Here is a 288358-nt window from a genome sequence, read left to right as displayed (position 1 = left end):
TTTCAAAACAAGGAAGCTAAAAGCCTGATACCAGCAGCCTTGTGCTCCTCTTAGATAGGAGTATGCAGTCTTCGCTTAAAGCCTGGAGACTCACATATAATACAAAATGCTACCAAGATAATCTGATCTCCAGCACACAGCAGATTGCAAGTTACCTGGATACAGCAAGAGATTCTGGCACACACCAGCGACTGACTGCAGCAAAAACTAACAATGCATAGCCAACTGCTAAGCAGGGTGCAGGAAGACTGTTTTAAGACAATCTTAAGAAGCTCATTTACTGTATGCAACATTCCATTAAGTTCTGTTGTTGTTGTTTTATTTTTTAATCCTTTCCTGAAGATATTTTCCATTGATTTTTAGAGAAAGTGGAAGGGAGAAAGGAGGGGGGAGAGAGAGAGAGAGAGAGAGAGAGAGAGAGAGAGAGAGAGAGAGAGAGAGAGAGAGAAACATCTAAGAGACATATTGGTTGCCTCCCACACACGCCCCAAACTGGACATCTATAATACTTTCAACAATAAAGATAAATTTTTTTAAAATGTGGCCCCAATGTGGAGATTGTATGGAATAAAACAGACTAGAGGCAGAGTAAGAATATAGGGAACAAGGCCATTGACAACTATAAGGATCCCAGTGACCCTGACTCTCTGAAAGCCTCCCAGAGTCCTCCAGGCTGCACTCCCAAATTCTCCATTGCTGCTGAGTGCATACGCCCGTCCTTTGGACCTGTTTCCGTTCCCCCTTTAATTGAACTTGGTTTCTCCAGCTTGACCTCTGTATTTTCAGAGAATCTGAGAATCCCCTTTCCGTTAGTCCCAAGCCAGCCCCCTCTGGGGATACATTGCCATGACTCTGCCTCCTAGAGCCCAGGCCTACTCTCAGTTTCCTCCAGTGTCTGCTGAGCAAGGGTTTCGTACAGAGGTTTCCTGCCACAAAACTGGACTTGTTCAGAAAGTTTTCTGCAACAAACATTTCCCTAATTATTATTAATTGTATAAAATCATAGAAATATATATATGTATTTCATATAAAATTACATTTCTAAAAACCAAAGGAAATGTTAGAAGGAAAGTTACATTGTCCTTTATATGCACACATTTTGCATGGTCATTATCAGCACGAACATAGAATCTCAAGGTGAGGAGCATCCATAGATTGACAAGAAATGAGAAAAAGAGAGAAGAGAACGCAGAAGAAAGGTAAAGAAGCAAACAAGAAGAGGAAGGCCAAGTAAATGTAAACTTAAAAAATACTTTAACCTGGCCAGTGTTACTCACTGGTTGAGTGTTGACCCATGAATTTGGAGGTCATGGTTCGATTCCTGGTCAGGGCACATGCCCAGGTTGTGGGCTCAAATCCTCCCCTCTCCCCCCCCCCACACACACACAACCAATCAATGACTCTCTTTCATCATTGATGTTTCTCTCCCTCTCCCTTCCTCTCTCTGAAATCAATAAAAATATATTTTGAAGAAAAATACTTTAGAAAACAAAATATACTGATAGCAATACAATGTAGAAAGCAGAAGTAGAGAAAGTACTAATTCAAATTCGATAAAACTAATACTCCAATACAGTAGCACTGTCCCAATACAGTTTTCAAAAACAACTGTTCAATGCATACCATTGGGCTGTGATTCCCTCGTTGCTGAAGGAGGCAGCACTGCCTGGAGTCTACACAAGTGTTTCTGTGAAAGGTACAAAATAATTGCTAAAATTATCAAGATAACAGGTTTCCAAAAGGAATGACTAATGGCAAAATGCTTAGTCCTAGTCTCCGATCCTATAAACCTGGTACATTCGTCTCCCAAAAGAGGAAATAAGATGCTCAAATGTTGAGCTATTTGTATCTGAAATATACTCACGGGAGCCAGAGGGATACATTTATGTATAACGAAGTAGTACTGACCTTGATTAGATTTGATATTGAATTACTAAGTTATTTCTTAAAGAACAAAAGAGGTGTTACTCTGCAGGGCAAGAATGGAATAAATCTGGGGGAAAGTTCTATTTTTGAGCAACCCCTTGGTCTAGTCAAATCCCTTTAAATTCACTGAAATAAATTTGAATCCTGTAAAGGTCATGACTCAAAAAAAAAATTGATTTAAAGGGGCTAATCTAGGAGGACATTCACAGTACTTTCAGGAAACAACCTTCTGAAATGAAAGAGAATTGGCCAACAATTCCACTTTACATGTTAATATAGCAGCCAATTATTGTTGCACAAAAGCAATATCCCAATTCATTCTTTTTCACAAGGTAGCAACTCTGGTCTGTGAGTGGGGAAAATAAAATGATGGACTAGACACACGCCGCAGAGGAAAAGTGTGGGGTAGGATTGGGGGCTTTTTACTGGACGCGGTACATTTCATTAGAGGTTCTGAGTCTCCCGCTGGGCTCTTATTCCTAAGCCTTTTGTGTGGGATTTTTCCTTTTAAAATGATACCTCAATGCAAACGTCCACATTAGTGTAAGAAAGCATTTAGCGCACGCCTAAGAAACCTGTAGAATGGTCATGGAAAGCACAGAAATTTTTCAAAGCAAAAATAAAGGGAATAAAATGGCATCTTTGCGGCTGCCCTAGCAGGTGGGTATTTTGGTGGTTGAAAACCTGCTCTGAACCAAGCAGGACTGAAACTGTAACAAGAGAAAACTCACTTGTGTTCCAATAATCCTGACAAAACTAAATTGCAGATCTGGGAACATAAAAAAAAAAAAAAACACCCTTCAAAAGAAAAATAAAACAATGCTCCCAAAATCGGCCCGATTATGTGGGTCAGCGCATACTGTGTATTTCCCCTGTAGCATTTTATCGTGGTTACTGTTGCCAGGGGACACTCGATACTCTCATTATATATGTTTGTCTTTCACATCAGAGCCAGTCTTTTCCCTTGGATGCTCCCAGAACTGTAACAGAAATAAAAATAAGGAATGGACCCCATTATTACACAAATACCTACAAGGCTGAGGGAGTGACCCCGGTGGGTCACCGTGTTGTCCCTGGAAGCACTGATGCCCTTGCGCCCGGGCCCCCGGCCTTTTGTCACAGGGTCAAAGCCAGGACCTCGGCTGAGTATCCTCTGTGAAGAATTAACAAGTGTGACAATTTGTGGGCCCTCCCCCCTCAGCCCCTGGGCCGGCCCGCCTGAATGCTGTAAATAGAGACATCTGGATGCAGCCCTTTCACTGCGGTAATTGAAAATGAACACGGATCAAGTTCTGGCCTGTTGTATTCATAAATCTTGAGGCTTAATTACATTAAAGGGAAATCTAGGGCCCAGCGCTATGGAAACTGCAGATTCTATCAGACGCTTGAATCATGAATCTTTAAGATGAGTGGGTTTTCTCTCCCACCCCACCCTCATCCCTTCGCTGGGGTTAAATGGGAAATTTCCAAATCAAGCCTTCCAGGAGGAACTCACCAGGAAACTTCTGGGAAGACCTGGGCACTCCACTATGGGTCCATCTGCTTCCATCACATGTTCCCTGCTGACATGTGCTACCCCCCTCCCAGCACATCAGCATTTCGAGGCCAACAATGAGGCTCATGTCATGACTGGTGATGGCGGACTTGACAGATACTGAAAATATCTGTCCCCCAAGTTGCACAGAAAGAGGGCATCTAGTTAAAATTTAATGAATTTTTTTTAGAATTATGGCAAATGAACATTCCAGATGATGTCAAAACTCTTGGCATCCCTTTTAAAGATAAGTTGAAAATTAAACTCTTGGGTAGTTCTACTGACATACACACACACACTTACACACAAAGGGTGGGACAAAAGTAGGTTTACAGTTGTTCATTGGAAAATAATATAAGAATTAGTAAATAATAATATAAGAATAAATTATGTGTTTTGCATATTCACAACTATAAACCTACTTTGTTCCACTATATGTGTGTGTGTGTGTGCGTGTGTGTGTGTAAAAAAAACTTTTATTTGGTTAATATAGAAATTGACTCAACTCTATTAACTAAAGTTGAATTTAAAGGGAAGTGCATGACACGGGTGGTTTGTTCTGTTTATGTGTTTGTTAAAATCCCATGTATTGTATGTAGAGCCCCTTTGGCCAATGGATGGATGGAAAGCAGTGCTACTTAACTTACTAGATGTACATCTATACCGATCACCACACAGAAGCACTTTAAGGAGAGGCTCCACTGTGACTCCTGCTTGCCCTGGACACAGGGCCTCTCCTAGCCTCTCACATCCTGTGGCCACAAGACAAGTGTTGTGGGGATGAGCTGATAAATGAACCTACACACTGGATCTGGACCTCTGGAGTGGGCTGTAATCATGTGATCTGTTCCTTCTACCCCTTTGTCTTCATTCCTTTGTGGTAACTTCCTAGCCTCAAAGGAGAAAAACTCACTGGGTATAAAAACATGGCAAGGAAGTATAAGGAGACTGTAATCACAGTTATCACTTATCTAGACTCTAACCTTTCAGACATTGGGCAAGAATCCCCCTACACAGTCTCTCAAATGCTCACAACAATCCATTAAGTCGGATGTCATTATTTCCATTTTCTAGATTATGAAACTGTAGCTCAGAGGAATTAGGTAGAAGTAAGAAAGTTGAAAACCAAATAGAGACCATTTTGACTCCAGAACCCATGCTAGTTTTACCAAACTACACTAATATCTAACCTTTTATGGAGATCTATCATTCATAAAATGCTGTCCTAAATATCATGGGCAACATAATATTGTGGAATGACCACAAGATCTGGGTTCAAATTCTGAATCATGTGCTTGTTGGGGATGGCAGCCAGACAAGTTAACCTTTCTTACCTTCCAAGTTCCTCACACTCAAAGGGGAAATGGTAATAATAGTAATAGCAACAGCTAAATTGGTGGGTCATTTTGAGGATGACACATGATTATATATATATACTAGAAGCCCGATGCATGAAGATTCGTGCTAGAATGGGCATTCCTTTCCCTGGCTGCTGGCACCGCCTTTCCACTCCAACCCAGCCCCTTTCTGCTCAGGCTCCAGAGCCACCTCTTTCCACTCCAGCCCCGCCTTCCCACACTGCCCAGAGGCCCTGAGAGTCCGGAGGTGGGGCAGAACGCAAATGTCCCACCCCCATCACTCAGCACCTGTGTATGCAAATTAACCGCCATCTTTGTTGGGTTAATTTGCATATCACTCCTGATTGGCTGGTGGCATAGCGGAGGTACGGTCAATTTACATGTTTGTCTATTATTAGGTAAGACTACTTATCTTGGTCCATAATAAGTGATCGAGACGCAATAGCTGTATTATTCTCTCCTTTACACAGCATTGGATGAAGGTTTCTAATTAGGATTTAACTGTCTAGAAATCTCTTACTAGAAACTTACTAAAACCGTGTTAGAAATTCATGAGGTATAATAGAAGGTCCCTGCTCCCTAAAGAAGCCTGTAGCTAGAGAGGGAGACAATATGTAAATATTCAGCCTAATAATATTTCAGATGAAGTCCTAACCTCCACTACCTCAGAATGCTACTGTACTTAGAGATAAAGAGGTAATTAAGGTTAAATGAGGTCATATGGATGAGTCCTAATCCAATCTGAGTGTTGTCTTTATAAAGAGATTAGGACACAGATACACACAGAGGGAAGACCATGTGAGGACACAGGGAGGAGACAGCCATCTACAAGCCAGAGAGAGAGGCCTCAGAAGAAACCAACCCTGCCAGCACCTTGATCATGGACTTCTATCATTCAGAACTGTAAAAACATAAATTTCTGTTGTTTAAGCCACCCAGTCTCTGGCATTTTGCTATGGCAGCCCTGGCAAATTAATACATTATACAAAATGGATTAAAAACAATAATACAGGAACCAATAACCCCAAGCCCAGAAAGACACCCATAGAACTGTGTACTTTCTCCATCATGTCTCACACAATATGGTAATTATTTACTCATCTGTATTTGGCAGAGATTTTTCAAACGATGTGCCATTGCACCACAAGAATTTTTAAAACGTGCAATGCAGGGACACTGACCTCTTTTCCCTGTGATTGTCAAATAAAATAATGACAATACAACAATAGCCATCCAGTGTGAATGAATCAAAATGATACCTGTTTTGGAGGGTCAAGTTGGCAGAAAATATAATGTATTTTTTGGTGTGCTGCAGAATTTTAGTAACTAGTTTATTACTAAGAGATTTTTTTAAAAGGCTGAAAATTGTGGACCTAGAGCATAAGCTTCCTAACAGCAGGATATAGATTTGTTTACTGCTGTGTTTCCAACACCCAGCACAGCTCCTGGCACCCAATAACTATTCATTAAATGAATAAAACCATGAGGCATGCCTTATCCTTCCTTTCTGTGTTTCAGGGTAACCACATGGTTGATGAAAGAAAATTCTTCTTATAGAAATACTAGAGGCCCAGTGCATGATTGAATCATGCACGTGTAGGGTCCCCTACACGCTTTCGCTTTTGATCGCGGGGGAGCTGGGTGCCTGTCCGCTGGTGCACCAGGCCTTTCAGAAGCCTCCGCCCCACCGGAGGCTTCTGAAAGGCCTGGTGCCTGAGCGGACAGGCACCCAGCTCCCCCGCTTTTGATGGTCCGCGGCGGGACGTGAGCTCGCTGCCCCAGAGGCCCCTTCTGTGCCGCAGCACAGCCATGGCGCAGACGCTGGCCCAATCGGCCACCCCGGCCACCCCGAGTCCCGCCCCCCCGCGCCTCCTGGCCAATCGTGGGCATAGCAAAGGTACGGTCAATTTGCATATTTGTCTATTATTAGGCAGGATTATAGCTAATAAATGCAGAAGGAATGATAGAATTAGGCAACTACAAAAATTGGTTTTTTCCCGTGATTAAAAGTGGATACAAAAATGATTAGGAAATGGTTGATGGGGAATTTACAATGAAAGGATCATGTTGACATCAGCTGTGTTCCTTGATCAATAATAAGATATCTGAAAAGGAGATGATGAAATAGTACGTGCCTGGTGATATGATGTAATAAGAAGGCCATAGCACCATCTCTGAAGTATCTTCCCTAAAAAAGCAAGCTGATGTCTAACAGCCTCTAGATCTGCCTACCTGCCTATAAAAAAATATATAGAAAACAGCAGAACACGTTAAAAGGCATATCAGTAAAGCAATCAGCAAGATCCAGAATGGGAGACATTTTACAAAGAAATGACCCATTTTCTCTAACAAAACTGTAGTATGCATTGGAGAATAAAGGCAGTGTCCCAAAATTAAAGTGAACCTAAGAAATGTATGCAACATGTGCAATTTGTGTTTGAATCTTGATTCAATCCTACCAAATGTAAAAATGACATTTTTTAGAAAATCTGAGAAAAAGAAATGTGGACTCACATTAAACTGTTCTTAATTTTGTTAGGTATAATAATTGCATAGTATATGTAAAAAATAGAGATATAAATTTAGTTATGGATATAGATGTCCTTATCAATGAATGCTGCATACTAAAGAATTTGTGGATAAATGGCATGATGTTTGAGAATTTTCATAATAATTTTAAAACTAATTTGATTTTTACAAATACTCCATAAAAAGAGGACAGATGTTGTTGTTGTTTTTCTTAAGGTGAAGACATTGGGAACCCAATTCTCTTGATTAAGAGGTTTGCCATGTTGTGGTCAAATTATCCTTTAAATATTTTTTATTAAACAATTGTATCTCGTCTGGCCAGTGTGACTCAATGGTTGAGCATCAATCCATGAACCAGGAAGTCAAGGTTTGATTCTTGGACAGGACACATGCCTGAGCTCCATCCCCAGTAGGGGGCATGCAGGAGGCAGCCAATTGATGATTCTCTTTCATCCTTAATGTTTCTCTCTCTCCCTCTCCCTCCCGCTCTCTGAAATCAATAAAAACATTATTATTTTTAAAAGTTTGCCAAGGTTATTCAGTCAGGAAGTGGCAGGCCATTATTCTTCTAACTCCTACTCCAGGGCACATGGATATTTCACTTTTGTCCGTTAACTCCAACATTAGGAGTAAAGACATAAATTTAAATTATCATTTGTTCTGATGCAATTCTGTTTTATATGCGTTATTTCATGTCATCTTCACCACAAAACCAGGAAGTCTTGTACTATTAAACAGACCCATTTTACAGAAGAACTGTGATTTCAAAGAAGTTGTGTGATTTGCCCAGAATGGCGTGGGATTCAAACCAGATCTGTATGCCCCACATCAAATGAGGAATGCAGGTCCTTGGCCACAGAGCCAAGTCAGAGTGGCCATCACCACACACAGCAGCCTCCTTCTTGGTGAGTTGCAACATGCATTGTTGTAGCCGAAGTTCCAAAACTTTGATCATGTAACCTTTTATTTTTAATTTAAAATTTTATTAACCTAACCTGTGCCCACAGAGTACACCTTAAGAATTACTCCATTGCTTTGTGCTAGCAGTGGGTGAAATCTTACTATATCTCTACCATTTTTTAATTTTGTAATATTAATGCATACCATTAAATGGAAAAGGAATAAATCCATTTATTTAGCAAGCAATTAACTATATGTGACCAGCATTATTTTTAATTAATAAGCAGCTATCTTTATTCTGTCAAAAGCAGTATTATTTCCTCCCAAGCATTTGGACTCCTAAGTATTGTACTTTCCAAAGAGCCCAGGAGGTCTTAGACACCCATTCCACTTACATAAAGCACAAAAAGATACATAGGGATAAAGATATAATGAGTAAAATAAATTTTTTAATCAAGAGAATGATAAGAACCAAAATCGCAAAATGTTTACCCTTGGGTGGATGCCATAGGAGATGAACAGAGATTGACAAAGAGCTTACAAGAAGCTCCAACATTATTAGTAAATTCTTCTTCATAATTAGGATTGTAAGTGTAGGTCCACATGTGTTTATTACTATGCTTACTAATTTATGCATGACTATATATATTCTTTTATGTAGAGTAAATGAAGATTTAAAATTTTTAAATAATATAGTTAATTCATAGAAAATAATATGTCAGGTAATGTAAGAGAAAAAGCATGTGTACTAATATTAATTTCAAATAAAATAGATTTCAATGCAAAAGAAATTTAGAGGGACAAAGGAGAATTCTGATATTGCTAAAAGGATCAATAGTTTAAGAAGGTATGATAGCATAACATATATGTGTTAATATACATCAAAAACTAATAAGGAAGGCCTTTACTGAGTGGCTCAGTTTGTGGGAGCATTGCCCCATACAACAAAAGATTGAGGGTTTGATTCAAGTCAGAGTACATACATACCTAGGTTGTGGGTTCAATCCCTGCTTGGGGCATGTACAGGAGGCAACAAATTGATGTTTTCTCTCACCTCTCTCTCTCTCTCTCTCTCTCTCTCTCTCTCTCTCTCTCTCTCTCTCTCTCTCTCTCCTCCCCTCCCCTCCCTCTTACTCCCATTCCTTCTCTCTAAAATCAATTTTAAAAAACTGATAGAGAAGAAAAGAACTTGCTTATTTGTGTAATTGAAACACCCATAAGGAAAAACTGACCAATGCAAAATATAGATTAATCTCCACGACAGAAATAAATGAATCAAGTAGACAAAGATTAACATGGCCATGGAGGATATAAGTAACACAATTAACAAGTATACACCTACATATATGTGTTTGTGTGCACATATAAATACTATTTTTAAAAACAGATGGAAAATTTACAAAATCAGTTATGTACTTATGTATTAAGTATACAAGAATTATGCAACAAAAATTTAGAAAATGCTTCTAATTGTATTCTAAATTTTTAGTTTGAAAGTTATAAACTAAGAACTAAGTAATAATGAATGAGAGCCCTTCATATCAAAGCCTATTAAAGACCACCCATGTGAGGCCCAGGGAAAATGTGTAGATTTAGATGGCATTTTATTTAAAATTCTAGAAGCCCAGGGCACAAATTCATGCACAGGTGGGGTCTCTCAGCCTGGCCAGTGATCGGGGCTGATCAGGGCCGGCTGGCTAGGGAGAGGGACTGCGGGAGGTTGGCTGGTCGGGGTAGGTTGGTTGTGGGAGCGTACTGACCACCAGGGGGCAGCTCCTGCATTGAGTGTCTGCGCCCTGATGGTCAGTGTGCATCATAGCTACCAGCCAGTTGTCCGGTGGTCTAGTCATCCAATTGTAATGGTTGCTTAGGCTTTTATATATATATAGACTAGTGGCCCAGTGCACGATATCGTGCATGGGGAGAGGGGGTTCCCTCAGTCCAGCCTGCATCCTCTCCAATCAGGGACCCCTTGGGGGATGTCCGACTGCTGGTTTAGACCTGATCCCACAGAGATCCCACAGGGATCGGGCCTCAACCAGCAGTCGGACATCCTTCTTGCAATCTGGGACCGCTAGCTCCTAACCACTCACCTGCCTGCCTGCCTGATCACCCCTAACTGCCTCTGCCTGCCTGCCTGATTGCCCCTAACCCCTCTGCCTGCCTGCCTGATCACCCCTAACCTCTCTGCCTGCCTGCCTGCCTGCCTGATCGCCCCTAACTGCCTCTGCCTGCCTGCTTGATCGCCCCTAACTGCCCTCTCCTGCCGGCCTGATCTCGCCCCCAACTGCTCTCACCTGCCAGCCTGATCTCGCCCCCAACTGCCTCTACCTGCCTGATTACCCCCAACTGCCCTCTCTTGCTGGCCTGATCTCGCCCCCAACTGCCCTCCCCAGCCAGCCTGGTTGCCTCTAACTGCCTCTGCCTGCCTGATCACCTCCAACTGCCCTCCCCTGCTGGCCTGGTTTCCCCCAACTGCCCTCCCCTGCTGGCCTGATCTCGTCCCCAACTTCCCTCCCCTTCCGGCCTGGTTTCCCCCAACTTCCCTCCCCTGCCAGCCTGATCTCGCCCCCAACTTCCCTCCCCTGCCAGCCTGACCACCCCTAACAGCCTCTGCCTTGGCCCCCACCACCATGGCTTTGTCCAGAAGAAAGTTGGACGTCCAGAAGGTGGCCGGTCAACCCAATCTAATTAGCATATTACCCTTTTAGTAGTATAGATAGATTATATAGGATAGAATGCTTAAATGGAGGGGAAAAGCCTTTTTCAGCAGGAGGAGATGCTCTTGGCATACAAAAATACATAATCCCTATATCTGGACTGATAGCCAGCCATATGCTCTATACTGCCAAACCAGCCATTAAAAAATTGAACCGCTTTCTTACACCTTACACCAAACAGCTGTTGCCCTTAAAACCCCTCCTCAGCCCCCCACCCCCCACCTTAGGTTCTGCCTTCACAGTTCGCCCAGATTAGGTTTTGATTGCTCAGTTTCTATGCCAGTTAGCGTCAAAAGCTCAGCCTCCTAGGCAGCCATTGGCTCCTCACACTTCACTCAGATTTGGTTCTGATTGGTCAGTTTCTATGCCAGTCAGTGTCTCTGGGACTATCAATGGGCCTGATCAGAGAAGCAGGGCTGATCAGCAGCCCCATGGAAGCCCGAGAGAAAGAGAGGTGTGGCTGCTGGCCAGGCCCGGAGCAAAAGAGAGAGGCAAGTGCTGATCAACAGCTGCCACAGAGGCTACAGATCAGACCCTGTTTCTCTCTCCAGGCCTCTCTCAGGGCCTGATTCGCAGCCCCCTCGGCAGTCAGTGCTGGGTCCAGGCGACCCAGCACTGATTTCCGGTGGGTCGAGCCATCGGTCATTTTGGATGTTATGGACATCCAAAATGGATGTTATGGACCCTGGGTTTTTATATATTAGGATAATAAATAAATAAATAAATAAATAAATAAATAAACAAACAAACACTGAAAAAGATAATCAAGTTTTCAACTATAAAAAACTAGCAAATAAATAACAAAGTCAGTCCTAATGATTACAGTTAATGAAGATTAAAGTACAAATTACTGAAAGAAGAAACATGTGAAAAACAAGTAAGATTGAACCATAAAACCAAAAGTTGAGTCTTTGTAAAGAATAGTAAAATGAATCTTTGGCATATGTAATAAAGAAAAAAGAGACATGGCTCACAGGTAAAGAATTTCTATTGGACATTGATTAGAAGGTGCACAGATTTTATAGAAGGGTAGCATGGACAGAAATGTCTATAACTCTCTCCAAGTTTTACAGGGGTTCAAAACTGTGCTCCCAATCAGTGTTTGTTAAAATTTCCTTATCTTTTCTGAGCTCTAAGTATCTTCTCTTCTTCTCCCTCACATAAATTCTCATCTCCACCACCTTGGTCTCATGCCATCACCTTGGTCTGCCATTTCCCTTCTATGCCTCTCAACGTTGTCTGAGAAGTCTGATCTCCCTACCGCAAGTCTCTTTAAGGTGTGAAGTTCCTCTTCTACTCTCATTGATTGTCTCCTCATAGTAAACCATGCATCTTTTTGACTTTTTCTCTCCTTAGAGAGGAGAAGAAATATGTGAACCTACATGTTAATTTTTACCCTACCAAGCTTAGAATATGTATTTGTAAGTTGGAGACATTTAAACCATCAATTTGTTTTCTACTGAATAGATCTACTCATACAATATTCCTTTTTACCTTACCCAGAATAAACTTGGCCTACTAGGAATCCCAGATGTACATCTTCATTGTCTCCTGGATGCTGGTGTCCCTGGCGTCTCTAGAACTGAGCCCCTTTGAATATGAAGGCTTTTGACTTTTATAGGATATGTTCTGGAAACAGAGGAGTTCCTCAAACTTTCTCAGTAAAAAGACCTTTCATCACTGCCTTAATTCACTCATGTTTGGGCTCAAAACTGCACAGTTTCAGAACTGTTTATTGTATCAAGAAAAGGAGACTTTAGTTCAGTATCCACCATTCTTATGCAAATAACAGAAATGCCCACATTTCCATAAAAATCAAATTTCCTTAAAGGTTTCTTTTGATCAGTAGACCTTTGTAATTGGGCGATGGTTTCCCTCTGATCCCTTCTGCATTCTTGCATTTAGAAATGTCTCACAGATTCCAAGATGTTCCTTTTTTTTATTACTTTATCAAATAAATAAACACTCTAGGAAAATCCTTTATGCAGTGATTTGTCACTTAGGTTTTCTTTGATTTTTAAAGTAACATAATCTGCTTTGAAGACTCTCTTAGGACAAAGAAAAGCCTTCGCAAAGAAAGAGGCTGTCTGGTCCAACTACAGTCCCGAACACGTGATTTCTAAGAAGCCTACTCGTCCCCACATAACACAAAGAGAAAAGAACACCTGAGCTGAGGTTTCCTTCTCCTTTTGTGAGCCTTTTCTCAATGAACTGGTTTATAAATATGTGCCAAAGAACTAGGTTCATAGAACTTCAACCTCGTTGCTTTTAAGTCCCTGGAAACTTTTATTTATTTATTTTCTACTTTGAACCTAATGCACATGATGCTAAAGGGATAATTCGGGGAATGTGCAATTTCAAATGAACATGTACCTAAGACAAAATTTCTAAATCTGTTCCCTCTTCCCCTCAACCACCCACACCCCCCCCCAAAAAAAAAGTCACTTTTTTTTTTAATCCTCACCCAAGGATATTTTTTCCATGGATTTTTTAGAGAGAGTGGAATGGAGAGGGAGAGACAAAGAGAAACACCGATGTGAAAGAGACACATCAATTGGTAACCAAGGTATGTGCCCTTGACCAGAATCGAACCCTGGAACCTTCAGCCCTTAACCGGAATAGAACCCGGGACCCTTCAGTCTGCAGGCCAATGCTCTCTATCCACTGAGCCAAACCAGCAAGGGCGAAAATCACTCTTAATACAGTTAGTCCAAGAAGCCCCTGGCAGGGTGGATACTGGTTTCCCTTAGGAAGTTCATGTTTCTCCTTTTCACATTTGTGTCCTTGAAACTGTTAGTCCGCTCCTTCACCTGTGGCTTAAAGGGGCAGAAAAGAAGCAGCTCCTGGTGCCCTCATGTCTGTGTAACTGGGTTGCTGTAGGCTCCCCCAGCTGACCACATTAACATCATTCCTTTGTACCGTCCGTCCAGTTGTCACAGAGATGTCTTACTGCTGTGTCAGCCAGGGCAGCTGCACGGGGTCTACATGCATCTGTTTTTAAAATATGTTTCGTTCCCATACTTTCAAAAACATCTAGTTAAGTTGCCTAAATAGCTTGGTCTTTTGAGCTTTTAAAACAGTTGCCATGGTAACAGATGTTCAAAGCCAGGGGCCTCCAATTTTATATTAAACTATGTTTTCCTCAACTTCCCACAAGCTTCGTATTTATATGCTCTGTCTCGGGGAAGGGTGGGAAAGACTATCCCTCCCCCCCCCCCAAGCAAAATTCAATCTTCCTTCCTCCTTTGCAAAAGATTCCACGTTGCACACAAACATTTCACCACAACATAATGAGATTTCATATCACTCTTGATGTTTAATAAGACCTGAAAATATTGAAATCATCGGCATAGTAACTGAGAGGAAGAAGTGGGGAAGCATTAAGCTCTGTTGCCTGTTCTCCAACTACACTTCAGATAAAATTAAAACAACGCAAGTCCATTGGCTGGTCATCTTGAAACAAAGAACAAAAGCTTAATCACTTATCTAGACAGGGCAATTAAAGTCAAGACACAGAAATCTAATTCTCCAAGCACATCTATGCATAGTAACCACTATTGCAAATATGAAAAGCCTCTGTGTCTATATAGAATCTGTACTTTTTAATTATGAAACATTTCACATAAAGAAGACCTGGTTGGGGGGAGGGGGGGAATGGGGAAACCTCACAAACCACAAGAAGAGGCCTTTCCTGCTCCACAGACTCTGAAACTGGTAGGTTTCTAGCACCAGCTTGTAAGGAAGAAAACACACTACTTTTCCACAAACTCCCTGCAAAACTGCTCTCTGAAAATGCATGTGGTGAAGTAGAAAGGGTATGATTGGTAATGGAACAGGGAAGATCTGGGTTCAAACACCAGCTTTGCCTCTTATCAGATATGTGATGTTGGGCACATTATTTACCTTCTCTGAACTTCATTCCTCATTTGGGATAAAAATATCTACCTGAAATGGATTTTCATTTAGCTGTCCAATGATATTCCCTATAAAAAAGCATTCAACTTAGCAATGTTTTATTAAGTGTTCATCTTTGTTGATTTTCCATCTCCATCAGGAATCCCTGAGTTTCAAAGCAAGAAATTATTTCCTAGTGGCTCTTGCAAATTGATCTTCCTGTTCTTGGGTGAACCACAGGGTCTCTGTAAGTACTCCTGACCTGGGATACCCACACAGCTCAAGGGCAAATACTCATGGTTAATAATGGAATCTCACCTAGTCTGGAAACTAGACAAGATAAACACAGGATCTCTCATACTTTAAGAAAATTGATCCCTTTTTATACTTCCAAACAGAAAAATTAGAATGATTTCTGGGTTAGTGCAGATCCTCTGAGAAGCAGATGCCAAGATGGATTAAACCTGTAAGAAATATGTTAGGGGAAATACCTGTGAGAGAAAATGGGCAGGACATCTCTGAACCTGAGGGAAGAAGAGAGAAAAGGAAAGAAGGGAGGTTGGGTGCAATCTAAGGAAAGTACATCTAGAACTTCAGTGAGTCCTCAAGCGAAGATGGGCCATCAGAGGAGTTCCTTGTCTCCCAGGATGGGTCTCAGTGTGCCTTGTGACAGGTCTGAGAAATGAATTCTCAAGGCTGCCACAGCTTCCTAATTAGGTTTCACATTTTTTTCCAGGGGCAAACATAACCTTAAGTTAAAACTTAGATGTTTCAAAAAGGAGCACTTAATAATATAAAGCCAATCCCTGATTAATAAGGTCTTTCTATGAAGCAAGCTATACACAAACACAGCTGCTATGACATGGCCTTTGCTCTGCCCGAAGCCCTTGCCACAGGTGGAGGACACTCGTCCATGGCTGAGCCAACTCCCACCATTGAGGATCCTCCTAGCCCCACCGTCTCCACATCTCTGAGGCCAGAAGCCTTCCTCCTACATTACCTTGAGGGCTCCCTGTACCCTAAGCAGCCTCCTCCCAGATTCCACTCCCTTCCTGCCATCCCATCTTCCTGAAACCCTCAGACCATAGTGGCTTAACTCCAAGGGCACAGGACTCGTGCGGAATATTCATTAACACTTACTGTTGTGATTAATAAATCCCCAAAGCTCAGTGGCTTCACACAATTGAAATTTATTTTTTATATATCCAATAATTCATGCAGATATATAACAGGCAGCCTTCAACACAAGGAGTCAGGGACCTCCATTTGGTCAACACCTAGGGACTTGGGGATCTTCTCTTCCATCCAGTGGACAGAAAAGAATAGAGTGTAGGAATTCCTGGGGAAGGTTTTCATGGGCCAATACTGGACATGGAATTCATCACTGTCACATATATTTGTTGACAAGAACACATTCCATGGCTACATCCAGCTGCAAGGAAGGCTGGGAAATGTAGTCTAGCTATGAGTTCCAGAGCAAAAAGATTTGGTGAGCGCCCATCCATCTTGGCTCAGGGTCCAGGGCTGGTTCCTGAGAGCTGTGGACTCAGGCTGAGTTACTATCCACCTATGCAATAGGATGGTAGTTTTTCTCTCAAAGGTCTCTGAGGTTGACTTCAGAACCTAATCACAAGACTACACGCTGCTAGTGAGCTCAGCTTCATGTACTTAGTAAGTTTTCAGGAGGGAAATCTCTATGGGAAAATGTATTCTGAGTTATAAACAACCTATTTATATACAGAGTTTAGTAAGAAAACCCACCTGCAAACTGAGAGATAAAGATATACATGTGAACGTAAGTGCATACGATAAATGTGAGTTTGGATATAGGGTAACTGGCAAAGGAATATAAGGTAATTGGCAATTGGTTCTCATCCTCCATCAAGTTTAAATTCTTATTATTGTGTTGAGTGGACTAGAGGCAAGTTAGGATATGACTGTGATACACAGTCTCTTGTAAACACCTTTAAGTTGATCTTTACCTCTGTGGTTTGGGGGACAATACAGACTGACTGAAAATACTCTTTCATTAACCTCCAATGAAGTAACATGTTTTATGAGAATAAAAATTTTGAACTCCACTACATTATAGTGAAATTTTATTTTATATTCTTATACATATGTAAATATGCAATTTCAAACATATGCTTTGAGAGAATGCAAAGAGTGCTAGCAATCTAGCTACTCAGCTCAGACACCAAACAATAATATATTTTTTAAGTTACATCAGAGTTTCTTCTTACTTTGAAGATGATAAATAGCTCTTCATAATCTCCTAACAACATAATCCTGCACTGTATTGTCCATTTCAGAGGACAGACAATATCATGGGCTTGCAAATTAAAGTCAGGAAATTTTAGGTCTGCTAAGAAGTTGAACAATAGATTCCTGATTGGAGACAATATGCATAGAATGCCTTCCAGATGTACTTTATATTTATAAAATATTTCCATAATGCTTACAGACATGTGGACATAAATGATACCGTATTTGCCATGTCTGCATTTCTGCTCGTGAAATTGGATCAAAGGCACCAGAGTAGAAAGAGCTGTGATGTAGGCGTTCAGAGACTCGAATTCTTGACTCAGGTCTGCACTTACTACCCGTGTCACCTTAAACAAGTTACCTACCTTCTCTGGGCTTTGGTTCCCTCCTTTGTAAAACTGAGATTTGGATTAAATGACTTCGTCCACCTCCAGGATTCTATAGGATATCTTTAAACTTTCTGAGTCTCCATTTCCAAAAATAGAAAAATATTTATAAAACTAGCTACTCCTTTTCATCCCAGGATTGTTTTAAGGATTAAAAGGGGGGGGGGGGGATACACACACACACACACACACACACACACACACACACACACACATATACACATATGATATGGAAAATAGCTTTAGAAATTGCAAAGTGCTATGCAAATGTAAAGTGTTTGAAAGAAAAAAATCACATTTCCATTTTTGCATGTTTACTTAGTCTGAACTCAAGGATAGATAGAGTGGAGTTTAAGACTCAGTTATGCTGATCCAGCTAAACATCATTTCGAAAGCTGAGAGTCATTTCCATTTTTGATAAGCTCTGGAAGATGGCCTAGCATCCAAAGAAACATTGTTTATAGCCAGAAAGTGAAGAATCCTCATGATACCACAATGCATAGTAGGTTGCTGTTATAGGCTGCCTTCTGTAGCAACTCAAACCAGAATGTCCCCTAAAAGCCACACACAAAACAATGTGCATACCAAAACTAAAACTATAAGAAAGTAAACTTTTTAGGTAAAGTAAGAAATGCACAATTTACTATGAGACAGCCAGGCCTTTGAAATCCAAAGAGTAAAGATAGGAAAGGCATAGAAAGTCCAGAGTCGACTTGATTTGAGGAACACCAGGGGTGTCTGCATATTATGAAAGCCCTGTCAGTGTGGTGGCTAAATATTATAGAAGAAATTAGAGGCTCATTGCTCTGATTGCTCACTAAAGCCCATCAATGGAGAATGTTCTAAAAGCAAATGTATTCACACCTTTTGTTTCTTACTTCACCATGGTCCCGACAGTGGTTATGGATAACAAAAACAGATCCAGAGACAGAGAAGCATCAATCAGACCGTCAAACCTCAGAGGGAAGGTAGGGGAGGGTGGGGGTAAGGGGGAGAGATCAACCAAAGTACTTGTATGCATACATATAAGCCTAACCAATGGACACAGACAACAGGGGGATGAGGGCATGAGTGGGGGGTGGAGGGAGGGCAATGGGGGGATAAGGACACATATATAATACCTTAATCAATAAAGAAATTTTTTTTAAAAAAAAAGACCTGGGCTTTTGGAGCCACTTCAAGTAGGTTTGAATCCTAGTTTTGTTACTTGCCAGCTCTGTGAAATTAGGCAAAGTGCTTAAGTTCTTTGAGCCTCAGTTTCCCCCTGTATTAAGGAAACTTCTCCTCAATTTGTAACTGAAAAAGGAGAATGATATATAATGAGGTCCATAAAAATTATATACAGATCCTATCTAATAAAAGAGTAATATGCAAATTGACTGTCACTCCAACACACAAGATGGCTGCCCCTATGTGGTCCTGCCCCCATGTGGACACAAGATGGCTGCCACAAGATGCCCAGCAGGGGAGGGACCAGGTCTGCAAGGGAAGGCAGTTGGGGGCAATCAAGCCTGCAGGGGAGGGCAGTCAGGGGTGACCAGGCTGGCAGAGGAGGGAAGTTGGGGACGACCAGGCCTGCAGGGAAGGGCAGTTGGGAGGGACCCAGGCCTGCAGGGGAGAGCAGTTGGGGGGAACCAGGCCTGCAGGGGAGGGCAGTTAGGGGTGACCAGGCCTGCAGGGGAGCAGTTAGGCATCAACCAGGCTGGCAGGGGAGTGGTTAGGGGGTGATCAGGCTGGCAGGCAGAAGCGATTAGGGGCAATCAGGCAGGCAGGCAGGCAGGCAAGCAGTTGGGAGCCAGCAATCCTGGATTGTGAGAGGGATGTCCAACTGCCCGTTTAGGCCCAATCCCCTACCGGGGGATCCCCTACCGGGATCGGGTCTAAATGGGCAGTCGGACATCCCTCGAGGGGTTCCAGATTGGAGAGGGTGCAGGTTGGGCTGAGGTACACACCCCCTCCCCGTGCACGAATTTCATGCACCGGGCCTCTAGTATATACATAAAGGGTTTAGTGCCATGCCTGACTATAGTAAGTGCTTAGTAATTAGTAGCTATTGCATTTTACTGTTTGTTGGCCAGGATTATTAAGATTATTGTGAAATTAGGTTTTCTATCTCATCTCCTTCTTTTTTCCCCCTAACTCCTCTAAGTAAGTATTTTATGACTGCCCAGGATCACATGACGCTTTAGTGATCAATTGGAAACTAAAACCCAAGATGTTTTCTAATTTCCATCCCAGTGCTCTTAAGTAGAGATTTTTAGTAAAATAAAACTACTGTAAAATCTGGAGAGAATGGAGAGATGGATGAGACTTTTACCTGCCACTTCGTAAAGAAACTTTTCCCCCACTAATTTTTCAGGTCTTTACAGCACTATAGTACCAGGCTGGCGCTCCTGTCACCCAGCAATTCACCTATCACCACCTTCTGCCTCCAGAAAGGGCCCTTTTGGAGGAAAGGAGTCACAAAATGTGAATTTGTTTCAGAATTAATCAGAGCAAAGTATCATTAGGAAGTTATTCCATTCTGAAGCTCTCTCAAGTGGTGATCTAAAATCACATGTAAATGACTCCTCCCTGCATTTACTGTTGAGTGATCTGTGGCACATTTCTGGTGAGAATATGAAGGTAAACCCTTTGGAGTCTTTTATTAGAAGTAAAAATTCTAAAGAACTTCAATAACTTTGCAAATGTAAAATTGACCATGTCGAAAGAAATCTATCAACCAGAAACAATAGTCCTCGCGTTTAAATAAAGCCACCACTTTGGTTTCATTAAACCTTGCCTGGAGTGGATGTTTCATTATTCCTATATTTCATTTATATCAATTCAGAGTAGAGAAGTTTTGAGATCAAAATAGCTTTCCACCAAAGTCAGAGTTTGCCAAGTCAATCATGCTAAATACGAATGGATTGCGCCCTCATGAATCTCGGGGATTTGGGGAAGTGGCTGGATCATTTTGAAACTTCATAAAAACTTTATAAGCATCACATGTTGGGAGTAAACCATGAATAGGTGAAGGTTCAGCGACCCCCAAGATAAACTTCCCAAAGTTAGGTTTCTTTCCTGATTAACCTAAATCGAAGGATTCTCTGAGCAATATAGTAAATTTGAACTTTTGTGTGGCCTTTCTGTGGATGTGTGTGTGTTTTAGCAAGCATCCTGGAATGGCAAATGCTTTTCTGTCAGTGGAACCATGTAGATTCAGAAAAAGCCATCTTCCATTGAGAAGACATTGTTTTCTATAGAGACAAGAAACAAATGCCCATGACCCAGGTCACCTCGTCCCAGCAGGCTTTTGCTGCGGCTTCCTCTGAGCAAACACAACAAAGTCCGGAGCAGTCAATCCTGCCGCCCCACACTGGGCCCTGCTGTTGTGCTCTGCTATTTACCCTTCCTATTAATCTGTCAATGTTCTGGTCAAACATGCAAAACAATATGGTGGGTGCATAGTTTGATTGGCCATTGCTAAGTAACTTGGGCCAAAGATGAAGAAATGGAACATCCAACCAACAAAATGTGAGGCCCAATTTGATTGTTAGAAAATGTTCAACAATACCAGTGCATTTCAGCATGGCTGTGATTTACCATCCCTCTCCACCAGAAAACAGTGGTCCCAATAAATGACATTCAGTTCTAGAATCTGAATTCAGGTCATGTTGTGGTTTCTATCATTGTGGGGTAGGACAGTCTGGGCGTTTTGCAGAGGGAAGTGTTCAATATGAGATATCATCATCGTGCTAATGAAAGGGACTATTGGATTTGCTTTGGCACACAGATGAGCCCCTGGCTAACAACTAGAACATTCTTTGAGCTGAAAACTCAGAGTCCTTGATTCAATGCTCCCTGAATGCAGAAATGTATAGCTCCTTAGTTCCAAAATGCAATCTGAATTATCAAACATTTTGAGCAAATTCAGTAGCTCATTTCCTCACTCCACTTTTCTCCTTTTCTGCCAGTGCAGATGAAGCCTCAGAATCCTTCTCAACACACAGCTCTAGGAAGCCACTTCTCACCCACCGCAATGAGCACAAAAGATGGAGCTTATTTGTCATTCCAGTCCTGGAGCCTCAAGTGAGCAAATTCACCAGAATATAAGATACATAAATGATCAACAACTGTTCAAAACACAACCTGCTAGTAATACAGAGCACGCATTTCCCAGAAGTGCGTTTTCTGAGACCAGGCAGAATGGGAATAGTAGGTGGCTGTTTATGAACCTGGGAGGCCAGGACATAGTCCAACAAAGTCAAAGAAAATATGGGTATTGAAGTCAGGCTGACTCAGGGTCCAATTCCCCCATTTACTAACCTCTGCCAAGTATTTAGTTGCTCTGAGATGTGTTACTTCATCTGTAAAATGGAGAAAGTAGGACCATCTAATGCATCTCCCTGCTCCATTTTCTCCAACTACTTACTTCTCCACAGACCACAGGCTCATATCCTTGCTTTTTTTTTCCCCCAAGAGAAAAAGGAACTGTCTCTTCCCAGCTTGAGTTCAAAAATTGAAAGAATTCTGATTGGCTTCACTGAGGTTATGTGTATCTATTATAGGGACTCTGATTGGTCCAGACTGCATCACATGCCTATTCATAGCCAAGGTACTATGGTTGGGCTACTAGTATTTCCAGAACCACTTGAGTGAGGGGAATACTTTTCTAGGGTGGACAAAACAGTACAGTTGTGCTCTATGACTTCATGGGGTGAGATAATTACATAAAATAATGTAAAGGACTAAATAACTGGAAGATAATAAGTATTTCACAGATGGTGGCAATGATAATGATAATTGTAATCATTACTATTATCAGTCTCTGGTCTCCAAAGGCACAGCCAAGAATAGGGGTATTCGCAGAAAGATACTTAATGTTTCACATCAAGTTCACCACTTTACTGATGTCAGTTTTAAATCTTCCTACTCATATTATACACTCAATTAGCACTCTCGGTGAAATAACTAAGTGCAGCAATCATACTTTCTGTACTTCAATTTGAATCCAGCTCATAATTCAAATTACAGAGATTTCACTTTGGTCCAGCTCACTGACTGAAATTAAGAAATTGATTCACTCATGCATTTACTTGAGCTCCTGTGTGCCACACACGAGCTAGATGCTGGTGACACAGGGGGAGCAAAACTGACCACGTCCCTGACCTCAAGGAGCTTAGTTTCCAGAGGGGGAGCCAGAGAGTAGTGAGAAATGCTGTGGAGAAAAATGAAGCATGGTAAGAGGTTAGGAAGCACAGAATGGATTGTAGATATAGGCAGGCCCTCTGAGGAAAGGACACGTGGCAGAGATACAAGCAAAATAAAGGAGTCAGCAGTAAGAATCCATGGGGGACAACATTTCACACAAGGCAACGGTGGGTACTGCGTCTGGCAATATGGCCAGGGCAGAGTGAGCAGAGCGATGAAGATGGGAAGTGATGTTGGACAGCTTGCCCATCTTCAGGCCAAGAGGCTTATGTCCTAATACCTGAAACCTATGAAAATGTTCATTTGCAGATGTGATTAAGTGAAGGACTTTGAGATGAGGGGCATTATCCTAGATCAGTGGTCGGCAAACCACGGCTCGCGAGCCACATGCGGCTCTTTGGCCCCTTGAGTGTGGCTCTTCCACAAAATACCACGTGCGGGCGCGCACATACAGTGTGATTGAAACTTCGTGGCCCATGGACAGAAGTCGGTTTTTGGCCTGGGCGAGTCTAATTTGAAGAAGTGGTTCTCACACCAAGCCACACTCAAGGGGCCAAAGAGCCGCATGTGGCTCGCGAGCCGCGGTTTGCCGACCACTGTCCTAGATTGTCCAAGTGGGCCCAATATAATCACAAGGGTCCTTAAAGGTTGAAGAGGGATGCAGAGGTGGAGGTCAGAGCGAAGAGATATGAGAAAGACTCAACCCACTTTTTTCAGGCTTTGAAGGTGGAGTAAAGGTGACCTGGAATGCAGACAGCCTCCAGAAGCTGGAAAAGGCAAGGAAACAGAATCTCCCTAAAGTTTTCAGAAAAGAATACAACCCTATCAACACCTTGATTTAACCCACTGAGATCCATGTGAGACTTGTGACCTACAGAACTATAAAATAACAACTGTGTGTTGCTCTAAGTCACTAAGTTATCTCCTGATGAAAGCCTTAACTTACGCCATTTCTCAGGAGCAGGACCAATTGCTTTCAAGTGAGTACGCATGCCCCACCCTAATGGTCTGGCGTTGCCTTAAATATACAAAAGAAAGACTAGCAAAGGAAGCATGGGCTGTTTCTCCAGATCTTTCTAGCAGAGATGTAATGTGTTCCTGCGGTGGTAAATACATTATTTTATGAAGGCATATGAAATTACACTGTAATTTACAGTGACGTATACATATGGAAACTAAGAGGATGTTTCAAACTAAAAGACCAACAGCACTGAATCAAGAATCAAAATTATTAGTTGAAATGGAGCAAACCTACTGGCCTTTAAAAATTGTGAGAAGATGTACTATTTTTCAAATACGCCTTGTACCCTGATTGCAAAGGGTCTGGTTTGTAGTCGGTGAGAATCCTTCTTCTCCCATTGGTCCATACTATGTAACTTTAGACATACATTTAGTGAGTTCAACTCCCTATAAACAATGGATGGGGAAAGAAGATAAGGTTTACAATAATGCAACAATGGGGATAATTGATATTTTTTAAGATACTCAATCATCCTAACTAAAACCATATATCTGCCCAGGGATTGTCAATAGAATTGTATACTTTTCTACATAAAATTCTTAACCATCTTTTTTAAGGATGTAATCCTATGTACTGTTGGGTTTGTTTGGTTGGTTGGTTTTCATTATAAATGTAGTCTTTTAAATTACATTTTTTCTAACCATTTTCAGGGTATAGAGAAATGTGATTTAATTTTATACATTGTTTTAAAACAGCAAACTACCTAAACTCTAATACTAATTCTGAAATATATGTCTGTAGATCATTTGGGGGTTTCATATGAACAATTATATCACCTGATAATAGTGATAGCTTTGTTTTTTTCCATTTTTTTATGCTTTAAGTTTCTTGACTTGTTGCACCAGCTTATATCTCTAAAAGAGTGTTGAACAGTTGTGGTGGTAGTGGGAATCTGTGTTTTTCCCAAAAACAGATTTACTGTTTGTTTACTGAAGCAAATAACACTAGCTTGCACAGACCCCTGGAGTTATAGGGATTATTAGGATTTTCAGTGTATTCTAGGAGGTGGAGAAGTGAAACCCAGTGAAATTGAGAAGCACTTGTGATAAACTGTACTAAAAGGCCTCAAAATGACAAAGTTAAGCATATTCTTATTATGTGATCCAGAAATCACTCTCTATGGTATTTATCCAAAAGAGTTGAAAACTTACATTCATACAAAAACCTGCACATGCATGGATGTTTATAGCAACTTTATTCATAATTACCAAAACCTAGAAGCAACAAGATGTCTTTCTTTATGTGAATGGAGAAATTATGGTACATAGAGACTATAAAATGTTATTTAGCAATAAACTATCAAGCCATGAAAAAACATGAAAGAACTTTAAATACATATTACCAAGAGAAAGAAGCCGACCTAATAAAGCTTCATACTGTATGATTCCAACTATATATACACATTTTGGAAAAGGTAAAACTATGGAAACAGTAAAAAGATTAGTAATTGCCAGGGGTTGGTGGGGGTAGGAGAGAAGGGATGAACAGGTAGAACACAGAGAACTTGGGGGGCAGCAAAAATGTTCTATATGATACCATAGTAATAAATACGTGACTTTATGCATTTGTCCAAACCCACAGAATGTACACCATGTGAGCCCTAAAGTGAACTATGGACTTTGTGTGATAATGATGTGACAATGTAGGTTCATCAGTTCAAACCCAGGTACTACTCTGTTGGGAGATATTGATAATGTGGGAGGCTATGCATGTGTGGGGTAGGGGTATATGGGATATCTTTGTACCTACCTCAGTTTTCCTATAGACATAAATTTGCTCTAAAAAATGTCTTTTTTAAAAGTCTCAGAATAAAATGACCTAAATCTCTAAGCCTCCAATATTTTTGTTTTTCTTTTTTGTATTAATTTTGATAATTTTTAATTATAGAACTGACACTTGAGTTATAATCCTATATAATAAAGAGGTAATATGCAAATTGACCATCACTCCAACACACAAGATGGCCACCCCATGTGGTCAAAGATGGCCACCCCCATGTGGACACAAGATGGCCACCACAAGATGGCTGGCAGGGGAGGGCAGTTGGGAGGGACCAGGCCTGAAAAGGAGGGCAGTTGGGGGCAACCAGGCCTGCAGGGGAGGGCAGTTGTGGGGGGACCAGGCCTGCAGGGGAGGGCAGTTGGAGGTGACCAGGCCAGCAGGGGAGAGCAGTTAGGGGTGACTGGGCCGGCAGGGGAGGGCAGTTAGGGGCAACCAGGCCTGCAGGGAAGGGCAGTTGGGAGTGGCCAGGCCTGCAGGGGAGGGCAGTTGGGGGAAAGCAGGCTGGCAGGGGAGGGCAATTAAGGGCAACCAGGCTGGCAGGGAGCAGTTAGGTGTCAATCAGGCTGGCAGGGGAGTGGTTAGGGGGTGATCAGGCTGGTAGGCAGAAGAGGTTAGGGGCAATCAGGCAGGCAGGCAGGCAAGTGGTTGGGAGCCAGCAGTCCTGGATTGTGAGAAGGATGTCCAACTGCACATTTAGGCCCGATCCTGGTGGGGTCCCAGATTGGAGAGGGTGCAGGCTGGGCTGAGGGACACACACACACCACACACACCCCGTGCATGAATTTTGTGCACCAGGCCTCTAGTATATTATAAGAAAAGAAAAGAAAAGAGAAAATGAGAGGCATAGACTTAAAAAAAAAAATAAGAGAAGGTGATACAAATCACAAAGTGCTAACATTCATGTAACGAAGCACCCTAAATAGTATATACATTTCAGACTTCACAGGTGGTTTCTGATATTAACAGGAATTTATACATTTTTCCCACCAAGTACAATGTTTGCTGCATTTTTATTTATTTATTCATTCATTCATTCATTCATTCTTTGTAGACTGTTTTGTCAGGTTAAACAAATTCCCTTCTATTACTAGTTTGCAAAGGTTTTTAGTTTGGGGATGGGGTGGGGAAGGTTGTTTTTAATTAAGAAGAGCTGGTGAACTCTATTGAATGTCTTCTCTGCATCTATTAAGATAATCATATACTTCCTTTTAATCTGTTAAAGTGGTTACATTAATTAAATTTCTTATATTAAACCAACTGGGCATTCATAGAATGAAAACAACTTGGTCATAATGTATTCTCTTGTTAGTATATTGCTGGGTCTTGTTTGGTTTTATTTTTTCAATGATCATGAGTGAAAATGGCTTTTTCCCTTTTATAATATCCTTGCTTTCCTTTGATGCCAAGTTATGAAGCCTCATAAAATGACTTGAATAATATTATATTTTTCTAATTGTTGACAGAGTTTGAATAAAATTGAAATTTCTACCCAGTGGTTGAGCATTGACCTATGAACCAGGAAGACAAGATTTGATTCCCGGTCAGGGCACATGTGCAAGTTGCAGGATAGATCCCTAGTGTGGGGCATGCAGGAGGCAGCTGATCAATGATTCTTTCTCCTCACTGAAGTTTCTATCTCTCTCTCCCTCTCCCTTCCTCTCTGAAATCAATAAAAATATATTTTAAAGGCAAAAATTGCCTATCCCTTAAATATCTAAATGACTGGATTAGTAAAAATATCTTATTTCATTTTTTCTTAAATGGAAAAATTTCAAACTACTAATTCAATTTATTTAATAGTCATAGGACTATTTATGGTTTCTATTTATTTTGAGTCAGTTTTGGTAAGTTGTATTTTTCCAAGGAATTACTCCTATTTTCTAGGTTTCCAAGTATGACATTAAAGTGTATGTAATATCTACTTATGTTTTTAATCTATTCAGTATGACTATATATTCCTGTTCTAATTATTTATATTATTTATATTGCATTTCTTAATAAATCTTGCCAGAGGCATATCAGTTTTATTAGTCTTTTTAAAGAATCAACTTTTTCTTCTACTGATCGTTTTATATGGTTTTTTGTGATTAATTAGATTTTATTGTTTTTTAATTATTAGTTTTCTTATACATTTTGCAAATTTTTTCTGCTGTTCTTATCTCATTGATACTCAGTTTTTAAATTTTTTATCCAGCATTTGTTTTGTCAGTTTAGAGAGTCACTTAGGATAATTAGTCTACAATTCCCTTAGAAATAGAAAAACCCTGCTGTATTTTGTAACTTACCTTTATTAATATTTTTAAATTATTAAATCTTGTACTTTTATTTGGCATCCAATTAGCTTATTCAACATGATCATTTTTCTATTGCTGAGCAATATGTTACTAGGAATTAGTAATCTTTTACTTCTTTTTTTTTTTTCAGTGACTGTACTACTGATCTCTGCATCATGCCTTATTTAATTTCCTGGGACTTTCAGAATAATCTAAATAATAGTGACACTGTAGGTATCCTTGTCTTATTTGTAATTTAAAATGCATGTTTTTCATTAATATGATAATGGCTCTTACATTAAGATAGATTCTTTATTGTATTAAATAAGTATCTATCTATTTCTAATTTATAACAAATTTTTATAAGGAATAGTTATTGTATGTTATCAAAATGTTTGTTATTTGATAGCACTCTCATACATTTTTTATTGTTTATCCAACTATTGTAATATATTTCTTTTCTATAATTCCTAATTTTAAACTATCCTGAAATAATATCTACTGGGGACATAAAATTAAGATAACGTATTTTATTATATTTGTATATTTATATAAGATAATATATTTCATGTACACTAAGGATTTCAATGTGTTCATGGGGTTTTTAGGACATTGCCATCCATATTCACAAGTGAAACAGTTTGTTGACTTGTTAAATTACCTTTGTCCAGTTTGGCTATCAAGTGCAATGGAAAAATTTCACCAGTTTTTGTGTCATATAATAATTTCTATAATGTGGAACTTGTGTTTCCTTGAAACACACAGGAAAACCTCACTTGTTTGAAGTTCATTTGAAAGCATTTTTCATCATTGCCATGATTACTATTCTACTTAGGTCTTCCATTTCTTTTTTAGTTAATTTTAATTGTTTTTGCCCATTAATATGATAATTTTGTCAAGTCTCTTAAATATATCACAAAATTCTGCATGGTGATTTCTTATATTTTAAATCTCTGTATATACCATAGCAACAGGAAACTGATTCATCTGTTCCACTTCTTTGGAATTGTTCTACTTCTGTTCTACTCCTTAAGAGGAAATATAGAAACAAACACCCCTCCCCTCAAGAGATCATTGGTGAGATTGGAGAAATGCTTAGGCCAAATTTACCAGGCATTACACTACTTAAAAAGTAATAAGGGTATAGCTCTCATTCTCTATTTTAACCCTGCTTCCTCTTCTGCCTTCCTGTGCTGCCACACAGCAGGCCTGGTTTCCATGCAGAAAGCTTCTGGTTTCTATATGGTAAGCATACCTCACAACCTTGGCACATAGGCCTGCCAGTCACTATTTATCTATTCAGCTTCTCCACTGTGAATTGTGAGTTATCTTCAATTAATTCAGACTAGAGAGAGGGAGAAACCCATTCTGCCTTAAAAGTCAAGCCTCAATCCCAATTCACTTTACCAGGGACCCCTTCACTTGGTGAGGCATTTGACCTACATTAGTACAGCTAATAAATTGATGTAAAACAGGCCTCTATGAAGCAGGACTCTGACAGGGAAGAAAGAATTATTCACTTCCTAAACATAACTCTTATTAGAGACCTCTTCTCATTCTCAATTTTATGTATTAGTGGTTTATCTTTCTTTTCAAATTGACATTCCAGCAATTTTTATGTGGATGTTATTGTTTCACAGTCTAAAGTAAGAGATTCAATCTGGGCTAAAAGCAACTGTAAAGACCTCTATAATATGGCTTTATAGATCTTCACGCTAATGGTACTCTAGTCACATAGCACAGTTTCTTTACATGAACTTGTTTCTCTCGGCCACTTGCTCTTTCCTCTAGCAATTTCCTCCCCATCGACTGCTTCATCATTTCTGCTTATTCATGTCATCCATTGGTCATGACCCTTAATGTTTCTTTCTCCAGCTCATGACTTTTCAGCTCCCCCTCTGATTCTAACTGCTGGGTTGTCTTCATATTTCCAGTTCATATCCGGGAGGTAGGCAATCTTACTAGCCCAGCTCATGCCTTCATACTAAGACACATTACAGATCCCAAGAAGCCTAGGGAGTGACCAGCCTATGGCAGGTCAAGGGTCTGTCCTTAAACCCACCATCTCCTTTTGGCCACCTTGATAATAGCTCAAAATTAGCAAGTCAAACCAAAATAAAAGGCTGTCCTCCCATCTCTGTTCTCTTCCCCATCTCCATATGCTCTTCTTGATTCCTCCTTTCTCTCATTACCTCACTCCTACACTACCACTCATCAAGTGTCATCCATTCTTCCTTTAAAATACATCCCAAATTCACCCATTCTCTTCATTTCCTTTAACATCACCTTAATCCAGGCCACTTTATTTTTTTCCTTTAAAAAAAAAATCATTACCCGGGGATATGTTTATTGATTTTAGAGAGAAGAGAGAGAAACATTGATGTGAGAAACAGCAATTGGTTGCCTCCCATATGTGCCCCAACCAGGAATCAAACCCTCAACCCAGGTATGTGCCCTATCTAGCAATTGAACCCACAACCTTTCAGTGTATAGGAAAATGCTCCAACCAACTGAGCCACCTGGCCAGGGCCAGGCCATCATTATTTCTTATCTAGCTTATTACAACAGCTTCCCAACCCTTCCTAACTAGTCATTGCACTTCCGATTCTTTCCATCATTCAATCCATACTCCCCACAGCAACAGTAATAATCTTGTTAAAAGATAAACTGAGTCATGTAGCTCCTTCAATTAAAATCCTTTGAGTAGGTTGGTCCCTATTTTTTTCTAGAATAAATCCAGTCTTTTCCCATGCCTGACACAGCTTTCTATGATCTGGTCCTGGCTAACCTCTCCACCTCATCTCACAATATACTTCCGCACTCACAATGTCCCAGCCATACCGGCTCTCAGGGACTCAGGACCCTTGAAGCTCTATTCTGCCTCAGGGCCTCTGCACACACCTCTGCTTGCTTCCTCTTCCCTCTCTGCTTCTTTCCTTGCTTTACATACGTGATCTTCTCTGAAAGTCTCTCTTTGACCACCCTATCCAAAGGGAATTCCCCATAACTTATAATTCTTTATTTTATTCCCGCATGTTTTCACACTTCTGTCTTTCTCCCTAAATTATTGGCAAAGAAACTACAAAGAACAGAGAAATTTATCAAAAGCCAAAAAGAGAAGAAAGAAAAACTTCAAAAGATAAGAAAAAAAAAAGAGGAAAAAGCAAGAAATTGAAAGGAAATAGGAACAAAATTATTAACCTTATTGGAGAAAAAAATTCATGAATTTTTTAAATAAATGGTGTATACCCTTCAAATGAACATTCTAACCACTTATCTCTAAGTTTTATGTAATGATTTCTCCCTTTCCTATCTTTGAGATTTATACATGTTGATTTTCCTTGAATTCTGGCGACTACAATATTCTCTAGTTTGAGGTCTTTACAGAATAAGGCTCAAAAAGAGTTGCAGGCATTTGAAAAACTCATTATGAGTCACTAGAAGAGGCTCATGCTTCTTTTCTCATTGTAAATTCACATAGCAAGCATCCAAGACAAGTTTTAAAATAAAACAACCCTCTCTTATGGCCACGGGTACATGAGGCATCATTTCCCCACAATAGCCTGGCCCTCTCGCCTCCCTCTGTCCTCTGCAATGCCTCTTTGTAAATCACAGGTGTTTGTGGGCATAAAGCCCATCAGAAGGGAGTTTATTGTAAAGAGTTCTTTCTTTGCCACTTGTTCTGAACCTGTTCAGAGAGTGTTCCAGGCCTTAGACCAAATCTCCATAAAAATAAAAATAAAAAAACAAGAAGTTTTCTGTACTCCTGCCCAACAGCCGCTCTATGACATTAGTTTCGACAGCTCTGTGACCCTGTATTGTCCCAACTTTATTCACTGGTCTCTTTTTCTCTTTCTCTCTCCACTCCTTTTTTAAAACCTTTATTGGCATTTTTTATCTACTGTAAAATAAAAAAGCAAAAGAGGATGGGTGTTTTTTTTAAAAGCACTCTATGTGGCAGCTTAAAAAAAAGAAAAAACAACTGCAGTTACTGTAGCAATGGTTTCAAAAAACACCTGCAAAGCAAAAAAAGACACCATAGCAGTGTCTTCAGATTTTTTTTTTTCTCTCCTTCCCTTAAAGTTCCTTCTTGGCCATTATAGAGTAGGCTGGGGAGTGAATTTATGTGACAGCTATGAAGTGAGTATTAAAATTGTGAATAGTGCCTAGCAGTTTTCATGCCCTTACTATAAGATCACCTCAATTTGCCACACAGCAGTGAATAGGGTGAAGGGGGTGTCCAATGAATGGGAGGAGGAGGGTGTGTGAATGGGAGGGTTCCCCTGGAGGGAGCAGCATGGTAGTCAGGGCAGAAGAGTGATTTATTTTTGAAATTCCAAAAAGAAAGGCCAGGAGAAGCTGCGTAAAAGATCCTGTAGCTTGGGGGGGGGTGGGGTGCGCGGGGTGCGGCGGGGAGATAAATATGTCCCTACACATTTAGCAAGTGTCAATGCCAACTCAACTCTAGAAGCAAGGACAGGGGTAAGGGGCGGGGGTTGCAGGGGTAAATCCATTCCTCTGGTCTTCCAAGATAGAATATTAAATGCCAGCAGGGAGCAGATGTGGGTAGGGGCACCAGAATGGGGGTAAAAGGCATGGGCCTAGGGGGTTAAGCATTTATCTCAATAGAAATTAACCACTTGGGAAGAAATTAGGAGAGAGCTGGAACGGGCTGGGCGGGGGCAGAGGAGTGTGGAGAATGTCTCAGTGTATTTAAAGAGAGACACTCTTCTGGTGAGAGGATTTGGGGAGGACGTACAGAAAAAATGAGGTGAGCAGGACTGCACAGCGCAAGGAGGGGCTGCAAAGAGCAAGGCAGGGCGTGCCCTTTGCTGCCCCCGTGGCCCCGCCCCCGCGGCACCAACCCACTCCCCCTCCTGGCTGGCCCCCTATTAGCATGCGGGCTGCAGAGGGCCACAGGGCGGGGGAGGGAGGCTTTGGGATCGAAGGGCCAGGCGCATTGTGGGCTGAGCTCGCCTCCGTGGGGGACCATCTGCTCGCTGTCAATGCATCACCTGCTCGTCTGGGCCGTTGCCTGGGCAACAGGGGGAGGCGGGAGGAGATTAAGGAGCGTGCCTGTCTCCACCCGGGCTGTGGAGTCTGGGGCGGGCTGGGCTCTATGGTCTACCTCCACTCTAGGAGGTAGCTGGAGTCCAGAGGAGGATCAGAAAGCAAAAGGTCTGGCCCTACGAACCTCCCAGAGGGGGAGAACTGCAACCCCCCGCGTCTACCTGGAGCTGCAGGGGCCAAGCACCAGGTGCACCTCCCCTGGCCGCCCCCTCCTGGGGAGCTGGACTGCCCAGCCCAGTCCCTGGGGGTGCAGGGCAGCGTGATTCTGAGTGCCCAGCAGTCGCTGGGCAACCACCATGGGGCCAGCATCTCGGGTAGAACTTACCAGGCTCCAGCCACCCAAGTCACAGATAACTTCCACACCTCTCATCCGGCATTCCGGACATCAAGACTTTGGGAGCCTTCACATCAGAATTTGAGTGACCTGTCCTTTGGGGGAGGGGGGTCCTGAGTTTATCAAAACGTGTTGATTTTTCCACGGAGGGAGTAGCTCTGGAGATAAAAATCCTCAGAAATCCTGAAACCCCCCTCCCACCCACTCCTCTTCCTCACGTTATAAATAATTTTGAAAACAAGAGAAGCGCAATGAGTGATGAGCCAACAGGGGGCAGAGCTAGGCTGTAGATGGGAGCAGTGTCCACTTTGGGATTACATTTGATCCAGTCATGCTCTCTGGTTTAGAAACTTCCAGGAAAATGTGCCCCCTGCCTTTCCCCATCTCCACCCCAACTGGTCAAGAACACTAGTTGTATCAATAAAGGTTGGTCATATATGCTAGAGGATTCCATGCCCCCACACAAAGAGGAACCAGTTAACTCCCCCAGGTAAGGTTTCCACAGAACCAAGTAGTTGCTAAGCTTTAATCACAACTCATAATGTGTCTACCTTTCTTTCTTTCTTTCTTTCTTTCTTTCTTTCTTTCTTTCTTTCTTTCTTTCTTTCTTTCTTCCTTTCTTCCTTTCTTCCTTTCTTCCTTTCTTCCTTTCTTCCTTTCTTTTTTTCTTCCTTTCTTTCTTTCTGTACTGGCTAATTACTGTATTCCTCTATAGAATAACAGAAGCAGCAGGACATTGAGATTCACAAAGTCCGAGGCTGAACCATACCCCTCCCAGCCCCCTCCAACTAAAACATTTCCAGCCAGGTAGAACACCAGCTTCTTTCTCAAGATCTCTGAGTCTAGAAAGCCCCAAATGTTCCCTGTTAGGTCTCATTCCAGGGTCTGGTTACTCTTGAGGAACTAACAGTCTTTCTTTGACTAGTTTAGTAACTCACACCCATGTCCTGCAGTTCTGCTTTCTGAAGAAACAGAGAAACTGACCTCTTTTCAAATCAAACCTATGTGTTAAAGATATTAAACTGTCCATTAACCTTCTCAAATTTTCTCCTTTTACTACATTCATTTTTTCTTTTCTTTAACAAAACCCTTATTTAAAGTTACACCAAATACAAGTTTGTGGTATTAACCCTATGTATCTTCTCCAACTAAAATATCATTATCATCAAGTACAATTTCTCTCATACTTTTCTGATTTCTAGATATGAACACCAGGAATTAGACTAATTTTATGATTAAAGTGAACTTTTAAAAATCTACTGTTACCACATTTGTTTGCTTTTTCTATCATTAAATGAAAGAGTAAGAGGTCAACTATATCTAAATGCTTTGACATAATAGATGAAGGAAAAAGAACATGTGTACAATGTATAAATTTGCTCAAAGGATTAAAAAAAATTCTACCCATTCAAAACTGCTTTCAATTGTGACTTTCATAAGTTAAAGTTGAGAGTTCTAAGAAGGTATGCTGTTTGACTCATAAGGTAATTCCAAATAGAATCATGGTATCATTCCCATTTAAAGAAGGATGCGTTTGAGTCCAACCCATTTTATCTATGACAAGGTCATTGAAACAGAAAGATAAGTAACCAGCCCAAGACTGTTACAGATAATGGCTGAGGGTGCCCAGGGCACTTTCAACCCCACTAACCTCTCAGAGGAGCATCTTCTGAGACCACCTCAACCTGCCCTTTACCCACTCTATTCCCACTGCTACAGCTGCTGGATCCATAGCAGAGAGGAGAATTCTTCATCAATTCAACAAATCATCATCAAACACCTGCCACATGTCTGGCAAACTGGACAAAGATCTTCACCTCTACGGAGCTCACTGTTTAATAGAGATACATAGAATGTTTTAAAGAAACCATTAATTTGCCCAACAAATGTTTCTTGAGTACCTAATCAACTACTATGATAAGTGGGAAATATATCTAAGTAAGATATAACTACTTCCCTCAAAAAGAGAAAACACACACACACAAAAAAAAAAACACAACACAACAGAGCATAATGCAATTAATTAGAAAATAATATCAATATGGAAAAGTATCATGGAGGTCTAGAGGAGGCATCAGATCATTTTGCCTGGATAGTGCTGTAGAGGTGTCATAAACCAGGCCCTGAAGTAGGAGTTCCCAGCACCTAAATCCGAGCACCTAACAGATGCTCAATAAAGTGTTGTTGAATGAATGAATGATATATTTTCCAAGTAAACAAAGGGAAGATATCCGGTGGAGATATCACAGTATAAACCAAGGCTCCAGGACATATTGTTTAAGGAATGATGAGTGAACAACTCATTATGAGCAAAACAATACAAGAGGAACAGGGAAGATGGAATGCTGGTGTGGAGGCATATGGAGAAGGAACTTGAAAATCATGCCAGGAATGTGGAGTTTGTCGTGAGGACCAATAATTTTTCAATAGCAGAACACTTGTTTTAAACAGCCTCTTACAAGAAATCCAAATTATAATAAAATTGATCAAAGTAGAGCCGTCCTAGTTGAAACAAGGATAGGACCTGATACTCTGCCCCTGGCCACAACCTCACCATCTAGGCACTGCTGGGGAACCCTAGTATGTCCCTTGGAACACTGTTTGGAAAACAGTGCCATGAGCAATGGGTCATCACTGAACATTATTAGATGTTCAGTGATAGGAAGCAGTCAAGGAGAGCAGTTGGAATGCTATACAAATTGTCTAAGCACAAAATAATGAGGACTTAAAATAGATCAGTGATATAGGGAGTGAAATGGAAGGCAAAGAGATTTTGAAGATGGAATCCTTAAAATGTATGGTCTTTATGCTTCTGGGAAGATAATTTCCTCTCTGGTACATCTGAATTTGTATATTTTAAAACAAATTGTGCATGATAACGGTTACTATAGTCAACACATTTCCACACTTGTCAAAGCTTATGGGGGAGAAATACTAATTCCTTTGTAAGAATAGCTTAAAATGGCGTGTACGTCAAAATATAGATTTTGGGATTCTGAGATGAGCAAATAAAAGATTTACAAAGATAAGTAAAAGGAGGGCATAGATAAGTGATATCTAATATTTCTTTAATTTACTAACCAGGTGATCAATTTTGGGGCAGTGATCAGAGTTATGTTGATTCTTTCCCTGACCCCCTCAAATGTAAGCATTGAAGTATTTTACTTAAAAGTCACATAAAATTGATCATTGCTCACTTACTTTTAGACACAATTGCCCATTAAAAGTTCCTCCTGGATAGAAAGCTTGTGATTTAAGGAATCCTTGACACTTCTGCACTGGGTAAAACAAAGATATATGCTTACACAAAATAAGCTCATGGAAGAGAGCCAGCAAAGCGGAGCTGGGAAGCCGAGGAAATTCATATGATGAAGATAGCTGGCATTTAGCCAAAAGTGAAAACTATAAATATTAATCAGATGAGAATCAGTGTCACTTTACTGCAAAAATATTCTGTAATTAAAAGGGTGTGTATTGTGTTGTGCATGTTAGCTCAATTGCCGTCAATAATATTGGATGCCAGCAGCTCCCAAATGCTAGAGAGATACATAAGGGTGTCACCCAGCAGAAAGTTTACTACATAAACATCAACCATGGATGGCAAATTCAAATGTTACTTTGAAATAAAGGGGAAAGAAATCCCAGGGTTCAAAATTGTTTCCGTCTTTAAAAAAAAAAGGCAAGGAGAAATATTTGTTGGACACACCTATCATATGCCAGGCATTTACGAGACACTTTCCACACATCATGTCACTTATCCCCTACCTCAAACCTTCAGAAAAGGTGTCATCATAACCACATTCCAAAGTTGGCTTTGCCATCCAGGGTGTGACTATGGATGAGTGTGACTGAAGTGGAAGAGAAGTGAGATGTGCCTGACGTTGGTGAAGTTATAAGATCATGAGATTAGTGTGACTAATGGATCATCCAGGTGACCATTGAGTCTCCCAGGAAGCTGATGACCCTTGGAGTGGATAGGAAGGCTGGGAGGGAGGTGCCAAAGTTCTAATTCGGGTAATTCATCAGTAACTCTAGTCAGTGGTCAGGCAACGGATGCTTGAGCAAGGTACCAAGAATGTCCAAGGAGAGGGGCTTATTGGAGATCAGAGAAGTAATGCTGGAAAGAGGCAAAAGGGTATGAAAACATGCTGCTCCCTTTTTTCCTCTGTGGCTGGTCATGGACAAGAGAGAATGACCAGATTCCACTCTAGGAGGGTACAAAAGAAGTTATCTCTTCAAAGGAAAATAACATTTTAGGTAGGTCAAAAGTGGAGGGACCTTTGAATGAAGAGACCAGGAATGTAGAGGAGTTCTGATTAAGTCGCTCTCTTGTCTCTGCCTTGTCTACAGTCTAAAATCCAGATCCTTAAACATTGTTGAAGCCTCCGTAATACGATCTTGTCCAGTGGTGCCCTAGTAAACATTTAACAACCAGCTCTCTGGGAGAATAAGGCCCTGATTTGTATCAGTTGTCAATTTCCCTGGTGTAAATACTCTGTCGTGATTTATTTTAAACTTCCAATGTGACAACAGTGAGTGAAGAGTTGGGGAAAGATGTGCACAATCAATTCTGAGGAGCCAGTGCAAATTGGCTCCAGAACACGCCTTGTCTATTTCATATTTTCCTGTCACTTCTTCCCACTCTGTATTCTTGTCCAAAGAGAGGTCGGCTAACTTGTGCAAACTGTATATTGTACAACTCTAATGGTGCCATGTTCATCACAGTCACCGTGAATATGTACATATGTACATATGTATACTTCAGATGGCTGTGAAGTATAAAAAGAAGGAGACCTTCCTTAATATGCACAAGCATCATTTGGTTATCGTGCTGCTCCAAGACCACATACTAGGTCACAAGTCAAAACCCAGCCCACAGACATCTTTTCTTTATCTCAGACTTGGGTTTAAAAAAAAAGTTTGCCTTTTTAAAACCAGCTTGTCAGCATTTAAAAGTAAGAAAACCAAAATCCAAATTTCTAGATCATCTTGGAAAAATCAGAGCAACCTGCATTATTAGCATATGGAAAGTGCCTATGCCTACAACAAAGCAGTCATTCAAATATGTCAGTACCTTCAGCCCACCTTGGCTGATATTTTATTCTTGCCATTTTATCATGATATCCTAGAATCCATGTCATCTAGACTTTATCTTCCCCTGCAGTTCCTCACTCATCTTTTCTCAGTTTCTGGAACTGTCTTTCTGCCTCAGGACCTTGCACCTGCCATTCTTCTTCCTGAAATACTCCATTCTGCACACCCTTCGCTTGGCCAACTCTTCTCATCTTTCCATTCTAATCTACACTAATTAAAGAGAAATATGAAAATTGACAATACCTCCACAACACCCATCAGCCAATCAGGAGTGAGCATGCAAATTAACCCAACAAAGATGGTGGGTTAATTTGCATATGCAGGTGTGGAGCGGCCAGGTGGGGCGGGACCCCTGCTATGAGGGGGAGGGCAGGGGGCGGGGGGAGCTACAGGAGCAGTGCTCCAGCCGGGAGCGAAGACTGCAGGCTCCCGGGTGGCCGGGAGTGAAGCCAGGGGAAGGAAGGCCTATTCTTGCACGAATCTTCGTGCAATGGGCCTCTAGTTTATACATAATCTCCACCATCAGCTCCCAACAAGAATCCCAAAGAGCCTCCAACCTGCTCCTGCCTGGGCCATGCACCACAGAGCATGCAGAGTGTAAATTAGATCATTGCACAGTGCAATCGGAAGGATACACCAACTCCTTAACATGGCCTTTGAAAGACTTGTGATTTGGACACGCTCCTCATTCTTCAATCACACTGTTTTCCTTTCTCCTTCACAAACACACCACACTTGAGCTCTTGTTGATCCTTCTACCTGAAATGTTCTTTCCCGGGTCTTCTTCATAGGGCCCACACCTTTGTATCATTCAGATCTCAGTATAAATCAACTGCACATTCCCTGGTGATTCTGATGTGCACCATTTGGGAACGTCCAGTCTATGCTATAATGGGTGAGGGAAGAATAGTATGCATGTTCAGGAATGCTGTGATTCATGGTTATTGTTTTGTTCCTTCTGAATTTTTATAGTTCAGTATTGCAGTGATAGTACAATACCACGAACCAGCATAATTTTGCAGCAACAAATTCCCAGCACAATTTTGCAGCAATAAATTACTATCATTCCCTTGCCTGTTTAATAGTGATACCTAAAGCCTCAATCAACAAAATTCCAGAAAACCTATCAGAAACAAAACCAAAAGTTCCCCCAACCCCCTTAAAGAACAGTTAGGATCAATCTGGTGAAAGGATGAAGTGAAGGCTAGACACCTAGAGGTGAACTCAACAACTAATGGGATGAAAACAGATGTACAGACACAAGTTAAAAAGAAAGCTGGATAATCGGTGGGTACTTAGGGATCATTGGGAAAACGACTAATGTCGTAAATAATTGTAAGATTAAAATCTTAATGCTTATGACAAACAAAGACTAAAAGAAAAGAGAAAGTTGCCATAGATCAGCAAAGTTTAATAAGTCTTGTGAGTGGAAGGATTGCTTTCCTGCCAGGGTGAACATGGGAATCATGGAGAAATGATTTCCTAGCAGCTTTGCACGCTTTTGAGTTTGTCGTAGCAAAATTGAAGCCACTGGTGATGTCATTTCCATGGTATGTTTCCAATTTTCACACTTCAGTAGGAAAAAAAAATATCCCAAGCCAATTTGAAAGCCCACATCCAATAACTGGAAATACAGTTCAATCGATATAACACTGACAATATTGCAATAATCCACAACACTGCTGGGAAGAAATGTTACTCTTTCTCTGAAATGTTCTTATTGTCTTGATCTAAAGAGAATCTCTCCTCGGTCCTTTCTTCCTTTCTTTTCACTGGAAACTATAATTACTTATAAAAATGTGTATCTTCCCTTCTGCACTGTAAGTTTTTTTAGAGCAACATAATTCAAAAGGGCCAATAACCTACGCACTGCAGACAATGACAGCTGGTGTCAAGTCCTGGCTTGGCCACTTGCCCACTGCATGACCTTCTGTAAATTATATGACCTCTCTAAGTGTCGATTCCTTCATCTATAAAAAGATAATCATTTAAAAAATAATAATAGCACCCTAACCGGTTTGGTTCAGTGGATAGAGCATCGGCCTGCAGACTGAAGGGTCCCAGGTTCGATTCTGGTCAAGGGCATGTACCTGGTTGCGGGCACATCCCCAGTAGGGGGTTTGCAGGAGGCAGCTGATCAATGTTTCTCTCTCATCGATGTTTCTCACTCTCTATCCCTCTCCCTTCCTCTTTGTAAAAAATCAATAAAATATATTTTTTAAAGAAATAATAATAGCAAATATTTATCAATGCTTATGTGCCAGGTAGGTACTAAGTGTTATGAATGTTTTATATGCAAAAGTTCAGTCAACCTTCACAGGAACCCTTTGAGGTAGCTACTATTATTTTTCCCATTTTATAGATTAGGCAAACTGAGGCATAAGGGTATTAAGTAACTTGCTCAAGGTCACACAGCCAATAGGTGATTGGGATTCTATTCACACCCAGCCCATCTGTTGTCAGAAAGAGATGATGCTTATAAATCGCTCAGCACAGCAGTATATGCCTAATGATCTTTCACACCAGGGAGTCCTCATGCCATCTTCCGACCTATGCCATTCAGCAGTTTGCAACCCTTACCTACCTATGCTCCAATCATGCAATGTTTTGGTTTTTGTTTTTGTTTTTGGTTTGTTTGTTTTTTTGCTGAAAAATCAAGGAGTGGGGAGATACAAGAATTACCTGTAAGGCACCTTATTTCTTCTGGTTAATCGCCATCCAACTGAGAGCTTCAAGGAAAAACCATTTTCCTGGAACATTTCCAAATCTGCCATCTTCAAAGGGAAAAAAAATCAATCTCAGCCCCAGAGCCAAGCTTGAACACCTATAGACAGCCTTGAAATGTAATTTAAACAACAACCAAAATAGCTTCTACGTGTTAAATACTGAGGATACTGCCAAAGAAAAGAAAATGGTAAGTCCATGTGAGTTTCCAAGCCTGAACCAATTTAGCATCAATTCTTAGCTATACTGACCCATTTCCCATTTTTATTCTGAATTTCTGTTTTGAGCAGTGCAACCCACTGAGCTTACAGAGGTCATACCCATATAGGAATATAAGAAATCCCAACAGAGAAGCTTTCTCTTTTTTCCCCTAAACACATAATAACAATTTCCAGATCCCATTTTATCTTCGACCTTTAGACTTTTTGAACCCAGGGAGTTCTGACAGGGAGATACAATTTTCTTAAATCCCCCTGAAGCAATCATTTTATCTGTGACAAAATTACAGGATCACACTCACGCGCTGGGTTCTTTTCTTTTGTGCTGTAGGCTCAAGAGAGGCCAGATCACAGACATTCAAGAACAGAAAACTTGGACTCGAAATCAATAATATTTTATTTTGCCCCCTTCTTTAATGGTTGCAATCTGGTTCTTGGTGCATCCTTAATCCCAGCTGCACACACTGCAATTCTCTCTTGTATCCTGTTTATGCACATCAGGTCCAGCCCCGCTTCTACCAAGAGACCACACGCTGTTGGGGTTTCCCAAGCTAGACAGCGGAAGACATGACCTGGTCAATCTGAAAAGCAGTAGAGGTTCCCTCCATGAGGACAGTTATATGAGCAAATACCATCCCCTCTTTGCTTAAGCCCACCTGTGTTGGGTTTTCTGCTTCTTACAACAGAAAAAAGTCCTGATTAATTAAAACAGGTTCTATGACCAGCTTTCCCCTCAATAATAATAACAAACAAACAAAAAGAAAAGAAAAGAGAGAAAAAAAAGTTTTACCCCGAGATTAGGAAATGGGGTCTTTCTCTAAGGATGGATTACGGTCCATCTCTGGATCTGAAACACTCTAATTTGAGAAGAAAGTAAGGCCCATTTGAATTAAATTTATAGCAGAAAGAGTATGCAATTCCTTAACAGGTATTTATTGAGCATCATCTGCATGCCCTACGAGTCAATGTGCCAAGCACAGGGACACACCCTGCGCAAGAGGCAGTGTCTGCCTTCGATGCTCACTTTCCAGAGGAGGGAAGCAGAAAATAAACAAGTCCTGTGCCACGTGGTGGCATGTGTTTTGGAGAAAAATAAAGCAGGGCGAGGGCATAAAGAGTGGAGGATGTGTTGATAGAGGCCTCTCATCTGAGCAGGAATCAGAAGGTGTGAGAGCCGGGGTGTGAGCAGCTCTGAGGGAAAGGTGTTCCCAGCAGAGCAGCAGGACAAATGCCAAAGCTCAGGGCGGGAGAGTGCACAGGGCAGGGCCAAGGAACAGCCAAGGAGCCAGTGTGGCTGGGCTACAGGGAGGCCGAGTCTGAGCTAAGAGGGAGGCCAGATCCTACAGGGCCCACTAGGAACTGTAAGGATTTGACCTTGACTCTGAGTGAGGTGGTGGCCACTGAAGGGTTTTGAAAAGAGTAGAAATGTGATCTGACATCACTTCAAGGTTCACTCTAGTTGCTGTATAGAAAATAGGTAGGAATTGGGGGAACAAAAACCAAAGCTGAGAGATAGTGTCTCCAGGGAATTCTACACACGCTTTTAGAAGTAAGTAATAGAACATCTCTAAATGCAAATAGTCTGATAGAAGTCTACAATATGCTCCAAAGTGCAGAACTGAGTATTGAAAAACAATTCCCAAATATACATGGAGAGAAAGAGTTCAAAACCGCAGCACGTAAATAGTTATTATTTTCATCCCTCATACATCTAGACCAGGGGTTCTCAATCAGGGGCCATCCCCCCCCCCCCAGGAGACATTTGGCAATGTCTAGAGAGCTTTTGGGTTGTCACAACTGGCAGGGAGGAAGAAGGGGAGAAAGTGCTACCCGCATCTGTGGATGGAAGCCAGGGAGGCTGCTAAACATCTATAATGCACAAGACAGCCCACAACAAAGAACTATCCAGCCCCAAATATCAACATGCTGAGGTTGAAAATCCCTAGTCTAGAGAATGTAAAGATTCATTGTTCTTAGTTTCTGTGTTAATGACGCTCAAACTTGCCATAAATATGAAATCAGAGAAGCACAAACTGAGTTTGATTATTTTTCTCTTCGGCTAATTCTTTGAAAGGCAAAGGCTAAGGATGCTGTTTTACATTTAAGAACAACTTTTTTGGGTGAAAAATGAATAGTGGCCTATGCTCTCAAATGGAGCATTGTGGGGGGAGGGGGACTGACATAAAAATATTCCTAAATTTGCAACAGGAAGAAGACTTAATTTTTTTAATATGAAAATGTCATTCCAGGGAAACAGAAGTACCTGGCACAGATTTTGCTTTGGGGAGGAAAATGCCTTTGAAAACCCAACTAGTTGTATAATTAAGTGATAATGAATGCAGAGCTGTACTTTGTATTCCATTCCAGCACATTGGAGTTGAATCTGAGCTTGAAAAGCTAAATCCCTCAGTGCTTTGGCCCCTCATCAGTGAAGTGCAAATCAGGGCCTTTAACTGCTACAGAGGGGGTGGTTCAAAAAAAAAAAAAAAGTGTGAACTACACATATTATGTTTTCAAACTGCCTGTTTTCTAATGATATACTAAGTTGTATATGCAAACTGTATTTAGTAAAAAGAAATGTAGCCTTGGAACAAGAAAGCAAATTATCATATGTGATATGTTATGCACAATGGAATCATAATTTTTTAAGAGAAAAGAGCTGTTTCCATTTTATTTGGAAAACAAAAATGCTTTTTGGATTTTTAGCTCACTGATGATTTCACTTAGAGAAAGATTAAATAATATTTTACATTTGTGCTCTAGTTAGCATCATGTATAAGATATGTGGAAGTATATATGTGTGTTGGATTGAGCTTTTCGCTTAGTTATAGAGATACAATAGAGTACAGTTCGTCCTTGGAAAGTTGTTTTAACAAAAGCCAGTGAAACTTAAAAAAAAATACTGCAATAAAACCTTAATAGAAGACCTGAAAACATAAGAAATTTATAACTTGATGGGCTACTTAATATTTTATCATCATAATTAAAAGACATAATATAACCATCCTGTGGATAGGCAATCATTCAAAGAAGCTGCTACCATTTGATGTTTTTCTCTTGATGTTTAAGAACAAACAGAAAGTTAGAAGAGATGGAAATTTGTTTTTGTTTCTATACAAATTGACATTTTTCTCAAAGAGAGACTAAAACAAAGATTTTATTTGTTCCAGATACAAAGAATTTAAGAGGGAAGCCTGATGGGGAGCAAAACTGACCATCCAATACATGTTCAAGTTCAAGTAGCATTTTTATAAATAGATAGGCTTTAAAGGTCTGAAAAAAAAGAGGGCTCTACAATGGGAGAGTAAACAAATGACAAAAACATACTTATCAGTTTAACGCCAACTGATAACTGCAAGATTTAATAGAGAGGACATGTTCTTGCATGACCACAGGCACAATCCATGTAAGAAACCATGGGAAGAGAACCAGCCAGCCACAGGACTATTGGAAGAACCACCAAGGAAGACCAGGACAAAAGTCAGACAAGGCTGCCTGGACCAGGCTGTCCAATCAGTCCATTCCCTACACAGTGATGACATGATAACAGAAGGAGAAAGTTGGGGCAAACGCTTTTCATCTTTCTCTGTCCGGTGCGAATGTCCTTTAACCCTGGCACTACCTGGTGGACTACTATTCTTTCTCAAGACCCAGTTTAATGATTGATTGCCTTCTCTGTGAAGCCTTCCTCCCAGGACTAAAGACAGAATAAGTCACTCCCTTCCCAGAGAAAATATTGTATGCTTCCATCTACTAGTACAGTGCTCACCTGTCTTCCCAACTAGGCAGCAAACTCCTCCTTTATTTGTCATGTCATGTTTTTCAATGTACTATAGGTTGTAGGCTATGGCACACACAATGCTCCATTAAACCTTCTAGCTCTAGCAGCAAACACAATACATGGTACAGAGACTGTGCTCAGCAGACACTGATGAAGGGACCAGCCCTGTCCTTGGTTCTATTTCCCTCTTGGTTATGCTTCATCTCACTAGCTGGGCACCTCTTTTGTTCTACTTCCCATTTTCTTGGCTTACCTTTTTGACCCAACCCTCGCTGTGGCACCAGCTATGCCCGGGAATTACCTGACAATCTTGTACCTCAGCTGTACCCACATCTCTCACATTTCTCCATCACAGCCCCATCCAATCATCTTCATGCATGTGCAAACCTAGAAGGAAAAGGTAGTAAACACCCCATGGGACAACCATTAACCATTGGAAGATGGGAAGATGGGAGCTGGTGAAAAAAGTGTCCAACTTATGTCTCAGGGGACAATTTTCAGGTACATTCTACCCAGCCCTTAAAAGGTCCCCAAGGGGATTGCATCCCAGTTGCCCTCAGCAGTAACCAGCTAATAATATACCTTTCAACTGGCTTTCACTCCTTCCCAGTTCCATTCTGTTTAGCCACTACCCCACACACATCTTTACTTCCCAAAATAAACAAGCCTTCATCTCAGGCTCTGATAAAATACAAGTTCACAAAGGTTTTGATTGGAAAGTCCACAGGATGACAAACGTCCACAAAGACCATTCTTCAAATCTCAACAGGTCAGCTTGGAAAGAAGTTCGATTGTTAGGGAGATAATGAAAGGAGACAGCAACTAGCAGGTTCTTGTGGCTAGAAAAACACCAACCAAAGAGGACAACAGTACCAATTTTGTAAGGTGTTAGCCTGAAGGAGGCCATCTACATCCAACTTAGCATAGTATCCAAAGCAAGATAAATTAATCCTCTGTTCTAAAGACGGCCCACCTATAGTTAGAGTTCAATCTTTTCAGATGGTGGCTCCCAGTCACCTGGGGGTCTGTGGGGCTTTTGTAAAAGCCCATAATAATTTATACAAGCACTGTGCCTTGTCTGCAGAGAGAATAAATGTCTTCTCATTTTCACTTAGCTACCTATGTATGTAGATGTGTTGTGATTAATCGAATAGGAATTCATTCAAAATATGTTACTGATTTCAGCCAGTATGCATTTTCGCTGACAAGAATACACATCCTACCATGAGGGATATCTGCAAATTACTTTAACATTATAAAGGGATGCCCATATTCCAAGAGTTTAACAACTCCCTATTTTAAGTAATCTATCTACATAAAGAGGAAATATGCAAATTAGGCCGGGACTCTGTAACGGGTCACTACCAGACAGGAGGAGGTTGCACGCTCAGGTGAGGCCTGGAGCAGAGACAGAGACAGAGACAGAGACAGGGAGGCCAGCAAGCTGCCGCGCTCAGCTCAGGCCAGCCCCCCGGAGCTGGCATGGACATGGACAGGGACAGGGGGGCCGGCCTGCAGCCTCCAAGGCCGAGTGCAGGCCCGGAGAAGAGACGGCTGGCCCACCTCCTGCGGAAGCAGCTCATTTCCGCACGGTTCCCATGGAAGCAGCTTGGCTCCCGGCGGTGCACTGTGGTTCCCACTGGTTCCCACAGAAGCAGGGGGTGGCCTACTGCGCGCAATATCGTGCAATTGGCTACTAGTATTAACCCTACCAGACCGCTGTACCGATTTTTCGGTAATTTCCGAATCTGCCGCTATACCGCTGTACCTAATTTTCGGTACTTTGCCTAGTACGTGAAAAAAAATGCATCACAAACTAAAAATAACCAACCAATCGCGGTCAAACCTCATGGTTAGCCATTGCAAATGTCTGCCCCCATGTGTTTGAATTGACTTTGTGTGGTTTGACGTGAAAAAATTCTGAAAATTCACAATGAAACGAGCAGCTGATGAACCAAGCACTTCAACAGGAAAGCGAAGTAGGTCTAGGCTTATCACAGTCCAACAAGTGATCTATACTTTGGTTGATTCAGACTCTGAGGTGGAATATTGGCGCTAGATGAAAGGTAGACCTATTTTCTACAATGTCTCCAAGTTCCATCTTATTCTAACCACTTATTTGCATGTAACTAACATTTTTCTATATCATGTTGATTTTTTTTCTCTTTAATGCTCAGGAGCCCAGGTATAGGGGACAGTTAGGTTCAGGGCCTCAGGTCTGGTAGGATTAATATAAAATAATACCACATCTAGCATTGAGTACCTACATATATTATCCTAAACCTTTCAACAACCCTGTGAGGAAGTATTATTAGTCTCATTTCAAAGGTAAGAAAACAGATTCAGATTGTGTAAGGGACTTGCCTAAAGCCCCAGAAGTAATAAGTGACAAGGCTAAGATCAAAATCCAGGCCTATAAGACCTCATTGCCACCATCATTCATTCACTCGTCCACTCACTGAACAGGCATGTTTAGGGACATGGCCTGTGCTGTATATTTCAGGTAAACAATGTCGTTACCTAACCCCTGCTCCTCAAAACATTTCCCTCTGCCAATTTAATTCCATTATCCTGTCTTTCTGTTCGGCTTAAGTAGGTTTAAAGTGTAACAGAATCTGACCTTCTCTCTTTGCTTATTTTTTTGCAGCCCCTAAGAACCATCCTGACTATCCTTTTTCAAGGATTTCTTGCTCTTTTATCATCTGTTTGTTTTCTGGCCTTTCACTCACCTACAAAGAAAGATCAAAGCAGAAACAAGCCCAGTGATTGGAGCCTCTCCAGCCACCCCAATTTCTTCCTTTTGCCTGGAAGAAGAGCTTAGGTCTACAGAGTGGAATCAAAAACAGGGCCCCATCATGCTTGCTTGAGGCACAAAGTAGAGGCAAGAGAGAATTGGATGGTTCCATCTTCCAAATGTGTCCCTTTTGTTCCAAAACCAGGGAGGCATGCTTCCCGCATGCATTCACACTACGTGACGGCTAAGCCTGGGCAAGTCCTCCCTTAAAACACCACCAGTGAACAAGCCCAAAAAACCCAGGCAGCCATCAACCCTGCCACTTATCAGAATGACTGTCAGCCCAGTAACACAATAAGACTGGACCAGGTCAATTTTTATTTATTTGAAATGTATGCTTTGCTAAGTACCTTTATCTGTCACAATGGCCCAGGCTATTCCCTGACAGGGTGTCTCGTGATGAACGGCTGCTCGGGGGAAGAAAGAACAGAAGTTGTTTCCAGATCCATCAACAGACAGGATGTGGGTGAACAGAGTGCCAAGGCAGTCATGGGACATCTCCAGGAAATATTTTCAGTGACACTTGGGATACCACAGTCTCAAGGGAAGCTCAGCATCACAGTACCTGGATCTGGCTTTGATCAGGATTGCCTTCTCCTGAGTCCTAGGGATGCTAATCATAAACTACACCTGAATCAGATGTAAGATTAACTATTATATGTGTTAGATGGAATTCTCAAGTCATAAAGAAGCAGTGTAGCAAATGCCCTTTGACCCAGCAATTCCACTCCTCTTGGAACTCATCTTACTGCATGCAGAGACTGGCACCAAGGATGCTCATCTAAGTGTGATGACGATGATGGTGACAGATCAAGCTTGGCACTGGCCTATGGACTTCGTGTATACTAACTCAGTTTATCTTCATGGCACACCCAACAGGTAAGTGTTATTTTTGTTGCCACTTTACAAGTGAGGAAACATCAAGTAATTAAATAATTTCTCAAAATTATGCAGCCAGTAAGAGGCAGAGGTGGGGTTGTGGCCCTGGCAGTCTGGCGCTGAGACTTGTCCCTCAACCAACTACGCTAGCTGCAAGAAACCAGCCACCCTAGCGTGCTTCATTTTTCAACTATGCAGAATTTTCAATTGTACATATTTTAGTCCTCAACAAAATTACCAAGCTACTTTTGAGAAAAAATAATACAATTCTCAGGCAGAATAAAACATAGCTTGCTTTAAAAAAAATATATTTAAGTTTCTCTGGCTTCCTTGCTTGCAACAGCCACCATCTTGCTGCATCCTCACAAGGTAGAAGGAGGGATCATATTTCTCATGTTTTTCCTTATAGGGGCACTAATCTAATTTATAAAGGCTCCACCCTCATGACCTAGTTACTGTACAAAGGCCCCATCTCCTAATACCATCACACTGAGAGTTCGGTCTTTAACATATGAATTTTAGGGGGACACAGCAGTCAGTCCACAGCACCAAGACTCAAAGAAGCTAAGAAAGGTGTTCAAGGCCACACAGCCAATGAGTGGTAAAGCCAAAGCTCAAATTTTGGGGACTTGATCTTCTTTCTACCATTTAATGTTTTCTAAGGATTATGAGACTATGTACCTTTTAAAAAGCACCAATGCAAACTGAATTTAATGTTTTGCTGCATCTATAATAATAAAACTGTAATATGCTAATTAGACCGAACATCCTTCCGGACAACCTTCTGGATGAAGCCCAGGTCCCGGGAGCCTGCTAGCAGCCAGGGGGAAGCCCGGGTCCCGGGTGCCAGAGGGAAGCCGGTGCCAGCAGCTGGGGGAAAGAAGGCCTACTCTTGCACAAATTTCATGCATCGGGCCTCTAGTGATCTTATAAAAACTAATAAATGCCTCTTCTCCAAGCACCTAAGTGCTTACATGAAGGACGCAACCTAAAAAAAAAGATGATTCCTACCCCTTACATATATCTCATTCTAGCAATCCCCATGAAAAATAGATCAAGATTTCAACCCTTGTATTCATTCACTATTTCATTCTTCTCTTTACCACTATTAATAGCCACAAACATTAAGTTCCAGTGGATTTCCTATAATTTCTTTTGATAAGCAAGGATAGATTTCCTCAGAATGTAATAGCTGAGCTGTTAGATTGTGTTAATCTGTTCATCAAATGCTATGGTGGCTCAGGGTTGCAGCACCTCACTGCTGACTGCTCTCATGATTCATGAACTGTATCTACTGTGCCTCAGCTCCTTCTCCAGTCTCAGGTGCTGGCTGCCAGGTAAACACCCCATTGTGAACAATACCTCCTTATAAATAGACTGTGCTGACTTAGCATAAGACCCACAGGTCTGGCAGCGGGAGATAGTCGGGGATGGGAGATTTGAGAATCTGAGCTCTACAGAGTGTTGGGTTTTCGTGGCGTGAACAAGAGAGCATGACTTCTGTTCTCAGACCCTGGGAGCTGTAATAAATGTATTTCCCCCGATCACTTCAACCTACAATTAGCAAAACTCTGATTCCTTTTGTGATGTGTGTCTATTTCAATGATGAGGCAAAACCAGTCCTTCACTTCGGTGTTGAATTCCCATCTCTTTTAAACTTCTGGGTTTTCCCCTCTGAAAAGCTATTTTCAAAATTTCCCTTTATGGTCACCCTCCTTCATCAGACTTCATTAGAGAGCACGACCCCTCTGACACTATCAAAATTGCCCCCAGAGAGCCCTAGAATGAGTCTTAGGGATGTATTTCTTACAACCACCCTGTCTTCATTTTACTGCAATCAATATGCTTAGGGCACAAGTTGTTAAAATGTATTACTGACTCGACTTTAGGCTTTAAAAATACAAAGACATCTCTTTATACTAGTGGAACTAGTGGAGATACTGAAAATAATGAAGCCTGGAGTAGAAAATTCTAAAAAAATCCTTGTTCAGAGGCTCCTCTGAAAAGAGAAATTGAAACAGACCAGGAAAGAAAAGTTAGGAAGTGTTTGCTGAGTTTCCCGGAGGCCGAGGCCACCTCTCCTGGAATCTGAACTGTCACCAGCACATGGAGCCTGGCTGACGTTTGAAGCGTGGGACGCGACACCGCTTAGTATTCTGCAAAGGCAGTGGCGTGTGCTGGGGGCCAGGGCGTGCTGGCGGCTCTGGGCTCTGCCAGGCTTTCACTCCCTCCGGTCGCCCTGCCTCCCAGCAGGAGCTGACCCAGGCTTGGAAAAGGTTAACTAGCACAAACAGCCATCATTTGTGGCGAGTGGGAAAGCCCCATGTGTTGCCCCAGCGTCTCTTTATGAGGCATGAGGGGTGGCTTCTCTCTGTTGTTCGGGCAGTTGGCACAAGGTAAGTACCCAGCATGCTTCTGCCTTTGGAACTGGAAAGGCCTGTCTCCAGGCAAGTGCTCAGGGGGGCCCCAAAAGGAAGCATCGGAAACCCTACTTCTGCACTGGGGGAGGAGAAGGGGGTAGGAGCAGGGAGACAAGTTGGGGTGGGTGGGGGGTAGGAGCAGAATAGCCCTTCAGTGTGCCCTGAATAAATGCGTTCACCTCGGCCTAATCAGTTCAGATGCTCTGTTTTCAGATCCCATCTGCTTATCTCCAGGAAAGTTTGGGGACCGGCTCCCGTCCCATTGTGAGTCCATCATTTTGCAAATCTATTCCCGTCAGACCTCTCATTATAACAGATGTCAGCAGAGGAATCTGAGCTGTCGGGGAACCACCAACCATGAAAAGGAGGCAGAGGCAACACGCTATGCAAACAAAACCACGGCCCCCGCCACCAACGTCAACAGGCATGTTGTCACAATATTTTCCCACATCGCCTAACAATTCCAGGGGAATTCTTTCTAAAAGAAAAGGGGAAACATCACTGTCACCATAAAGAGGCAGAATCCTTCAAGTTCCTCTCCTCCACGTTGAAAGGTTTGTCACGTATTCCTAAAATCGTCTTTCCCTGCAACAAAAATCAACATATGTCTACTCCTTACAAGAGAGTTTCTTGCTATCATTAAAACAATGGTGCCCCGGCTAACTTTAGTCTGAGTGGCAATGCAAAGAGTTTCAAGTCTTCTCCTTTGTTGTTGTTAAGCCCTGCCTCTGCCTGGGTCGTGAGCAGCATGGGACCTAAAACGCTGCACCCTGGAGGAAGGAGAGCACGATTTCTTGCCAGCCCTACCCTATGGTCAGAACATTAGGCAAACCCACTGGAACAATAGGACATGGTCAAGGGCTGCTGCTCTGGGGAGCAGTGTGTCTAACCTGGGCTTTCTGTTGTCATAGGAAAGCTAGGAGTTGGGTTTTGGAACTGGAGATAGTGGGAACTCCCAGCTCATGATTTCACTGGTTTGAGTGGCAAGTCCCTCTTACCAGATTTTATTTATTTATTTTTAATATATTTTTTATTGAGTTCAGAGAGGAATGGAGGAGAGAGAGAAACATCAATGATGAGAGAAAATCATTGATTGGCTGCTTCCTGCACGCCCCATACTGGGAATCGAGCCCACAACCCAGGCATGTGCCCTGACCAGCAATCAAACCCTTGACCTCCTGGCTCATAGGTGGACCACTGAGCCATACCAGCCAGGAACTGTTAACAATTAACATTCATCAGAACATTACTTCCTGGAACCTGAAAGACTCCCCTGAATTCCTACCCAGTGTCAACGCCCATCAGTGATTTTGTTTGAAGATCAGAGCCCTGGCCACATCTACAAATGGGAGCTTCACTTCCTCATTGAAGAGAAAACAACGCTGTAAAGAGCATGCTCGGTCTTTGAAAGTTTGGTTGTAACCTCAACTTTAAGAGCTGTTTTATGAGGCATTGTGGGAATCAAGTTTTGCTATCACTTGGATTGTGATGTTTGATTGGTTTGTTTTTCTACTTTTAAGACCAACCATTAAGGCAAGCTCCAGTGTTATGGCCTATCTGTGAAGCGGTACCACATCCCTCATAAAGAGACCTTACACAAGAGTCTTATTGTGGGGATCACTCTGTAAGTTATAGAATCAGGAATCACTATGCTGTATACCTAGAACTAATAAAATATTGTATGTCAGCTGTAATTGAAAAGTTTTGTAATATGTAATTTTTTTAAAGTTTTAAAGAATCCCTTTCTGGCATACCCTGCTCTGTGCACCACAAAAACTCACTTAACTTTCATGAGTTGAGGAAATGGAGGCCCTGAGAGCGCTAAAATTTAAAGCTGCATATTCCAGCCCTAATACCCAGCACCACCTATGAATGAAAAGCCCCATCAATTTTCACACCCATCCGCATCACGGAATTCCATGTAACCACAAAAAAAAAACAGGGAAGAGAAGAATATTAAGGTCGAAAATGTTTGCACTATATGAAGTGGGAAAATACCAGATACTAGAAGTATGTACAGTATGATAATAATTTGTGTTATAAATAGATTTATTTATGTTCCCAGGTCAAAAAGTACTTATAAAACTATACATATATACATAGCCCATGGACAGAGACAATAGTGTGGTGAAGGCCTGGGTTGGGTGGAAGGGGAAAGTGGGGGGAAATAGGGGACATCTGTAATACTGTCAACAACAACAAATAAACATAAGAGGAAAAAAAAGTTATAAAACTAATCATCGTGATTGTCACGGAATATTGAGAATTTTACTTTTTCTATGCTCACTTTGTACTTTAAAACATTTTTACAATAGATTCACAAAATAGTATTTCCTCCTTAGAAAATAATAAACTATTTGATTGGCAGTACTTAGCACAAATCATGTTCTAAATGAAAGGCAATATAATAAGAAAGAAAAATTGCTCTATTTTACTTTGTTCACTTCTCTACGAACTCCTGACACAGTGACATGGAATCTTCTGGATTTTCAGAGCTCCGACCTCCATGCCAAAATCAAACATTGTCATCCGCCGTCAGAATGATATGCTTATTAAACCGTCATTAGGATGGGTGACCTACTAACTGTGATGGGATGCAGCAAAAGGCGGAGGAGGGCACGCCGTCACCATCCAGGCAGCATCTAGGCTTGCCAGCCCCTCTAACAACGGAGCGGGACGCAGCATTGAGTCTTTAAAGAGGTCATATCCAACCACTCCTGCCCCACAGGCAAGGTGAAGTGCAGACCACGGGCACAACAGGGAATTGTGTGTCTGCTGGCAGGACAGGAACCAATGCCAATCAAACAGAAGCTCAGCCTGCAGTTCAGCCCTTGACAAGATGTGCTTCCTTTCAGACTGACTGGGTCAGCACAGGGAGCTCCTGGGCGCTTTCTGGCTGCGTTTCAGAACATAATGATGTAAATGCATATTTAGCCTCGAAGATTAGCTCCGAGCAACAATGCGGGTTATGTCCTCTAACTCAGTTAATTGCTGGACTTCTTGAATACTCTGGTGATGTGTCATTGCTGAAAACAGCAAATTCATTTTGGGGAACTTGAATTTTCTTAAATTGTCCCTTCAGATTTCTAGTCAGGAATTCGTCCTGACAGTATGAAGTTTAATATTCATAATGCTCCAGAAGGCCTGTTGCAGTTCAGTGTCATCTGCAGCTGCTGGAGTCTCGATCTCTAGTTACTTGCACCGTGCTTTTGGTCCTCATGGATCTTAGGAAACCTTTCCTCCCTGGTCCCCATTTTCCATGAAAAAAATCCCCTGGATGACCTCAGGGCCTAGGTAAATAGTAAAATTGGTGCCAGGCATGGGGTGGGGAACCAACGCACACCCTTAAGTCAAGATACTTCATGCTTCTGAAGCTGCTTTTTTGACATCAACGTTGCTGAGATGATGTGTATGGCACAGAGTTGATGTTGAAACTATGAAACTGAGATCTTGTAGCGCCAAAAGGCTCAGAGATCAGCCATTTGGTTTTGTTCAGGAACACAATACTTGTCAAGCTACAAATTTCCAAGTCACAGGATCAGACACTGATCCGCTCAAAAGGCAGGACATAGGTTAATAATCTACCACCCTCCTTCTCGGTAAATGGTCATCCTCCAACACTGGCACTTTATGGGCAGAGAGGTGCTTTGTGTGGAGTCACTGCGTAGGTCTGAGCACTAGCCCAGCACTTACTAACAGTGCAGTCATAGACAAGCCTTCATTTCTCTAAACTCAGCAAAATGAGGCTAATGTAGGACCTATCTTTGCAGGGTTTTTATACAAATTAAATAAAGTATATAACTGCTTTGCCCAATGCATGGGCACATAGTGAGTACTCAATGAATTTAATTCTTTCATTCAATCAACAGAAATGTATTAAGGGCCCACCCCCATTCTTTCCAATAGTTTTGTGAACCTCCAATTCCCTGTAATAGATCTCTCACTGCTTGCAATACCTAAAGTGGTTTCTGTTTTTCTGGTCCAAACCTTATTGATACAAAGAAATGGGAGAAGCCAGACAGGAGCAGGACAGTTTGTGGAATGAGAACATGGAGGTAACAGAGATGAGGATGGGATTCAGAGTTTGAGTGAAGAAATGGACCTTAAGAGGTGAAGGAATCCTTCCTTAATTATGTCAGAAGAGAAGAAATCAAGAATGGGTATGGGTAAATCAAAGTGAAACAGAAGGACAGAGCATCCCAAAGCTTTTACTCTCTTAGAGGCAATAATAATAACATTTATTGACCTCTAACACAAGTCAAACAATGATCTAAGGCCGTGGTCGGCAAACTACGACTCTCGAGCCACATGTGGCTCTTTGGCCCCTTGAGTGTGGCTCTTACACAAAATACCATGGCCTGGGCGAGTCTATTTTGAAGAAGTGGCATTAGAAGAAGTTTAAGTTTAAAAAATTTGGCTCTCAAAAGAAATTTCAATCGTTGTACTGTTGATATTTGGCTCTGTTGACTAATGAGTTTGCGGACCAGTGATCTAAGGATTTTAAATGTATTAGCTCATTTAATGGTCACTATGATGTGATGAGATAAGCAAAATTATTATCAACTCCATATGACAAAGGAGGGGACCAAGGTACAGAGAGATCAAGTGCAGAGCCAGAATCCTAACTTGGGCAGCCCATCTCCAGATAGATAGATAGATAGATAGATAGATAGATAGATAGATAGATAGATAGACACACACACATAGGTATAGGTATATATACTCAGCTGCACAGATTTGGACTAATATTATCCTTGGTTCTTGTTTATTTTCTATTTTAATAAGGAAAAATCAGCTATCTACCCCCCATCCAAAACATTTTATACAATAGAGACAAGTTACATCTACCTATGTGCTCCCCCAATTCTGTTCCCATGACTTGCCCCATCTGAAATGGTCATTATACTGAATCTTGTCTTCATCATACCTTTATTTTTTTGAATACATATCTTACGGTATATTTGTGTACATATATTAAAGTTAATTTTTCAAAAATATATTTTTATTGATTTTAGAGAGAGGAAGGGATAGGGATAGAGAGATAGAAACATCAATGAGAGAGAAACATCATTGATCACCTGCCTCCTGCATGCCCATACTGGGGATTGAGCCCGAAACTTAGGCAATGTGTCCTGATCAGGTATCGAACCAATGATCTCTTGGTTCATGGGCCAGTGCTCAACCACCGAGCCACACCAGTGGGGCTCATTTTCCTTAATTTTAACAAAATATGATATCTAATTGTTGTCTTCTGAGACTTAATTTTCATTTCATATTTTATTAAACATGAGATTATGTATATTATTTGTACTTTATAATTTTTTCATATTATTGACACTTTTGTCTTGATCTATCAATTATTGAGAAAGGTGTATCAAGATCTTTATAGTTTGATGTTGCATTTGTCACTTTTTCCATGTAGTTAAAATTTTTGTTTTATGCATTTTGAGGTTATGTTGCCAGGCAAGTACACAGTTAGAACTTTTATATCTTTCTCATGAATTAAACCTTCCTCATTCTATAGTAACTTCCATTATTTATCATAGTGTTCTTTGTCTTACAGTCTAAATTTATTAATATTACTACATGAGCTTTCTTAAGATCAGCATTTGCCTGCTATCAAATTTTCCATACTTTTGACTTTTTCATATGCTGATGTTTTAAATGTGTCTCTTTTAAATAGCATATGGAATATATTTTAAAACCCAGTCTAACAATCTTTGTCTTTTAACTTGAATATTTACCATTTGATTTTTTGCAATGAAAATGTAAATGGTTTTACTTTCATCAACTTATTTTGTACTTTCTGTTTGTTTCAACTTTTGTGGTATGCTTTCTCCTTTCTTGCCTCTTTTGAATTGCATTTTTTCTTTTTTAAAAATATATTTTTATTTATTTAAGAAAGGAAGGGAGAGGGAGAAAGAGATAGAAAAATCAATGATGAGAGAGAATCATTGATCGGCCACCCCCTGCATGCTCTCTATTGGGGATCGAGCCCACAACCCAGGCATGTGCCCTGACAGGGAATTGAACCATGACCTTCTAGTGATCTCCTGGTTCACAGATGGATGCTCAACCACTGAGCCACACCAGCTAGGCTGGATTTAATTTTTTTTCTGTATTTTCTATTGATTTGGAATTTATAATCACATTTCTATTATTCTAAGTTCCCATGTAAATTACAGCATGCATATTTAAATTATTAAAATCTAAAGTTAGTCATATATTTATCTATGCAATATAAAGGCCTTAAAATACTTTAATCCAATCAGCTACTTGCCAATTTGCATGCTGTTGTTGTTCTGTGTATTGAATTCTGTCTTGGCTTATCACCATAAGTGTTTTATAGAACTGATGCTTGTTTTAGATTTATCTGTATGTTTACGACTTTTTCACTAATCATTTCTTCTTGCATCTAAGAACATTCCATCTGGAAACACTTTTATTATTCTTCAAGTACATTCTTCAGTTTGGTAGCAAACTGCCTGAGGTTTTAGTCTTCCTTATAATGCCTTTATTTCACTTTGATTATTAGATTTTTTTTGCTGAGAAATTCTAGGTTGACAGTTATTTTCTCTGTACAATCACAAAAACTACTTTATTCTGGCTTTCATTGTTAATGTTCAGAAGTCAATTCCATTCAATTGCCATTCTTTTGTAAATACTTTATTTTTCTCAGGCTCCTTTTGAAATAATATCTTTCTTCAAAGATTCTAGATTTTGACTGTGAAGTTTCAAAATACGGTGTGTGTGTTTTTGTTAGTATTATTTACTTGATTGAGGTAGATTAGATTCCTAAACATGAGGATTGGTGCTTTCCATTGGTCCTGAAAAATACTTAGCCATTAATTCTTCAAACATACCCTCTACTTCATATATCACTTCTCTCCTTCTGAAACTCATAATATTAGACCATCTCACTCTATTCTTATGTCTCCTAATCTTCCTTATATATTTTTCATCTCTTCGTTTCTTCGTATTTCATTCTGAATATTTTCTTCAGATCTACTTTCAATTCATTCATTCTCTCCTTTACTATGTCTAATTTACTATTAAAATCCATCCGATTGCTTTTTCTCTTTTTATCTAATACCAAGGTTCAAGGCAGATCATTTTCATTGCTGTTCCTTATTTATGGGGATTGGCAGCTTTATTTTTACTTTACCAATTGGCAGCTTTATTTTTATTTTACCATTACATACTCAGCCTCTACGGATTGCGGGGTCCCAAATTGGGGTCTCAATTATGTTTCTCACTTAGGGTAGAATCTAGTTTTTCTCCTTTGTCCCATGTAGAAGAGGTCATTACAATAAAAATTCAGTTTCTTGGCACGTTGGTGGAAATGGAGGCTCACTTTGGATCGGAACAGATCCAGGCACCAATCAGCAGTATCGATGCCCAGCTGAGTGATGTTCACTGAGTAGCAGACCCCAGCAGCTCATGGAAATCAAGATGATGCTGGGGCACCTACTGCATCCTGCTGGAGGGCCAGGATGCCTGCTACAACAACCGGCCCAGCACCATGACTGCATAGGTACAAGCAGCCTGCCACATGTGCACCAGCCAGGGACAGGGATCCAACCTGCAACCCAAGTACATGCCCTTGACCTGGCATCAAACCCGCAAACCTGCGACCCTTCAGTGTGCGTAGATGCTCTAACCCCTTAGAACACTGGTCAGGCCCAAGCCTGGGATTCTTTGAAATCTTTCTCTCCTGCTCCATCATAAAATGGAGCAGATGAGGTTGGCATCACATGGTTAATGGGATTGAATGTCGTATGAATCTGTATTTTCACGTTCCTCCAAAGAAGGAATGTAAATAGACCTGTCTTGGCTATTTCCTCATTTGTAAAATGAGCAAGTTGGACTACAAGATAATCCTTTGCCATCTCAAAAAGAACATGTTCGAACAACTTCTTTTTTTTTTTTTTCAATCAGAAAGTATGAGAAAGAAGTAAGGTTTTACTAATCTGGATTGACACCAGGGCCCCACCTGTGTCAGAAGGTCTGTGGTCACATAAGATGCATGAGGAACCTCGAAGGAGGAACAAGAGCTCCACAGCTTGGAGGGACCGCAGCCCTTTTGCCTTGAACGCATGGTGGCAGTTGGGGGCCTGGTTAGTAGGTGTATGTGTTATATAAATTAGATAATCAATCCTTCCAAAATGGACAAGCAGTGAAGAAAATTACGTCAAAGCAAAAGCAAACTGAAGATAATGCAAAGAATGCACCTAGAGGCGAACCACATGAAATTGCCAATATTTCCTCAGTTTTCACATAAGAAAATTCACAATTGAATTTGGTTTAAACGAATGCTTCCAAACAACAAGGAGGTGGCATGATTCCTCGGAGCAGCCAATCAGCCACATTAGAGCAAAAACAATGACCATCTAGTGAGACTTGACAGGAAGTGAGCCCAAAGAAGGTGAAATTATCCATCTCATTTGCAGTGTGGACATATACCCACTATCCTTACCTATGAACCTCACTGGGAATATATATACTACACTGCCTTCAGATACTAGCTAATGATAGAAGGAAGACATCAAAGTGACTTATTTACTTTATCTTTATATCATCTTGTAATTCTCTGTGTTGGTGTATTTTATAATGTGCATATGTTAATACCGCAGAGCCAAACGGGGTACACAATCAAAACCATGTAGATGGCTCCTTAATCACCAACCACGGCCCCTCAGCAGTGACTCTGACTAGATGGCTTGTGTTCTGCTGCCACCTCGTGGCGAGCATGCTAAGAACACGCCTGTTGGGGCAAGCAGTGGGGAGGACTGGTTTAGACCAAGTAACCTCCTAACCTCTGGGGATCCTAGAGCCCAGAGAAAAGAATCTGCATGTCACTGCCACAACACCTGGAAAACTCGGTGACTAAAACAAGTGGCAGATCAGGGTACTGTAACCTTAGGAGGTGACCTCACTTCTTCGGACTCCTTTTTCTTACCTGTAAAATGTTGATGCTTTTCAAACTCTTGGTGAACTTCAAAAGCACTTCCAGTTCTGAAATGCCTATGATATTCATCAAGTGTCACTCTGCATTTTACTTCCTTCCAAACTCCCATAAGGAGTTGTAACGTCTTAGAGTAGCTCCTCCTCTATCGCATCGTGTGCACCTGTGTTGAAATAAACTTCTAGGCCCAGGATGGAGATGCTCTTGCCAGGGTACCACATCAGCAAACCCAAACGTAGGTAGCTTTCAGATCCCTGTCAGAGTTACGCTGGCTGGACCATATATGTGAAGTACTGTATATTCAGTCAGCCGATCCCCAAGGCGAAGCCAACTCTGGATTACCTATTTTATTTCCTTGTTCCTTATTCATTTTCTATTTTTCTCTTCCTGGTGTGTGTGTGTGTGTGTGTGTGTTTTGTTTTAGGTTTTCTTCCTATAAAAGCTTCTTGTCTGCTGCTCCATTTAACAGTTCTCTGACCTCCAAGGCGTGGAGACTGGTTGCTTCATGCAGTTATAAATTGTCCGCTTTAACTATTTTTAACCTGTGTCTGTCTCTTACAATTCTTATTAAGTTGTTTTTTAATTTTTGTTTCGCTTTGTTTTACTTTTCATTTTGAAATAATTGTAGAATCACAGGAAGTTGGGAGGGGGCTGTACAAGGAGGTCCCATGCACACTTCTCACTTCCCCCAGTGGTAGCATCTTATGTCACTACAGTGCTCACTCACCTATCTGGGAGTCGGCTGCCGGTCAGCTGATCTAGACTGGTTTCAGCTGAGGCTATTGGGGGGACTCATCTCTGCTCCACTTGTCTCATCCAGCCGCAGACTAGCCCTGGTGTGTTCTCATGGCAATGGCAGAGGACCAGGAGATGAAGTCCCAGTGCTCAAGGCAATTTCAGGCCTCTGCTTGCATTGCATCTACTAACATCCCATTGGCCAAAGCAAGACACACCAGAGTTAGCATGAAGCAGTGATGGTCACCACGCAGTCACATGGAAAATAGCATGAATGTAAGGAGAAGTGAAGAACAGGCACCAGACGAAGGCCCCTCCTCCAGACTTCCACCTCATAACAACTGCTTCTGTACAGCTCCGCATTAAAAATAATCCACCGCGTGAGGTTCAATCTCTGGGTGTTGATGTTATAAACAACTAGGAGCCCAATGCATGAAGATTCGTGCTAGAATGGGCTTTCCTTTCCCTGGCTGCCAGTACCACCTTTCCATTCTGGCCCAGCCCCTTTCTCTCAGGCCCCGGAGCCACCTCTTTCTGCTCTGGGAGCCGCCTCTTTCCACTCCTGCCCCTCCTTCCCATGCTGCCCAGAGGCCCTGATAGACCGGGGGTGGGGCAGAACGCCTGTGTGGTCACCATGGCGACAACGCAAGCATCCCGCCCCATCACTCGGCACCTGTGTATGCAAATTAACCGCCATCTTTGCTGGGTTAATTTGCATATCACTCTTGATTGGCTGGTGGTGTAGCGGAGGTACAGTCAATTTACATGTTTGTCTATTATTAGGTAAGATTTTTTACGCAAGAAACCAGACCCTCTTGCATTTTTCAAGATTTCTCACTCCCATCAGATGGGTGTCACATTCTCCCATTGTTTTTGTCCCAGACACTTCTATCTGGACACTTCTGTCTGTCCTTTCTGCAAGAACCACACAATAGGAAAACACAGAATGGGTGGTGCAGAGGGAAGCCACATGGGCTGAAGTAGTTTTTGTTGGTGCATTCGATGTCCTTTTCCCCTTCTAAGTCATCACCTTGGATAGCACCTCTTTATGATTTCCCCCAAGCCTCGTTCTCGCTTTAGCAATGCTGCATGCTAGGAAAAGTACAGGTTTTGAGCCCAACAGTCCTTGGTTAGCTTCTCGGCTGATTCACTGAGAAGTTATGCTACTTGGGGACAAGTCACGTCACAGCTCTGAGCCTCAGCTCCCTTGTGTGCAGAGCCAGAAGATGGCCTATTTGGAGGACTGCTGTGAACGTTAAATGATATAATGTGCAGCAAGTGCCCAGTGTGTACCATCAACATTGGGTCCTTTCTCCCCATTCCATCTATTCACCACAAGGAGGGGCTGGGGAGGAAGATTCTAAAATAAGAGGAGTGGATCTGTAAGAAGAGTTTCATTTGCAAGAGACAGAGAACATAAGTCAAAGCAGCTTAAGCAAAAAATTAATTCTGAGCTCAATGAACTAAAAATCTAAGGGCAGAGCCCATTAAAGACCTTCTTGTTAAGATACAGTATGATTACAGCCCGTTCTCTCCTCCATCTTTCCCCACACTGGCTTCTCTCAGACATGGGTTCTCTTTAAGGTGGCCTCTGGGATTCACCCCCTACTCACCCCTCACAGTTTCAAGTCTAGTGGAAACCCTGTCACCCAAAGCGCATAGACTCAAAACAGGAAAGACCTGGCTCTCCAGAGGCAGGGTTGCCAAATAAAATATAAGACACCCAGTTTGAGTTAAATCTCAGGTCAACAACATGCTTTTTAAATGTAAGCATGTCCAAAATATTGCATGGGACATACTTATACTAAACATTTATTTGTTGTTTAAATATAAATTTAACTGGGTGTCTTGTATTTTTATTTACTAAATCTGGCTACCATATCCAGAGGTAAATGATAATCCTATCTAATAAAAGAGTAATATGCAAATTGACCATCACTCTAAGACCCAAGATGGCCGCCCCCATGTGGTCAAAGATGGCTGCCCCCATGTGGACACAAGATGGCCACCACAAGATGGCTGGAAGGGGAGGGCAGTTGTGGGCAGTTGGGGGGGGACCAGGCCTGCAGGGGAGGGCAGTTGGGTGGGAGCAGGACTCCAGGGGAGGGCATTTGGGGGGTACCAGGCCTGCAGGGGAGGGCAGTTTGGGGAGACCAGGCCTGCAGGGGAGGGCAGTTGGGGGGACCAGGCCTACAGGGGAGGGCAGTTTGTGGGGGGGACCAGACCTGCAGGGGAGGACAGTTGGGGGGACCAGGCAGGCAGGGGAGGGCAGTTGTGGGCGATCAGGCCAGCAGGGAGGGCAGTTAGAGGTACTGGGCCAGCAGAGGAGGGCAGGTGAGGGAGACCAGGCCACCAGGGAGGGCAGTTGGGGTGGACCAGGCCAGCAGGGGAGGGCAGTTGGGGGGGGGGGGACCAGGCCAGCAGGGGAGGGCAGTTGTGGGCAATCAGGGCAGCAAGGAGGGCAGTTAGGGGTGACCGGGCCAGCAAAGGAGGGCAGGTGGGGGAGACCAGGCCACCAGAGAGGGCAGTTGGGGTGGACCAGGCCAGCAGGGGAGGGTAGCTGGGCGGGGGGACCAGGCCAGCAGGGGAGGGCAGTTGGGGGGGACCAGGCCTGCAGGGGAGGGTAGCTGGGGGGGGGGGGGGAACCAGGCCAGCAGGGGAGGGCAGTTGGGGGGGACCAGGCCTGCAGGGGAGGGCAGTTGTGGGCAATCAGGCCAGCAGGGAGGGCAGTTGGTGACGACCAGGCCTGCAGGGGAGGGCAGTTAGGGGCAATTGGGCCGGCCGGGGAGCAGTTAGGCATCAATCAGGCTGGCAGTGGAGTGGTTAGGGGGTGATCAGGCTGGCAGGCAGAAGTGGTTAGGGCAATCAGGCAGAGGCAGGTGAGCGTTTGGGAGCCAGCAGTCCTGGATTGTGAGAGGGATGTCTGACTTCCCGTTTAGGCCCAATCCGAGTGGTATTGGGCCTAAACGGGCAGTCGGACATCCCTCAAGGGATCCCAGATGGAGAGGGTGCAGGCTGGGCTGAGGGACAACCCCCCCATGCACGAATTTTGTGCACTGGGCCTCTAGTCCTATATAATAAAACCCTAATATGCAAATCGACCAAACGGCTGAACAACCGTTCACTATGATGCCCACTGACCACCAGGGGCAGACGCTCAATGCAGGAGCTGCCCCCTGGTGGTCACTGTGCTCCCACAGGGGGAGTGCCACTCAGCCAGAAGCCTGGCTCACAGCAGCAGTGCTAAGGTCCCCTCAGGGGATGTCTGATTGCGAGAGGGTACAGGCTGGGCTGAGGGACCCTCCCCCCCCACCAGTGCACGAATGTCATGCACTGGGCCTCTAGTCCTATATAATAAAAGGATAATATGCAAATTGTCCCCTCAGGAGTTCGACCGGGAGACCAGGAGTTCAATCACTCGCTATAACGTTCACTGACCACCAGGGGGTGGTGTGGGCCATGGTGGACCACCAGTGGTGGTAGCGGCAGGTCACTGAGGGAGCAAGGAAAGGAGGAGGCAGGGAGGCAGGGAACCTGATTGCCCCTGATCGCTGGCCAGGCCTAGGGACCCTACCCGTGCATGCATTTCATGCACCGTGCCTCTAGTACTCTTAATAAAAAGAAAGAGACCTGGCTGGCATGGCTCAATGGTTAAACGTCAACCTATGAACCAGGGGGTCACAGTTCAATTCCTGGTCAGGGCATATGTCTGGGTTGTGAGCTTAATCCCCAGAGAGGGGCGTGCAGGAAGCAGCTGATCAATGATTCTCTCTCATCATTGATGTTTCTATCTCTCTTTCCCTCTCCCTCTCCCTTTCTCTCTGAAATCAATAAAAAAAAAAATTTTTTTTTAAAAGGAAGGAGAATGCATAATGGGTCACACACCAAAAATAGAAAAGAAAAGAAAAACAGGTTTTACTTCTATCTTATATCCCACTTCAATCCCAAAACTTATGGTCATTTTTCAATCCCAGATCTTGATAGGTACAGGAAGATATGCTTTCTTTTCTCTTCATTCTGATTTCTCTATAGCAATATAAAAGCCATAAAGATTATTCCAGCCAAGCCTGTGTGGCTCAGTGATTGAGCATCAACCCATGCACCAAGATGTCACCGGTTCCATTCCCGCTCCGGGCATTGAGCAGAGAGAAACCCCTCTCCACATAACACTAGAAGCAAGCTCCACCATAAACACCAAATGCATCGCATCCACAAAACAATTTGCTTACGTGGAGGCCAGAGATTTCCTCAAAACATGCGCATGACCCAGCACAGCCCTAATTTGGGAAGTCCAGGAGAATTTGAGCTCTCAAATTCACACTCAACATCCATGTTGCCCCTGCCCAGGCAGCCTGCCCTGCTCCTGTGCAAACAGACCTTCCTTTTGTTGACCGCAACGGCGCCAGCTGAGCGACTCTTTTTTAGCCACGCAACAAAAAGGCACGAAAAGAGGCAGCTTTCAGGATTAATCTATGAGTAAGGCCACACCTCCCAGGCAGGCAGGGTGGCTGTCAGCTGTCCACGGCAGGGCCACGCTAGAGGCTGGAGCAGCAGCCTGTGCCCCGTGCTCAGCGCCACCCCTGCTCGGCCAGATAAAGGCCTGGCTCAGTCCCACAGGCGAGATTCCTCCGCAGAGCAGCTGCGCTCAGGTTTTAACGCGTCCCATTGTCCTGCTGATTTAATGAGGTCTCTTGGGCACTGTGTTTGTAAGTGACAGTCATCAAAATGCCAAAGCACCAGCATTGAGTCCAACAGTCCTTGGTTAAAGGAAATTTTTTTTAATTTAATAATAAAGTACAACCATAGTAAAACCCACATTACTGTCTGGGATGTATTAATTTATTCATTCTCCTCTAGCCTGAGCGACTTATCGTGGCAGAATGGTTAGAGCACAAGATTTGGATGCACGAACGAGTCCCACGTCCACACTTGTTAGCTGCGACAAAGTCTTGAACTACTTGGAGCCCAACTTTCTCAGCTATAAAATGGATATAAAAAGCATACTTTCTTTAAAGGGCTTTTGGATGGCCAAGTGAGATAATACACAAATGATGCGTAGCCTAACCTTATAAGAGGTCAACAAATATTAGGTATTATTTATTTTAACAAAACATATGTGATATTGAAAAACAATATCCAAAAGTAATTGTGTTCATATATGCACACATATGAGAAAGTGAGTTACTTTTGGGAAAGTGAGTACGAGCAGTGACTGGCACATGATAAGTGCTATATAATTGTCAGCTATCATTAGTGTTGTGGATCACATTACTGTTATTATTGTTAAATAAGAAACAAAATACAGAACCTTTGGCACCAGAACTCAATTGATTTGACCAAATGACTAACTAATGGGTTTGTCTGCTCTGCAGAGATGAAAAGGGGAGATGAAATATTATAAGGGATGGACAGGGACTCTGGTTAGAAATAGGCTAGAGTGAGAGGGTCAACAAATGATGACCCACAGGGAAAATCCAGCCTTTTTTATTTTTGTAAATAAAGTTTTATTGAAACACAACCCCACTTATTCGTTTATATATTGTCTGTAGTTGCTTTTACATTGCAGTGGCAGGGTTGAGTAGTTGCCAAAGAGACCATATGACCTACAAGGCCTAAAATATTTACTCTCTAGCCCTTTCCAGAGAAAGTTTTCTGACCCCTGAGCTAGAAAGAAGGGAATGGGCCTAGAACAGCATTTGGCACATAGTAGGTCATCAGTAAATAGGTGTTCAGAAAAAAATGAGAGAACCGAATAACTGAATGGGCAGGAAGCGGCTGTTTACTGTTGGTTCTGACCTACCAAGGGCTTCATGAAGTCAGGACCACTTCATAGTGATGTGTCAGCTCTATTATTGTCCCGGGGAATTATGTGACCTATTGTTGGGAATGAATAGGGCATAAATATCATTTTGCAAATCAGACACATCGGTACTGGGTTCCTGCCAGTCAGTTCCAAGGGTCCCATCCTCTGCCCTAGTCGAGCCAGAGAGGGAAGCTGGTGATAGCAGAAAATGCATGAACTTTACATTGAGATACTATAGAGAACAGAGAGCAAAGGGCAGACTCTGAAACAGCACATTTGTCTCTAGTTGTAGCAAAGGAAAAGGATGCATCTGATTCCTAATCCTGCTGAACTCTACAGAATGTAGTAAGAAAGGCAAACCTCCATATTCAGAGAGAACAAGGAGCATAGCCATTTTGAAAACAACAAAAAGACACGTGGGAGTATACATAGCTAGAGTTTGGGTTGACTAGATTATGTGAACACAATTGTCTGCTAAAACGTCTGTCAAAATTCCTAGCTTAACTAAAAGTGCCTGGTCTTCCCCATCAGAATGTGGGCTCTGAGCAGGTCCAGGCTCATCTCTGACCTCTGTGTCCACCCACCATGCTTAGCGCATTGCTCTGCGTGTCCCCTTTTGGTTTAAGCGTTTGACTTGAGTTTTCCTTTACTTGCTACTTAAATTGTCTGAGATACACCATTATCGTTGGTTATCAATGAACTCTGCTCTCCTCCCCTCTCAAATATGTTGATGGCAAAGAAGTAAAAAGGCAAAAAAGAGAGAGAGAGAGAGAGAGAGAGAGAGGTTAAGAGTTCAGAATCTGTGGCCAAACTGCCTGGATTTGAACCCAAACTCTGCCACTTGCCCTTGGGCCCATTGTCTCTTTGTGCCTTCATTTCCTCACGGAGAAATGAGGAATAATAATAGTGCCTACCTCATAGGATTGTTGGAAATTTGGGAGGTAATTTATGTAAATGCTGACAGTAGTGCATAACAATGAATAAGACATAAAAACACTATCATTATTGCCCTGGTGCTGTGCCAGACCGTGTTGCTCTCTCTGCCCTTGCCTCAAGGAGGCCATAACCCTTGATGCTTCCTCGTGCCCCTTCCCTCTCTGTGTCTTTCCCTCCACAGCCACCTCTCCTCCTAACTTAATTGGCATGGACCGTGGGAACCAAACAAATTATTTTACTGCCCAAAACAGATCCACAAGCTCACCCTGGATGAAATGGACTTTGGGACCCTAGAGGTGTCATATATTAGCAACTAGAGATACACGCGCACACACGGAGATGATCAAAGGCCCAAAGCTGCATTTTCCAGCTATGGTGACTGAAAAATCCTCTCTTGAAAGGTGACAGGTGGGGACCCCAGTACAAAGTCCGAAATGCCACTTTCACGCTGCTGAAATATAAGCCCCATGAACTGTTTGTTTCACACACCAGAGGCAACTGTTTATTTTCTCAAATCAGCTCTCAAGGCCCCGTGAATCTTATCTGTCATGAAATCTAGCCTCTCTTTCTAGAATTCTGTGCCATCTCCTTTCTTGATTGTCCACAAACCCCGGGAGAATTGTATAATCCAAAAAGGTTAAGGGGCGTCCCTGTGGTTCCCACACTCAGGCTGTCGTTGCCCCTTGCGGCCACACGGGGTCACTGTTAAAGGCAGATGCTGCAGGTCCCCACAGCCCTGGAGCCCGCTGGTCCCAGTTCCGTGCAGGTGGTGGAGTCCTGGTCTTCCACGGAAGTCCACCCTCACGCTGGGTGTAGCAGGGCCAAAAACATTGGAGTCATCCTTGACCCTTCTCTTCCTTACTGAACCTCTCCCCTCATCCAAACTTTCCACACATTTTGTTGGCCTTCCTTGTGAAATATATCAAGAATCTGACCCCTTCTCACTACCTCACTGCCCCCACCATGGTTCAAGCCATCATCTCCTCTCACCTGGTTGGTTGCAATAGGCCCTTGAGAAGTCTTCTCACCTGCTCCTCCAAGGTCTGTTCTTAAGACAGCAGCTGGGTTGATGTTTTCCTAATAAAATCAAGATCTATTCTCAACACAGCAGCTGAGATGATGGTTTCCTAATAAAATCCAGATTATGTCTTGACTTAAAACCCTCCACTATGTCCCAGAATTCTCACCAAGGCCCTTGATTTTCTATCTCCCATTACCACTTCCAACGAAGGGCCTTTGCTGTTTCTGCTCCCTCTACCTGGGATACTCTTAGGTATCCACTTAGAAAATTCCCTCATCTCCTTTAAGTCTTTCTCACATTTCACCTTTTCAGTGAGGATTACCCTGACTATCCTGTTTACTACGCCTTTCCTCACTCTCCAAAACCCCTTTATAGAGCCCTGCTGAATGTCTTGACATTTTTAATATTTTTTAATAAAGGACCCTGCATATTCATTTTGCAATGGGCCCCACAAGTTATTAGCCAGCCATAAAGATCTCTACTTTCCTCTGTTTTCTGATTTGTAAAACAAAGGTAAGAATGGTACCTTTCCCACAGGAATTTTTGAGAGGATTAAATAATATATACGTATCAGGCACATAAAACTTATAAATGCATTCAACAAGAATGTATTGTCTACTATGTATCAGATACCATGCTCTCGATCCTGGGAAATGCCCATCAAACATTGTTCTCATGGAGCTTACAGTTCAGTGGGGGAAAGATAGACAGTAACAAACAAGATACCATCACATGGAATAAGTACTATGTGGAGAACTAAAATGCAGTCATGTGACAGAGTGGCCAGATGACCACTGTCACTTGGGTGATCCGGGATGGCTTCTCTGAGAGGTGACATTAAAATGAGACCTGAAAACAAGAAAAAATCAACCATGCAAAAATCAGAGGCAAGAGCATTCCTGGCAGAGGGAGAGTAGTGAATGTGCCCAAGATGGGTACCAACTGAGGTGTCAGAGACCCAGAATAAAGGCAGGGTGGGTGTAGCAGAGGGCATTAGAGAGCGCTTCCAGACAAAGCCAGAGAGAAGACTGGAGCCCGGATCAAGAAGGACCAAAGCCACAGCAATGGGTAGTGCTTGGTTAAAGGTGTGATGGCAAGTCATTCAAGAGTTTTTAAGCTGGGAACACTTGGTCTTAACTTCCGTGTTTAAAAGTTAACTGTGACCGCTGTTTGAAAAATGGATGTGGGTGGAGGAGCAAGGGAGGAAAGAGAGAGGTCAAGGAGGAAGTTATTTCAGTCATGTAAACAAGAAGTGAGGGTGGCCTGAACCAAGGTGATAGTGGTGGGAATGATGAGAAGGGGTCAAATTCATGACAGGACAACACCTATTGAAGATAGAATCAATAGGCATTGTTGATGCTGATGGTGAGGAAAAGAGAAGAATCAAAGATGATCCTTGAGCAGTTGGGTGGATAAACATTCACGGCAATCATGTAAATACCAAAGCTCATGAAGTAAATACCAAATGATTAATAACAAGAATGGGTTATTTAATTAATTAATATTGAATCCTAATGAAGAATTGGGATGTTTTCATGGAATAACACCCGAACCAGAAAGGTGCCCTGGGTGTGCTGAGCACTTCAGTGAATGTCGCTTGAGGGAAGGAAGGGGAGAGGGAGGATGCTAAGGGGGAAGAGGAAGGGGAAGCTAAAGAAACTTTGCCAGCTTTACAGTTTTGCCTAAAGCAGGACCTGCTGACTAGTCTCCTCAAAGAGGAAAAGCAAAATCACACACACACACAAAAAGAAAGTTTGCTGCACGGGAAGATTTGAACTAACAAAGGAACAGGAAAGGGCCCGAAGGACAGGGACACACGTGTTTGGACACATCCCCCACTTAGGAAAGCTGACTCCGGAGAGGGTCAGGGCGCGATGAGTGTGCAGGAAACCCTTTTGCCCTGTCAGTTCCTAACAACAAGCGGGTGCGTGTATTTACCCTCTCAAAGCAAGGCGAGAGGAACCAGGAGGGGTGTCCGGGGCCAGGTAAAGGCAAGGACACTTCCCCATCTGTTCGCCTAGCCCCTTCTGTAGGGCAGGAAGCATTTACAAAGGCAATGCTGTGACCCTAATGTACATGCTACCTGGAGACATCACATTTCAACCAAAACAGATCGTCTCCTGAGTCTGGTATCTTATACCCACAATAATAACCTTCCTAGAAAATTCATTCCCTGAGAAATGGACTAAAGGTCACCTCTCTATGATGATTGAAAGCTTAGAATCTTTTCTAATCATGTATAGTGCTAAGCAGGACCATGTTAGGGTACACTCTAAGAAGTTGCCATTATTAGTCCATTTTTTACCTAAAAGAGTGACCGTTTCATGTGGATCAACAGGATATCTGCCTCTGCAGCCTCGTGAAATAGTTTAAGATAAATACCACCATGGCCATGAGTATTAGCTTAATTAAATATATCTCTGACCCTTTCATCAAAATCATAGAGTGTTCTATATCTTTTGAGAAAGTAATATTAAGGGATTAAAGCAATTTCAGATTACTTTGAGGGAGAAAATAATTTACCTATATTCCTCCAGGATGCACCCAAAATTCAAGCCAACCACTAAAAGACTCAAGTCTTAAAGAAATTTGGAGGGGAAGAAATCTCCTTAGGGTGAGAAATGTGAAAAGAAATTATTTTACAATCCTGAAAATATGGAGAAGCAAAGTGAATATCCATCCCCCTTACTTTATCATAGACCTCAAGGACTTGCTCAAGGTCAAGGTCAGCAGTCAGGGCAGAACTGGAGCCAGACCCTTGTGTGTATAGAAACAACTCTCTTTTCTGAACCAATGCACATTATATATGGAAAGAGTCTGGGATTTTGTGGATAAAAAACACTTCATTTGTAAGAAATAGAAAAATATTTAACACAGGTTACAAGAATTTAATTTCCCAGATATCAAATAATAATCCAACAGAATAAGACATGGGAACACTCACCAAGAAACAAGAGGATTCTAGAATGATCATTTAGAGGAGGATGTTATGGCAAAACTGAATGACCTGATTTTGTAAGTGACTCAGGGAATTTAAAGAAAAAAAGAAGAATATGTTTCAATAAATGGGTTTTTTTCTGAGGATGGTGTTATTTTACTTGGATTATTTAACCTGCTCATCTATATAGCTGAGAAATTTTCATGTCCATGAGTTACTCTGTCAATCATTTGTATTGAGTGCTTACTATATATCAAGCATTCTTCCAGATATTTAAGATAATATCAGTTCACTAAGCAAAAAAAAAAAAAAAAAAAAAAAAAAAAAACCCTGTCCTTAATGAGCATATATTATAATTGGGGAACCAGACAACAAACAATAAATATAATAAGCAAGCGAATTGTATGGTGACTTAGAAAGTGACAGATGCCAAGGAAAGTGAACAAGAAGATCAGGATAAGAGGAAGCAGGGGCTGTGGGAGGGATGCATGCGGCTGCTTTCAGCTGAGTGGTCTGCACACGCCTCATAGAGAGGTTGGTTTTGAACAAGGACTTGAAGGAAATGAGTTAGTCAATTGGGGGAAGGTTGTTCCAGGCCTAAACAAGTCACTAAGTAAAGGTGGTACTGGAAGGTATATGCTTCATCATGTGCTCTGAAGAGCTGGGATATTGCCTGTTTCTTCGTTTTACATAGACTAGGAAGCCTCAACCTAACCTATTTTCCCATGTTATACTGTGCTGTGATGACAAGACCAGTAGACCTTGCAATGGACCATTGGGAATCACTGACCCAACACTTTCAGTTCTGGCCCAAGTATGCCTGCGGTTATACGAATCTCAACCATGTTCTTCATATCCATTTCTCAGGGCTTCTGTGTCCATGGCCTTGTCTCAGTGTGAAAACAAAAAAAAAACCAATGCAGTTCAGCATTTTAATGACTGAATTAGATGAACGACAGATAGTCCATTTAATAGCTTAGGCATAAACTATCAGAATAGTGGTCTACCATTACAGGCAGACCATGTGAATAGAGTAAGATTACTAATTCTTCTATGGCTAATTCTTACTAACTTATTGACCTGTATGAATCACTCAATTCTTTTATGCCTCAATTTTCACATTTACCAAGTTAATATACATTGCTTTGCCCAGTCTATTTTACAAGGTTTAATAAAGTAAAATTAGCTAAAGATTAAGAGTATACTGTAAAATTAATTAAATCAGTTAAATATTAAGAGTGGCCTGAGTTTGTGCAACAGGAGGAGGGGGAGGAGGGGGTAGAGGAGAAGGAAGAGGAGAAAGAGGAGAAGGAGAAGGAGAAGGAGAAGGAGAAGGAGGAGGAGGAGGAGGAGGAGGAGGAGGAGGAGGAGGAGGAGGAGAAGGAGAAGGAGAAGGAGAAGGAGAAGGAGAAGGAGAAGGAGAAGGAGAAGGAGAAGGAGAAGGAGAAGGAGAAGGAGAAGGAGAAGGAGAAGGAGAAGGAGAAGGAGAAGGAGAAGGAGAAGGAGAAGGAGAAGGAGAAGGAGGAGAAGGAGAAGGAGAAGGAGGAGGAGGAGAAGGAGGAGGAGGAGAAGGAGGAGGAGGAGGAGGAGGAGGAGGAGGAGGAGGAGGAGAAGGAGAAGGAGAAGGAGAAGGAGAAGGAGAAGGAGAAGGAGAAGGAGAAGGAGAAGGAGAAGGAGAAGGAGAAGGAGAAGGAGAAGGAGAAGGAGAAGGAGAAGGAGAAGGAGAAGGAGAAGGAGAAGGAGAAGGAGAAGGAGAAGGAGAGAGGAGGAGGTGTTGGTGATGGTGGTGATGATGATGACAGTGAAGATGATTCCTCCTCCTTTTGGAATGTTACTCATAGCCCACATGAAATGCTTTATTATTCAAAATCTTGCTAACTGGCATGATGTAGAGAAAGGAGCAGTTAAACACTAACAACCCAGAATCCTGTCACCACAAGTGATGCTCAACAGTGCTACCCAGGAAGTGCCTTAGCCCTTCTTTTTTTTCCAATATGGAAAAGTCTGAAGATTCCAATCATGAAATTAATCCTCTCACCCAAGAGCAAGCTATCACTTCTCACGTTGCCACCACTGAGGGCAGATCACAGGGCAGAGGAGGTGAGTGCGAGTGAAGGAAGGCATAGGGGGAAACAGTGGGAAAGCAGAGGGCAGCCTGGGTGGAGGAAAGCTATTCCCAGGTCTTCAGTAACTGACAGCAGCACAATCGGTGATAGCGGAGAAAGCTGACTGCCTGAGAAATACTGTTGATGACAAACTCTTGTCTCAAAACACCTTTGAATGGTTAGAGACAGAGATTAAACAATCTGCAAAAAGGAATATGAATCACAGTAAAGAAAGTGACACCCCACCCCATGAGGGGCACACAGATCAATAGAATTGGAGCACACAGCACACAACCAGGACAGAGGAAATCCAGACCCATGTCACAGCTACACTGGACCAGGGGAGAGATTTGTGTAGCTGTTGTCCATGAAAGTGGCATATTTTAATCATGTAATAATGGTTAAGAGTGACTGAGTGCCCACTTTGTGTGAGGCACCATTCCAAGCACCTTACTTGATTACAGGTACATTTGGGGAAAACAGTGGCATGGATTTAACATAATTTGAAGAATCTCTGTTCAAATGATCCTAACAGAAATCCTATATAATAAAAGCCCAGTGGCCATAATGGCAGAATGACCAGAACAACCACTCGACCAGTCACTATGAGGTGCACTGACCACCTCTTGGTCCCTTTCCCCGGCCAGCAGGCTCCGATCGTCAATGGCCAATGGGGACCAGGGTGGGTGGTGGGAGATGTGGGTGGTGCCAGGCCAAGGTCCCCGCCTCGCCGGTCGCCCCATACACAGAGGGCAACCTGCAGCGGGGGTGGGGCCAGCAAGCAGGCACGAACAGCCAACCTCTCGGTCCCTCTCCTGACCATCAGGCTCCCATCGCCGATGGCAAACAGGGAACCAGGGTGGGTGGTGGGGAGGGGGGGCGGGGCTGGCTGCCAGAAGCCAGGGTAGATTGTCCTGATTGCAGGCCAGGCCTAGGGACTGTACCCATGCACAATTTCGTGCACCAGGCCTCTAGTAAAATTAATAAAACTACACAGACAATTTCTAAACAAAGTCACATGAGTTATATGTATTTTTTAAGTGTAATTTTTTTTAAAATCTTCATTCAAGGATATTCTTCCATTGATTCTTAAAGAGAGTGGAAGAGAAAGGGAAAGACAGAGAGAAACATCAATGTGAGAGAAACTCATTGATTGGTTGCCTCCTGCAAGAGCCCCGACCAGGGCCTGGGACAGGAAGGAGTCTGCAACCAAGGTATGTGCCCCTAACCAGAATCAAACCTGGGACCCTTCAGTCTGCAGGCCAATGCTCTATCATCTGAGCCAAACCAGCCAGGGCATATGTATTTTTTAATGCAACTAATTGATAAAGTGTATGAACAAGTCCTGTGGAGTCCCCGTGGCCATTGGCAGGCTAGCATTTTCCTAGCAACTTAAAAATAGAATATTAACCCTGCTAAAGTCTAGGACACTATTGCCCTAAGATAGATCAATAGAGCACTAAATCTAGAGGCTAGTATGCAAAGGGAAAAAGCATCTCTTGGTCTTAGAAATTTGAAAAATACTGCTTTAAGCAAAGTAGAACTGTTTTTCTTTTGTTTTGTTACATTATTTTTTTACTGCAAGACTTCTCAGAACCTTTAATAGGCGAATGGACATGGTCAGTCAATAAGAAAGGGAATCAGAGGCAGGCTTTTCCAAATTATCTGATGAGAGAATTCTTCCTTCCCCAGCAATCCCTGCACCATCTCCCAGAATAATTTAGGAAATGCAAGTATGGGTTCATTTTATTATTTCCCTGGGAATCTAGAACATTCCAAGCCCCAGATATTTATCCAGGTCCCTCAAAGAGAAAAGAATCATAAAGAAGCCCCCAACTACTTTCCCTGGTGTATCCCTTAGGGAGAAATAGCTGTGTAACAGACAAGCCTCCAACCATCCTTGGCTTCCCAGAATAATAGTTAATTTTTTTCTCAAGCAATAGTCCTATGCAAGTGGAATTGTCCAGTAAGATTGGAAAAATGCTCCTGTTCTCCACACCCCAAAGTTCTGATTTGATGGTTCTAGAGTAGTTCGGACATGGAGGAATTTTTTCCAAGCTCCCCCAGGATTCTATATCATGACTGAAACCCACTGAAACAAGGGAAGGGCTTCCTCATCTGGCATCTTCCCATTCACACCTGTGGGTTAACTTCTGAAGGCCGTCTGTATTGGGAGTTTCTTAGATTCCTGATCAATGTAATGTAATGTTGTTTGAAAAATGCAAAGAGAGAAAGACTTGCCAGAGGAAGAAGTTGTTTTACCAAAACTAGTCTCTCTAACCGAGTCCCCCAGTTAACTCACTGTCATGAGATGTGCCCTCAGAAGCCCATCTTGTTGATAAGCCCAGACTTTCTCCTTTCTCGCCCTTTCCCAGCACATCAGTGGGACTGGAGCACCGCCTGCTATTTGTTTATGCGTAAAGAGTTATTGTTTTAGACCGCAGAGGGTAGTGGTTAAAAGTATCGGCTCTACAGTTACACAATTTGAAAACTGGTTCCCCACCCACTAGTTGTGTGGCCTGGGGAATGTTGCCTAACCTCTCTGCCTCAGTGTCCTCATCTGTAAACTTCAGAAAATAATTATAATATTTTATGAGGATTAAACAGATTCGTCCATGGAAAGGTCTAGGATAATAACACATAGGAAGGTTTTAACAAATATTGGCTATTATTTGTTTTTATTATTGTCCAATGCAAGTCTCTGCACGAGGCTGTCAAGGGTATATGTCCTCAAGGAATTCACACCTGGGCATGGGAGGCAGACATACAGACAGAGAACTGTGATGGAGGTGACTAGATTTTCATGCCCTTATGTGCACAATTCTAGGAGGGTCTCCAAGCTGCTATTGGAGGGTCAGGCCCAGAGGAGCTGGCACAAGATCCTTGAAGAAGTGGCCTTGAAGGCTAAGATGAGACCTATAGGCTCCGTCGTTTGCTACTGAAGTGACATGGAAGATGAGAAAGGATGAGTCAAAACCCACTGTTGGCATCTGCAAAGAGACATCCCTTTGCGGTAGTTTGCCAACCACACCAGGTTAAGGCCACCACTAGTCTTCAAAGTCAAGGACCTGGGCTCCTGCAACATTCCCTGCAGGATAGTGTACCCATTTGTGGGCACTCCCACCAATACTGCCAGACAGCAAGCTTGGATACAGACAGAAAGGCCTGCAGTTTCCCATGGCGTGGCTCTGGGAATGGTGGTGGGTCTCTGGGTCCAGGAGGAGACAGAACCAGAGGCAGGATGGGCAGAGCAGTGGGAGGAGGGAGCTTGTTCCCGGGAGTTTCACAGGCACAAAAATTCAGATCGTGTTTCTGCTCCAGCCCCTTCAGGATATCCTGCCATTCAGCCAGGGCATATATACAGTTGAGAGTGGCCAATGTCACCGCAACCCCTGGATTTGCCATTTTTCCTGTCTAGAGGCGGGTCTCACATGTCATCTGGTTCAATCCAGGGAAAGGAGAGGGAAGGATTTAAAAACAGACACTGAAATGAGAAAGAATTCACTGGGAGCGCTTCAGACAAAGTTAAAATAGGTAAACAGCTCTGACAGGGGCCTGGCACGGAGAAGGAGCAAATATTTTCTCGCCATGCTACGAAATTCAATCCCTTTCTTTCTTGGATTGGTTGTACAAAATGTCTGCTCCCCACTGGAAACTACAGAGCAGGTAAGATGAGACTTCTATTTTTTTTTTTTAAATGGTTCATTTTCAGGGTGTGTTCAAAAGCTGTTTGCTTTACTATGTTGTCAAGGGTACAGAGTACTATGGGAGCTTCCTAAAATAAAGAGGACGCTGTGGAGAATAGGATATGAGTGGAGATGCATCCTCTTTCATCAGCCCAGTTGGTTCGTTCTGTGCTAAAATGCCATTGTTGGGACTCTCAGAATTTAGTGCTCACATTTCTGGTTTCCTTGCAGATTTTGGTATCCTGGGTGTGTTTTGTTTGTTTTAGTAGTCTCATCACTCACTTCCCATTGTGCCATACTGAATATAGAACATAACAATGGCTGTGGAGAGATGTTCTGGGAAATTACAAGTTGAGTGATATCTGGCTGAGAAATACAGCATGACAAAATGCATCAGGTATTCACCCTCCACCTTCCCAAGTTGTAGTAAAAGTACCCAGGGCACTTTTACACCAGCACGCCAGCCTCTCAAGCAAGATCCCATGCGTTGTCAACTTAGAACAAATTCAATGTCAGGTCTGCAACAAGGCCAACCTAAAGGAGGGGGTGTGGGAGTCACCCCGAGTGATTTAGTTGAAATGCATTTCGCAAGATATGACTTCCGCTCTATCAATAATAAAACACAAATGTGATTCTGCATCTGTGCCGGGAAAAGTTTTATCAACGCCAATTTTACTTCAGTTGGCTGTACTCTAATAATATTTTCCCGGAAACATTGAAAATGGCATAAAGGTTACTCACTCCAGCTCTCCGAGTTTGAACTGTGGTTTCATGAGTTTAACAAATATTTCTGAGGATCAGTGACTGCTCCACAGCTTACTAGCTGTTCAACCCTGAACACTTCGGTTCTCCCTTGACAGTGGTCCACACAGCAGAAATCACCATCGTCACCATCACTGTCATCAGAATGAGTGGAGAAATCAGGTGTTGACTGATGCTTAAAGCTGAGTTTTCAAGAAGAGATCATATGAGAAGTAGAATGAGCTATTCCATTTGAAAAGGACAAGGGATTTTTGAAAAGAAAATATTCAGCCCTGGTCGGGTGCTGAGTTGGTTAGAGCATCGTCCTGATACACCAAGGTTGCAGGTTGGATCCCCGGTCAGGGTACATACAAGAATCAACCAACAAATGCATAAATAAGTGAAACAATAAATTGATCTACCTCTCTCTCTCTCTCTCTCTCTCTCTCTCTCAAATCAATAATTTTTTAATTGTTTAAAGAGAATATTAACTCTGGCCTACTAAGAAAGAAAAGACAAAGCAATGTCACTCCATATGCTTATCCACAAGGAAAACCCTAATGTAAAAGAAAATTCTGCTTTAAAAATAGTATTGTGACCATTAACAGAGATTAATTGAAATTATATCTAAGGGTGGTTTTTGTTATTCCATATATACCATTCCAGCCAGGAAAAAAAAAACAGAGATTTTGTTTTTCTACCCCACCCCCCACCCCCACTATACAGTGTGCATGGAAGAGAAATGGCCAAGCAAGGAATCAGAAGGCCACTGACTCCTAGTGTGGCCTTAAGCAGGTCACTGGACCTCCCCTCAGCTCAGTTTGCTCCTCTCTAAAATGAGGATGATGACACCTGCCCTACTTACCTTTGGGGTGGTCGAGTTCAAATACATGATGCCTTTGGGGGTATGCATAACCATGAACTGCTCTGTCAATGTAAGGTTTCTTCTGGTGCAGCCTTTACAGATGTCAATAAACTTAGAAGTACTTATGATGTTCCCAAGACCCCTAACCTAGTGCTGGGCCCCTTGAGATGACAAGAAAAAGTGAGAGTGGTGGTTTTTAAATGGAGAGCAAAGACAACAAATGTGTTCTACTGGCCAACCATAGAGAGAAGCAAGAGAGATGAGTGTCGTTTTGTGTATGTGGTGGTGTTAAACAGGGCCTTGAAGATATGACATTTGGGGAGCCAAGGAGAGGGGAAAGAACATTCCCATCAGGAAAGGCAACAAGTAAAGCACAGAAGTGGAGATAGAGAAGCGATACAGGACTTTACTGCCTACGATCTCCAGTACGGGGCCAGGCAATTTGCACGTGGTGCATCATTTAAAGTTCTCAGTGTCCTGGAGAGTGGCTATCAAGATATCCTCCTTATAGAGGATGGCAAAGAGGAAGAAATTCATTCCAGATCGTACACTTGGCAAGATGTTGAGCCTGATTCCAAGTTCAGGTCATTGACTCCCAAGTTGTCACTTTTCCTTATATAAAGCTGTTTCTATTTAAGTTTGATAGGGAAATGAAGGAAACTTGAAACAGGTGAGGAAATTCATTTGGGAGGATCAGCGCCAGCATTGGGCAGTGAGGGAGCCTCAGGGCCAAAGTCAATCTGCAACATTCGGCATAACATTCTCTGCTGCCTGCTGTCGCTCATTGTGTCTGGTATACCTGTCTGATTTCCTACAACTCATTAAGCCAATCGGCAAATATTTACTGAGCATGACTATGTACCAGACACTGTTCTAGGTGCTTCGGACAAAGCAGCAGAGGACAAAGTAGAAAAATATTGCCGCCCTCACGGAGCCCATATTCTAGCTGGATTGTAATCCAAAGAATACAAATATCTTTGGAGAAGACACTGTATGCTCCACGGCATTTAGCACCCAGACGAGCCTATTCCTGTGGAATTAATGCTGAAAGGATATGCTTGAGATTTGCCGATCTAACCAAAGAACTTACATGCATATATGTATAGCCCATGGATACAGACAATAGAGTGATGAAGGCCTGGTGGAGGGCTAGGAGGAGTCAATGTGGGGGAAAGGGAGACATCTGTAATACTTTCAACAATAAAGATAAATGTTTGTGTGGTGGGGTTTTTTTTTGGTGGTGGTGGTTTTTTTTTAAGAAAAGAGTACTCTACAATATTTAGAGAAGTGTATGTCATGAGGTTATCTTACCTTGCTGGACTCCAGACTTTAGAGCAGGGATGGCAAACGCGTGGTACAAGCAGCCCTTGCACAGCCAGGCAGACATTGCTTGTCAATCCCAGCATTCTTTCTAGATAAGATTGAAAGCAGGCTGCCAGTCACTACTAATCAACCTTATAACCCTCCTTGTGATTCCATTGACGTAAAGTCAGTGGAGAAGATTGGCCAAGCAAAGCTCAGCTAATGGAAGTTGATTTTTTTTTATGCTCTCACAGACAAAACGATGTGATAAGAAGTCTCTGCTTGTCCTGAGGACTGAGTGCCAATCCTGCTCGCTCAGCTTTGGAATTGACTGCCCAGATGGTTACACCAAGGTTACCAACGGCTCCATAGGGGTTCGCGATTGCAGGTACTCATTATGAGAAAGTCATTGTGCTCCAGTCTTGAAATTCAAGAGATTGTGAATCCAAATAGAAATCTCCCGTCTCAAACACTACAAAGCATTGCCATGATTGTCTCTTTCTCTAAGGCCACATTGAGCTCAAACTTAGGTAACTCACAACTATGACCTTGAATCTAAAAAATGGATTGCATTTTAATACTAAATTGACTACATTATATTGCACATAAATATTCTCTCTTTCTTTTGCCCTTCTTTACTTAGAAAATCTAAGTTTTGTTTCACTTGGAAAGGGTTCTAGTCAGGACATGTTAAAAAGCCTTGGGTCTGACACTCATCTTACTAACTAGCTATGGATCCTGATACTAATTACAACCCCAATAAGGGAGGCAAATGAATTACAGCTTTGTTGTGTTTTATGTGAGCACTGTATTCCTGAAATCCTTTTATGATTCAACACTCTCATCAGTCAAGGTTAATCCTTGCACAGGATAACGAACTGTTCTACTCACCCGCTAATAGTTACAGCCATGCAGCTCAAATGAAAACACTTTTTTTTAATTTGTTTAGTTCACTAATTTAAAACTTAGACAGTCCTCAGTGAGTTTTATTTTTAATTCAGGGATGAAAAATTAGTATGATGTCTTACTTTGCGTAAAAAGAAACCTTAAAACTGTTAGATTTTAAATTTGTATTTGCTTGATGTGACTGCACTATATTCTAAACCCAAATCATCATTTTTAACAGAAGTTTCCCAACATTGGCTGGATTGAATTAGCAACCATACGTGGCAGTTGACTACTCAATTGCCAAAGTGGGTGCACATTTGCAATTAGATCCTTTTAGAAAGTATGTCTGAAAGACTTAGGGTTCAAGGTTAAAATTATATAGCAACTTTAGTGAGACCCTGTGCACCACATCACTCATGCTCTTTCTCTTCTTTCATTGGCTGCTGGGACACCCAGTGACAAGTTTGATGTCCATTTCCAGCATGGGCCTAGAACCTAACATCATTTTTCCCGTCTACTAACTTCACTCCGACATCATGCGAGATATTTCACCCCTATTTTCATTGGGCCCTGATGGTTTTCATCCATTTCTTACAATTAAAGATAAATCGTGATTACATTTTTTCTATCTAGAAAGTAAAATGGGATCTATATATTCTTTTTTTAATGTAGGCAAGCCTAAAGACCTAAAAAAATCTAGGGCAATCCCACTGCCTGAGTTAACACATTGCTCTGATGATGGGTTGTGTCCCTCTTTACCCTTGAAGGTATACCTTTATGGTCAGATCATACTCGCTGTCTCTCCCTGGATGCCGCCACATCTGTAGGAAGGACTACCTCCAGCCTCAATGCTGCCCAGGCCACTGGGGCCCAGACTGCATGGGTAAGTGGCAAACACCCTTCTTAGATTTGGATACTTGCTTCTCGGTGTCCCATTGGATGGAAAATTGAGAGGAAGGAAACCGGGTAAAAGGAGAATGTCAGCACCTTTTTCTAGAAAGGCGCATTTCTGTCAGTAGGTAGAAAATTGTTCTTGCCCTCTCAGCTTTTCTAAAGAAATCTGCTTTCCTCCAGTCAGAGATCTGTCTTTAAGAGAATTCCTTTACAATTCAGCAAAAGGGACAGTGGAAAAGCTACCTGTTCCTACAAAAAAAAAAGGTCACTGACCATAGAGAGGAAGTAAGAATGCTGGGTTCTTATGATCTCAAATTTACTGTAAGAAGAAGTTTTATGACAACATCTCAAAGACTATAGTTATTGTTTGGCAACAAAAATAATCATTCAATCTTCTAAAAATTTAAGTTTTAGGATGGAATAGCAAACTCTGTAATGACCATGTTCCACTGTAAGAAACACTACCCGCCAAGTCTGAGTCAATAGTATACTTAGACTCTCCTGTGATCAAGCACAGCGCTTGTGAGCTGAAATGGAACTTCTATTCTGATTATAGATGTTTACACTCAAGTAGTGACTGTATCCTTGCTATGACATGCAAACTATATGAGATCCCTTTTTTCTTGGGTAGTGAAAAATAAGGCATTTTAATTCATGACTTTACCATTTGCTTTCCAACTTCTTAAATGTAATGAAAACATATCCTGAAGTATACACATAAGGGGAGAGATTAGTTCTCTTTAGTTGTGTTTTTTTTTTTCTGATTAAAATAATATAATCAGACCTGGCCGGTGTGCTCAGTGGTTAAAGCGCTGGCTCACTCTTAAAAGGGTTGAGGTTTTGATTCCTGGTCCAGGGCACGTACCTGGGTTGTATGCAGTTGGATGCCCAGCCTCAGTTAGATCGATGTGTCTCTCTCATATCGATATTTCTCTCTCTTTCTCTCTCTCTCTCTCTCTCTCTCTCTCTCTCTCTCTCCCTCCCTCCCTCCCTTCCACTCTCTCTGGAAAAAAAAATCAATGGAAAAATATATCTTCCAGTGAAGATTAACAACAACAAAACTAATAATAATGATATAAGAAAATTGTATACAGCTTATAAGGAAAAGTACAAAGAAAGAAAAAAAATAGCAACTTGTATTATGTCACACATATGAGACCCTAAATATTTTGGCTTATTTCTCCGTTTTTTTATTCCATATGGCTTCTAAATAGTTGCGCCTGTATTATATGCATAATGTCTCTGGTTTCTTTTTTTTTAACTAATGAAGAATCGCTTCCATTTACTCAGCATCGCTGACATTAGTTGCTAGAGAAATCCGTGGCCGATATTATCTGGTTTCATTCTTAAAACAAATCTTGGAGTTAGACATTTTTATCTCCATTTTGCATATGAGGAGTCAGATATTGAAGATGATCTCTTGACAGTTTCCTTTGGGCTTTTAAGTGATCAAGCCAGTTCCAGTTCAGAGCTGCTGGCACCAAACTTGCCAGGGAGAGAGAAAGACAGGGTCTAGGATCTCCTGGCCCTTCTCTCTGTTAACTGCTCTGCTCTCAGCGTCACCCCAGCACGTTGGCACAGTGTGTTTCTAAGAGATTATTACATCGGAATCAAGAGATTAGCCCAGCTTCTAACAGTTGATGACATCAGAATCAAGCGATCAGCCCAGACTTCCAGATTTCAACAACTTTTTTCGTGTCAAATGTGATCATATCACCTCCCGTTCTGATAGACAACCTGATATACTAGAAAGAACTCCTAGGTTTGCTTTTCTCTTTCTAACCCACAAAAACTAATCTGGTGCTAAGCTATTCATCAGACACACTGAAGACAAGAAAAGGCTTTGTCCAAGATACAGTAACAGAAGTCAGCGTGTTCAACATAATGCATGACAGACCGCAGCCAGGAGAGCAAAGGCACGCCGGGTTTTAAGTTTGAATCCAATTCCATCATTACTGCTTTGGGCAAGTTATTTCCTGCGTCGGTGCCAGTCCTTTTAGCTGTCAATGGGGATATAGTAAAAAGTCCTACTTTACAAAAATATAGTTGAGACTTTAAAACATTGGTACAGGTGAAAGTATTAGGCAAAGTGTACGACACTACGAAGACACTTTTAAAAAGTTGTATGAATAAATAAATGAGTGAATCCCGGTCAAAATAGACCTCTGATAATGGAAGGCAAATGATATGGCACCCTTTCTCCGAGGCCTTTTTAAACACTGGGTAACTCATAAAGCATGAACAGGCAAACGGGATTCCAGTCTCTCATGCCATCACACTGTGCTGCGTGCACACGTGGCAAAGCTCACACCTAAGATCGAAGGAGTCTTAGAGGGTTCCTTGGACGTTCGGGCATTTTCCTCTGATAGGTCTCGAGGCCGTTGCAGCAAAACCTGTGAAAACCAAGGCGTGGGCGTTCTTTCTGCTGACCGCTCGTTGGGCAAAAGTGTGCTCCCCGTTATCTTCATCTTCCGAACATAGTGTCTCCGAGGGCTTCCTTCCTTTGGTTCAGGAAAGAGATAAGTCCTCTGCTGGGCTGTGGCTTTCACCTCTCCCTCACATTCCGCAGTGATGGCAAGAGATCTTGCCTATCATTTCACATTTCCGCAAGGAGAAGGCCACTCGGAGCTGCTGACACGCACCCATCCTTCTTTTTGAGGCAGTGCGGGCTCTGGAATGGCCTTCTCTCCAAGGCAAGAGCAGCACCCAATTCCTCTTTTCGTGCACGGAGAACTGCATCCATACTCAACACCTCCGGGTTACTTTTTAAATTATTTAACTGTTCCTTTTTCAAGTTAGTTTTCAAGTTAGAACATAACTCTGTGATCCATTCTAAAAACATGGAAAATACAGAAAAGCACAATGAAAAAAAATTATTCATCCTCTCCTAAAATTACAGCATAGGGAATATAGTCCATAATGTTGCAATAGCAATGCCTGGTGTGAGATGGGTACGAGGCTCATCGGGGTGATCACTTCATAAAGGATGTAAGTGTCTAATCACCAGGGTGTACACCTGAAACTAATATTGTACATCAGCTGTAATTGTTGAAAAATAAACATTATTAAAATGTTTATTCTTCAGAAGTAATATGTGTCTGTTAAAGAAAATTAGGTGGCACTAATAAGTAAAATAAAGAAAATAAACATCAATAATCTTCCAAAGATATCCGGTATTAACTGTTGTTATTATTATTACTATCATTATTACCTTTTGCTAATATTTGTTTGAAATACAAAAATTTGTGTACCTACCCATTGCCTTTATTTAAAATATCATACTTTTAACATACCTTTTTGTAATTTGTCATTTTCACTTAATGGTGTATTGTGAAAATTTTCTATGCCAATAGAAATGGTTTAGTGACACTTTTTTGAATGACTTTTTAGTAAATACTTCATTGGATGAGTGTTCTGTCATTTAGTTCACAAATGCATTATCTGGAACATTTAAGTTATTTCCAATATTCCCTTTGTTAAATGAAACTCTAATAAACATCTTCATAGACCCCACCAAAAAAAAGAAAGAAAAAGAAGGCATGAATTCTCACTTGAGGAAAAAAATATATGTCATCCTGACATAACAAAGGTGTTTCTACCCATATTTCATGTGCTTCTCCCTCATTGAAACTTGTGCTGATTTATCAGATCTGCATATGAAAGTCTTTTCTCATTAGCCAAAAAACATGTTTTTAACCTTGAAACTTAATACATTTAAACAACCAATTTCTATTTTAGATGAAATAGGATTTTTTTATTTGAACATACCAGTTCTCTTTATTTCACCATCAACGTTAACAGATTTGTGCTACAACTCAAAGTAATGGGGAAAGAATGTGGCAAAACAATCTATTTCAAAGGGAAATGACCTTGATTCTTCTTTCTGAAGTCAATGTCATTGAATTATGCGTATTTGGTTTTTGTATCGTTATTTGCATTTTTTTCCTGTTGTATGTTCTTTGCCATTCACTGCACAGGTTGCAAATAACAGACTATGTGGATTTGAAACCACTCATTAGGCATGCCCTTTTTTTTGCTTTGATTGACAAGTAATACTGAGTTTACATAAGGAACCTGTTTTATATCAGTTTCCCAGACAGACAGTTTCAACCAGAGCTGTAAATGCAATACTAGCACGTATTCTCTGCCTAGCTGTGAGCCAAGCTTTTATTTTTTTAAATATATTTTTATTGATTTCAGAGAGGAAGGGAGAGGAAGAGAGAGATAGAAACATCAATGATGAGAGAGAATCATTGATCGGCTGTCTCCTGCATGCCCCACACTGGGGATTGAGCCAAAACCCGGGCATGTTCCCTGACAGAGAATCAATCTGTAACCTCCTGGTTCATAGATCAATGCTCAACCACTGAGCCATGCTGGCCGGGCTGTGAGCCAAGCTTTTAAACAAAGGTAGTGACATGGAGGAGGCACCTTGGGAGATAAAGTTACAGGGAGGTCCTTGGCCTCCTACTGGCAGGAAGTTTATTATCTTCCTCTAAAGAAACAGACAGCCCATGATTTGCTGACAGCTTATAAGGGGCAAGCCTCCCGCATGAGGGAAGTCACAGTGCAAGGACCACCAGAGTAGCAGGGAGCAAAGGGAAATGTGATAATGACCTAAAATAGCCTTATCAGCTCCCGAGCGTCACAATGCATCAGAAATGTGCCCTCATAGCAAAGTCTGTAATCTCTCTGTCAAGTGTGGTTGCTGAGAATGTCTTTTGTGACAGTCCCAGATGACACTGGGCTGCTGGCCTCCTCTGTGTAACCCCGGGAGACGCCAGCAGAGTCTTCATTTCTTTCTGTGTCCCTGGCAACTAGCACCCTGACTGGCACATAGTAGGTGCTGAATGCATCCTTGCGGAATGTCTGTGCACCATCAAAATGAATGAAGCTGAGCCCTTTGCTTCCCTAGAGTGCCCAGGAGGAGCCAGGTCCCCCTGCAGCGGCAGGGGCAGCTGTGACGAAGGCATGGAAGGAAACGGAAGCTGCTCATGCCAAGTAAGTTCCGGAACGTGTTCTCCCTGACTCTGCTCCTTCTCCTTAACTTTTGTCCCTCCTTAAACACACACACACACACACACACACACACACACACACACACACACACACACGATGAGTCTCTAAGAAGCGATACTAGTGAAAAGAATAGACAATCTGCAGCAAAATTACTTATCAGAGGCTTGGAGGCCTTGGAGTGAATCAGTTAACTGCTCAGCCTTAAGTGTGTCCATCTATAAAATGGGTTTGATAGTAATCCTGTGTGATTGCATTTGTCGAAAAGTGAAATAAGGTCATAGATGTGATACTTTGTGAAACTGCACAGGGCTATAGAAATTGTTGTTATTGATAATAATCACCACTATCAGCTCTCATCCACACCACCGGTTGTCAAGCACGGGGTCTGCCATTGAAGAATTTCTTTGGTATCCCATGAAAATGACTTTTTGCAATTTTCAAGCCTTTGGTTGAAACACAGAGAAATCCTTCTGAAAATGACTGAGCTGGGCTGTCTTCAGAAATGCAACCCTGAAGGAGTTTTCGTTTCGCCCTTGGGTGAAATTATGATGGGGCTGTTACCACTTGCTCGCTATTTATATCTTTGGATGAACAAAGCAGCTTTCTTCTGGACTCACTGTAAAAAAAAAATGATGCAGGGATTGAGGTACCCTTATAACACAAAAACAGCAAAGAATAAAGGGAAAACACAAAGAAGGAGCTTCAGAATAAGCACGGGGGGAGATATATATGAGAAATAAGCACAGACCACACCACCAGTGAGAAGCCCAGGGCTTCCCAGGTGACAACCATCACGCTGGGTCTAACGTCATCTCCCTGGGGTGTCTTGCAGGAAGGGTTTGGTGGAACAGCCTGTGAAACCTGTGCTGATGACAACTTATTTGGACCCAACTGTACAGGAGGTATGTCTGATTCTTGTGTAGTCTAATGCATTTGGACACATAGAAAGTCAAACAGCTGCAGACCCCAGAAAGACTGTTCCTTGGGGGGAAAACATTGAACAGTTATGTATAACCAAGTCTGCAAAGGCAACGCAGAGTTGGTAACAAATCTGATAGAACTCAGTTTTTGAAAAAAAGAGTTTCCTGTGGTTTTTAGCACTTGCCGTCAGCTACTCACCAGTAATGCTTCCTGGCAAACTTGGGGGGCACACAACTCCATCTCTCCAGACTCCAGGATCAGACATCCCCTGCTCTTTGCCTGCCCAGCTTCTCCCTGAGCTCTTTCCGGATCCTGGTCTCAGCATTGACCTTCTCCTTGGGGCCTTCACTTCCACCAGAGATCCCACCACATTCTGGTCTGTCCCTTCCTTTCGGGAGTTCACAAAGACATGCCCGAGGTGAGCAGAGGTGGTTGGCTCCATTTTGCAGGTTAAACAAACAAACAAACAAACTTGACACTGGCTGGTCTAGTCTCTTATTTTTGGTTCCTTCTTTCGCCCAGAAGTAGACCCTGAAACAAGGGTTCCAATACAAGTAGCATATTTGGGAGGTGACGGCAGAAACACTAAGAAAGTGACACAGAGGCAGTAAAGGGTGTGCTGTCAGGCCAGAGAGCAGTGTGATGACCGGTTAATGCCCTGGACTGGGGGCTCCGGAGTCAGTGCCCAACACTCACCTTGGAGTTATCTCACCCGAGGGGGAGGGAGTCACAGTGCTACAGGCAGAATGAAGGATGCCCCCCCCCAAAAAAAATACCCACATCCTCATCCCTTGAACCATAATAATAGAATTTAAATCATATGTATATATAAAATAGAGAAATATGCTAATTAACCAGGACGCCGTAATGGGTTGACCAGACAGGAGGAGGTTGTGCGCGCACAGTGTCGGGGGTGGGGTGGCAGGGATCTCCGCACGCCTGCGCTGGGGGAGGGCCTGATCAGCAGCCGCCGGGTTGCTTCAAGGGCCAGAGAGGGAGGAAGGGCCAGACCCGCAGTGGCCACGGCTGCTGGGAGGCCTGGGGAGCGAGGCAGGGCCGGACCAGGGACTCGATGGTGGGCGTTGCCACGTGATTTTGAATCGTGCGCTGGGGTCCTAGTTTTAAATAAATATTGAGATGGGAAGGAAGAAAGGCAGCATCTAGCATTGCTTGCTTCCCAAGAAAGCAAAGTCAGTGCTTTGGGATGAAAATTTAGAAAGAAGAGTTCATGTTGCCTTCAAGAAACAGGTGTTGGCTGCCAATGAGCACAGATATGCACGGAGCTCCCAAACATTTCTAAATAAAGGGGTATTTCTTCACACTTACTGGTGCCGTGGAGAAAGGGCACGTGAAAGAGAGAGAGTTGGTTTAGAAACCTAAGTTGTTAAGAAAACGAAACCTAAACTGAGAGTCGGGAGGAAAAATTCCAAACCCTGGGTTCCAGTAGAACCTCAGGTGGCGATGGAACTGTTCTGTCTGGGCTGTCCCACGGCACGCCTGGTCACAGGTGGCCATCGGGGACCTGAGTTGGGGCTGGTGCATCTGAGGCGCTGAACCTTACCTTTTAGTTCATGTCGCTTAGTTTAAGTTTAAATAGCAGCACGTGGCTAGTGACGACCACATTGGAGAGCTCAGCTCCAGAACAGGCTTTGAAATCAAACTGGCCCGAGTTTGAAATCCACTGCTGTGTGACCTGGGACAAGCTATTTAACCTCTCTGAGCCTTCCTCATCTATAAAGTGGGAATAAGAATACCTGCTCCACAGGGTTGGCAATGTAGCAAAGCTCATAGCACCATAGCATAAGCGCTCAATCAACAGAAGCAAGTCCTGAGGACAAAAGCAATACAACAGGAAGGGGAACACTTATTCACCTAGGAATGAATCAATCAATCAATCAATGGCTCAGTGATGGCTGGTCACTTCCCATTGGCAAGGACTAGGGGAACTTGCAAACCTCTTCAGCCAGGCATCCACTGGGTGCCAGTGTTGTTGCATCCAAGGGGGCGTTGGTCTCTCAGAGGAGGCGCGGCTGCTAGAAGTAGGACAGCTCTATTAGCTGCGTTTATTTTTAACGCTGGCTTTAACCTGCTGCAGGAACAGCCTCCTACCCGCCTGCTGATTCACTTAGACGTGATTTAGAGCTGCATCAGCGAGAGAGTTCATCTCCGTTGCCAAGGCCCTAGCCCACTCAGGGCCTCGCTCCTGGTTGGGGCAGAAGGCAAAGCCCACTTCCTCTAACGTGACCCCCAAGTCAGTCCCACAGTCATGTCTTGTTAATGACAGTAGCTGGCATTTGCTGAGCGCCTGCTGTGTGCCAGGCTGCGTGGGAAGAGGCATCTCTTTGGATGCGCGCAGCAACTCTTCAAGCCGGGTACCGCCTTTTATGAATGAAGAAGCAGAGAGGTTTCCCAAGGTCACGCAACTATTACAGGGCCAGAGGCAGGTCTGGACCCGAGGTGTCTGACTCCAGAGTGTGGGTGCCCAGCCCTGCACCATTCTGCCCTTGACAAGCACCCAACATTAGGCCCCTGACAGGGGATGGGGATCCAAAAAAGGGAGATATTAGGTCCCCACCCGCAAGGAGCTGGAAACACGGGTGACAGTTATGGTCCAGTGTGCACAGCACAGGGGGTGCTACAAAAACACGGGGGAGGGAGCAGCTCACTCTGCCAAGGGGCCCAGCACGGGGGGCTTTGTGCACTGTCCCTCTGACCCAAATGGCCGTGGCTTTGACCACTTCAAAGTCACACACCTCAAGCTCTTAGTGTCCCTAGAGATTGGAAACAAATACCAGGGGCTCTTTAAATGGCATCTGGGAATCCCTCTGCCTCATTCCTCCTTCCCAAGGACACTTGGCAGAGGCTGGCAGCCCTGCAGTGCATGTCAGGAGCTCCCCGGAGCTGTACCAGGCCAGTTAACCCAGGACAGAGGCTGCACTGGAAGCCAGGACACGGGGAGAGGCTGGTGCCAGATTCCTGGCCTCACACCAGCCAGCCCCAGGGGGCGGGGGGGGGGGGCGGGGGGGGGAGGCGGGGGGCGGGGCTTAGCAACAAGGACAGCCCTTGCAGGGAGCATCTAAATCGGAAGCAAGAGCTGAGTCCCATTCAAATTCCCCTTCCACCCCCTCACCCTCCTCCATGCCACATGACAACACTCAGAGCACACCCTCCTCACCCTGCACCTGTCTCACCCTCCTCACCCTGCACCTGCCTCACTCTCCTCACCCTCCACACCCTGCACCTGCCTCACTCCCCTCACCCTCCTCACACTGTACCTGCCTCACTCTCCTCATCCTCATCACCCTGTACCTGCCTCACTCTCCTCTCCCTCCTCACCCTGTACCTGCCTCACTCTCCTCTCCCTCCTCACCCTGTACCTGCCTCACTCTCCTCTCCCTCCTCACCCTGTACCTGCCTCACTCTCCTCTCCCTCCTCACCCTGTACCTGCCTCACTCTCCTCTCCCTCCTCACCCTGTACCTGCCTCACTCTCCTCTCCCTCCTCACCCTGTACCTGCCTCACTCTCCTCTCCCTCCTCACCCTGCACCTGCCTCACTCTCCTCTCCCTCCTCACCCTGCACCTGCCTCACTCTCCTCTCCCTCCTCACCCTGTACCTGCCTCACTCTCCTCTCCCTCCTCACCCTGCACCTGCCTCACTCTCCTCTCCCTCCTCACCCTGTACCTGCCTCACTCTCCTCTCCCTCCTCACCCTGCACCTGCCTCACTCTCCTCACCCTCCTCACCCTGTACCTGACTCACTCTCCTCACCCTGCACCCTGCACCCTGAACCCTGCACTTGCCTCACTCTCCTCACCCCATTCCTGGCCCTGCAGGATGCTGTCTCGGTTGAAATCTTAGCTGTGCAGTTGTTGGCATGGTCATGAGCTCTGGAAAAGATGTCATGGGGAAGCACAGGCAGGGAAAGGTCTTCCAAGGGGCTCCAGTCTAACAGGGGAGAGAAATATACAGATGGAGACAGAGGAAAGCAGCCCCGTCAGCCTCATGGGTCCCAGCCCGGCTGTGGTGTCGCCCTGCTGAGCATGAGCAATTCCTCAGAATATCACCATCAGAGATTCGCTACCTCCGAGTGAAACAAGACAGAAACCAGGCCACTGCATAACCACGTCTGAACAGAGAAGACACCGTGTCAGTAGGCAGCCAGGAGAACCATCCAGCAGCTGCCTGTCCCAGCAATGTGAGAGGCTCCCACTCTCTCTCCAGTGACCCCTGCTCTTGCAGCTGACTTGGTGTGACCCCTGGCGTGTTCCTGGTGGCCTTTGGCTCGCCGGCATAAACAAAATTCATAGTTGTAGTCAGACGCGATCGTGGACACAAAGAACATGCCGCGGGTCCCAGAGCACAGATTCTGCTTGGGGAGCTCTGACATGGCACCGCAGAGGTGGGGGCCTCGGTTGGCCTTGGAGGATGAGGAGGATTTCCGTTGGCATGTGGCAGGGAGCACAGTGGAGACAAAGGCATGGGGGTGGGACAGCACAGGATGCAGGTCCTGCTTCTTCCAGGCACCACCTTCCCTAGGCCGCCCCTCCATCTCTTCCCTGACAACTCCCATTGCCATTGACCTATACGTCAGAGCACTTCCCACCCGCACTGTGATGGGCTGTCCTTCTGCCCTTACACTGTGAGCTCTTTGAGGGCAGGACTTTGGGTCATTCATCCTGCACACAGCACCCTGAACATAATAGGTACTCGATACACGTTTTTAGGAAGGAAGGTCAACTATTGAGTTATCCCATGTGCTAATGTCTAAAATAAAGTGATGGAAGATGAAAATGAAAAATTAAAGAGGTTGAAGTCAGATTGGAGAAAGCCTTGTTTGGCAGAGGAATTTAGATTTCATTTGGTTAACAATTGGGAGTCACTGAGATATTTTGGAGAAAGTCATCATGATATCATTATTGATCAAATACAATAGATAGAATGGAGAGATGAGAAATGGGACTGTGAATTCAGTTAAAATGCTACTGCAATAATCCAGGCAAAATATGGTAAGGACCTAAATGAGGGCAGTTCCAGTGGAGATAAGAGTAGGGGATCAAGGTGAGACACATAACAACAGTAGAAAGGAGTTGATGGCTTAGTAGATGTTTGGAATACTTTAAACCTTATTGATCTTTGCTTTTCCAGTATTTGGTTAGGTTTTTTAAGCAGGTGTGTCTGTAGAAAGCCCATGATGTACACATCATTATCTACATGTTATACATAAATAAATTGAAGCTATTAAAAAGAAAATGAAGTCCAGATTAAGCCAGGGTCTCTAAGACCTCACACCCATGGTTTTTCCTGCATCATCATGCAGATTGTCAATAAATACTATCTGAAGATGTTATCCACCCAGAATCTTTAGGAGATGTCTGTATCAGGGACTAAAAAAAAACCATTTCCTGCCTGCAGTGTGCAGCTGTGTGCATGGAGTGTGCAACAGCGGACTAGACGGCAATGGAACCTGCGAGTGCTACTCTGCATACACCGGCCCCCACTGCGACAAGCGTAAGTACCGCCAATTTCCTCAATGCCACACCAGGTCAAAGAGGCACAGGTGTATGTATTTCAGACAGTGCAGGCCAGTGCCCAGCCCAGGGGGGTGCTGTTCTATGCACCCTCTCCTCAGCCCTGTGTGTTCCAATGGCTCTATAGGACTGGCCATCAGAGGCTGGTCACCTCCCCTTCATCCCGCACAGCTGACCCAGGAAGCCACCAGCCTGACCCACACACAGAAGTCCACTACACTTCTGAGAGCGTGCCTCTTAGCTTCTGGTCCCAGAACACCAAGTGAGTCCTGACTTTTGGCACCTCCCTGTGGATGGCCTCCCCTAGAGGGAAGATTTCCAGCAAACCTCACCATCAAGGCATCTTAGCACCTTCTCCCCCTCCAGTGGCCAAGGCCAGGCCTTTCCCGGTGACATCAGCAGCTCAGCCCTGGAGGGAGGAGGCCTTAAGTTGGGTACTTACCTCAACCCAAGGGTAGTGGTTGTTCTTTATATTTCTGCTATTCCTTAATTCTTTAGAATTCTAGTTGCGTGTTTTTTAACTCTCACAAGGAATCCCCATTACTTTAATTCTCTGTTCATAATTCTTTACACTAAAATTTTCCCTGTTCAAATTATTGTGTGTTTTCTTTCTCGTGCCTGGACCCTACCTAATACATTTCCTACCATTAAACACACACACACACACACACACACACACACACACACACACACACACACCTACCATAGGTTCCCTAAGATCAGAACTCCTCTCCTGTAATAAAATCCATTGCACATTCAGGTATGCATCTGGACTCTTTGCATTGCCCCGTGGGAATTGGGGCTTAGAAGACCTGGTGCAAAAATGCTGACATTCTGACTATTGGTCTTCCTATGAGTAATAAACGATCCTTTATCTCTGACCCAGGAATCTCGTATCTTCTACCATCATCCATGGAACTGAATCGGCCAACTTGTTAGCTTTGCACGTTGGCTAATATGTCAGACTCTTTATATTTTTTTAACAACCCTCTATGCCCCATCAATATTGTAAAATACTATGCAGTTATTAGACATTAAAGTATATCCTTAGAGACCTCCATAGTACATTGTTAAAAAACAAGTTTCTAAAGATTTTAAAGGGATTCCATTTGGTTTTAAAAATCATATAAATAAATATATGTTATTGTTTTTTGATGATGGTTATTTTAGGAGTGAGATGGGATAGTGAGAATAAGAAGACAGTTAATTTTTATTTCATGCATTCTGTATTTTTTGAATTGGTACAGTAAATCTGTGTTACCTTTTTAATAATGGGGAATATTGCTTTTGTTGAGTTTTTTATAACTGGTTTTTCTGCTGATGCAGTTACCTCAACAACCTTCCCTTGCAGCCATCCCTGAATGCGCAGCCTTGCTCTGCCCAGAAAATTCCAGATGCTCACTTTCCAGTGAAGATGAAACAAAGCTAGAATGCAAATGCCTTCCCAATTACAAAGGCGATGGCAAATACTGCGAGCGTGAGTAGAATTTAGATCCTGCAAGTTTATTGGTTGAGATGTTTAGGTTATTCAACAGGAAAAAGGCGGGGGGTAACTCACAACCTCCCTAATTTTAATGCAACCACCACTTCTATTTCTCTCTATATTGCTGAATGAAATATATCAATAGTTCTAAGCAAAATGCTCATCATGAGCCTGGAGCCAGACTATCTGGGTTCCTATCCCAGATCTGCCTATTACTAGCTGGACAAATTCTTTAACCTGCATGTGCCTCTATTTTCCTATCTATCAAATGGGGATAATAATGGTACTAACTTTAGAGGGTTGTAAGGATTAACTGAGTTAATATTTGGTAAATGCTTAGAACAGAACCCAGCACATATTATAAATTCGATAAGCCTTAGTACTTTTCTTCATGTTCTTTTATATTCAAAGCCACACATCACATGGCATAATAATATATCAACACAATATTTGTAGTTATAACCTTTGATGGCCATATGTAAATCTGTTTGGTAGGTGAGGGGGATCAGGTAAGGTAAGACAAGGTATTTCTTACGCCTTCTCTTAAAACTGTTGGATTGCCTGTGCAGCTTTGATGAGCTGTGATTGGCAGTCCCTTCACAGTTCAATTGTCCTCCATCCCGGGGGTGGTGACTGCCTCTTCTTTTGTCATTGCCTCTCAAGCCATCAATCCCTGTTCACAAAATGTCTGCCACCCTCACGCTCATTGCACATTCCTGGGACCAAATCAGCACAGTTGTACCTGCCGAGAAGGCTACCACGGGGATGGCCAGGTGTGCTTACCAGTCGACCCCTGCCAAACCAACTTCGGAAACTGCCCTATGAAGTCCACGGTGTGCAAATATGATGGGCCAGGACAGGTGAGCTGCTGATGCATGGAGCTGATGCAGGTAGAGTAGGACAGCCCCCCGTAGGTAAAATGGCTACAATTTGTCTTCCGTGCCCTTCCCATGCTTCCTTTCAATGTCCAGTTGGGCTTCCTCTCCAGACAGACCTGCACGTGATTAGGAATAATCTTGGCATGTCCCCTCCCCAGTCCGACCTCTACACTCACACTTTCCAAGCTCCCCAGTCAAAACTTCACTGTCCTATATCCTCTTCTATCCTAGTCCTATATGACCATTGACAAATACACTGAGTGGCCAGATTATTATGATCTCTGAATGCATAATAATCTGGCCACTCAATATATATATATATATATATATATTAGAGGCCCGGTGGATGAATTCGTGTATGGGTGGGGTCCGGCCAGTCTGGACAGGGGGAGGGGACATGCGTTCAGAGATCATAATAATCTGGCCACTCAGTGTATATACACAACTCAAATTCGATCAACAGGTTAACTGTGAGCCAAGTGTTGGGTGACTATGTGATGGACTTGTACTGACAATCCTCCAGTCCCTCTCATTTCTTTTCAAGAGAGGATTCTTAGAACCAAAAATACTCTGTCCCAAAGGCACAGCACTGACAGATTGCAGGGAACAGGGAGGAGATTCTGGGGTGAGAACCTGACCCCCTAAATCACATCATGGCTTTGACTGGGAAAAGGCAGCCTGGCCAGGAGATCCTTACTGAGGATTCCAATTGAAAAAGCCTTTTCCTAATATCTCATCCATCTGTCGAATATTTAGCAGTGCCTCTTGCCCCCAGAACTGCACACTGAGTGTTCATGGAGGAAATTCATCCATCCGTACACAGGCTATTGCTGCCTGGGTGGGAACCCACACAGTGACGGGTCCCCAGCTGTCTAGTCAGCGCCCCACGGGAATGCTCCTGGCATTCCCTGCACAGAATCTGTGCAACCTTATCTCCTAGGAAGAAGAATATATCACACGATGTTTCTACTGTCAATTTCTAAGGCGGGTTTGCAAGAAATTTAAAGGGCTGAACTCCCTCCCCAAAATGAGGTCCCCTATGGGCAAAGTCCTGTTACACCCTGAACCAAGGCCCCAGGACATTGGGAGTGAGGTTTAAAATATGCTTTGTCTCCTAAAAATGTGTCTCAAGGCAGATTTTCCAGCTTAGAAACCCTCGGTGGCTCACACGGCAGCAGTGCATTCAGTATTTCCATTATTCCAGAGCGGGTTCCTCAAACTCAAGATTAATAATGTTTTGGGCTGAATAATTCTTTGTTGGGGGGAGGGAGTGTGTCCAGACCATTGTAGGATGTTTAGGAGCATCCCTGACCTCTAGTGACACCGCCCCCTGTCCAGTTGTGAAAATCAGAAATCTCCAGATACACCCAATGTCACTTGAGTTGAGTGGCTGAAAACCAGTGTTCTAGAGCAGCAATACTTCCCGGCTGATCCTCACTCCCTAATCAGCTGAAGACGATCTAAAATCAGGAACTATGGGGCCAGCGAGGCCCAGGGTTAGCACACAAGGAAACTGAAGGGTAAAGAACACACAAGGTGCATGAGTTTCCAAACAGACATGATGTAGACTCAGGGTTTCCAATTCCAGACACTTTGTCAAAGTTGTAGTTTAAGCCTATACTTTGCAACTTCCCCGAGTGGGTTTTTCTGGCACAAGATATGAATTTAAGAAGAATGTTGGCTTTGATGACTAACTAGAACCCTATTTCTTTGTCTCTCCCCAATCCCCTGAAGTCTCACTGTGAGTGTAGGAAACATTACCATGGCTTTGTACCCGGCGTGGGGTGCAGTGTGACCGATATCTGCAAATCTAACAACCCCTGTCACAGGAACGCCAACTGCTCCACCATCGCACCAGGCCAAGCCAAGTAAGTCTTTGCAATTCCACCACCTTCTTTCCAAGTGGTGAACGTGGTGGCCAGTCAGTGCTGTAAGCATCTGGAAGGGCAGGAAATATGTCTTATTCCACCTATATCCACATCACCCCCATAGCACAATGCAAGGAGCATGGTAGTTACTCAAAAAATCTTTGTTTAATCGATGAATCATTCAAAAATTGTTTCCTTTCTAATGGCCATGAGAACAATCTGAAACACAGACCCGGCCTGCTAACGTGGCATGAGGTGGTCAGCGTGTGGGAGAAGGAAACCACGGTCACTGGGAAAACAAATGTTGCAATTCCAGAGATTGACCTCTAGTGTATATGCCTATTTCCTCACCCGTGAAATATTGCTTGTTAGCAGTGCAAAACAAGGCCAGGGAAAGTGAATAAACATAGGGGTGTTTCCTGGACTCCAGGTTTACTGTGGAAGGGGTTTACTCTAAGTAAAAATATTTGTGTGGAAATTCCTGAGGCCGGGGCAGCTTGTGGGGTGGGAAGAAGATAGTGTTTGGAGTTTAAAGATCTGGGTTCGAGTCTCTGCTGTAAAATAGCCATGGGGATGCTCCTGCCAGGGGAGAGTCAGGAGGTCAGATAAGGCTGCCTAGAGCAGGCCGCACCTGAGCTATAAGGTGAGGCTGGGAGAGTATTCCTGGCGGGGCAGGTGGCCAGAAGAGCATCCCAGTTTGTTTTTAAAGCCATTTGGTGGAGCTGGAATTTGCAGTGAATGGCAGGAAGGGGGCCTGGCCAGCCCTGCTAAGCACTTACATCTTATCCTAGAGGTGATGAGAGCCCTGAGAGTTTTAAGCACAGGGATGCCAGATTTCCCTTTTGGACAGACCACACAGGGTGGAGGGATGAAGGACTGATTTGAGGGGAGGAAAACGAAGGGCAGAAAGAGCAGTCAGGAAGTCATTGCAGCAATCCAAGCAAAGGGGTGATAAGATTCTGAGATGTTTGTTCAGCAAACTTGTTGAAAATATACCTATTTGCCATGGGACCATATTTAAAAACACAACTGGATTGATGGGTGTATAATTGTTCTTTGGGATCCTCTTCTAAACATCAGTTAGATCTGTGAAATGGTATGACCACAGTATCCCTGCATGTCTCTTCTCTGACATGTTCTTCCCTATCTCATGTTTAGTTCCTCACTTACCTCCAGGAGCCTGGTGAACGTCACCTTCCTATGCACCTTGCCAACTTCAGCCAGCTGTCAGCCAACCTTTGCTGAGTGGTGTACTAGTCTCAGGGGTTACTGATTCAGCAGAGCAGATAGTTAAATTTTCAGGATTTTGCAAGCTGGTTGGCATCACCTTGGTAGTTTGAGATTAGCCAACGTGGGAGTATGAACCGTGGAAATTGGCAAATGCTACAAATCAGGGCTCTTCCCATCCCCCACCCCCACCCAGAGACCTGGTCATTCAACTTTGACCAGCCCACTACAGCTAGTACATCATTAATTGCATCTTTAACTCTTTTATGAAACTAAACCATTGTGTAAAGTGTCTGTGACTTTCATTGTGTACGTATTTATTTTAATTCAGTGACTCCTTATTGTACAACTATTAATTAAGTTCCTCCTATGGGCCACATACTGCACTAGATCCTGGGGTTACAACAGTGAAGGAATAGATTCATACATAGTCCTTGCCCTCCCTCCCTTCTCAAATTAGATGGAACCAAATAACCACAGAGTTAGGATAGAATTGCAACTGGACTTGGTGGCCCAGAGAGGAGCTATATGATACCATGAGAGTACACACTGAGGGGAACCTGGTCTATAGTGGGAGGTTGGAGAGGGGATGGATAATCGAGGAATATTTCCCTTAGGAAGGGACAGTTGACTGGAGATCTCAGCTAGGATGGGAGGGGAGGGGAAGAGTCTTCTATGCAGATCAGTGGCTCTGCATCTTTATCTGAGGCTTATATTAGTAGCTTATTGTGATTCAGTGGTTCTGTGGAGGGGCCCTAGACTCTCCATTTACAGTAAGCACTCCATGTGCTTCAGATGTACATGGTCTCTTGATCACACTTTGAAAAATACTGCGAGTATCTACCTTTTTGTTCATCGGGTTATAATGTTCTTTATTTACAGAGGCAGTAAAGCACCGAACAGACTCAAATTACAGCGGGAAGGCAGGGTAGTGTTGTGGGAGGGGGTGGGGGGAGGGAGAGATCAACCAAAGAACTTGTATGCATGCATATAAGCACAACAAATGGACACAAGACACTGGGGGTGGGGGTGGAATGAGGGCATGAGACAGGGGGTAGGGGAGGCTGGGGGAAGGTCAATGGGCGGGGGGAAGGAGATATATGTACTAATATATGTAATACTTTAAGCAATAAAAAATACTGCGAGTATACAAATATGTCTAGTGTTAATGGTATGCATAATGTATTAACTATCCATTTATTGTGGGCCTACTCTGTCAGGCACTGCACTAGGAGTGCTCACTTCTATGTCTGCCTCTCCTCTCTTGGCCTATCCCTGGGCATCGCTTTCCCCATCATTGCAGACAAGGATCAGATGAGGGATTTGGATGGTAGGATCTCACCTCTCATTGGCTCTAAGACCCTGAAACTGTGTTTTCACCTTCTCTCTAGATGCACTTGCCAGAAAGGTTACGTGGGTGATGGCTCAACGTGTTATGGAAACATCATGGAGCGACTCAGAGAATTAAACACTGAACCCAGAGGAAAATGGCAAGGAAGACTGACTTCTTTCATCTCACTTCTGGGTACGCAGCTATGGGTGCAGATTCCACATACAGGGCAGCCACCTTTCAGGCAACGGCGACTGCAAGACACGGTCATTCAAAAAGGGGTGGGCAGGCTAGGCAAGGCTTGTCTGTTGGGACCAGCCCTTCTAGGAGGGGTCATGCAGGTGGGAAGGAAAGGACAGGCAGCTGTTTCCAAGGAGATGGCAGTTAGTGGCAGGAGACCCAACAATGCAATAATTAAGAGGCAGAGAACTGAGGACAGGGCAACAGCTAATCTGACTATGGAGGCCATCCTCTTTCCCTTGACTTTGTGGGTCCTTCAGGTACTAAACAAGGTTGGCAGGAAATACTGGGCATAGAGAGTGACTAAGCCCCTGAGGCAAAGTCTATGTTCCTCAGTGGAGGTGCTGTTTGAATTGGGGGAACATTCTTGATTGTGTGTGACCATCTCACGCATTGCTGGATATGTAGCACCATTGGCCCCCCAACCACTAATTGTCCATAGTGACACATTCTCCACTGATCCCCCAGAAAGGGTGACAGCCCAAAACACCCTCCTGCATTTCCAAATGCCCTCTAGGTCATTACCCCAACTACCTTTAGAATCAAATACGATAGCTGATTGCAGCCTTAGGCAAGACTTTTAATAAAACACAACTTTGGCCAATAGACAGAAAATAAAACACAGACTTGACCCATCAACAGAAGCCTTAAAATATCCCTATCTTGAATTTGCCAGTCACCAAAAATGTTTTCCCAGAAAGAGCACAGCCAGAGAAATGTCCTCCACGGGCCAACGCCAATGTTCTTGGCATAAATCTTAATGTACACCCTGTATAAATGCCTTGTTCTTTCTGAGGCATTACTGGCATGCCACAGGGATTGGAGGCAACCTGCCAGGCTTCTCACAGCCTTCTCAAAGGACTCACAATATCAAATGAGAGTGGACTGGAGTGATAGCATGTCCTTTGTAGACCAGGCCCTCAAACGTTTCCCTGGACAGAGTCCGGTCAACCTCTCAGCTGCCCCATTTATGAAGTGCGGGTACACACATTACTTACTGCCTGTGTGAGAGCACAGAGCGCATCTTCTGTCTCAGCTTCCCCAGGGGCATGGAAACAGAACCAGCCATAGAACTTGCAGGGTCCCCTGCAACATGAAAGGCAGAGACCTTTGATTTTTTTTAAAAAAAGGTTAACCATTTGAAGATGGCAAGCGCAGAGCAGTAAACCACCCATGAGGCTCTTCTGAGCTGGCTCTGGATGGAACAAGGGCTTTGTTCACTGAAATGGTGACAGCTAAGAGAGTCAGGCACAGGGTCAGAGGCCTGCTGAGTGGGGTTGTCTGAGGATTTGGTCACATGACCCTCACAGAACCTCTCATCCTAGGGTGTCCTTGATGCCAAGACCGTGGCTGCAGGAAAAATCACACCATTATGGGGAACCTTTGGGGGCCATGGCACCATGGTGCCTTACATTCTTAGACAGCTTCCCAGTTTACAAAGGGCCTGCGCATGCCACTTAGCACAGAGAAGCTCTTGAGTCAAGGGTGTAAAAGGCTCACAAGGCCCATTGCCCAATTTTACTCTGCATGTGCCATTGACCCATTTGTGTTTTCTCTGTGTGTCTCGACTGCTAAGACAAAGCCTACGCCTGGCCACTCAGCAACCTGGGACCATTCACTGTGCTGTTGCCAACAGACAAGGGACTCAAAGGATTCAATGTAAGTATTTAAAATAAGCCTACATCAAGAAGCTGATGCAAAAACATTCTAAGTAGGCAATACCTTCTTTTACTTAAATAGGAAACCCCCATTAAAATAAAAGCTACGGTGATAAGGATGGTGATGTTTTGGTAAACTCCTTCTACTGAAATATAACATCCTGACAGGAAGTTTACACATTATGAGCGCATGACTCAATGAATTGTCACAACGTGAAGGCACTTGTGTATCCAGCAAGACCCTTACCGGCTCCCTTCAAGACCCTTGATGCCCCTTCCAGTCATTACCCCTTCAAAGTAATCACTGAGGGTCCTTATCTAGAGTCATGTGATACATAAGATTTGCATGATGCAAAACTGCTCACTTCCTACAGGAAGAATTAAGTTAATGCACTAGCTAGGTATGTATTTCTTTAGATTCATAAATGATCACAGTGATAGGGGAGACTAGAAAATGGTAGTCTTCCATGTGAGCAACTGTTGTCTGAGATAATGTCATCCGGTGGGAATGAAACTCATAGTGCCTGGTGGAGGTGCCCCATCATGATGCTATCAAACAGTTAGATTTGGTTTCATGTAGATAATGGACATATTGATTTGTATAAAATCGGTTTATCTTACTCTAAGATATTTTGTGGTGATTTTTGCTGCATTGAATAAAATCCCAGTAAGTTCCAGACTCTTCTACCCTACTATGCCACCACCATTAATCCATCAGAGATGAGTCTACCATTAATCTTCAGGGGTGCCCTCCCTTCTCTCCTGTTGGTGGGAGAACTGGAAGATATTGCATGTCTCTGGGCTGGGCACTTTGCATGTGGTTTCTTGTTTAATATACAGATTCAGTGTGGACAAAGTTAATTCAAAAATCTCTGTTGGTTGATTATTGATGATATACTGAAAAATGTAGATTAGGTCCGGTGGATTTTAAGCATCTTAATTTTACTGTTCAAGAGCTCCACTGGTCCACTCTACCTGCTCTTTTTACCTACGTCATACTTCATTTCCATCTGTTTCCTGGGCTCCCAGTCATTCCCGGTGCCTGTCTCCCTCCTGGCCCCAGTGCTTCGCTCTCCCCACTGTGTCAGTTTTCAGGCTGGAGCACCTCCCTGGAGGGAGAGAATACTCTGCATCACCTCCCACTCTCCAGCTTCCCACTCCCTTTAGGGCCTGGCCCAGGGAGCTGCGCTCAGGGAAAGAGCCCAAACCCGAGTGAGGGTGCACTGACTTTGATGTCTTTGATGAACAAGTCAATGTATGAATCACAAGCCTCATTTTCTCCTTCCAACAATGGAAACTGAAGGAACGGCTCTCTTTTCTTAGGTTAAAGAGCTTTTGATGGATAATAAGGCTACTCAGTACTTTGTGAAACTCCACATAATTGCTGGGCAGATGAACACTGAGCGTATGAATAACACAGACACATTCTACACCTTGACGGGGAGGTCAGGGGAAATCTTCAATGGTGATAAGGTAAGGGTTTCTCCGATGTTCACTCCCAGAAGGAAACTGTCCGCTGAGTCAGTGCCCACAGCTGGCCCTCCCTTTGTGTTTGTCAAAAAACTTTCCTATATAAGAAGAAGTGGCGAGCAACACCAGAAAGGGTCAGGTAGGAGTGGGGTGGACTGTTATAAACAGGGGGGTATAAAGTGATTGATTTTGCTCTGGTCTGAATTAGTTTTCAAGGCAACCATCATTCAACTGGCAGCAGGAAGGAGGAAGTTTGCAGTCAGCCTGTTCTCTGGAAGTATCAGCATGAAGCCAGATCAGCATTCTTCTTGCAAAAGGAAATGGACTGTGTTTGTTTTAGATTGCTGGAGTTTATCCATCTTCTCCAGCATAACATTCCACCTTTCCTAATGCCATTAGACTGTTTTGTTTTGTTTTAAATAAAACCATCCTACTCCCCTTTCATAAGTAGCTCTTTTTATGACTTTACTGAGCTGAGGTACACATGATTAATCAACAGAATGTGCATGTGTGCGTTATGGACTATACAGTTATGTTTCACCAAATAGTTTATAGTTGTTACTCTGTGGAAGGAACTAGGGTCAATCTTCATTTACGCTAGGTAAGATTTACAGCAACCCTGCGAAGGACATTTTGCCAGAGCCAGGATTCAAGTGCAGGTCTGCCTGATTCCAAAACCTGATTCCTTAACCAATATGTTGTACTGTGTGTGTGAGGATAGGTGGGTGGATGGAAGGAGGGAAGGAGGGAAGGAGGGAAGGAGGGAAGGAAGGAAGGAAGGAAGGAAGGAAGGAAGGAAGGAAGGAAGGAAGGAAGGAAAGAAGGAAGGAGGAAGGAGAGATGATAGATAGATAGATAGATAGATAGATAGATAGATAGATAGATAGATAGATAGATAGATAGATAGATAGATGATAGATAGATGATAGATAGATAGATGATAGATAGATAGATAGATAGATAGATAGATAGATAGATAGATAGATAGATGCCTTTCTTTCTCCCAAGGACATGCATGCCTTCATTCATTTATTCATTCAACAAATAACTTATAGGAGCTACATGGGAGGAAGAAGGAATTAGCTTCCCTTACTTACTCAACAAATATTTGTACTGTGTGCCCTCTCTGTACAAGACACTAAAGTAGATGATGTGTTCATAGTACATTGAATAGGTTTGCCCTTTTGGAGCTTGCACTCTATTGGGGGAGACTTGCAATGCCTGATTGACATGTAGCATGTGATAGCCATCACTGATTTCACAAGCTATCTCATTTGATCATGAAAAGGCCGTGAAGTCAATCAAGCAGATACCATCCTCCCTATTTCAGGTGAAGTGGCCTATCCACGATCAGGCAGCCAATAAATGGCAGGACCCAAGGACTCGGGACTTCTGACTTCCAGTCCAGTGCTCACCCCTTCGAGGCCACCACACTAACTTTATTTTATTTTCCCTTGGTGTTTTAGGACAATCAACTAAAGCTTAAACTCGATGGAGGAAAAAAGAAGGTAAAAATTATAGAGGGGAACATAGTTGCTTCCAATGGGCTCCTGCACATTCTTGACAGAGCCATGGACAAGATGACGCCCACATTTGAGAGCAACACAGAGGTAAGATATTTCAGCTAAAAGTGACGTCGATTCAAATCCATCTTCCTTTGCTCCATGGAGAGTCACATCCAAAAGAAAAATGCATGCCAGCAGTATATACTTGTCCTTCACTTGTACTAGGACCCCAACCATGGGAAAGATGGGATACTTTGTTTTCAACAGAATTCTGGATACCTCTGCAGAGAGAAAGACCTGCAGTAGGTGTAGGAAAGGTCTTGATTTTGTGACCTCTTTTATGGCCACAACTGACAGTTCAGTCCAGTGACTATTGAAAATATATCCCTCATGCTTGATGGAGGACAGTCTCCCTTCAATAATATTTATTCCCGCTGACCTATTTGATGATGGCTAAATGCTATTGCAGAATGTGCAGGTCTGAACCACTGTTTCAATAACAACAGGAAATATTTATATAATGTTGACCAGGTCTTTATTTTTATCTACCCACACTTACACATAAACTCTGTCATCAGTCTTTTAATGATAGGGTGCCTATTTCCTAAACCACCTTTTTTTCACTAATTTTTAAACAAACTGTCTCTTTTTAGCAAACCATAATGACAATGTTACAACCAAGGTACAGCAAGTTCAGATCCTTGTTAGAGGTATGTACTTTTCATGGATTTCTGGAAATGTTTTATGCCCAGTCCTTTGTAAAATTAGCCAATGTGTCAATGATAAATTTTTTTTAGGAATTACTCAAATATTTGTCAGAGATAATTGCAGATATAAAATCCTATTTCTTTTTTTTTTAATCTTTATTGTTGAGAGTATTACATATGTCCCCTTTTTCCCCCATTAACCCCTTCTAGCCCACCCTCATCCCCCACCCCAGGTCTTCACCACCCTATTGTCTACGTCCATGGGTTATGCATACAAGTTCTTTGGTTGATCTCTTACCACCCACCCACTCATTCCCACCTTCCCTCTGAGATTGCACCGTCTGTTCCATGCTTCTTGTCTCTGAATCTATTTTTGTTCATCAGTTTATAAAATTTTATTTCTTAATTGCAGAAAACCAACATGGGACATGCCTTAGATGAAGATGGAGTTGGTGGACCATACACCGTTTTTGTCCCAAATAATGAAGTATGGAGTAACATGAAGGATGGCACTCTCGATTATCTCCTCTCTCCAGAGGTATTGTACCCTACTCACTCTCGTGATATTATGGCAGCACCACTGCCTCAGTGTGTGTCCATACAGGCTTTGTCTAAACTAGGGATGGCAAGTATCACCACCTACCCTGCATATCACCACCTACCCTCCTACAACCAAGGCAGACATAATTAATCAATCACAGTTCTCTGGAACTAAGCCCGGTATTGCTGTGGCTTAATTCTCCTCAATAGAGTTCCAAGTAGTCTGATTGACTATCAGACTGGGCATAGGAAATAAGATCTATTTGCAACCCTAGATCTAAATGGTTGGTTTGGTTTTCCTGGCTCTTCTAATATTACTCAGTAGCAAAATCAATATTTTAAGTTCTCTACAACTCTAAAACCATCTAAAAATAAAGTCTAATCCAGGCCACTTTGGACCAGGTCTAGGCTAAATTTAAAAGGCATAAATGTTATTTTTAGATGCTCCAGCCTTTCCTCTTTATTGCTTTAACCTCTCTCCATTATAACCCTCTCTCTTTTTTTAATGTTTTTTAATTGATTTCAGAGAGAAGAAGGGAGAGAGAGATAGAAACATCAATGATGAGAATCATCGATCGGCTGTCTCCTGCACGCCCCCTACTGGGGATCAGGCCCACAATCCAGGCATGTTCCTTGACTGAACCATGATCTCCTGGTTTATAGGTCGATGCTCAACCACTGAGCCACACTGGCCAGGACTATAACCCTCTCTTTATAAACCATAACTTTTCATTCTCTCACATTCTCCTCTAGGAAGGAGATTTTTTTTTACTCCTTCACACTAAGGTGTAAATAACTAAAAGCATTTAAAGTGTTTCCTTTCCCACAAATAACAGCCTCAAGATGAAGAGAACAACAGCTAGTTATGGAATTTTGTTCATTAGAACATCAACTGGTAGAAGGGCCACAGCCTTCTTCCAGGGTCCTGAAATCATGCCGCTATCTTGGCAACGGGGACATTCAACAAATAACTGCCAGACTGCCTACAACCTCACGCAGTCCAGTGCTGAGTATACACGATGGGGGACCCAGATATTTTAGGTTAATGATTCCCAGACTTTAATGTGGTTAGAAATCACCTATGGAGCTTGTGAAGTAGGAATCATCCAGAACTTTCCCCAAGCATTCTGATTCAATGGTACTGGAATGAAGCCAGAAATAGACATTTTGGGAAGCACCAACTTTAACTCAGACACCCCAGGCCACGCTGTTTCTGGAACCCAGAAACTTGTGTGTATGGTTTAGAGGTCCATTTGGATACAGCCCTTTCTAGAATACTTTCCTCAGTCTATGTCCATACAGGCTTCGTCTAAACTAGGGATGGCAAATAAGGGTATCTTACTTTCAGAAAACTTTGGATTAAAAAGATATGCCTCGAGGAGATAAATCAGAAGGTGATCTCCCTTACATTGCAAACAGATGTTCAACATATTAAAGGATGTGCTATAGGTTTGCATTTAAAATGCTATATTTCCAGTGTCTTAAAAATAGGATGTTATTTTACACTTATGATTCACGCTCAAATTTTCTGAAACTTAGCTATTGGAGAGAAAAAAAGTCTGTTATACCTTTGTTTAGAACTCACACTGATACCTAATGTTACAGCTAAAAAAGTAATGTTGCTCCCCTGGGAGATTATTAAAATCCTGAGATTATATGGCCTCTCTGAATACATGAGCTTCTGGTACAGGTTTTAAAATAATAATAAAGGAGTTCTCAGACACCTAATCAGGTACACTTAAAATTAAAACAAAACCTTTTAACTAGAATAGGAAAAATAAAAATAAAAACAACCTTCCTGCTTTTCTGTCAGGTACTTTTGCTCAGAAAGGTCTTCTCTTTCTCCTCCCTCCTTCCAGTGGTGCTCTGGCCAGGTGACTTGGTTGGAGCATCTTCCCATTCACCGAAAAGGCTGCAGGTTCAATTCCCCGTCAGGGCACATAACTCAGTTGCAGGTTCCATTCCTGGTTGGGGCACGTATGGAGCGATGTTTCTTTTTTCTCTTCCTCTCTTTAAAAAAAAAAAAGCATATCTGAAGCTGGCTCACTCAAGCTCTTGAGAGTAGACTATATGTATCTCTTCCCAGCTCCACCCACTGAGATCACATTGGTAGCTTGAAAACAGCCCAAGGTAGTTTACACCATAGAAATTGGCCAACGCTATAAATCATGGCTTATTTTTTTCTCCATGGAAACAATTTACTAATACACCACTGCTCCTGGCTCTCAGTCTCTTTTCTCTCAAAGGCATTATTTTTCTTCCTGCAAAGAATATACAACTTCAATGTCTCTTTGTCCTAAGTCATAAACTGTTTTTCTGCTGAAGTTTCTTGGTGGGGAATAGAACCATTTCTGCCTCTTTCTCAGTTGCAGAGCCCATGTGGGTTAAAATGTTCCCACCTTTGGGACGCTCCTTCTGTCTCCATCCATCTTAATAGCATCCTTTAGTTGTATCTTCCAAGAAGAACCGCAGTGAGAGACAGTGAAAGTCCCATCAGCTACACCAGTGGTCGGCAAACTCATTAGTCAACAGAGCCAAATATCAACAGTACAACGATTGAAATTTCTTTTGAGAGCCAAATTTTTTAAACTTAAACTATATAGGTAGGTATATTGTTATTAACTTAATTAGGGTACTCCTAAGCTGGCCTTTGCTAAAAACTCAAGGGGCCAAAGAGCCGCATGTGGCTCGCAAGCCGCAGTTTGCCGACCACTGAGCTACACCAATAAAATGGAAAACACACTGATCTCATTAGAAGAGTGGTTTCCAATTCTCATTTGGGATGCCATATTTCCTTTCCAGTGTATCCTTCGATTTCTCCTGAAAATGATGTTCAGTCCCCAAATCATCCCATCCCCACAGAGACCACAGCTACTGATGATAAGCCCCAGTTTACGGCTTCATCACTGAACTAGACAGAAACCAAAGCCAAGGGGGCCGAGACTGCCCTTGCCAGTTCTCAAACACCTTGAAAGTTAAATGTGGCAAAGGGAAGTGGATATATACAGAGTTAAAGGTCACACAGTTGGATAGAAAACTCTCTTTCTGTCCCAGGCACCAAAAGTTTGGTGGTTTTTGTTGTTGCTTTTGTTGTTGCTTTTGTTACCTAAAGCAGCAGGGAGAAAGTGAATGTCCTCATAAGGGAAGGGATACACTTCACCAAAAGGCTCTTCCCCAACAGCACCTGCAAGTTTGAGCTGCACTGGGCGGCGGCCCCCAGCCAGATACGGCAGCAGCACACACAGTGGTGGAGCAATGCTGACCAATGCCTTTGTCCCTTTCATTCTCCTATTTCTTGTAGAGGATCCAACACCAATTAATTCTGGAGACTTTAGAAGTGGACTACCCAGTCAATAGCCCTCCATGTGGAATTAACCCTTTGCACTCGCTTGCTTTTTTCTCGATTCCTTTATTCTAATGCTAACCGTGTCGAGTCACACTGACATCTGAGTGCAAAAGGTTAAAGGGCTGAAAGGAATCTATACCAGTCCCTTTGTTTTGCAGGTGCAGCTGAGACTAGAGGAGTTGAGTGGCTTGCTCAAGTCACCCAGAAGCAGAACCAGGATTAGAACTCAGGGTCCTGTGGTCCAGCTCAGTGCTCTTCCTAGGAACCCTCCCCTCCTCCTTTTAATTTATTGTCATAAACATGTATGCAGGGCCTGGCATGTGCCCCAGACTGTGCTGTTTGGGGACACCATGATTAATAAACTACAAAGACCCAGTTCCTGCCTTCCAGGAGTTTGCGGTCCAGTTCAGTCTGACATTTCCCCAGTGGTCCCCACTTTTTTCACCCCTTTTGCCACTGAGCATCTCGCTTGTAATAGCATTGCTTCTGCCTGCCAGTTTCACTTCTGGGTACCAGAAAGTAGTGCAAAGGGGAAGTTAAAACCCAGAGGCTAAGCAACATGCTCAAGGTCACAGAGTAACAGAACCAGTACTGCAGACAGTGGTCAACTTCAACACTCTTTTTGGTTACCGTGCCCTGCACATAGTGCTATTGACATAGCTATGGTAGCCATGCAATTTATCATTTGCACCAGGACAATTCTTGAGAGTGATCGGGGCTGCCGGGACAATAAGTATAAACCAGGGTGGTACCCGACAAACCAGGATACATGGTCCCTCTACTTACAAGTTGCTTCCCTGGCACAGGGACCAAGGCCAAATGCAGAGAGGAGTCTGGGTGAATAAAACTCTTTTTGATCATGTTCATGCTGTTGAAACATGTCCCTAGACTGATCAGCCTCTTTTGGGGGCATTACTATGATCTTGCTTTGTGATCGTTCACCTAGTGCAGTGGTCGGCAAACTGCGGCTCGCGAGCCACATGCGGCTCTTTGGCCTCTTGAGTGTGGCTCTTCCACAAAATACCACGTGCAGGCACACACGTACAGTGCGATTGAAACTTCGTGGCCCATGCACAGAAGTCGGTTTTCGGCTCTCAAAAGAAATTTCAATCGTTTTACTGTTGATATTTGGCTCTGTTGACTAATGAGTTTGGCGACCACTGACCTAGTGATTATGGCTGTGCCACTTAAGAAGCACAAGGGCTGTGAAGCTTGTAACCACTAACTCTGGCTCAGCTGGGAGATCACGACATTCTGCAACAGACCACCTCCATTGCCACCGCCTCCTTCCCCCAAAGAGAGTGGGCCCCAGGCCCCTCGCCTCTATGCTCTCTCCAGGACACCCTTACAGGGGTGCTCATCCTGTTTATAGCCCAAGACCCTCTTTTTTCTCCACTGTTGCTTCCGTGTTCTGAAGCATGGGAACTTTTGGGAAGGACTTCACAGGAGAAAAATGTTCATGTACCACTGGAGCTCAGAAGGGCAAGTCCTGACCAGATAATGCAAACAAAGACTGTTTAGTCCTCAGTAACCATCTCATGTGTGATTATGGCAAGAGTGAAACAGAATCATAAACTAAGGCTGTCTTAGAAAATCCAGAAGGTAGCCTTGGGTGTTGAGAGAGGTCAGGGGCAGAGTGACTGAGAGCTTGGGCTAATTCTTAGTCTTAGAGCCTAAGTTGGCTCTGTGACCTTGAGCATGACTTTAAAACTCAGTGTTATCACACACAGAAGGGGTCAATAGTAGTCCCCACCTCACAGGGCTGTTGGGAGGATTGAATGAGATGTGCATATAGTGTTTTAAGAACAGCTTCTGCTAAAGTAGGAATTTGGTGAATGTTCAATATCAGGGGGTGGGTATTTTTCTCACCCTGGACTTCCCACTAAAGAGATTATGGGTCACTTATTTTTCTTGACTAAGTGTCCAAAGTCATGTGAGGAGGGTCCTACAAGATGGTGGGTGGGTAGGAAATGTTGTGTATTCTGTATTGACTAAAGAAGTATTTTAATTCCTTCACAGGGATCTTGGAAGCTTCTGGAACTCGTCAGATACCACATTGTCCCCTATACCCAGGTGGGCCCCACTTTTCCTGCCCTTTTCCCCTGCTTTCAAGATATATGACCTAATCTTAAATTTGCAATATGGATGCTAGAAAATATGTGACAATTGTCCTTTTTCTGTAGTTCTGATCGTACCCTTAGCTGTGGATAACGAGCCTGCTATCAAAGAAATCTTCAAAGCCAAAAAAACACATGACATCCGAGCTCCCGTTATTTATTTCATGAACTTGTAGGCTGTGTTTTTCCAGTGCGGACGTTATGAAAGCAGGACTCTGTGTGTTGCTCTCAATGTCTCCGTCTCTTGTTCTCATTGCAGCTCGAAGTGGCCACCCTCATTTCCACCCTTCGCATTAGGAGCATGGCCAACCAGATCATACAGTTTAACACAACCAGCAATGTAGGTGAAAACTCTACCACTGGTGACTTACATGCATTTTCGCTCTTCTACTCATTATTCTTCAGATTATCCTACCTCTTTACTAAATCACAGGCTTAAAACCTTTACGATTATTTCATTCAGGTGTTGCCTTTGTCAGCAGATACCTGCTGCGCAGCTACATGTGTGAGAGTCTGAACTAGTTGCCAAGGGTAAAGCAGTTTGGAAAGAGACAGGCTTCCATCCAAGCAAGGAAAAGAAACGTTAACAACTATTAGCAACCAGTTAATTATTTTAATTACAATTGTAATCAGTGCCACCAAATGGAAGTTAAGAGGACTGTGAAAGCATGCAACAGGAGGAGTCTGAACAAGTCTGGGGGCCCAGAGGTTCGTAGTGAGGAGGTGAGGCTTTGGCCAAGATTCAAAAGGTGACTAGATTGGACCTGGGCAGAGAAGAGAGTTCTAGGCAGAAGAGAGAGCATGTGCAAAGGCCCTGAAGTGGGAAAAACATGATTGATTTAAGAAACTCAAAGAAGGTAGCATTATTCCGCTAACTCCCTGGGGTAGTAATATCAGCAAAAGTCTGGTAGAGATTATGTCTCCTCTTGATTCATTGCTGATGGTGATGATGATGGTCACTCAACCTTCAACAGATATCTATTGAGTGCCTACTATGTGCCAGACACTATTTTATGTCCTGAAGGTAGACCAATGAACAGACGAAAGTCCCTGGTGTGTGGGACCTTCATTCTAGTAAGTAGAAGAATAGATAATAAACAAATAAGTAAAATATGTCATATACGAGAGAATAGGAAGTGCTAAGGCAAAAACCAGCAAAGCAAGGAAGGGGAATGGAACGCAGGATTGGGTCTGACATTTTTAAAGTGCCCAAGAAATCCTCGTGGAGAAGGAAACAGATGAGCAAAGACCTGATGGAAGTGAAGGGAGAAGCAGTGTGACTATTTGGGAAAGAGCATTGCAGAGAGAGGGAGCAGTAGGTGCAAGGAACAAAGCCAGGAGCGTGCCCAACCTGCTTGAGGAAGGGCTGGGTCAGTGTGGCTCTGTCAGAGAGAGCCGAAGGGAGAGAGGTTGGAGAGGAGATCAGGGCAGAAGGAGGGAGAAGGAGAGGCTGGGTCAGGACATGCAGGGCCTAAGCTCTCAAGGTGAGGACATAGGCTCTTACTCTGAATGAGATGAGCAGCCACTGGAGGATTCTGAGCAGTGGAATGATGTGATCGTCCGACATACATTTTGGGAGACTGGTTAGGAGGCAATTTGCAATAACCCAGAGAAGCATGATGGTGACTCAGACCAGGGAGGTAGCAGGGACGTGATAAGAAGCGGTTAAATTCTCAGGGCATTTTAAAGGTAGACTTAACAAAATGTGCTGATGGATTGGGTGGGAGTAAAAAAACAAGAAGCCAAGGATGACCCCAAGGTTTGACTTGAGCAACCACTAAGATAAGTTGCCATGAGCACTGCAGATGGAGCAGATGTAGGGAAAAGTGGAGATCAGCATTTTCACTAATTTGTTCATTTTCTGCTCCCTTCCCTACAACATAAGCAGGAACTTGCCTAGATTTGTTCACCTAATATATCACAAGGTCAGTAAATGTATCTGAATGAATGGATCACCACAGAGAAGTAAATTAATTTGCCCAAGATGTCATAGCAAATATATTGTAGAGCTGGAATAGTTATACCTCTTCCCTAGTCAAGGACTATTTCTGCAAGGACATCCTTGCCTGGCATCAGTCAAGAATTCATTTAACAGTTTCATCTCTCCCTGTCAGCCAAGCCCTTCTAATAGCAGTCTTCCACTCACTGAAAAGTCAGGTGAAGTTGAAGGTCTCCGGTGAGGTCGCCACCGTTCAGACCTGCCAGGGGACCACTGGTGTCCCTGCAAGACAGAATGGAAGATATCACTGCTTCTTTCCAGGGGCAGATTCTGGCAAATGATGTGGCAATGGAAGAACTTGATGTCGCTGCCAAAAATGGCCGAATTTACACACTGACTGGAGTTCTGATTCCTCCCTCCATCGTCCCAATTCTGCCCCACCGATGCGACGAAGCAAAGAGAGAGATGAAACTGGTAAGAAAACTGGGACAGTAAATAAGGGCCCCTAACCTGCCCCACAAAGCAGACAACGTTCCCAGCTCTCACCGTTCTGAGGAGCCTAAACTCAGAGGGTTTCTGTTTTCATAGAGAGGCAGGCATGAACTGTTTCCTTTGGGGGAATTTCCACAGTGATAGATGATGCCTAGGTGTATTAGTTTTCTAGAGCTGCCATAACAAATGACCACAAACTAGGCAGCTTAAAGCAACAGAGATGTGTTCTCTCATAGCTCTGGAGGCCAGAAGTCCGACATCAAAGTATTAGCAGGGCCTCTGAAGGTTTGGGGTTGTGGGGTGGGGGTCTTCCTTGCCTCTTCCAGTTTCTGGTGCCTCCTGGGGACCCTCAGCATTCCTTGCTTGTAACTGCGTCATTTCAGTCTCTGCCTCCGTCTTTGCCTGGCCTTCTTCCCTGTTTGTGTCACTGTGTCCCCTTCTCTTCTTGTAAAGACACAAGTCATTAGATCTAGAGCCCACCCCCATCCATATGGCCTCATCCTAACTAGTTACGTTTGTGAAGACTCAGTTTCCAAATAAGATCACATTCAGAGATTTGGGAAAACATCCATTTTGGGGGGGAACACTATTCAACCCACCACACTTCAAGGCACTTTAAGAGGGATTTAAAATAGAATTTCTTCTCAGGTGGATGTCTGGCCTAGCCAATCAACCATCTTTCTGTACTTCTTTTCAAATACCAAACTTCCTGTTTGCCTATGAGTTTATGTACCTTCTAATGGCCTTTCCTGTTTCCATAGCAACTTTCTTTGGCTCAGCTGGTTTTAATCAGAGCACCCCAAATGTTAACCTTGCTGTTACATGTGATCTTTCAGTTCCCATGGAAACCACAACCCCAAAGTCACAGCAATAATAGGTCTGAGTATTTCTTTTCAGGACACTTCAATAATGCTTCAATGATTGTCCTCACAATATCCTTGGAACATGGGCATTGAACAAGGAATAAAGGCCTGTTTTTATAGATTTTATTGTATTGATCCCTCTCCTTATCATGAAGGCTGGAAGTACCTAGTTGAGTGCCTGGCACAGACTTGTGGCTGATTCCTTTGGTTCCAGATTTCTTAATTAATATAATGACTCTAATATGTTTTAGCTACTGTTACGGTACTGGTTCCCCATGCCAGACACATGCCATCTGCAGGATTTAGTTCAACTTTGAACACCACTTTTAAAGAGAGGCAGAAACTTGGTCACTTTCCCAGCCAGTCCCTGGCAGCAATTTAGGTGTTTGGTTCAATCCTTGAAATAAATACTGGCAGGTGTGTCACCTGGCTTAGGCCAGGATGAAGATCAGAAAAGGACAGATGGAAATAGTCTCATCTCCTGAGCCAAAGGCAAAAATATTAGGGAAATTGGGCCTCTGCAGAAAAGAGTGAATCGGAGTCAATAATTAGACTCCTTCGGAGCTTCTCCACCCCAAGCAGCTGCTGTTCAAGTTCAGGGAAGGAATTCCGTGGAGGAAACAAGGGCAGCCATAAGTTCAAGGTTGTCTAATTCCAGGTTGTTCAAAAGTTTGTTCTTCATCTCCCCAACGAACAGAATCAACATGTGGGTTTGAACCGCAGCCTAAAGCATAGATGGGGAAAAGAGCTTCCCATTAGCCGCCTTAGAATGGAGTCTTCTATTTTCTCTGGGTGTAAAATCAAATCTATCTGCTCCATGTGATTTAGGGTGGTTTTGATTGTCTATTAAAAGCACAAATGCATTCTCTGGAAAGTATGTATTGCTAGCAGAGAATAGAAGCTGCTGGCACCTCCTAGAAGTCTCAGTTTTCACCAGGATGAACCCATAGCTGCCTTTGGCCATGTACGTTTGGATTTGGGGACATGTATTTTGGATTTTAAAGGTTTAATAAATAGCACTGTGTACTTGACAGGGTCTAGGGTCCCTGCAGGAAACAGAATGTATCCCAAAGGTTCAAATGGAGAGAGTTTAATGAAGAAGCTACTACAGAGAGACGGGCAGGGCTAGGGAAATAAACAAGTTATGCTGGGACATCCAGGGACAGGCAATGGCAGGAAATCATTCCCACTCCAAGGCCAAGGATTCACAGTGGGGGGTCAAGAAGGGGAGCAGGGTTACCTGAACCCAGTGAGAGTGGGAAGAGCGGAGGAAGTGACGCCATCAGCAACTATAGAAATGGTGCCTAAGTACATAGAGAGCAGGGAAGAAATACCTTGACTTCACTCTCCTCCAACCCATCAGTATCCTGCTGGTGTCTCCCATTGGCCAAGACCAATCAGAAGCGGCCAAGGAAGCCCAAGAGACCATCCTCCAAGTTCTACCTGCTAGAACACAGAGCCCAGTAGAGAACTTCAGAGAATGGATCTGGAAAGATTTGGAGGCACACACCCCTTTCCTTGTTCCTGAATCACTGAAGTGAGGAGCCCAGGAGAATGAAAGGCAGAGTTTCAATGTTCATCCTCATTACTGCTAAGCTCATTGGAGAACAAGGACTTCATCCTAATCCTTCACCCTTGGCACAGATGGCCAACTACAGTGCCCCCTGTGGGTCAGGTGCTTCTCTACACACAGAGAGTTGATCTGTCTGACCCTAAAAGAAGGAGAGGAAGGCACTTTGCAGGCTCGGTTCCTTCTCCCCAAACCCTCCTGCACCACCTTTACTCCTTTTCTATGGGGAGGAGTCAGAAGGGGGCGGGGAAAGAGGCTGGGAGGGTTACTCTAGTAGAACCCCCTTTTCAGGGAGGAAGCATGAGACCAGACAGGGCAGTCCCCTGCTCCCTCCTGCAGGAGCACCTGTGCTGATCCGCTGACTTTCCTTCCAGGGCACATGTGTGAGCTGTTCCCTCATCTATTGGAGCAAATGTCCTGCCAACTCCGAGCCCACGGTGAGTGTGACAGCCTCATGGAAACGTACATCACCCAGGCAACCCCACTGATGTGGTTTCTCATCCTTTCCACCTTCCTCTGAAAAGATGCTAACTCCAACTGGGGTGATATGAGATTAGCTCTTAGCCTACTGCCTGTTTCAATCTTTGCTCATTAACCCAAAGTAAGTTGCTTAAGCTTTTTAACTCTCATTTTCTTCATCTGTAAATAATAATAATTAATAATAATAATAAACACCATGGAATTATCATGGGTTAAAAATCCAAGCACAATGCCTAAATCTAGTAGCCATTCAGTAAAGGTTCATTCCTTCTCTACTTTTCCCTCTTAAACAAAATGCAACGTTCATGTTGGGAAGGCAAAACCTTACCTCTACCCTCTAAGAGTCTCCAACTGGGCCTCAGAATTAAGCTGACATAAAACAGATTAACAGGAGAAAAGCACACAGATTTCTACGCTTACATGGGAGCCTCCATAAAAGAATGAAGACCCACACAAGTGGCAAAACCCAAGTGCTTATATAGTAGGTTGAACGAAGAATGGCAATTTGGGGAAAGCAACTAAAATGTATGGGGAGGCTAAAGGAAGAGCAATTGTTGTTTTTAATCCTCACCCAACGATATTTTTTCCATTGATTTTGTTTGTTTGTTTGTTTTTAGAAAGAGAGAGTGGAAGGGTGAGGAGGAGGAGGGGGGGAGAGAGAGAGAGAGAGAAACATTGATGTGAGAGTCACATTGATTGGTTGCCTCCCCCAACCGAAATGGGGATCAAACTGCAACCAAGGAATCAAACCCGAGACCCTTCAATCCACAGTACACTAACCACTGAGCAAAATCAGCCAGGACGAAGAGCAGTTCTTTTTACAAGGTCTGTGTGTACAGATTTTTCTTGGCTTCAACTCCCTGTCGATGGTGACAAGATATTTCTTTTCTTCGTTACAGAGAGAGCATCTTTCACATAGTTTTATCTTCTAACGAAGCTTGAGATCACCATTATTGTCCCATTTCACAGATTAGGCAACAGAGGCCCACAGTTTCCAGAAAGAAAAGAGATATCTGCTGTCTTTCAGGAACCTTTAGCTCAGAATAATCCTTATCCCAAAGTGGCATAGTTTGGGATGGAGTGTTCTGCCACTCTTTATTCGTATTTGCTCTTCCCAATTGTCATTCTAGAGAAAAATATTAAGAAAATGATACTAGAAACATCAAAACCTTTTCAAGTTTGATTGAATTCTATACACATCTACTGAGGTTCACAGTGCTGACTTTGGGGGCAGAAACATGAAAAAGATAGTTTATTTTATTTTGGTTTTGTCTTGAGAGCTCTGATCTAAAAGGAAAACAGACTACTGTACAATTCACAATCCATATGCCATGTGTTCTATTGGTGGCAAAAGCCAAATGTTCTAAGGTCAAGTTGATGAGGGAAATTTCTGCCCCTAAGTATATCCTAAGAAAGAACTTCCCTGCCCAGCCCGTGTGGCTCTGTGGTTGAGTGTCAACCTGTAAATATAGGAGGTCACAGTTTGATTCCTGGTCAGGGCACATGCCCAAGTTGTGGGCTCAATCCTCAGTGTGGGGCATGCAGGAGGCAGCCAATCAATGATTCTCTCTCATCATTGATGTTTCTATCTCTCCCTTCATCTCTGGAGTCAATAAAAAATTAAAAAAAAAAAAAACTTCCCAAGCAGAAGTTTCATTCAACACGAGAATAAATCACTAAGGAAGGTGATGAGCTCTCAGTGCAATCTTATTGTGAAGCATTTCATATAGCAAAACATTAAAATTAAATAGGCACAGGTGTTCGGATATTTATTTTGCTTAATGAAGCCATCAGCCCTGCGTCCTTCAGCATGCTGTCAACCAGGGAATATAGAGAGAGATGGGGAAGAGGAAACCGTGTTGGCCAGTATCACAGCAACTGCTGGTGCCAGCCATTGTTCTCAAAGCTTTCTGGAGCCTAGGAGGTAGGCATATTATTATCATAACCATCGTGTCACCAGGAAGCTAAGGCAAAGAAATAGCAAACACCTCGCACAAGGTCACTCGGCTGATACGTGGCAGCACCATGAACCCACATTGCCTCAGCCCAAAGGAGGAGGAGGAAGAGAAGAAAGAGAGATGAGACACGTGGGTTGGAGCCGAAAGAGCCTCCAAACTGCCCCTCCCAGGCTCCCAGGATCAGCACCTGGTTAATTATCCTGCGATCCAACCAGAGGACTGAATACTCCTTCCTCAATAAATGTATCTCAGAATTTGGGATTTTACAGTCTGTGGTGTTCTCAATCCTATCTCCTTGAGCAAGAGCCTACGAGGAAGGAGCAAGCTCACCATCAACATTTATCGAACATAAAATCTGAGCCAGGGACTAATGCGTCTGACAAAACTTGAGAACACCATTATTGTCCCATTTCAAGGATCAGGCAGCTGAGGCCCACAGAGACGACATGACTTGCCTGTGATATCCTAAAGTTAGTGCGTGGTAAGGCAGGTCCCGTTCTCTGGACCTGCCGCTTCGTAGCAGTGTTCCTTAGGAAAATGGCAACCTATCTGGGCTTCAGCTTCCTTGTCTAGGAAAGAGGGGTGAAAAACATCCATGTGGGGTTGAGGACTGATGACCTCATGTATGTAATGTGTCCGGCCCTAGTACGTTCTCAATAAATTGTAGTTCTAGATAATCATGAGTGGGCATGGTGTTAGAGAATGAAAGGGGCATTTAAATCTGCCCCCACCTCCAAGAGAAAAACAAGACTATCACTATTGGGCAGGAAGGGTCTTTCTAAAATTAGAGATAGATTCTTTACTGACTCCAAAATTTCTATGTAAGAAGAGCTTAGGGGTGGCAGTTGGATGGAAGGAGAGGCTAAGCTGTATCCAGGATGTGCAGGAAAGTGTTCCCTGATCAATTATCGATGTCTGCCGTGGCACTATAAGGGGCATAAAGATACATGGCCTGCATTGTGCTAACCCTGGCCTGTATTAGGAAACAGAGTATATAAAGAGGGTGACCACCCAGTAGGCATGGCTTAGTGGTTGAGCATCAACCTGTGAACCAGGAGGTCACAGGCCCCATCCCCAGTGGGGAGCATGCAGAAGGCAGCCGATCAATTCTTTCAAATCATTGATGTTTCTATCTCTCTCCCCCTCTCCCTTCCTCTCTGAAATCAATAAAAATATATTTTTTAAAAAAGAGGGTGACCACACCCTGACAGGGACCCACCTGTGCCCAGTGTGGTCTAGAGCATCCCTGACGTCGATGGTAAAATGGTAGTAGACCGTCTAGTATATGTAAAAGCTGGGTAATGCCAAGAGGACCTCAAAATGCACACAGCAATGCTTTTTCTCATTGGCTTTCTTCTAGGAACTCTTCACACACAAATGTGTCTACACCGGCAGAACCAGGAGCTTGAAGAGTGGCTGTGCCAGATACTGTAATGCCACCGTGAAGGTGAGGAGGGTGTGTGGCTGGGGCCTTCATCCAGGCCACCGGGGCTCACATGGAAGCCAGCAGGGCTGGGTAGTGCCAAGGCCACGCTCTTGAGCCCCAGGTTCCGTGAGACACAGGTTGCCTTGTAGCCTTGGCCATGTCTCCCTGCAAGGGAATGGAAGGGTGGATTCTCCACATGGCAGCCAGGTTGCCCCCTTCCCTGCATCCACCCCTCCCATGATGCCCTCTGGCTCTCAATATAGAGCTCACACTCCCATTGCCCCCACACAGGCCACGCTCTGCCTCTGACCTGCCTCATGCCGCCCTCAAAGTGTGGGCACTGGCCATTCCCAGCCTCAAAATGCTCTTCCAGGTTTTCTTGGAGCTGAGTTATCTTTCATGTCTCCCTTTAACAGTCACCTCCTCCATCAACACCCAATCCACAGTGACCTCCCCAATCTCCATCACCTCTGCCTCCACCCGCCGCCACTTTAGTATGGGCCTCTGTTTTCCCAGTACTGACCACGCTCTGAAATTCCCTTGTTTTTCTCCTCCTTGTCCTCCTCTTCCTTCTCTTCCTCCTCCTCCTTCTCTTACTCAACTTCCTCCTCTTCCTTGTCCTTCTTCTCCTTATTCTCCTCCTCACCTTCTCCTCCTCACCCTCCTTCTTCTTCTTCTCCTCCTCCTCCTCCTCTTCCTTGTTCTCCTTCTTCTGCTCCTCCCCTTCTCCTCCCCCTCCTTCTACTCTTCCTTATCCTCCTCCTTGTCCTCCTTCTCCTTCTTCTCCTCCTCATCCTCCTCCTCCTTGTCCTCCTTCTTCTTCTCTCCCTACTTTTCCTCCTCTCCCCCCTCCTCCTCCTCCTTCTCCTCTTTTATGTATTGTCTCTTCCTGATTAGATAGAACACAGACCATGAGCACAGCCTTCATCTGCCTTGTCCATGGTGCCGGTGCCAGGCTGCCCGCCACGGTCAGCCCTCAGTAGATTTGTGGCGAGCAGGTGGCCGAGCACTAGCCATGACATCATCTGCAAAAGAAAAGTGAGCTCATAATGGGGGAGGGAGCTAATGATGTTTATGATAATAACAGAAATTAAAATAGATCTCCTTTGAGGAATGGGCACTCTGCTTGGGTTTTAAAGGGCAACACACATTTTGTCTCTCAGATACCAAAGTGCTGCAAAGGCTTCTACGGGCCCAACTGCAACCAGTGTCCAGGAGGCTTCTTGAACCCGTGCTCGGGAAACGGACAGGTGATAAGGACAGTCCCCAGTGCATGCTTTCCATGAATGCAGAGGCTGACCTTTCTGAAGTCAAGAAATTATCTTTAAAACCACTGAACCTAGAAATGATGCAATGCCAGCCACTATTCCCAGGAAGTAAAACTAAGACAGCTCGGTTCCTAAAAGAACAGGTGTCGGCATTGGAAGGAATCTTGCCCCAGAAGGGGATGGTGGGTACAGTGATGTCGCCTCGGATCTTTGCTTTTCCGCTGCATGACCTTGGGCAACTCAGCAAGGCTCTCTGGACCCCACTTTCCTCCCACAGGAGGCAGTAGGGTGCGCTGAATCTTTAAGATTCCTTCCAGGACTAAGATTTTATGAGACTTTAAAAAAAAAGCACTGCCCAGTGATTGCTTTTTTTTAACCTACCCCAAAACCTAAGGAAACGTAAAGGCCAAAACTTAACTCTAGCTTGGAGGCCAGAGCTAAACAAACAAAGGTTTAAAAAAAAAAAAAAGTAGCTGTGGTTTATATGGAAAATGCATAGATCTGTGCATTTAAGAAATCCACATTTAAAGTATGCTCTTTCAAGGGAAAGGAGAAACTCTGCAATCACTTGTGGGGACACACGCAGGCGAAGAAAGGAGGGCGACACTGGCACTAATTAATTACCATAACCGGGTATTTGGGAAGGCACCGAGCCCAACTCTGATGAGCGTTGATGGTTCAAAATCTAGCCTCGAGCTGGCCCTGGAGGTGGGAGGCAAACATATTAACACTGAAGGGAGAACCACTGCAGTGAGAAGCCACAGAGCTGAGCAGGCGAGGACCTGGAGAGAAAGGCCAGCCTTCATTCTGGAGGTCGATGCCTCGCCTCACCGGCCCATAAGCATTGTTTGGAGGTTCCCAGTTCACCTCTGTGACTCCCACTCCCTTGAATGACTTCCCTTAACCCTTTGCACTCGCTTGCTTTTTTCTCGATTCCTTTATTCTACTCGGGATTTAATTTTTTAAATACCCCAGATTTTACAAAGCGCGGCAGTAAAATAAAAAACTGGAGTTTCTTTTCATACAAACTTATTTATTTGGATTTTTTTATATTTCAAATTATTGATACATTCAAAGAGTAATTTTAATCTCGACATCCGAGTGCAAAAGGTTAAAGTTCTAAATCCAGGCTTGGGACCCCAAGCTTATCCTGCCTGGTACCAAGAAGTCAGGTCATGCGGCGAAGCGGTCGGGGACTCCTTTGGGGGCGGCGGGTGTCGTCCTGACCGTCCGGGCCTGCCTCTGCTCCCAGTGCACAGACGGCCTCGGTGGCAACGGAACGTGCATTTGCCAGGATGGCTTCCACGGCTCCCAGTGCCAGTTCTGCTCGGATCCCAACAAGTACGGACCTCGGTGTGACAAACGTAAGTGGCACCTCCAGGGCTTCCCTCCGCTCCTCAGCCAGGCTCCCTGCTGCCCTGCAAGCCGGTGGTGTGGGCGAGCCTGGTGTCCTGGGCCCCTTTGCTTGGTGAATGCCCTCATCACAGAGCGTTTCTTTTTTTTTTTTCCAATTTTTTTATTAAGGTATTATATGTGTACATATCTTACCATTGCCCTCCCCACACCACACTCCCATATATGCCCCCACCCCCCAGAGTTTTGCATCCATTGGTTATGCTTATATGCATGCATACAAGTCCTTTGATTGATCTCTTATCTCCCCCACCTCTCCCTAACCTTCCCCTTGTAATTTGACAGTCTGTTTGATGCTTTACTGTCTCTGTATCTATCTTTTTGTTCAAGTTTATAATGTTCTTTATTATCCATAAATGAGTGAGATCATGTGGTATTTTTCTTTCATTGACTGACTTATTTCACTTAACATAATGTTCTCCAATTCCTCCCAGGTTGCTGCAAATGATGAGAATTCCTTCTTTTTTATGGCAGCATAGTATTCCATTGTGTAGATGTACCACAGTTTTCTGATCCACTCATCTGCTGACGGGCACCTAGGCTGTTTCCAAATCTTAGCTATGGTGAATTGCGCTGCTATGAACATAGGGGTGCATATATCCTTTCTAATTGGTGTTTCTAGTTTCTTCGGATATATTCCCAGGAGTGGGATTACTGGGTCAAATGGGAGTTCCATTTTCAGTTTTTTGAGGAAACTCCATACTGTTCTCCACAGTGGCTGCACCAGTCTGCAATCCCATCAGCAGTGCACGAGGGTTCCTTTTTCTCCGCATCCTCGCCAACACTTGTCGTTTGTTGATTTGTTGATGATAGCCATTCTGACAGGTGTGAGATGGTACCGCATTGTTGTTTTGATTTGCATCTCTCGGATAATTAGTGACGTTGAGCATGTTTTCATGTGTCTCTTGGCCTTCCTTCTGTCTTCTTTTGAAAAGATTCTATTTAGGTCTGTTGCCCATTTTTTTATTGGATCATTTATCTTCCTTTTATTAAGTTGCATAAGCTGCCTGTAGATGTTGGAGATTAAACCTTTATCAGTGCTAGCATTTGCAAATATGTTCTCCCATGCAGTGGGCCTTCTTGTTGTTTTGTTGATGGTTTCTTTTGCTGTGAAAAAGCTTTTTATTTTGATGTAGTCCCATTTGTTAATTTTCTCTTTAGCTTCCATTGCCCTAGGGGCAGTGTCAGTGAAGAATTTCTTTTGGCATATGTCTGACATTTTGCTGCCTGTGGATTCCTCTAGTATTTTTATGGTTTCCCGTCTTATGTTTAAGTCCTGTATCCATTTTGAGTTTATTTTTGTGTATGGCGTAAGTTGGTGATCAAGCTTCATTTTTTTGCATGTATCTGTCCAATTTTCCCAACACCATTTATTGAAGAGACTGTCTTTATTCCATTGTATGTTCATGCCTCCTTTGTCAAATATTAATTGAGCATAGTGGTTTGGGTCAATATCTGGATTCTCTATTCTGTTCCATTGATCTATATGTCTGTTCTTGTGCCAGTACCAGTCTGTTTTGAGAACAGTGGCTTTGTAATACAGCTTGAAATCTGGTATTGAGATCCCTCCTACTTTATTCTTCTTTCTCAGGATTGCTGTGGCTATTCGGGGTCTTTTTTTATTCCAGATGAATTTTTGGAGAGTTCTTTCAAGGTCTGTGAAATATGCCGTTGGTATTTTAATGGGGAGTGCATTGAATCTATAGATTGCTTTGGGTAGTATGGACATTTTAATGATGTTGATTCTACCAATCCATGAACATGGTATGTTCTTCCATCTGTTTACGTCTTCCTCTATCTCATTTTTCAGTGTCCTGTAGTTTTCCGTGTATAGGTCTTTTACCTCCTTAGTTAAGTTTATTCCTAGGTATCTTAATTTTTTTGGTGCGATGGTAAATGGGATTGCCTTTTTAGTCTCTCTGTCTGTAAGTTCACTATTGGTGTATAGAAAGGCCATAGATTTCTTGGCGTTAATTTTGTATCCTGCTACATTGCCGAATTCATTTATTAAGTCTATTAGTTTTTTGACAGAGTCTTTCGGATTTTTTATGTACAATATCATGTCGTCTGCAAATAAAGACAGCTTTACTTGTTCTTTTCCAATCTGGATGCCTTTTATTTCTTCTTCTTGTCTAATTGCAATGGCTAGTACTTCCAGTACTATGTCAAACAGGAGTGGTGAGAGTGGGCATCCCTGTCTTGTTCCTGTTCTTAGGGGAAATGTCTTTAGTTTTTGTCCATTGAGTATGATGTTTGCTGTGGGTTTATCATATATAGCTTTTATTATGTTGAGGTATGAGCCATCTATTCCCACCTTGTTGAGAGCTTTTATCAAGAAAGGGTGTTGGATTTTGTCAAATGCTTTTTCTGCATCAATTGATATGACTATGTGATTTTTATCTTTCAATTTGTTTATGTGATGTATCACGTTTATTGATTTGCGGATATTGTACCATCCTTGCATTCCTGGGATAAATCCTACTTGGTCATGGTGTATGATCTTTCTGATGTACTGCTGGAGCCGATTTGCTAGAATTTTGTTGAGGATTTTGGCATCTATGTTCATGAGGGATATTGGTCTGTAATTCTCTTTCATTGTGTTGTCTTTATCTGGTTTTGGTATTAGGGTGATGCTGGCTTCATAGAAGGAGCTTGGAAGTGTTCCTTCCACTTGAATTTTTTGGAATAGTCTGAGGAGGATAGGTTTTCGTTCTTCCTTGAATGTTTGGTAAAACTCTCCTGTGAAGCCATCAGGCCCCGGGCTTTTGTTTGCCGGAAGCTTTTTGATGACTGCTTCAATTTCGTCCATAGTTATTGGCCTATTGAGCTGTTTAGATTCTTCTTGATTGATTTTTGGAAGGTTATATTTTTCTAGGAATATGTCCATTTCCTCCAGATTGTCCAGTTTGTTGGAATAGAGTTGTTCGTAGTATTTTGTAACAATCCTTTGTATCTCAGCAGGGTCTGTTGTTATTTCACCTCTTTCATTTCTGATTTTGTTTATTTGGGTCCTCTCTCTTTGCTTCTTGGTGAGCCTGGCTAGAGGTCCATCAATCTTGTTTATCCTTTCAAAGAACCAGCTCTTGGTTTTGTTGATCTTATGTATTGTTTCTTTGGTCTCTATGTCATTTATCTCCGCTCTGATCTTTGTTATTTCCTTCCTTCTGGTTACACTGGGCTTTTCTTGCTGCTCTTTTTCTAGCTCTTTGAGTTGTAGGGTTAAGTAATTTATTACCATTGTTTCTTGTTTTTTGCAATAGGCCTGTAGAGCTATGAACTTCCCTCTCAAGACTGCTTTCGCTGTGTCCCATAGATTTTGGATTGTTGTGTTTTCATTGTCATTTGTTGCCATGATGTTTTTTATTTCTTCCTTGATCTCTCTGGTGACCCAGTCCTTGTTTAATAGCATGCTGTTTAGTCTCCATGTGTTTGATTTCTTTGGATTGTATTTATTGTAGTTGATTTCCAGTTTTATGCCACTGTGATCTGAGAAGATGCTTGATATAATTTCTATCTTCTTGAATTTGAAGAGACTTTGCCTGTGACCCAGCATATGGTCTATCTTTGAAAATGACCCTTGTGCACTTGAGAAGAATGTATATTCTGTGGCTTTGGGGTGAAATGTTCTGAAGATGTCAATTAATTCCATCTGGTCTAGTGAGTCATTTAGGATTGCTGTTTCTTTGCTGATTTTTTGTTTAGAGGATTTGTCCAGTGGTGATAGTGGGGTATTAAAGTCTCCTACTATGATTGTGTTGCTATTAATCTCTCCCTTGATATCCTCCAGGAGTTTTTTTATGTATTTGGGTGCTCCTATATTGGGAGCGTATATGTTTACCAGAATTATTTCTTCTTGTTGGATTTCTCCCTTTAGTATTATGAAGTGGCCTTCCTTATCTCTTGTTATGGCATTTACTTTGAGGTCTATTTTGTCAGATATAAGTATTGCTACCCCAGCTTTTTTTTCATTTCCATTTGCCTGAAAGATATTTTTCCATCCCTTCACTTTCAATCTGTGTGAGTCTCTTGTTCTGAGGTGGGTCTCTTGTAGACAGCATATATATGGGTCGTGTTTTTTTATCCATTCAGCTACTCGATGTCTTTTGATTGGAGCATTTAGTCCGTTTACATTTAAAGTTATTACTGAAAGGTATTTGTTTGCAGTCATATCTATTTTTGTGTCTGTATTCCTTCTTACCTGTTTATTTCTTCTTTTTACAGTATTCCCTTTAGCAATTCTTGCATTGCTGGTTTGGTGGTGATAAACTCCCTGAGGCTTTTTTTGTCTGCAAAGCTCCTGATTTCCCCTTCAATTTTGATTGATAGTCTTGCTGGATATAGTATTCTTGGATTCAGTCCTTTGCTTTGCAACACTTTGTATACCTCCTTCCATTCACTTCTAGCTTGTTGTGTTTCTGATGAGTAATCATTTGACAATCTGATGGGTGTTCCTTTGTAGGTAACTCTCTGTCTCTCTCTTGCCGCCTTTAGGATTCTCTCTTTATCATTTATATTTGCCATTGAAATTATGACATGTCTTGGTGTGGGTCTTTTGGGGTTGATCCTGCTTGGGACTCTCTTTACTTGCGTAACTTTTATCTTTCCCATATCCGGGAAGTTTTCTGTCATTATTTCTTCAAATAGATTTTCTAATCCCTGCTGCTCTTCTTGTCCTTCTGGCAGCCCTATTATACGCATGTTACTTCGTTTCATGTTGTCCCGAAGCTCCCTTAGGCTTTCCTCCTGCTTTTTAATTTTTTTCTCCAATTGCTGTTCAGCTTGAGCTTGTTTCTGTACCTGATCTTCTAACTCACTAATTCGGTCCTCTGCTTCTTGTAATCTACTGTTGAAACTTTCCATGGTGTTTTTGATTGTAGCTATATCACTTTTCATTTCTTCCTGATTCTTGCATAAGTTGTTGATTTTCTCATCCATCCGATGTATAAATTCCATGACCATTACTCTGAACTCCTTTTCGGTCATGTTGCAAGCTTCATTTTCACTAATTTCCTTTCTTGGCGACTCCACATTTTCTTTCCTCTGTGAGTTATTTCGTTTCCCCATTCTGGCTATTACCAGAAAGCTCAAGCTTCTGTTTGCGTGGACCTGGGCCGTGTGCTGTGGGGACTTCGCTCCACCCTAGTTTCACTGAAGTGCACTGACACTAGGACGTGTGGCTGTCTTTGGTTGGTGGGAACCAGACTTGCCCAGGATCAGTGTCCCCAGTGTTCCGTGTGGTCTTGTGTGCACATTTAGAATCAGGGGCCCTGTCTGCACCACACTGTTGGTATGTGCCGAGAATGAGATCCTTAGCATGTGCCAGGAGTCAGAGTTTCCCTGTGTCTGCACCAAGACTCGAGTGTCAAAGTCTCTGTTGCCTTGTGCGGTTTCTCGTTGAGAATCAGGGTCCCTGTGTGTGCACGCACCAACAATTGGGGTCGCTGGCTCTTAGTGTGAATGCGCTGTGAGTCAGGGATCCCAGGCAGCTGTGTCCGGCGTGCCAAATTCCCTGAAGTGGGGCTGCGTCCTGTGTGTGCTCTCTCTACTGAGCCAAACCGGCTAGAGCGCACATTCTTAAAAACCTGAAGGTGAGCCGGCTCAGTGCACTCTCCCAAAGTCCCAGAAGGGGGGCGGAGTCCGTCCTGCGCGCCAAATTCCCCAAAGGGAAGCCCCTCTTAAGAATCTCCGAAGGGGGAGCTGTGACCCGCGAGCCAAATTCCCCCAAATTCCCCGAAGGGGAGCCCTCTGTGCACACTGACAGATTTCCCCGACGGGGAGCTGCTTCTGTCCCGTGCGCGAGCGCGCGCCAAATTCCCTAAGAGGGAGCGCGTCCCTGCGCAAAGCTTGGCAGCTTGGGCCAGGGGCGGGTCTATCAGTTACTATGGCGCTGTCTGTGCGCGCGCCCGTGAGCAGCTTGGGCGAGGGGCGCATCTATCAGTTACTATGGCGCTTTCCGCACGCCTGTGGGCGCTCAGCAGCTTGGGGGAGGGGCGGGTCTATCAGTTACTATGGCGCTATCAGCGCCTGCGAGGAGGGGGATAGGCTCTTTGACTCACGGAAATCTGCCGGGAAGTCTGGATTCTTGTTGTTTGTTTGTCTGAAGCTGTGATAGCAGTTCTCTGTCCCCAGTGGCTGCAGGGTCCTGGTTTGTGTTAGAAGCCAGGATCCGAGTCTCAGGCAGCTCTGTTTCCCAAGATGGCGTGGTCTCTGCGTCCGCACCAACCGCCGAGAAGTGTCCGCTTTGTGCGCGGGGCTCCGCCGTCTGGGGCTGCCCTGTTCGGGAGCCCCTTGGAAGACCTGCAGAATCTAACTGACCCTATCTCATACACACACACACACCACACACATCTACACTCTCCTCTATGGGTTCCTCACTCACACTCTCTCTCTCCCTACCTTCCTGCCGGTCGCCATCTTTTTTTCCCCCCACCACAGAGCGTTTCTTGTTGTTGTTGTTGTTGTTGTTGCTCCAATTTTTTTTTAATTTCTTTATTGATTAAGGTATCACATATTTGTCCTCATCCCCCCATTCCCATCCCAAACCCCTCCCCACGCATGCCCCCACCCCCCTGGGGTCTGTGTCCATTGGTTAGGCTTATATGCATGCATACAAGTCCTTTGGTTGATCTCTCCCCCTTCCCCCCACCCTCCCCTACCTTCCCTCTGAGGTTTGACAGTCTGATCGATGCTTCCCTGTCTCCGGGTCTGTTTTTGTTCATCAGTTTATGTTGTTCATTATTTCCCCTAGATGAGTGAGATCATGTGATACAAGAAATACACTTATAAGAACTGAAAATGAGACAAGCAATAATGGTTATGCTGAGAGGCAAATGAATCAGTCTGTAGTGAGTTAACAGCTTGGTTCTGACACTGTAGTCCATGCCAGATGGCTGGGCCCCACCCACCAAGTTTCTGAGAAGGTGGGCCGGGGGTGGTATTTGACAATTTGTATTTGCAAAGAAATTCCCTGGGAAGGTTGACAACTGCTAGTCCAAGGGCCACAGTTTCAAAGCCAGTCTCTAGGTTTCTCCACATTCTTAAAGTGATGGTGGGCTCCAGATCAAGAAACAGACTCACTACCTGTCTTTCAAGTGGTCGGCTTCCATCAGCTCCTCCCTTTGCCAAATGTGCGACCTTGGGCAAGTTACCACTCCTCTCATGGATTCGGTATCCTTGTCTATAAAATGGGGCTAGTACTACTAACCAAGTTGGACAGTTGGTGCAAGTTATAAATGGAAAGCACTTGTCCTGGAACAATGCCTTGCACAGAGTATGCACTACAAATATTCTCTTATTATTATTATTCTCTGTTATTGTTGCTACTGTTGCTATTCTCAGTTCAGTAGCATAAATATCAAGAAGCTTAGAGAAAAATGGAGAAAGTTCCACAACAATAGGCAATGAAAAAATGCGGTTATACAATCTTAGAAAATGCATTGTGTTCTTTAAAATGACGTGATGTGTATATTTAGGTATGTAAATATATTTAGGTACATCCTTCTAAGCTAAGATTAGAATGTAACAAGAATAGAGGGAATGCATCAGAGCTGGCTGTGAAGTCCAGCCCAACTCAAATTAAACCCCCACTGTGCTACTTACTGGCCATACGGCCTTGGAAAAAGCCTCTCATTCAGCCTCAATTTTCCCATCGATAAAATGAAGGTAGTACTGGTGTCCACCTCACAGGTCATTGATTAAGTTAGATCATAATTTAGGCCTTCAGCACAGAGCTTGCACCTAACACATAACCGGTAAATGAAGCCATTCTTATTGCTGTTCGTACCTTCACTCATTTGTTACAAAATGCACAATGCTTCCCCTCTCTTGCCTTTTTCTGATCCTCACAACTCCCTCTTAAAATGGGCAGGAAGCCAGAGCTCCGCCGGCAGGGCTGCTGTCCCTAGTCCCAGGTTCTTTTCACCCAATAAGACTTCTGAGAAAAGAAAAACAGGGTTGATTCCAAAGCCTGCCAACGTTGACATTTTTATGAGGCCCGCAGGGCCGGCTGTGGAGGCTGGGGCAGCGGCCGGCGCGGGGCTTCCTGCTGCAATGCCTCTCATCCCAGGTCTGGGGCTGCCTCGGGCAGGGGGCCTCCTCTCTGGGCTCTTGTTCCTTACGAATTACGCCCTGATTTGCTTAGAATTTTATGGAAAGTCTTTTTTATTTTAATCCAGCCATGCTTTTCCAGCCCCCTCACTGAGATTCTCTTCTCTTTCCTGGAATGTTGACTCCAAGCACCCAAACTAATTTCCAATCAATCCCTTCTGAGGGAAAAGTGCAAGTTCCTTCATTTCTGATCAGTGTCAAGTCCCCAAATCCTTGCCATCTGCCTTTGAGAATCATTCACTCCCACACGCATAGGAGCCTGAGTCTGATGGGCTGGCTCCGGTTGCAATGTTTAAATACCTAGAACCCAAAGCAAAGTAAGCAGCTAAAGTTTAAAATGACAACAGGCATGTGGAAATGCCAGTGAATATAGCAATCTCCTGTGTTTACACCTGCTCCACGAAGAGAAATGGACTTTGAAGGCCTGTGTTCAAGTCCATGCTTGGGACTGAGCAGCAAGTTGGGCCATTTGCTTCGCCTCTCTGGGCCTCAGCTGTCTCATCTGGAAAATGGGGATGCTAAAAGAACCTACCTCCTGAGGCTGGAGACTGTTCATGAGGTGGTACAGGTTAAATGCTGTGCCAATGCCTAGAACAAGGCTAGTGAAGAAGAAATAGGTAAGCTAGCAGCAGGGGCCAGGCCGGCATGAGAAATCACTTCTATTCGTTCCAAAATGTCTCCACAAAAAGGTGAGACATTTCCAGACTAAACTCTCCAACCGTGAAGGAGACGACCATCGAGTTCCTCGGGGGCTTTCACACCAGCACAACCGTCCCTGGGCCCCACCACACCCCACAATCCTATATAATAAAGAGCTAATATGCTAATTAGACCAGATGGCGAAACGACCTTCCTGAAGGACCAGTGGGCGGGGCCGTGAGGGCCGAGCCCCTTGCACTATTTCGTGCATCGGACCTCTAGTGTGGATATAAAAGAGCCCTGGGTCCAAGATGTTCTCATCTTGATGGGACAGTCACCCTCAGCCAGCGCTGTCCCAGGCACGCTGAGAAACACCTGGGACCCTAAGAATCAGCACCCAGAGGCTCCCCTGCTCAGCCCAGGTTCTGCTCTGACAGGAGCGATTGGGGTGAGGAGAGGTGGTTCTGTCTCCCATGCCCCGTGTGTCCTCCAAGCCCTGAGTGCCCCTCTGCCTTCTCTCTCAGAATGCCTGTGCATTGACGGAACGTGCGATAACCGGGTGGACAGTGACGGGGCCTGCCTCCCGGGCACGTGCAGAGAGGGCTCCACGGGGAAGTTCTGCCACAAGCAGACCTCAGCCTGTGGGCCCTACGTGCAGTTCTGTCACATCCATGCCACCTGTGAATACAGCAATGGGACAGCAAGGTAGGTCTGGGGGAGAGGCATACCACCCTTAAAGGCCCGTGGCCATTGTGTGACCTGCAGACAGACCCAACCCATACACTGAGGCCTGTTCTCTCCAACAGCCAGTGTGGCTTTTGTGGGGAAAACCTCAGGCTCAGCGGGTTCCAATAACTGTGCTCCCTCCTTTGAAAGTGACCAGCTGTGTGACCTTGGGCAAGTTTCTTAACCTCTCTGAGCCTCACTTTCCTCATCAGTACAATAAGGGTGACGCTACCTACCTCGCAGGGCAGTTGTGGAGATTGTAAACGCACCCAGCACCAGGGCTAGTACATGAGAGATGTTGAGTCATGGGAACTATAATTCTTATCATCACTCCTGTGAAGGAAATGAAGACTTGTCCACCAGCTTTCCAACCCGTGAAAAACACCTTTACTTCCTAAGGCCATTAATAACAACTCCGCTGATCAAGGCATCTGGCAGGTCCTTGGGTCTTTGGTCATTTGGTTCCTTATTCGTTTCCTTCATGTTAACATATCCCATGGGCTTGGAGAGAAAATGTCCTCTCCAGGCAGATTTGGTTCAAAGTCAGTAACCACCCCCACAACCTCCTGGGAAATGCAGAGAATGTCAAATGTCTCTAGATGCTTGGCCTTATTTTTACAGCGCTTTTCTTCATTTGTAATTGCATGGTTATATGCTTACCTGTTTACGGTCTGTCTCCCCCTCTGGACCGTAGGCAGCGTGCGCCCAGAACCTGTCCTCTCTCTTCCACAGTCTACGGCTGAAATGCATCTTCCTAGGAGTTAGGGTTCTTTCTACATTGGTGCATGAGGCAGAAAACACAAGTAATCCCTACCCTTAAAACCTCTTCCATCACCCACAGAGGACTACAGACGTGGGTCTGTCTATACCATATAAACTTAGTCAGCGTTGGAATACATTAGACTATGTCTTTGTTGGGGTACCAGATAAAGCATTTAGTTCCTCTAGGGGCCTTGATACATGAAAAACATTATTTTATTTTCTGTGAAGCACACAATTTGCAGTAGGAACATGGGTGTGTGATGGAGCCGCATGGTGTCCCAGCACCTGCCATGGGGCACTTGATAAATATTGGGTGAACCAATGGCCCTGTGTTTACTAGTGACTGTGTCACGGTGGAGCATGTTGGGAGGGTGGGAGGGTCAGGAAGCTATTTCAACTCACGGAATGAGGCACCTGAGAATGTTGTGTTTGGGGGGGGAGTGAGGAGGGGGGGAGGGGACAACTACATCTGAGGGACTAGAAAAGGGAGAGGGGGGAGGTTTCATGTGACCTGTTGCTATGCATGAGCCAGGAGGTCAAGGTTTGATTTCCAGTCAGGTCACAAGCCTGGGTTGCGGGCTTGATCCCCAGTAGGGGGCATGCAGGAGGCAGTCGATGGAGGATTCTCTCTCATCATTGATGTTTCTATCTCTCTCTCAATCTCCCCCTTCCTCTCTGAAATCAGTAAAAACATATTTAAAAAAAAAAAATAAGAGCTGTAGCATAGAATAGAGGGCAGAGTTGATCTCTGTGAATCCAGAGGTAGTACCTAGAATTGTAAAGAGGCAGATTCCAGCCCAGAATGAGCAGAAAAGCTACCAGATGTTGAGCCTTTTAAGGTGTCAGTGCCCGGCTAAATGCTCCACATGCATTAGCTCATTTAATCTTCACTGCAGCCTTAGCGGGGGAGCAGTATGATTATACCCATTTTCCAGATGAGGAAACAAGGTCTCCCAGAGGTTACGGGACTCCTGCAGGGTCACACGACTGCTGAGAGGTGGGGCCTGGATTCCCACCTAGTTCTGTCTGACGGCAGACCCCAGGAGTGCCCGTGACCACCTGGTGCACAGGTCAAGCCCTGACCCCCTGGCTGGCCCGCCGTCTTCGGGTGGTGGGTGCCGGTATTTCTGGGGCTGATGGGTGAACTCCGCTTCTTGGCAGCTGTGTTTGCAAAGCCGGATATGAAGGGGACGGGAGCCTCTGTTCAGAGATGGATCCTTGCGCGGGATTCACCGCAGGGGGCTGCAGCCGCAACGTGAGTGGTGGATTTTATTTCCAAACTGCCCGGTTTTGTAGGAAATCCCGAGGGAAGGCCGCCCAGCAGGCAGGGTCTGATGGCTTTTCATCGCATGAAGCACATTTGTTTGAACCATGAACTTGAAAGATGGTGCCGGGGACCTTCCGGGAGGCCCCACTTCCTCAATGCACATGAGTGGGCGACGTTGGGCTCTAAAACCACAGCCTGAGAATCAGATACTGAGATCATTCGTATGAAACTCCTGATTCAGAGGCTACAGCTTCCTAGCAACTTTCCTGTATGCAATTCCACTTGCTCTCCCACCAACCCAACGAAGGGATTTTGTTAGCCCCATCTTCCTGATTGGGAAACTGAGGCTTGGGGACGTTAAGGGACTTGCCCTAAGTTCTATTATTGTCAGGTTGTGCCAAAGCCACCATTGCTTTTACTGATACCTTTTGTTTGGTTTTTTGTTTTGGTTTGGTGGTATGTTTTTTTAAATATGTTTTTTTAAATATGTTTTTATTGATTTCAGAAAGAGGAAGGGAGAGGAAGAGAGAGAAACATCAATGATGAGAGAGAGTTATTGATGGGCTGTCTCTTGCATGCCCCCTATTGAGGATGGAGCCCACAACCAGGACATGTGCCCTCACCTGGTTCATAGGTCAATGCTCAACCACTGAGCAACACCGGCCAGGCTCACTGATGCCTTTTGAATATCTCCACCACCATCTGGCCCCAGTCACCTTCATCCCTTACCCACCACCGTTTAATAACCGGCCTCCCTGTGCCTCTCTTGACCACCCACAGTACAGTCCTCGTCCACCCGCAGCCAGAGGGGCCCGAAGTGGATCAGATCATGCTTCTCCCATGCCGAGAGCCCCTCAGTGACTCCCCCTGGCTCTGAGGGTGGAGTCAGACGCAAATGCCTTGCCCAGCCCTCGAGACTCCCCTTGGATGCGTCCCACCCACTCAGCAGCCTCATCGCAACAACTTACCTTGCACCTCTCTCCCGCTCCCCACGTCCTTCGACCTCCTGGTGTGGTCCTCCTAAGAAAAAGGACAGTGATGAGGAATGTGGGCTTCAGCATCATGTAGACCTGGGCCTGGGCCTCTTTGTAGCTGTGTGACCTTGGGCAAGTTACTTAACTCCTCTGAGCCTCCGTTTATCTGCAATAACAATACTTTCCTCAGGATAGCAGCTCACCCCTACAAAATATTAGGAAAAGTCCCTGGCACAATAAAATAACAGGGATGTTAGTGGTGGCCATTACCTGGCCAACTCCAAGGACTTTTCTTTTTAAACCATCTTCTTGAACTCCATGCAAATGTGTTTTTAAACTGTACCTCTGAAAACCCTCTCTGGCTTTTGGAATCAAGCAGCTGGACTGAGGTTTCTGAGGTTTTGCTCTTCCCCCTTCTGCAGGCAGAATGCATCAAAACTGGCGTGGGGACCCACACCTGCGTGTGCCCGCAGGGCTGGACCGGGGACGGAAGAGACTGCTCAGAGGTCAACAACTGCCTGCTGCCCAGCGCTGGTGGCTGCCATGACAACGCAACCTGTCTGTACCTGGGCCCCGGGCAGGTAGGTGTGACGTGGTAGAGGGCAAAGGGAAAGCAGGATTCCTGGGATGGCTTTTTTCCCTCAGACCAAGCATGTCCAACTCACGGCCCACGGGCCACATGCGGCCCACAATGAGTATTTTTGCGGCCCAGCCAAGATAACGGTTTGTAAGAAACATTTTAATGAAAATTTCATAACTTAATTTTTACAATATCCTATTGTAATTATTAATAACGAACTACAACGTTTGCTAATGACTGATTACTATAATCGCGTTGCATTCACTTCCCTTAGGCGCCTTATGCGCAGGCGCACCATTTCTCTCGACTAATATTAGCAGCGAATATTTTAGCAGCCGATTGCCACGTCATTAGTCTTGTCCTGACTTGTTTGGTGTGTGCAACAGGAAATATTTCACTTTCGGAGAACAAGAAAAATAGGTTTATTTGCGTTATGCTTATTAATTTGTGCAGTTATTCAGTGTTTGGTAAGTTAATGTTCAAGAAAAAATATCAATTTTTATTTAAGTGTTCTATTATTTTATGTTAACAATTACTCATTTATTTCAGCCCTTTGTATTCAGCATGTCTCTATGGAAATAAACCTACGTTTCTATGAAAATTGAAGCTTTTGTTTTTTTGTGGCCCACATAAACTTAAACCTTGCTTATTTGGCCCGTGTTAGCCTTTGAGTTTGACATGCTTGCTCTAGACATAGAAGTACCTCTGGAAATCACCAATCTGTTCACTGTTTCTATAAGCTTGGTTTAGGGTGGGGCTTTGTTTGTTTGTTTATGGGGTGTTTCTTTTGTTTTTGTTTTTATTGATTTCAGAGGAGAAGGGAGAGGGAGAGAGAGATAGAAACATCAATGATGAGAGAGAATCATTGATTGGCTGCTTCCTGCAAGATCAGGGAACGATTCCGAAACCCAGGCATGTACCCTGACCAGGAATTGAACTGTGACCTTCTGGTTCATAGGTTGACACTCAACCACTGAGCCACCGCAGCTGGCCTGTTTGTTTTTTAGATTTCACATATAAGTAAGATCATACAATATTTGTCTTTCTTTCTCTAACTTATTTTACTTAGCACTCAAGGTCCATCCATGACAGGGAAGGCAGCTGCTTCCCATAACCCCTGTCCCTCTGTTCTTGGAATTGCAGAGTGAGTGTGAGTGCAAGACTGGATTTCGAGGCAATGGCTTTGAATGTGAACCAATAACCTCCTGCTTGGAACAAACTGGGAAATGTCATCCCCTGGTGAGTTTCTGGATTTCTTTTATCCTTACAAAAAAAAATACTTTTTTTGAGAAAGTTAGGTTATTTCTTACCTGAGAAATGAGCAAAATCTCTCTTACTCCCAAAGGGTGTCCCTAAGCAGAATGGGAGTCGTTACTATAACTTATACTCCATTATTCCAAAGCTTGGAAGAACCAACATCTGATTGCCAGATACAATACAGGACTCTGCGTTTCAGATTCACAATGAATCCTTTTCCAGCACAAGTTTGCCCTCAAATGCAGCATGGGACATACTTAGACTAAAACACATTTGTGTATCTGAAATTCCAATGAGCTGTGAGTCCTTGCTGTACTTGCTAAATCCGGCAGAGATGTCAAGAGAGACTAAGTAAGAGCTGCACGGGACATGCAGACCGGGGCCTTACATTGCAACATGGGAGGGTCTGCAGGTTACTCCCACCGTCCTTCTACCCCAAATTTGCAGTTCCGCCTTAGATGAAGCCCATGTCTCAGGGATGTAGCTCATTTCTAACTCTTCAGCTAGGGAACCAAGCCCTTGTTTCCCATCCCCGTTCCATCAGGCAGCCTGTCGGCTCACTTCCGGCGTCTGGAGCTGTGTTTGTGGAGAGGGCTATGAAGGCGACGGCTTTCTGTGCTATGGGAGCGCGGCCGTGGTAAGTCCGCTGAGGTGAACCCTGGTGGCGCATGACCAAGACACAGAGCTTTGTAAGTGCTCTTAGCTGGGAGGCCTTCCTAGCGCTGTGCAAACCGAGTGATTCTATAGGAAATCCCAGGAGGTTTTAGAGGGAGCCAGCTGCTTCTCCCAGATGGTATGGGTGCCTCGCGGGTCACACGTTTCCTGCAGGCTGAAGGTTGCTAGCTTTTATTTGACCCCTGCTGTGTACCAAGCTTCTCTTTCTGGTCATTCTACCTCTTGCCATCCCAAACGTCCCAAATGGACAACTCACCGGTCTCTGCTGAGCTCTCGGTGCGCTCCTGTCTGGTTTGAGTGCCCCCTGTTGGTACCCAGAGCACTCTGCACTGACCACATCTGGCGGTGGAGGGGGGGTGCACGCGCCTGCGCACGTGTGTGAACGCCTTCTGTATACCAGGCGTCTTACTAAGTCCTTAACATGCAGGCACCCCATTTAAAACTCACAACAGCCTCTGAGGTTGCTGCCATTCTTGTGCCCATTTTATAGAGGAGGAAACTGAGAGGCTAAGAAAACTTGCCGCAGGCCCCTCAACTGCTAAGTGAGGAATTGCCGTTTGCATGGCGTTTGATATTTTAAAATGCTCTCCCATACATTAGTGCATAGAATATTTATGATCCCAGGTGCAAGCCATCACCACAGTCGTTGTTCAGATTAGACGCGAGTTTTCAGAGCAGTGCAGCGGCTTGCCCAAGATCACACAGCTAGGGAATGGCCGGCTCCGGGAAAGAACCCGGTCTTTTTTAACTCCAAGTCCAGAGCTTTCTTTACTCTATCACCATCCAGTGTACTGACCTGCTGGCCCTGTTGATATCTTTCCAAGTCTTCACTTCCCCAGGACAAATGCAGAAGCCGTCTCTTCCCTTCTGTAGCCCATACCCTCTGTGCATTCCATCCTGGTACCAGTCATGGTGGTTCAATATATATGTTCATTAATAAATACCCTGGGATACATTACAAAGAAGCACGTCCTGCGTGCCAGCCTCTATTCTAAGCCTCTATTGAAAACATTAACTCCTCCAATTCACACATCGGCCCTATGAGTTGGGGCTTTCCTTATCCCCATTTTACAGATGAGAACATTGAGGCCCAGAAAAATGAAGTCACCTGCCTAAGGAACTTTGGCTCCATGTTCTAAGCCACGACTCAACATTGTCTCTGAAAGGGGGGTCTTTACTGAGCTCTGTGACTTTCCTTAGGGTTGGGTGGCCATGTTCTTCTAGACCAGTGGTTCTCAACCTCCTAATGCCACGACCCTTTAATACAGTTCCTCATGTTGTGGTGACCCCCAACCATACAATTATTTTCGTTGCTACTTCATAACTGTAATTTTGCGACTGTTATGAATCGTAATGTAAATATCTGTGTTTTCCGATGGTCTTAGGCGACCCCTGTGAAAGGGGTCACGACCCACAGGTTGAGAACCGCTGCTGTAGAGCCTAAGACCATCGGAAAACACAGATATTTACATTACGATTCATTAACAGTAGCAAAATTACAGTTATGAAGTAGCAACAAAAATAATTTAAGGTTGGGGGTCACCACAACATGAGGAACTGTATTAAAGGGTCGCGGCATTAGGAAGGTTGAGAACCACTGCTCTAGACCTTCAGGCTGTTGTTCCATTTGGAGTTTCTAGAATTACTTCTCTGCCTCAGATAGAAAGGACGACAGAACCACTGAGCCTGAAAGAAATGAGCAGCTCTGCCAACACAGAGATTCAACTAGCTGGGGCCCCTTTCTGGCGGGTCAAGGAGGCTGGCAGGGAAAGGGAGCCCAGCCCGGGAAGGCTTGGTGCTGGCTTCCCAGATATGTGCTGTGATTGTGCTTCTCATTGTTCCTTCTCTCGTGTTCTCCCTCATCTCTCCCTCCCTCCCTCGCACGAAATGAATAAGGAATTGTCATTTCTCTCCGCGGCAGCTAAATTTAACCAGTGGATAAATGTGAGTACCTTTGTTGGAATGTGTATAATTTTAGATATGTGGGATGCATACAATGGAACACTGAAAATGCAGCTAGTAGGAGGAGGGTGGGCCATTGTCTGGAGCAGAGGTTCCTAACCCTGGCTGCCCTTTTGTAAATAGCCATGTCCCCCACCACCACCAACCCAGACACTCTGATTTGATTGGTCAGAGGTATGCCCTGACATAGGTGTATTCTGAAAGCTTCCCAGGTGATTCTAACATGAAACCAGGGCTAAGAACTTCTGGTCTAGGATCAGCTTGGGTGGTCAACTTTTCAACCAATTCAAATATATACGTGTAGCTTCACTCTTCCCAGAGGTCATTTTTTAAAAAGTCAATGCAATTCATCACTGTAACTCACCAAGTTAGAGTTGGGACTTAAATTTTTATTTTATTGATTTGGGAGAGAGAGAGAGGGAGGGAGAAAGACAGAGACAAAGATACCTCTGTTTGTTGTTCCACTTACTTGTGCATTCATTGGTTGTTTCTTCTATGTGCCCTGACTGGGGATCAAACCCACAACCTTGGCGTATTGGGACAATGCTATAACCAACTGAGCTACCAGTCTGGGCCAGAGTTGGGATGTATAGTTGCAATCTGGAAAACTTCCTGTGTGCTTAGCTCTCAGCCCAGCATGCCTGCGGGAGCATTCCCTCCCCCTGAAAAGTTCTATTACCAAGAATCTCTGCCATCTGTGCCTGAGGGGTCCAGGGTGACCGGCCCAGCCAGCCAGCCAGCCAGCACACAAGTGGTTTCTCCCCTTGGAACAGACACGTGCAGTGACAGGTAGTGCGTGGTCAGCACCCACTGCAGGACAGCTGCCCATTGCTTCTTCCTGGGGCCCTCTGGCCCTTCACCTGGAGAAGCAGGACTGAGAGTCCTGTGGTCCATGTTGATTTCCATATAGGCCAGCCCCATACACAGAAGCTTGCCCAGGGGTGCTCTGGACCCAGCTCATCCCAGCTCACGAGAGCACACCCTTCCCAGCTCCACTGTCCTGTTGGTAGCTTGAATTCAGCCACAGTGGGAATATTTACCCCACAGAAATCAGCGAACACTAAGAACCAGGGCAGTTTGTTAGTTTGCTTGTTTATCCTGGAGAGCTGATTCACCACTGCTTTTATCCACTAGCTCTGGGTAAGAATGAAAAGTAGGTCAAGTTCGATTTCAGGCCTCTGGTCTCTCTCTCTCTCTCTCTCAGGCTGAAACTGTTCCTGTAATCTTCCCACCACCCTATTCCAAAGGTTCCAAGGATTCTCAAGGTTCTCTGCGCATACACATGCACACATGTGTACACACATGCACACACATGTATAATCCTGCCAAGACTATTCTCTGACTTTTCATTTAAATGAATGGGTAAATGACTGGTAACGACTCCAAGTGTGACTGGATCGGAAAACTTGCCTTTTGACCGGGCTCACACAATTAAATAAAAGGAAGGATTTGGGAAAGCGGTCCCTAGGACCACCCCAGTGTCCCTGGAATTACATCCAAGGGAACTGGTCATCTCCGCCAAGCATTAAATCAGCCCTGGTCTGTCCGCTAATATGAGCCAGGCGCTTTGTTTTCCTTCTGTAATTCAGAACGCCTCTCTGCATCCCATGCTGTCAGCCGCCTCCAACCTCACTGTCCTCGTGCCTTCCCCACAAGCTATTGAGGACATGGACCAAGAGGAGAAAGCCTTTTGGTTGTCCAAGAGCAATATTCCAGCCCTGATAAAGTAGGTATTATGCATTTTATTCTTCATGATATCTTACTGGCATCAGTGTGAATAAGTGCAATGGAGGGAAGCCACATGGTCCTTCAGATTCATGGCACTAAACATGTTCTAGAACTCCCCTCCCCCCAGGATGGGAATAGTTAGCATTATTGACAGCCCACTCTGGGCTAACTGCTTCATATGTAATCCAGTTCATCTTCCCAACAACCCTATGAGATAGGAATGATAGTTATTCCCCTTTTACAGATGTGGAAACTGAGGCACAGGGTGATTCAGTAACTAACCCAAGGGTACTATGGCTGATAATTACAGGGGTAGATTTGAATCTGGCAGTCTGGATCCAGAACCATTTTTTAATTACCTAGTGAAACTGCCGGGTGCACTGGTATTCATTATGGCTCCGTGGACTGTTGTTTCAGATACCATACACTCCTAGGCACGTACGGGGTGGCAGATCTGCAGGCTCTGTCATCTTCTGATATGCTGGCCACGTCTTTGCAGGGCAACTTCCTTCACCTGGCAAAGGCAGATGGGGTAAGAGAGTACTGTCATTTGTCTGGGTAGTGGAAACATGTCCATTGCATTCATATTGTACTTTTAATTTTTTTGTGTTGTGGAAATTTCCAAACATGAGCAAAAGTAGAGCAAGAATAGAACTTCTGACATCCATGTTGGCATCACAACTTCAACAATTATCAACGTATATTTATACACACACACACACACATACACACACACACAGTTACTCTATGGTGGTGATCCTATAAAATGTGGCCCTCTGCCCACTGGTTAGCCACATCTGACAGACCACAGATGAGAATGAAGATTCTACAGGAGAGTGAGAGCTGCTACATCCATGGACCATGGGCCACAGTCAAAAGGTTTCAGAATGACTGCTCTAAAGCATCTCTACCTTTCTGCTCACCAGTGTGAACTCTATGAAAAGACTCATCCAGAGAGTCAGATCCGTCTATTCTTCTGGGTGAAGGTTGTACGGTTTCGCCACTTTGAGTTATATGTAGGTTAACCAAGAGCTGGTTACTGTAACCTGCTGATTGAGTCAATACAGGTTACTAAAATTTCATATTGAGTGAGGGTCAGTCAGGCAACATATATTTATTGAGCACCTGCTATTCTCCAGGAACTGGTTAAAGTGCTGGAGTTAGGGCAGTGCCCAAGGAAGAACCAAGCCCTATCAATGCTCACCTTCTGGCTACAATATGTCAAGGACTTGGATTTAGTCTTCCCTGAGGATGTCTGGATGCCCTACTGCATGTGGCAGAGCCTTAAAACTCTTTCTATGAATCCCACAAGATGAGAATGAAGGTTCTACCGGAGAGTGAGAACTGCCATCTCTACCTTTCTATTCATCAGTATGAGCTCTATGAAAAGGCTCTATGACTAGTATTACTTAGATGCATGTGCTTCATCAGATTATTCCTTTTAAGCAGCAGTAAAGAATTACATAAGATCCCATGGGTCCTTAATATATAAATAAATATATATATATATATGCAACCGTTATGACCAAACAACCGGAATACCCAGAATGACCAGTTGACCAGTCGCTATAATGCGCACTGACCACCAGGGGGCAGATGCTCAATGCAGGAGCTGCCCCTGGTGGTCAGTGCGCTCCCACAGCCTCCTCCCATGGCCAGCCAACCTCCCATGGTCCCTGCCCCTGTCCAGCAGCCGGCAGGCCTCCAGGCCCCGGCCAACCTGGCCCCAATTGGAACTGGACGAGACAGCCCCGATAGGCCCTGACCACCGGCCAGGCCTAGGGCCCCACCCATGCATGAATTTCGTGCCCCAGGCCTCTAGTATAATTATAATTCTAGTGATATATACATGCATATATCAGATTTTGGGGTTCTTTTCTATCAGTGTTTTAAATCACTGATTCTCTTGGCAAGCATTAAGGGGACATCCAGCCTGATCATGCTTATCCCAGGCTCTATAGATTCAAAGATAAATCAACCAAGACCTCTGATCGAGAGGATCTAACCATCAAAGACACATTTTTAATGAGTTTATTCCTATGTCTGAAGTAAATGTTTCCCTTTAATCAAAAGAGATATGTGAGGTGGCCAGGAATGTTTTCTTCGGAGCCTCTGCCAATGTGACTTTGGAGCTATTCAGGGTGACACCGATCCTCTCTGTACCCAAAGTGCCCAGGAGGAATTTCACATGAAGGGTAAAGGTGGAGATGAGGAGAAAACACCAGAGAAACCAGAGAGGGTGGGGCCCCGTTGTCATGGTTGGTTGGTGGCCAGGTGGGTGGCTAGGTTGGTTTTTACTTAGCTCCATTCCCCTTGTAATTATTCTTCTTGAAAAATAGCTGGATGCTGACCAGGAAAGTCAGTTGCTGTCTGTATGCATTTGCAAGAGCTGCTACAACAGACTGGGTGGCTCAAGCAACAGACGTGTTTGTCTCACATTTCTGGAGGCTGGAAGTCCAAGATCAAGGGGAGGGGAGAACTGACTCCTTCTGAGAGCTGGGGAAGGAGCTGCTCCAGGCTGTCCTGTAGATGACTATCATGCTCACAGGGCATCCCCCTGCAGAGCTATATCCAAATCCCCTCTTTTTATAAGGACACCAGCCATGTTAGATTAGGGCCCATTCTACTGCCCTCTTTTTAACCCGATTACCTCTGTAAAGATCTTAGCTCCAAATAAGGTCATATTCTGACGTACTGGGGGTTAGGACTCCAACTTATGAATTTTGGGGGAGGGAGGGAAGACAATTCAACCCACAACATTGTCTACAGTGTTTTTCAAACAGCACTTTTTAAAAATATTTTTTCTTGATTTCTGAGAAGGAGGAAGAGGGAGAAAGAAACATCAATGATGAGAGAGAATCATGGATAGGCTGCCTCTTGCATGCCCCACACTGAGGATGGAGCCCACAACCCAGGCATGTGCCCTGACTGGGAATCATACCCTGACCTCCTATTTCATAGGTTGGTGCTCAACCCTGAGCCACACCGGCCGGGCAGCCAGCACTTTTTTAATGAAAGAGAATGGAATAGAGTAAAAAATCAATGGTGAGCTGCTTCCCACATAGTAGAGGAAAGTACTATTTCATTTTGATTGTGTGTGTGTGTGTGTGTGTGTGTGTGTGTGTGTGTGTGTGTGTGATGTCTAATGGAGCACAGTTTAAAGGTATTTCTAACTGTGAGTCATGGCCCAAAAGATTGAAGGTCATTGCTTCTCAGAAAGTGGAAAAGAGCAGAAATAACCCTGATCCCTAGGTGTACGCAAAGGAGACTCACCTTCCCAGTGTGGTTTGCATTTACAGAACATCACAATTGAAGGAGCGTCCATCATTGATGGTGACAACGCAGCCACAAACGGAGTGATACACATCATCAACAAGGTACAAGTCCATCCTCCTGCCCAGGCAGCTTCTCTTCTTTCATTTACCCTCCCGGACAGTATCTCTCCTTTTGGGGGGAGCGCGGGGGGGTAAATACTTAACCTTAACATGAAAGTAACCTGTATTGTGCCTCATTACTTTTACTTTCAAACCACTTAGAGACTCTACTCATTCAATCAGGCTCAGTTACTGTCTACTCCAGGGGTCCTCAAACTTTTTAAACAGGGGGCCAGTTCACTGTCCCTCAGACCGTTGGAGGGCCGGACTATAGTTTAAAAAAAACTATGAACAAATTCCTATGCACACTGCACATATCTTATTTTGAAGTAAAAAAACAAAATGGCAAAAACACCCGCATGTGGCCCGCGGGCCGTAGTTTGAGGACGCCTGCTCAGTCCCTGTTCTACAATGGGCCCTATACAATGTGGCCACATAGAGCATGTTTCTTACTTATGGGGACATCTCACAAGGCCCACAGAACGTTGGCCTTTTTTTAAACCTGCAGAGGCACTCTCAGGACTGGCAGTAGCCCTGACAATTGCAAGTGTATGTGACATGAGCACATGTGTCACAAAGCAGCAAGTCCTGCCAGCACCTGCTAACAGAATTTGGGGGCTTCCTTTCTCAGGTTCTGGTCCCCCAAAGAGGTCTAACTGGCTCCTTACCAAACCTGCTCACCCGGCTGGACCAGATGCCTGACTACTCCATCTTCCGGGGCTACCTCATTGCAAGTACCACATTCTCTACACGACTCCCTTGCTCAGGTGACCGGGAACAGAAATCCCTCACGCACGCTTGTCTCTTTCCATCACAGCAATATAACCTGGTGAACGCCATCGAGGCTGCCGATGCTTACACTGTGTTTGCTCCAAACAACGACGCCATCGAGAATTACATCCGGGAAAAGAAGGTCACCACTCTAGTAGGTATCGGGCACGAGAAGCAGGGAAATCAACTTCTGGAAATTCAGACGCTTGACATTTGACAAAACTCCCTTTCCATAGCCAGATACTTAATACAAAGTCCTGAGGAGACGCTCTGATACACACTCCTCCCCCGTATGCATGCGGAGCTGCCCACTTGCTGTACTTAGTTTCCAGCCCTGGAAGCACACATTTGGGCCCCAGGACCTGGATGTGTGTCCACAGGACACAAGTGTTCACGTGTCCCAAGCCAGTACCAGGAGTGCAGGGAGCCCAGTGCAGGGATACCTCCTCACTTCACGGGATCGGCCAGCAGCCAGCAGTCCCTGGCAGGAGATTGCTCAGGCCTGAGTGAGACCCCAGTGACAGGCCACTCTCTCTTCAGAGGACACAGATCAAGCTCTTTAATTTTTTAAATATATTTGTATTGATTTCAGAGAGAAAAGACGAGGGAGAGAGAGATAGAAATATCAGTGATGAGAGAGAATCATTGATCAGCTGCCTCCTGCACACCCCACACTGGGGATCAAACCCACAACCGGGGCATGTGCCCTGACTGGAAATCGAACCATGACCTCCTGATTCAGAGGTCAATACTCAACCACTGAGCCATGCCGGCTGGGCAGATAAAGCTCTTTAAAACATCCCATCAGACTTCTTCTCGTGACCCTGGACGTGAAAGGTAGGCTGGGGGGTGGAGACCCTCTCTTCCCAGCAGTTCTTTAAAAAACATCATCTTTAAAATCCTCTCCCAACCTTCCATACCCTCATTCTGGGTTTTAGAATCACCTGATGAGTTGTTGAGCATCGCAGGTGGAAAACTTGCACTTTCTCCAAGGCGATCTGTCTCCGATTTAATATTTAATGTCTATTGTGCCCGGTCAAAACCTCCGGTTCAACAAGCTGTTGCCCCTGCAATGCCCACCGTGCCCGACACATCGGAGTAAATGATGTGGTAAGTGACTGGGGACTAGCTGGCCTATTTCAATTCTGTGTGTTGACCAGGAGGAAGACATACTCAGATACCACGTGGTCTTGGAGGAGAAACTGCTGAAGAATGACCTGCACAACGGCATGCACCGGGAGTCCATGCTGGGCTTCTCCTACCTCCTCGGCTTCTTTCTCCGCAACAACCAGGTGAGGGCCTTTCCCTCCAGACCCGGGAGTGGGTGTCTTAGCTCCCGGTCACCTGTCATCACTTCCATACTGGACTCACCAGTGCTTCCTTTTTTTTTTTTTTAATTGATTTCAGAGAGGACCAGAGAGGGAGAGAGAGAGAGAGAAATATTAGTGATGAGAGAAAATCATTGATTGGCTTCCTCCTGCACACCCCCCACTGGGGATCGAGCCTGCAAGCCGGCAGGTACCCTAGACCGGAATAGAACCTGGGCCAGTCCTCAGGCAACACTCTGTCCACTCAGCTAAACTGGCTAGGGTACTCACAGCGCTTCCTAAACCTTATCAACAAAAGACAGTGGTCTGTGTTTCCCCATATAGGGATGACTATGCCAGACTGTCAAGCTCCCACTCACTGTCCCTGTCCCCAGCCTTCAGATAACCAGTGTGGCCGACTGATCGCGGTCCTGGAATCCCAGCAGTCACAGGTGCCCTGCAGTACTGACTCCTATCAAACCCAGCAGACAGTCCCCAAGCAATCTCCCAGGTAGAAGGGAACCTGCCAGAAAAACCTAACTCCCAGGAGATGGCACAGGCTCCTGGCCATAAGGAGCCTAATGCCATAAGCAGGATCCAGGAGCCAGATGAGTTAACATTATCATTGCTTGACCATAGAGACTGTGGTCCTAGGACTAATTGACCTCCACACCGGTATTTCAGTATTTATCTCACACAACTCCTAAATATTTAAGTGTTTAGCATTCATTTTAAAAAAGAATTAGTGAGACTAAATATTTAATATATTTCAAATATAAAATCTTATTCACATATGTCAAAAATCAAGTAAGATCAATCAAAGTAAGAAAATTCAACAAGAAACTCACAACATTACTCAAGTATAGATTCTCATGAGAAAAAAAAATAAAAACAAAATTGTTAAGACAATTTATTTTATTATTTTTATTAAGCACTAAATTAAAATAAAGGTTAATCATTGGCCAAGCTCCACTGAGGTATTCCAGGGCCTATGCAATTGGAAAAAGTAGTGTGGAAACCTTACTGATGGTGTCAAATTGTGACTACAACACACATTTCTAGAATTCCAAGATGCCAAGCTATTTTAAAATATCAAAATGCCAGAACTCCTGATGCTATAATACTGTTGATTTTACGTTAAAAAGTGAATAATATGGATAGCCCATGGACATAGACAACAGTGTGGTGAAGACCTGGAGGGGTCAGAGGTGAAAGGGGTCAATCAATAGTATTATTTGGTTCTCTTTAAAAAGGGCAGTCTTACAAACAACCTTCTCAGTGGTATCAGCGTTGAATCACAAGTGAATTTTGTGTACATATTTTTTAATCTGGGTAGAAGAGAATTTTTCTGATTCTTCACTACTTAGGGAATAATCGAACTTCAAATATTTTTCTCTGACTCCTACAGACATCTCACCTATTGTGTAATAACTTTGAGGAGATCCTTTTAAATACATTTTCTTATTTTTTCAGGAAAAGCAACTTTTATAATTAAAGAACCTACTTTTTTATCTATGTCATCTTTCAGTTCATCATGTAGAATGACTTCTAGCACAGTTAATTGAATCAATTTCAATTTTTTCATGTTTATTTCCCATTTATTCAGATCTTAAAAACAGAGGTTTTATCTCACAATAAACAACTGGTTCTATCTTACAATCGAAGTTTTACTTTTATCAATAACTCACTTTCTCTTAGGACAATGTAGATGCAGAAAAATGTTCTCTACATGAGTAAAGCTGTGTCCAACTCAAAATTTTAATACAACACAAAATTCACAATAAAAATTATGAGTCAGTGGAAGTTCAAATGTAAGCACTTAGTAGAGTCATTTTAATATCGCTACTATGAGAGTTCAGGCGATGTTATTAAGCATTTGTAAGATCTTATTAGATATGAAGTTGACATTTGCTTAGTACAATAAAGAATTCCCCCTTTCCCAACCTCAGATCTACCACATCTACACAAAGAGAGAGAGACGCATACACACACCACCCCAATTTTTCAAAGAACCGTTTGTTTCCAATTATATTACTTATTTTAATGAATGAATTAATAGATTTACTTATTTTTGTTAATCAGTCATTAAGGGACCCTCTCCTTTAAAAAAAAAAATCAGAAGAAAACAAATTTCAAGTTCAAGTTGAATTTGAGTTGGCAACATATAGGTACTGACTTAGTACCCATGTTTGGATGCTTATGAACACACTAGGCAAAGATGGATGCAAACATTCCATAAACTCCGAAGAAACGCCAAGGGAAACACTGGGTAATGAGCTGTCTCCGCACACTGGGAAATGATGCTTTTTACAAAAAAGAACAATGGGATTCAGAGAGGAAAAGCAAGTGACCCAAGGTCACACAGCTCGGTGACCAGATGCAGGACTGTTCTCAGACTCCTAGGCCAGAGCTCTTCCCACTCCAGCGTGCTGCCTTTGGGGTGAATATTGGAATACCTTTTAGGCTGATGTCATATTGATATCCTCCAATCCCCATCTCCCTTACTCCCCTTAAAGTCACTACAATAAGAAATTTACATTTGACCCTCTTGTTCACAGCTCTACGTAAATGATGCTCCGATAAACTACACCAATGTAGCCACTGACAAAGGAGTGATCCATGGCTTGGGGAAAGTTTTGGAAATTCAGAAGAATCGATGTGATAATAACGACACGACTATTTTACGAGTAAGTTATATGCAAGGCTAACAATGCAGCTGAAAAGTGTTGTATGGTTTTTTTTAAGCATAAGATTCATCTATTAGGATATCTCAGTTCAGTTCAAAACACACTGAGTGAGCATCTCTGATGTACATAGAAACATACCCAGCTTCAGTTCTATGAAGATAAGTAAGACATGACCTCTGCCCTCGATGGGCTCACAATCTAGTGCAGTGAGTTGTACCTTGGATACCTGGGAGAGGCTACCTGGAGGGTTGGGTTGAGCAGGATTTTGAAGCCATGGTCTTCCTCAAAGGGAAAATGTGTCATGCCTGCCATAGGCACAGGGAGTGGACTGTGGTACTTGGCAGGTACTGGCCACGCCTGGTCTACTAGGAGAGAAAATATGGAAGTGCATTATTTCAGTATTGGAGACTTTTCACTCCAGTCCATTGGATGGCGTAGCATCTTTCAGTAATAGTAATAGCTGCTGACATTTATTGGGCACTTATGTGCCAGGCCCTTCTCTAAACATTTTACATATATTAACCCACAGAATTCTCACAGCACCCTACAAAGTAGGTGCTATTACTGTCCCCATTTTATTGATGGGGAAAATGAGCCACGGAGAAGCTGAGTCATGCACCAGGTTCACAGAGCTAACAGGTGGCAGAGAAGGTGTTCAAATCCAGGCAGTGTGGCCCCAGAGCCCGGAGTGCACACTGTACTCTCCTATGGGGCTGAGCGAGAGCTGGGCACATTGACCTCCTCTTGTTTTAGGAACATGTCACACTTAAGAGTCTGTCATTCTTAAGTTGTGCCCTTTGTTTTGTAATCATGTGTATATTACCTCCACCCTGATCCCTCACCTGGACTGTGGGCTCCCAAGACTGGTCACCAAATCTGGCCCAATTCACTCAACAATGGGTTACCAATAAGTGAGGGTTGTTGTTAAAGAAATTCAGATTCTAATGAGATAAGACCTCCACACCTTAAAGGGTTATCAGCATCAGAAGAATATGGTGGGGAAAAGCGGTGATCAAATACCCAAGACCTGAAGTAGTTAAAGTGCTTGTCTCTAAGAATATTAAAGAGGTTGACCAGAGGAGCTTCCCTCATATCTTTCTGATTTTCAGTTCTATATCCTCAAACCCTCAGCTCTTAGGTCTGGGAAATATTGGCAGCCTCGCTTTGCACTAAAAGCAATAACCATGAAATGTTCTCTTTGCCTCTGTGTTCTGTCAAGGGAAAGTGTGGGAACTGTCCCCAGCCACCCATCTGCCCACTTGGAAGTAAACCGCTAGTGAGTATTTTTTCTGCTTTCATAAAGTAGTTTCTGATCCCAGCAAGGTCCAGATTAGAAAATGACTCTCAAGCATCCTCCATTTTTCACTTCCTTCATTCCTTCATTGTTGTACGCATCTTTCTAAAGTCTTGAATCCAAATTTTACTTAATAAATAAATAGAGGCAGGGGTTCATCTCAACCAACGCACAACGCAGAGAGAGATTTCTCACATTCTATTATTCCGGGAGCCAGAGGAGGCCGGAGCAAGACATCTTATTCGAGAAGGCAGCTTCCATATGCAAAGCCAAATCCCGCCCAGATGAGCTCCCCCTGCCAGAGTTTCCTTTACAGTTGGAGATACAACTAATTTTCTCTAAGAAACAGATGGTGAACTTGGGGGAAGTAGGCCTGTCTTTGAATCAACTACCAACCTGTGTTTCTCATAGCTCTTTATTATAAAAGCTAATTCTGATCATGCTCCAACCACTAGAAAGAATAAACACCCGTGCACCTTCCAGGGCATGGTAATCCTATGTAATAAAAAGGTGATATGCAAATTGACCATCACTCCAACACACAAGATGGCCAGGAGGGGAGGGCAGTTAGGGGTGACGGGGCCAGCAAAGGAGGCCAGTTGGGGGAGACCCAGGCCTGCAGGGGAGGACAGTTGGGGGGGACCAGGCCCACAGGGGAGGGCAGTTGGGAGGGACAAGGCCTGCAGGGGAGAGCAGTTGGGGGTGACCAGGCCAGCAGGGGAGGACAGTTGGGGGGGAAACCAGGCCTGCAGGGGAAGGCAGTTGGGGGAGACCAGGCCTACAGGGGAGGGCAGTTGGGGTGACCAGGCCTGCAGGGGAGGACAGTTAGAGGTGACCAGGCCATCAGAGGAGGGCAGTTAAGGGTGACCAGGCTAGCAGGGGAGCAGTTAGGCATCGATATGGCTGGCAGGGGAGTGGCTAGGGGGTGATCAGGCTGGCAGGCAGAGTGGTTAGGGCAATCAGGCAGGCAGGCAAGTGAGTGGTTGGGAGCCAGCAGTCCTGGATTGTGAGAGGGATGTCCCAGATTGGAGAGGGTACAGGCTGGGCTGAAGGACACCCCTCCCCCATGCGCGAATTTTGTGCACCAGACCTCTAGTAATCATTTATAATGGACACGATGCTGATTCTTTCACTTGAGTCTTTTTTTTTTTTCATATGTATTATTTATTTATTTATTTTAAATACTTTATTGATTAAGGTATAACATATTTGTCCTCAAACCCCCCCCTTTCACTTGAGTCTTAATATAATCTTTGTGTATGATAGGTCTTAGAAGCCTGAATCCATTCTCAGACCAAGAAAGAATAGAAATCAATAAGTAGATAGAAATCAAGGCTCAGATCCACCGATGTGTAGTGCTGGTAGGACGTTTTTGTCTGGCTTACTCTGTGATTCTTGCTAGCTTGAGTTAGTCTTATCGGGAAAAGTTCTTTTCACAGAGTACTACCTGACAGTGTAACTCCTTGGGTTTTGCCACCTGGTGTTATGACAACCAACGCTGTTTGAGTGCTTGCTTTCTTGTGAAGCAGCTCTGAGCAACCATCCTGTCCCTTCCCAGAGCATTTCAGTCACAGAGACAGCCACGTGTCACCCACCTTCTTCTTTCGGAGGCTGGAAAACAGTTTCCTAGCTAACACCCCAATATAATCATTGCTATTTCATAGGGCGGCGAGATGAGGAAATGTCTCTATACCATTTATTTCATGGGCAAGCGATCTGTGTTCATTGGGTGCCAGCCAAAATGTGTGAAAACTGTCATTGTGAGTATCACAGTTTAACCATTCTTCTAACTATAGCGGTAGCATTTGGAAAATTTAATCGTATGTTATATTTTTCTTTATTTTTTTAAATACATTTTTATTGATTTCAGAGAGGAAGGGGGAGGGAGAGAGAGATATAACCATCAATGATGAGAGAGAATCTTTGATCAGCTGAATCCTGCACTCCCCACACTGGGGGGTCAAGTGCCCCAACCGGGAATCGAACCCAACCCATGACCTCCTGGTTCATAGGTTGGCACTCAACCACTGAGCCACACCGGCCAGGCAACATTATTCTTTACTTAGTCCCTGCTGCCCTCCTTTTCTCTCACTTTGCTCCTTCCTCTTCTCTTACGCCTGTTTCCTTTCCCTCTTTCCGACCTCCTTGGCAAAGGCCTCTGTCTGTTCCTGGCACCCCTGGAAATTGCTTACGCTTCCTAGTTCTCAGGGGTTCCTGCAACCCCTCACGGTGGGGTCCAAGCTCAGGGCACTCAGCCAGCCCGACCATGGGATTCTGCACTGTGGCTGGACAAAACCAGGACATGGAAGTGGAGGCCCAGCCTCGGCCTCTCATTTCAGACGAGAGAATGCTGTGCGGGCTTCTTCGGCCCCCAGTGCCAGCCCTGCCCCGGGAAAGCCGAGAACGTCTGCTTTGGAAACGGCATCTGCCTGGACGGGATGAACGGCACGGGCGTGTGCGAGTGTGGAGAGGGCTTCAACGGCACCGCCTGCGAGACCTGCACGGAGGGCAAGTACGGCGTCCACTGTGACCAAGGTGCGCACCCCTCTCCTCCGGGTCCAAATGCCAGAGGAGGGGACCTCATCTGTCTCCCAGGCAGGCCAGATCCTACCGCTCAGATCATGTGAATTATAAGCTCATTTGTGTTGTGTAGTTTGCATAGGCCAGTGTTCCCCCACATTTTCAGTCACTATCCTAGACCCGTGGTTGGCAAACTGCGGCTCGCAAGCCACATGCGGCTCTTTGGCCCCTTGAGTGTGGCTCTTCCACAAAAATAACACGGCCTGGGTGAGTTTATTTTGAAGAAGTGGCGTTAGAAGAAGTTTAAGTTTAAAAAATTTGGCTCTCAAAAGAAATTTCAATCATTGTACTGTTGATATTTGGCTCTGTTGACTAATGAGTTTGCCGACCACTGGACTAGACCTACCAACCCACCCACCCCAATCTGTTCATTGGCTCCCCATCCTCATGGTCTTCATAGTCACACGCTCAGTTTTGGACAGTGCTTGATAGTTTGAAAGGCAGATTTGTGCACATTATCTCATTTAGTCCACACAGGAACTTTATATACTTAGGTATGGCCATGCCCATTTTACAGATGGGGATATTAAGGCAAAGAGGTTGAATGACTTCCTTCAAGGTCACACCTGAAAGAGGCAGAGCTGAGATTGGAATGCACACTGCTTGACTCCAAGGCTCTGCTCTTGGATGATGTTGTCTTTATATGAAGATCACACTATTGATTCGCCCTCAGGAAGCCACATGCTTTAATTTGTTTTCACACACACACACACACACACACACACACACACACACACAAATGTGCCCTTTGAACCAAGTCACCTGCATTCTCTCACCCTGGCATTCTTGTGCCCAGGGACACACACTTGAGTGACTTGGGAGGAGGGGTTTTCTAATGCATGATGAGAACACAAAGCATCTGTTTTCCCTTGTACTAGAAAACACAAAGTTGGCCTGACTAACACTGTTTTATCATCAGCTGGTCCAAAGCAAGGCAAAATCAATGTGTAGCTGACTCATTGCGACTGGGCCATAGAATATAGAATTGACATTACCGTGCTGCTTTTTTCTATGTTACGTGGCAGATTGTCTGCTTGGGTTTGTGCAGGAGTTCCCAACCTGGGACCCATAGTGACCCTCATGGGCTGAGTGCTTTTCGCTGGGGAGGGCATCCCTAGCTTTCATCCTGTTCTCAAAGAGACTCACGATGCTGCCCTATAACAAAGGAATCGGCGTTTCCATGTTGTTGAAGAGGGCAGTGCCTCACCAGGTTTATATAAACCCAGTATCAAATGGGCTTCTTTTAAAGCCCACTCTCAGGGACCCCCAGGGGGCCCCGTAACCTTGGATCCTCAGATAACCTTGGCTGAGGACACTCCCACTTCTCGGGTGGCTGCCCCACATGGTCCCCAGTCCCCAAATTGTGGTCCGTGTTGAGGCCTGACCTGACGCACCTGCTTGCCCACTCAGTTCTACCTGCCCTTCCTGGGCGTGCAACCTCCGTTCAAGATGACGGTTCTCTAAAACCGGGTGCAGATGCAGTGCAGGACGTGAGCCTTTGCAGTAAGTGGCCAGTGAGTTACTGAGCCCAGCTCCGAGGTCTGACGATGTGTGGCCGTTTCTCACCTAGTGTGTTCTTGTGTGCATGGGAGATGCAGCCAAGGGCCCGCGGGCGACGGCTCCTGCGAATGCGACGTTGGCTGGCGAGGAGTGAAATGTGACTCTGGTAAGTCCCAGCCCCTCCCTACTTAGGATCCCTCCTCAGCCTCCCTTCTCAGCAGCTACACGTGTGTTTTTTCTTTCCAAAATAGAAGGGACATCTTTATTTCTTCCTTGAGTAATCAAAGTAATTCCTCCTTGCAGCAAAATGTTTGTAAAACAAAGAAAAACAGAGAGAAGAAGATAAAACTTACTCACACTCCCAAGGCAGGAAAAAGCTATCACTGATATTCTGTATTATCCTCCCAACATTTTTATAGGCACGCAAATGTGTGTATAGCGCCATACTCTACACACTGTTTTGTCGTCTACATTTTCACTTCCCAATGTATAACAGGTATCTTTCCATGTGAATAAATACAGTAAATATCATTATTTTCTTAACTTTCATAATATACTGTTACACGATTGTACCAAGCTTTTTGAAACCAATTTTCTACTATCATAAACAATGCTGCATTGAACATCTCCTACACATATCTTTTTGCATTTGTCTTCTCCCTCCCTCCTGCTCCTCCTCTCACCAGTGGTCTTGTCATAACATCTCATTGCCTCCTGTTCTATTTCCCTCCATTCCACACCCCACGCTGCTGCCAGAGAGAACTTTCTGAAACATAGATGTCTTAGTCTGTTCAGGCTGCTACAGCGAAGTCTCAGAGACGGGGTAGCTTATACACAGACATTGATATCGCCCAGTTCTGGAGGCTGGAAGTTCAAGTTCATGGTCGGGTCCTGATGAGGGCCCTCTCCTGGGTTGCAGACTGCCGTTCCTCGTGTTGTGGCAACAGAGGCAAGGGAGCTCTCTGGGGTCTCTTTCATGAGGGACTAATCCCTCATGACCTATCACCTCCCAGGGACCCCCACCTCCACGTACCATCTCACTGGGGATTAACCTCAGCGTTAGACTGGGAGAGGCACAAGCATTCAGTCTGCAGAGTCCCGCAGTTTTTACGTCGTAAACATGATGCGTATCATTTACAACAGGAACGTACATCTTTTTCTGGCACCAAGCACTAACTGAAAGGTCTTGAGGGAAGTTTAATAAAAGCAATTGTTTGAGTTTGGTTTTTTGTTTGTGCGTGTGTTTTTCAGAGATCACAAAAGACAACTGCAATGGGACCTGCCACACCAGCGCCAAGTAGGTCCCCCTGGGCCTCCCCTGGGGACGATGCCAAGGGGATTCTTTCTTAAGAGTGCACATCCCAGGCCCTGTCCTCAGGGGAGTATTTTCCTGAGACTGTTTCTGAGGATTTAGGATACATTTCATGTGAAACTAGATGTATTTCTGAAGAGGCCGCCATCCACTTGCCAGATCCAGCCTTTGGAACAAGCTGCCAGCGGAGTTACCTGGCACATTGGCAAAATGCCCGTCCTTGCCCCCAGTTCAAGCCACAGGGAGCCTTCACAGAAGCCAAGGGTAGCCCAGTGGGCCTCTCGCTTTCATCAAAGCTTATTCCCAGCTCACAGCCAAGACTTGCTTCTTCCCTCTTCGACTTCATGTTCCTAACTCCCAGCGGGGCTTAATGGGTTAATGAATGACAAGCCTCTTAGCTGGAATTAGACATGAATTCAAATCAGCCTCTGTCATTGACCTTGACTCAAAGATTTGATGCCTCTAAGCCTCAGTTTCTTCATCTGTAAATGGGAAAAATAATAATACCTACGCGTCAGGGCTACTGGATGTTGTGTAAGTGACATGAAGTCATGTGTGAAGCACAGCCCCTAACACAGGTACCTCTCTGAAAACAGGTTGCTCCTCCCCCATCCCAGGGCCCATGGCTACATACACATTCTAGTTTGCCTAATAATGATTGCAGTTTTAGTCGCCTGTGGCCAAGCTAGGAAGGGACTTTCTCCCTGAGCCCTTAGGCAGGACCAGTGAGGGCCTCCTAGGGTGGGAGTGGGGGGTGGGGCGTGGATCCATGGCCATATAGGGGTGGGTATTATGTGTTTTTCTACAAACAGCCTTTGCCCTTTCTCCTGGCAGCTGCCTTCCCAATCCAGATGGCACAGCCTCGTGCAAATGCGCGGCAGGATTCCAGGGGAACGGGACAGTCTGCACAGGCAAGTGAAGAAGGAAGAATTTGCTCCCGGGAGATAAGACCAGCAGGAGCCTTGGAGCGCTCTCTGCTCCTGCAGGCTGGATGGGCATCTGCCACCAGCCATTGCTGGTGAACAGGGTGGAACAGGGCAGCTGACTGCCTGGGGGCAGGAAACCATTGTTGAGGGATTGCCTCCCATTTCCTCCAAACTGTGGTTCACAGCCTAGGTCGCAATTGGAGAGCTTTCAGAGCCACTGATCTGATTGGCCTAGGGCAGTGGTCGGCAAACTCATTAGTCAACAGAGCCAAATATCAACAGTACAAAGATTGAAATTTCTTTTGAGAGCCAAATTTTTAAACTTAAACTTCTTCTAACGCCACTTCTTCAAAATAGACTCGCCCAGGCTGTGGTATTTTGTGGAAGAGCCACACTCAAGGGGCCAAAGAGCCACATGTGGCTCGAGAGCCGCAGTTTGCCGACCACGGGCCTCGGGTGTGGCTGGGCGTGGGGACTGGGGAGTGGGGCAGAAAGGGTCTGAGCCCCACCTGGTTCTTCCTCCTACTCCTGTGTGGCCTTGGGTGGGTGTCTTCCCTGCTCTGAGCCCCCTTAGCTCATTGTAAAGGAAACAAAACTATCTCCCTTGCAGAGTTGGTTTGGGGATGAAATGACCTGTCTGTGTACAATGACAGAATGATGCAGCTCTCTAGAAAGTCCCCTCTGTTCCTAGTCTGTTGAGTATTTTTATCCTTAAAGGTGTTGAATTTTGTCAAATCCTTTTTGCTCCTTCTATTGAGATGATCATGTGGTTTTTGTCTTTAATTCTACTGAAATGCTGTATTACATTAATTGATTTTTGGACGTTAAACCACATTGTGTTTTCTGTGTGACTCCCACTTGCTTGTGGTATAGAGTAGCCCCCTTTATTCACAGTTTCACTTTCCAGTTTCAGTTACCATGGTCACCACAGTCTGAAAATAGTAAATGGACCAATGGACAGAGACAGCAGGGGGGTGAGGGCATGTACGGGAGTGGGGGGGAGGGGGGCAATGGGAGATTTGGACACATATGCAATACCTTCATCAATTTAAAAAAAAATAGTAAATGGAAAATTCCAGGTATTTTGAGAGAGAGAGAGATCACAATTACATAACTTTTATTACAGTACATTGTTATAATTGCTCTATTTTATTATTAATTATTGTTGTTAATCTCTTACTGTGCCTAATTTATAAATTAAACTGTATCGTAGGTATGTATGTATAGGAAAAAAGAATATTCATAGGGTTTGATATTACCCACAGTTTCAGCCATCCACTGGGAGTCTTGGAACATATCCCCATGAATAAGGGAGACTATTGTATAATCCTTTTTATGCATTGCTGAATTTGACTTGTGGGTATGTTCTTGAGGATTTTTTGTGTTTATATTTATAAAGAATATTGGTTTTTCGTTTTCTTGTGATGGCTTTATCTGCCATCATAAAATGAATTGGGAAGTCTTCCCTTCTAATTTTTGGAAGAGTTTGTGAAAATTTGGTATTTATTCTTCTTTTAGTGTTTGGTAGACTTCACCAGTGAAGATATTTGATACTTTGCATCCTTTTGAATTATCCATATTTGATCCAATGTCTGCCGTTCTGAAGTATTTCCATTTCTCAATGACAAGTAAAAGTGCATCAATGTTTTTTCCCCCTCTCCCCACCCCTCTCTACTCTGTGTCATCTCTCTCTTCCACAGCGATCAATGCCTGTGAGATCAGCAATGGAGGTTGCTCTGCCAAGGCTGACTGTAAAAGAACCACCCCAGGAAACCGGGTGTGCGTGTGCAAGGCAGGCTATGCGGGCGATGGCATTGTGTGCCTCGGTGCGTACCATCCCTCATCTGTCCAGGGGCAGTGGTTTAAGAGTCAGGGGCCTGTTGTAGGATCCTGATGTGTGGATGATGTTGGACCATCTTTCAGTTTCTCTGGGAAGGTCTGAAGATGAGGAAATGTGACCATTGAGAATATTGCCTTTATCCTTAAATGCTTGAGTGTATTTGGGAATAAGGGTCGACTCTTACATAACTACAGCAATTATCAGCTTCAGTACATTTATTTTTTTATATAATACTTTTGTCTAATTACCATTTATATTCTAAGTTTTTCAACTGACCCCAATAATGTCCTTTTCTGACACTTTTTCCTCCTACTGCAGGATCCAGTCTAAGGTTGGGAACTGCATGTAGTTATCATGTTTCTAGTCTCCTTTGACCTGGAATGGTTCCTCAGCCTTGCTTTGTCTTTGATGACATTGACATTTTGGAATATCGTTCACCACCCAACTTTTTTTTCCCTAGCATACCCTTCCTTTGGGGTTTGTCTGATTTTTTTCATGATTATATTCTGGTTCTGCATTCCAGGCCCACTATCACACGAGTGACATTGCATCCTTCTCAGGGTATCACACTGGAAGCTTGTGATTTCCAACTGCCTCTTGTTTGTGGTGTTAATTTTGACCACTGGTCAGGTGCTGTCTGACTTCTCCACTCGTACAGCTACCTTTTCCCCTTTGCTGCTAATAAGCAATCAGTGGGGAGACGCTTTAACACCAAGCAAATCCCCTGCTACTCGTGGAAATATAACCTAAAATTAGCATCTACTGAAGATTCTCTCCTGAACCAATTATATTATGGCTAGAAGCCCAGTGCATGATTGAATCATGCACGTGTAGGGTCCCCTACACGCTTTCGCTTTTCGCGGTGGAGCTAGGTGCCTGTCCACTAGTGCACCAGGCCTTTCAGAAGCCTCTGGCTCGGCGGAGGCTTCTGAAAGGCCTGGTGCCAGAGCAGACAGGCACCCAGCTCCCCCACTTTTGATGGTCCGTGGCCGCTGAGGGGGGCTACCCTGCTGTTGAGAGGCGCAGGGGGCGGGACTCCCGCTCCCTACGCCTCTCAACGGCCACTGAAGGGGGCTGCCGTGGACACCTGGCTACCCTGCCGTTGAGAGGCGCAGCTGGGTGTCCGCGGCAGGCCCCCTCAGTGGCCGCGGATCTGGCCGTTGAGAGGCACAGGGGGCGGGAGTCCCGCCCCCTGCGCCTCTCAACAGCAGGGTAGCGCCCCTCAGTGGCAGCGGATCCGTGCCTCTCAATGGCTGGATAGGCCACCCCGAGTCCCACCCCCCAGCCTCCCGCCACCCAATCGTGGACGTAGCGGAGTGATGGTAATTTACATGTTACTCTATTATTAGATAGGATGATTGCAGTGATTTTTTTAAATTCCTAAATCATTCATAGCCTGTTGGACTGGACTCTAGGATCCTATTATTTCAAGTTCTTGGCTGCAAACACTTAGATTCACTCAGCAGAGGGGAGATCCATGCCCACAGACTATGTGCCTGTGCTCCCACAGCCCCACCCGAGAGAGTCGCTCTGAGAACCCATGTCTGGTAGGCTCCCTGTCAGGTCACTGCTGCCCTGAGTTGTCAGAAAACTGAATCACACTTTGACACCTGCTCTCCTGGCTGGCTGGCCCAAGATGCCTTTCCTTGAGAATGAGGTTCAATTCTCATGCCAGGTGTCGGCTTTTTGTTTTAAAGAGATCAACCCGTGTTTGGAGAACCATGGTGGCTGTCACAGGCACGCAGAGTGCACGCAGACGGGACCCAACCAGGTGAGCTCCGCCTCCCGGTGGGGATAGGGGTCTTTAGACCCAAGCCTGAGACAAGGGGGCTGAGCAGAGAGCTCAGCAGAAAACAAATACTTTAGGGGAAATTCTGAAAGCATTCAAAAGAGGCCATTCTTGGGGAAGGAGGAGAAATGGGTGGGGAGACAAAGGGTACTTAGGAGAGAGGTTTTCCTAGAGTGGGGGAGTCGGCTTCTCCATACACCGTGTGGTTCCAAAAGCATCTAGAAGGTCGCCAACAACGTCTCCCTTTCTTTCAGCTTTCTGATTCCCAGATTCCCACAATTTTTCTTTGGCTTGAGGCTCTGAAATGCATGCACCACAGCGAAAGCTAACATTTTTAGGCCACATGTCAGCCTTCTGTTCACTAACACAGTGGACCTTGCAGGGCCTCCCTGATGAGCATGTTTGGGCAGGTGGGAAAATCTCAGGGTTCCAAAGGAGAGGAAAGGTCACGGGGGGGCGGGGAGGGGCAGGGGGAGGTGAGAAGAGGCCGAAAAGCTATGGTTCAGGAACCCAAGCTCCCCCTCCCTCAGTCTCTGTCACATTAGGAACAGCCCAGTGGTCAGCAGGAGATTACATACATCAGAAACTAGATGATGAGGTCAGGTTCCCCGGGGAATGTTCTACTGACCTTGTTGAGCCGTTTGAAGAACTCAGTGCCAGGTTTATCCATGGGCAGATCAAGAAAGCGCCTAAAGCACCCAAAAATAAGAAAAATACTGTTTATTTTGAAAGAATCATCTCTGTGTGTGTCTCCATGTATGGTCATAGGGAAAATCAGAACAGTCAATATGGGTCTACCTTGCACATATTTGGGGATTCGATAGAGCTCTTATTTCTACATATGGGATGGGGAAACCCTATAACTTTTTGATGCTCTGGGCCTCTAAAAGTCCTCCTCTGACCTAGAAGGCAACCTAGACGCAGGGTTTATCTCTGAGACAGGAGCGCTGGCTGGTGGGCCTCTTGGTAAAGGTTGGGGCCCAGGTCAGGGCCTGTAATGAAGTTGAGGAGGAGGAGCAGTGAAAACCAACCCTTTGGTCCTGGCTGGCCGACCAATGAGTTCAAGTTCTAACAAGTAGATGCCAGACCAGAGCCACCTCTCCTGTGTAGGAGGCTTTCATGTGAATTAGAAAAGCCATCCCTTGGGGACACCCATCAGGAGCAGGTACTCCTTCTTCTGGACACAGAGGTTGGTAAATAGAACAGAGCTGGGTTTCAGCCCCACTCACCCCTGTGCCCAGGAGCTCCTGAGCAGGGCACATGGGACACGGGGGAGAACTAGACAGTCCCCAACTTCCCGTAGACAGTGTCCCCTCCCTCATCTTGAAATCCCCAACCAACTTCGTTGGTCAAACAGTAGGATTGACCTCCTAGTGCTGGTGCCTGGGGGGGCGAGCCAGAGGGAGATGACCAAGAACTGAGTATGAATGGGAGTGGGCGAGAGCTTAGCTTCCTTGCAACTGAGCCTTTACCCACTGGAAAGAGAGAAGAGCTGAGTGCCCAGAACAAGGGACCAAATAATATAACAAAGGTTTTTTTTGTTTGTTGTTTTTTTTTTAAAGTCTCTTGGTAGCAAAGATAGGATAGGTAGGCGATCCCAGTGCTAGAGAGAAGTGTGTCAAAGGTGCTAAAATGTAAGATGACAGTTGTCATTATAGAACAGGTCTCACCAAGATAGAATCTTCTAACATTACCATTACCCATTACTGTTACCGCTCTGGGGTCCCAGTGTGAGAGCCAGAGGAATCCCTCTGAGAAATGGCCCGTGTCCCTCTCCTCCTACACAGGCTGTCTGCAACTGCTTGCCGAGATACACTGGGGATGGGAAGGTCTGCACGCTCATCAACACCTGCTTAACCGTGAGTCCAGCTCTGGGGCCCAGGCCCTCCAGGGTTAGGCGGGGGTGCCTCCTACCCCGCTTCCAGGAGATGGGTTTTGGGGTGATCTCCTCTGAGCTGCTTTGGGCTTGAGGATCTTTTCTCCCTCATGTTCCAGTGGTTTGTTGGGGAAACTCTGGTTTCAGCACAATGGACATTTGGTCAGTGAGCATTCCCTAGATCCCAGGCACCGGTTAGGCACTGGGAAGTCACTGTGAGTTCAGGCTCAGGCAGGTGGTGAACCACAGAATTTCAGAGAGAGGAAAGGAGAGGGAGAGGGAGACAGAGAAACATCGATGATGAGAGAGAATCGTGGACTGGCTGCCTCCTGCACACCCCATACTGGGGATTGAGCCTGCAACCTGGGCATGTGCCATGACCAGGATTCAAAACATGACTCCTGGTTCATAGGTCCACGCTCAACCATTGAGCCACACTGGCGAGGTAGGAGTCAGTTTCCTTAAGCAGCTCACTGAGCTGTGTCAGTGAGGCAGGAATCTGGGTGGTAGGTCACTCCTGGGCTGAAATATCATGTCCACAAATACTTTTGGAATGGGGATTGGGAGGGGAGATTTTGCAGCTGGCCTTGAAGACTGGTGACCTTCCCTGTTCAGCCTCATCGGATTTGTTTTTCTGGAGCTTTCCATTCTTCCCCCTCTTAGGAACTCTGCTTAGGCTCTCAGAGCCCTTCTTGGTGTTCCCATGGAGGTCATCTTTGGACTGCACTTCGCTTTGTCCATAGCTTAGGCCTCTGCCCCGTCTTCCTCAGTTTATAAGCTCTTTGTAGCCAAGGACAATGTTTGGCATCATTTTATACCTACTGCCTTCTAGCTGCCTTTGCTATGGTGGGATCAGATTTTAACCTAAAGATGGGAGGAGTCAACCAAGATTGGGGCCTTCCTAGTTAAGCCCCTGGTGCCGAGAAATTCCCACTGGGCAATTGTGGGCTTATCAATATAGAGCTGGAGGCCTGCTCATATGGACCTGCCGCCTTGGGATACAAGGCTGGGGAGGAAGGCAGCCTCTACAGCTGTAGGGGATTGGAAGGCAAGGTCAGGAAAAGGGCAGATACTGCAAACTGGTCAGAGAGGAGGCAAAAAAATAAACTTCAATACAGGAGTGCTTTGTGATCATTGGCACAATGGGCAAACTTCCTGATCTGACTCCGATCCCCCATCCCTTGGAAATCTTACCAGAGAAACGGCGGCTGTAGTGAATTTGCCATCTGCAACCACACGGGAGAAGAAGAGAGGACCTGTACTTGCAAGCCGAACTACATCGGCGATGGGTTCACCTGCCGCGGGAACATCCATCAGGTAACGCAAGTCATGTTCCGTGAAGTCAACTCTGCTTCCCTCACCGCGCCGAGGTCCAGGTTGCCAAGGGACATGCAGGAGTTGTATAACGTGGGAAGCTCTCTAACCACGGGAATGACTGTCTTGACATTACTTGGCAGTGAAAACAAATGTGATCTATCCACGGGAATTCATTTGACCTGGAATGTAGTGATTCAGATGGACGGTTCTAGAGTCAGAAGCATCTGGGTTTGGATTCAGCTCTGCCAGTTAGTAATGTGACTTTGGGCAGATTGCATCACCTCTCTGTGCATTCATTTTCTAATGTGTAAAAGAAAATAATGGTACCGGCCACATCAGGTTGTCGTAAGTATTAAATGAGATGATGTGTGCAACAGGCACAGAGAACACAGTGACTTGAAGGCATGAGCATGCTGCACGGGGCATAGAGATGAGGCCGTAAGACATTTGTAGATTTCTACCTGTTACAATGTGAACATCCGTTATTTGATTTAAAGACAGGCTAGAGCATTTTGTCTGACCCAAAATTCATGTTAATAGAGAAACTAAATCTGCCATAAATCTAGAACTCATTTTTTTAAAAGATACTTGAACTTTAACACACAAAAAGAGACCCCAGGGACATACACACAGAGGAAAGGCCATGGGAGGGCACAGTAAGAAGGCCACGGTGATCTGAAAGTCAAGGAGAGCGGCCTCAGAAGAAGCCAGACCTACTGACACCTTGATCTTGGACTTCCAGCCTCCAGAACTGTGAAAAAACAAATGTCTGTTGTTTAAAAAAATAATAATAATAATATTTGAACTTTTAAAAAATACTCCTAAAGCTCAGATGTTTCTGGAAATGGCTGAATCAGGTAGAGACTCCAGAAAGGTCTTAGAATTCACAGTGTGTCCACATAGTCATCCTGAACGTCAGCTGTAGGTGGAGCTGGAAAAGGCCCAGAGCATCACAGTCCCAGCTGACAGGATGGTAGATGCTCTCGATCTTAGAGAAACCGCCCTGCAATAACCCTGTGTTGTTCTTGTATATAGTTCATAGACACTAAGTGAACTGCCCTCTCTCTGTTTCCAGGAGCTTCCCAGGAACCCCAAAACTTCCCAGTATTTCTTCCAGCTGCTGGTAAGAATGTGCGTGTGTGTGTGTGTGTGTGACTGTAAGAGCTGAGTCTCAGGCCAGATACAGGATTAACCTGTAGCCTCTGGAGTGGGTGCAGGTAGAAGAAAGCCTGGAAACCTGGATTTCTGGAGGAGACTCTGTGTTGGTCATTTATGAACTTTTCATGCCTCAGGTGGGCAGCATGAAAGAGTGAAAAACTGTCACACTGGCCTGTTCTACACATAAAAATGAGGTATATGAAAAAATTGCCATCATACGGTGGAGAAAAGAAGCATTCCTGGGTTAACTCTTTGGGTGAACATATTATGGTAGATCTTTCTGCACATTATATAGCTGAGTAAGTTCTAGATATATTAAGAATGAAAGATAAAAATCCAGAGAAATAAAATCATAAAATCTAGAAGAAAATACAACCATAGAATGTTAGTATTGGCAACAAGACCATTAGAACCATTCAGTAAATCATCCTATGTCCTACATTTGTATTATATCCCAAATATGTAAAACATGTACATGTGGAAGAGACACTGAAAAAGAACACCTGAAAATAGCAGGGGATTATGGGTAGCTATTTTCTTCTTTATACTGTACTTTCAAATATTTAATACAATGAGCATATGTTATTTGAAGAACCAGATAAAAATAAGCATTATTTCATTGACAAGGGAGCTGAATGAACTTGAATCTGAGACTAAATGAAGCACAGATCTCCCCATCAGTGTCCACCCACCTCTGCCACCCCCATCTGCTCCCTCTGCCCTTGGAGCCTGCCTGTATTTATGTTCCGTACACATGTCGCCCCCACCTTGCTTCCCACAGGAGCATTCTGTGCGAGACCTGGCTGGTCCAGGCCCCTTCACCGTTTTTGCACCTTTGTCGGCAGCCTTTGATGATGACCTTCGGGTAAGCATGGAGCTTAGGCAGATGGAAGAGGCCTGGGACTAGAACACAGTGTAACCCCAGAACCAACAATGGATACATTTGTGGGAGGGAGATTTAAGATCAGCTGGAGTTGACCAGTAATGGAAGAGGCTGCCTCTCAGCAGTGGGACCCCTTATCAGGGGAAGCATTCAAGTGGATTTGGGGTAACCACTGGCCAGAGACCCTCTAAAGGACATTCCTGAATACATTAGAAGGTTGGAATAGATCAGCAATTCTTAAATGATCCAAACTTCCCATAGGCAAAAAAAAAAAAAAAAAGGGAATGTTGGATTAAAGGGATTTAAATAGGTTGTGTGGGTGGGGGGGGCGGGGGGCGGGATGTGGGATTTTTTTTGCAGGATTTATCAGAGCCTTTAATGTTCTGACATTCACTAGGACTCTTCATGCTGGGTTGCCCATTAATATATTATAAGGTAGCAAACATTTATGGAGTGTACCATACACTGTTTCCAGTGCCTTATGTAGATTAATTCATTTAGTCTTCATGACAACCGTGTGATGAAGTGCTATTATTATCCCCATTTTACAGTCCAGGACACTGAGAGGAGTAACTTCCCCAAGGTCACCACCTGACTAGACAATGGTGGTACAAGGACTCAAACATGCCTCAGAGTCTGTGTTATTAACCACCGCACACATGGCCTCTCTATGCAAATATTTTAGACACTAGCAAAGCAGGGACACAAAAAATAATTTTTGAAAAAAAATCGACACCTGATAGGTTTTTTTAAAGCATAAGAGGAGTTATCATCATAAAACGGTGAGAACCATGTGGGCTTATATTACACCTACTTTATGGGTCATTTTGTTTGCATTTTGATTCACAAATGGAGAAGCATCGTGATCTCGCCCATCTTAAAGGTTTAAATTTGGCCCGGGCACCTCTCCGAGAGGGGGAGCAGATGCAGTGTTTCCCAGTACCTTTCACAAGAAAACTCTTTTTTAAATATCATCTCACAGGACTTGGGGTCCTTGCCACGTGTTGTAAAATGCTGGACCAAAGGAACCCCAAGTTCCCTTCCAACCAGAGATCCCAAATGGAAGCAGGACAAGAATCAGGGCCACGCTCTCCCTCTTGCCTGAACAGTCTCTGACCTGAGCACAAGCCAACCCTGACTCCCACTTCCCAGGGCCCGGGTGGGGAGCGAGAAGTGGGGGAGCCCATGGAGTACAGGACAGCGACAGGGAACGTGGGAGCAAAGGCTCCTGGCTCCGGCAGGAACCCTCTGACCTTCCATTACAGATTAAGGACTGGGACCGACAGGGCCTGATGTCCCAGGTTCTTCGGTATCATGTGGTCGCCTGCCACCAGCTGCTCCTGGAAAACCTGAAATTGATCCCAAATGTTACTTCTCTCCAAGGGGAGTCAATTGTCATCTCCGCCTCTCAGGTAAGAAAGGCCACCTCAGGAAGGTGCCCATTTTCCTCGGGCCTCCTTTCTTCTCCTCTTCCTCACATTAATACCAGGAATAATAAAAATAATAGCAACAACAATAACGAACACATATTGTGATTTCTATATGCCAGCTACTAAGTGTCCATGTGTACGCACTCATAGACTCCTCAAAATAATCCCATAATATAGATGCTATTATTTTTCTCAATTTATACATTAAGAAACTGAGCTCAGAGAAGTTAAGTAACTTGTCCAGGGTCACACAGTAAGTAAATAGGAGAGCTGGAATTCAAACTCAGAGGCAAGGCATCTTCAGGTGGTCAACAGAACTGCTTTTGGAAGCATTACTCAGAAGCTGGAGAGGGATGAAAGCTTTGGATGGAAGCCACTTGACCATGCTGGGCCACTCCCCACACCACACACACAAATGGTGGCTGTCGAATTCATTGCAAAAGGGGGGAAAGTGTGTGGTGGGCAGAGGGGAGGGTTGGTGATATAGAGAGCACATGTGAACCAGATGCCAATTTTGATCCACTTGTTATTTGAGAATCACAGTGAAATGACTGTTTGGGTTGATTATTCGCTATTCACTTCTCCAGGTGAAAAATACATTCTGATCTCCATTTCCTCTTTATAATCATAATAAAAAAAATGTGCTAAACTCGGATCTTCAGATTTTGCTTACAGATCTCCTTAAACATTCACTCGTATGTCAATTTAACATGGTGAGCATTCAGAAAGAAGCAATGTTTGTGTCTATTTCTATTTGTGTTCATTTCTTTTCTCTTTTTTGGTTGGTTTCAGGACACGATGTATATAAATAATAAAGCTAGGATCATATCCAGTGATATCATCAGTACCAATGGAGTCATCCACATCATAGACAAATTGCTGTCTCCCAAAAACCTGCTTATCACCCCCAGAGATGCCGCTGGAAGGATTCTGGTGGGTGAACTCACTGTCATGCTCTCAGCACAATGACTCGGTGTGCTAATAATTTACTCTCTCCATTCTGATTGAGAGGCATCGTTTTGAGACATTTTAATTTTACTGCTTCAATCTCAAGCAAGTATTAAAAGCCTAGTAAATATTATTCTTAGTAAGAAGCAAATAAGTGAGTCTATTTTAAATAAGTTTTCGTTTTCTTCAGTGTTCACAAGGGCAGGTGGTCTTGCATAGATCTAGAAGGTGGAGAAATTACATATAGGTAGATAGATAAATAGATGATAGATAGATAGATAGATAGATAGATAGATAGATAGATAGATAATCACTAAACTAGACCTGGAGCAAGACTCCTCAATTGACAGAAAAGACAATTTTAGCTTTTATTGTTATTCATTCATTTTGGTCAGGGTTCTTCATTGCAGACAACAGAATCCACTATGCCTAACTTAAAAAGGGGTTTCTTAAGAAATTGACATCCCCAAATCTCTGGAAAGCCAAGGAGCCTAATCCAGATGCTGCACAGCTGGGCACACCACAGCCCAGGACACCTGCAGAGGGAGAACCCCTGACTTCCCCTGTAACAGCTCTGCCAGTGCCACCTGTCCCAGCCTCACCACCTAGGGCACCGGAGTCTGGCACCAGAGGCCTTCACCGTGTGCTTGTAAGAAAATCTGGTCTCCCTGCCAGCGGCCACTGCCACCTCCTGTTGTTCCTTTCCACCAATAAGTCTTATACAAGCGCTTCTCCTTGGAGAACCCTATGTCACATGGGGCTCTAGCTGCAAGGCAGTCTGGGAAATGCAGTGCTTAGCCTTCTAGTCTCTGTAACGCAGAAAGTCAAGGGCAGACTGGAGCTGGGGTGGGTGCCAAGAGCCAATCCACAGAACCTGCCGTATTATCTTACCCTCATTGGATCCAGTTGAGTTTTTGTTAAGGTCTCATTCCCATTCTTACCATCTTTGCAGCAAAATCTTACGACACTGGCAATGAACCACGGCTACACCAAATTTAGCAACTTAATACAGGTAAACACCTAGGACAAAAGTTACCCAGGGAGTAACTGGACTAAAGAAGTTTGGTTTTTGGAGGGTGTGTGTGTGTGGGTGGGGGTGCTGTTGGTTTGGTTTTCTGTCGTTTTGTTTGTTTGGGGCACACCCCAGCTGTCCTGGGATCTGTATGGGGAAGTCGTAATTTTCCAGAGAACAATGTCTTTCTCTGGCACTCCATCCCCAAAACGTTGTATGGCTTGTTCAGCTCTACGGACTATACATGGGCCGAGTTAGAAATTGAAGGGTATGAGGCTGAGCGAGGAAAGGAATGAGGGTGCACCAGCCCCTGACCCAGGTGCTTCATGTCTGGAATTACCACCTGCATGGTAGTGATGGAGAAGCTGGGGTGGAGTCGGGGAATCTATGCCCATGAGACAGGTAGAACTTGCATTTCAAACTATACCCTTCTGACTTCAGAGGCTGTTCCCACGAATTGAGTAGAAAAACTTCTTGTTCAAACAGATATTGCAGAGGATCCTCAGGAGGGCTATCAGGTTCGCCTAGGTTCCCTCTCCTCCTGCTCTCAGAAGCCCCAGGAGGGCTCTAAGAACCCCAGCTCCTCCTTCTCCCTCCCCCCACCCTCACCGCCCCGCCCCAGCACAGTCTACGAATCTGTATCTCCCAGTAATTTTCAAAATGGTCTGGGGCTCAGACTCTCTGGGCAGCTTTGAAGAAATGGAGATTCCAAATGGTGTTCAAAATGAGAATCTCCAGGGATGTTACAGACAAGTCATCTTGGCCCGCCCACCCACTCCCAAAACCTTATGGTCCCCCCACACACCTGAGCATCAGGTCTGGTTGAACACGGGCTTTTATAGCAAGTTAGGAGAGCTCTTTGGGGCTCAATGAAAGGGGTTAATAAAACCTACTCCCCAGGGTTGTTGGAAAAATTGTAAGGAAAAATGTGTGCAATGCACCGAGGTTATAGAAGGCTCTCAAAATGACCTCTCCCCATTCATCTGGAAATTTATTTTTTTTTATCTATGTGATCTAGAAATCTTATAAATACACAGAAGTATATCAGTATTGGATAGCTTTCATTTTTTTAAATGAAATATGAGACAAGTGCTAAATGGGTCTTCCAGAAAATAAAATATTTGGGCAAGAGAAGCAAAAATAAAATTTTTGAAGATACTCACTAAAGTTTATTTTCCTATTAACAAAAGCCCAGAATTTGACTTCCTGTTTTGCTTTCTAAGAAAATGTGGGTCCAATAAAAGAAAAAGGAAAGGAAAGAAAAGGAGGGTCCAAATGGCTGGAGTGTGGGCCTCTAGTTTCTGGCTGTGCCACGGGGTGGGCGCGGAGGGGACCCCAGCTGCCCTTAGTCCGCACCGTTGGGTTTGGCTGAGCATGTGACCAACCCTGTGTTTCAGGATGCTGGTTTGCTGAGCCTCATCACGGATCCCATCCACACCCCGGTCACTCTCTTCTGGCCCTCCGACCAAGCCCTCCAAGCCCTACCCCGGGAACAGCAGGACTTCCTGTTCAGCCAGGACAACCAGGACAAGCTGAAGGAGTATCTGAAGTTCCACGTGATCCGAGACGCCAAGGTATTTTGTTTTCGTGCAGACACGAGTGCAGGGCAGCCCGGGAGTGGTGCAACCCAGGAATCGTGAGCAGCCCCTGCCCCACTGTGTCCTCTGACTGGTCATCAATGGGCCCTGCAGTTTACCACACCTCGGCCTGTTGCTCCAACCTGCCTTTTATTTTCTAACTTTCACCAATACCCAGCGGCAGCTTCCTGTCTGTACAGCAGATCAGCTTTCTCACCTCCATCATTCACGTGACGGGATGGCTGCGGATGGCAGTCCCCAAGTCTCTCCAGATGATTCTTTCTCTCCTGACTCCAAAGTTTCTAGGCCAAGGACTGACTCATTCAGTTGCAATCAGTTCTTCATTCCTGAACCCGTCCACTGTGCTCAGGGAGTTGAGATCTTGCTAAAACCCTCGACCAGGACCCATGTTCCTCTCCAGGAGTAAACCTGTCCAATCCAAAAAAGCCAGGTGTCCAAACTGTGGTTAATTCAAGGATATGTTTGTTTCCTGGGGCTGGCACAACAAGTTACCACCAACTGGGGGGACGGGGGGGGCGCTTGAAACAACAGAAATGTATTGTCTCAGAGTTCTGGAGGCTGGAAGTCCGGAGTCAAGTCTGGAAGCTCCTCTTCCAAGCTCTAAGGAAGAAGCTGGTCCATGCTTTTCTCCTGGCTTCTGGTGGCTGCTGGCAATCCTTGGCATTCCTTGGCTTGTGGGCGCATCCTGCACATCTCTGCCTCTGTTGTCACAAAGCTGTCTTCTCCCTGTTTCTGTCTTGACTTGGCGTTCTCTCCTCTCTTCTTATAAGGACTCCAGTCATATTGGATTAGAGGCCCACTCTACTCCAGTATGACCTCATCTTAGCTAATTACATCTGCAATGACCTTATTTCTAAGTAAGGTCACATTCTAAAGTAATCCACTCTGTTGACTAATGAGTTTGCTGACCACTGGACTAGACTAAATGTTACCGTGTAGTTGGAAGCTGTGAGGATTAGGCAATTGTGGCATATTGTGTGCAAAGAGGTAAAGGGTAGTATATACAGTGGTCGGCAAACTCATTAGTCAACAGAGCGGCAAACCGCGGCTCGCAAGCCGCATGTGGCTCGCGAGCCTTGGTTTGCCAACCACTGCTAACCCACCCAATGCTGCCATTGGCTTCATACACCAATGCGCATCTTCCATGGACTCCACACATAGTCGGGAGATGGGAGGGTGACTGAACCCTGTCCCACTGGTGAGACCTCCCCTACAGAGAGCATGTCCAAGTTCCTAGAGGGCCTGTAATTATTAGTCCTTTTTATTATACCTACTGTCATTTTAAATCTGGAGTTACTAGAACTCTTAGAAAAACTTGCATCTGAATTTGGTTTGTTGGCAAAGCTCCTATGGGCCCTTCCTCGGCCCAAATTTGGGGCATTCATGTGGCATCCTGGCTGCTACAGGTTCTGTCGGTGGATCTGCCCAGGTCTGCTGCCTGGAAGACCCTGCAAGGCTCCGAGCTGAGTGTGCGGTGTGGCGCTGACAGTGACATCGTGAGTATCCTTGCCCAGGTGGGGGTTGGCAACACATTATCAGCATTCCCCAGCCACTGCCCTGTCAAAGAGACGTTCCTTTTTTCCTGTCATTGACAGCAAGCTCTTTTCCTCGCCGCCTTGAGAGCTATCTCCCCTGAGAGTAAGTAAGCGGGTATGAGGAACCTGATAAATCCTGGCCCACCTAAGCCCTGGGAGCAGGTGTCAGGGAGCCCCCTTCCTCTTACATGTGTGGAGCAGCTTTTAGGTTGGTTGGTTGGTTGGTTGGTTAGTTAGTTAGTTAGTTAGTTAGTTAGTGGTGGAGCACTTCCCTGGAGCAGGAAAATATGTTGTCATTCCTTTCCCTTCCTTCCTAGCCCCAAGGTGACCTCTTGTCTAGGCCTCCTTAGTGATCAGAACCAGCTCTGGGCTATAGCTTCTTAAATGAGCCAACAGAGAGAAAGTTTGCCATTTTCACCTTCCCTGGCTAGTTCCTCAACAAACTTACCTTCCTGTAACTCCATATGATGAATGGATATGATAGGATAATAGTAGCTACACTTACAACCTGCACATAAAGGTAAACCCAAAATGACAGTGACTTAAATATACAAGGGTTTATCGCTCTTATAAAGGAAATCAGGAGGTGGGTCCTCCAGACCTAGTATGATGGCTCCGTGAGGGAGCTCCTCCTGTCTTTCTGTTCTTCAGCACATGCTTCCAGCCTTAAAGTGACCTCAAGGTCCATCATGGCTGCTGGAGCTCCAGCCATCACGTCCACTTTCCAGGCAGTAAGAAGGACATGGCAAAGGGGTGCAGCTCCCATATGAGTTGATTCCATTCAAGGAGCCTTCTGAGAAGTCCCATACAACTTTCTGTTTACAAGGGATGACCAGCCAGAATCCCTTTGGTATTTGGATTGGAATTGCATTGACTTTATAACTGAATATGGGGAATGTGAGCACCTTTACAATCCAACTTCCGGAAAGTTACACTCTAGATCAGCTGTACTATCTCCACAGACGAAATTGGATGCCTATCAAAGAAATATAATAAGAATGCCCATTGCTCATTCTCTGTGCTGATACAGCTTTCAGAGAACCTTGTAATGTATGATTTAGTCTGATCTCTATAACAACCCTATGCAGTGGAATCATTAACCCTACTTACCTGGTGAGGAAAATTAAACCTCAGAGCGGTCCGCTGACAAGTAGAAGTGGTGGGATTTAACCACAGTTTTCCAGTGTTCTTTCCACTTATTACCTTGTGTCCATCTCATCATAGATGCTGAAATTTATCTTTTTTCTTTTCATAGAATTTTCTAAAAAACATTTTGTTCCCTGGGGGGTGAGGGAGTTTATCCTGACGTTCAGGATAAACTTTGCTGACACGGCCACGTCATGTGCAGTAACCCTGATTCCTTACTTAGTGCCAGCACCCAGCAAAGTGGGTTGTATCCATCAACTTTGCTGGGTGGACCTTAGCAAAGAAAAGTGCTAGGATTGCCCTAGTCTATTTGGCTCAGTGGATAGAGCATCGGCCTGCAGATCAAAGAGTCCAGGGTTCGATTCCAGTCAAGGGCACATACCTTGGTTGCAGACTCCTCCCTGGCCCAGGCCCTGGTCAGGGCTCATGCAGGAGGCAACCAATCGATGTGTTTCTTTCACATCGATGTTTCTATCTTTCCCTCCCTCCTCCACTCTCCTTAAAAAAATCAATGGAAAAATATCTTCGGGTAAGGACTAACAAAAAAAGGAAAAGAAAAGTGCTAGGATTGTTGTAGCATAAAACAAAACAATGTATCTAAAGCACAAATTACCCAATGCCTAATACATGTGAAAACAGAAGTGGTTGTTATCACTGTAAAGGAAAAGCCATCACTTGTATGCCCTAGGAAGACAGTTGTGTCAGGCACTTTGCTGGGTGCTGGCACTAAGTAAGGAATCGGGGTTACTGCACATGACGTGGCCGTGTCAGCAAAGTTTATCCTGAACGTCAGCCAGGCCGCCCCTGCTCCATCCTGTTACCCCCGCTGCCACTGTTCTACTTTGACAGAGATGGTGTTGCAGAGTGGCCAACTGTGTGGGCTCCGAGGCTGGCTGCCTGGTGTGAATGCTTGCACCACCATTGACTGGCTGAGTGACCTTGGGCAAGCTGTTTAACCTCTCACTGCCTCAGTTTCCTCAGCTATAAATGGGAATACTAGCAATAGTAGCTTCATCCTAGAGTCATCCTATCTAATAATAGACAAATATATCTAATAATAGACAAATATGCAAATTAACCATACCTCCGACACACCCACAAGTCACGCCCACCATCCAATCAGAGCGAGTATGCAAATTAACCCAAACCAAGATGGCTACAGCCACAGAGAGCAAGGTTCCTAGGTAACAGAGGAAGCCAAGCTTTCCGCCTTCCCTTGCCAGGCCTAAGCCTCCACTCAAGCTACAAAGTTTCAATTATAGAAGGTAAACAAATTCAAACAAATGGCGGCAGAATGGAGCTTGAGAGAGCAGGCCAGGGTTGCCACCGGCAACAGGGGAAGCAAAGCTTTCCGCACACCCTGGCCGGGCCCACCCGCTTAAGGCAACAAAGTTTCAATTATAACCCCAACACAAATGGCTACCGGCCTCGGAGGGAGCCCCAGGCTTGGCTCCGCTCCAGGCTGCAAAGTTTCAATTGTAGAAGGAAAATAAATTCCAGATACCAGGGCCTCCACTTGGGTTGCCAGGGGGTGTGGCCTGCCTGCAAACCACCACAGGCCCCTCGCTCAGGCCGCCCCACACCCCAAGGGAACCCCCACCTGATCCGGGACGCCCTTCAGGGCAAACCAGCTGGCCCCACCCCTGTACCAGGCCTCTATCCTATCTAATAAAAGAGTAGTATGCAGATTGATCATCACTGCAACACACAATATAGCTGCCCCCATGTGGTCAAAGATCCTGCCCCCATGTGGACACAAGATGGCCACCACAAGATGGCCAGCAGGAGAGGGCAGTTGGGAGGCACCCAGCCTGCAAGGGAGGGCAGTTGAGAAGGACCAGGCCTGCAAGGGAGGGCAGTTGGAGGTGATCAACCCTGCAGGAGAGGGCAGTTAGGGGTAACCAGGCCGGCAGAGGAGGGAAGTTGGGGGCAAACAGGCTGGCAGCAGAGTGGTTAGGGGGTGATCAGGCTGGCAGGCAGAAGCGGTTAGGGGCAATCAGGAAGGCAGGCAGGCAAGCAGTTGGGAGCCAGCAGTCCTGGATTGTGAGAGGGCAGTCGGACATCCCTCGAGGGGTCCCAGATTGGAGAGGGTACAGGCTGGGCTGAGGGACAACCCCCCTCCATGCACGAATTTCGTGCACCAGGCCTCTAGTGAGGAATAAAAAAATTGGCACAGGTAAAGCACATAGAACAATACTTGGCACTTAATACATGCTGAGTGTTTGATATATCTAAGTATGTATCTCAGTTCTTTCTGAGTCTTGCAAGTGCTGGCTACATTATATGGCCTAGGACAGGGCTCCTCAAACTTTTTAAACAGGGGGCCAGTTCACTGTCCCTCAGACCGTTGGAGGGCCGGACTATAGTTTAAAAAAAAACTATGAACAAATTCCTATGCACACTGCACATATCTTAATTTGAAGTAAAAAAAACAAAATGGCAAAAACACCCGCATGTGGCCCGTGGGCCATAGTTTGAGGACGCCTGGCCTAGGAAGTCTAAGAAGGATTGTTGCTAAATCTCTCTCTCTCTCTCTCTCTCTCTCTCTCTCTCTCTCTCTCAGGGCGAACTCTTCCTGAACAGTCAAAAGTGCAGGATTATACAACGGGAGCTCTTATTTGACCTGGGTGTGGCCTATGGCATTGACTGTCTACTCATTGACCCCACCCTGGGGGGCCGCTGTGACACTTTTACTACCTTCAATGTCTCGGTCAGTCCTAAAAACACTACTCTTACTGTGGTAAGGGAATGTTGAGTCTAAGAATGGTCTCATGATCCTGCATGGGCTCAGCTGTCAAACTACTGAGGGCTGTTCTCGTCAGATTGACAATGAACAAGCATCTACCTACGCCTGCACAGGCCTTGCACATTTTCATTTATTCACCTGCTCACCTGTCTGTTCATTCCCTCGCCATCAGGGAAACAGTTGGGACCAACCATGTGCCCTGCCAGTCATTTTCAAACCCACCCATCCATTCAGTCATTCACTCATTCATTCAACAAGCATGTTTGAGCTTCTGCTATTTTAAACGATATGAAATTGCCATACCTGACAGGCTGTGACTACAAACATGGCAATTTCACACGGCTCAATCTAATATTTTATGCTACCCACACCTCCATTCATTTGTTCATTTATTAAGAACATGGGTTAAGCTTCCATCCTAGGCCCTTCACTGTATGAGGCATTTTCCTATTTCCCACTTAACCATCTACCCAGTACCATTCACTGAGTTTGGTTCGATACTCATCTTATCCCTACAATAATCCAATAATAGAAGTAGTTATCATCAATTCTATTATATAGACTTGGAAATTGAGTCTTAAAGAGGTGAAGTGACTTACATGGAAAACTCGGTCACCAGTTGATTTGGGGATCTGGCAACTTATAGGCATTTGATAAATATCCCAAATTATTAGAATACCCATCAGTCAAAGTAGGAGATGAAAACCCAGTTAGCCTTTCTGCTACAGAGGTGGTGACCTTCTTAATTTCCAATGTATATTCACACACATTTTTTCAGCTAATCATTTTTCCTTACCCACACCCTGAAGGACAAGAATTATTATGCCTACCTTATAGATCAGAAAACTAAGCACCAAAGAAGGTGACTGGCCGAAAGTACCCCAGTTGATTTGTAGTGGTATTGACACCAGCATCCACGTTTCCCACTGGTATACCATATGCCTACATGACGCTACGCTGGTCCACCTCTGTGGGACAGGGAACTGTTCATCGCTGAGAACTAAACCAAGAAGCTGAGGTCCAAGACAGACCTTCAGAATTCTCCATGGCAAAGCTGACATGTGTTTGCTGTTATATTCTTGATCATAGTCAGAATCGTAATCAAGATTCAGTTCTTAGTCAACTCATCAAGACATTCACTAGGGGCATTTCCTTGTGCTTCCTAATAGTCTTGATTTTTAAGTTGTTTCTTTTCTTGACTACTAGGGGGATTGTGGGAGCTGTACCTATACTCCCAGCTGCCCGAGGTGGACGAAACCAAAGGTAAGTATGAACGCAGCAATAACATTCAGAGAGCAATAGGTTTATTTCATTATCAGACCCTAATCTTCTAGTTAGCATAAGTAAGTGTGCAAGTGTGTGCATCGGTGAGTGTGTTGCATAACTGTAATTTATGCCATTCTTTCAACAACCAGGCCCATCGGGTGAAAGATGAACATTCTTAACCCAGGCAACCTGTAAATCCACTGCCCAGCTTCTAGGAACTGTCTAGAAAAGTCATGGGAGTGTAGACCTAGATCATTATAATGATAAAAATAATAGCTGGATTTTAATATACATTTTTTTATTGATTTCAGAGAGGAAAGGAGAGGGAGAGATAGAAACATCAATGATGAGAATCATTGATTGGTTGTCTCCTGCATGCCCCCTATTGGGGAATCGAGCCTGCAACCCAGGCATGTGCCCTTGACTGGAATCGAACCCAGGACCTTTCAGTCCTCAGGCTGACACTCTATCCACTGAGCCAAACCAGCTAGGGCAATAGCTGGATTTTATTGGCTATTGTTCATGTCCCTGGAGCTACACTGAGTTCTTAGACATTATCCCTATCCTACCTAATAATAGACAAATATGCAAATTGACCGCACCTTCACTATGCTCAAGCCATCCCACCAGCCAAGCCACACCCACCAACCAATCAGGATGCATATGCAAATTATCCCAACCAAGATGGTGGTTAATTTACATATCAAGACAGCGTAGAAAGAAGCGAAGAGCTGCAGAAGGGAGCAAAGCTGCGGAGAAGCAAGCAAGCCGGGGGGAGGAGAATGGAGGAGCGGAGGCGGGGGAGAAGGAAGGAGAGCAGGCGGGCTGGTGGAGAAGGGAGGAGCGGAGGCGGGGTCGGGGGAGAAGGAAGGAGAGCAGCGGGCTGGCGGAGAAGGGAGAAAAGCAGGCGGGCTGGCAGAGAAGGCAGGGCGGGGGAGAAGGGAGGAGAGCAGGCGGGGCGGGGTAGAGTGCAGCAGGAAACCCTATTGCAGGATTCTTCCTGCAACGGGAACGCTAGTTCCTCATTATAACACTCATAAGAAGCTATTATTACCTCCGCTTATGAAAAATATGAGTGTCAGAGAGGGTAAGCAATCAGCCAAGGTCACACAACTGGTAAGGAGCAAAGAAAGCCATGTAAAAGCAATGGTTAAGCCAATGAAATTTGGAGTTCATAGATATGGGGTCAAATCCCAGTGGGCAATCTTGGGCAAATCACATAGTCTATACCAGGGGTCCTCAAACTTTTTAAACAGGGGGCCAGTTCACTGTCCCTCAGACCGTTGGAGGGCCGGACTATAGTTTAAAAAAAAACTATGAACAAATTCCTATGCACACTGCACATATCTTATTTTGAAGTAAAAAAAACAAAACGGCAAAAACACCCACATGTGGCCCGCGGGCCGTAGTTTAAGGATACCTGGTCTATACATTTTTTGACTCTGTAAAAAAGGAGCTAATAACTATTCAGTGTGTGGCTGTTCGAATGTAAGTTTTAAAATGCAAATTACAGAGGCTGCCACATAGTAAGCGTTCCTTAAATATTGGTTTTATCACTTATTCCAAAGCCAACTTCTTTCTATTCTACTAGGAAACCCTCTTAACAAAAACATCCCTGCAAAACAAAATGTAACTCAGACCCTTCCTTCTGATGATTTGGGGGCCTTGCCATGATGGAAAGCTACCTCTTCCCCACCTCTCACCCGGCATGCTTTGCAAACACACTCGGGGTCTTAAGGCTGGAGAGGAATCTTTCCAGCACTGGGCTCTCCCCCACTCATTTGCCTATCTAAGCCCCCAAGAAAAGAATCCCCTGTAAAGGCCATTGAGTCCCATTTTCGACTTGGGCAGTACCCGGCTCCCCCACTGGGAGCGGGCTAGAGCCTAAAGCCCAAGTCGGGCAGCTGACGGCGGAGGGCTGTTCACTCTCTTCCTTCAGGGCGTGAAGCAGAAGTGTCTGTACAACCTGTCCTTCAAGAGGAACCTGGAGGGCTGCCGGCAGCAGTGCGCGCTGGTGATCCCGCTGCCCAGGTGCTGCAAGGGCTACTTCGGGAGAGACTGCCAGGGTGAGGGCGCCTCTCATCACCTTGAGGTTCCGAAACGATTGCACAGTCGCTGTGCTGCCTTTGGAAGGGCTGAAATCATCAAGTGTGTGTTTTGGGGGAGGGAGTCCATCCTCCTCACGACTCTACCAAGAAAAGATCCCAACGCAACCATGCTGCAGAGTTGTGTAGCTTTCCTTAGACTTCTTCTCTTGTCCCGTTTTGGTTTGACAGAGCTGAGTCTAGTGCATGGAGTGTGATTGTGTATCATGCACTTGTGCTTACTAGTATGGCATAAGACCTTTCCCATGGCGCTAGAAATACCATGTTTCACTTTTTACTCTAGTCCGTGATCCTGACAAGTGCATGAGTTAAAGGCATCTAATAGAATTCTACCCTGGCAGGTGCTAGACAAACATGGGCCATTATTTAGTAGAAAAAAATAAACAAAAAAAAAAAAAAAAAAACCCTGTTACTGGATATACAACATCGTCCTCCCTTTCTTCACTAGGAAAGGGCTCCTTGTCAAAGGGCATTTGGGCCCATCCTGAAACCCCTGTGTCTAGATACAATAAATAATACGGCAGCATAGCAAATGCAAGGCACTTCCTATCGGCCACACATAGGTGTTACATCCCATATACATCATTATATTTAAACCTCAAAACCCCGAAGAAGTAGATAACATTGCTATCCCAATTTTACAGGTGAGAACATGGAGGCACAGAGAGAATAAGAAGCAAGCCCAAGGTCCATTTATCCTGGTTCAGTTGAGAGAATTCTAGGCTGGGAGTCCACGCATTCACCCAGCCTCCACGCTCCATCACTAAAGTGTGGACCGTTCTATGTGCTCAGTGCTTTATAGTTTCAAAATGTTCTAAGTTATGGTACCTCACTGGATCTTCATGTCACAATGTGGCATAGGGGATTAATCATCATCATCATCATCATCATCATCATCATCTAGAGCTAAGAGAACTGAACCTTAGAGCATATTCATTCAACCCAGATCTATTCACGCCAGGTCTCCTGATCCCCAAATACAGCACACAGTTCAGGGTATCACCCTGCCAAGGTAGAACCCCATCAGATACATTTAGGTTTAGTGGCTTGCCCTAAACATTGAGACATTGTGTGGGTAGGTCCCCAGGGCCACAGTCCCTCTGGGCTAATGGAGCTCGGGACCCACAGCTGCGGACGGGTTAGCAGCGCATTTACAAACGCTGGGGAGGCTGTTGAGTCCCTGATATTTCATCTCTTCCAGCCTGCCCTGGAGGACCAGATGCCCCGTGTAATAACAGGGGTGTCTGCCTTGACCAGTACTCGGCCACGGGAGAGTGTAAATGCAACACTGGCTTCAATGGGACGGCGTGCGAGCTGTGCTGGCCAGGGAGATTCGGGCCTGACTGTCAACGTAGGTGGCACCCACGCGCCTGCTCAGCCTCTTGTGCTGCTGAGTGCTCCCTGCCCTGATCCACACCGGTCTCCTGCCCTGGAAGCATGCGTCTTCCCCTCTCCCAGCCACACCCCCCGCCCCCATCTGCCTCCCCTTACGTGCTTTTCCCCCTCGGATGTGTGCGCATTTCCATCCACTGAAAGAGCTGCATCTCTAAAAGGAAGATCTCACATCCCCTGCAGCCACCAAGACAAGCTGTGGCTGAACAACATTCATTCATTCAGTTATTTAACCAACATGTATTATTCAGTCCTTACGAATATTGATAGCTAATAGTTTGTCGAGTGCCTACTATGTGCCAGGCAGATATGTTTTACCATGTAATCCTCACAACAACACTTTGAGGTAGATACTGTTGTTATTCCCACTTAGCAGAAGAGGAAACTGAGGCACTTAGCAGAAGAGGAAACTGAGGCTCAAAAGCCAGGAATTGTTCTAAGTTGTAAGGACACAGTGGTGTAGGAGGGGGCAAAGCCCCAGCTCTCAAAGACTGTGTATTCAAAGGGAGAAAACAGATAAAAGCTGCAGAAACAACAATAGTTATAAAGGTACAAATATAGAGAAGCAGGTAAGGGGAATGGTAACAGAGAGATGAGCAAGTGCAAAGGCCCTGTGGCAGGAGCAGGCTTGCCATGAAACAAGCATCAAAGAGGCCCGAGTGGCTGAGCAGAGTGAGCACATGAGAAGAAAGGAAGGCATGAAATCTGCAGGTCTCCAGGGGCCAGGTCACACAGGAGCATCTCAGCCCGAGAAAGATCTATGGCCTCTGCTCTGCATGTGATGGTGGCCAGCAGAAGGTTAGGAAGGGAGGAGCATCATGAGCAGATTAGAAAGGATGGCTCAGCTGCCCTGTGGAGAAGACACTGCCAGAGAGAAGCACAGAATCAGGGACACCTTTAGGGAAGCTAATGCCTAGGTGAGAGCTGATATTGTCTTGGGCTGTAGTGGTGCTGGGGGTGGCGAGAAGTGGAAGAATTGGTACATGTTTTGAAGATTTTACTGTTAAATAGATTTCTCTGTTCAGGGGTCCCAGATAAGATTCTCTCCCTCTTCTGTTCTGTTTTCTGGTGTAACCTCATTGCCCAGTCATGTCTGCCCCATGATGGCCACTGAATAAGTTGGTTTTTGAATGTCTGGATGGATGAGTGAGTGAGTGAGTGACTATGGCACAAGCAGGGTGCCTCCCACACGGACAACGCAGCCAACAGGTGGCGGGTGAGCTGGTTGATTGGATTTCAGTCCCTGATGACTGACCACTGATCACAATTTGCTTTACAGCCTGTGGCTGCTCGGACCACGGACAGTGTGACGAGGGGATCACGGGCTCCGGACAGTGCCTCTGTGAAGCTGGGTGGACCGGCCGCTTCTGCGACAAGCAGGCAGGTCTGTCATGGGTGTGATTAGCCACCAGGAACCCTGGCAGGGGCCAGGAACCCTGCCCTGAGCGTCCAAGTCGGGTTGGGTCTGAGCAGCACCTGAAAAAAAAAAAAAAAAGGCAACACGGCAGGTGCACCCTTGGCCATGTGAACAGCTGACTTGGATACGTGGCCCCAGGCCTCAGGAGGTGTGGCGACTTGAAGGAAACGTAGATGAAAATATTTCATGCAAACCCATGAAACTAGCATGCAGTCCTGTGCGATCACAGAGGACCCACCTCAGGCAAAGAATACAGGATCGGGCAGGGAGGGGCCCCAGGTTTTGGTCCTGGGCCCCGAGGCTGAGTGCTTCCATAGGAAATAGTCTGGAATCCCAGGTCTGATTCCAGATTCTATTTACCAGACCAGTGGCCCGCTCTGAGCCTTGATGCGCTCATCCTTTGAAAAGAAGTGTGTGTTACACATTTTGCAGCAGGGAGGGTTGTTTGAGGGCCGGAGATCATGGTTTTGAAGTGCCCGGTGCACATGGGCTCTTAAAAACAGTAGCTGCCATTATCATTGTCATCCTTATCAAGTCATCATTATCTTGATCCTTACTGAGCATTTTCTGAGCTTCCTCATGCCCAGGGCCCTATTGCTGGCAGAAGGTCTGAGATATAAAGGTTAAATTATCTCATGTGAGTCACTGCCATTTCATCCCCCCACCCCCCGCCCTGACGCCCCCATCCCCCCACCCCATGGCCAGGGTCTGAAAGACGGACCAAGCTCTTCCGCTGGGCTTCGGCAACCTGAAGTTCCAGAATTCCAACAGAATCCTTCACTTCCGTTCCTCCTTCTCCTCCTCCTGCTCTGGATCCTGACTGCCACCTGGCTTCCTGCAGCCTGTGGGTGCTGCAGCCCCATCCAATCACCAAAGCCCCTCAGAATTTTTCCTCCAATTCAATATATTTTTATTCATTTCAGAGAGGAAAGGAGAGGGAGAGAGAGAGAAACATCAGTGATAAGAGAAAATCATTGGTCAGCTGCCTTCTGCATGCCCCCTACTGGGGATCGAGCCCACAACCAGGGCATGTGCCCAGACTGGGAATCCAACCATGACCTCCTGGTTCATAGGTCAACACTCAACCACTGAGCCACACCAGCTGGGCTCTCCTCCAATCTAACCACCTCCATCTGGAACCCCTAGCCCTTAGCACCAGAGAGCTAATCTGCCACATTCACGTCTGCTAGCAAATTTGGACATAGAAAGTTCTAATTGGTTGCTCCCAAAGGTAACATATTTGCATTTTAATCTGATTAACATCGCAGAGATAATGTCTTAATATAAAGGAGTAATTCCAGAATCTCAGGATCTCCAGGCTAGAAGGGACCTTAGCAAATCACCCCATTCCTCGGCTATGAGGGGACACTTTTGAAACACAGTGGCAACTCAGAGGGGAGTCTTGGGGAGACAGCTTAAGTGGGTCTCAACTCTTCTCACCATGACACAGGATGAATGGTGACCTTTTTCTTCACAGCTTTGCCCCCAGTGTGCACACCTCCTTGTTCTGCTCACGCTACCTGTAAGGAGAACAACACGTGTGAGTGTAACCTGAATTATGAAGGCGACGGAATAACGTGCACAGGTGGGTCCCATTTGTGCATGTGTGAAACAGTCATAGTCTGGGCTCCATCCTGGCCCTTCTACCTCCTACCTGGGCCACTTGGCAATACCCACCCCCTCTGTGACTCAGTTTCCTTAGTGGGTTTGCTTACACCTGACCTGCCCACCTCCCAGGTCATGGTTTGAAATTGCTTTGCAAACTGTGTTGCACTTTATTTTATAGTGTTTTTCAAACTCTATGAGTATTCCAGTCTTACTTCAAAAAATTCAGAAGATACACTATAGTATTTTTTTAAAAAATAGTTAAAACTACACATACTCTCACTATTTAATAAGAACCACTCTGAACATTGCAATGTCTGTATTTAGTAGTGAGGATATGGGTTCAGCCACACAGAGACCCAAAGGAACAGTGGTGTAAATATGGCTGATGTTTAGATGTTTATTTTCATCTCGTAGAACAGTTTGGATGGAGGTATCCATGGCTAACATGAGGTATCACTCTGAAAGGTCATCGGGGAGCCCAGGCTCCTTCTATCTTGTTGCTCTGCCATCATTCAGTTGCCTGACCTGAGATAGCCACCACCGTAAACACATCCCAGGCAGCAGGAGGGAGAGGGAGAGGAAGGAGATTTAAGGGCACACCTAGTAGTTGCTAAAATCCTGTCTGCTCCTATCCCATTGGTTGGACCCTCACTATCTAGCACATGTAGCAGCAAGGAAGCCTGGGAAATGCAGTCTTTCATTAGGCAACCATGAGCCCAGTTAAAAATCTATAGATAAAGGAGACAATAGGTATTAGGGGAAGTGAAAAATCTTGGCCACAGTACTTTCTTTTTTCACGAATAATTATTCACAGAGATATAGACTTTCCCTACAAAAATGAGATCTCACTATGCCTGCTGTTTTGTTTTGTTTTGTTTTGTTTTATAAATTTTTATTGATTTCAGAGAGGAAGGGAGAGGGAGAGAGAGATAGAAACATCAATGATGAGAGAGTATCATTGATCGGCTACCTCCTGCATGCCCCCTACTGGGGGATGGAGCCTGCAACCCGAGCATGCGCCCTAGACCAGAATCGAACCTGGGGCCTTCCAGTCCGGAGTCCGATGCTCTATCCACTGAGCCAAACCAACTAGGGCTATGCCTGCTCTTTTGTAATCTGCCACAAGGCAGTCCAGAAATGGTTCAGCACTCAACAATGGCAGCAAAGTCCCAGGTCTGTCTTTCTACCCCACCATCCTTAGGGTGAGGCCTTCTGTCCTAATGTCCATTCCCTCAGGGTCTCAAGTGGCTGCAACAACTCTAGGCAAAAAGGCAGGTAAGGGATACCAGATGGCTTTCCAGCTACTCCTGAGGCTAGAGCTAATCTATGACGGTGTTGAAATTTGGGGGGTTGTGCAAACAAAGGTGCTAAGAGGCAGCACAACAGTGGGGACAGCACAGGTTTTGGAGTCAAACCAACCTGGGTTTAGATCCCAGCCCCGCCACGTTCTAGCTCTTTTGCCTTCACCAGATCAGTGAAGCTCTCTGAGTTTCCGTGTGCTCATCTGTAGAATGGAGTCATGTCTATCTCACACATCCTCCGTAGTAGGCTAACTCTACACACACATATATACGCATAACTGTCCTAATATTACTAGTAAACACCCAAACTCCTGCAGAAAAGTGCTGCCCAAGTGGAGGCTAGCAGTATGGGACAAAGGGGCAGAGGTGGACTGATGTCTTCAGGCCTGGTCTATGAGAGGATTCGCCGCAGGTTGTTAGTGTTTGCAAAGGCTAACACAGAGGGTCTGGGGAGAGGGCACCAACATGTTGGGGCCACGGGTCCCGAGGTGACCCGTAGCCCAATCTGAAGCCCGTTGCACAGACAGTGGCTCATGAGCCCTCTCTCCCTGCTCTTGCAGTGGTGGATTTCTGCAAACAGAACAACGGGGGCTGCGCGAAGGTCGCCAGGTGCTCCCAGAAGGGCACCAAGGTCTCCTGCAGCTGCCCGAAGGGCTACAAGGGGGACGGCCGCAGCTGCTCGGAGGTGGACCCGTGTGCGGACGGCCTCAACGGGGGGTGTCATGAGCATGCCACCTGCAGGATGACTGGCCCGGTGAGTCTGTCTTCCCAGGATCAGCTTCTGGGGCCTCCCTCGGCCTCTTCTCCCCTCTGCTTCCCGTTCGGCCTCTTCCTAAGCGTTCTGCCCACCTCCGTCTACTTCTTGTGAAGTCGGCGAGCCAAGGGCAAGGTGGCATCCTAAGCCAGAAAAGGACCTTCGTGGAAAAACTGGTGAACTCCACAGAAAGTCTATTGTTTAGTTCATAGTAATGGACCAGCGCTGATTTCTTAGCTTTGACACGTGTACTATGGTGACGTAAGATGGTAACATTCGGGGAGACTGGGTGGAGGGCAGATGGGACGAACTCTCTCTGCTATCTTTGCAACTTTCCTGTACATCTAAAATTATCCAAACTCAAAAGTTTACTAAAACAAAAAGAGTTGGTAAGAGGTGGTGGGAAAGTGCAGGTTTGGGCACTCCCTCGAGCCTTTTTATTTATTTATTAATTTTTTTAAACAACAGGCACCAACAGGCCACCTTCTCTTTCTTTCTCTCTCTCTCTCTCTCTCTCTCTCTCTCTCTCTCTCTCTCTCTCTCTCTCTTTAATATATTTTTATTGATTTCAGAGAGGAAGGGAGAGGGAGAGAGGGATAGAAATATCAATGATGAAAGAGAATCACTGATTGGCTGCCTCCTACACACCCCCTATTGAGGATCGAGCCCACAATCTGGGCATGTGACCTTGACCAGAATCGAACCTGGGACCCTTTGGTCCAAAGGCTGATGCTCTATCCACTGAACCAAACTGGGTAGGCCCTCAAGTCTTTTTAGAATGGAACCAGCACCTGGAGCCCTGTTTATCTGGTGGGAAGAGAAGATGGTGGGAGATAATGTCCACAGTGGTTATAACATGAACTCAGAGTCAGACAGCCTTTAAGTCTCAGCTCCTGGACTTACAGTATACGCTGTGTGGCCTGGGGCTGGCTACTTAACCTCTCTGAGCCTCTGTTTCCTCATTTGCAAAGTGGGCCTAATAATAATGCAGATCTCATAGGATTGTTGTGGGATCAAATGAGATCATTCACGGATTCAACAAATGGTCATCAAGCACCTACTATGTGCTGTTGCAGGTGCCAGGGATGTCACAACAAAGCGCTTGTATTCGAGCAGAGGGAGGGGCGATGCTCAGTGCAGAACTCACACACAAGACACTCTCGGAGAGCCCCAAGGGTCAGGAAGAACGTGACCCAGCCAGTGCGGCAGAGGCATGGGGAGCTGCCTTATTTAGGGGTCAGGGAGATGTAAAGGACAGCATTTCATCATGATCCTGAACAAACACTACGTGGCAGTTACTTCTTTCCCACTGGACAGGAGAGGCATATATTCTCGATCCTTCTGAACATTTCCTATGCTGGATGGTGGGCCACAGAGCGCTAGGGGGTGCTAGCCAGGGGGCTTTTTCACCTTTCCGTTCTCCCCACAGGGCAGGCACAAGTGTGAGTGTAAAAGTCATTACGTAGGAGACGGGGTGGACTGTGAGCCGGAGCAGCTGCCCATCGACCGCTGCCTGCAGGACAACGGACAGTGCCACGCCGATGCCCACTGTGCCGACCTCCACTTCCAGGGTCAGTGTGGCGAGGGGCTGCGGGCCCAAAGCACCTGGTCTTCAGGCGTGGGGGGAGGGGGGATCTGTGCAAGAGGAAAAGAAAAACAATTTAACTTTTAAAAAGTAAACATTTTAATTGCATTAAATTCTACAACTTGCCTGGCCGGTTTGGCTCTGAGGTTGGAGTGTCAGTTCCCTATCAAGAGCGCATTCCTCGGTTGCAGGTTCCATCCCCAGGTGTGCGCAGGAGGCAACCAGTTGATGTGTTTCTCTCCTGTTGATATCTCTCTCTCCCCCTCCCTCCTTCCTTCCCTTCTACTCTCTCTCTGGAAATCAATAGAAAAAAAAAATATCCTCTGGGGAGGATGTTTAAAAATTGGCAAGTTAATGAACCTTTTAAAATACAAAAAAAATCGGAGGCCAAACAGCCCGTGCATAGCCCTGAGTGGAGGGGCAAGTAACTCAGAATTGTACCCTGAGCCTTGAGAATGAGACGGGAGCTCAAAGGTGAATTTTCCTGATACTTGCTTTCCTCCAGTTGCTTAGCAATCCCTGCCACCCTTAATTGGAAAGGAGCATAGTTAAGGGTTTAAATAACGAAGAGGAAGTGGCTGCCAGGAGCAGAAGCAATGTCTTTGCAGTTGTGTGGATAGTAGCACATGATTGGCACAGGCTCGCCTACTTCCAAGGCTGATGTGGATGGCTTATAATAACCCCACAGGGATGGTAAAACTAAGTACAGAGGTGCAGCTGACAGGGCATCTTGAAACCTGATGGAGGAGAGCCATAAAGGGCCCACAAACGAGTTCTGAGCCAGGGCAAGGAGGGCTCGGTCTCAGAAGGTGAAACAGACGTCTCAGACGGGCTCGGCTTGCTTTAGTGAGGCAGTTCTTAGCATCTCAATAATAACTATCTATGGAAGACCTGTTATGTACTGTCCTAGTCCATTTGAGCTGCTACCATAGACGGGGTGGCTCATTAACAACAAGAAATTGATTCCTCCCAGTTCTAGAGGAGGAAGTCCAAGGTCAGGGTGCCAGCCAGCACAGTAGGTTCTAGTTAAGGACCCTCTTCCGGGCTGCAGACGGCCAACTTCTCCTTGTGTCCTCACAAGGCAGAAAGGACAATGGAGCTCTCTGTGGTCCTTCTCATTAAGGCTCCGCCCATTCATGCAGGCTCCACCCCCATGACCTACTTACCTCCCAAAGGCCCCACCTTCTAATAGCATCACAATGAGATTAAGATTTCAACGTAGGAATTTGAGGAGGACACAAACATTCAGTCCATAACATAAATTAAGCCCTAAGACCCCATTGGGGGTCTACTATGCGTCAGGCACCGTGAGGGGTGGTTTGTTGACATTACTGTCCATCCTACGACATCATTTGGGCATGCATGAGCTAGAGGGTACATATAAGCAGGGAAAGCACATAGGATAATGACATTGTCTACTTAGAAGGACATTCTAAGTGAGAAATTCAAAAATTTATAAAATTTTTTGGGGAAAAAATTTTAATTCATAAGACGAGGAAAAAAAAACTAATAAGACAGAAGATAGTAATTTATCGCATGCTGATGATCCAATTGAAACGAGAGAGAAGAATAGAAAAAAACTGAAACCAGAGACTCAAATAGATATCTGTCCACCCATGTTCACAGCAGCATTATTCACAACTAGTAGCCCATTTGCAGGAAGAATCCTGCAAGCCGCCACTGCGGTTGCATTGCAGCTGCTGTGCCTGCACCCACGGGCCGCTGCTGCCCGCCCCGCTCCCCCCGCCCAGGCTTTCCCTCTGGCAGCCACCTTGCTTTCCGCTTTTCCTTCCTCTTCCTTCTTTTTTTTTTTCCTTTCTCTTCCTTCTAAGTGGTCTTCAGTCTTCACTCCTCCCTCCCTCCACGTATGCAAATTAACCGCCATCTTGGTTGGGTAATCTGCATACTCACCCTGATTGGCCGGTGGGCGTGGTTTTGTCATAGCGAAGGTGCGGTCAATTTGCATATTGCTATTTTATTAGGTAGGATAGCCAAAAGGTAGAAACAACCCAAATGCCCATCCACAAATGAATGGGTAAACAAAATGTAGTCTATCCCTACAGCAGGGTTAGTATTCAGCTTTGAAAAGGAATGAAACTCTGATACGTGCTACAACATGATCACACCTTGAAAACATGCTACATGAAATAAGCCAGATACAAAAGGACAAATGGGTGATTCCACATACAGAGACTCAGTAGCTGGCCTTCTGCTTTGAACGTTCTCCTAAGTTCTTTGCAGGAAATACTGACCTGGGCGGTTCCTCTCTTTCCCTCTCTAGATGCCACCGTTGGGGTGTTCCATCTCCGCTCCCCACTGGGCCAGTATAAGCTGACCTTTGACAAGGCCAAAGAGGCCTGTGCCAATGAAGCTGCAACCATGGCGACGTACAACCAGCTCTCCTATGCTCAGAAGGTGGGTCCCCAGTTGGTGGGTACCATGCCGGCAGGGTCTGCTGGGGAGGAGCTACAGGCTCTTCTTAACATGGGGACACTTTGGCTGTTGCCTTCTTGGAGGGGAGTGCAGGAAGCTCCTGGAGCCATAATAACAATGTGTCACAGCCATTTGGGGTCTACTATGTGTCAGGCACTGTGAGGGGTGGTTCATTGACATTACTGTCCATCCTTACAACATGCCTGGGGGTACAGGTAGGGCAAGTGAGGTTCTGAAAGGTTAAATAATGTGTCCAGTGTCACCTAGCCAGGAAGTGGAAGATCCAGTGGTCAAATGTAGCCCTGACTCCAAAAGTCTGTTCTTGACCATGACATTCAACTGCCCCAGCAGAGGCACAGACTGGGAGTGCATACCTCACAGCTGGAGCCCAGGAAGACATCAATGACCACAAGCCTGGCATCTCCCTGAATCCACAAAGCAGTCCCATTTCTCTGGATTAGCTGGATTTCCCTGTGTCTGAAGGGGCTGAGAAGGAGGTGACTGAGGATGGCCTAGCTCTCAGCCACAGCCAGGTGGGAAGTGGAGCCCTGGCCTTAAAAACCAGAAGCCTGCACATTTGAAAAGGCCAGCACCTTGGAGTTACCTAGTGATTGCTCAGTGGGAGCAAAGGAGGTGACTGCCTACACGGAATAATATTAGAACTCTTCCTCCAACCTCCATCACTACCCATCTCTCTACCTTTCCTCAGACCTGACAAAGCCTTTGATGCCAGGACACAGCATCTTGGAGGGTCTGAATTTCTGCTGTCCTGCTTGCTGGTTGTGTGGCCTTGATCAAGCCATTGAAACCTCTGTCCTACTTGGCATGTTTGTATAAGGATTAAAGGTGAAATGGCACAGTGACTGGCATACAGTATGAACTCAGCTTTTAAAATTAAGAACTCTGGAGGAGGCTGCCTGGGTGTGCAGCTCAGCTCTGCTATTTGCTGGCTGTAGGACTTGGAGCAAGTCATTATTCCTTTTTGCCTCCATTTTCTCAGTTATGTGATAGGGAACTTTTTTTAAATATATTTTTTATTGATTTCAGAGAAGAAGGTAGAGGGCGAGAGATAGAAATATCAATGATGAGAGAGGATCATTGATCAGCTGCCTCCTGATCAACTGCATGCCCCACACAGAGATTCTGCTCATAACCTGGGCATGTGCCCTGACCGGAAATCAAACCATGACATCCTGATTCATAGGCCAATGCTCAAGCACTGAACCACACTGGCTGGGAAATATAGGGAAATTTTTAAAGTTCTTCTCTCAAAGATGTGAGGGTTAAAGGTGTTGATGCATGAAAAGCCCTTGCAACAGAACCTGGCCCAGAATAAGCTCTCATTGTGTGATGATGATGATGATGATGATGATGATGATGATGATGGTAATGGTGATGATGAAGATGATGATGGTGATGGTGATGGTGATGGTGGTGATAATGATGGTGATGATGAAGGTGATAACAGTGATGTTGAACATGGTAAGGATGATGATAGTTAGTGATGATGATGATGATGATGATGATGATGATAGTGATGATGGTGGTGATGATCAGTTAGAGTTCTGCCAATCCGTAAGCAGAAGAATTTTCACTAGGAGTAAATGGCTAAGAGCAAATCCTTTCTCAAGAGCAGAGAAAAGGAAAATGAGTGTGAAGGACTCAGGCGCCTACAAGAAAGAGAGGGCACCACTTTTGTCTATACAATGGGACAATCAACAAAAACTTAATGAGCATCTACTACGTTACAGGCAGAGGGGTACAACAGGCAAAATGAGCCATGACCCCTGACTCCCTAGAGTTTACAGTCTGATGGGGGAGATCAGGCATTAACCAAAGGACTCCACAACAAATATGAAGTTGCAGCTAACCCATAGCCACATCTGTGTCCCTACAGGCCAACTACCACATCTGTTCAGCAGGCTGGCTTGAGAGTGGGCGGGTTGCCTACCCCACAGCTTACGCCTCCCAGAACTGTGGCTCTGGTGTTGTTGGGATAGTGGACTATGGACCAAGAAACAACAAGAGTGAAATGTGGGATGTCTTCTGCTACCGGGTGAAAGGTAATCCTCCCAGCTGCACTTCTGATTCCAGGCCACACAGCTGGTGAGCCATCCTCAGCCTGGCCAGCCAATCTTCAAGGGTGAGGTTGGCAGCTGAGGTCCCTGCCATGTGCCCCTGCCTTCCAGATGTGAACTGCACCTGCAAGGTGGGCTACGTGGGAGATGGCTTCTCGTGCAGTGGAAATCTACTGCAGGTCCTGATGTCCTTCCCTTCACTCACAAACTTCCTGATGGTAGGTACCGTGTCTGCTCGTTTTCACTCAGGGAAGGAGGGGTTGCCTCAAAGCAGAAGGCAAAGGCTCACAGTCATGGTTAGGAGCATGGGCACTGGACCACATTGCCTGAATTTGAAGCTTGGGTTTGCCACTTGTTGCATCTCCTTAAAGTTACTTTCTTCTCTGGGCCTCAGTTTTCTCATCTGTAAAATGGAAATAATGAAAGCACCAACTTAAGGTCATTGTGATAATTAAATGTGTTCATATTTGTAAAGTACTTAGACCTGAGGCCATCACATGTGCATCTGGAGCCATCTTGAGAGTCTGATCTTCAGGGACAGGACGGGACATAGTGAACTAAGCCTGCCTGGTGATCACACAGTGAGCCAAACCATCCACATGGTGTCAACTTGTATTTTGCACTGCACTTAAAGTCATTTGAATCGTCCACACATTATGTCCAATGAAGAGAAAGCCCCCATTGGAGAAGGGTTTGAAGTTGACTGATCAAAAGTCTGAGCTAATAATAATAACAACAATACCAAGAAAGCTAATATTTCCTGAGAATTTACTCTGCACTGAGCCCTTTCACTAATTGTGCAGAATGTAAGCTCTGTAAGGGGAAGGATTTTCTCTGCCTTGTGACTTGCGTGGAGCAGGTGCTCAATAAGTCATTGTTAGAAGGAATAAATCTTCACACAACTTTATGAGCTCACTTCTGCTATTATTCCCACTTTGTAGACAAAGAAACTGAGGCTGAGCAAGGTCATGGACACAGCCAAGGAGAGTAGACTATGCATAAATATGGGGCTTTCAGAATCAGAGCAGAAGTTAATCTAAGCCCCCCTAAATGGTGAATCTTTGTCCACAGACCAACGGTATCTATCTAACTGATCTAAAAATCAGGGTTACCATAAGTACTCTAAGATAATCGCCCAATCCAACATTTCTGTTCTCTGGGAGCTTGGCTCGTGACCACATTTCAGAGAAAAGACAGTGTCAAAATAAAACCCACTGGCTATGTGCCCTACAGCAAACTAATTTATCTGGGCAGTAGTATTCGCGTCTGCACAGTGGCTAAGTTGAACTGGGTAGTGTGATTGCTCATAATTTGTTCAGTGAGTGTTTATTGAGCACTTACTATGTGCTTGAGCTATATTAGTGAAGAAAACACACAAACATAATAAACAAACAGAGTAAACAAGTAAATCCTATTGACTGCTAGAAGGTATATGGGGGCGGGGCAGTGAGTAGAGCAGGGAGGTGGGGTGGAGAGGGGAACCACAGGGTTTCCATTTTGCATAGAGAGATGAGGAAGGTGACATTTGAGACATGCAGATTTGGGGAAGACCATTCCATGAAGAAGGAACTGCCAGGCACAGGATGAAAGCTGGAGTATGCCAGGCAGGTTGGAGCAGCAGGAAAGCCAGTGTGGCTGGGGCAGAGTGAGCTAGAGGAAGCTGGGTATGGGGTCTGAGGAGCCACAGTGTCCAGGTTTGGCCTTCATGGGTCATTGTAAGGACTTCGACTTTTCCTCTGAGTGAAGTGGAGGCCCTTGCAGGGTTTTGACCACAGAAGACTCAAGATTTGACTTAATGTTTCCGAGGACTGTGCCGTCTGCCACGTTGAGAATGGTCACTGGTATGGCTGTGATTTAGGACCACAGCATTCACTGAAGAAAAGGAAAGTGCTCCTGAAACTCTAACAAGCTGAAGGCAGATGAGCAAGCGGCAGCCTGAGTTGGGCTCACAACGGGAATATTCCCAGATGGCGATGTGGTCCTCTCCTTCTGATCACTCCCTTCTCCTCCCCAGGAAGTGCTGGCCTACTCCAACAGCTCGGCCAGAGGCCGGGCATTCCTGAACCGCCTGACTGACCTGGCGATCCGTGGCACCCTCTTCGTGCCACAGAACAGCGGGCTGGGGGGAAATGAGGTGAGTCAGGTCCCTGGTGTCTGTGCTGTAGACCTAATTCTTCTAGACAGTATCAGTTCTCCATCCACATGAAAGAGTCAGGCACAGATGACCCCAAAACTCAGTAGCTACGCATTTATTCAGCTCTCACATCTACAGATCAGCTGGCAGTCCTGGTCTTGGCCAGGCCTGCTCATGTGTCTGAGATGGGCTGGCTGGTGGAGGATCTAGGTGGGCAGTCTGCGGCTCAGCTGCTCAGGGCTCTCACCCTCCAGCTAGCTAGCCCGGGCATGCTTTCCTGGAGACAGCAGGACATGGTGAGAGCAAGTCTGGTCCTGCTAGCACTTTGCAAGCCCCAGTCTGATCACATTGCTAACATGCCACTGGCCCAATTAAATCACACAGCTGAGCCCAAAGTCGGAGTGGGAGGCCCTCACATTTACATGACAAAGAGCAAGGATACAGGGAGGGGTGAAGAACCAGGACCACTTATGCAACCAATTCACCACACTAAACGTCACCACCCCATGACACACAGAGGGACTGGCCATGTTCACTCAGCCCTCCCACAGTTGGCTGTCCTGCAGGCTCTGACAGCCCCAGGCCCTTCCCACCCCCAGGGCTGAGTGGGGCAACACCTCTGCCCACTCAAGACCCACTATTCCCAGGATGCCATTGGGAAGCTCCACTTAGACTATAAAGATGGCTCTCACTGCCACATCCTCGCTAGAGGGCAACCTCTGGCAGAGCCCAGATAATCAAAGCCTGTGAAAAACGACTTTTCCTGATCACCACATGAGGCAGAAAAGCCAAGGCCATGGGAAGTGATATTTTTTTCTGTGTCATTATCATTAAAAAGAAAAAATATTGCTTGGCCTTTAAATACCATTCTTGCATTTCTCCTTTCTCTCAGACTCTGTCTGGGCGGGACATCGAGCACCACTTTGCCAATGTCAGCATGCTTTTTTACAATGACCTTGTCAACGGTACCCTCCTGCGGACGAGGCTGGGAAGCCAGCTGCTCATCACCTCCAGCCAGGACCAGCGCCAACCGGTATGCAAAGTCTTCTGGGCTTATTAGAAGAACTGGAGATAATACATGCAAAGCTCCTAGCATACAGTATGTGCTTAATAGATGGCAACTATTCTAATGTGAAAGTATACCCTAAATCTGCAGTGAGGGGATGGTATTAGCTGCACACCATAGCACACCACACTGACTGGTCAGCCACCCCTACCCCTTGGGAAATAAGCCATTGGTGACTACCGGCCTCAGAAGCAGGTAATGAGGAACTATAAATGAAACCACTTTAAATGCTGTCTGATCACCACCTTCGTTTCTGTCGGATTGTCAGCCTACCCCCGGCGTTAAAGTCAAATGAGAGCCTTAAAGTCAAATGAGAGCCTACTATGACAACTACTTCTGCCACTTGCTAGCTGTAGGAACTTAGACAAGTCATCCAACTTCGCTGTGTCCCAATCTCCTCATATGAAAAATGGAGATGATGGGATGTGTTGGTGATGGTGGGTGATGGTGATGGTGATATTATTTTGTCAGTGGCGATCATGGTGATGGTGCTGAGGTGAGGGTATTGATGTTTGATGATAATGGTGGTAGTGATGATATTAATGGTAATGGTGATGGCTATGATGATGATGATGATGATGATGATGATGGTGGTGGTGATGGTGGTAATGATGACCAGGATACCCATGATGTCAAATCATAGGCTTTTGTGGGGATTCAGTGATTCAAGGCTTGTGATGTGTGAGAATAGTGCCTGACATGTAGCAAATGTGAAATAAGTATGATTTTTAATTTTTACCTAATAAAAGATTTCTATTCTCGAAGATCAGTAGTTTAGACCAGTGCTTCTCACATTTTAACTGGCATTTAAACTACTGGCCGGTTTATTAAAATGCAGGGTGTAATCCAACAGGTGGAGTGTGGGCCTCAGCCTCTGCATTTCCAGTGAACTCTAGGGTGATTGCTCACACCACAAGCCAAGGGATCACACTCTGATCAGCAAGGGATAAGATCACTTAAACATTACTTCTCCACAGTGTGGTGTGATGCTCAGAGCAATGGATCCCTGGAGACCAGAGGCATGAGGTTTGCCACTTACTAGCTGGGTGATCTTGGACAAACCATTTTCCTCCTGCACCCTCACCTGTCAGACAAGTGGGCTGGACAGATGACCCCTCAGGTTCTCTGCAGCTCTTGATCAAGTTATTTGCACAAGGGCAGCTAATTGTTCTGGGCTGGCCAGGTGGTGAGCGGAGTCCTGTGCTGCCTATTGATGAAGATACGCCTGAAACCTAGGCTTCCAGATCTCGGGCAAAATGAACAACTTCCTTCCATAGAAGGGCCACCATGTGAGGAGAACCAGTCAGGTGACCATCGATCTCCATCAACCCTCTTCTCATTTCCCTAGGAGACCAGGTTTGTCGATGGAAGAGCCATTCTGCAGTGGGACATCTTTGCCTCCAATGGGATCATTCATGTCATTTCCAGGCCTTTAAAAGCACCTCCTGCCCCAGTGGTGAGTACCCAGGGTTCCCGGAGAAGGGCCAGAAGAAGCCCAATGTCCACTCTCCAAGAGGCAAAGTGTTGTTGGAAGCCCACACATCCGCCTCCCCTGGAGACTGGAGGAGTCTCCCCCAATCATGGCAGCTGTCCTCAGGGATGCCTGGCCCTCATTTATCCCACCCCCACTCCTGTGCATTAGAAACACACCTGTCACCATTAATATCTGTTGAATGAAAGGGACAGGATGGGCCAATGGAGAAACTACTGGGAGGAGAGTGAGAAATACTAAGCCCCTCCACTTCATAGCTGTGTGACCTTGGACAAGTCCCAGAACACCTCTGAACCCCATTTTTCTTACCTGCAAAATGGGGGTTATAACGCCTTTCTCCCTGGGTTCTTGGGAGGACTATGAGTGAATGTAACATAATGAGGCTAGCCCCTGTCACCTAGTACATATTGTGTAACAGTCTGGTGGTTGGTGTTAATATCCTAACTTTGTTCAAAAGTGTGAGTGAGGGTGAGCACAGCTGGATGCTAGGAAGTTCCATAGCACAGCAGTTAAATGCATGAGCTCCAAATCCCAGCTCTACTGTTATCAGTGGAAGTGGAGTCCTTGGGGCCTCGAGGAAAAGAATTCCTGAGGCCCCTCTGGGAGGATAGGGTTTCATGGAAAGCTTTATTGATGATGTCAAATTAAGGGGGTTCCCCTCCAGGGTCCCATCTATGTCCATCTCATTATGGAAAGAAGTCCAGTCTTGTCTTCAGCAGGTCCATAGTGTCTGCTCCATATTAAAGTACAGTCCAATCCAGCATCTTGCTATGGAGTCGGCACGGCCATGGACCATGCTGTGGACCATGGCTGCTACAGCCATGTGGCAATGGAGAGAGAATAGGCAAGCTTGGGTCACTGAGCCAGAGAAAACAAGAGGCAGGGAACTCTTTTGGGATTTTAACCAGGAGTTTCTACAAACTAACCAATTAACTTTCCGTGATTTTGTGCACTTCTGATGGGGTCCACCCCCTAGCCAATTCATTGTTCCCCAGGCTAGACTGACAGGCAAGCACCTCCCCGCCCCCCCCCCCAACTTCTGCACATGTGCCTATCTCCCCTTTTCCCCTGCAACAATCCAGTACTGGATGGGGGAAGGGAGAGGGTTAAGTCCCCTTGGAGGAACAATGCTTTGTGAAGCTATAGCTTCCTGGTGAAGTATCCCAGGTGACCATGCTTACTATGTCTGACTTTCCTTTGCTTTCTTTCTTTTATTAATAAACTAGTGCCCGGTGCACGAAATTCATGCATGGGGGGTTGTCCCTCAGCCCGGCCTGCACCCTCTCCAATCTGGGACCCCTCAGGGGATGTCCAACTGCCTCTTTAGGCCCTATCCAGCCTTCTCTCCCAACTGCCCCCGCCCCCCTGCTGGCCTGCTTGCCCCCAACTGCCCCCCCCTGCTGGCCTGCTCTCCCCCAACTGGTCCCCCCTGCCAGCCTGATCACCCCCAACTGCCCTCCCCTCCTGGCCTGATCACCCCTACTGCCTCTGCCTCGGCCCCGCCACCATGGCTTTGTCCGAAAGGACATCTGGAAAGTCTCCTGGAAGGTCTCCCGGTCTAATTAGCATATTACCCTTTTATTAGTATAGACTAGCTAATTACAAAGATAACACTACAGTTTGTTGGCTGTATGATATTAGGGGCAAGTGCTTAACCTCTCTGTGCCTCAGTTCCCCCTAGTAAAAATGGAAACAAGGCCCTAGCTGGCTTGGCTCAGTGAATAGAGTGTCGGCCCTCGAACTGAAGGGTCCCAGGTTTTATTCTGATCAAGGGCACGTACCTCAGTTGCAGGTTCGATCCCCAGCTCTGGTCAGGGCACGTATGGGAGGCAAACAATCGATGTGTCTCTCTCACATGGATGTTTCTCTCTTTATCTCTCCCCCTCTCTTCCACTCTCTCTAAAAATCAATGGAAAGAATATCCTCAGGTCCTAACCAGTTTGGCTCATGGATAGAGCACTGGCCTGCGGACTGAAGGATCCCAGGTTTGATTCTGGTCAAGGGCATGTACCTTGGTTGTGGGCACATCCCCAGTGGGGGGTGTACAGGAGGCAGCTGATCAATGTTTCTCTCTCATTGATGTTTCTAACTCTCTATCTCTCTCCCTTCCTCTCTGTAAAAAATCAATGAAATATATTTTTTAAAAAAAAGAATATCCTCAGGTGAGGAGTAACAAAAAAAATAAATAAAAATGTTATTTAAAAAATGGAAACAAGAATGATTATCCCTGTTTCTCTGGGCTACTATATGTATAAATGGGTTATCTCACGTAAAGGACTTAGAACAGACTCTGGCAGCAGTAAGGGCAGATACGTGTTAACCATTTTATCACTAATTCTATTCCAACGTGCTCCAAGACGCCCAGGCCAGCAGGAAGGGGGTGGGCTCCAGAACACGCCTCTTTTGGGAAGACACCAGATTTCATACCGACCCCTCCCCTTTCTGTGTGCAGACTGCAGCCCACACTGGCTTGGGAACAGGGATATTCTTCACCGTCACCCTGGTCCTCGGTGCCATCGCTTTGGCTGCATATTCTTACTTCCGACTAAACCGGAGAACAATTGGCTTCCAGCATTTCGAGGTAAGAATGAGAAAAATGGGAACACGGGGCTGGGGGTCCTCTCTGCAGCCCAGCCCCTGGCTCTGGGCTCCTTCAGCTCACTGGCTGCTTCCCAGACAGAGCTCACCAGCAGGTGGGTGCTGGGCACACACTTCCCGCCGCCAGGCTGGGGTGTCTGCCCCTAAGAGCAGCAGCAGCAGGAGCTCCCAGCCCCTCTTCCTGGCTGAGACCGGGTTTGGTGAGCGGGTGATGGGCCGCCAATAGCACAGACACTTCGAGCTTCTAGCCAGGGGTCTGGCGTGGGAGCAAATTCACCAGGGCCCAGGAGGCGCGCTCCCCTTGGAGGGTTCACGAGACAGGCACCCGCCAGGCTTGGCTTGGGCTTCAAGGCTTAGTCTGAGGCGGGAGACAGGGCTGGTGACCGCGTGGTGGGGCCTCTTACTGCAGCCAGTGAAACACATTTCACCCTATTTTTTAAAAAATATATTTTTTAGTCCAGCCGGTGTAGCTCAGTGGTTGAGCATCAACCCATTAACCGGAAGGTCATGGTTCAATTCCCGGTCAGGGCACATGCCCAGGTTGTGGGCTCTACCCCAGTGTGGGGCGTACAGGAGGCAGCCGATCAATGATTCTCTCTCATTGTTGATGTTTCTATCTCTCTCTTCCTCTCCCTTCCCCTCTGAAATCAATAAAAATGTATTTAAATATATATATGACCAGGAATCAGACTGTGATCTCCTGGTTCATGAGTCGACACTCAACCACTGAGCCACGTTTCACCCTATTTTAACTTGTCAGTGGATCTTGGCTGACCTTGGGGTGACCCTGGGGACTGGGTTCAGCAGCATCCCAGCAGCAAAGCACCCTCCCTTCTGAGTTTCCTACCCCTCCAGGCCTGTCCTCCCCTCCCCCATTGCCTCCTCCAGATATGCCCAGTGAAGCCTACGGCGTCCCCAGGCAGTTCACTTCCTTCTAGCAGATCACCTGCCTCTGTATGAGCTCCGGGAGCAAAGTTCCAAAACATCATATTTAGCACAAGTGTACACGCTGTGAGGATCCTTTTAAATTCAGTTCAAGGGCAGACAATACCACTCCAGGGTGATGGAGATCAGGACATAAGTTATGCTGGGGGGATTTCGTACTAGGGGTGTGGGGGGCGAGAGGCCTGAGAGCACTTTCTGGGGGGATGGAAATGCCCTATATGCTGATTTGGGGGTGGTCCCACCTGGATGGGCATATTAAGAAGTCTGTGAGCTGAACACCTAGGATTGGTGCGTGTTACCGTGTGTGCCCCAGATGTCTATGAAAACACCGTTAACAAGGAAAAGGTCCGCAGGCAGAGGTGGGGGCGGGGCTTGCTTTACCTGCCAGCTGGGAGGCGGCGCTCCGGCCTGGGACATCTGCCTCTCAGCCCCGGGACTGGTCTTTCCGAGCAGTGTGAAGAGGATTTCGATGTCACAGCTCTTGGCAAGCAGCTGCCTGAGAATATCTCGAACCCCATGTATGACAGCGCTACCTCGGCTCCCCCAGAACCTTCCTACGATCCCTTCATGGTGAGTTGGCCTGATTTCTCTAGGAACAGGTTCCACTTGGGGGCGGGGGGATGATGTCTTTCAGCAAGTCTCAGGGGAACGCTTCCCACCGAGAAAAGCTAGCCTCCACAGCGCATCTGGGGCAGCCGGCCTAAAAGCCGGCCTCGGGGGCGGAGGGGAGCCATGTGGTGGTCAGTGTCCTGGGGTGCCTCTGGGTGGATTGCAGAAGCCCTGACAGTTAGAAGTAAGGGAGGACCAGAGTTGGCCCACACCAGCCTCACCATCCGGTGACAAGGGGAAGAAATAGGCTAGTTCTGCACAAACATTTCTGAGGTTGCTGATGCAAAATATGACATAAAGCCTTTAAGGCAGCGGTCGCCAACCTTTCGGACCTCACGGACCACCAGTGGTCTGCGGACCACCAATTGGCGACCCCTGCTTTAAAGCCTTTAAAAGGTATGTGTGTATGTTGTTGTCCGAGATTGTTCTGCCTGCTGTCAGAGCTGCTTCTGGCTTGTGGGGCTTCCTTCCTTCGAGGAGGTCCTTTGTATTTAGGGGAGCTTGCTCTGCTCTGGGTTTCCATTTGTTTCTAGAGTTGGCGATCCTTGACCTCACTGGGGCCTCCACTAACCTCTGCCCACGGGGACCCCATGGCAGGGACCCCACGCACACTGAAGGTGGAAGGTACATCCTCCCTGTATTACCAGGTCTGGATTGAGAAACTGGGATAACACTTAATTCCTCCTTTATCTATATATATAAAAGCCTAAGCGACCGTCAGTCATTCAACCATTCAACCATTCAACTGGTAGCTATGACACGCACTGACCATCAGGGGGAAGACGCTCAATGCACAGGCATGGAAACACGGAACAGACTGATGAATCTCAGAAGGAAGGGAGAAGGGGGAAGGGTGGGAAGAGATTAACCATAGATCTTATATGCATACTAGAGGCCCGGTGCACGGATTCGTGCACCGGTGGGGTCCCTCAGCATGGCCTGCAGGGATTGTGCCAAATCCATGCACCAGGCCTCTGACATCCCCCGAGGGGTCCCGGATTGCGAGAGGGCGCAGGCCAGGCCGAGGGACCCCACCAGTGCATGAATCCGGGCACCATGCCTCTAGTATAAAGAAAAACTGCCAGCTGTCTGCTGAATGAATGGCCTTTTGTATCTCAGCAGTCTGAGCTGATGGCCTTACTCAGGCCCAGGGAAATACTTGAATCTTGGCTTGTGTGGGTCTAGAACCCTCCTGCAATCATAACCAAAGCCAGCTGCCGTCATTGTTTCTTGCGTGGACATATGCTGTCCCTTCTCCCAAGACTATATATATTATGATGGTTGTTGAATTTTTGTAAATTGCACTGAAACATTACAAAAATATTTTATTGTACCATTTGAAGCTTGTACAGTGCAACAGATGTTCTTCTTCTGCAGTGAACCCAATGTAAATGCCATGTGGTTCTGAGTGCCTGTGGTAGCAGATGGACTGTAGTTGCAATAGATTAAAAAATATCCTGAGGGAGAATCATTGATCAGCTGCCTCCTGCACACCCGCTTCTGGGGATTGTGTCAGCACCTCGGGCATGTGCCCTGACTAGGAATGGAACCGTGACCTCCTGGTCCATAGGCGGACACCCAACCACTGAGCCACACTGACCAGGCCTTATTTTGTTTTTTTCATCAAACCCATGTAAGGGTTTCTAGTCCAAACTGCAAGGGTAACAGCTAGATTGCATTTATTAACATTTTATTTCTGCAAACATTATGTTGAAATCAACCTCATTTAAAAAGCAGAGGGGGAAAGTAATCAATCCTGTTCATCGTGCTCCATGCCTTCTCAGCTGGAGGGCTCACTCAGCACTGTACCTGAGATGCACCTGAGGCAGGTGAGAGCATCCTAGAGACAGGATTCAGCTAAACCGTCTCATCAGGTCAGGGGGCCAAACCGTTCCAGTACCAGGAATCCTAAGCCAAGGGTGCCATCCCAAATGTGACGTGCTGGAATCTCATGCCTTTTATATTGGGAGGGGAGAAGGTGACCTATTGAATACCTGTAGCCAACCCAGACATCTTGAACATATCCATTATGCTAATTAACAATTTGAGTGCTGATCGGGGCTAGAGACAGCGATAAGCTTGGGGTGGCTGCCTCTTGAGTATGGCTTCTGATTGACTCTCTCAGATGATATCTTTTTGTTGTTGTTATTAATCCTCACCCGAGGATATTTTTTCCATTGATTTTTAGATAAAGTGGAAGGAAAGAGTAGAGATTGAGAGAGACACATCGATTGGTTGCCTCCCTCATATGCCCTGACCAGGTTCTGAATTGAGCCTACAACTGAGGTGTGTGCCCTTGACCAGAATGGAACCTTTGGCCCTTCAGCCTGCAGGCTGATGCTCTAACCACTGAGATAAACTGGCCAGGGCTCAGACGATGAATTTTCCATCTAAAAGGAGTTTTATGGTCATCATACGAATAGCCACCATCTGTGGGGTGCTTATACCTTCCTTCACATGGCGGCTGATTTAATCCTCACACCCTGTTAGGACTCTTTATAGACGAGGAAACTACCGCAGAGCTTAAATGATTTGTCCAGGGCACACAAGCTTCAAACAGCAGCGACTATCCCCAGAATGGGGCCCTAACTACCACACATCCTGCCTCCCAGCATGAGACAGGAGACGGCCACGTGCAGGAATGTTCCCACCACGTGTGCCCACGGGGAACGTGGGGAAGAATCGTAGTTCAGGCTGCAGGGGAGGAAACAGTTTTCAGCAACCCTCTCAGGTTCCCCGTCTGGTCTGACAAATAAACCCACCAAGGCGAGTTCACAAGAGAGAAAAGCATATACATGGTATTGAATGTTCACATGTCAATGGGAGGCTTCACGGGAGAATGAAGACTGAAGAAGTGACCAGCACAGGAAGCTCTTATACCCTTTAGACAAAGAAACGATACACTTGTGAAGAATTGTCGAGACAGAGGTCTGGGCTGGGGAGTAAACGGTGAAGAAGTAAGTGGGGCGACAAGGTCAGTTTAACCGGTTCGTACAGGTTTCCTGGCCCCAAATTCCTCATCTCTGCTGATGAGTGTCTTCCTTCCTCCTGATACACGGAGGGCCCTTCACCTGGGGGTTTTATGACCTGTTTCAGGGGAGATGGGAAGGGAGAGGAGGGCAGAGTGACCTTCCTGCTTCTGCCGGTTTTTTTGTGGGATTTTTTATTCCTTCAGCTTAAGATATGTAATATGCCAACGTGTCATATTTCGGGGTAGTGTGTCCTGAGCCCCATCTACACCTCAGACCAGTGGCCAAAAGAAACGCTCAATCTGGAGAGGTTCGATAAGCGGCAGGTGCTGGGCTCTCTCCACGCGCTCACAGACCTCTTCTTTTCCAGGACTCTGAGGACCAGCTGCTGGAGGGCAGTGACCCCCTGGGGGCGCTGTGAGGGCCGGACCCGCTGCAGCCAGCGAGCCCCACAGCCACCTGGGCCCCCAGCCTCCTCACAACGGCTTCAAACTGTGAATCCTCGGCCCCAGTTGCCTCTGGGGAACATAAGGTCCTTGAACAATTGGAAGTATGTCTGAAGCACGCAAGTCGTACCTCATCTCCTTGGTTCATCTGGGGGATTCTTTTGTTTCTGTGGGTGAGGAATGATGTGAACTCCACCCATCAACTCAGGGGACTTCCCCCACCTCTGACCTTTGGCTGTCCTTCCTGTGTGTCACCTTTAGTACTTAGATGGCACTTCCTACATCCTACCCAACTCGACAGTAACTGTGACCTCCTCTTATTTTCCTACTAGATTGTAAGCTCCCACAGGCAGGGACTTCGCCTCATTCGTCGTGTATCTGAGCACTTAGCACAGTGTCTGGAACATGAAAGGGGCTCAATAAATGTTTATGGGACAGAAATAAAGTCAGTGGAACAATCTAGTGTTCTGAGAACCAAAAATACTGTTCGCCACAGAATGGGTCAAGCTTTGAAGGTAAAATCCACTTATTAGACCTAACTAGGGTCTTTTCAGTAGCCAACATCTGCCTAGAATTACTTCTTAATTCTGTTTTGTTTGTGTGTATTTATTAAGAAGACATGATAACCACAATGAGACATCACTTCCCAATCAGTAGGATGGCTATAACCCAACAGGCTGATAATAGCAAGTGCTGGCAAGGATGTGGAGAGATAAGAACCCTCATACATTCCTGCTGGGATTGCAAAATGGTGCAGCCACAGTGGACAAGTTTGGCAAAAAGTTAAACACTGAGTTGCCATAAGAACCAGAAACTTCAGGTATATACCCAAGAGAGATGAAAACGTGTCCACACAAAAACATACATGTGCATGTTCAAAGAACATTATTCATAACTAGAGGCCCGATGCACGAAGATTCATGCAAGAATAGGCCTTCCTTCCTCTGGCTGCCGGCGCTGGTTTCCCGCTGGCACTGGTTTCCCTCCGGCACCAGCTTCCCTCAGGCACCCAAGACCCGGGCCTTCGCTCTGGCTGCCACCTTCCGCCTTCGCTCTGGCCCTGCCGCCCTCCTGTAGCTCCCTCCACCCCCTGCCCCCCTCATAGCAGGCGTCCCACCCTGCCCTGGCTGCTCAGAGGCCCGGAGTGGCCAGGGTGGGGCAGAACACCTGCGTCGTCACTATGGTGACGACGAAGCATCCCGGCCCGGCCACCACCATCTTTGTTGCATCAATTTGCATATTCCCTCCTTATTGGCTGTGGGCACCGCCATCTTTGTCGTGGAGTGATGGTCAATTTCCATATTCCGTCTTTATTAGATAGGATAGCCCCAAAATGGAAGCAACCCAAATGCCCATCAAACTGTGGTATCTCCATATAATGACATGTCATTCCACCCTACAAGGGGCCTAAGCATTGAAGCAGGCAACAGCATGGATGGACCTTGGACACATGCTGAGTGAAAGAAGGCAGACACGAAGGGCCACATATTGTAAAATGCCACGTGTATGAAATTTCCAGAAGAGGCACATTCAGAAGCTGGAAGTACTTGGTGGTTCCGGGCCTAGGGAAGGGGAGGATGGAACTAACTGCTGAGAGGTGTGGGGCTCCTTTCTCCGTGGTGGGACGTTCTGGAATTTTAGTGCAGATGTGCAGGTGGACCGTGCAAGGCAGAAGGTCCACCACACCAGGTCCCTGCCCTCTCAAGGCCACAAGTGCCCCCTCTACTGTGACAACCAGACACCCTCCAACCCACCCACCACCCATTTCCAAATCGCCCCCGGTTAGTACTGGCTGAGTGTTTGAACCTCTGCGCGGACAGAGCAATGAAAGGCTGGGTCGCGATCTCAGGCTTTCCTCTCTGTTGCCCTCACAGCCCACATAACTTTGCCCCACATCTTTGGGGTTTTGCTGAGCCAAGTCCAAGGTTCCGGAAGCTTTTCACTTCTCCAGGAAAGGGAAGAAGTCCAGTTTCAGGCACAGAACAGCTTACCATCTCCTCTAGGAGGACACGCCACGGTGGGAGGAAATCGCTCCCCAGAAAGAACATGGATCCACCAATCCCACCATCACAGGTACCTACAGGCACTGACCAAAAAGAAACACAGCTATCGGTGGGAAAGGGAATGAGATCAAGGTCCCGGCACAATGAGGGATCAAGGATTTCAAGGTGTTTAAATACAGACACACACGTGTTCACACTCATGCTTAAACAGTTAAAAAAAAAAAAAAGCTCATTTATAACAGCTAAGATTTGGAAACAACCTAAGTGCTCATCAGCAGAGGAGTGGATTAAAAAACGGTGGTACAGCTACACAATTGAATACTATGCCGCTATAAAAAAGAAGGAACTTTTACCATTTGCAATAGCATGGATGGAACTGGAAAGCATCATGCTAAGTGAAATAAACCAGTTGGAGAAAGATAAATATCACATGATCTCACTCATATGTGGGATATAATGATCAACATAATTTGATGAACAAAAATAGATCCAGAGACAAATGGCAGGGGAGTTGGGGGTGGGGGTGGGGGTGGGGGTGGGAGGTGCAACCAAAGGACTTGTATGCATGCATATTAGCATAACCAATGGACACAGACACTGGGGCGGTGGGGGCTTGCCCGGGGTGGGAATGGCTGGGGGGGGGGGGGAGGAGGGTGTCAATCGGGGAAAAAGGAGACAAATGTAAAACTTTAGACAATAATAAAAAAAAAAACTCTTCAACATAAATTTATCTAAAACCCAGTAGTGATTTGACTTCGTAGCGCTCACTCCTAATTCAGGATTATTCAGTGTTTTCTTCTCTTAAAACACTGCTTCCAATCTCCAGCTTTCATAGTAATTTGATGGCAGACAAACCCGTGGACCACCATCTTCTCCCTGTTCTCAGGGAGGGAACTGTCTGTGGGAGGAAAGGAATTCCAGGTGGGTTTGGCTGCTGCCCACCTACGGCTAAGTTCACACCAGTTTCCCAGCTTCAATACACAGTCTACAAGCTCTGAAAACAAGCACGCGTGCTTTGCTGGGCGTGATGGGACGTGGGTGGTGAGAAATGAACCCTACATCTCTCACCCTCCCCTCTCACAGGGATATTCTGATTGGTTATATGAGAATTTGTTACGGCTTTGCCACTAACTTATGCACACAAAAAAACGATGACTTGCAATAAACTGGATGATACAATTCTTTTTATTTGGCAATAAATTCCGTATCTGGTAACATAAGATCAACATTCAGAATAAATAGCAAATTCACATTCAGAATAAATAGTAGGTGAACCTAGTTTGCATTTACTGTGCCTGCGATCGTACAGGCACAATTAGTCATTCTACTACATGATTAGAAAACAGTTTCCGACGTCAGATTCAGGCCACGGTGCGGGGAAAGAGCAGAGGGCTGCTGTGGGCGGGCTCCCCGGGAAGCAGTCGCGCTGAGACGGAGGTTCACGTGCAGGGAGTTTACAGGGTGTGCTCTGGGGTCCACCCTGGGGAGGGAAGGGAGGTGAAGGGGAGGGAAGGGAGGTGAAGGAAGGGAGTTGCTCAGAGGAGGGGTGTGACCTCACCCATCCGAGACAGGGCTTCTCAGCAGGGCCCACAGCTGCTGAAGGGTGACGTGGGAAGCCATGCCATCCCCCAAGATGAGCACAGTCACAAACCACTACAATAAGAGGTATATTCAACTAGTGCTAGTGCCCGAGCCCGGCAGCTGTTACACACCACGATGCCGTGCTGGGAACACAGTATGTCACCAGTGGCCACAGGAGTGCATATGCCCCGAGCCAGCTCCGAGGGGACAGGGCGCACTTTCCTGCTGCCTGTGCCACTATCAGGCTGTTTGCACGCTTTCTTAGTTACAGGAGGGCTTGCGAACTACGGCCCGAGGGCCAACGGCAGCCTGCAGCTGATTTTATAAACCACGTTGTAATAGGGCAGAGCTGCGTCCATGCCTAGAGTAGTGGCAACAGAAAATGGCCCGCGAAGCTGAAAATCTGTTTGGTGACCCCGCATTAAAGAATCTTCACTCCCTTTCCTTCCCTTAACCCACTAGGGTGTTGGAGGTTAGCTGGCCTTGGAGCTAGGCTCCCAAATGCTAAGGAAAATAAAAGAGGAAAGAAGGAAATTGGTAAGGAAATTGATAAGAGGGCAAAACACACGCTCCCCAGGAGTTGAACAGGGCAGTCAGGGCACGCTGCCTCTGGCCACATTCAGTCTCAGAGCATTCTAGATGAGGGCCCCCCAGTGGGTCTTTGGCAGCCAATGAGCACTGGGCAGCGTGGAACTCAATGAGATAGTGAGCACGCTCTCGACTGCGTCAAGGGCCTTCGGGGAGGAAGAGAGAGGAAAAGCCATTTAGTTCATCCAAAGCTAAATTAGTAGGAGGAAAGATTCCTTTCCATTTCTCCTCCACAATAATGAAGAGGGCCGATGCAGTCAAAGCAACTAGTAATTTAATCTGAGCCGGCCCCAGTCAGTAACAGGTGGTTTATGTTACAAGGCACTAATGGCCTCAGCAGGAAATGAAGCTGAAGAGCATATGGGGGGGGGGGGGGGGAGAGAGAGAGAGAGAGAGAGAGAGAGAGAGAGAGAGAGAGAGAGAGAGAGAGAGAGAGAGAGACTATGTTAGGAGGAAAGTGGGAGCTCTGAGCCAAACTCCTAAAATACTTTAAAAACAAAAGCTAGGTTTCCTTATAGAAGCAATTCTGGAAAAGCAACAGTGCAGGTCCCCTCCAAGGCGACCTGCTGCGGGTCCCATGCGCCCCGCGTCCAGCTGGCATGGACTGCCCCTGGATGAATTTTTGTGCACCTCATTCTTAGAAAATCAGTCTAACCCATGCTACACGTGAGAATATTTTTTAAACGTGCAAACTAATTTTATTCTGTTGGCTTTCCAAATGGCTACTTTTGAAGGGTGGAAAACAGACCCACTTCCCTTGGACCAACAGGTGAGCCCCGGAGAACAAAAGGGAAAGAACAGAATGCCCCGTGCAGTGTGCCCAGGCCCGGCTGAGTCATGACGACGACGGAGCGCAGACCGGGAGGCTGCCCTACCCCTGCTGCTGGCCCGGGAACGCACGGGTCTGCCAGGCACACGCACGGGTCTGCTCAGATGCCAGGCCTCTGGCACGTGGCAGATCTCAGCACAGCCATGTCTGATGGCCCACAGACCGAAACCTTAATTGGTAATAAATTGTGAAATTCATAATTCATACCCAGCAAATGTGTTTCTCCCCTGAGGCTTGGCTCACCCAGCCTAGACATCCACGAAAGCAGGATTTAAAACAAGTCTACTTCATTCTGGAGTAAACAAACACCCTGTGACTGGCACCACGAGACAGCCAATGAACACCTGATTAGACAGACACTAAGAGATTTTTAAAAACAGTAGTAACTACTTCCTCACTCAGCTCCCCGAAGTGAAGCCGAAAGCACCAGCGTGTCCTTGGAGGCCCCAACACAAGCAGCTCCGGGCCTCCACCTGCACCCCCTAAATGCCAGTCAATTCTGATGCTTAAAGCACCTGGGAGCTAACAAACAGTAAACAAAAGGCCTACCCACCCCCACAAAGAAACGGACCACTGTGTTTATAATAAAATTTAGCCGGAAAAAGGGGCCTAGCTGATGGCGCCTCCTGGGTCTAAGGGGTCACCGTCACTATCATCCTATCTAATAAAAGAGCAATATGCAAATTGACCATCACTCCAACACAAGATGGCCACCACAAGATGGCCAGCAGGGGAGGGCAGTTGGGAGGGACCAGGCCTGCAGGGGAGGGCAGTTAGGGGCAAACAGGCTGGCAGGGGAGCAGTTAGGCATCAATCAGGCTGGCAGGGGAGTGGTTAGGGGGTGATCAGGCTGGCAGGCAGAAGCTATTAGGGGCAATCAGGAAGGCAGGCAGGCGAGCAGTTGGGATTCAGCAGTCCTGGATTGTGAGAGGGATGTCCAACTGCCCATTTACGCCCGATCCTACCGGGATCGGGCCTAAACGCGCAGTTGGACATCCCTCGAGGAGTCCCAGATTGGAGAGGGTGCAGGCTGGGCTGAGGGACACACACACACCGCCCCCATGCACGAATTTCGTGCACCAGGCCTCTAGTAGTTAAATACAAGGAAATGCCACAGTAAAATCCCACCCTAACAAGCAGCATTGCAAAGCACGCTCTAGAACTCTTGTGCTCCCTGCATTCTGGCAGGCAGCTGTGGCATGCCAAGCTAGCCTTTGGTCAATAGCTGGGTCTGCTATTCACTGCCATAAAAACGCTGTTAGCAAGCACTCTCCGCAAGCCCCTCCCTGCACCTGCCATGCATCAGGTTTAAAACGTATGTTCCATGCGTTGTCCTTACAAAGACATGAGAAAATCTGTTACCTAAGTCATTTCTAACCCCTTTTCTCTTAGTTTCAATGCCCTTTATGCTTCCCCACCTTAAATACAGACACCTAAAGAAAAATCCCCAAGTCCTACAATAGTGCACGCATGCACGCACACACGCAGCAGGAAAGGAAGAAAGCTAAGGGGAGCAGAGGGTGGGAGCCAGCCAGGCGGTGAGGCCACCACCCCCTCCTCCCCGATAATCCAGGGGGAGGCAGCACGTCTATTGCCTCCAGAAAGGGATGTTTCTGATAAAGCCTACATTTTAACAACACAACCCAGGGAGGGGACCGGCATTTCACTGCAAGGACTTTTTTTTTCTGTTTCGTTTTTCTGTCCTCCAATGAGTACCTCAAACCAACACTCGGGTGGCATTTTCAGGGGACCCACCCCAAGCGTTGGCTCTGAGCGCTTGTTGCTCACAGCCTTATCCCAGTCTGTTCTGCCAGCTGGACATGTGACCAGGCGCCCTTCTCGCCTTCTCCGGGGAAAGGAGTGAGCCCCCCATCACCTGTGGCGCCTATCCTTCCCCAGGATGGGGGAGGCACAGGAAGCGGAGACAGGGGACAAGCCAGGGCGAAGGACTTGCACCTTCCCTTGTTCTCTTTTCTTCCAACGGATGCACCGGAACACCAAAGCCCTGGGACCCAAGGGCTGGGGGATCCCGCTGTTTGGGGATCATCTCTGCGACTTATGCTGCTGCAGAGCCCACTACACCATCTGCTTTCTGGGAGCAGTGTCGCTGCACACCACGGCGCCCTTCATTCCCGATGCACCCTGGGAATGCTCCCTGTTTTCCAGGGAAGAGGCCGGGAGTTTCTCCTGCTGGAATACGGAGATGGCATCAGGAAGTCCCCCCTGGCCCAGGAAAACCGACACCAGTGACAGCACCTCGGTCAACGAGAGGACTGATCACCGTTTCCCGTGAAGCCTGCCACTCAGCCCGAGGGGAGAAGGAAGGCGGGACGGGGACGCGCTGGCTTCCGTCTCCACCACCCGGGGTGTATCCTCCGGAAGGTCCGAAATCAATATCAAGAGGCAATTCTGTGTCTTTTCCAAAAGCAACACTCGTATCCACGCAAGGCCAGCCCCTTGGTGTCCCCCGGGGCTGGGCCGGGGCCGTGTCTGGCCTTGTCCCCGGGAGGGCACGGTCACTTGGCCTGGGCCGCCTGCAGGAGGGGCAGCCTGCAGGTGGGGGGCCCGGCCGACCAGGCGGGAAGCTCGTGCTGCAGCGGAGTCCTCCTGGGGTAGAACGTGTGGCTGACGTCGTAGTTCAGCAGGCAGCTCAGGGACGCCATATAGATGTCAGCAAACCGCGACAGGCGCCTCAGGAAGTAGGTGGGGTTCTGGTCTGTGCGGAACAAGCTTCCGAAGTGGGCGTTGAAGAAACCTTTGTTCATTTCTCTGAAGAAGCAAGAAGAGAGGGGTGCGGCAGACAATGATTCAGAAGAGTTTCAAGGTACTGAAACCAAAATCACCGTTCCATAGGACTCACTTGGGAGGAAAACCGTCTGTCCACCTGTCCATCCAAATGACGACCACACCTCCCCCTGGGGCCCCCGAGAGCACGGTTTGAGGCTGCAGGGTTCCTGTGTCTGCCCCTCTACACCTACACACCACACTCGCAGACAGAGGAGAAAAGCAGGAACTGCTTCTAAAGCTACACAGAGAGACGTGGAATGTTCCAGTCTCCAAAACTCCCTCATCTATAGAATGGGATCAAGACCCCCCCCCACTTTTTACAAGGTTACAGCAAAAACTGGGTCAGGTAAGAAAAACAGCCCTAGCCGGTTTGGCTCAGTGGGTAGAGCGTTGGCCTGCGGACCGAAGGGTCCCGGGTTCAATTCCAGTCAAGGGCACACACCTTGGTTGCAGGCTTCTCCCTGGCCCGGGCCCTGGTCGGGGCTCGTGCAGGAGGCAACCAATCCATGTGTTTCTCTCACATCAATGTTTCTGTCTTTCCCTCTCTCTTCCACTCTCCCTAAAAAAATCAATGGAAAAATGTCCTCAGGTGAGGATTAACCCTTTGCACTCGCTTGCTTTTTTCTCGATTCCTTTATTCTACTCGGGATTTAATTTTTTAAATACCCCAGATTTTACAAAGTGCGGTAGTAGAATAAAAAACTGGAGTTTCTTTTCATACAAACTTACTTATTTGGTTTTATATTTCAAATTATTGATACATTCAAAGAGTAATTTTAATCTCAACATCCGAGTGCAAAAGGTTAAAAAAAGAAAAGACAGAAAAATAAAAGCGTACTGTAAACTCTGAAGTACTTTTGATGCTTAGGGAATGAAGAATTCTTTTGTAGTGATGTAAGGAAGTCTCCACCATCCCTTACTCGGCTTCAAACACCTCACTGCCTCCTGGAAGCCTAGGCCAGTGGTCGGCAAACTCATTAGTCAAAAGAGCCAAATATCAACAGTACAACGATTGAAATTTCTTTTGAGAGCCAAATTTTTTAAACTTAAACTATATAGGTAGGTACATTGTTATTAACTTAATTAGGGTATGTGGTATTTTGTGGAAGAGCCACACTCAAGGGGCCGAAGAGCCACATGTGGCTCACGAGCTGTGGTTTGCCGACCACTGGCCTAGGTGACAAGCATTTTGCAAGGTTGTTCACCCCACCCCAGGCTCTAAGCCCCTGCAGGTGGACACATGTGCATGTGTGTGTAAATCAACACGCATCACACATCCACAGAATAAGCACACTATCTGATGGCTGGGACCCCTGGACACAGAATATTCCTGCAAAATGGCTAAATACCATTCGACTGTTAATCAGTTGCAGAAACAGCAAAAAATATAATCATTTACACAACGGTGTGATAAAGGCCACTGGCTGGTCATAGCGGTCTGTCCTCAACCGGTGACAGAGGTTGACAACCAAAAAGCAGAAAATTAAAAGAACTCAACTAGGTCTGTGGGTGGAGTGACATAAATATTTAAACTTTTACTTAAAAAATCTCATTGAGCCCTAGCCAGTTTGGCTCAGTGGAAAGAACATCGGCACGTTCCCAGGCTCGATTCCAGTCAAGGGCATGTGCCTGGGTTGCAGGCTCCAGCAGGGGGCCTGCAGGAGGCAGCTAATCAATGATTCTCTCTCATCATTGATGTTTCTTTCTCTCTCTCCCTTTCCCTTCCTCTCTGAAAGCAATAAAAATATATATCTTTTTTTTTTTTTAATCTCATTGAGATGTAAAATTGTTAGAAACTCGAAATCAAAGCAAAAATTTCTGGCGGATGAAACGGTTCCTTTATCTAATAATCAGGTCCCTGGAGTGCAGGGGACGAGGGGCCCAGAATCAAATCACAGTACTTGCCCATCACCCTCTCACCCAACATTTTCCCCCCAATGTTAGATAACTGAATTCGAATACGCCAAGCCCCTGAGAGGGATGAGTCAGTACACCCAGGCTTCGGTAGCCCGAGGGAGGGGCTCCGTCCCTCTCCGTGCCCAGGCAGGGACTGCTCCTTCCAGCCTTAGAGACAGACAGCTGCGCCCAGGGCAGGGGCGGCCACGCACAGAGCAGAAGTGAGCCTGTAACCAGTGTCCACACAGCACATCCTCCAGGGGCCTCCTGAATAACCATCCCCTGAAGACGCACACCCGCCAAACTTTTCCGGGAGCAGGCGGGCATTCACCAGTCAACACCACCACACTGAGTGCGGGCACATCCCGGAAACGGCCGTGGTTACGGATGAGCACCAGGGCTGGACGGGCCCCAGGAATTCACTGTGGTGCCGGGCCTGCCTCCAACACTGTCCCGGGAGCCACGCTGTGCGGCCAGCATCACCAACACGGGGCCCCCGGCTGCCCACAGGGGAAAGCCAAGCAGGCTCCTCCTCCCCGGGCCTTCACATCAGATGGGGCCTGGCAGGGAAGGTGGGATCAAGATACGTACGTCTGTTTAGGTGAGAGACGTAAGAGCACGTTGGTTCGGTTTTAAAAAAAGAAACAAACAAATGCAAGGGCAGGAGGTGTGCGGGAGGTCACTGCTGTCACACATCACTCACGGACAGCGGAGGGGTGGGTGGCTCTGGCCACAGGCTGTCGGTCATGCCTGGGAGCTAAAAAGGGCGTCTGGAAGTATGCCTGGGCCAGGGGTGGGCGTGTCAGGGTGGCGGACGCCCTATGTTCAGGACGGGGTGCTCTTACCTCATCTCCTTCCTCTCCCTTTTCCACTCCTGCAAAACCAGCTGGGACTCCGCATCTCTGTGCACCTGCAGGATACAAGCCAATTACTGAGAATGTTCTGGATGCAAATAAACTCAGTAGGTAATAAGAATTTTTAGTGGGCAGCTTTCCTCGTGGCCAAATTTTACTCAAATCTGAGAGATGGGCACTTGCATGAAATAATACATTTTCAGACTTCCCAGTTGCAACCCTCCCTTCTTTACCAAAATAGTTTTGAATGTCCAACAACAGAAACCTGGTTTAACAAATGAAACTGGATATTATGAAGATATTAAACAAGGCCTCTATTAAAGTAGATAGTATTGTTAAAGGCTATGTATAAACATGTGCATGTAACTACATAAAGTCTATGTGTATAGTGTAATTATGTGTATACTGTATATATGTGTATATTGTATATATGTGTATACTGTATATATGTATATACTGTATATATGTGTAATGTATTCATTACACATGTTGTTTTTTAATCCTCCCCCAAGGATATTTTTTCCATTGGTATTTTTTTTGTTTTGTTTTGTTTAGAGAAAGTGAAGAGAAGGGAGGATGGGCAGAGAAACATCAATGTGAAACACATTAATTGGCTGCCTGCCGCATGTACCCCAACCGGGGCCAGGGATCAGCCTGCAACCAAGGTACATGCTCTTGACTGGGAATTGAACCCATGACCCTTCGGTCTGCGGGCTGACTGTCTAAACACTGAGCCAAAACCAGCCAGGGCCATTACACATATGCATTACCTATATGAACATACTTAATACATACCACCTATCACATGATGTATATATTATGCACATACATCAACATAAAAATGGCAGGTAAGTGGAAATAACAGGTATATCCACTAATTGGAAGCACCTGAAAATATGTGCATATATTAAGAAATTAACATAAAATATTTCCTTTAATTGATACAAGGGTAGTAGAATTATAATTTGTTTTACGCTGTCTTCCTTAATATTGTATTATCTTTTAAAATGTTTAAGGAAAAAAAATGTTTTTGTAAAAGGCAAAAAGGTAAAGCACCTCAACCAGATGGAAAAGCAGAGAATTCTCTGGTTGGGCTGAAACAGGGGCATAGGCACCAAGAACATGGCGACTGCCCACAACCTAACAATGGAATCTCACGAGTCTCCCTGAGAGGCTCCCGTGGCCGAACAGGAACACTCAGCCAGAGTCAGAGGCGCGTGTGACCGCAGGGGACAGGTGGCTCCCTGCCCTTCACAGTCACGGGGCAGCCGCAGGGCCCGGAGGAAAAGACCAAACAAACCATCTGCTTCTGACGTGGGAGCCAAGGCCCTTCTGTTTACCACGTCTGCCCAGCTCACCAGCTTGGCCAGCAGGCACCCGCTCAGGGTCTCTGCCACTCAGACAAAACCCTGAGCTTGCAATTTGGGTTTCTTGCCCAACACCACTGCCTACACCAGCAAGAAGCAGCTACACTGAATGACCACTGGCCGTGTCCCTGGAGACCGGAAGGCTGGCCCGGCACTTCTGGGGGTGTTAATGGTTTTGTGAGAATAGTTTTGATTAGCTTTCACATTTTAATTAACAAATTACTCACTATAGAATTTAAACTCTACAATGTACGTGACTAGATCAAAAATCTGTAGAGTGTCACAAGTAATTTATTTAGACATATACATATACTTGAGGCCTGGTGCATGAAAATTCATGCACTAGGTGGGGTGTCTAGAGCCTACCCCCTCTCATAGTCCAGGAACCCTCAGGGGCGGGAGGCAACCGGGGGATCAGGGGAAGGCGACGCCCCCATCATACCTCTGGCTGCTGCCACTGCTGCAGCGCAAGCCTCAGCCCGGCCCTGGTTACCTGTGCCTTGGGCGGCCCTGAGCAGCTGGGCAGCTGCCATCGAGGTCTGCCTGCGCCTCGGGCCGGCCCTGGGCAGCTGAGGGGCTGAGGGGACTGGGGGACTCCAGAGGCAGGCCTGGGTGCAGGACCAGCCTTGCTGCACGCCGGCCGCCCTGGTGGGGCTGAGGGGACTGGGCACAGCCATTTGTGGCAGTGGGCGCTGCCATCATTGAGGGCGGGGCAGTCAATTAGCATATTCCCTCCTTATTGGCTGTGGGCACCATCATCTTTGAGGGTGGGGCAGTCAATTAGCATATTCCCTCCTTACTGGCTGTGGGCACAGCCATCTTTGAGGGCGGGGCAGTCAATTAGCATATTCCCTCCTTACTGGCTGTGGGCACAGCCATCTTTGAGGGCGGGGCAGTCAATTAGCATATTCCCTCCTTATTGGCTGTGGGCGCCATCATCTTTGCAACAGCATTAGGGTCAATTAGCATATTCCCTCTTTATTAGATAGGATATGTATATACACATGCATATATATACATATATGTATACGTACACATGCATATTACTGTATGACCTTTGCACAGACTTGAGGCTACATTAACCTAGAATCGATGCCTTTTGTTTTTAGAAAACCATCTCACAGACAAGCACGGGCAGGAAACAGAATGAGTCCTTGTCAGAGAAGAACCAATGGAGCCGGAGCAGGTGGAAGCAGGACCGAGCAGTGCGGGCCGCGTGCTCTGCAATGTGGGCACCCTGGAGTGAGGGCCTGGCCTGCCACCTCTCGCAGCTCTGCCTGAGCTCACACAGGCTGCCAGCTGGGCCAGGCAAGGCAGTTCCCTGGCCATTTCCAAAGCGGGCTGGCAGGCCGCGGGCAGAGGCTGCAGGTGCGTTAGCCAAGAGAGCAGCATCCGTGCCCCTTATCCTGAAAGAGTCGGCCCTCACGCTGAGAGGGCTTAAGGCCTGGCCAGCAGAACCAAGCGAGAAAGCGAGGTGCCTCATGAGCTGGGAGGGGCGTTTTCACAGGCCAGGAAATCACCACGAAAAACAACAAAGCTGAGTATGTGACTTATGGGAAGAAAAAACCACCGTTGCTCTCTAGTGAGCCAGCCAATTGTAGGTATTATCTTCAAAAGCAAGTGGAGACTGCACCCAGGGGCCCTGACTCTTGCTTTGAGACGTTCCAGTAAGCTGTGGTGCCTCGCCTGAGTGTTCATTCCACAGGACCTTTCATTATACAGAAAAGGAAACTGAGGCCCAGGCGGAGAAGACCACTGCAGGCTAATGGCAGAAGCAGGACTAGACCCAAACGAAGGCAGAGGCTCTCGAGTCCCACCCCCACAGGACATCTCCCAAAGCGGCTGCGGTGGGAGTGAGGCCACTGGAACTCCAGACAGAGGAACGTAAATGAAGGCCTTTTTCTCCAAATGGCTTTGGGGGCGTTGAGAAAGGTCTCTTCGGGGAAACTGGCAAAACTCTTAGGGGCAAAAAAATCCTGGTAATTATTCTGCCGGATGACTTATGCCTCATACTTTATAACCACAATTAATAGAGACTATCTAAAGAAACACTGGCCAAGTGCACTACCTTCAGGCTTACCGAAAAAGGAGGAGAAAAAGAAATCTCAAACCTGCATTCGCTCCAGTAACCCGGTCAGCGTCTGCAGCCAGGTCATGGTCTGGATGTACTGTTCCGTGTTCATGATTCTGAGCTCAGACCGTAACTCTGGGATGATGGCACCAGTCCGCCAGCCGTGCTTCAGGGTCAGGTCCTGCTCGCAAAGATCACAGAGAGTCAACATTCATCTCACCGGACTTTAAGTCATTGCATGACCTGTCCCAGACACAACAGGCGCTCACTGAATTACTTTTTAATTGTAATGGTTAGTTATTAACCAAGCCGAATTCAATGAATTACATGCCATTAAACCCAAGTTAGCCTAGGGCTTTGATCATTTCACCCCCAGAAAATTTCTGTTCTGGAAATAACTGCTGTAAGTCACAGCCCTTGCAGACACTCAGGGTCTGGAATCATTATCCACGGCCTGTATAACCACAATTAGGTCAGGGGCAGAGAGAGGCTGGGCCACGACACTATCCATCCACAGACGGCGCCAGGCCTCGCGGGTCATGGGGAACCGTGGAATATCCGACTTGGAATGATCACACAACATACACACACGTGACCACAGTCTTCATCCAAATAGTATAACCCTATGAGCTGACAATAGGCCAAGCGACCTGATGTCAGTGATGTCCCAGAAAACCTAAGATACGCAATCGCTGTGCTAAAAGGTCATTCATTTTCTCATCTGGCAAATATTTATCAAGGACTATGTGCCAGGCCCAGTTCTACAAACTGAGGATGAACAAAACCTGACACATCCCTGCCCTCCGTGGGAAATACAAATGACAAGTAAGCAAGTAAATGCACAATGCCAAGTGGTCTTAGTAAATTCTGAAAGGCTGAAATCGTAAAAAAAAAAAAAAGCATCTTTTTCTGCTCAGAAGGAATGAAACTAGAACTCAACAGCAGAAGAAAGAACCGGAAAATTCACCACCACGTGGAAATTGAACAACACTCTTAATCAATGGGTCAAAGAAGAGATCACAAGGGAGATTAGAAAATACCTCAAGGCAAATCAAGATGCAAACACCCAGACCTAGGGGTGCTGCAAAGGCCATGCTGAGGCTGAGATCTGCAGCTATAAACACCGACATTAAAGAAGGCCTCAAATCACCTAACTGTGTATCTTAGGGAACTAGGAAAAGTAAACTAAAAGTTAGCAGAAGGAAAAAATAAAGATTAGATCAGAGATAGAAAACGGAAAGAAAAAAAAATCAACAAAACCAAGAGTTGGTTCTTCAAAAAGATCAACAGAATTGACAAACCTTTAGCTAACTAAGAAAAAAGAGAGGAAACTCAACTTAGTAAAATCAGAAATTTAAGTGGCGCCATTACTACCGATTCTACAGAAATAAACAGGTTTAAAAAGAGAACTCTGAGCTACTGTATGCCAACAACTTTTGGATAACCTAGATGAACGGACATTCCTAGAAACACCCACCTGCGAAGACGGAATCACTAGGAAACGGGAAATCTGGCAGGCCTCTAACTAGTAAGGAGACTGGATTAGTAATCCAAACACTTCCAACCAAGCCAAGCCCAGAACCAGATGGCTTCCCTGGTGAATTCTACCAAACACTTGAAGATGAGTTAACATCATCCCTCTCCAACTCTCTCCACAACCAAAGAGGAGGAAGTGCTTCCTAACTCGCTCTGAGGTCAGCACTACCCATACCAACTGTTAGTGCGGAAAGCGGGTAAAAACACAGATGGCCAGGCGCCGCCCCCAGAGTTGCTAACTCAGTAGGTCTGGGGCGAGGCCTGAGAATCTGCATTTCTTACAAGGTCCCAGTGGTGCTCCTGCCACAGGACCACACCTAAGACGTGTGAGCGTGTGTGCGTGTGTGTGTGTGTGTGTGTGTGTGTGTGTGTGTGTGTGTGTGACCTCACAGGGCCACGTACCCATGTGACTTAAGGGCAGTACACAGTATCTCATCAGGGCCCGAAGACCCCACCTAGCAAGAGGCAAACACCCGTGATGATGCCATGTCACACGGCTAGACATTCTGGGAGTGCGGACATCCTGACAGTAACACTTTATACTTCTAGTTTATTAAGCACTTTTATATACATTATCTTCTTTCACTTTTTACAAATGAGGAGCTTGAGGGAAGTGTTCAAGGTCACACAGCTAGTAAACAGTAGAACTGGGGTAAAAACTACGGTCTTCTAATCTGAGCCCAAGGTTCCTTCCACTAGACCTCAACCCACAGACAGAGGGGACTACGCAGGTGTGTGCAGGAGTCACCTGGGAAGATTTCACTACACACAGGCGCTGGGACCGACCCATCTAGCTCCAATTACATATTGTTCCAACTACAGGCTCAAGCACAGTTCAAGGCCTGCAATCTCCTCCAGTCGTTCCAATGGCATGAGAAGCCTCGTTTTCACTTCAGGGCTGTTGCCAGGAAAGGTGGGTTTTTAACGCATCCAAAGCGACAGGCTGGCAACGGAGCCCTGACTGATGTCTCAGGCCTTTATGCTGCAGTTGTGTGGTTCTGACACATGGATAAATTGAAAAGGAAAGAGCACTAGCATTTATTTGTCACCATTACTTAAATGGAAAGATTTTCTGATTAAACTCTGAGTCAACTGCTAACTTCCATCATTTCCCCCCAAAAAAATGTGCCTTTTTCATGACTGATCCATCCTGTTCTAAAAATTGTAAGACATTAAAAATGTGACTTACTCCTCGCTTTATGAAAGCATAAAAATGGTCTTAACCAAAAGAGAAATTCCTTAGTAAGTGGGACTAACACGTCTGTCCCCCAATGAAGAAATAGAAAAAAAAGGCTCCTCTCACCGCCAGGTCACTGTATATATGGTCACCAAAATACAACACTTTGGATCCTCTCCATCCAGTAAGCTTCAAAAATTCATACAAATTGCCCTGCAATAAGGAAAATACAGATATTATCTCCTGTGACAGGTAGAAGCCCTTGTATAACCCATGGCCCAAAACACCTTTTTTTTTTAACTTCAAAAAAATTATTTTGCTTTCATAACTTATTTTAAATTTAATATAACTTATTTTATAAGTAATTTCATTCTTATAGTAGTAGGGTTTTAGCTACATCTTAATCATTTTCTTGGGCTAACTCCCTAGAAGTGGAATGGCTTTTCAAAGCTAAGTTTTCAAGGCCTACAAAATATACTTAATGCCAAGGCTGTTCTAAACCCACCAGGAATGTATCAATACATAAAAATAAATTAAAAAACTTACTTCAGTAACACAATAATAGTCAGCAAGTCAATCATTTATCAAACATTTGCAAGCCTTATATAATACCAAAATATATTAAAACTGTAGATTAAGACATAGCTTGTCATGAAGTAATTACTAATCTGGGCAAATACTAGTAATATGCCATGTGGTCAAATGCTTCTTAAGGAGACATTTCCAAGCTTTGCTACCGGTATCTTGTTATTTACTATGAAAAGTAATGCTTTACATTTCTTTTAAGAAACTGTTCAATTCTGAGTTGATTTAGATATTGACTTAAGCTTAACTGCCACCAAGTCATAAACAGTCCATCGGGCGGAGCACTGAGCACTGCCGGCCCCGAGTGTGACGTCAGCTGTCATCATTACTGACCACGCGCAGCAAAGCAGCCAAAGGGATAAGGTCGTGGGGTACCTGCTTGTAAATCTGGCCCTTCTGCAACTTGTAGATTTTATCCCAGAGTAAGACACCTTTCTCATTCACCTTTCGGAAAGGTCTAAGAACAGAAACGGGAGACGTTATGGGGGGGGGGGGGGGGGGGCGTTGTGCAGGCTGTCTGCTGTGTGAAACACCACATGGTTACCCACTGGGAACAGAAGGGGGCTGCCCGAACCCGAGAAAGCCCTGAAAACAACTCCGGCATTCCCCTTCCCAGGGCAAGGTCTCCCGAACTGTGTCCCCCACCCCCACCCCCCACTGCCCACACCCCACCCCTGGGTCCGAGGACTTGTAGTAGAGAAAGAACTCCAGGGCCAGATATACAATGACTCCCGTTTCCCAAGGCTACTGGGGCAGAAAGACATTCTATAAGCCTTGGTAGAAGTTTACTCCACCTGATGCAAAACCTGTGTTGCAGAGAGTTTTGCAAAATCCAACTGCAATTTTAAAGGTACCATTTACAGCTCTCCTTAAAGAGCTACCCACCAGGTGGTTTGCTGCGGCCGTTTTGTTACACTTCACCACACATCTGCATCAGGAGATCTAATGCACTACGTGAGAGTAAGTCTGCATTTTTCATTGTTACCCATCAATTTCTTAAAGCCTGACCAATAGGACTGAAGCAGCCCGAGTTGAACTGAGATCCATTTTGATGCGTGGAAGGTGTCTGCTATGCACCAATCTCACTCTCCTCACAAGTACTTGCTAGACGACTTCGAAATCAAAGGCTTTGATGGCAGATGCTTGTGATTTCCGACCGGATTTCACCAAGACACGCTCCCTCGTAAGTATTCACAGCAGAGAACGAGGAAAACCCAGTCCCCTGGAGAGGCAGGCACTCACCTCCGCTTGTCGTTAAAGAAGCTCGGCTTCTCGGCCTGAACGATGACCACGTCAAACAGGTCCCGCCAGTCCTTTCCAACGATATAGCTCATCCCTTTGTCCCTAAACAACATGCCGGCCAGGTTAGTCTAGCACTGAAGGGGTTAACCATTTGCACTCAGATGTCAAGTGTGACAGGTTAGCATCGGTAGCAGCTTGTATGTCGAGCCACACTCAACACCACACTCAACACGTAGTTTCACCGCGGGGGGGGGAAGGGGAATTTTTGTCTATTTCTCCAGTATCTTTTCTTGTTTTCATTAGCATGAAAGGACAAGTAAAATGTAAATGCCGTCTCAACTGATGCCAAAAAAGAAAAAATGAAAAACCGATAACGCATGTGAAATTTATTAGGAAACTAGTACATGATCTTGTTGGAGAATTCAGAGATGGTACACTAACTTCCAGGGGTAGATTATTATCCACTAACTTAGAGCAACGTTTAGCTGGAAAGCTCCATATAATCACACCTCACCCTAACAAAAAACACAACGATTGTGTTGTTTGTTCTAACAGAAAAATCAAAGGAGGAAGAAGAGAGACGATTTATATTTGCGAAACATGTGAATGTAAACCAGGTCTTCATGTGGGTGAATGTTTCAAAAAATATCACACCATGAAAAATTATAGAGATTAAAATTACTCTTTGAATGTATCAATAATTTGAAATATAAAAAATCCAAATAAATAAGTTTGTATGAAAAGAAACTCCAGTTTTTTATTCTACTGCCGCGCTTTGTAAAATCTGGGGTATTTAAAAAATTAAATCCCGAGTAGAATAAAGGAATCGAGAAAAAAGCAAACGAGTGCAAAGGGTTAACTGTTTTTGCCACTTTTTCTTGCAAATTTCCTCCTGTGACATGCAATGCAAGAAGTGAGCCGGGAGCCGGCCAGGAAACTGGGGACTTACACAAAGCTGCTGGGGCTGTTGGTGATGAGGAACATCTTCTTGCCGTGATCAGCCAGTTTGGCCAGCACCGCGCGGGTCTGCTCAGCGTAGCAGATGTACTTATCTAAGAGCAGGCGAACAATTCACACACAGATTCAGCGCGAGGCCCCCCCAATCTGCCGGTGCTTGCTGACTGGGGCCTGCGGGCCCCGCGCTGTCCAGGGCACGTGGGGGAAGAGGAAGAGGTCTTAAGGGAGCCTGGGTCAGGGTGGTCTATCAGTGTCCGGTGCATCAGTAGCCAAGACCGCCGCCTCCTCGGTCGGGGGGGGGGGGGGGGGCGGGGGGGCGGGGGGGGGGGTTGGAGGGGAATGAAGGGGCTGCAGCTGCCAGCGCCTCTCCTTCTGAGTCAGGATTAGGCAAAGGGGAGGGAGACAGCTGAGAGGCGGGGATGCAGGACCCTTCCCAGTCAGAAAGGCGCTACAGCCTCGGCTCAGCACCTTCAGTGAAATAAGATGCCTGGAGGGGGCCATGGGGGAGGGGCAGCCTGGACCGACTTCATGGCAATGCCAAACACGTACCAATGTCGGCTTCGATGGCTCGGTACATGATTCCTTTGATGTGCACGTCTCGGATTGAATCCTGTCAAAAGATACGTTTTCAATCAGTGAGCGCACTGGCCTGAGTAGCAATACAAGTGGAAGGGCGCTCTGCCGTGAGGAGCCTGCAATCCCAGCACTAAATGAAACCTAAATTCTGGCCCATTTATCAGAGGTGGCCCCTGTGGGGGAAACGTAAGTTTCCATGGTGATAGTGGCAGTTTTCAATGCAATATGCAAGAGGGTCACTGGGAGGAGCTCATTTGTGTGGATAATTCTGAAAAGAAAGGAAAAAAAGCCTCGAATAAACCATAATTTATATGCAGTATCACGAACAAATGATTCCAGGTCATCCGGGCAAAGGGCATTATTGTTCTTTTCATCTCTGCACCCGCCCCTAGATCCCAACAGCAGGTTCAGTGGTCTAGGAAAAGAGGCAGAGACAAGAGAAGGGACCTGCCTCTCTTCAGTGCTACCGATGAAGGGAGACCTGCCAGTGGGGATGGTGACTCAAGCAGAGATGTGGTCCAGCCCTCGGAGGGGGAAGGAAGCAGCCCAGGAGTGTGGCAGGCTGATGCCTGGCAGGTGTCTGAGCACAGCCCCACTCAGGGGGCACTGAGAAGGCCCTCGACACAGGTGGCACCTGCACACTCTCAGAGCCGGTGACAGGAGACTGGACTGGGGACACACTGGGCCGTAAGCCTTAGAAAATCGCAGATTTCTGTCAAGCGTGAGCACCCTGGACTGTAAATTCAACCTCGATCCCCTCCCAGTACAGGCTTATTTCGACATCACATCAGCAGAAGGCAATGGGTAAGAGCAAGCCAGAACCAAACTTCCCGGCTTAAAATCTAGACTCTGCTTTGACTAGCTGTGTGACCATGGGCAAGTTACTCAGCCTCTCTGTGCCTCAATTCATCTATAAAATGAGGGTGACAATAACAGTTTCTACTTCAAGGCATTATTCTGAGGGTTTAATTAGTTAATATGCATAAAGCACTAAGAAGAACAGTTCCTGGAACACAGAAAACTCGGCACATGTGTTCACTGTTGGTGGTCGTCTGAACCAAACTTTTAAATAAACATGTCTCCTCATGAGTGCAAGGGGTTATATAACTATAAGTGATTCTTAAAGATTCTTACAAATGAAGTGTTTGTGTTCACGAAAAGGAGATTAGAAACTAAATATTTAAATTCAGTTCACAGAACACCAGATTGATATTGAGAAACGATAATTCATCTTTTATCTCCCTAAAACCCAAGATTCAGGGCGGTCAAAATTTAAAATTAGTCATAAAACATATAATAAAAAAATACTGTAGGAATGAATATGGATCTTTTAAAAATACATATATTTCAATAAATATGTATTATATACAAATTATATTTTATATATATTTCTATCACATGCTTAGAAATATATAAGAAAAACATATTAAATGAACATTTTTAAGTACTGAAAAAAGTTCAGTTTAAAGAATATTAAACATGTGACTACGAATTAAAATATATAAATGCAGAGCTATATAAAAAGGTGTGTATATGCACATAAATATTTATGTTGCTCTCTCTCCCCCTCCGAACGGATTTCCACAGCTGCTGCAGGGCCTCGGGGAGCCTGCACGGCACCTCTGTGTGCCAGAGACCACGGCGCCTCCTGTGGGCCACTGCATCCCTGGGCCACAGCCTGAGACTCAAATGCCCGTCTTTGTGCAGAGCCACCCAGCCGCTGGCCAGGCTCAGGGACGAGCCGGGTACAGCTGGACCTCAGTCACCACTCGCCCCTCTGGCCTCAGAAAGAATTAAGAAATCCCGGTAACAACATGGGCACCCTCTTCTTTTAACAACCAATTTGACCGATTTCCAGCTCTCCTAACGGAACGTCTTACAACGTTCAGGGACAAACCACAAACACAAGCGCTGCCAGGCGAAGGCTATGTTAGGCCCCCAACCTACGCAGGAGCCTCAGGATTCGGCTAGTTCGGCGGGAAAGCGCCAGGGGTGGGAACCCGGGACCTCCCCCTGCCCGCCCGACCTTGACGTCTTTGTACAGGTGGACCGGCTCATAGTCGATGTTGTTCTTCAGAAAGTACTCGTTCACGCAGGACAGCAGGCTCATCTCGGGCAGGGAGAAGATGTCCATGAACTGCTTCATGGTGTTCCCGTGGGAGCTCTGTGGGCAGGGGGCGCAGTGAGAATCCGAGGCCCACACCCAGCAGGGCCAGACCCGGCCTTTCCTGAGGGGGGTGCTGGTCACCCTGATCCCTCTCCACGAGGAAAGCAACTCTCTAACAATACAGACTAAGAAAGGTTCGCCTTGTTCTTCTCACCCAGGCCGTGCTGGCGTCTCACTCTAAGCCTAAGTGGCACATCCAAGGAAATCCCCCCAAAAGTCTAACCGCCCTCCCCTCCACTCCCCTCTGTCCAACCCCCAGCTCACAGTCTCATCGAGCTCAGAGGAGAGCGGGAGGTTACACCCTTGGAAAGGCAGAAAAAGCCACTTGACTCTCCCGAGTCTAAGCACCTCCCAAGCCTCGGTGTGAGCTTGACAAAGAGCCTTTCTCTGAATGGCTGCAAATTTTTTTACCAGCTTACCAGCGGATGGGACATCTGCCATTGCACTTGGACAATGCAGGTAAGACAACGCATCTAATAAGCAGCAAAAATGCGGGGGGCAAGGAGAACCACAAAAGTTAGAAAAACAGAGGTTTCCCTTCAGGCACAGGGTAACCTGCTGCCCTCAGTCTCGGGGGAGGCGACAGCCGCTGCACTGCCAGCCCCCAAGGTCTTCATCCAGAAGGTGGGGACACCTCAGGGGGGGGGTGGCAAACAGGGGCAGGTACCAGGAAGGCTAAGGAGCCTTCGTCAGGTAAGGAGGAAAGGCCTAAGAAAGGAGAATCAGCCCTAACCGGTTTGGCTCAGTGGCTAGAGCGTCGGCCTGCGGACTCAAGGGTCCCAGGTTCGATTCCGGTCAAGGGCATGTACCTTGGTTGCGGGCACATCCCCAGTAGGGGGTGTGCAGGAGGCAGCTGATCGATGTTTCTCTCTCATCGATGTTTCTAACTCTCTCTCCCTCTCCCTTCTTCTCTGTAAAAAATCAATAAAACATGTTTTTTTTTTTAAAAAAGAAAGGAGAATCACGAAAGAACCTACGGAGCCTGTACCATACTAATCTCTCTCAAAACACAATCCCAAAGTTCCTTGTCAGTTCCCTAGGCGCAGTCCCAGAGCCCAGGAATCCAAGCTCCTAAATGTCCCAGGCCAGGTTTTGAGAAGGAAAAAGACAGACTGCTTTACCTAAATACAGCATTTCTCATTACCTTGCCATAAAAGTCGCTCATCTGCTCCAGAGGCACGTGGGACCCCTCGTACATCTCAATGACTTCTTCATCAGGGACCACGCTGAGGCCTCTGGGAAAAAAAAACAAGCAGCGCAGTTCAAGAGCTTGGCCAGCGAGAGCGAGGACTGTCACACCTCTGGCAAGTGCTGGGGTTTTTCAAGCAAGGCGTGAGGCGTCACAAGGAGGCACGAGGTGCCACTAGTAACTGCTGCAAGTGACAGGCAAGGTGCTACTACTGTTCCTCCTGCTGCCACGCTCCAGGTAACAAGAGCAGAAAGAGAAGAGCTCGTATTACATGGCCCCTACGATCCGCCAGATCTGAGCTCCACACAGGCCTTCGCTTAGTTCCCTGCAGTCCTAAGCGAAAGGCACTATCAGGCCCCCCTTTTCCCAGCAGAGGCGACTGAGGCACAGAGAGGTCGTGTGCCTTCCCCCAGGTCAGTCAGGTAGAAAGAGGTGGGTCAGGACCGGGTCCACGGGCTCTGTGGGTCTTCAAGCTCTACGCCACACTGCCTCCCTCAACCAGGTCCAAGGCCTAGTGCCTTACTTGGAGGTGAGCTGTTTTGTGGTGTGTTTTTTAATGATTTTAATGCATTCGGGAGAGAAAGGCTGGCTGTCTCCACCATCCCTGTGCCCTCTGAGACGCTCCCCTAAGGTCAGCGCCGAGATGGAAAAAGGCATGCACGAGGCTCCGTGGACTAAACCCCGTGACTCAAGGCAGGCGCCTGGGCACCCCCTCCCGGAGGGGTGACCCGAATGCTACGTGACAGTGAAGGCCAGTTTCCGCATCTGGACACGCCGAGGCAACACCCGCCCCCTGCCTGCCTCCGGAGCTGCGGGAGAATGTGCAGATGAACCCAGCGCCTCCGCACGCAGGAAAAAATAAGTCCTGGAGTCAGAGCGGCTGGGTTTCGGCCCTGCCTCTGCCACCAGCGCCGGGAGCAGATGCCAGCGCCCAGGGCCCAGCGGTCTCCAGTTTCCTCACCCGGAGTCTCCCGCTCTAGGGCGTCACAGGGGGGAATGTCAGCTCCTCTACCCCCTTCTCCCGAAGAGAAGGTGCTTGAGAAGCAGACACCGTGAGGAGGGACCAGAGAACGAATAAGTGGTGGGAGCACCACACTGCGCTGCAACAGGGGTAACACAAGAGTCAGTAAGAATTTTAGCTACTGACACAAATAGGTTGCTTAAAATGCCAAGTCACTTGGCCAATATTAAAATACGTCCAAAAACAATTTACGTTTGATATGTGACTTTAAAGAAAGTTCAATTTCAGCCTCTTTCCTCCTTTCTCCACCCCCACCCCCCCCCCCCCCGTGTGACTTCTAAAAACATCCGAGTGGACTCATTAACATTTTGCCTCCGATCTTGATTAACTTGTTACAAGTACCAGCTTTGAAAACAAAAGAGGCGATGTACTTCCGCCTATCTCGGCTCCAGAAATCAGATACGACGCTGGTACCAAGCCAGATCACTCCAGGCAGTGACCTTGGGAAACACCGCTTGCTAAGGTAGCAGCAGTCAAGTGTGCGTACCTGCAAGGTTTGAACACTTGGAAAGAAAATACAAAAAGTAAAAGAATTCTGCCGGGTGGGTTCTCGGCCTCCACACTAGGCCCGACCCGGTCCTTCGGAAGCCACTCCTGCCTCTGAGCACGGACACGGGACCTGGGCACACTGGCATCCTTAAGGCCCTGGTAACCAAATGCCAGCTCAAAAGCAGCCGAGGAATCAGCCTACTAACAGGGTGTGTAAACCAGCACTGAAAACTACGTTACACACCCCGTGTGGTGATGAGAAATATAAGGGGTAGGAGCACAGATCTGAACCAGTCTGCCTGGGGTTCAACTCCCACCTCCCTTAATTACTTACCAGGGGTATCACCTAGACAAGGAGTTTAACTCTTTGGGTCTCAGTGTCATTTTAAAACTGGAAACAGTAACAGTACCTACCTCCTAGTGTTACTGAGAAGACTCAACGAGTTACTGTAGATGAACAGTAATTGGTACACGACAAGGGACTGCGATGGGAACAACCCTAGCGTTTCACAAAGGTTCCAGTTAAGAAGTGAAACCTTGGGTGCAAAATGGGACCGCAGTGGAGAGCAGCCTGCCGCCTCCCCTGCCCAGCGGCACTCACTCCCGCAGCCCACGACATAAAATTCAACCTGATGCAGCAACCGCGGTCCCCTGGCAGGCCTCTGGGCTCAGGCCTCGGAAACGAGCCAGGCTGAGGTGGAAGCATTCTTCCCGGCCACTCACTCACTCACGACCCCTTTTGAGGGGAAAGGGAAGAGAAGTGGTATCTGCGCCTAGAGTGCTTTGGGCACCGTTCAAGCATGCTTCCGTCTGCATGCCAAGCCGCCCCTAAGGAGGGCCCTGGAACCATGCCCATTTGACAGAGGAGCAAACCAAGGCTTTGAGACAGTCGAGAGCTTGCTCAAAGCCACACACCTACGTGGTGGGGTCTGAGTTTCCACTCAGGAAGTGTGACTCCGGAGCCCACACACGCACCCCTGCTGGTTCAGCCACACCCCTCTCAGCACTACGGCCGCAGAGACCGTCCCAGGACCTACAGCTGGACACTCCTGCCTGGCCCCGCCCATACACCTTAACACGATGGCTTATTTATCTACGGAAGAAACAAGACTATTAGAAGCCAAGAGCAAAGAAAAGGACCATTTCAGGCTGAGGGGTGGGGAGAGGCCTGAAGGAAGGCTGGGATTTCAAGGAGCAGAAAGGAAGGAAAACCATCCTGGTGGGATGGCCGCCAGCATGAACAGATGTCGCAGGGAGAAAAGAGAACTCAGAGGAGAGGAACACACGTGTTGTTTGTCCCTGCCCAGCATCCGCTCCCTCTAAGACTGACTGAAACTCTAGGGAAGAGAAACTGCCCTTCTCTCGAGCTGGGGGGATGGAATTCCAGGGGTCCCCACACGGAGGGCCTGCCCAGAGAGAACTTACGCAGAGAGCAAGAGAGAGCCAAGAAAAGAGTTCTGACAGCATCAGTTTGGGCCCTGGAATCAGCCACACCTGCGACTGGCCTCACAGTTAGTGAGCCAGTACTGTGTTTTCGTTTGAGTTGGGGTCCAGTCACTTGCAATAAGAGTCTTAACCAACCCAGTAAGTAAAGGAGCTGTGCGTGCAAAAAGGGGAAGCTAAGGGTTTGGAGGTCGACAGAAAACCGAAGAGGTGTGGGGAGCCTCCCGGATTTTAGGAGAGGAGGGGGTGGCTGAGGAAAGTGCTTTAGGTACATCAGTTGAGCAACAATGTCCAGGATGGACGCCTCTGCAGAAAACTCAGAGTCCAGGGGAGAAGGGGTAATGAGTGTCTGAGCCAGGGAGCTTACTCTTACCTGTAGACAGTCCCCAGCTGGATGTAATGAAAAGCATCAATCTTCATCAATACTGCCTTCAAAAACATAAACACAGGTAAATAATGCACAACAATCTGCACACTGAATGAGAACTCCGGGTGTCGTCATAAATCCTATCGACATTAAGCTGTTACAACAAGGAAGCAGCTGTATGTTTCTGAAAGCGTTGCTTACTGATTAAAGCAGTGTGCAACTCATTAAAGACATGGCCTAGCCCAGGTGGTGTGGCCCAGTGGTTGAACGTCGACCTATGAACCAGGAGATCAAGGTTTGACTCCTGGTCAGGGCACATGCCCAGGTTGTGGGCTCAATCCCCAGTAGGAGGTGTGCAGGAGGCAGCCAATCAATGATTCTCTCTCATCACTGATGTTTCTATCTCTCCCTCTCCCTTCCTCTCTGAAATCAATAAAAGTATTATAAAGAAAGACATGGCTTATCTGCAAGAAAAGGTATGACAAACAGCTCCTCCTCGCACCAACAAAGACTACTGGAAATAAACGGCATGTCCCATATTGCTGAATGCATTCACGCTTTTCTAATACACGGTCTCTTTTTTAAAAAAGCCTTTATCCAAAGACGTTTTGAAGAATTCAATGCTGTGGCCCCAAAGAACATGAATTTAAAATCAATGTATGTGTTGAGCGAAGAAAAGCACCAGGAGTACATTGTATCCAAACACCGTTAAACGAGAAAAACATGAGGGTTAAACCTACCCGCTGCACATCATAATGAAGTCCACGAATTGCAAAATTTGGGTCGTATTCATACTTCCTGATTTCCGCGGGATACTAAGAAAAAAAGAAAGAAACCAGTTTTAGCTGACAAGGCACTAGCGGGGGGTTCCAGGTAGTGTCCATTTTGGTCCTTGTACAAAGGCCGAGGTGGCTGACGCACTCTGGTGGGAAGGCAGGGTCAGAGGGCACGAATCGCACCCATCCCTCTGCTTCTGGACCCAGGACTTCCGGCCCCAGAGCCCTCCACAGGTGGGGTCCCATCCCTCCAACTTCTCTCGTCTTCACTGCCCCTCCCCTCCTTCCCTCTGCCCCTAGACTCCCAGACCCCTGAGACCCCAGGCACCCATCTGCTTCTACCTCCCTTAACACACTGTCAACCATCCATTCTGCCCAGACTGGAGCACCTCCATGTCACAGCCCTCGGATGGCCCATTACCAGGTTTCACGAAGAGACCCCAGCTGCAATGTAGCTCCCATGGCCTCTCTCATCTGGTCAGCAGGTCACTCACTTGCTCACCTTCCCTGGGCTGGAGGGACCCCACAGTGTCAGTGCAGCGTCCGCCCCTCTCAGGCTCTGAGGGGCCCTTCTCAGCACGTGGCTCCCAGGTACCACTCCAATGCTCTGATTCAGAACAAATGTGGCTTTTGGAGGTAGCTCAGGTCCCCTGGTATTTCCTGGTTATTAAACTATTCCTCTCAGCTCCCCCCTTATCGAAGTCCTTCCCTCCTGCCCAGTCTCAGAATTGGACCAGCTACCCCACTGACAGCACCAATGTACCGAGCACCGCAGGCCCTGCCATTCCCATTTCACAGATGGGACATCAGAGGCACCGATGAAACCACCTGGCCTGGGCCACACAGCTGGGGTGTGGTGGGCGGGAAGTCAGCCTCGGCCTCTGCTCCCCCCACACTCTCCTCCCTCAGAGCACAGACCCGCAGGATAGAATAGGTATTCTTGAGTCTAGAGAGGCTGTGTCACCAGGATCTGCCAATCCCTATGTAAACTGCTTAAATAAAAAACAAAAATGCTTGCGGCCACAGGGAACACCTCCAGACTACACTTCCCACAATGCCCTAGGGCCGTGGTCGGCAAACTGTGGCTCACGAGCCGCATGCGGCTCTTTGGCCCCTTGAGTGTGGCTCTTCCACAAAATACCACGGCCTGGGCGAGTCTATTTTGAAGAAGTGGCGTTAGAAGAAGTTTAAGTTTAAAAAATTTGGCTCTCAAAAGAAATTTCAATCATTGTACTGTTGATATTTGGCTCTGTTGACTAATGAGTTTGCCAACCACTGTCCTAGGGCAACAAAGACTACAAACAGTCCCTCTCCTTGGGCAGAAATGTGGGTTCATTACACCGAGTACAGGCATTAAAATTTCCAGAATCCTGGAGGAGAAAATAATCCATAGACACGTCATTCTGGAGCCAAAATGTCTCTAAAAAAAGCAGAGCTCTGGCGGACTGAGGGCCACTGACACGCCTGCCTGGCACAAACATTTCTTCAACTGCACAGAACTTGTGAAAAATGGCATAAACAGAGCCATTTCAAATGGAGTTGGAGCCACCATCCCAGAAGAACTGCCTTGCATGTCTTGCTCCTTGAACATTTGGATTATTTGACTTGGGCAAGATAACCTTTGGACCAGCCCAAACCATCACTGTCTCCTATACAACTGTCAGGAAAGCAAACCTTCTGACCGCAATAACAGAATCATGGACATTCTTTAGAATCAGTACTGTGTATAGCTCAAGAATAAAGGCTTAATACAACCAGTGAAATGGAAGCAGTCAGCAAAAAACTCCCAACCAAGAAAAGTCCTGGGCCAGAGGGCTTCATAGGTGAATTTTACCAAACATTCAAAGAAGAATGAACACCTATCCTTCTCAAACTATTCCAAAAAAACCAAGAGGAGGAAAAACTCCTGAGCTCATTTCACAATATTCTAATTCCAAAACCGGATCAAGACACTACAAGGAAAGAAAATTATAGGACAATATCCCTGATAAACATAGGGATACTGTTCATCAATATCCTCAACAAAATATTAGCAAACCAGATCCAATAATACATTAAAAAGATCATACACCATGATCAAGTGGAATTTATCCCAGGGATGCAAGGTTGGTACAATATCTGCAAATCAATCAATGGGATATACCACATAAGGTGTATATCAACAAGGATAAAATCACACCATCTTATCAACAGGTTCAGAGAAAAGCATTTGATAAAATCCAGCACCCATTTATGACAAAATCTCTCAGCAAAGTGGGAATAAAGAGTACATACCTCAGTATAATAAAGGCCATATATGACAGACTCACAGCCAACATCATATACTCAATGGGCAAAAACTAAAAGCATTTCCCTTAAGATCAGGAACAAGACAGGGATGTCCACTTTCACCACTCTGATTCAACATAGTACTGGAAGTCCTAGCCACAGCGATCAGACAAGAAGAAGAAATAAAAGGCATCCAAATTGGAGAGGAGGAAGTAAAACTGTCATTCTCAGATGACATATTGTATATAGAAAACCCTAAAAACTCCACCAAAAAGCTACTAGATCTAATAAATGAATTTGGCAAAGTAGCAAGATACAAAATTAATATTCAGAAATTAGTGGCATTTCTATACACTAATAATAAGCTATCAGAAAGAGAAACTAAGAAAACCATCCCAGCCCTAGCTGGTTTGGCTCAGTGGATAGAGCGTGGGCCTGTGGACTAAAGGGTCCCAGGTCTGATTCCGGTCAAGGGCACATGCCTGGATTGCTGGCTCAATCCCCGGAGTGTGCAGAAGGCAGCTGATAGATGATTCTCTCTCATCACCGATGTTTCTATTTCTCTCTCCCTCTCCCTTCCTCTCTGAAATCAATCTATACTAATAAAAACCTAGGTGGCTCTCGCGCCCTCGCACACCACCCCCACATTGACACAAGATGGCCAGCAGGGGAGGGCATTTGTGGGCAATCAGGCTGGCAGGGGAGGGCAGTTGGGGGCTATTGGGCCGGCAGGGGAGGGCAGTTGGGGGCCATCGGGCCAGCAGGGGAGGGAAGTTGGGAGCCATCGGGCCAGCAGGGGAGCAGTTAGGCGTCAATTGGGCCAGCAGGGGAGCAGTCAGGGGGCAATCAGGCTGGCAGACAAGAAGCGGTTAGGGGCAATCAGGCAGGCAGGCAGGTAAGTGGTTAGGAGTCAGCAGTCCCGGATTGTGACAGGGATGTCCGACTGCTGGTTTAGGCCCAAACCCACAGGAATCGGGCCTAAACTGGCAGTCGGACATTCCTCAAGGGGTCCCAGATTGGAGAGGGTGCAGGCTGGGCTGAGGGACAACCCCCACCCCTGTGCACAAATTTCGTGCACTGGGCCTCTGGTAAAAATATATTTAAAAAACAACAACAAAAACAAAAAAAAGCTTCTGCACAGCAGAAGAAACCATCAACAACATATATGCATAACCCATAGACACACATAGCAGTATGGTGATGACCAGAGGGAAGGGAGGGGAGGTGAATGGGTGCAGGTGGGCAAAGGGGGTAAGATGGGGACATCTATAATAGAGTCAACAGTAAAATTAAAGAAAAAACAAAGAATAACAGCTTCTTATCACCAATAGAATTTTCTTTCTCTATTCATGTAAATATTTCCCTTCCCTTCTCACAAATCCCCTTGCCTTCACATCACAATAGAAACACTATTTGGGTTTCTGCCTGAATCGGTGCTTCCCGTATAGCAATTCTTTCTTCTCAAATAAATGCTTGTTGCTTCTCAAACAAAACACACAAAAAACTAGGCAGTGATCAAGAAACCTCTTTGCAAAGCTGCACTGCTAACTTTTCGGGGCCAAAGTCACGTTGGCGTGAGAACATTTCCCGGTCCCACCAGGCTGAACCACATGCAGCAAGTTTTCAATTCAAGCTGCACAAAGCGCTGACTCAAATATCACATTTAGGCTCATTTATCTAACACCTGCCACGCGTGCCAAGAAATCACTACGTGATAGTTCCACTCATGGGCGTTCTCAAGAATTCAGAACACTGTGCACAGTTCATACACACACACACACACACACACACACACACACACCCAGCAACCCGCACACACACCATGTCCTGCTAAACCCAAGAGAGGCAACAGGAATCCATGCCGCCACAGTCTTCCTTTAACTCGGGAGGGACAAATAAGGGACCGGAGGGAGGTTTTTAACTTGTTACTAAGAGGGGGGCTCTTACTGAGCCATGTGCCACACTATTCTAGACGCTTTCTGCGACCTGATTTTATTCACTCGCCCGGATGAAGGGCACCTCATGTCCGTTTTCCTGTTGAATAATCTGATGAGCCTGCTCAGGCTCACACAGATAAACAGAGGTCAGGCCAGGTCCACCCCAACTACCTCACCATCAGTTCTGAACCAACCCCTAGACGCTGGTGACAGCAGACCTGCCACCTCAGAGGCGCAGTGAGTTTGCTGAGAGGACTCGCGGTGACGAGGGGGTGCTGCCTGTTTTAGCTGAGAGGTGTGTGAATGAGAGAGAGTGTGTACTCTGTACGTGCACTGCTCCAAAGTCTGGCGGCTCCTTTCTGAAACAAGGCTGAGCTGGGCTCCCTCGGTCACTCACTCACCTGGGCCTATCTGTCACTTTGGCTGTTTTCTGGGAGCTACTTCTGACAGGTGCACAATGGTTTCCCAATGGTCCAGAGACCACAGTCAACGACTGGAGAACTGGCAGACGCAGCTGAAGGAGCCTCCGCAGGACAACATCGGATGAAGAATAACAGGCCCCTGCGCTGAGGGACCAGGTGTCACATTCTAGTCCTACGGTGTGCTATCTGTGTGACTTTGGGCAAGGTCATCTGTCTCTAAGCTTCGACTTTCTCATGTCTAAGGTAATGATAACAAGAGTCTCACCCACGGGAAAGCAGAGAGGACTAAGTCAAAAGATGCCTGTGGGGGGTCAGCACATAGCAAGTGCTCAAGAAAACTGACTTGTTTCACAGGATGGGGAACCAGGAGGCCTGGGCTCTGAGACCCACCCACTCCACTAGCCTCTGCAGGTCTCCTGGAGGACTCTGGGTGAGCCACAACCTCTCCAGGCCTTTTCCTTCATATGGAAAATGGAATGGTGGGACTGGATGGTTCCACTCCTGCCCTAAACTGTAATTCCCCACACAAGCAGCCAAGTCCCAAATGTCCCCATGATGGGCCCCTTTCTAACACACACACACGCGCGCACATACACACACATGCACATAAACACACACCATGCACACACACGCAATCACACACATGCACACATGTGCACACATGCACACATGTGCACACATGCACACATGTGCACACATGCACGCACACACATATGCAGCATCTCTAGGAATAACAGGTCACGGCAATATCCGGTCAAGGAAGCCAAAGCCACTCACATGAGCTGGAAGGTCACATTCTCTCCAATGGCCTATGGCTAGATTTTCTGGACCCTTCAGTTTAGAAACTTTCCATCATCATGAAAAACAGGACTCTCCCAACCTGTCATGAAGATTACTGGTATCCCGAAAAGCAGGAAGAAAAATAAAAGATAAAAAGACTTTAACTTGGGATTTTCATTAAAACATCTTATTTAGGCCCAGTCTGGTTTCCTTCAGTGCCTGGATTTGTTCCAAATTCGGGTGCAATCTGGGCAGGCTGGTGTGTGCAGATAGAGAAAGGTCAAGGTTTACCCCCTGAAAATGCTCCAGAAATGACCCCTCCAGCTTTGAGCAAAGTTAAGACTAAAACCCTGCGGAGGACCCAGGAGTGCCCGCAGGTGCCATTCTTACGAATCTGCAGCTGGGCCCCGTGCCCTTCCCGGCTAATCACTGAGCTCTGGCTGCAGCCAGTGACCTCGACGTCACAACACTGCCCGTGAGTTCCCGAGGGCAGATGCCTATGCGTGCATCCACCTTTCGGCGGTCTCAGTTTGCTCTTTACAGGAGCCTAAGTTCTGAGTCTAATTAGAGGCAGGGCAGAAGGGCATAAAAGCAAAGCTCTCCAAAACCCACACAAAACAGGCGAGGGCAAATGACCTGCAGCAGAAGGGCAGTTCCACACCAAGCGTGGCACTCTGGCGTAACTGTGGAATTCCACAACGACGTCAACTATTTACTGAGCACGTACTTTGTGCCAGGGCCTGGGAATACAGCCGTGAGCCCAACCAACACAGTCTCTGCCACTAAGAAGTTTCCAAATAAGCAAACACATACAATACCGGCCTGGTGGTGGTAAATACTACAAGGAAAATGCAGTTGAAGGGTTCAGAGGTCTGAAAAGAAAAAAAAGATGAGAAGCCAGCGCTCAGGCTCCCTGGGCCAGGCCTGACTTCCAAAGCAGAGGCCATGGCAAGTACAAAGGCCCCACGGCAGGAACGTGTCTGAGAGTTCGGGGAGCAGCAAGCAGGCTGGTGTGACTGGGGCAGAGTGAGGGCAGACGGCAGGAGAGGCTGGCGAGGAGGCCGAGGAAGCGGGAGCCCTGGAGGCCTTCTGTGTCATTCCAAGGGGGGGTGGAGCCCAGGAATGACGTGGTTAATATTTATCGATTCATTCTTGCTCCCAAATGGAGAGCAGTCTAAGGAGAAGGACAGAGAAGCAGGGAGACCAGCCAGAAGGCCACTGCACCGTGGGGCGGAGGTGAGGGTGGTGGCCGTGGGAGAGGTGAGAAGTGGGTGCAGTCAGGACACACGTTGAATGAGTATCTTCTGAACGAGTGAAAAGAGAGCTCACAGCTGCACAGAGTGACAGCCTCCCAAAGGGCACATGGGAAGGATGGGAAGGATAAGAAGGATGGGAAGGGGGAACAGTGCAGAGACATGGAAGCACGACCTCCATCAAGGGGTCAAGGTCAACATCACAGGTAGGTCATGTTGGTGGCCTGCACCCTGGGTAAGATGTGACGACAATGGCACTTTACCTCTGTGGTCTTCCTCCCCCAAACCCCTAACCCCATCTAGCCATAAGAAAAACACCAGACAAATGCCAAGAAAAACATCAGATAAATCCCAAGAGAAGGGCATCCTAAAAATTACCCAACTGGTACTCTTCAAAACTGTGAAAGTCATCAACAACAAGGAAAGCCTAAGTGTCAAAGCCAAGAGGAGCCTGAGGAGCCATGAGAACTAACTGTGACGCGGGGTCCTGGATGGGATTCTAAGAGCAGAAGGACATTAGGGAACAACTAAGGAAGTCTGAATCAAGTAGAGACTTCAGTTAATAATAATCATTTATTAATACTGGGTCTTCGCTTGTGACAAATGTACTGTGGAAATGTAACACGTTAACATTAAGGGAAACCAGGTATGGGGTATACAGTCAGGAGCTCTCTGTATTACCTTTGCAACTTTTCTGTAAACCTAAAACTCTTCTAAAATTAAAAGATTATTTTTAAAAAACTAAAGAGAGAGAGAGAGAGAGAGAGAGAGAGAGAGAGAGAGAGAGAGAGAGAGAGGACCTGCAGCATTTGCTGCAGAAATCAGATGTGAACTACAGAATGCCAGGGGTCAGGGCCAATGTTAAGTTTTAGACTGAAAAACTGGGTGAACGTCAGTGCCAATTACTGATTGGGAGACACAGATGAGGGAGCAAATTTAGGAGATGAAATCAAGAACTCTTCTGACACTCCCCTCCTCTCCCTCCCGCATGGACATATGAAATGAAGGTACAATTATTACCCAATCTTTTTTATTTCTATCTTTGTGGGGTTTTTTTGTTGTTAAAAAAAAAAGAAAAAGAAGAGAGAGAAAGAAAAAGGGTAATTAAGGAGCTGAAACTTTTACATTTGCTTTTCGGGAAGATGCTAAATTGCCCACTTCCTGTCTATTACTGTGCACTCAAGCGCAGATGTCTTTTCAACTCTGCAAGCACACATAGTCTTTGGCAGGAACAACAGCACCAAAGCCAATGCTTCCAACAGCATCTCAGAATAATCATTTTCAAGTCCAAAGCAAAAGAAAAAAATCTGTATAAGCATAACTGACTATCAATACGCCTGATATAATTAGTGTTATATTTCCTTTATCCAAGCAACAAACATACATAATAGTGAAATTTCATGATCTTAAATCTAGAAGCTTTTCTAATCATAATCATTGCAACTTTTCTCCCACTATTTCAACTCTCTTTCCCCCTCAAATTTCATAAATTTTTTATTTTCCTAAATTCTTCATCTTCCTGAATATTTTATTTTCCTGTGAACAATAAACCCATGGGGTAGAAATGACAGGTGTTATTAATCCCACAAGGGCAACATGGCCTAAAGGAGAGGGCATCTGCACCTCGGAAATGGACAGATCTAAGCCCAAATCCTGGTTCTGCCCCCCACTGGTCTCATGGCCTTGACCTACTGGCTTAACTCCATCAGCCTCAGTTTCCTCAACAGTAAAACAGAGACAGTATCTATATGCAGGGCTGTCATGCAGATTAGAAGTGATAAAGCCAGGATCTGAACCCCAGCAGTCAAGTTCTGGAACCTGGGCTTTTGGTATCCAGCAGATAAGCAGCAGACGGTGCTGTTAACAATGGCCTAGGTTTTGTGAGTGACATCAGAGTCACAGCATATGGCCTGGGAGTAGAACGCCAGCACCCAGCCACACCCCTTCAGCTCCATCTTGCAGTGGGGTACCAGAGAGGTGGTGTAGGGGGGCAGACGGGAGAGCAAGGGCAGGACCACATAGTTCTCATTCAGCTTCCATCCTCGCAGTCCAGGGAAAGGACTACGGGTTAGACCAAAGAGAGTTTCTTGAACAAATGGAGAAATGTTATTGAATGGCAAGTGGCTAGATGGGCTGACATCTGGTAAGGTGGCCATAACTAAAGAAAGATGGCCGGTGGCTTAGTGGCAGAGATCAAGTTATTTTTGGCAAATACCATTTCTGCATTTTAAAATAGGACAAGATGAGTTGCTTATTAAATGCACTGATAACCAAAAGCTGAAGGGAATATACTGCATCAAATGGTGAGGATTCAAAGCTGATAGAAACTTCGGCAGTATTAATAAAGGTATGGTATCCAGAATCAGGGGGGTGATAGTCTCCCTCTATTCCACACTATCAGACCCCACCTGCAGTAACATCTCCCGTTCAGGGCCGCACATCTGAGAAAAATAAAACAGAGCACACACAAAGAAGGGTGACCAAGATGATAAAAAGAACCCATGGAAGAATCTCCCCCAAATCAGAACTGTCTCCTGGAGTAACGGTGATATGAGCGGTACTTCACGGGATGCCATGGGGGTTCTCCAAGGACACGAACCCAAATGACCTCTGAGGATGCTTCTCATCATGGTTCCTGAAATGTGTACTCAAACTAGACCAGAGAAACACATGCTAGGTTTTGAGTGTGTGTTTTTTTCCTTCCTTATTCTAAGATCTCAACAATACTATGCATCAGAAGACATTCAAATCCTATCTAATAAAGAGAGGATATGCAAATTGACTGTCACGCCATCACAAAGATGGTGGCACCCATGGCCACAAGATGGCAGCGCCTAGTCCCCTCAGCCCTGCGGAGTCCCCAAGTCCTTTCAGCCCAGCCGGGGGGGCGGCAGGCGCACAGTGTGGCCAGACCCGCCCTCAGCCCCCTACCCGCCCAGGACAAGGCGCAGACAAGCCTCAGATGGCAGCTGCCCAGCCGCCCAGGGCCGCCCGAGGCTCAGGTAACCAGGATCAGCTGAGGCTTGTGCTGCCAGCAGTGGCAGCAGCTGAGGTGTGATGGGGGCATCGCCTTCCCCTGATCGCCGGGTCGTCTCCTGCCCTTGAGGGCTCCTGGACTGTGAGAGGCGCAAGCCAGGCTAAGGGACCCCCCCGGCTCCAGTGCATGAATTTTCATGCACCAGGCCTCTAGTATTCTTTATAAAAGAACACAATTCAATCAGTGATGAGGGTAAAAAATTGTGTAGTATAAGCCCTGACAGTTTTCTTTCTTTTCTGTAATGCAAGTGCCTGACTTAAGGTTTGACTTACAAGTCACCCATTTTAAAGAGGCATCCTCTTCAAATCTGGAATAAACACACCACCAGCCACAGGCTCAAGAGCCAGGCTGCCTCCCCTTACAGCATTTCCTTTGTTTTAGAGATCATGGTTGATTTCAATAAATGACCATTTGGGTTACTTGCTTGTTTTCTCTTCCCATACTTTAAAATCGGCTCTTATATTTTAGATTCACCACTAAAAAGTGAGCCCAGGACACTCTAGCCCCCCCCCTACCCTCGGCCCAAATAAAAGCAGAACCCAGGTCCATGCACACATGCCCACTCTCTGCCCCCCCCCCGCCACCTCGCTGTGGGACCCCAGGTGTGCCGTATAATTTCCAGGTCTTGTAAATAATAAAGCTGTATCTCTTAGAAGTTTCCTAATGGCTATTGCTGAAGGGTGTCTTGCAAGTTTAATAACCATAAGGCTGGTTCAGGCACAACATTGGTTGTGGATAGGCTGGGACCAGAACAAAATGCAATGCCTCTCCTCTGAAGAATTCCTTCTAACCAGAACTCAGCAGGCTGCCACATCCTCAGACTTCAGGAGAAGCTATGTCTCTGCTCCGCAAGAAATGAGAGCTCAAACATTGCAGCTGAGTCTCCACTCACAGACACGTAAAGGTTTGAGTATACAAAGTTTCAATTATGCAGGTAAGTTCCAAAAATCTACTATGCAGCACGGTACCCACAGCAAACAATATTGTACTATATACTCAAGAACTGCTAAGAGGGCAGACCTTATGTGAAGTGTCCCTACCACACACTCACAAATTACAATCCTATATAATAAAAGCCTAATATGCTAAGTGTCCAGTCATCTGGTCGGCCGTCCAACCAATCAAAGCATAATATGCTAATGGTATGCTAAGGCCGCTCAACCGCTCGCTATGACGTGCACTGACCACCAGGGGGCAGACAGTCGACCAGTTGACCAGTTGCTGTGAGGTGCACTGACCACCTGGGAGCAGACGCTCCAACCAATAGGTTAGCTTGCTGCTGAGGTCCGGCCGACCAGGACTGAGCAAGATGGGCCAAATACACCCTGGAGCCCTCCCGCAGTCTCTCCCCGGCCCTGATTGTGCACTGGTGGGGTCCCTCGGCCTGGCCTGCGCCCTCTCAAAATCCGGGACCCCTCACGGGATGTCGGACAGCCAGTTTCAGTCCGATCTCTCAGGCCACACCGAGGGACCCCACTGGTGCACGAATTCGTGCACTGGGCCTCTAGTAATAATAATAATAAAGGAGGCAGGAGGAAACTTGGGGAGGTGACGGAGTTTATGGCCTTGATGCGGGTGTGGGTTTCATAAGTATATACTTATCCCCAAACTCATGGGAATGTGTACATTAAATATGTACAGTTTTTTACATGTCAATCATACCTCAATAAAGTGGTTAATGGAATACAACAAAATCTATTCATTCATTCCGCTACAATTTTCTAAGTGACACCTGTGTGCCGGGCACCAGGTCAGGTCAGCCACGGCTATTCTTCACACATCTAAGGGCCGGGGAGGAAGAACGACATGTCCCTGTGCTCTTACCCGGTGTTCATTGATGAGAAGGTCCCGAGCAGCGTTGAATATCAGTGTATGAAGGTGCTTTGAATAAAACACCAAGGTGTAGTCATAATCAAAGCCATAGATCTCGATGTCCGACAGGCTCATCTCATTGTTTGAGAAAATGGCATCCGGATTCAGCAAATTGCTCATGATTGAAGGCACCAATTCTAGAAGTAAAGAAAAAAGAAATGCATTACGCCATGTGGTAAATAAGGGTTAGTTTCTAAATGAAATGAGCAAACAGAGTGACCCGGCTTCACCTCAAAGACATGACTCTGACTGAAAGAAGCCGGTCACAAAGGACCACATGTGTGTGATTCCATTCACAGGAAATGTCTAGCACAGACAAATCCATAGAGAAACTGGTGGATGCCTAGAACTGTGGGATGGGGAGAAATACAGTGACTGCTAATGGGTGTACAGAGTTCCTTTCTGGAGTGATGAAAATGTTCTAAAATTGATTATGGTGGTAGTTGAAGAGATGTTGTGAATACTAGAAACCTGAATGGGAGACAGTAAGTGGGTGAATTGTATGGTATGTAAATAATATCTTAACAAAACTGCTCTTAAGACAGAATATTAGCTTCAATGTCATAAAAAGATTTGTTGTGTATAAAATAACTAGAGGCCCGGTACACAAAATTCGTGCGTGGGGGAGTCCCCTTAGCCTGGCCGGCACCCTCTCCAATCCGGGATCCCTCTCGCAATCCGGAACCACTGGCTCCTAACCACTCACCTGCCTGTTGCCCCTAACTGCTCCTCTGCCAGCCTGATCTCCCTAACTGCTCTCCCCTGCTGGCCTGATCCCCCTAACTGCTCTCCCCTGCTGGTCTGATCCCCCTAACTGCCTATCTGCTCTCCCCTCCTGGCCTGATCCCCCTATAACTGCCTGTCTGCTCTCCCCTCCTGGCCTGATCCCCCTAACTGCCTATCTGCTCTCCCTTCCTCTCCACGCCCTTCAGCTCCCGGCACACTGAGAGCTCTCCACCATGGCCCCGTCCCCATCCTGATTGGTCGTTACATGACGGCGTCCCAGAAAATTTGCATATTCCTCTATTATTAGTATAGATTAGTATAGATACAGGCCAGGTACAGATTTTAGAAAATAAACAAACAGATAATTAAATTTAAATATCACAAATCATGTCATCACCCAGAAAAAAAAAATTAACATCTTATGTATTTGCTGCCAATATGGTTGTAAGTATATATTTTACGTAGTTGACTTTCACACTGTGTATAAAGCTCTGTATTCTGCTCTCTAAATTTAATGTTCTGTCATGACTGTACTCTCCTATATTACAGACTTTCTGAGAATATAACATTAAATCATTACAAAAGATTTGGGTATACTGTGCCAAATCAACCTATTATTCTATGTTACACATTTAGGCTTTTTCTATTTTAAGAAAATAACACTGGAGTAAGTATCTTCATATGTTAATCTTAACCATTCAGATTAGTTGCTTCATATGGCTAATTAGAAATGTGATTAACCCCAGGGTCCCCTGCATCCAACAATACTTTAGAGCTCATTTTTTGAGCAGTTCTACCTCGGTAAGGATATTCATGACTTTTACACTTTTTTGGAGCTTTTCCAAAAAAGTCATTTTACCTTACAATTTCCATGAGTCCACCAGTCCCTTTTAAAAAGCAAAAATGCAATATGGGATGTTTAGTGATCTTATTTTCCCAAAATCTTAAAACATCTTGCTATTTTATCACTGTAGAAGTTATTCATCATTACCTATCGATTACCCCCACCTACGATTTTTAAAATGACTACATTAAGAAAGGCGAATGACAGGTGGTTGTCTGAGATGGTACAATCCTATACAATAAAAGGCTAATATGCAAATCGACTGAACAGCAGAATGATCGGTTGCTATGACACGCACTGACCACCAGGGGGCAGACGCTCAACGCAGGAGCTTCCCCCTGGTTGCCAGTGCGCTCCCATAGGGGGAGCACCGCTCAGCCCAAAGCCAGGCTCACAACTGGCAAGTGCAGTGGTGGTGGTGGGAGTCTCTCCCGCCTCCGTGGTAGCACTAAGGCGCCTTAGGCCTGTCCCCCCGCCCCCCCCCAGGGCTCCTGGACTGCAAAAGGGCGCAGGCTGGGCTGAAAGACCCCCGCCCACAAGTGCATGAACTTTGTGCATCAGGTCTCTAGTAGTGAATTAAATTCCATTATAACGTCAGCCTTCAGTTTCCTCTGCATGGCCCAAAGTATTACATCATCTTCAAGAAGTCTGAAGATACCATCTTTGCAATGGAGAACAGTGCCTTTTTTTTCCCCAAAAAAATAAAATAAATTCAAGCCTTCATAATTTCAATGCTTTAGAGTCCACAGTGCTTCCCTTTTCCTTTCTGCTCACTTCTTTCTGACTAGCAATGGCCCACCTTACCCACTTGCGTTCCAAGAGCCACCTGAAATACTCCAAAGGTACTCATCTAGCAGGGAGACCGCTCCACTGGGGACAGTCCAGCAGCAACTCTGAGCATCCCAGAAGGCTCCTTGCAGCTCTGCGGCTTGGATCCCTTAGAAAACCTAACAGAAGCTATAGAATCTTCTCCCCAGAAAAATGCACACAGATTTTGCAGAAAATTTTATGGAGATTGACCCTGAAGCCTATTCATGGTCTCCAATTAAGCTGCCACATTACACTAACTTCAAACCAAGCCTTTACATCCCCACACAGAATTTCCAGGCTAATGAAGGCAAGTGTATGAATGAGTGAGCGAATGAATGAATGAATGAATGAATGAATGAATGAAAGAATGAACAAACGAATGAATGAACGAGTGAATGAATTGCCCATTGATAATTTAGATGTGGCTGACTCTACTGAAAATCCAAACAGTCAAGATTAACTAATTCCATTTCTTTATTAATTTTGATAAAGAAACGAATGAGACAATAACCTTAGTGTTTTTTGTTTTTTTTTTGTTTTCTTTGCAAATAAAACCAGTGTGAGGATAGGAAACAGTAACATTTTAGAAACCTGAGGGTTGCCAGTTGGCATGAATTAGTCCTGAGGAAGGGAGAAGCCAGCAGTCCCACGCTCTTGGGCATCTAACACCCAAGACCTCTGGCCTTACATAATCAGATGATGCTATTTTCTGAACAGGGCCACGTGACACTGTCCGCACGAAGCAAGTAAAGCGGGGATCACTTACATAGCGTGCCTAAAAGCTCTACCTTGGCAAATCAACTTTCCAAGGGAAGTTCTAACAGCCTGTTTAAATAACAAGTTTATATTTAGAAATGGCCTTGGCAATGAAGCCCCTCTCCCTTTCTACTCCCTGAGAAGAGTATGTGAAGCTCTCAAGGAAACACAACCCCGGTGGAAAATCACTAATAGCCAGCACGTCTCCGAAAGCTGCTCTGGAATCCGCCCCCCTCCCCGCCCCCGCGGGACTGCAAGTGTGTTACTCACATGAGCATCATCACCAGAACACTCGGACGTTTAATTTATCAGCACTCGAAATAAACAGAGGAACATCAGGAGGCTAAGAGGGATCACAACACGCCCTGCAACCCCTTAAAGAAGTGCTAAGAATAAAGCCCATACTTACAAGGCAAGAGAAAAGCAGGCCAATCACTCACAAAGAGAATGAGGAGACTGAACCGTAGACTCTAAAATATAAATCAAGGCTCTTGACTAGTCAGTTATGCACTTTCCCCAAGAGGAAACGAGAGTGGACAAGAATTTAGAAAGTGAATTCCTTTTGCACCTAATGGATGATGACAGCAAGACTGTGCAACTGCACGAAGAAATGGAGAGACGGCTCTGTTGCTCTGGCCAGAGCCGGGCTCCCACGCAGCCACCCTGAGCAGGAAGCTGAGAGCCTTTCTGGGGACAGTGTAGCAGGTGGGACACCCACTGGCACACGCCCGTCAGCTTCCAGTCTTTCATCTACTCCTCCCACGGAATGCTGGGAAACGTGGTGACCAACCTATAGCAAAACACGGAAGCTGCCTGGGGGGGTTTTGTTTACTCATTTTTATTGTAGTCAAATTAGATAAAATAAAATAACCAATTTTAAGTATACGGTTCAGACCTTAATTAAATTCATTCATACTGCTGTGCAACCGTCAGCACACCGGTCTCCGAGAACTCTCTTCATCCTGCAAAACTGAAACTCCACACCCATTAAATTACAACTCCCCATCCCCCCACAACTTCAGCCCCTGGTAACCACCACTCTTACTTTCTATGAATTTGTTCCAGGTACATCATAAAAAGGGAATCATCTTTTTTTTTTTTTTCTGGCCTATTTTATTTAGCATAATGTCCTCAAGGTTAACCCATGTCAGCATGTGTCAGAATTCTTTCCTTTTGCAGGCTGAATAATATTCCATTGTATGTATATACCATATTTTGTCTGTCTATTCATCCATCGGTGATGGACACGTGGGTTATTTCCACCTCCTGGCTACCGTGAATGCTGCTGCTATGCACATATGTGTACACGTATCTCTTTGAGCCCCTGCTTTCACTTCCTCAGAGTATATACCCACAAGTGGAATTGCCGGATCATATAGTAATTTTTTAAAATACATTTTTATTGATTTCAGAGAGAGAGGGAGAGAAAGACAGAAACATCAATGATGAGAGAGAACCAGCCATCAGCTGCCTCCTGCACACACCCTACTGAGGATCATGCCCGAAACACAGGCATGTGCCCCAACCAGGAATCAAACTGTGACCTCCTGGTTCATAGGTCAGCACTCAACCACTGAGCCACACAGGCCAGGCTGAAGGTCAATGTTTTTGGTAAGGCAAACCACAGTCCCAGAGACACATTTCATAAATATTCTAAGTATTCAAAAAAGATTATGAATTAGTGTATATTTACTAAAGATGCTTTAAATTCTCTTTTAAAAATCCGCATGTAGATTGAAAATAAGGTTTCAACGTTTCTTTTAAAAGTATATAGATTGAAAATATATGAGGGGAAAAAAGTACAGGAACTTTGGTTCCTAAGGTGAAGCAGTATCTACATTTCAACGGCTGTCTCTGTGACACGTAAACTCAAGGTTCACTATCCCAATCTGAAACATTTCAACTTCTCATCTGTAACTGCCAAGGAAGAGACAACCCCACTTGAGGTGGTTTTCTCTCAGAAAACATCACACATGACAACTTCCTTCTGTCAGGAAGGACTTGGGCGAAGGCCAGTTTTGCTACTGCCACTTGCCTGAAAAGTGTGAGTTTGTTCTGATGCAACTGATATGTTAGGGAACAGTTTGACCATAACACAAATTTCACGTTTATATTTAGAATGTTACGTTTCCTGCCAACCAATGTTACTTGGTATGGTTGTGTCCATTTAATATCCTTTCTGCTAATAATTAGTTACAGGAAGGGAAATCAAGACGAGTAGAAAGTGTGACCTGAGATACAGACTCCTAAGAGTGTGCTACTGTAAGGCCTTAGAGATTTATTTGGGGTTTTGGGGTGTGTTTTTTTCCTTTTTGTTGTATTTATTGGAGTGGCATTGGTTAACAAAATTATATGGGTTTCAGGTGCACAATTCCACAACACATCATCTGTATTATGTGTTCAGCACTCCCCCAAGTCAAGTCTCCTCCCATCACCATTCATACCCCAGACCTTAGAGATTTAAATACAACTATTCTTAGCCAGAAACTGTTTTCTCTGGCATCTCCAATAGCCATTCAATTGTAAATCACTTTTACTTCTGCAATCGTCCCACAATAGATGTCCAATGTCCAAGGTGCCCTTTTCACTATGAAGGTGAACATTTATGGGGTCATCTGCCCAACACACCCCAACCCTTAGACAAGAAATGACCCTTTGCCACCTCTAAAAACACAAATTCTGGGCTCTTCTGGGACCCTACCCCGCCCCTCCATCCCTAGTTCTTGGTCCAGAACAGAACACGTGACTCATGCTGGACCACTCCTAGGGTCCTACCTCCTGGGTACTGCCTTAATCCAGGCTAAACCAGAGTCCATCCATTATTTCTGTGTCTCTCCTTTATAACTTTATGGAGGTACCAATGATGCTAACAAATCACACAGAGTATAAACTTAGATGAGGTTTGACATAGGTATACACCAGCGAAGCCATCATCCCAATAAAGATAATGAGCATATCTAATGTCCCCAAACATTTCCTTGCATCCCTTGGAATTCTACCCCTCCCTCTCTCCTGCACCCCTGCCCATCGCCAGGCAACTGCGGTTCGTTTTATCAGATTTGCATTTTCTAGGATTTTATATAAATGAAACCATACAGCATGTAGTATTTTGATAAACTAAAACTCTCAGGAATTTTTGCAATAAGCCTTACTGCACACCTACTGTGTGTGTCAGACACTGTATGGGGCACGGTGCAGAGATTATAAATAAAAATAATGGCAAAGCACAAAATGTAATGAGCAACATCACATCACAGGCAGTGAGAGAGACCAGGAATTGGCACTCTGACAGGTGGAAATAAGCGGAACTAACTCAGGGCTGGGCGTGCCCCCAGGGAAGGTGGCAACTCAAACGCCACGTTTACTGCATTTATCAATCTAAAAAGAAGCCTGCCTTTTTTTCACTAGGTTAGCTATTTTGCATCATCTCCAGGGGAAATCAATCCATGACAAAAAAGAATTACTTTTCTGAATAATGAATAATGCATATGACAGTTATACTACTCCCACCAAAAGTTAAAATTATAACTCTTACTACTCTGTAAGTAATACCTGTAATTGACTGCTCTGCAGAAATTCATTATGCTTCCCAAAGTTCCAAAAATAAAACTACATGCAACTACATTTGAAATGAAATTCTATATAGTAATGGTTTCATGATAACTTAATCTTAAGAATAGCCATCTAATAAAATAAATAAATAAATAAAATAAAAAACTTGCCCTAGCTTGTTTGGCTAAGTGGATAGAGCGACAGCCTACGGACCAGAAGGGCCAGGGTTCGATTCCGGTCAAAGGCACATGCGTGGGTTGCGGGCTGGATCCCCAGTAGGGGGCATGCAGGAGGCAGCCGATCAATGATTCTCATCATTGATGTTTCTATCTCTCTCTCCCTCTCCCTTCCTCTCTGAAGTCAATAAAAATACTTTAAAATAAAATAAAGCTTAAATGCTCAAAAGGAAAACTTAGAAAAAGAAAAGTTAGCCCTATCAAAAGATCACACACTAGGCAAACTATCAAGAATCTGTCATCGAGGTGTAGAGGACACAGAAGAGGATCAAACAAATATCAGTGCCTTCCACATGCCACGCACTGGACACTTCTCATTCGTTATCTCAGTTAATGTCCCAGAAATTCCATGAGGTGAATACACACAGGGCAGGCCAGGGAGCAGGCTGGAAGATGCACACAGCATGCGGCGTAACAGGAAATAACAGGCCACATGCAAATACCTCCATCCCTTTAAATGATGATTGCCCATGATTTCGCAGCATTCATCATTTTAGTACAAGTTTTCTCAGTCTTGGTACAACTGACACTTGGGGCTGTGTAATCTTTGCTGTGGGTGGCTACAGGATAGCGGCATCCGTGGCCTCCACCCACTAGAGGCCAGCAGCCTCCCTGTTCTCCCAGAAAAGGTCTCCAAACATTGCCAAGTGTCCTGGGGGCAAAAAGCGCCCCCACCTTCAACTCTGGTTGGGAACCACAGGTCTACAGGAAATATTTGCTAAAGGTTATAAACCAAAGTTTCTTTTCCTAAAAATACAAAGAACCTTTTCTTGAGCTGAACTGTATACAGGGTGCATAAATATTACACTTCTAAACATCTCAAGCTTAAAAAAAAGAAATTCCAAATGAGGGGCCTTCTACCATGTGACCAGCACTCGCCTGCAGGCACCGCTCTGAACACCTTTCACGGATGGACTCACTCCTTCCCGGACACAACCCTATGACGACGGTGCTACTACCAGCATCCCATTTTACAGATGAGGAAATGGAGGCTTCGTGGCATCCCCAGGGTCCCACAGCCTACAAGCAAGTGGCACGCCTCACCCACAAAATCAGGATGGCAAAATTCTTGCCCAGTTTCTTATAAAACTAAACATAGAATTACCATGCAACCAAGCAATGACATGGCATTTAGAGAAATGAACACATATGTTCTTTCACACAAAAAACTTGGACCCAGATTTTACAGCAGCTTTACTGTAACCGTAAAAAACTGGGAGCAACCCAGAGGTTCTTCCGTGAGTGGACTGTGGTTCAGCAAGGTTAAGCTGAGGTACATCCATACCATGGTGTGCTTCTCAGCAATGCCACACAACCTGGATGAATCTCCATGGAATGATGCGTAGTGGGGAAAAAGCCAATTCCAAAAGGTTACATACTGTATAATCCCATCTATAGAACATTTTTGAAATGACAAAATCTTAGAAATGGAGAATGGAGAATGCCCCAGGAATTAGAGAGAGCATAAGGAAGGATTGGGTATAGTTATAAAGATAATATGAGGGATGCTGGTCGTACACTGTTCTTTATCTTGACTGTGGTGCAAGAAATAAGAACCTACAAGTGCTAAGACTGTATAGAACTAAATACACACACATAAGTACAAGTAAAACTAAGGGACTCTGAACAAGAGCTGAGAAATGTATCAATAGCGATATACTGGTTGTGATGCTGTACTATTTATTGTTTTTGCAAAATGTTACTATTGGGAGAAACTAGGCAAAGGATATGCCAAATCTCACTGTATTAATGCTTACAACTGTACATTGTAAATATACAATTCCTCCAATTAAGGGTTTCCATTTGAAAGTCTTCCCTGCCCAAAATCGGGGCTCCATGATCTACATTTCTTTCCCTGAAAGGCTGCAATTTCCAGTATCTCCAAAGCCAGTCCTCTGTCCACCATAGCACACAACCCCTTCAAAAACCACTGCAAAATTAACTCTGAGCAAAGGAAAACTAAGAAAAGGTGCCCTGGTACATAGCATTCTGCATTGCTGGCCACTTTGAGTTCCCTCGGAAAAGTATCCCAATTGATTTCTTTCATTAAATTGCCTTCTAGCCAAAAAGTGGAAAATAATGATTCTACGAAATGTTCTCTCCCGCCAAATAATCTCTCCTTATCTCTATGTGCCCTTTCTACTCCCCTCCTCAAAAAAATGTTCAAACTTGCAATTCTAAATCTCTCTTGAAAGAAGCAGCACCAATTATCACTGGCACTTGGCACCAGTTCCCAAATGGTCAGCTACTACCGCCAGGCAGAGCAACAAGGCAGGAAATCGGACAGTGGAGTGGGTTAGGGGCTGAGGCAGATCCGAGTCAAGGTGAAGCTGAGGTACATCCATACCATGGTGTGCTTACTGTATCATTCCATCTATAGAGCATTTTTTAATGTGGCCAGTGACTTACATTTGAGTCTCACCTTTCCCATCTATAGAATGGGGATGTGGCACCTCCCTCGGGGTAGGTACAAGGAAGAATTCAGGGAGACAGTCCATGTAGCTGGCACTAATATTTCCTCCTCCTCTCTCTCTCTCCCCATTTCCCTTGGTAACCACGGAACCAGGCTAATGTTAAGTTCACGAGGCCACAACGCAGTCACTCCCCGGGAGCCCCTCCCCGCCGAGGTTAGCAGACAGCCCAGGACACAGCCAACCTGCCTGCCCTCCTCTTTCCAACACAGCTCACCCAGCCCGTCCCCTAAAACAAAGAAGGAAGCTAGATTAGCCTCGGGACACTGTCACCTGCCCGGCAGTCGCGCTCCAAAGTACCGTGCCGTCTGTCGGATTGCGGCTGTGGCTATTCTTAGTGTCTGTTCCTAACAATACCTAACGGTGCGTGGGGGTGACCGTCCCCCGGGCGATGTCGGTGACACCCCCGGGGAGCCCAAAGCGCTTCCGATGCAGATTTCTGGCTAAACATTCCAAGCATTTACAAAAGAGCTTTCCAAATGGGAGAAAGGCAAGAGTTGTAAAGTTTCCGGAGGCGCATTTTTCCGCGTTTCCCTGAATAGTAATGAGGAGGTGATGCTGCCCGCCGTCGGGGGCGACCGGGGCGGCTGAGGGTCACGATTGGGGATCCCGTCGATCAGCAGCGGGTGCTGGACGGGTCCGAGGCTACACGCTTCCCGGCTGACCGTGTGGGAGGAGACCTGGCGCCCCAGCCCCGCGGGGAGGGTCCCCACAGCTGCAGGGGCCCCGCGGGTGGGAGGGCGGTCGCACTCACCCTCCGTGCTCCTCTTCGCCTCCCGGTAGCGCTCCCACAGGTAGCGCTTCTGGTCGGGAGCGGTTCCAGGCGCTGTGCACAAGGGCCGTGCGTGGCCCGCGCGCAGCCGCCCCCGGGCCGCAGTCCCGCAAACGCTCCGCAGGGCTGCTGCTGCCGTCCTCGTCCGGGCCCCATGGGCCATCCCTGCCGCCGCCGCCGCCGCGGTGGCCATGCTTGCAGCCGCCGGGCTACGACGGGCACCGCGGGACTGGAGCTCCGCCCGCGCTCAGCCCCGCGGGCGGGCAGCACCCTGCGTCTGAGCACGTGGCGGCGCGGCCCAGCCCCGCGGCCGTGGTTGGGGCGGAGCCTGGGGGCGAGCCTGTGCGTGTGGTGGGCGGGGCCTGGTCCAGCCTTAGGGGGAAGGCGGGGGCGGGGCCTGGGGCGGACCTGTGCGTGTGGTGGGCGGGGTCTGGTCCAGCCTTAGGAGGAGGGTGAGGGCGGGGCCTGGGGGGGGCCGGGTCCAGCCTTAGGGGCGGGGCGGGGCCTGGGCGTGTGGTGGGCGGGGCCTGGTCCGGCCTTAGGAGGAGGGTGAGGGCGGGGCCTGGGGGGGCCTGGTCCAGCCTTAGGGGCGGGGCGGGGCCTGGGCGTGTGGTGGGCGGGGCCTGGTCCGGCCTTAGGAGGAGGGCGGGGGCGGGGCCTGGGCAGCAGGGGCCACGCGCCTGGTAGACTGCAGTCACTTCTTGACCCGGCGGCGCCCCGAAGTGGCGGTGCAGTTGGGCGGACGCAGGGTCAAACCGAGGTCACAAGGAAAGGGATGACTTCTTGCCGGCCCTCGGCCACTGAACGTGACCCCGGCGCCGCCCGTCCAGCTCCGCAGCATCTTCCTCCCGCAGTCGGCGCCTGTCCCCTCACTCTGGCTGCACGGACAGTGCCTCTGGCCCCCACTTCCAGGAGGTGACCTCTCTCCGCATGAATGGCCTCTGCGTTCTGGATCTCCCCCGGATTGCGGGGGTGAGTCTAGAATGTCCCCGGATCCTTCCAGTGCTGCCCGGGAGAGGGCAGCTGGGCCGAGGCCCCACCCCTGGGCTGGTGTGTTTGAGGGACACTCCCCGCTGCACAACCTAGAAGGCCATTGCCCCACAAGAGACTTCTGCCTCCCTAGGGAGGCCCTCCAGACACTGCCACCTTATCCTGCTCCTGCCCACATTCACCTGCCCGGTGCACCTGTTCTCTCTGACCTTTTAGGCTGCACCTGTTCTGCGTATTGTGGTTCCACCAAAGTCAAATAAACAGGAATGCGACATTTCTGTGGGCCTGAGTCAGTCTTGGCTCCTGTGGGAAAGACTGATGCAGCCCACCCAAGACCTGACGGAGAACTGCTGAACTGCAGGGACTTCCCAAGCTGTTACTGTGGTCATTGTTGAGCAGGGCTGGGTGAAGTCAGGAATTACTCTTGTGTGTCTAAGTTCTTAATCTACAGAAGCCAGAATTAGAAATTGTGGGTAAGGCATTCTGAGAAAGATGACATTTAATACCAACCAGAGGACCCATTAAAAAAAAAAACACTGATTCTAAATTTAAAATTGGGGAAAAATAACTACATTTATGTGTTTAAGTTTAAAAAATTAAAATGCAAATTTTGTCTATATCACTTACCTGACTTTTTGGATTAAGGGACCTCCTGCCATAGAGCAGTCTCTGGCTGAGCCAAGCATTTTGAGGCGAAAAGTCACCCACTGGAGCCTTTGTTTAACGTCTTCCCTCTACATGGACTGAGATGCTTGGCCTTTCTTTTTTTACAAGAACCCCAGGGAGAGGGAAGTCACATAATGTTCACCTACCATACTTCACCCAAAATAAGCAATTCAATACAGAGGCTGGATGTAATAGGATGTGAAACCCACAGTTCTGGTTTTTCCTCCCGCTGAAATGGTTTCTCAATAGGCAGATTTAAATCAAATATCAGAGAAGGAGAATAATAAGACCTCTCTGTGTCAGAGGTAGCTTGGAACATAAATCACAAAAGCCTCTTTCATAGTCAGGATTAGTATTGAAATCTCTAGAATTAAGAGTTTTATTAAGGTTTGTTCTTGAAACCAAATCGAAGTAGAGATGAGATGAGCTATAAAGGATCTATTAAACAGAAAGATTTCATCTTTGAATAAGTGCATCACAAAACTGTGATCAGAAGAAGAAACAAGCCTGGCCGTGTGACTCAGTGACTGAGCGTCGACCTATGAATCAGGAGGTCGTGGTTCGATTCCCAATCAGGGTACGTGCCAGGGTTGCAGGCTCCATCCCAGTATGGGGCGTGGAAGAGGCAGCCAATCAACGGTTACCTCTCATCATTGATGTTCCTATCTCCCTCTCCCTTCCTATCTGAAATCAATATCCTATATAATAAAAGCGTAGTATGCAAACGGGAGGTCATCTGGGAGTTCGACCAGGGGGCGGGGACAGGCCGGGGAAGGGAGGGAGTACCTGGCCAGCAGCCGGCAGCCACTAGGGAACCTACCAGTGCACGATTTCATGCACTGGGCCTCTAGTGTATATATTAGAAACAAAATTTAGGTTTTAACACCCTCTCACAATTCCATCATTTTAACATGTGCTTACTATAATCTCATGCATAAAAATGTTATGAGTGTAACTAAAATCTGAGTTATCATTGCTGGAAGCCCACTATTCTCATACCCCTTGGAGGATTACACTGCTTTCAACATGTTGATCGAATGTAATGATACAAGACTAAGGAAAGTCTCAAGACTTTTCAAGCTAGCAATTATCATCATTAATCTATAATCCAAACAGAAATCTGAAAAATCAACTAAAGATTATTGTTTCTAATAGGTTAAAATAGTTCAGGCCATTTCTTTCAATGCTGTTAGGCTGGGCACAGCCAACCCTTCTGTTGAATACCCAGGCACATGGTGTAAGTACCCAGAAAGAACCTGTTTATCCACTCCCTCCCCCTTCCTGCATTGACGGAGCACCATTTCTGATGCTTTGAAGAAATGAAGAATGAATTACAAGGCCCCTGTTCAGTCTGTTTGAGAGATCAAGATGCCCACATTGGAAATAGAAAATGAGTGTCATAAAAGGGTCCTTCAAACTCTTTTGTGACTCTGGATCCTTAATCCAGCATGTGTCCCAAAAACATGTATACACACACTGAATAATTATGAAGGCAGTGTTTATTAAAATATGTTTCATTTTCAAAACTGAGCTATCAGCTGTTACAGTGTTTATACCTGTATTTTAGAAATCCTTTGTGATGACTGGAGATGTGACTCTGAGGTATGTGGGTTACTTACAGCTCAAGGCAATTGAGACCTTTCAGACTCAAGAGAAACTTCTGCATTCTGTGCCCCTCCCCCACACACTCACACATCCTTAACTACCTAAAAAAATTTAAATTAGGAGCCTTGCCCATAATAAGAGATTATCAGAGATAACCTTTTGAGCTGTCTATAGGGCAGGCCAGCTGCTCTTATCATCCTGCAGTGACCTTCTTCCCCTTTGAAGCCCCAAGGTACTTATAGAAAACTAGAGGCCCAATGCACGAAGATTCGTGCAAGAATAGGCCTTCCTTCCCCTGGCTGCTGGCACCAGCTTGACCCAGGCCTTCGCTCTGGCTGCTGCCTTCCGCCTTCGCTCCAGCCCTGCCTCCCTCCTGTAGTCCTTCCACCCCCTCCCCCCCCCCACTCATAGCAGGCATCCCGCCCCACCCTGGCCGCTCCGCACCTGCACACGCACGCTGCCCAGAGGCCCAGACCGCCATCTTTGTCACGTCAATTTGCATATTCCCTCTTTATTGGCTGTGGGCGCCACCATCTTTGTCTTGGAGTGATGGTCAATTTGCATATTCCATCTTTATTAGATAGGACAATATTTATTGTATAGCGCACTAGAAGAAATAAACAAAGCTGTCCAAGGGCTCAGAGGTCTCTATTTGGCACACCAGTAACCCACGCATCAGATGGTTGGGAGGCACTACCCTGTGAGATGCACACCTCTGACTACCCCCACCTCATTCTCCAGCTGTGGCCTGTCTCCAGCTTACTGTCCCAACATTATTTGCAGCCTCCAATTCAACTCTCCATTCTCCTCATTTCCCAAGTTTGGCCGCAACATTCCAGATATTGAGTAGCCACTATCTGCAGAATAAGCTAATGGCCTGCTGGGCCAAATAAGTACTGAGGTCATAAAAGATAAGGTCCAGCCACTCTGGTCCTGGCAGTAGCAGAGCCTGGAGCATAACCCTGTCTCCCAGGAGGCCTCTGAGGAGTTCTTTAACAGTGACCTTGGAAGACCACCCTTACAATGTGAATAAATCCACCGAACTGCGCTAGTACCAGTGAAGAAGAAACCGAACCTTCACTATAAACCATGGGTGATAATATCAACATTCCGGCGGGAAAAAAAAACTCCAGGGAAACCATGGGAACTCCTACCAGGAAGGGGAGCAAAACAGTAATAACAGAACCAACAAGTAGCAAGAGGAGTGGATGGACCCAACTTCCCCTCCTAGTAAGATTTTAGACCAAATTTTTAAATTCAGTGTTTAACTTTAATATCATTTTAAGTTTCTAAGTTCTTATCTCTAATCAGAAAGTACCTTCAAATCTCTGGGCCAGGTCTGAGGCACTAAGTCCTACATTCCATAAGTAAAATCCAAGGTGGGCCCATGTGAAGAGCCATTTTTTACTTCAGGTCATGTGTTACTTAGTGTCATGGTTATTCATGAGAAGGCTCTTCCTACACAACGTGTCTTAAACAAAATTTGAAGAAAGATGGAACGCACTGATGAGAGAAGTGTGCTTGAGCATGGTGCTCTGCCTACAAAAGAATGAGAAATGGGATGGAAAAGACTTTTAAAAGGTATCTTTCTGTGATGGACTAAATGTTTGTTTCCCCCCTAATATTCTTATGTTGAAATCTTAACACCTGTGATGATAGGAGGTGTGTCCTTTGGGAGGTGATTAGATTGGGAGGGTGGGGCCTCCCTGAATGGGATTAGTGCACTTATAAAAGAGACCCCCAAATTGCTCTTGGCCCTTTTCTTCCACCATGTGAGAACACAGCGAGAAAAGAACAATCTGTGAACCAGGAACTGGGCTCCCACCTGACACTGAATCTGCTGGTGCCTTGATCTTGGACTTCCCAGCCTACAAAACTTGAGAAATAAATTTCTGTTGTTTAAGCCCCCCAGTCTATGGTGTTCTGTTGGAGCAGCCTGAGCAAATGAAGACACTTTCCTAATGAGGGAAGGTAAATAGGTAGCAAAAAAAAATTGAGAGTATGTGAAACAGTTGCTTACTTCAAAAACGAAGACTTTTTTTTCCAGAGAGGAAGGAAGAAGGATAGAGAGATAGAAACATCAATGATGAGAGAGAATCATTGATCAGCTGCCTCCTGGATGGCCCACACTGGGGATTGAGCCCACAACTGAGGCATATGGTAGAACTGTGACCTCCTGGTTCATAGGTCGAGGCTCAGCCAGTGAGCCACTCAGGCCAGGCTGAAGACATATTTTAAATAAGCAAAGTATGCAGGTGAAACAATGGGGAAAGGCATTTGCTTCTGACAGAGTTAGATCAGAGCAATACCTAATTTACAATAGGCATCATTGAGGTTGGTGCTCAGCTGCTTCCTGACGTGTGAAGAGTTGGCCAGAGTGCTTGCATTTTCCTTTATTTTTATCACTTGTTTATAATATTCAATTCCTGGCAGGGCACATGCCCGGGTTGTGGGTTCCATTCCCAGTGTGGGGCATGCAGGAGGCAGCCAATCAATGATTCTCTCTCATCATTGATGTTTCTATCTCTCTCTCCCTCTCCCTGCCTTTCTGAAATCAATAAAAATAAATTAAAAAAAAAAAAAGAATCCTGCTGGGTCAGCGTAGCCATCCTCGCTATCTGATACTCATCACACACATAGTCCTGTTCCTCATCCTTCAGCCCCGCGTGTCAGGCAGCCTGGCCTGCCTTCAGCAAGAATCCTGTTCATCGATTTAGCCATGGTCCCCCTGTTTACCCTGATGTTTCCTCTTCCCACCCCATTTTTCCCTGTATTCCGAATTGAGTCTAATTTCTCTCCCCCTCTGCAAAACCCCTTTACAGTGGCCCTGCCCCTGTCACAAAGGGTTTGGACAAAGGCTGCCTTGCCTTTCTGTAACACAGGTCACGAATAATCTTGTCTAACAGCTTTAACGATGCTTGTGTGGGGAGCGGAGCAAAGCCAAGAGGACTTCCCCATCCAGGAGAGGTCGCAGGAAAGCAAGGCCAGAGATCCTGCAGGCCCTGGCCTAGGTCCTGCAGAAGACAGACCAGCGGGCTGTGGGTACCGGAGACCACGGGCTGAGGCCTGCACAGAGGCCTGGGGTGGGTACATCATCCTCACAAGGCCTGTGAGTGAGGCAGGAAACATCGGACTCCTTTGTACTTTTCCTACTGCCGAAACCTCTGCACGTCTGTTGGCTAAGAGCTCCTTGCAAACAGGTTATGGTCAGGACAAAACTCTAAGACACGGCGAGTCCCTCCAAGACTGGAGTCAGAGGTGAGTCACCCCTGATGGGGAGCCCCAGACCTCCCTGCCATCGTGAAGAGGAGGAGAAGGAGATACACTACTTGAAACATTTCATAAAAACTTAACTTTCACTATCCCTTAATGGATAATCAGTAAATCTGCTAAAAATTCCATAATTTCTCCAATGAGGATGTTTTTCTCCCCCAAACACTTCTCCTGATATTTAAGCAGTCTCAAAATTTTGTGTTTGCAAGAGAATTGTTTCCAGCAGCAAATCTGAAAATAAAACAGGCGTGTGTTATTTACTGGGCATGATCAACGTTGGCTACATTCGTTGTGCTACCAAAAATAATTATCCTAAACACGCTGCATGTTGTATGGGAAGATACAAGACAGCAGAGCGGTTCATAATCACAGAGCTTCAAGGCCTTCCACGTGATTTATAAGATGTTTGTGCATCTTGATAAGAAACTAGGGCACCATTCTCAACCCCAGCACTACTGACATTCGGGGCTGGATAATTTGTTGTGGGGACTGTCCTGTGTGTTGTAGCATGTTTAGTGACATCCTTGGCCTCTACCCACTACATACCAATAACACACACACACATACACACATCCTAGACATGACGGCCAAAAATGTCTCCAGACATGGGCAAAGGTCCCCTGGGGGGCAAGATTGCCCCTGGTTGAGAACCACTGGACCAGAGGATGGAAAGACTTAAGTTCAGCATTTCTTACCCCAATAATCAGAGGTGGGGATGGATTCACAAGTGTGGGTTAAGCATATTAATCCTAACAATAAAAGCTAGTACAGGAAACCAAAATGTGTCAAGAAAAGACACGTTTACATCAGAACACCTTCGGTGTATTTCATGGCAGCTTGGCCACAGGGGTGGCTGGCCAGTAAGCTGGACATTCCAGTAGCACATTCCAAACTGTGGCTTCCTGTAAAGCACTCCTCGGATGCTGACGTGGCCAGGTTGTTCAGGCCTCTGCCTGCAGGGAAGGAATTTTGGCCAAGAAGTGATACTTAAGGTTTTCTTTTCCACAAAAGAAGTAAGGCAGGGGTCCTCAAACTTTTTAAACAGGGGGCCAGTTCACTGTCCCTCAGACCGTCGGAGGGCCGGACTATAGTTTAAAAAAAAAACTATGAACAAATTCCTATGCACACTGCACATATCTTATTTTGAAGTAAAAAAACAAAACGGCAAAAACACCTGCATGTGGCCCTCGGGCCGTAGTTTGAGGACGCCTGAAATAAGGTGACAATAGGCAGAATATTTAATACCATTTCTTCATCACAACCAATAGTTTGTTTGTTTTTTCTTAATAAAACAATGACTGACCCACGCTGCGTGGGGCTTGGTTTTCATACAACGTATTTGTGTGTGCACGGCCATTATTGGGCCACAGATCTAAGAAAAAAGATTGAAACCAAATTCTAACTCTGTTTTACAAAGGAATGGGTCAGACACGGAGTGAGAGTAGAGATGTCACGTGGTAACGAGTCTAAGAGGAGGCCAGTGTAATAAGGAACAATAAATGGTCCAGCCGTGTAATAACAGGCATATGCCTAAGCCCCATAAATCCAATTCGGCAGTAATGGGCTCTACCTGGACACACACCACCTTGAGAATGTCCCTCTGCCAGGGCCCAACATTTTGCTCCCTTGTTGAGAGCTATATATTCTTACAATAATATGGACTTCTAAAAAGTATGAAGTATTTTCGAAGCCATGCTTTTTTCAGAAGAGGGGAAAACCATAATAATGTTCTCAGACATGTTGTTACAGCATTGCTAGTAGTTAAAAAAAAAGGCAGATTTAGCTCTCTGTGCTATGAATTCAGTCTTTTTTTAAATATATTTTATTGATTTTTTTTACAGAGAGGATGGGAGAGGGATAGAGAGTTAGAAACATTGATGAGAGAGAAACATCAACCAGCTGCCTCCTGCACACCCCCTACTAGGAATGTGCCCGAAACCAAGGTACATGCCCTTGACCAGAATTGAACCTGGGATCTTTTAGTCCGCAGGCCGACGCTCTATCCACTGAGCCAAACCGGTTAGGGCTGAATTCAGTTTTGATTACGAAGGACTGAAGTGGGATGTTCTCTTTGAACGTCTAAGCTTTGGCATGCTTCCCATGAAGCCAGCCTCATCCCTTCACAACCAGTGTGTTTCACAGGTCATGTTTCAACACTGATTCGAAGTTGGCAGGGACTTCCAGCGAGACTGGGAGACTCATGAGGGCAGAAGCTAAGCCTGTGGGCTCATAGCTCTTACCTCAACTCCTGGCACAGTGTGCTGGCCAGGCACAGTCCTCAGGGAACCTCGGCTGAGGGGCTGAGTGAATGAATGAATGAATGAAGCTACACCAGACACTCAATGATTGCCTAACAAACAACGTGTTTTCCAGACATGCACGTCAGTGATGGAAATCTAGACCTCGCAGGAAAAAAATCACCTGGTAGAGGATAAAATCCCACAATCACGATAAGACACCAGAGAAACATTGGGCTCTACTCTGAAAGATGAAAGAGTGGGCAAAATAGCTTAAATCAAACTCTCCTATTATTTATAACCAAGGCCTCAATTACTTTATAACCCACAGACGGGAATAACAAAATAGCTACCAGTTCTGACCATCTCACTATGTGCCACACGTTGTGTGAAGTGCTTTGTGCGCTGTCTCAGTTAAGCCTGGTAATGGCTCCAAGAGACAGAGAGAATCCTCAAGGCGCTGAGTCAGAGGTGAACATTCTTGCCGAGGTCACAGCAGTGAGTGGCACAGAACTTTCCATTGGGTCAGCCTGCAAACAGCCCCCGCTCTGCTGCTCACTACTCCACGCTGCCTTCTAAGGGCACCAAGTACTTGCAGATACAGAGTCACTGAGTCACTTAGGACGTTTCTTAAGTCCCCGAAGGCTGTACTATGCCATGGAGGATACAGATATTGGTGGATGAGAATGGTCTCTGCCATAAAGGGACTTGGAATGTTGAATCTTAAAGATCTGCCCTAACCGGTTTGGCTCAGTGGATAGAGCGTCAGCCTGCGGACTCAAGGGTCCCAGGTTTGATTCTTGTCAAGGGCATGTACCTTGGTTGCGGGCACATCCCCAGTAGGGGGTGTGCAGGAGGCAGCTGATTGATGTTTTTCTCTCATCGATGTTTCTAACTCTCTATCCCTCTCCCTTCCTCTCTGTAAAAAATAAAAAAAAAAATTTTTTAAAGAATCTTAAAAATCTCTTTAGATAGAATTCCTTCTATAGAGATGTGTGTCAATGGGTGAGAGGCAGTCTTTTATGAAAATCGGAAGATGTTTGCTTTAAAATAAAGACAGCTTGGTCTTGGGTTAGACTATCTTTGGTCCACAACTTATACTGAAGCCAGTGAAAGTTTATAATTTTCTTAAAGGGCAGTTAAATGGCATCCTAAGCATGGCTAACAGTTATATGTTATGAGTGAAACTTTCATTGTATTCCACAAAGCCACCGTTTGTATTTCAGAAGTAAATCAATACAGACAAGATCATCAAACAACCTTCCCCAACATCTTTATGAAAAGTATGACCAAGTCTGTAACCAGCTTTTCATTAGTTCACTTCCATCCATTACTCAGCTTCCCTTTTTTGCTTTATGAACGTTCCTTCCCCCTCCAAAAAATGACACCTATTAGTATTCATTCATTCCATATTGACTCCCATCTATTTACTGCTTCTTGTCATTAATATACAGTTCGGGGCATGGATTAAAATCATTGCTTCCTCATTGATGAACATAATTAATCGATTTCTCCATTTTTGGACTAAATTGTCAAGGAACCAAGGTGAACAATATCCAAAAACATCTAACAAAATAACGAAAGAAGGAATGCTTGAAGGGTTTCCAATTCTGTCCCAAGTTACCTGCACTAACATGTCCTCAGCACTCAAGAACAACTCTTCTGCTTCTTCGGTCTTGCCCACAAGCTTCAAAAATCTCTCGGTGAAGAACATTAACCAGCATTTGTCGGTGGCAGTAACCTCAAGGGGCCTGCATCCCAGCACGAGAATGGAAAGAAGAGCAAATAATCTAAATCATACTTATAAAAGGCACAAAGAATCCCCGTCCCTGAACTTGATACTGGAGTTAAGTACATTGTCCATATTTTAGTGTTTCTCTCTCAAGGGATCAGCACTTTGCTTTTATTAAGATTTACATACATTACCAAGTATTTTAAACAATGACATAAAAAATAACTCTCATGGCTTTAAATAACCTGTATATTTTGAAAACCAGAGGGTCCAAGGAGAGTATTTCTATAGTTCAATCTGTATATTGCTGTAATTTGTATTTGGGGGGGACTTTCAGGCAAGAAGAAAAAAAAAGTGTTTCAATTTCTTGCACAACTCTGCCCTCTGTTGCAACTATCTTGAATTACTGGCTTTAACAGAAAGAACAGATGCTACAAAACAAAATAAGGAGCATACCGTGTGTAAGTGTGTGTATGTGCACGTGTGTATGATTATATTCTACTCCACACAAATGAAAACATATAGAATTTGTAACTTGAAGACCCTATTTAATACATGGTACCCCAAAGTCATCCTTTTCAGAATTTCTCCTTCCAAATGTTCCAGCATCTAAACGTCTACGTTTTTCCACCTGTTGCATTTCAAATTATTGCACTGAACGTGTTTGACACAAATATGTTCCTTGTTCCTCATCCGTGCCTTTGCTCATGCTGTACCCAGACCTGAGTACCCTCCTTGCTTTCTGTCTGCCAACTTTGCTGTGGATCACCATTCCTGCACGGAGTAAATATTTACTGAGCATCTGTGTGTGCGACAGCATCCCAGGCTCATCAGGATAGCAGAGGAGGCTGCAGTCCTCAGCCTGCAGGGAGGCTTTGAACCAGAGCTACGGTGCCTCAAGTTGGAGAGCAAAAAGGAAATCCGAGCCAAGGGAGAGAGAGCACTGAGGGTCCGGGACGTTTGTCCACTGTGACTGTCCGAGCAAAGGGGCCTGAGGTGGGTATGACAGGGGCCCTAAGTGACAGGGACCCTAAGAGCTATAAGCAGTTGCTCAGAGCAGGCAGACAAGGGTGGGCTAGACAAACAGCCGAGGGATGGGCTCCTGCCCGGGCGGGACTTTTGCCCATTCCAGAAGGATTATTGGGTCCTGTCCAGGGCTCAGGTTGGAATGGACGGTGTCCACCACCCTGTTTAATACTCAATTCAGCAATCCATGTGCTCAAAGAAACATGCCTTCACGAACTCTGCCTCCCACTGACCACATCCTCACGTTCAGTCACTTAGCACCAAAATGTGGTTGGAACAGATAAGAAAGTAATTTTCCTCGTTATAAAACTAATATGTGGCCCACCTGGTGTGGCTCAGTGGCTGACCCATGAACCAAGAGGTCCTCGGTTCGATTCCCAGTTAGTGCACATGCCCGGGTTGAGTGAGGGCTTGAACCCTAGTCGGGGGTGTGTAGAAGGCAGCAATTAATGTCTCTTTCTCATCGATGTTTCTATCTCTCCATTCCCTCTCCCTCCCTCTCTCTCTAAAAAAAACCACATACACAATAAAAACATATATTTTAAAAGCTAATTATATGTACATTATAGAAAATTGAAAAATATAGAAGAGTATAAGAAAAACTCCTCATAACTGCACCATTCAAAGATACTAGTAATCTCTGTCAATGTAACTGCTCTATGTATTTTTTATCTTTTGTGTGTAGCCACACTCATTTTTAAAAATTAAAGTTGGGATCATCCTATATATAATGTTTAATGCCTAACTTTTTACTTCCATATTCAACAAATATTGATAAGTCAGTACTATGCTGGATGGTGAATATACTATATTGAACATAATAGCCATGGTTCTTGCCCTCATGTAACTTATAAGCTATTAGGAAAACATATTATATTGTAAATATTTTTTCATGTCCTTAAAAATTGTTTGGGAACACACATATTTATGACTGAATTATATTCCATTTTACAGATTAGCATTAGTCAATGTTTCAGTATTATAAAACATCACCTAGTGAGAATTACTGGCAGAAATCTTTTTTTAAATATACTTTCATTGATTTCAAAGAGGAAGGGAGAAGGAGAGAGATAGAAACATCAATGATGAGAGAGAATCATTGATCAGCTGACTCCTGCATGCCCCACTCTGGGGATCAAGCCCGCAACCCGGGCATGTGCCCTGACCAGGAATTGAACCGTGACCTCCTGGTTCATAGGTCACCATTCAACCACTGAGCCATGCCGGCTGGGGAGCAGAAGTCTTTTCAAACCTCCCTGAGTACTTTCTTAGAGCAACTGTTAGAAATATTAATATTTTTAAGGCTTTGGATACACATTGCCAAATTGCTGTCCGGAATGACTGTCCCAATATAAACTCTCCCTGTAGCATGGAAAACTACGTATTTCCTCACACCTTTACCAATATTATTATTGTTTTTAAAATTCATTATACAAAAAAATCATTGTCTGTTTGGTACCTGGAAAATAGCAACTTGTCTTAATTTGCACTTATTTGATTACTAGTGAAACAGAATATTGTCTTTATTAACGATTTAAAAAAAAATAGCAGCTTGCCCTAGCCGGTTTGGCTCAGTGGATAGAACGTCGGCCTGCAGACTGAAGGGTCCCGGGTTCGATTCCAGTCAAGGGCACATACCCAGGCTGCGGGCTTGATCCCCTGTGTGTGGCATGCAGGAGGCAGCCAATCAATGATTCTCTCTCATCATTGATGTTTCTATCTCTCTCTCCTTCTCCCTTCCTCTCTGAAATCAATAAAAACATATTTTTATAAAACAATTTATATGTTCTTCTTTGATTCTAAATGCCATTAAATCTACATGCATCCCTATTTCAGAAATGTTAAGTTTCAAGAAAGCCTGCTTCTTACAACCAGTGAAATCCGGTATTTATTCTTCAGTGAATTCATTCTTCAACAACCATTCACTGAGCACCGTGAGTACCTGCTATTGCTAGGCACTGTCCTGGGTGCAGTAAAGGATGAACCCAAACAGACCTGGGCCCTGCAGCTGGGCTGTCAGAAGCAAGGGGGGGGGGGGGTAGGGGGGCGCTGACCATCACATGATCATACAAGTGAGTATGAATTCAAACTATGGAAAGAACCATGAAAGAGATGGTGATGTGAACTGGAGAAAGTTTTCCATGTATTAGAAATTGATCTGATAGTTAAAAAAAGAAAAAAAGCGTAGAAGGCAAATGAGGGAGGGAGGGTGCGGGACGTTCTGGACAGAGTAAAGAACACCTCTGGAGGCGGGAGGGCAGGAAAAAGCCTGGCACTTAGAGAACTAGAAGGTGGAGACCAAAGAGCAGAGTGAGCAAGGCGTTTGGTTCAAGGTCAGGATGGAGACACTGGAAGGGGCCACTCGGCACCCACACCATGCCTGGTGCTGCTCCTGGCCCTGGGGAGACAGCACGAACATGAGGGACAGAGTCCTGCTCTCAAGCAGCTCACATTCCAGTTTCTGGGAGGGTAGTGGGCAGGGGTGAGAGGAGCAAGATAGATAATTAAAAAGAAGAAGAAGAAGAAGACCAAGTCAGGTAGCAGCAAAAGCTATGCCAAGAGCTAAAACGCACTAACAAGATATAGAATGACTAGGTATAGCATAGCTTGAGAGGCCACTCGGAGAAAGTGACTCGTCAGCTGAGATCTAGACATGTGACCAGGAAGAACTGGTATGATAAATGTGTAGGAAGAGCCTTCCTGGCAGAGGGAGCAGCTGGTGTCAAATGCACAAGGAAGAATGTACTTGGAGGACAGAAAGTAGACCAGGGCAGCTGACATCTCGAGGTCAAGAGGAAGAATCTGACAAAATGATGCTACCCAGACATGCAGATGTCATTTAAGGCCCTATAGGCTAAGCTGAGGAATTTGGATTTTAGAATAAAATCTGGGAAGTGACATGATCTGGTTTACATTCTTAAAAGCTTATCCTGGCTATTTAGCAAACAATAGAATTTATAGGGGGAAAAAATGAAAGGAGCAAGACCAGTTTAGAGGCTTGGGCTCACTAGAGTGAAAAGCTGAAGTTAGGGTATCCCCTCTCACCACTCTTATTCATCATCCTACGAGGAGTCCTAGCTAGCGCAATAAGACAGAAAAAGGAAATAAAGTTATATTGGGCTCAGTGGTTTAGCATCAACCTATCAACCAGCAAGTCATGATTCAATTTCTGGTCAGGGCACATGCCTGTGTTGTGGGATCAATCCCCAGTAAGAGGTGTGTAGGAGGCAGCCGATCAATGATTCTCTCTCATCATTAATGTTTCTATCTCTCTCTTCCTCTCCCTTCCTCTCTGAAGTCAATAAAAATATATTTTAAAAAGATATACTGGGAAAGAAAAAAAATACACAACGGTCTTTGTTTATAAATTATATGATTGTCTATGTAGAAAATCCAAAAAAATCAACAAGTTTAAAGGAAACAAGGTTAATACACAAAAGCCAATTGCTCTATGTACCAGCAATGCACATTAGAATTAGAAATTTAAAACACAACATCATTTATCGTAGCACTCCAAAAATGAAATACTCAGGTATGAATCTAACAAAATATGTACATGGCCTATATGCAAAATCTACAAAACTGTGGTGAAAGATATCAAAGAAGGTTTAAATAAATAGAGAAATGTTCCATTTTGATGGATTGGAAAACTCAACATTGTTAAGACTCTTGGCCTACAGATTCAATGCAATCTCAATAAAAATCTTCTGTAGACGTCCAGTTGATCTTTGAGAAAGTAGCAAAGACAATTCAATGGAGATAGTCCTGTAACAATTAGACATCCATATATTTTTTTAAAAACATAATCTAGACAGATATTTTACCTTTCACTCAAAAATTACTCAAAATGAAACCATTATCCTCTCTAATAAAATGGTAATATGCAAATTAACCATCACTCCGCTACACAAGCCACACCCACCAGTCAAGCCACGCTCACCAGCCAATCAGGGCGAGTATGCAAATTAACCCCAATCCAAGATGGCTACAGCCACAGTGAGCAAGGTTTCCCAGGTAACAGAGCAAGCCAAGCTTTCCATAGCCGTTGCAGGCCTAAGCCTCCACTCAAGCTACAAAGTTTCAATTATAGAAGGTAAACAAATTCAAACAAAGGGCGGCAGAATGGAGCTTGAGAGAGCAGGCCAGGGTTGCCAGTGGCAACAAGGGAAGCAAAGCTTTCTGCACACCCTGGCCGGGCTCACTCGCTTAAGGCTACAAAGTTTCAATTGTAGAAGGTGAATTAACTGCCACAGAGATGGCTGCCGCCCCGGAGGGAGCAGCAGGCTTGGCTCCGCTCCAGGCTACAAAGTTTCAATTGTAGAAGGAAAATAAATTCCAGATACCAGGGCCTCCCCTTGGGTTGCCAAGGGGCGTGGCCGGCCTGCAAACCACCACAGGCCCCTCGCTCAGGCCGCTCCACGCCCCAAGGGAACCCCACCCTGATCCGGGACACCCTTCAGGGCAAACCAGCTGGCCCCCACCCGTGCACCAGGCCTCTATCCTATCTAATAAAAGAGTAATATACAGATTGATCATCACTGCAACACACAATATAGCTGCCCCCATGTGGTTAAAGATCCTGCCCCCATGTGGACACAAGATGGCCACCACAAGATGGCCAGCAGGAGAGGGCAGTTGGGAGGCACCCGGCCTGCAAGGGAGGGCAGTTGAGAGGGATCAGGCTTGCAAGGGAGGGCAGTTGGAGGTGATCAACCCTGCAGGAGAGGGCAGTTAGGGGTGACCAGGCCGGCAGAGGAGGGAAGTTGGGGGCAAACAGGCTGGCAGGGGAGCAGTTAAGCATCAACCAGGCTGGCAGTGGAGTGGTTAGGGGGTGATCAGGCTGGCAGGCAGAAGCGGTTAGGGGCAATCAGGAAGGCAGGCAGGCAAGCAGTTGGGAGCCAGCAGTCCTGGATTGTGAGAGGGATGTCCGACTGCCCGTTTAGGCCCGATCCTGGTGGGATCGGGCCTAAACGGGCAGTCGGACATCCCTCCAGGAGTCCCAGATTGGAGAGGGTACAGGCTGGGCTGAGGGACAATCCCCCGCCGTGCACGAATTTCGTGCATCAGGCTTCTAGTCCAAATATAAAATGAAATACTAAAAACTTTTAGAAGAAACACAGAAGAAAAATCTATGTGACCTTTGATTGGGCAATGACTTGTTAAATAAAACATCAAAAGCATAATCCATGAAAGAAAATATTAAGTTAGACTTTATTAAAATTCAAAACTTCTGCTTTGTGAAAGTCACTGTTATAATGAAAAAAAATCATGATAATGTATTTGTAAAGTACATTATCATGAAAAGCTGCTCATGTTCCATTTACTACATCCTTCCAGCATTTACCCTTTGCCCTGATAAGAAAGTCTTGTCCTCAAAGACAAGATGATTTTCCCTATCCCACCACATCCGCCAGCCATCTGTCAAGATGGAACCACGCTGGGGACCCATCCTTCTGCCACATCTACTCTTATTCTCTCTCTTCTCATCTTTTAGCATTGTCCAAAAAATGTGACTGCAGCCAGAAATGGGTTTTCTTCACTTTTAAGTGGCTCAGGGCTTCAGCCCAAAACAAGAGCAGCCTGTCTCAGATCATCTATAAAAGCTGATTGGACCATAGGAGGTGTCCTCAAGGCTGAGTCTAAGACCTCTCGACTGGCCATCCATCAGAGCTGCAGCTTCCCCAGTGCGTCAGGCAGGAGGGGCAAGCTCAGGAGCCAACAAGCAGCCTGAAGAAGCGAGCTTTAGGTTCTGAACTTGGCGTCTTTCCGGCACCCTAAGTTAAGCGGCTTGTTCTCCTTGCAGCCACGAGGGGGCGCCGAACCACACGGTCCGGAGGGAGGAACTGGGAAACCGGGCGGGCGCTCCCTGCTGTACCTACAGCCTCCTGCCCCTGGAGCCACATCCCTCCGCCAGCAAACGCAACAGACTGGCCACCCTGGAAACTCACTGCATTTCCAGAAGCAGGCGGGGGTCAAAAGTGTAAGTGGCCTATTTACCTGTCGGAACAAAATGGAGATAACGAAGAATGAGCCTGGAAAAGGGAATTCCGACTCATCTCGCGTGTGGGGAGGGAGGCGAGGCACTATGGTTGGGAGCAGGGGTCCTCAAACTTTTTAAACAGGGGGCCAGTTCACTGTCCCTCAGACCGTTGGAGGGCCGGACTATAGTTTTAAAAAAAAACTATGAACAAATTCCTATGCACACTGCACATATCTTATTTTGAAGTAAAAAAAACAAAACGGCAAAAACACCCGCATGTGGGCCGTAGTTTGAGGACGCCTGGTTGGGAGGATGCTCTGCTGTCCTCAGAACAGGCCTGGCCCTCGAGCCCCTTCTTCCCGCTGGTGGAGCTGGGGAAAGGAATCTGTCCTATAGCCGCTCCCTGCAGGCCAGTCCTGCCTCCGATGATGCCTGGCTCACCTGTGCCAGGTACCTGTGCACCCTACCTCCTGCTCACACCTGGGCCCCTCCACCCACCTGGGCTTGCGCTTCCAGTGCTGACTTTCTGGGGCTGCTTGCTGCCCCTCTCTGATCCACACTGCCTTACATGTGGAACAACTGTGGGTTCTTCCTCGTGCCCCCAAACAACTTGTAGCAGACTTTTACTAAAAATGTGGGGGCATCAGAGAAGAGTTTCCACCCAGCACTTGCCTTCTTTACTCTTGGCCCCTGAGCATAAGTGGGCCCTGGCAGGGTCTTCCCCAGCCGTGGATAATACGTGCCCCGAGTGAAGGAGGCAGCCTTGTCCGGAAGCTCGGGCCTCGGATCTCTGGTGGGAAGTCTGACACTTGTAACACAATGTAGTAAGTCATTTGAGTATTTCATGCATCGAAGGGAGCTAGTCTTCCATTTACATTCCATAAGCCTATTCATCGAGGTCTTAACTAATATTTTGACTTGGGTGGGTCCACAGGTAAATAGGAGCCTGTCACCTTCAGCAGTCAGACCAATGCCATTCAGACCAATGCCACTCATCTGCCCAGGGGGCCCCTCCTCTGAGAGGGCTCCCGGAACCCGGAACCCTCAGGCAGAGCCAGCCCCACCCTCTTCCGAGCTTGCACAGCTCTGGGGGTTGCCCTGGCGAGGCCGCACATGCAGTTCCCCCCGCGTGGAGCAGTTCTCTGGCTGCACATCTTCCCCACTGTGTGCGTGGAATGCACCTAAGGACTCGGGGCTGTGTCCCAGTCACTCATGCATCCCCCAGAGCTACCACAGCGTGGGAGACAGAGGGGGTAATAATAGATGTTTGCAGAAGGAATGCATACAAGGACAAGAAGGAAGGGGAAGGGAAGGGGAAGAGAGAGGAAGGGGAGGGGAGGGGAGGGGAGGGGAGGGGAGGGGAGGGGAGGGGAGGTCAGGGGAGGCCAGGGGAGGCCAGGGGAGGCCAGGGGCAGAGATGAGGTGGAGAAAGGAAGGGAGGAGGGTCTAGCAGGAGAACATGGCCAATCCTGTATCCCTGCCCAACTACAAATCCTCCTCTCTCCAGAATGCCTTTTTTTTTTTTTTTTTTGACAAGACATTGATTACCACATGCTCTGACATCAGAGTCAACTGGGTTCACATTTAAAAACATCAAATGGAGCAACCCTGGGGATCCATCAGCCACTAATGTTGATGCCATAGGATGGTCCCTCCGAATGAATGAATGAATGAATGAATGGGAACTATGAGTCACTAAATGCTAAATACACCAAACACGGTATAAAAATGATGCAACTTACCTAGGACTTGGGAGAAAGCTGCACAAATGCCCCCAGGAGCCGCTCATTTTGAAATGCCAGGCCAGCTCCGTACACTCTCCAGAAAGCGAGTTGCTGTTGGAACTTCTGACCAAGATTCGCTGAAAATGTGTTTTCTTATGATTCGCTGGATTCTGAAAGGCATGTGGACTCCTTTCTCGTACGGGGTGATTATACCTATTTGAAATATGAATTATAGTCTAACTAGAGGCCCAATGCACGAAATTCATGCAAGAGTAGGCCTTCACAGCCGCCACAGCTGCCTCGATCCCACGGCTGCAGCCCAGGCTTCAGTCTGGAAGGACATCTGGATGGCCATTCGGTCGATTTTCACGTTATACTTTTATTATTAGAGATGCATCTGACCTTTTAGTAAATGAAAACATCATCGAAAACAGATTGACAGCTCTGTGGCCATAATTAGAGAAAACAAGGTAGTTTGAAAAAAAACACTAAACACTACATTTTAATAAATGTATATCCTTACAAATCAGTCTGAATTTGCCAAAAAATTAGTTACAGTTATGATCCCTGACATAGAATCTGAGAAGCATGTGAGCATGCTGATTTTCATATTGTCTTCCCCTCCCCTAAGGAAATATTCGTGACCTACTTTTCTATTTTAAATATACACCATGGTTACTGCTTAAATAAGCACTTTCACATATTTGAGGGCATGCATTTAGGAGAAGTTAATCCGCTGCCTGGATCTCATATAGGCCAATGGGGTGCTGAGCAAACTAATAGCAAATTGAATGTTGGAGTCAAAACGATTATCTCTTCACTTCCAAAGGGAAGTGGTTCCAACGGATCCATTTTAAGTTTCTGCTTGACACTGTTTCTTACAAGATGAATGGGTCACACAGCTGGAGAGCAGACCAAGCCCATCACTTCATAAGATGTACAGTGAGCCCTAGCTCAGTGGATAGAGCATCAGCCTGTGGACTGAAGGGTCCCAGGTTCGATTCCGGTCAAGGGCATATGCCTGGGTTGCAGGTTCAGTTCCCAGTAGGTGGCGTGCAGAAGGCAGCCAAGCAATGATTCTCTCTCATCATTGATGTTACTCTCTCTCTCTCCCTCTCCCTTCCTCTCTGAAATCAATAAAAATATATTTTTAAAAAAAAGAGCTACAGCAAAAGGGGAGCCCATTGTTCAAATACCCACCGTTCGTTTCTGATGACGTGATTTCCATATTATCTACCCATTTGGAGAGACTCCGTGCTAGCTGGTCTGAAGTATGCAATCTGCCCAGGCGGCATGTGCAGTGCTTAGGAAACCCACAGGAGGAAAAGAAAACTCCCCTCCCCACTGTGTGTAGCTCAGGCACTGTTGTGGGTCTAAATTGGGAAGGTGAGGTGGGGAATGAGAGAGAAAGCGAGCTGCGACAAATATTACCTTGAGTTCAAGATTTGGAGCGTTAAACACGATGCTTAAAGAGTGCAAAACATTTTCGCTCCGGTTGGTGTTCCCAATGGTTAGAGCGTTGGCACGTGCACAGAAGGGTCTCAGATTGATTCCCAGAAAAGGGAATTGTCACTTTGTTCAGCGATACTACCTTAAGTTAAATGGTTTTACTTTGCAATAAAATAAACACCTAAGAAGATCTTTCTAAATTCCTTTGGCATCCTTTCTCACCCCTTTGTCTAATAATAGCAACTATCGTATACTAACCGCTTGCTCTGAGCCACACTTTGTGTGGAGTGTGTCCACAGCTACTAACTGTATTAGGTATGGATTTTATTTTCTCTATCTCATGATGTTTTGACATCTGTTGGGGGTCTTATAGATCCAGAGAAAGACGGCTCCTCCCAAGGCCGGCTAATTCCTAGGGGTGGTGGACAGCTTGCCTGGATCAGGCCTTTCATACCCAGATCAGCCATTCCAAGGCCACACCCTGACCCGCCTTCTTATCTAACACTCACTCACCAAGCCAGCATTTCATCCCAGGGCCGGGTACCAGACAGCCACAGAGGGACAGCATCCCAGGGCGGGTACCAGACAGCCACAGAGGGACAGCATCCCAGGGCGGGTACCAATCAGCCAGAGGGACAGCATCCCAGGGCAGGTACCAGACAGCCACAGAGGGACAGCATCCCAGGGCGGGTACCAGACAGCCATAGAGGGACAGCATCCCAGGGCGGGTACCAGACAGCCACAGAGGAACAGCATCCCAGGGCGGGTACCAGACAGCCACAGAGGAACAGCATCCCAGGGCGGGTACCAGACAACCACAGAGGGACAGCATCCCAGGGCGGGTACCAGACAGCCACAGAGGGACAGCATCCCAGGGCGGGTACCAGATAGCCACAGAGGGACAGCATCCCAGAGCAGGTACCAGACAGCCACAGAGGGACAGCATCCCAGGGCGGGTACCAATCAGCCACAGAGGGACAGCATCCCAGGGCAGGTACCAGACAGCCACAGAGGGACAGCATCCCAGGGCGGGTACCAGACAGCCACAGAGGGACAGCATCCCAGGGCGGGTACCAGACAGCCACAGAGGGACAGCATCCCAGGGCGGGTACCAGACAGCCACAGAGGGACAGCATCCCAGGGCGGGTACCAGACAGCCACAGAGGGACAGCATCCCAGGGCGGGTACCAATCAGCCACAGAGGGACAGCATCCCAGGGCAGGTACCAGACAACCACAGAGGGACAGCATCCCAGGGCGGGTACCAGACAGCCACAGAGGGACAGCATCCCAGGGCGGGTACCAGACAGCCACAGAGGGACAGCATCCCAGGGCCGGTACCAGACAGCCACAGAGAGAGCATCCCAGGGCGGGTACCAGACAGCCACAGAGGGAAAGCATCCCAGGGCGGGTACCAGACAGCCACAGAGGGAAAGCATCCCAGGGCGGGTACCAGACAGCCACAGAGGGACAGCATCCCAGGGCCAGTACCAGACAGCCACAGAGGGACAGCATCCCAGGACCAGTACCAGACAGCCACAGAGGGACAGCATCCCAGGACCAGTACCAGACAGCCACAGAGGGACAGCATCCCAGGGCGGGTACCAGACAGCCACAGAGGGACAGCATCCCAGGGCGGGTACCAATCAGCCAGAGGGACAGCATCCCAGGGCGGGTACCAATCAGCCACAGAGGGACAGCATCCCAGGACCAGTACCAGACAGCCACAGAGGGACAGCATCCCAGCGCGGGTACCAGACAGCCACAGAGGGACAGCATCCCAGGGCAGGTACCAGACAGCCACAGAGGGACAGCCTCTATGCCACAAAGCCCGTCGGAATTATTCAAACTGTCCAACCCTAAACTGCTTACTCTGCTCTGCCTGCTTTTCTATGGAAAGCCCAATAATTGCTTTGGCCTCGGCTTTTCTCTGGCTCCTGGCTCCTGGCTCCTGACCACCCTGACACTTCCCGTGGGGCCCTGTGTGGAGTGTCATGTCTCCTTCTCACAGGAGAAGTAAATCAATGATTCCCTTGACATTTGTCTTCTTCATACCACCACTCAGTCCCTCCTCTATAAGTGAAATCCCGGGCACACATTTAATACACTAACTCATCCAGGCCTCCTTAACCACCCCCTAGGAAGCAGAGGAAGAAACCGAAGCACAGAGAGGCTAAATGTCTTCTCAGGGGGTATCAATGGTGATGAAAGGAGCATTTTACTACACACGACTCCATCTGCTTTTATATTTCAAAAGCAATATTCTCTGTAGAAACTTGAGCATATTAGAATCTAAAAAACCAAGTTACCCAAAGAAGCTTTAAAGGATTAAGTCTCTCAAATGCATTAACTTAGGATGGTAAACACTCAATACAATGCATTGACTTGGGATGGTAAACACTCAATACAATATACAGATGATGTATTAGAGAATTATACACCTGAAACCTCTATAATTTTAGTAACCAATGTCACCCCAATAAATTCAATAAAATAATAAAAATAAAAGTAAATAATAATTGTCTTATCTGATCCGTTCTGACAGTAAGCAGAGCTGGTATTTAAGCTGAGGGTCTGGCTCCAGAGGTAGGTTCCTAACCACTGCACCACACTGCTCAGGTGACTGCCTGGACAGCCCCTCCTCCTGCAGAGCTCTGGTCACTCTTTCTCCAGGAAGCCGTCCCCCGAGGTCAAGTCCCTTCATCAGAGGCTCTCAGGACACTGCATACTGATCTTTGGCAGCACTTGTGTCAGTTGCAATTTTATGCTTATGTGTGTGAAGATATTAATATCTGCCATCTCCTTCTAGAACAAAAGCTCCATTGCTTTGCTGGAACCATGTCCCTCTCTGCTTATAGTGCCTTTCCCATAGTATGTGGTCAACAATTATTGGTTGAATGTTTGGTGGTTGCCATGTATTAAATTATAAAGCAAATTATAGCCCTGGCCGGTGCTGCACAGCGGTTACAGCATCGTCCCTCGCACAGGAAGGTTGTGTGTTTGATTCCCGTTGATGTTCTCTCTCACCTCTCTCTCTCTCTCTCTCTCTCTCTCTCTCTCTCTCTCTCCTCGCTCTCTCTCTCTCTCTTTCTCACTAACTCACTCACTTACTTCCCCTCTCTCTAAAATCAATAAGCATATCCTCAGGTGAAGATTTTTTTAAATAAGCAAATTACAAAACAATGTGGTGTGTAACGTCATTTACCTAAGCAATGTGGTGTGTAACATCATTTACCTAAGCGCATATATATATATATATATATATATATATATATATATATGCATTCATAGGAAAAAGAAGGCTGTACAAGTTTAACAGTGATAAGACTGTGAGTATATTTAATTTCCTATTTTCTTCTTCTTTACATATTTTCTATGAGAAACATGTATTACTTACATAATTGATAACTACATATATTTTAAAGTTTTAGATAAAATTCTTCACAAAGTAATGATTGATACTAAAAAGTATTAGAGGTTCCACTAATCTAACATTACCTCAAACGGGGAAAACTACAGATAGTAACTAACCAATGGGATTTGGTAAGTGCAAAAGCAGTGTAGATGAGGCAGATCAAAACATACAACATACAAAACACAACAGGGACCAAATAAATGCCTGACTTACATATAAAACAGGGGGCAGAGCCCGACAGGAGCAACGGCCACTGTTTCCAGAACCAGATGTCCCGTGTCTGGATTCCAAGTCCACCACGACCTTAGGCCTTCGACAGCCACTTTACATCCCCGTGCGCAGTCCCCTCTGGGTAAACAGGGAGATGGTCACAGTCTTTCTTTCATAGGGTTATTGCGAGAAGTAAATGTGTTCAGATTTCGCAAGTTCTTAGAATGGTGCCTGGCCCATTGTAAGTGCTATATAAGTATTTGTTCCCTAACATAGACAGCAGTAACTGTAAGCGGTGCTGGCTACAGCTATCCTGGTAGATATGCAATATAATGCAAAGGTGTTATGTGCATGCTAGATCACCGGGTTTTCTTCTTATGAAATAGGTATTATTTTAAAAAAGAGATGACCTTAGGGCCTGAAAGCCCATAAATGCCAATCAATTCTTGTGTTCCATCCCATACAAGTACACATGGCTTTAAACTGATGGAAGCAATGAACACTTCTACCAAAGCAAAAAGACCAAGACATGTGAGTCTTCATTAAGTATGTCAGTTTCAAGCGGAGTACCTATGGCATAGAAATGTGCTTTCATTAGGTGGAAATGATCCCATCATTTGCTAGAATATGTAAATGGGATGGGGAAGCAGAAGGGGTTGGGAGCAATGGGTGCTAATAATCACAGTGGTACAGCTGGCACATATATGTATATGTGTGATTAGCAGACTCCAAATATTCACCCCAAAGAGATAATGATATTTACCACCAGATGTCTCCTATACGTTTTCAGGGTGTTATATAAAAAAATATTTTGTATGATCCAACGTATTACTCTCACTTTTCAAAATGCAAAAATTGAGTTGGATGGGGAGAAGAGAAGTCAGGCTGTCATGATCTGTGAAGTGTCTGCAGCCCGTTAACACTGGGTGCCTGTTTAGAGGTCACGGTCACCACCCCGGGTGGCCCAGCAGTGCATACATATGGCATCTCCCACCCACTGCTTAGTCTCTTTGGTCCTAGCCCATCTTCAACCCAACATAACCAATCCGAAACTCCTCTGCCCATGATATTGGACCCAGCTCTTGGATTCTGAAAGTCACCAGGGAGAATTAAGTTATGAGCCAGCCAAAGGTCCAGGAAGTGATTTGAGAAGACCAACTTTCAAACTGTGATGAAGTGACACAGTAGCAGCAACCCAACCTTATCATCAACTGCCTAATATTCTGAGAGCATTTTACTTCACACGACTCCATCTGCTTTTATGTTTCAAAAGCAATATTCTCTGTAGAAACTTGGGCATATTAGAATCTAAAAAACCAAGTTACCCAAAGAAGCTTTAATGGATTAAGTCTCTCAGATGTATTAAGATTCTGTTAAGAGTCACTTGGAGCAATTATGTTTGACAAATATTTACTGGTTGCCTATTATGTGAAAGGTTCTGTGCCAGATGACTAGAAGATAGAGGAGAGAAAATGATCTATAAGATAAAGTCAAAGAGTTAAAGGAAGTGGAAATAGGTCCCATAGACAAATAACCACTTCTCAAGGCGGAATGGGAGCCCCGAGTTGGATGTAGAACCAGCACCATGAAGAAGAGCTTCATACAGAGGACACTTGAGCTGAGCCTTGAGGAAGAAATGAGCACAGGCAGAAATGAGAGCAAGGCTATCTCAAGCTGGACAAGGCGTGGGTGAAGGGCTGGAGGTAGGGAAGGACAGGAACATTCGGAAAACAGGAAGCTATTGGCAGTGTTCCAAGGGCTCTAGACATCCTACAACACAGGACAGTCCCACACAATGAAGCTCTGTCCCTATCTACCTGACTTTCAAATGTTCTGCAAGTCACAGAATTGGGGGGGGGGGGAGGCACTTTATAATTACCTAGCCTAGACACCAACTCTATTTTACATGTGAACATATTTTTTTGAATGGGTTAAAAACACACTGAATTTTCTAGGAATGCAACTGCCAATTAAAATGATAGATTATATAGTATTTAATCTTAAATGATACCAAGATTTCTTCACCGTTTCATAAAATCACAACCCTGATAGCGGTATTGCACATGATGGTTGAGCCTTGAATACATCACCCCCACATCAGCATACACTTACAGCTATCACTTTCATGGTTGTTTTCCGTAGAGAGGCAGGCACCTGCCTACTTCACTGTGCCTTCCATTGAAATCAGGTCTAGCATTTACATGTTGACATACATATTATTTTATCACAAACTAGTAGCCTGGTGCATGAAATTCATGCATGGGGTGGGGTGGGGGAGGGTGTCCCTCAGCCCGGTCTGCACTCTCTCCAATCTGGGACCCTCAGGGGATAACCGGCAGTCGGACATCCCTCTCACAATCCAGAACTGCTGGCTCCTAACCGCTCGCCTGCCTGCCTGATTGCTCCTAACTGCTCCCCTGCTAGCTTGATTGTCCCTAACCACCTCTGCCTCGGCCCCACATCCGGGACCCAGGATTCCCTCCTCCGGCCCACCACAGGCACCCAGGATCCAGGCTTCCCTCCCTCTGATCAGCCATAGGCGCCCAGGCCAGCTGCAGCCGCAGGGGATGGTGGGCAGGTGGCTTCACCTGGGCTGCAGCCGCAAGTGCTGGCACCCAAGACCAGGGGGTGGGCGGCTTCTCCATCTCCCGGGCCACAGCCAGCCGCAGGTACTGGTGTCTGGGACTGCGGGGTGGGCGGCTTCTCCATCTACCAGGCTGTAGCCAGCCACAGGTGCTGGCGCCTGGACCGCAGGCGGTGGCTTCTCCATCTTCCCTGGGATGCAGTGGGGGCGACTTCTCTGGCTGGCTGTGGCCGGGGATCATGGGGCAGGCGGCTTCTTCATCGCGCGGGCGGCACTGAGCCTCAGGCACCGGGGCCCAGTTTCTCTGTCTCCCCCAAGACGTGGGGCAGGTGGACGTGAGGCTTCTGCTGCTGGCTGCGGCCTGGGATCACTGGGCAGGCGGCTTCTTGGTCTCCCTGGCTGCAGCCAGCCTCAGGGGCTGGCGCCCGACTCCCACAGGCCCAGAGCGACTGGGGGATGGGACTGCCGCCATCTTTTCAGGTTAATTTGCATATTCACTCTGATTGGCTGTTGGGCATAGCAGAGTGATGGTAATTTGCATGTTTCTCTTATATTAGTTTAGATTACTTTCTCTATCTCATCTTTTATGTTATAGTAGAGGGTTGTATTGACTGTTATAGGTATTTTTATATCATAAAATAACATAAAATCAATGTCTTGAAAGTTATATATAAATGTGAGACATAAAGGAGAAGAAAGTATCAAAAAAATAGTTTGAGCTTGTGTCACACAATAAAAACTATGTTTCAAGAAGAAGAGAAAAATTAAACCTGATGCTTCATCTTTTGAGGTTTTTTTAAAAATATATTTTTATTGATTTCAGAGAGGGAGAGAGAATCACTGATAGGCTACCTCCTGCACATGCCACACTGGGGATCAAGCCCAAAACCCAGGCAGGAGCCCTGACTGGAAATCGAACCATAACCTCCTGGTTCATAGGTCAATGCTCAACCACTGAGCCATGCTGGCAGGGCCATCCTTTGAGGTTTTTTAAAAAAATCTTTAACCTGTCAGAATGGCAATCATCAACAAATCAACAAACGACAAGTGCTGGTGAGGAAGTGGAGAAAAAGGAACCCTTGTGCACTGCTGGTGTGAATGCAGACTGGTGCAGCCACTGTGGAGAACAGTATGGAGTTTCCTTAAAAAACTAAAAATGGAACTCCCATTTGCCCCAGTAATCCCACTTCTAGGAATATATCCCAAGAAACTAGAAACACCAATCAGAAAGGATATATGCACCCCTATGTTCATAGCAGCACAATTCACCATAGCTAAGATTTGGAAACAGCCTAAATGCCCATCAGCAGATGACTGGATCAGAAAACTGTGTTACATCTACACAATGGAATACTATGCTGCCATAAAAAAGAAGGAATTCTCATCATTTGCAGCAACCTAGGAGGAATTGGAGAACATTATGTTAAGTGAAATAAGTCAGTCAATGAAAGAAAAATACCACATGATCTCACTCATTTATGGATAATAAAGAACATTATAAACTTGAACAAAAAAGATAGATACAGAGACAGTAAAGCATCAAACAGACTGTCAAATTACAAGGGGAAGGTTAGGGAGAGGTGGGGGAGATAAGAGATCAATCAAAGGACTTGTATGCATGCATATAAGCATAACCAATGGATGCAAAACTCTGGGGGGTGGGGGCATATATGGGAGTGGGGTGTGGGGAGGGCAATGGCAAGATATGTACACATATAATACCTTAATAAAAAAATTGAAAAAAAAAAGAAAACTGTGGTACATCTACACAATGGAATACTACACTGCGGTAAAAAAGGAGTTCTTACCATTTGCAACAACATGGATGGAGATGGAGAGCGTTATGTTAAGTGAAATAAGCCAAGCAATGAAAGAAAAATACCACATGATCTCACTCATTTATGGAAAATAAAGAACATTATAACCTGATGAACAAAAAGATAGATACAGAGGCATTAAAGCATCAAACAGACTGGCAAATTACAGCAGGAAGGCTGGGGAGTGTTGGGGCGGGGTGGGAGGGGAAGAGATCAACCAAAGGACTTGTATGCATGCATATAAGCACGGGCAATGGACACAAGACACTGGGGGGGCGGTGATGAGGGCATGCGACAGGGGGTAGGGGAGAATGGGGGAAGGTCAATGGGGGGAAAAAAGGAGATATATGTACTACTATATGTAATACTTAAACAATAAAAAAATAAAATAACATAAAAATTTTAAAAATCTTTAAAATATGGGCAATGCCGAGATTTCAGGCCTTAAATGACAGAATTCTAAAGCAGAAAGGGTTCTTGGACATCATCTAGTCTAGTCCAAAGCTCTCATTTTGTAGATGAGGAAACTGAGGCCTAAGAGGTGAAGGGACTTGAGCACACAGAGAAGAGCTTTAAGACACTTACTTTTCTAATGGTTTTTCTTCAAGAGTGCATTCTGAGCTGCGTGTGTCACCATTTCTTGGTGTTGATGGTTCGTCAGCAGTCACATCTGGGAGGCATGGGTTGCTCAGCTTTCCCGCAGCTGGTGTAGAGGCTAAGTGGCAAAACAAATGTGAACGAACCTCAAAAAGTACACACAGCCTAACAATCCTAAAGCACAATCTCACTAATAATCATCATCAAAAAATAATCCTGGGCCCTAACTGGTTTGGCTCAGTGGATACAGCGTCGGCCTGCGGACTGAAAGGTCCCAGGTTCGATTCCGGTCAAGGGCATGTACCTTGGTTGCGGGCACATCCCCAGTAGGAGGTGTGCAGGAGACAGCTGATCGATGTTTCTCTCTCATCGATGTTTCTAACTCTCTATCCCTCTCTGTAAAAAATTAATAAAATATTTTTAAAAAATAATCCTGGGCCAAGAAAAAAAATACTCGAGGATTGATGCTGGTGGATTTATATCTTGGAAAATATATGTTCAGTATTTCTAAAATCATATGTTGGGTGATTAGAATCATTTTTCCTCAAAATTATGTTGATGATAAGGTCAGCATTATTAGTATTGGAAAATGATCTCAAACATTTCTCTTTATTCTGGCAGGACCAACTGTCTCTACTGAATGACAATGGCCTATTACCTAATTACAATGGTAACTTCTCAAGTATTTAAACCCCCAGTTGGGACAGGTAAATTTATGGAGAGAGGAAAACAGGTAATTGATGTCATTCCACGATACGTTGTAACAAAATGACTTAGTGATTGACCAACTTTTTCACTTTTTGGCAGTGTTGTCTCCGATCAACACAGATTTATTGAAAACTTTCTATGTCAGGCACTGAGTATGACAATGGCCAATAATATAGACATGGTTCCTTGCACTCACAGGGCTAGAGAGGGAGACAATAAAATGCATGACAGGTTCATGTGTAAGTCACCTGAGGGACCACAGAGGCAAGCTCACAGTATTTGAGGGAGACACCCAAACAAGCTAGAATACAATGGGACTGGCCCTATCCTTGCCCCTGGTCAAAGTTGGGGGTGAGGGAGAGAGGCACCCATCAGCTCCTCTTATGGAGAGCGTGACCTTTAACTAGGGCCTTAAGGGATCTGAGAAAATGGAAGAGCATTCCAGAAGGGAACTCAGTGGACAGACATGGGGCATGGAAGTGACTGGCTGCTCCGAGGAGACCAGAGCCACGGAGCAAAGGGAGAGAGACTCTAGAGAAGTCAGCCTGGCCCAACCCTGCCAAGAATTCCCGCTAGAATTTCTGCCCAGTGCTCATCACTAAGTGCAAGCTCTCCGAGAGCCAATGGCGGGAGAGGACCTGGGGGAAATCCTCCAAAAGAGCCAGCGGAGGCAAGTCAGTGCAATGAGGACCAGGGGCTTCCGGCCCAGCAAAGCCCTGAGCTGAAACTCGCTGCTCCGCCCACGTGCAGGTGTGTGACCATCTCCTCACTGGGTCTGAGGTGCTGGGCGTTGAGAGCCTTACACGACATGCTGATAAAACCCTTGGCACGTCACCTGGCGCCAGAAAGCCAGTTCAGCAAGTGGAAGCCATTATTCAGGGCTGCCACCGGGGTCTGGGGGTAACAGGGTGAGGAAACATGTAAAAGTCACTTGTTCTACGGACCTTCTGTGAAGCGTGTTGCAAAAGGGACACCAGCTGTCCACAAGGCAGGTGAGGGGCATGGGAGTGGTGAATGCTGGCCACAGGCAGCTCCCATCTGCAAGATCCCCTTACCCAAGCAGGGGTGAGGACAGAGGAGCAAAAATGTGGGCTCTCCACCCGGGCTTCCGCTGGGGGGAAGAGGGGTTGCAGCTGCAGACAGCTGAGGCAGCCCCAAGAAAACGCTCTCTGCAGGGAAGCTGACTACCTCCAAGTACGTGGCCTCTCAGGCCCAGCTGTGTTCTCAGGTGCAGCGCCTCCTCAGCTGCCCACATCCACCTCACCCAGGGGAGAGCCAGCTTCCCTGCAGAGGCAGCGGGGCTCAGGGGCCCTGGGCCCAGCCTGCCGGGGTCCCCGGTGGCTTCCTCCTCGGGCTGCTGAGGTGACACAAACTCTCTTCCTGCTTTGCCGTCCTCCTCTCCCAGTCTAGCTAACGAAAGGGAGTTTCTGTTTCCCTTAGCGGTCTCCCTCTCCCTGCCTCTCTTTCTGGCTCAGTGAGGAAGAAGAAGAATAAATAATAAAAACATCCATAATCTCATTCATTTGTTGAATGAAAAATTATAATTTTTAAATTAGAAAAGCATAATTAAATATTTATCAGACCTGGAGAGGACTTGCAAAACTTACAAGTTGTAGAAGAAATCACAAAAGAAAAGATGGACCGATATAGTTGCATTTTAAAAAAACTTAAAAGGCAAACAGGATATAAAAAATATATATTTGCCACAAATAAATTTATCTTTATTCCAAGAAAAATACTGACACCCTAGTACACTAATAAGCAAAATATACAAATAGAGAAAAAAACAATACAAGAATACATATAAAGGCATATTCAATGCCCTGGCTGGTGTGGCTCAGTTGGTTGGAACATCGTCCCATACACCAAAAGGTTGTGGGTTTGATTACTGGCCAGGACACATTCCCTGGTCATGAGCGCAAGCAGAAGGCAACCGATCAACGTTTCACTCTCACATCAATGTTTCTCTCTCTCTCTAAAGTCAAATTTTTTTAAAGCATATTCAACATTTCTAGAATTCAAAGAAATTTTAAAATAAGCAATGTTATAGTTTTTTTCAAGTATAGCTATCTAAATATTGGTGAAACATATCTCAGATAATTTTGGAAAGCTATTGGAAGGTATATTTGGAAACTAAATGGCGATATACTTCAAAATATATTGGAGTGTTTATAATTTTTGACTCAACAATCCTACTTTCTGGGAATCACTCCAATCAAAATAATGAAAAGCTACGGCCAAGATATTCATTGCATTCTGTACAATAGAAAAAATAGTAAAAGAAAGAAAGCAAACCAGTCTTCACTAAGGGAATAACTAAGAGATCAAAAGCACCACCTCTGATGGCAGGTTGTGCATCTATTACAGAGACAGTTAGGGACTTCCACTTCCATCCGCTTGCCTACCCTCTTCAAAAAATTAGAAAACCGGACAAAATATATGAAATAGCTATTTTCAGACATTAGACAATACAGGAGTGATCCCCAAGAGAAGTAAACTAGAGGAGCTATATTATCATCAGAAAAAGTGGACTTCAGGACAAGAGTGCTACTCGGACTAAGAGTGGCATCACATAAAGTAGTCCACCAAGAAGTTTTAACAATCCTCAGAGTATGCACCTAACAATAGCACTTCAAAATATACAACGCAAAAACTGGCAGAGATTAAAGGAGAGACAGACAAACCAGTAATATCGTTAGAGATTTTAGCATTCCTCTCCCAGTAATTAATAGTAGACCAATAGTCATCAAGTATATAAAAGATCTGAGAAACACTACCTTACTGGCATTTCTGGAACATTCCACCGAATGACAACAGAATACAAACTCTTTTCAAGGGCCCACAGAACAAGGACCATATTCTCAGCCAGGGGTTAGCAAACTACAGCCTGATGGCCAAAGCCCACCTGTCCGCTATTTTCAGAAAGAATAATTTATTGGAACACAGCCACTCCTATTCATATTATGAATTTCATACTACATCAGCAAAGTTGACAGAGATCAAATAGCCCACAAAGCCTAAAATAGTTTCCATCCAGCCCTTTAAAACAATAAATTTCCAACCTCCATTCTAGGCCATAAATCAAAAACTCAACAGATCTGGAAAAAAATTGGAGTCATATAAATTATATTCTCTAACCACAATGGAATTAAATTAGAAACAGATTATATAGAAAGATACCCAAAAAATTCACAAATTTTGGAAACTAAAAATACATTTCTAAATAACTCATAGGTTAAAGAGGAAGTCAAAAGAAATATTAAAATAGTGACAGAAGGATGAGGGAAGAAATTATTGGGAAGGGTCATAGGGGAACTTTTTACCACGATGGGATGTTCTGTCTTAATTATAGTGGTGGTGAAGTGTAGGCATTCATCAAAACTTATCAACTGAACACTTAAAAGGAGTGCATTTTATTTTATGAAAATTATACCGAAATAAAGTTAATTATTAAAAATATTTAAGAACTACATAGCAAGAGAAAAACATAAGTAAGGGTTAAGTGAAAAGGAAAAAAATACATATAGGCCATAATAACAATAGTGTTAATAAAACACAGCTAAATATGGGAAACAGCACAGTATAAAGGTGAAAAGTACAAGCTCAGAAGATTCAAGTCCTTACAGTAAGTTTCTTAAATTCACAGTGCCTCAGTTTCTTTATCTGCAAAACAGAGATAACAGTATCTATATCATAAAATGGTTAATGAAGTTAAATAAGTTAAGATGCAAAATCCTAAGAACAGTGTCTATTAAACATTCAATGAATGTTGACCATCATGATTAGAACAAATGCACATGAGGAAAAAACAGAAAAGAAAAACAATATATAGTAGCTGTGTTGGAGTGATGAGATTATGGCACATCTGTTTTTCAAAGTGACTTTAAACTATAGCTACATTATTTCATAATTAAATTTTTAAATTAAAAAATAATAATTGCCATACCTTGGTCCACAACAGCTCATAAATAACCTTCTAGCTTTT

General features: G+C 45.5%; 2 protein-coding genes and 1 pseudogene across 5 annotated transcripts; 1 reads left to right on the top strand and 2 right to left on the bottom strand.

Moving 5' to 3' along the window:
* Positions 1–77073: 77073 nt before the first annotated feature.
* Positions 77074–205430, top strand: STAB2 (stabilin 2). Of its 3 annotated transcripts, XM_079775417.1 has the most exons (69): positions 77074–77264; positions 80447–80580; positions 81848–81963; positions 86890–86975; positions 87826–87895; positions 93328–93423; positions 94795–94920; positions 95590–95786; positions 97539–97672; positions 100291–100424; positions 102046–102128; positions 103451–103600; positions 105064–105207; positions 105756–105812; positions 106222–106347; positions 111715–111768; positions 112072–112152; positions 114073–114225; positions 117051–117113; positions 120475–120561; positions 121704–121790; positions 123061–123172; positions 132491–132671; positions 134616–134709; positions 136118–136276; positions 137419–137514; positions 138077–138169; positions 140104–140151; positions 141759–141895; positions 142315–142429; positions 145197–145274; positions 145903–146001; positions 146089–146196; positions 147203–147334; positions 149908–150036; positions 151256–151312; positions 152995–153090; positions 153670–153865; positions 155481–155576; positions 156662–156707; positions 157557–157633; positions 159349–159474; positions 161186–161259; positions 163065–163136; positions 164351–164470; positions 165546–165593; positions 166410–166493; positions 167777–167923; positions 168734–168874; positions 169842–169901; positions 171299–171475; positions 172906–172995; positions 176744–176890; positions 178133–178189; positions 180132–180258; positions 181499–181648; positions 182969–183073; positions 184584–184691; positions 186576–186769; positions 188199–188340; positions 190636–190769; positions 192685–192850; positions 192977–193083; positions 194880–194999; positions 195892–196032; positions 197414–197521; positions 200010–200138; positions 201554–201670; positions 205049–205430. In XM_079775417.1, exons 1-69 carry the CDS (start codon positions 77187–77189, stop codon positions 205097–205099), a joined length of 7647 nt encoding a protein of 2548 aa, XP_079631543.1. In that variant the 5' UTR covers positions 77074–77186; the 3' UTR covers positions 205100–205430. The 3 variants fall into 3 exon arrangements, 2 of the variants coding, with proteins under 2 accessions (XP_079631543.1, XP_079631544.1); XM_079775418.1 differs by lacking the exon at positions 163065–163136; XR_013813717.1 differs by lacking the exons at positions 188199–188340; positions 192977–193083; positions 194880–194999; ... (3 more) ...; positions 201554–201670; positions 205049–205430 and having other exon boundaries at positions 192685–192810.
* A 2903-nt stretch (positions 205431–208333) lies between these two features.
* NT5DC3 (5'-nucleotidase domain containing 3) lies at positions 208334–254574 on the bottom strand. The gene is made up of 14 exons (XM_079775308.1): positions 254344–254574; positions 244147–244331; positions 232590–232664; positions 231856–231911; positions 228485–228575; positions 227200–227337; positions 225147–225207; positions 224590–224692; positions 223641–223742; positions 222774–222855; positions 221940–222026; positions 219141–219281; positions 215654–215718; positions 208334–212894 (listed from the first exon to the last, which is right to left on the bottom strand). The coding sequence occupies exons 1-14, from the start codon at positions 254552–254554 to the stop codon at positions 212642–212644; spliced, it is 1650 nt and encodes a 549-aa protein (XP_079631434.1). The 5' UTR covers positions 254555–254574; the 3' UTR covers positions 208334–212641.
* A 5340-nt stretch (positions 254575–259914) lies between these two features.
* Positions 259915–285183, bottom strand: LOC307102036 (putative tetratricopeptide repeat protein 41; annotated as a pseudogene). The gene is made up of 9 exons: positions 285177–285183; positions 279078–279237; positions 274118–274125; positions 273613–273807; positions 264757–264883; positions 261591–261657; positions 260992–261082; positions 260490–260493; positions 259915–260048 (listed from the first exon to the last, which is right to left on the bottom strand). The product of its transcript is annotated as a putative tetratricopeptide repeat protein 41 (transcript).
* Positions 285184–288358: the final 3175 nt, after the last annotated feature.

The sequence above is a fragment of the Cnephaeus nilssonii genome (assembly GCF_951640355.1).
Source record: "Cnephaeus nilssonii genome assembly, chromosome: 6".
Taxonomy (NCBI): domain Eukaryota; kingdom Metazoa; phylum Chordata; class Mammalia; order Chiroptera; family Vespertilionidae; genus Cnephaeus; species Cnephaeus nilssonii.
This window is presented reverse-complemented; position numbering and strand designations above follow the sequence as displayed.

Coding starts and splice junctions, on each gene's coding strand:
- STAB2 (XM_079775417.1), top strand. CDS start 77,187: ATGCTACGAAATTCAATCCCTTTCTTTCTTGGATTGGTTGTACAAAAT. Junction 155,577..156,661: donor AGGAGTGAAATGTGACTCTG/GTAAGTCCCAGC, acceptor TGTGTTTTTCAG/AGATCACAAAAGACAACTGC. Junction 161,260..163,064: donor CGCAGACGGGACCCAACCAG/GTGAGCTCCGCC, acceptor CCTCCTACACAG/GCTGTCTGCAACTGCTTGCC.
- NT5DC3 (XM_079775308.1), bottom strand. CDS start 254,554: ATGGCCACCGCGGCGGCGGCGGCGGCAGGGATGGCCCATGGGGCCCGG. Junction 227,338..228,484: donor TGAGCGACTTTTATGGCAAG/GTAATGAGAAAT, acceptor CCCTGCCCACAG/AGCTCCCACGGGAACACCAT. Junction 223,743..224,589: donor AACAGCCCCAGCAGCTTTGT/GTAAGTCCCCAG, acceptor CATGTTGTTTAG/GGACAAAGGGATGAGCTATA.